This window comes from Botryllus schlosseri, chromosome 11, assembly GCF_051294905.1.
Source record: "Botryllus schlosseri isolate E-star chromosome 11, Bs_hap1, whole genome shotgun sequence".
NCBI lineage: Eukaryota > Metazoa > Chordata > Ascidiacea > Stolidobranchia > Styelidae > Botryllus > Botryllus schlosseri.
In genome coordinates this window covers 1,173,528-1,413,570 of record NC_137246.1, presented here as the reverse complement: position 1 = coordinate 1,413,570, position 240,043 = coordinate 1,173,528, and the positions used below count along the sequence as shown (strand labels likewise).

Sequence of the window (240,043 nt, the reverse complement as noted above, 5' to 3'; positions counted from 1 at the left end):
GTTTTGGAGTGAATTTCAAGCACTCAAATCTAAAAAAAAAAACATCTGTGGCGGGTAAATAATGCCGATAATTGAAAATCCAAAATGCACAAAACGGACTCGCGGGCCGCGTCTTTGAGACCTTTGCATTACATTTTACAGTTTGAATTGGGAGCAGAGATCTGTGACCATCAATGGCTGCGAGTTTCCTATTTCGAATTAGGCCAACGTAGCGTAGGCCTATATCCCGAATGTGCTCTATAAATCAGGGTCACCATAAAAGTGCCTGATGAATGAAGTTATGTATTTAGTTAGTTAGTTGATTTGTTTGTTTGTTTCTAAGGGTATTCATGGTGTTTGTCGACAACTATGGTCATTTACACTAGGACGATAAAATAAATACGATACAATAAATGAAAGAGCCATATGTCTAATCGATGAAGCGTGACTTTCAAAACATTCAGCAGGCCAGCAGCTCAGCAGCTGATCGCTCACCTTGGAAGGGCTGAAAGCTATTGATAATATGAGCGTTGTTTATCATATTGCAGTGTTGGGATGACTCGAGTCATGACTTGACTCGAGTCAGACTCGAGTCACCTTTTTCGTATGACTTGATTTGACTCGAGTCACTTTGCTAAAATGACTTGACTTGACTTGACTCGGCGTATCAGAAATATGGATTGACTCGTGACTCGAAGCAAAATTCACGAGTCAATTTCAAGTCATCAAGTAATCAATGTCTATAGAAATCACTGAATCTTGTATATGTTCGGATTGTTCGCGAAACACTGATGTAACCCGTGAGAGCGACTAATCATTCAATGATCGTGCGTTTTACTGAGCCTCCATTGTTCTCTCGTAAGTATATTGACCACAAACGAATTGATCGAAGCTTACAGCTTATGTTGTCGAAAACTAATAGTAAAGTGATTTAATAGAATATTTGTATATCTGTTCTCCGTTCTTACCTTACCCAAACCTCTTGTTTTATTGAAATTGAAATCAAATATAGTTGATACACTCTTCAGCCATTGGTGCAGATTCGAAGTGTATCATGTCAATATGTATAAATTGGTAATGTATTGCATCTTATCAATTCGTTTCTTTATTCTCTATTAAGGCTGACAACATAAACTGAGGGTATGCAATTACTTACGTAGTTTAACAGTTCTACGTATATGTGAGCGATAGAGCGCCTCATTTCGTGTATATTTAGGTCTACATTCGTTCATCGGTGCAGAATCAATGACCCCTAAATCTATAATTCAGACAGCTAGCAAAATGCAATGATGTAATCATGCTTCATATATCGAAAAGGCAACTTGACTTGAAATGTGACTTGACTCGTGACTTGACTTGACTTGACTTGACTCGACTTGACTCGAGTCACATCCAAAAATCGAGTGACTTGACTTGACTCGAGTCACCTTTGAAAATCGATTGACTTGACTTGACTCGAGTCAAAATGTGCAATGACTCGAAATGACTCGTGACTCGAAGGTAGTGACTTGATCCCAACACTGTCATATTGTATATTTTTCAAGATTACATTGGTATATTGTTTATAGCTAATCGCCTAATTGACGATTAGGACAAAGACATACACCACGAAGGCATTTGGCCCAGGAAAAGATAAAACCATGGTAGAAAAGTACTAGTGGTTCCTGAACTGAACAATCAAAGAAATCTTTTGAAAAAGATTGGAGCTTTCAACATCTGATAATGGTGATACGGATTCGGTGGAATCGTTTTTCTTCGCTATTTCTACATTTTCGATGCAGTTGTTCTAAGCATTGTGAATTGCCCGACTGTGGCTCATCTGGCAAGGGAGATTGGAACTGCATAGGCTATGCATAAGGGTCATGCAGCTCAAATTAGTTTCGGAGTGTCATGATGAAATTGATGCTAAAAATTGTATGTTTGAAAGATCTCGGGGGAAAATGTGGGTGAAGTATCTTCACTGATGCCACCTGAAATGGGTTTTTTGACAATGTCGCAGTATTCTTGATATGTTGTTTCATTTTCACAATATCTAACTGATGTCCAATTCAAGGTTTGCAAATTTTTTGAGTTTGGTATAGCAGTTTTGAATAACAAATCATCAAATCACTCATACTTTATACGACTTATTTTGCATTTAAGCACATTCCATTGTCTTCAAATTCGGCTATGTACTGATTAAAGCATGCCTGCACCATTTAAAAGCAACAAATTTCAAATACCAGCATTACTTTTCCACCAAAATAATTTTAAATTTTCAAAGTTGATTTTCTCCCATTTCTAGTTTTTGGAAATGTGATGTCACTGGGACAAGAAATTTTGATATCAAAAGACCTTCAATCCTGATCAAACTTGGCTCAGTACAAGCACTAAGACTGTTCTACCTGCTGAACCTATTGTTTTTGCTATAGTAGTTTGAGTGTGCTGACTATGCGACTTATGATCCGAATTTTATGAAAAAAAATCGAAAATTCGGTACCGTACGGGTACGAAACAAATATTTCGTCAATATTTTCGAAAATTCGTTAGTTTAAAGCAGTCTAGCAGGTGCTTAGGGGCTTCGGGGCACTTTATGAAGCATTGCTTAGAATCTCTCAGCATCCCTCGATAAGACAGGCGTTTCCCCGTGCTAACGGTTCGATTCACCAATCTACTTCCCATTTTGGGCCCAAGGAATTATTGTGAAATGCTGAAATTTATACAGTATATGAATTTGAGTATGAATAGCTTACACACCAATTTTTGAGAATCTAGGATTGACTGTTAATAAAATATCGCAATTTGAAAATTTTGTGAGTCTAGCTGCACCTTAGGGCCTTAACGTCAACTATTATTTCAAAGATACCAATTCAGCGTCAATCAGCAAACGCGACTGTGTAGCAATCTTCATATGCTAACACGCGACCCGGTTTGATTGCCGCGCGGGGAAAATTCAAGATTGTGTAATGTGCACAATATCTCAGTAGACGTCACATTGTTTTGATGTACTCTGTGTTCTTCACAACAGATTATATAAAAATGCTAACTGTTCGGACGCGAAGCTTTAATTCTTCCACAATTACGAACAATGTTTATGTAAATTGCAATGTTAATTTAGGAGAATACCAGATACCCTGATTCCGACATAATTGTCTAGAGCAGCGGTTCTCAACCGCCGGTCCGCGGACCGGTGCCGCTCCGCGACGACATTCCTGCCGGTCCGCCAGGTAAATTACGATTTTAAACCTTTATTTCAACATGCATTGTTGAAGGCTTGTCCATTGATAAAATAAATACAGCATAACATAACATAACATAAACTGATTCAGAACTTCCAGAGGCTACATTAGGGCTGGAAACATGTTCGTTTTGACTTGAAGTTCAAGCTTGTCATTTGACGACATGCGAGCGACAAGTACAAAACAGATACGATTTGACTCATCGCTAAACAGCGCAGTTTGGCGATCATTCGTTTTCAATTCATTCATTGGTGCAGGACCGTAACTGGGGCATCCCAAACCGCCCTATTGGAAAAGGGTCGAGCTTGAAAGAGGTCCAAAATTATTTTGCAAATGAGCATAAATCATAGCGTATTTTTTGAAACTTTTACCAACATTTTTTCAATTCTTTTCGCGCTTTGCGCGACTTAGTATCACCAAATGTCTTGCTCATTAGGTGCCCGTCTCCAAGAAATACGCATGATTTATAGAAATAGGCATTTGAGCGTCAGCCATTTCCGCGCCACGACGTACCAACACATATTGAATTCAAGCTAATATGGGATTCAGAAAGGTGTGCCGAAAATTCGGCAGGGAGAAAACCGATTCAGTCATGAATGATCGAAAATTTTCGCTATTGGCGCGACCAAGCTACATAAACTCTCTGCTTACACCGAATAGAATGAATGAGCTCACATGTACAAGTGAAAACATCCATCCGAGTATCGGGTCAGGGGGCGAAGCCCCCGCAAGTTTGTCTTATCGCCTTTTGGGGTCGCAATACCAACGTTTTTTGGGTGGGCTGACGAAACGCTTTCTCGACCCAGATTTGCGGATGGCCGGTATAGCTGCTGTAAGGTGTTTTTCGTGCGGCGCATTGTATTCGTAGTTGCCAGAGTAGTCAGCGTCTAATGGTAGTGGGCAATGAGCAAGGTAGCACGACAAGGTGCTTAGCTCGACTCCGAAACGCTTTTTCTCTCGATATTGTCGAAGAGAAGAATATTATTCGAGGGAACGTGGTCGGTTGAATCCACGGCCTTCGGAGCGAAAGACTGTACACGACTTTGGGCGGTAGCACGTTTATCTGGACGTTTATCTGGACAAGGCAATTTTACCTCGACTCAGCAGACTCACTACCATAAAATCACACGGATGCCATCATGAAGATAATTAATTTCAATCAAAACCCTCTAAATATCACTCTCCAGCACAATATAATTGCAAAAAACGGTTGCATACTTCACATTTTGGCTTCATTACAATTTTTGAAAGTCCATCGGTCCGCCAGACATTTTTTGAAATTTGAACAGTCCGCGAAGTGAAAAAGGTTGAGAACCACTGGTCTAGAGCGAAATGCTGGTAATCTTCTAATTTATTTCTGATATTTTTCAATGCTTTACAATTTTGAATTTAATATACTTCTGGTTTTCCGGATAATACTACAGAACTGTATAGTCCGAAACGAACCGAGCTTGCTGTACGGACATTTGTCATTCTCTTGTTTATAACAAAGAGCTCTGACTTGGTATGAACTGAACTTATCTCAATTTCCAACTCATCGCAAAATTTTTCCGAGTTATCCAACTTCACATTGACAACGCCCATGGTTTTCGCTTGGCATTCGAAATAAATCTAAGCAAAGTAAAGGTGAATGAGTCCAGTATAATTCACGGTAATAAATTTTATTTCCAGTCAGGTTTATAATATAAGATAAAGCGGGTGTATGCATACTGAACTCTCACCATTGCGCTAAGTAGCATTGGTGTGCGCGATGCCATGCGTTAATATCAAACATCGACACAGCACATATATGCAATGACAATAAGGTACGACATATCTGGACGGTTTCAACTAAAATAGGCCATTTGCAGGACTTCGATCACGTGACTAGATAAGCATAGCAACCACAAATTGGTTAGCAAGCTACTTTCTCGCGCACCTGCTTCAATGCTAAATATCGCATACTGTACTGTTGATTTCTGGTTGTAAACGTTTCAGAAATTTGTTATGGAAGTCATCAGAGATTCACCTATGCTAGACGTCAGTCCTGTACAAAGCATTTCGAATGACATCGTCAGAATTACGCAGAAATCCCTCGGTAAAGTAGTCGCATTACGGTACTCAACTCTGATCATATGTATACTTAAATTCTAACATTTGAAGTAGAGCGATTGGTTTATATTCTGGTAAGAGTATTTGTTAGTTCAAGTAGTACTATATGTCTGTTGTGAAGCCTGATTTTGGATGGAAGATATGACTGAAGCAGCTGGGACCCGCAAGGATCAGGATATATACTGTCTGCTCTCCTGTCGTGCTGACATAAAACAATGTCGCTGAACACATCGGAAGTATCTTTTGGGAGAACCTGACATCAAGACTAAACAAGCAGTGCACTTCATCGTTGCCTTATACAATGCTGATTTTATTAGCACTACTTCGCAACTGCGATTGAAGTGGATTTGGAAAATCGCACGTGATTTTGACAAATAGTTGGTGTCACATGTGCGCTATTTAGGGAACTAAGAGAATAAGTAACTATCAAATAAATCTTAGAGCAGCTCAAGCGCAGTGACAAGATCAGTCATCCTATACCCAGAGGTGGTCAACGTAGTCAATGTTGGGAACCGAGTAGAAGTAGAAGTAACTCCGTAATTTATACTCCAGTGCAAGTAGAACTAATTACTTCCAAGACAGGTTAAAAGTACTTCAAGTGGAAGAAATGAATTTCTGAAAAGTAGTCAAGAAATTCGTTACATGAAGTAGATTTGGTGGAGGGTTGCTTAGCTTTAGAAATTTATGCCAGGTGACAACTGTTAACATTACACGGTGGTTTTTCTTGATCAACGCAAAAGAGTAATGGAACTACAAATAGGTGCAATTTACAAAAATTAATTTAGTTACCGTGGTACTGGGGCTATTATGCCCAGTTGTTATGACAACCTCACGCTTGAAGGGGAGGTAATCATGCGCCAAAGCTCCTTTCTAGTTGACAAGATCTCAAGTCTGACAAAAAGGTTCTGCCTAAAAAGTGTCAAGTAAAAGTGCGAGTAGCCTAAACTCATAATGATGCGAGTACTCAGGTAAAATAGTACTTCGTTGCTGACCCCCTCTGTATATTGGTTCAACCAACTCAGAAACATCCTCTTAAGGCGACGAACATTGTTTCTTTTGCATTGACTTCGTAATATTTTGAAACTGAAATCAATTTCAGCATGTCAATATGTTTTGCCAACCCTTCTTCCGAAATCTCAAAACAGAGGGCGGGGGCCGTAAGGCACAAAATATGACTACGCGGGCCGCGTGTTGGTAATTCCTGAACTAGAATGATCTAGTTGTCCAAGTCTGGTAGACTTGCAGAAGGTAGCCTATATATTTGAAGTTTTTATTTCATTCATACTCGACTCGAAGACAAACATACTCCATTACTCTATAAATCGAATCAGTCAGGTACTCAATTTTGCAAAGCTCAAGCCTTGAGTCCTGTGTCAGGAGCATCAATTTAGTGTTAGTTTAGGTCTATTTAAGTAATGATGCAATACTTCAAAAATCAGCAAACTGAAAATAGAAATACACGATCAAACCATATCCTTACAGATTTAATTTACCGACTTCCCCGGCACTAATGACTATTAATAATTATGATAAAGATACATTCTTACAAAACCAATGAATATTCCGACAAGTCGGTAAATTATACACCCCAAGGGCGTCGCCTATCTTGGTTCAACAATGAGGATGATGCCGGATATGATGTCGGTGTCAATCAGGGATATCTGGGAGTTTTAGATATCCCTGGTGTCAACTAAAAGTGAATGGTTCACATAAATTCTACGTCTCTAACATCCTCATCACCGTACGTTAAATGCATGAATGCCTACAAATACGCTGAGTCGTAACCAAGTCACAAGGTGCGAGTCACAAGCAATGTTCCCTATAAGCTGTGTACGGGCGTAAATGCACAGTGCTGACACGGTCTCTGCGCACTAGGGCTGTTCAAAAATAACTTTTTTTCCTGAATCTTGCTGGTTACTTGATTAAATCGTTAGGTTGCCTTAAAAAACGACGCATACCAAATTTGAATTCATTCCGACAAATATTCGCGGGTTACGTAGAGTTTGAAAATTTTGGATTTGCCCAAAAACGCAAAAAAAAATTTTTCTCAAATTTTTTTGCCAACCCCATGAAATTGTTGCACTGTCTTCAAAAACTATGCAAAACAAATTTGACCCAATTCCAAGCTGTAGAACCGGAGTTATTTCTGTTTTTATTCGATAATTCTGGGATTATCCTTGATTGGTGGATAATCCAAGAATTATCACCGAAAAACTGGAATAACTCCGCTTCTACGGCTTGGAATTGAGTCAAATTTGTTTTGCATAGTTTTTGAAAACAGCCCAACAATTTCATGGGGTTGGCAAAAAAATTTGAGAAAAATTTTTTTTTGCGTTTTTGGGCAAATCCAAAATTTTCAAACTCTACGTAACCCGCGAATATTTGTCGGAATGAATTCAAATTTGGTATGCGTCGTTTTTTAAGGCAACCTAACGATTTAATCAAGTAACCAGCAAGATTCAGGAAAAAAAGTTATTTTTGAACAGCCCTACTGCGCACAGAAAATCTAAGTTGCGCACAAAAAATCCGAAGTAATGACCTTTTTTTAGTCGTTACGCATTGTTTTCCAAGGGTCTGCGCAGTAAGTCGGTGATGGTGCACAGACTTTAGAGGGAACATTAGTCACAAGTCAATTTGACTTTCACAGTTTTTACCCAAGTCAAGTCGAGTCAAGCCCAAGTTCAAGGAAGCAACGGGTCGAGTTCTAGCTCTAGTCCCAGTTATAGTGTTTACTGTTAAGTATCAAGTTCAAGTCAAGCTCAACTCACTTCTGCAAAACTGTTGGGTGATATCGAAGGTCTTGGATTCATAAAAAAAATCATTTTTTCACACTCTAAAGATGTTTACTCAAACAAATAAACACTCTTTCTGGGCCTATTTTTCGATTCGCGGTCCGTGCAAGACTTGAATAGGTCATATATACACGTCATCTGATCAGCATAAGCGGTGTCTTAAAAAGCCTAGAAGTTGGCCGCGCTTCATGTCGGCAGATACGGAATCAAAATAAAGACAATCGGCCTGGAGTAAAAGACCATTGTAATCGACAAACACCATGAATAGCACAAACAAACAAGGTCATATAGGCTACACGGAGAATATGTCGAAACATGTAGCTTCGTCGAATACTGCGCAGTGATTCGAGAACAAATCGAGTCAATACACAAATTGACTCGAGTCGAGTCATTGGCCATTTTTAAGAAAATGACTCGAGTAATTTAAGGTGGTACATCCACTTTTACTTGATCATCAACGCTAGATTTATCACTCAAGTATGAGAAGAAAGTAGATTTTACGATCATTTCCGCTACAATAACTGGTCCATCGCAATAAAACGGATGTTGGCTACCCCTGTGATCTTTGGTAGAGCTGATACCAACACTGGCATGGACCAAACTTGAACAACTAGATAGTTCTGGTTGTCTAATTTATGTAATTAGAGCGAAATGCCGGTAATCTAATAAAATTTAGCAGTGTTTTTTTGTTCTAATTCTAATCATACTCTAATTTGTGAAATGCTTCTATGGCAGGGATTGTCAACTTTCCTCCTATAACGGGCCGCATTTTAACAGAAAAAAGACGCTGCGGTCCGCAGAACATTATTACCATGTATTTGTGGGCTGTTACTAAATTTAGGCTACTGTAGCCTATTTACCAGTCATACACGGGCATTTAGTACATTTTTATGCATTCTAAACCATAAATGGAGAGCGTTCGTGAGTTTGCAGTTGTAGTTTTTTTTTTGTGGAGAATATGTATCTTCCAGCGGCGTACGTAAATCCCTTCATGGGGCGTGCATTGCATTCGCTGCCATAGGTCGGCATATACACCCTCAAACCCTTCCACCAGAGAACCGAACTCTCTCTTTCAATGCGTGAGCGAGCAAGTATAAAATTACGGTAACTTTTACGTAACAGATGGGGTCATTATCAAATTGAGCTCTCAGTGATATGAGAAGAAGTCTGGCGGTCGGAATCAGTTCTGATCAAAACAATCTACCCCTCTCCATTCCTTCTATTGCGGGGGCCCTGCACCAATAGTTACAGAAGTCAGCTTTGTTAAGTTGATGTTTTTCGCTAGTCCCCTCCCCACGTTTACTCAGCCAGCACTTCCTCCGCAAATATGTCCACTCTGATAAAATGCACCCCGATAATTAGCTATGCAATGTCTGTAGAGTCGGTGAATCCGTTCAATGCTAGGCTAAAGTAGTCTACGCGGCAACGTGGTTCAGAGCATGCGATAAAAGATCGACTGACATTGCTGTTACTCTTTTGGTCACGGTTGAATCAGAAAACTGTAGCTTCGAAATTTGTCAGGTGATGTTGTCCTTGCTACTAAGTTTCGGAAACGGGAAAAATTCGCACAGCATGTTAAGGTTCTCTTGCAGATTTCTTGGATTTAGCGATATTCCAAGCAATTTTGAACGATGCGTCTGTAACGCCGTCGGCTGTTTCATCAATGCCTCGAAATATGGACTGCCGGGCTTGACACCAAGCTAGCAAAGTTTTTTTTTCTAAAATCAGGCGATATATGTATAACTCCAGAAGCAACTGCCGTGGTATCATTTTAAGCTTCTGCGCTTCGTTACGACTTGCGAAAACTGTTCTTCGACAAATATGCGACACATCGGATTCCCATTTATATCTGAGAAAACAAATTCATTGTTCCACGCAGAGTTACAAAGCCAGTTTTCGCCGTTTAATTTCCCGTTCCTTGTTTGTGTTTTTGTTCAAACCATTCGCGGTGCGGGAAACAATCTTTAAACAATGTACTACGTAGCGGGATTCTCTTGAACCAGAGTCCAGCCGAATACCAATTCAAAACAGTAACAATCTAACCTCGAGCATATAACAAGAAACCAGAACACATCAAAGAATGAGTATGAGTAATCAAACGAAACAGAGACGGTGCGATAAGAGAGCTAAGTAGCTAAATTAATATGTAACAATACCGTGTCAGTAATAATTGCGCTCATAATGAAAGATGTCGCCGGCCGCAAAATAGAAGTCTGCGGGCCGCGGGTTGAGAACCTCTGTTCTATGGTCTGATTCTAAATATAACCTCATTTTTTGTTTTCCTGACAATAATACGGGAGAACTGTATCATGCGAAACGAGCCAAGGTTTCTGTACAGACATTTGCCATTCTCAAGCTTATGAGAACGAAATCTGATTTGATATGAACTGAACGTGATTCAATAACCAGGTTTTCGCGAATTCAGTAATTCTAATTCTTTACTAATTTGGAAAAATCTGTGTATAGCTGTAATTATGATTCGATCGGAAATACTAAAGTTTTCTATTTGTGCAACTCTGGCTTGGATCGACTGCGTGCCTTTGAAAACGTGGTAGTTAATGTGTCGAAAATTGACTCCAATGCTTGGTAGCAAATCTATTTGTGAGAGGACTTGCCTGCTTTCGCGCGACTGAAAAGCTGAAACTGAAATTAAAACGGAATTGAACTGTTCAACAATTGTCGCTCAAGACAACCGGGGCGAAATCTGAATTATCGAGTTCGATTACATACCCATGGCATCTCATTTTCATCGTTTGTCATATTCATGGTATTTTTGTAACTTTTGATTTAGTGTACAATGTATTGTGCATGACTCTTATTTATATGTTCCAGGCCAGTCCTAGCTGTCTGATTGAATGACTAATTCATGTCGTTTCGACTGCTACATATCTTTTCATTTTATCGCAATCTTGTGGTATTTTGAAATGATGAATTTACTAACAAGCTGAACTGAACTGAGCTTGATTGAGACTTCCTAAATTGTCACCAATGGTAATTGACTGCGAGCTTAGACTATGAGTTTAGACACGCGTAGCCTATCACATGAGACCAACGTGTTAGGGTTTGGACAATACTGCATCAGAAATTCAGCATCTTCATAATGCGATCAGGGCAGAAAATCCATTACATTCAGACATGTACAAAGTACATTGACTGTCAAGTAGGCCTAACTATACTGGCATTTCGAGTATATAGTTCTAGTTTTACTAACTGTGCCTTTGTGTAGCTTGTGCTTGGTGTTGCCTCGGCCGCTGAGTACCGCACGTGAGATTGATTAATTAATTGCTTGCTGACGTGTTGATTGGAGTTTAGGCGGATGGACGTGCAATCACATGTGACGCTGGAGAGAGTGTTTTGTTGTTGTGTTGCTGTTGTGCCCTTGTGTCAGTTTCTGTTTTAATCTTTGTAATATACTTCACATAGTAACGGTAAGTGAGTAGCTCTAGTTCTAGGTTTTCAAAAGTGAGTAGTTGTATGGTCGTAGTGGCGAGTTTTGAATAGAGACTAGTTGTAGTTCTAGTTCTAGTTTAGCAAAGTGAGTAGTTCTAGTTCTAGTTCTAGCTTTAGTTGCAAGTTTAGAAAAATGAGTAGTTCTTGTTGGAAGTTGTGAAAAGTGAACAAATCTAATTCCAGTTTCGGACTTTGAAAAGTGAATAGATCCATTTGAGCATTTGTAAAGCATGTAGTTTGTACAAGTCTAAATACATTGCTACAGTATTATCGTCCCGTGTCGGGTATATAGGATGCCTTTGCATGTTGGGGTTAGCCACTGGTGGATTTGGATATTTACCCCAAATATTACAGGGAACTAGAATAGGCTAATTCAGTGTTGGGATCAAGTCACTACCTTCGAGTCACGAGTCATTTCGAGTCATTTCACATTTTTACTCGATTTTCAAAGGTGACTCGAGTCAAGTCAAGTCACTCGATATTTGGAGGTGACTCGAGTCAAGTCGAGTCAAGTCAAGTCAAGTCACGAGTCAAGTCACATTTGAAATCAAGTTGCTTTTTCGAAGTATGAAGCATGATTACGTCATTGTAATTTGCTAGCTGTCTGAAATACAGATCGAGTGGTCATTGATTCCGAACCGATGAACGAATATAGAGTTAAATATACACGCAAGAAGACGCTGTATCGCTAACACATACGTAGAACTGGTAAACTACGTAATTGCATAGCCTCAGTTTATAGTTACCAGCCAAAATAGAGAATAGAGAAACGAATTGATATTATGCAATACATTATTTATATACAGATAGATATGATAAAATTCGACCCTGCGCCAATGGTTGAGAACTATATAATATAAACTATATTCTAATTCAGTTTCAATAAAACAAGAGGTTTGATTAAGGTAAGAACAGAGAACAGAAATAGACATTTTGCTCTTATACAACTACTATAGTTACGACAACGTAAGCTGGAAGCTTCGATCACTTCGTTTGCGGTCAATTGATTTGTGGGAGAGCAATCGAGGCTCAGTGAAACACACGATCATTGAATGATTGGTCGCCATCACGGGTTACACCAGCGTTTCGCGAACAATCCGAATACATGCAAGATGCAGTGATTTTTATCGACACCGATTACTTGATGACTTGAAATTGACTCGTGAATTTTTCTCCGAGTCATGAGTCAATCCACATTTCTGATACGCCGAGTCAAGTCAAGTCAAGTCATTTCAGCAAAGTGACTAGAGTCAAGTCAAGTCATGAGAAAAAGGTGACTGGAGTCCGACTCGAGTCAAGTCATGACTCGAGTCATCCCAACACTGGACTAATTATCAACGGTCAATACCTGCTCATACGGTCAATCAGATAATGGAATATCACTTCAAACGCGTCTTGTGGACATCAATATAGTTCGCTTGTTCAACGATACTGAAATGACTGTGTGTGGAGGGAAATTCATAATCAGAACAAGTCTAAGTCAAATCCTACTGAAATGGTTGGCCGCTTTCAGGGGATTATACAGTCCGGCGGTTCTTCGACCTGTTCTATCCGATCATCTCCGCTTCTTATCTCTGTTTGTGTGCGGATCACTCGCAAAGCATTACGAATGAAAAGGCAGTACCATTGCCGCGAACCCATAAACAATACAAGATATGAAGCACATTCCCAGCAGAAGGGTTAGTAAGTGAACGATGAAAGTAAATTTTGCAAGGTTTTGTAAGTATCTGAGTGGTCCAACTATAAAATTTTCAACTTACCCGAGTTAGAGTTCAATTAGAATTAGATAGGGTTGCATTTAAAACAAAAATCAATTCGAAACAAACATGTTTAAAACATGTTTTTCATTGTTTTTATGTTGTTTTAAAAGTCATGACGTCACGAATATGCAATGGTGACGTCATAGTGGATTGACATTGACAATTGAAAATACAGCGTAAATATTGCTCCTTTGACGAAATATCTGTACTATTATTGTTGAACCGACTATTTTGAGGGTTCCAACCCTCTCATATCGACACACGTCGGCTATATCGGGCGGTAATTGTCCGTAGGCTCATACAACATGCTTTTTGAAAAGTATTTACACAATTAGGGCATAATTTTACAATTAAAAAAAAAACACATTTTGTTTTTTAAAGAGGCCTGTATTTAAAACACAAGTTTAAAACATATAATAAACAAAGTGTTTTAAAACGCCGTCTGTTTTAAATGCTACCCTAGAATTAGAGCTACACATTTTCTTCCAAATTAGAATGATAGCTTTACAGTTTTCCAAATTTGATTAGATTCAGGATTACAGCTGACCGTTTTTTTTTCAGAATCAGATTAGAATTAGAATTACTAAATTCGCGAAGCCTTGGAGATTGAATCAAGTTTAGTTCGTATCAAATCAGAGTTCATTCTCATGTTTGTAGCGCATGCATGACTGGTTTCGCATTATACAGCACTCCTGTAGCATTTTCAGGAAAACCATAAATTAGATAAGAACTAAAATTAGGGGGTAGAAGTATCTCAAACATTAGATTGAAATTGAATTACCGGAATTACCGAAATACCGGCTCTAATTAATTTAATTAGACAACTAGAATTGTCTAGTTTTCCAAGTCTGATAGGTAGTTCTATATTTGAATATGCTAATTTGTAATAGCAATTCCAGACGAAAGAAATGGTTAAATGTGTCGATACGTTAATCGCTGTATCGAAATTGCATGTTTTATAAACCTCAACATCGTTTGCAGGCCTTGGGCTACAGGCGTCGTACGTTAAAGTAGATATAGCTTCCACAATATCTTGTTATTTCGTAGCACCGTTGCAGCAATTACACGTTACCTGTTTAATTCGGTAAATTTTATTCGCACGTGAGGGAGGAAATCGGATGAACATTGGGTACATATGACAGGTACGTCAGTAATGCGGGTGAAATTAATTTTTAGATTATATATTTCAATTCATTTTGCTATAGCTTTATCAAACGCGAATGTCCGATTAAGACAGTGTTGTCAACTGAAGTCCCCAATAACGCAGTAACTCCTACAAAAGGTAATTTATTCAGTCGTTCTTGCAAGGGGTTCAATAATAATGTACCAGTAAGTATACACTATGAGCGAAAATATTATGTATTCACGCCAGGGCTGTGGAGTCGGTAAATTTTACTACCGACTCCAACTCCGACTCCGACTCCACACGTTTTCAATGGACCGACTCCGACTCCGACTCATGAGTCTTTAAATGTATCGACTCCGACTCCGACTCCGACTCCTGAGTCTTTATACCTACCGACTCCGACTCCGACTCCAACCCCGACTCCAATAGTATTACCAATTTACTTTGAAAATTTTATGCCACAGTGACGGTTAAATGACTATCATATAACCATTAAACATATGCAAACATATCAGTAACGATGGCATGCAAAATTGTTTCATTGTGGCACAGCTCGAATTATTCATTATGCATGAAAGATTACCTTCCTAAATATCCTTCCTTTTTCATATTTTATCAGTTTTTATAACATGGGCTCTCTTACAACCTAATATGTATGTATCATTCGAACACGACATATAGCCCATCCTATATATAATTAAATTATAGTTAAAAACAAACGAAGAGTTGCTCTTATGTATGAGTCAGCAAGTATTACAGGGATACATCGTACTAATTTTCTCATTACACACTGTACTGATTACAAGCACACCACACTCTCACTACTATCAGACATGGGTCATAAACGAAATTTAGGAAGTAGTGAAATAGCATATATCTATTCTACATGCACTTAGTCAAGTAGGCCTAATCAAGGACTAGGACTTGCAGTCTTTCTTAATCATTTGTTCGACCCAAGCAGCTAAGCTACACTACAAATATTTTTAATTTTGTCAGGTGGGAAGGAGCGTTTGGTTATATTTAGCCCTACATCAATTTTACAGCCAGACGATATATTTGCTCTGTCACAATATCATGGTATAATTCCAAAAATTGCATCAATTTGTGACTGCATTGCAAAGATGCATATTGCTTCTTTCTTCTTCCATGCAACTGAATCGTAATTTGCAAATAATGTCCAATTCTCTCTATATCAGGGGTGGCCAACCTGTTTGACTAAAGGGCCACATGAGATTTACGCACCATTGCGCGGGCAACTTGCATGTTGATGAGCTTTTTTTTAGTCGTCCGATAGGAACGAACCGAATTAGGTAACATTGAAAACAAGACTTATGACTACGCTTTAAAATTGATAACAATTATGTCATGAAAACTCCCAGTGCAACTGTTCAGTGTGCACTGTGCAGTCATGCGCTGGTCGCGCGAAGCACGGAATATTTTCCAAGGAAATGAATGAATTCGATCAATAAATATATTACTTGCATATATTAGGGGTCGCATCTGTATAGCAATGGGCTCATTTGGCAAGGACAGGATAATTTGGGGTTTTAGACATAGCAATATCGACGGTTTCAGTGAACATTCCTCAGTCATTTTGTGCAAATGTTTCATCGCCAACGATCTCTCTTCAAGCGCATAAGCGAAGTCGCATGCTGGACGACATGTTATCTCCTAATTGCGAGTATAGTTGGACTCAATTCTGTAAATTCTACTTTATGGTCATAGGTCATGGTCATACACGAAGATCTGCGATGAATGCGACTGGCCCCAGGTTACGCCAATGCGTCGAAACTGATGTTTTAGTCATCATCAAATTTCGCGGTCAGGCTAATCAAATTTTGGTTGGCCTCGCAATTTTACCTGATGTTATATCTTAATTCGAGAATTACCTCGCAGGCCACACAAAACCTTCTAGCGCGCCACATGTGGCTTGCGGGGCACGGTTTGGCCTTCCCTGGTCTGTATCGTTACTAATAACTGTGATTGATGGCACATAAAAATCCTATTATAGTTATTATTAGTAATTTGAAGATACCTTTCATGATAACGAAGTCGGAGTCGGAGTCGGAGTCGGAGTCGGAGTCGAAGTCAGGGTCATTTTCACAAACTCCGACTCTGACTCCAGTCAGTATTTTTTCCACGACTCCGACTCCGACTTCAGCCACAACAGTTTTCACGACTCCGACTCCGACTCCATCAAGCGAAAATTTGCCAAACTCCGATTCCGACTCCACCGACTCTGACTCCGACTCCACAGCCCTGATTCACGCCCACAAAGAGGAACATGAAAACGGACCTAACTCAGAATCCTACCGCGGTGTAAATCAAACACAATTCCAAATCCAAATGCTGCTTGACAATAGATTTGATGTGAAAGTGAGGTTCACGTTCGCGTTCTTTGTGTCAACTACATATATTTTGAGGTTCTCGTCCGCAAACAAACCTTGGTAAGGCTGTAAACCAGTGACGTGCGGTCAATGGAGGCAGGTGAGGCAGTGCCCCACCTGTCGTCAGGGTGAGTAAAAGAAATTTGTAAAAGCCACCATGATTATTATTGATATATTTCATCGAGTTTCATGAATAACCGAATTTGAACATTTTTCACCCAACATCACCAATTTGCAAATTTATTATTAAAAAATACGGTGCTAAAAGAGAGGTGAGGCACAGGTTAGGCACGGGCGGGTCGTGCCTCACCTGCAACATACAGCTCAGAATTCAAAATAACTGCTATCAATCAAATGCTATTGTCGCACTGATTCTGAAAATTCGAATATTATTAATGTCTGACCACCAGAACCCCTTCGAAATCGCCAAGAAATGTAAAATTCGGCTTTATTGCGCACAATGGAATCACAGAGAAACAACAGCCACGTGAGACACAAACGAATCTGCCTCATCCACTATTCGTTAACAATTGGACAATCGCAGCACTGTGATACGCGGCATCGATTTCGAGAACCGACGGTGTTGTATGAATTGTATAGTAGCGACGACCATTGCGTAATGCGGAGCAAATGCATTCACTTACTGATGTCGCTCTTATGTATTTTCCATCCATATTATCGCATGTGATAGATACTCACAAAGCCTGCGTTGCCGTTGTTTCTGGCCTTCATGGTGTTTCCGGTTGCAATGGTCACTTACACCAGGTCGATATTATCTATTATGATTAGGCCACATATCGGCCCACTTCCAGGCTTTTGTAAGACACCGCTTACATGGACAGATGACGACTAGTTTAAATATCCTGCATGTGTCGATTGCTAATGTGATTATAGAAACAGGTCGTCAACTCAATCAGCTTACCTTTAAGGTTTAAGTATTTGCAAATCATATGTTATTGAAATCTGCATCCCCAATCATGAATCTCATCATGATTTTTCACAATCTGGCTGATGTCTAAACATATAAATTTTATATATATCAAGTTTTGCTGATACAGGGTGCACAAAATATGTTGTCACCTATTCGCTTTCTCATGCTGCTGTTGTTATTATTATTACCACACTTGTGTAACTATATCAGTTAGCCTACCTTACGCGTGTGTGTGGTGGAGGGGGGGATTCAGTGCCTCACCAACCTTGAACCTCACCGCACGTCACTACTGTACTCTGCGAACCTTTTTCATTCATTACAATTTTTCATTATAAAATCTTTCGTTGAAATTCTTTGCATTTCAACTAGGTAGGCTACCACTCTACACGTGAAGCTGGCAGCATGAAAAGAAATTCAGCACTAGACGAACATGCACCACCACGCGATAGCAAATACGAAATAAACTACATGTAGTTAGTCAGCTAATTGTACTTATTCAACCAATCAGTTATCGACATCAATGAACTTGATATAAATATTGCATGGTTGTCTAATGTAAGAAATACTAGTAGCAGGCGTACGGGATCTATCTTGATTTGTTATGTTCATTGCATCATATAAACCTAATCCGTCATATTTTGAAGTTGTGATGTTTGGCACTGTATAAATTGTTTGTGAGGTATTATCTATCGTAAGCATCGAGACCGGTTTATGTTAATGAATCAGCAAAATCACATCACGTGACGTCATAGGTTCGTGTTGACATAGAAACTTTCGAGACTTCGCAACATCCCTACCATCATGTCACAGACTAAATTTGATTATCTGACGCTTCCGAAAAACAAGATCCCATCAATGAAGAAACTATGCCGCGTATCTGGTATGAAGCTAATAAAGACAGTAGATGATGAGGTTTTTCTCTTCAGAGAGCTGACGTTACTGAGGAAACTTGAAGAATATATGCGGAGATGAACGCTTTGGCTCAACTCGTTATCACAGGTAACCGACACTATCTTATCCATAGATGTCAAACGTACGGCCGGCCCAACGATTTCATCTGGGCCGCTATGCAATACTGTGTAACTAAACATTGTATAACCCTAGAATTTTAAAGTAGCTTATATATCAAACGCAAGCATTGAAGGAATGCTCTCAAGTATATTATAATCCATGAACCATGGCGACATGTTCATAAGTCACGGTATCGCCGTTATGGGGCGAATAATAATCATAGTAGCAACAAATGTATTACATTGTTACCTGAAAAGAGCAATTAGTGAACACGGAGTGTAGAGTTCTCGTAGAAAAATGACCCGATAGCTTAGTTATTTAGAGGCGACAAGACAACCCCTGAGTTAACCGTTGTATGCCAGTTAGACGGCTCAAACAATATATTGCACATATATGTGGTCGCACTTTTATATAAACTTCTAACTTCATATGCATCAGCATTGCAAAGTAAATTAGACTAGTTCTATCCGTTTATGTGCAATTAATAGCAACTAATAGAGAACTAAAGAGAATATGGTGGTACGATCGTTGATATACAATGTTATTTTCAATTCTATATTAGTTGCGACAATTACCCCTGACGAGTGTTAGTCATAAGTATTCGAGTTTATTTCAATATGAATATATTATTCAATTGTATATTGAAGTTCAGTACCGCCAAGAGTTACTTCAAATTTTGAAGTATATTAGTGATTCTATTTATCTTATTTTAGCCATACTATAGTAACTAGTATGCTATAGTCTAGTGGTTCTCAACCTTTTTGTCTTCGCGGACCCCTATCGGACCGTCACGGACCCCGGCGGACACCCACAAAGTTATTGTTCAAATTTAGCTCAATTATCGTGAAATCGTCATCTGGCTTGTGCCAATGATAAATGTAGGCTTAGTGATAAACAACAACAAAGTGACTTTTCTTGAAAATAAGATCATACCATCAATTTAGAAATTGTGTTGACTTCTGGTCATGTCTTGAAAATTCGAGCCTTCGAGAGGATATTAACGAGTGCAGAAAATCCATTTCCATAAATATAGGTGGTGGCTAATATAAAAATAACGCGTAGCGCTTCCGACCAGGACCGTAACTACCGCACTCCAAACTCTCCAATCGGAGGGAGGGTCGAGCTCGAAGGGGGCCCAAAATTATTTCGTGAATTAACATAAATTATACAGTATTTTTTTTAACTCATGCAACTTCTTCAATCGCTATGCGCGATTTATTGTTGCCAAAAACACGTGATTTATAGAAATTGGCATTTCGGCGTCGGCCATTACACGGCGCCACGACGATCGAAGACATGAAGTGCTGCGTGCACCATGTAACATGTGACTAAGAGAAATGTGCCTGAACGATTGGCAGTGAGAAAACCTTGGCCGAAAAGGACTGCCCTTATGCTGACCGAAAACTTCTATGTGTATACAAATATGTTTAATTGTTCACAGCGCATAAATGGCTGGCGCCGAATGTTCCTGTCCTGGCAATCTTAACCCCACAAGACAAATGCCATCCCAAACAGAAAAAGTATTTGCCAGTGAGGAAATACTAATTTGAAATCGTGTGGATCTTTCAGTTTAGTACGTTGGGCGATTTCAATATCTTTGACATAGCAGACAGCAGGTCACAAAAAATATCACGTAACGAAGTCAATATACCGACGGGTCCGCCCGAATATGTTTAATTACTACCTACGGGTCCTACATCTTCCAAGACCACCTCACTCAGATCTACTGGTAAATCTGATTACGTGAGCAGAGAGGAGAAGAGAAAATTTGATAGTAACATTTATGTCATTCTCGGTCATATTGACCGATTCAATCATGATTTATAGAATATTTTCGCGCCTGGCGCGATTAGTAGAGATAAGCTGACTCACTAAACAGAACACATCTCGCTGACAAGTAGCGGCAAAAACGTACAGCGTGAGGGGGAGGTCTGGGGGGGCCAAGCCCAGCAGACGTTTGGTTTATCAGCCTATGAGGGGGGTGCACGCCCAACGTTTTTTTTTTTGGGAGGGGGGGCTGACGAAGTGCTGTATCGGTCCAGCTTCCGACGACACATTTGGGTATGATCGCAATAACTATGGCACCAAAATTGACAAACAACTTTTTTGATGAACATATAATGTCATGCCTGGTCATTTCTATCTAGCAGATATCTTGAAGTTATTATGAAAAATGGTTGTATATATCTCAGGAGAACATGGATTTTTGTAAACATTTCGAAGTTACCGTGATTGACCTTACTCATCCAACTTGTTTTTCCACAATCCACAACAAAACATCTCTTAACAAGAAAAAGTTTGTATCCGTAGGCTACTGGCAATTTGCAATTACAATGAGTGTGCACAGTAGAATATTTCATTTCACACTGCCATTCTGTTGATGCGGGCTCTGGAGTTTAACTAGTAATAAAGCGTAACTGCCTCGGGATTTTTCGAATTTAAAAAACATACAAATTAGCTTATCAGCAATTCGGAGGCTTCGCGGACCCCCTGAAAATTCTTAGTGGGCCCCGGTTGAGAATCACTGCTATAGTCAAACATTGTCTGTTCTGCAGTCGGTCAACCACTAATAGTACGACAGTTCGGTCTCTCGCATCAGATTAATCTATGCAGCAGCCTATATGTGGCAAGTAGGAGCTATCGAATGGTTTGCATGCAAGCTTGCGATGTAAATGCGCTGTCGATTAGTCCTATTTCGGTACCGAATTCAGTACACTTTCGTATCCTAAATTGTAGGGATGTGGATCGCATCAACTGGAGCAGTACAAACAAGTGAGTTGCGACATTGCAAGCTTACTTCAAAACCACGAAATCTATATACCATCGTTTACAGAAAGTTTCTCTGTGGTCACCGTGGTGCAAAATCACTTCGCGGAGACCACCATGAAAAGCGAGGTATTAAACGACAAAAATACAACCGAACAGGTTAGTTATACCGAATATGAGCTAATTGCCGTAACCATAACAAAATCGATTCGTTATATGTGCTTATCCAAACTGATGCTGCATATTAATATTAATATGTTTGGCGTGCGGAACTTTCGAATAAATTCCAATGATTCAGATTTATATAGCGTTCATGTTAGTTACCAAAGGTGGTTAGTAACGAAGTACTTCTAGTTTTTTTCGAAGTACTCAAGCAGCGCTCCTCTACTTCTGGTACTTACTCAAGTAGACCTGATTTTCGCTACTTCTACTTCTACTTCGTAATATTTTGTGATCTACTTACTTACTTTCGCTAGTTTCAGTTTTTCAAGTATAAGTAGTTTAAGCCTCCAATATGAAAGATAGTTTGAGGGATTTCAGGGCTGTTTTCACCGACTATCAACATTTAATCTTCATAAAACTTGAACAAAGCAAAGAATTTCCGTCGCGCACAGTGGATATGGAAGGACCAATATGATTTCAAGAAAGTATCCGTGAATATAATTTAGGTAGCGGGTTGCGTGGTTCCGTTAACACCGCATTGTCACCCATATGAAATATTTTATCACAGTATATATGGTTCATCATAACGTTTGAAACTGATGTTTCAATCTAGCATTTACTTATCATATCGTAATCTAGCAGTCCATGGCCTGCCCTAACTTGGAAAAGTGGACTCTGCCTTTTTTAATTTTAGACCTGTTTTAGCATACAACCTTTGACACTTTCTGGATTCAACACGGGAAATACATTTTAAAAGTAGTATATATATTTCATTTTCAATTGCCAGTATCATACTTTGAGTAAAAGCAAGTGTTGGTTGGTTTGCAGTATTCATGGTGTTTGTCGACTACTACTACTACTACTCGAACCCGCAACCCATTGGTGCTGCAGCCGTGGATTATACCACTACGTCAGTGGTTCTCAGCAGGGGGTCCGCGAAGCATTTTCAGGGGGTTCGCGAAGCCTCAGAATAGTTGATAAGCCAATTTGTATGTTTTTTAAATTCGGAAAATCCCGAGGCAGTTCCGCTTTATTACTAGTTAAACTCCAGAGCTCACATCAACAGAATGGTAGTCTGAGATGAAATATTCTACTGTGCACACTCATTTTAATTGCTAAATTACCAATAGCCTACGGATACAAACTTTTTCCTGGTAAGAGATGTTTTGTTGTGGATTGTGGAAAAACAAGTTGGATGAGTAACGTCAATCACGGTGACTTCGAAATGTTTACAAAAATCCATGTTCTCCTGAGATATATACAACCATTTTTCATAATAACTTCAAGATATCTGCTAGATAGAAATGACCAGACATGACATTATATGTTCATCAAAAAAGTTTTTTGTCAATTTGGTGCCATAGTTATTGCGATCATACCCAAATGTGTCGTCGGAAGCTGGACCGATACAGCACTTCGCCAGCCCCTCCCAATAAAAAACGTTGGACGTGCACCCCCATCATAAGGTGATAAACCAAACGTCTCAGGGCTGACGAAGTGCTGTATCGGTCCCGCTTCGGACGACACATTCGGGTATGATCGCAATAAATATGGCACCAAAATTGACAAACATAGTTTTTAATGAACATAAAACGTCACGCCTGGTCATTTCTATCTAGCAGAGTGGCTCCCAACCTTTTTGTCTTAAGTTTTGGGTCACCACAAGGGCATTCCTTCTCGGCCAAGGTTGTCTCGCTGCTGATCGCTCTGGCACACTTCTCGGAGTTGCATGTTACATGGCCTATAACTTCATATGCTTTGGTGCGTCGTGGCGCAGTAATGGTCGACGCTAAAGTCTCCATTTTTATAAATTTTACGTATTTTCGTGGGAGAAGCGTACTTAAAAATCAGATATTCGGCAATATTAAATCGTGCGAAATTTTTTTTTTAAAGTGCCATAAATTTTTGAAAAATACTTTATTTTATGTTAATTCACGAAATAATTTTGTACCCCTTCGAGCTCGCCCCCCCCCCCAATTGTGGGGATTTAAGGTGCGGCCGTTACGGTCTTGTTCCCCACTACCCAGCACTTTTTTCATCACAGAGCAGCTATTTGCTGGTTTGACTACACAAGACACACAACCACACCAGTACGCAAGAAAGTTGCCTATAACTGCAACATAAAACGTATTGTGAACCGATACCAGTAACGCTCATAATTTCGCGAAAGCGTTATTTCAGGTCAAACTAGTCGTGCTGGATGCGTTTGTGACGCATTCATAGGCCATCCAGAGTTAAAAATGAAGTTTTGTGAACAAAACGCAATACAATTTTCGATACATACATTCCAGAGCAGGTAACTGGTAACGGTAATTGCGCAAGTGTCTCCGTGAATATGTAGACTGTCTTGTATATAATTTTGAACAAATGCGTCTATTCCCCACCAGAAACCATTGAATTCCCCATTGTTTGGGAACCACTGATCTAGAAGATATCTTGAAGTTATTAGGAAAAATGGTTGTATATATCTCAGGAGAAAATGGATTTTCATAAACATTTCGAAGTCGCCGTGACTGACCTTACTCATCCAACTTGTTTTTCCACAATCCACAACAAAACATCTCTGAACAGGAAAAAGTTTGTACCCGTAGGCTATTGGTAATTTAGCAATTAAAATGAGTGTGCACAGTAGAATATTTCATCTCAGACTGCCATTCTGTTGAAGTGAGCTCTGTAGTTTAGCTAGTAATAAAGCGAAACTGCCTTGGGATTTTCCGAATTTAAAAAACATACAAATGAGCTTATCAACTATTCTGAGGCTTCGCGAACCCCCTGAAAATCCTTCGCGGACCCCCGGTTGAGAACCACTGACGTAGTCGTATAATCCACGGCTGCAGCACCAATGGGTTGCGGGTACGAGTAGTAGTAGTAGTAGTAGTAGTAGTAGTAGTAGTAGTAGTAGTAGTAGTCGACAAACACCATGAATACCACAAACAAACCACCAACACTTGCTTTTACTCAAAGTATGATACTGGCAATTGAAAATGAAATATTACAGTGTGGGTTCTGTTTTCATGCTGATAATCTCATTTGCACCAGACCCGTGTAAATTTTGTCAGTACACCAATTTTCAACCTTATGTTCACACTGTATAATTGTGTAGTGTAATCAAAACAGCAGAATGTGATTTCTGTCCCAAATTGTATTGTTTCCTAATATCATCCAGGTGAAATTCCACATCATGCTACCGAAAGAAGCTTTCATATCCGGCTTTCGAATCACAATCGACGGCAAGACCTATGAGGCGGCGGTCCAGGAGAAGGCGGCAGCTAAAAGGGAATTCAACAGAGCGCGGGTTAGGTCGCGTCACGCGCAACAATTATATAGTTACTGCTTCACAAATTTGAGTACATTTGAGTGGATTTTGAATGGAGTATTATGCTTCCAGAGTATTACTCACAATACCGGGATAAATGTATGAATGATGTGGAAAGTGATATATACTTAGGCGCTTCATGTCAGCATGGGTTCTTCTGATACTCTTTAAATCCTTAATCCAATCGAAGTTACATTATGGCATCCTTGTTGGGGGGCTGCCAGTAAAACTGCACTCAAGCCACTGCAAAAACTACAGCATAAAGTACTCCGAATCATAGCTAGAGCCCCAAAGGGGCCTGGTTGCCCATCCAACAAGTCGCTGCTGAAGAGATTCGGCGTCCTAAACATAGAAGATATGCGGAAACTAGAAATCGCCAAGTTTATGTATCAGTTCCACTGCGGTCGTTGCCCCGAATATTTCAATGACTTCTTTACCTCGGAATCAAAAGCGCACAAGTACAACACACGCGCGTCCACGTCATCCAAATATCATGTGATCGAGCGAAAAGATCATCGCTCTATAAAATATGCCGGACCTGATATGTGGAACAGTATCCCGCCGGCCATCCGACAGTCGACGAGCATGTCCACATTCAAGTCGAAATACAAGCAATTACTATTAAATAAATACAGTCCATCCTCAAGATTACCAGACCACGACTGACCTATCGATCTCGCTTCCCATGACATGCCGCCCTATTCTTGTCGCTTTCTTTTCTATACTGTCTTCTTTACTTTCATTCAGTGTGCATGCCTCCTCTTTACATCGCCTAGGCCAAGGTGGGTGCATGTATGATTCCATAGACAAATCCAAGTCGCTCCGACATCTTCCTGTCTATTCATTGTATCGCATTTTTTGTGGTGTATTGAACTGATAAAATTGCTAATAAACCAATGATGATGATGATGATGATGATGATACTTTCTATATTACCACCAAGAATACAATTCTAGCTCTACATATCATTAAAGACAATTTGGTGTCTTTTAGACGACCTATTTCACTGCACTTTGTGACAATGCTGTGGATTTATTGTGACTTCACAGAAATGTCTTTCCACTAAGCAGTGCTTTCCAACCTTTTTCATTCCGCGACCCACCATGAGATATGACCGAACATATGGCAACATAATTCAACGTACAATGAGTGGTGTGTGTGATGATTTAAATCAGACGTCCACTAGTGAAATTGCGCGACAATACGAGTGTATCCAGCTGACAAGGAATTCTCGTAATAGTGTATTACAAACGAAAAAGCGTGTATTCAATTAGTAATTCGTCGAACATAAAAGGGTCTCAAGTTTTGTTATTGCTGATTACAATCGGACTGGATTGCATTTTCCAATGACGTTCGCAATTCCAAGGCGCACACAAAACCATACTGTCCAATTTCGCACTCCTATCAAAATGACTGTCACGAAAACCTGGTTCACTAATTATTGTAAACACGGGAACGCGGCATAAATCCAGAGGAAGAGAACGGGTATGAGCACGTCTAATCGCAAGAAGATTAGGTGTTGTGTATTTTTGGCAAATTGAATAAAAAACTGAAACATTTATAAATTCTTCGCAACCCCACGGTTGGGATGCACGGCACTGAGTATGTAGCTTGGTTCTACATGTTTCGTATTCTGCGATACTATAAAATATCGTTGATGAATTAATTCTTTCATGGCAAGGAACGTGTAATTTCAGTATTCGTATAAGAATCACCTCTCACTATTCGAATCGAATCGTTAGAATGAATTCTCGACTCGGATTAGTGTACTAGAATCATTGTGCTCAACCCTATAGTAATATGTGTTCACATTCCCTTCACAGGAGAGAGGTCAAACCGCCGGGTTGGTAGAAACTCGCGAGAAGGCTGAAAAAATCTTCTCCACCGACGTGAATGTAGGCGCTTACACGACGGTGACTTTTGAATTGGTCTATCAACAAATTCTCAGGAGTCTCGGGAGCAGGTATTTCTATTTCGTAAACGCAGTGTATTTCCAAAACCAGCGCGCTGTAATTACAATATCCACTACCCATTTTGTGTTATCAATACTCACAGGAAAGTCAAACACCTATCAAGTTTTGTCTGTCCACGAATTTGATCATATGCGTAAATTTATGATCCTATCCCCGAAGTCTACGTACAGTGCATAAATTGTTACTTTTCTGGGGCGACGGGAAGAACTACAATGCATTTTCAGGCTGCATTTTGACCTGGTGTAAAAGACCACAGTAACCGATCATCATATTATAACCCGGTATCTAACCCAACAGCTCACATACACTGCTATTATTGCTCCCCTAAAAGCTGACTGGTACATTTAAATCAGCTAAGATTCAACGATCAAATACCACATGGCTGGGGATGTTGAACCTCTAGCTTGCAAGCCAACTGTTGCGTCATAAATTGCATTGAGCTACAGCTAATTATTTCATCCCATAGTTCTTTGTTATACAAATCAAAGAGAATACAACCATACTAGTAATAGTTTGATAGTGTGTTTCTTCAGTCACTCCTTTGCTCTTTGCGCAATGCTTGCAAAGTTACAGTGAAAAGTTGCATAAAAAATAGAAAAAAGTTGCAAAAAGGTTCAGTATTAAATTCCTACAATCAGCTCAAAACATCATACTAGATAAATTCTGAGTATTTAGGAAGCTGCCGGCAGGTATATAAAAAAAAGGGGCAAACCTTGCCCCACTAATAACAAATTACCAATTGTGTTTTGATATACGACATATGTAATCATGGTCGTAAACATATAATGAAAATCAGTTTTGTAAACAACTAAAGTGAGCGTACTAGCGATAAAATTTTCAAGCATCGTTTGACAAGAACCCCACAGTCGAATACAGCGACCTATATCGCCAATCGTCGCCATCATTCATTTACCTTTTCAAATTATGAATCTTCGAAGGCCAGAGATCATGCTTTTTATCGCACTTCATCCCATGGTACCTGTGCGGTGTGAAATTGCTTCACACAGACTAATCACCGCTATTTTTAAACACAGGTACACGGAAAAGATTATTCTATTCGGTGATTCATTGTCCGAACTACTTACAGTGGAGGTTTATATACAAGAGCTGAGCGCAATAATAAACCTTGACGTACCACCGATACTACTTAACGATGGGGGCGGGAGTATTGATGCCGGAAGCACCGCACATGTAGACGGGTATATAAGAGATTATGCTTCTCGACTTTCGGTAACATAAACCATGTAGAGAGCTTTACTAGTCGATTGACATGAAATTATCTTTCCAGTCGATGAACACAACCCTAATTTATCAAAAGTCATCTATAGTCTGTGGCTCTCAACCTTTTTTATGTTAGGGTGGGTTAAAATTACAAAACAAATTTTGCAGTGAACCTTTAAAATCATAATTAACCTAAAATGTATCATAATTACGACAAGTGTACGCAACTCAAGAGTAAATGGTGTTAATGGTGGAAACTTCAATTTAACGAGAAATTTTCTGCTGCAATTACGTGGCTCTATTCCGTGGCGCAAATGAAATTAGAAATCTCTGATCTGGTTCTATTCTACTACGCATAGGTAGTTTCCAAATACATGTCGAAATAAATAGTTATTTTTAATGATTTTCCGATCTAAAAATCGATGTCAAAATTTTGTACGTAGGCCTGCTGACTGTATAGTGTATATATTGACCAGGAAAGCTTTATATGAAGAAATTGTGATTTATGAAAAACACAGTGTTAGTTAAGATCGCAAATTTCATCGCGAAATATATTTCAGGAATATGACGGAACGTAAAAATTATGTAGTGGAACCAAGACGAAGTTCGTGTCGTATCGACCGATGGATGCATTGCACGCTGTTACTTGGTTATATCATGTGCCGTTTGACGCCTTCTTGCATTGTCGTGGCAAGTTTTCCAAATCAAGCGGCTGTGATGTCAATCATATTACTTTAGGAACGTGCTGCTTGATGTGTTCCAACAGACGTTGGAATGTGCGTCCCACATAGCGACTGTCGTAATGACAATGGCACTCATAAATTACCATACTTTGATGAAAAGCGGGAAGCGCAACTTTTTTAGTGTTGGGGAAAATTTGTTTGAACAATTCTAGCATTCAACACTTGTTCGAATTTACCAACTTCATTCGAACAATACGACGTCGTTTTAGTAGGCTTGCATCAAAATATGTAGTGCTGCACGTTGCAATTTCATGAATGCCTGATTTTAGTTTGTAAACATGACGAAGACCTTCCCCTCACATCCATAAACACACGTAAATTATTATACTTGGCAGCAATACCGCAAGAGTCAGCTTTGCAGGCAACAATGCGCTTACCAACCCAGCACTCGCGCGCGGTGGAGGAGTATTCTCGGTTAGCTATGAATTGGAAAAACGTCATACATCGGCGGACGTGATTGTTGATAACGGGTACGTAAATAATTTGTGCCATACCTGATAAGAGTATGCCAAACACCAATAGTTTACATTACGTCATTTGATTTACGAGAACCATGACTTCAAGTTGATCTCACAGATGACCGTTTCATGAAACTATATACTCGTACATATCAAAGATGGAAAATTCGATTTCACATTCATTTACTGAACGGGAACTTCCCACCGAACTTGGTATTATTAATATAACATAATTATCTTCATTCACAGTAAAACTGATAACTCCACACACAACCCTGGAGTAACCTGCCTCCTAATGAAAAGGTCCAGATTGAAGTAAACTTAAATATTACAGTGATAAAGACATTGTTTTTTGTATGCAATACGTGAAGATAATTTTAGCTTGAAGCTGTATTATCGGTAGATTCACGTTCATTTCCAATATCATTTCAGGTATTTCATGTACTTCGGTCCGGACATCCCAATTCGTCCGAAGAGGTTGATATTTTGTCTTGACGACTCTGGGTCGATGGTAGGCCAGAAAATGCAGCAAGTCAAGGAAGCAATGTATAACATTCTGGACAAGTTGCTGCCAGAGGTACGACTTCACGGAATTAGCATTTATTCCTGAAGCACATGGCATAGTAAAGTAATCATTTACCCAAATATTTTTCGTCTTTCCCAACAGGATATGTGTAGGGGAGATGTGGTACCGATGGATCAAAAATTAAAAAATGATCTCTGGCCCTCAAATCTTCAGCCGAGAATAGCAAATCTTTTGCTGTCTCAACACTTCGATACAAGCTCTACCAATCGCGGGCATTTACATGAATATCTGCCTTTTCAAAAAATATTTGTAAACGTTTAAAATTTGTTGCTCGAACGTGCCATCGGTCCCTACCCGGTGTGTCCAAAGGCACACGGCCATGGGACCTATGAGACATACGCTCAAAAACTCAAATTTGTTAAATTGTTTTGTTTTGTTCTGTACTATAAGCTAAGCTACAGCAAGCCAATGAAGAATGTTTCGTTGCAACCTTCAAGAATAAAATGGATTATATCTACTGAAATGTAGGCATGAAATCATGTTTTGATTTACGCCTAAACTTACAAAATAATGCCACATACATATTACCCGCAAATCGAAATTTTGACTTTCAAATACCTCGTAATAGCGATAAAACACCACAGGTAACTATGATTTACAGCCTATATATAAGTAAGCGAGTTTCTGTTGTTAAGTGATTAGTTCTTCCATCTATTTTGTTTGATTTGGCTATGGTACCATAGGTCCCCCACCCCATAAATATTGTAATTGACTTGAAAATAGTCCACACGAGGATGGTATTGATTCGAAAAGTGTGTGCCATTATATACCCTGATACAAGCTCTATACTTCACATCAAAAATTATGGCGGGTTTGTTAGTCTGAAAGGTGATGTAGAAAAATGAAAATGTCGATCCAAATTTACTTTACACCCCCTAAAACGTAAATCATTCGTCACAGACCCCATAACTCACGCTGGTCGAATTCTGTTGCATGTGAGGAAGGATTCTGTCAGCATGTAATTGTAGACAAATTCACGGAGTGTAATCATGGAATTATCATGGAGAATTTTTCAAGTATTTTCGGTCCCAGTGATCCATCGGTACCATATCTCCCCTATCTGACTATTGAAATCTTGATAAAACAGATTGGGGAACTCGGGAAAGGTACAATTGTCGCCAGCCTGGTTGAGCCCGAAAATGGTTATGCAAGAGGGAATTCTGTAGGGTTGAATTCAAAACAAATACTTGTTTAAAACACTTTATTTAAAACATGTCTTAAACCAGTGGTTCTTAATCTTTTTTTCTCCAGCGCCCTATTTCAAAAATTGCCTAGGTCTGGCGCCTCCCTATTTTAAGGTATGTAGTAAAAAGCAGTGGGTAAGCGGTTGAAGTCCAGTTTCGGGTTGGGACTTCACTATTAGATCAATCCACTAATTAACGGTATATTTGTATGTGCTATTTTCGGGATCAAATCCGGGTTGCTATAAAAACCAACGGGTAAGGCGTACGGGCTCATAGCATTTGGTTCGAGATCGATGTACACATCTCGAATTCTCCTCTGTGATTGGCAATACGGGAAAGTTAATTGTATTGGGTTTTGGTGTGTTGCTTTGCGTTACCATTAAATCAATTGAGAATGAGGTAGAGATTTGCTCACAATAAATTTAGTACTGCACCAAGCTCTTAACTTTAACATGAATGGGGTGGACAGCACCAAGCAGTATCATACTTCATGATACGACGAAGAAAGATTCTGACGATTTAATTTTGTAGCTCTCAAATACAAATATATTTAGTTAATCACTTTGGCCAAAAAGCTTCAAAACATCTTTAATGTACAAAGGGCATCACTCTCAAAAGCTGTACTGCCTTTTCGATTTCGACACGCAGTGCGCTGCAGGCAGAGGTGGTCAGTAACGAAGTACTTCTACTTTTTGGAAGTACTCAAGTAGTTTTCCTCTACTTCTGGTACTTACTCAAGTATATCTGATTTTCTCTACTTCTACTTCTACTTCGTAATATTTTGTGATCTACTTACTTACTTTTCGCTATTTTCAGTTTGTCAAGTAGAAGTAGTTTAATCCCCCAATACGAAAGATAGCCTGAGGAAATTCTGGGCTGTTTTCACGGAGTACCAACATTCAATATTCATAAAAGTCGAGTAAAGCACAGAAATTTTGTTGCGCTTCGCGCACAGTAGGTATGGAGTGTCAAATATGTTTTTGCGAAAGTATCAGTGAATATAATTTAGGTACTGGATTGCTTGGTTCCGCTCACGCCGCTTTGTTGCCCATATCAAATATTCTATCACAGTGAATATGGCGTTTGAAACGACCGTTTCACAATCTAGCAATTACCTATCATTTCGTAATCTAGCAGTCCTTGACGTGTCCTGCTAATCTGGAAAATCTGATTTTGTGAACGTTACACCTGTTTTAGCAGATCGCCTTCGAAGCTTTAAGGACAAAAGACATTAAATTTATTTTCCGCTTTTTATAAGTGGTAGGCCTATTTGTATTTCACTTTCAATTCCGAGTATCATACTTTGAGTTCTAATAACTTGCAGTTCTTTTGTCTGCAGAACATACATGTTGAAACATAAAAACAAGCGTGTCATTGCCTCTATTTTCCAAAAATAAAGCTACACTAAATTAGGGTTACCATATTTTTGTGAAGCAAATTACGGACACTCTTTAGCGCCCACTAGTGGACTTTCAAATGAGGTGTAACACATTGACCGTTAATATGACGTCACAATAGCAAACCATTGCCCATCGACTGTATACACTATGCAGCAATGGAGTGGAACATAGGTCATGAATTGGGCCATCTATAATGGGAGCTCTGATGATTGCTACTTGCTAGGGTCTACAATAGATTCCTCTACGGGCCGGATGATATCATCTGGCGAGCCGTGTCTGGCCTGTTATGATTGTGTTTGAGAGCCCTGCTATACTGTTAGGTTGATGCGGTTATCTGTTTAAGTGTTTTAATCAGGTCCGAAAAAAAAAATTCTCCCCTCCCCCCTTCCGCCCAAAAAAGCACTGATCTTGGGGCCGCCATAGGGCAGTCGATGTTACGTGTTGGGCACTTACTATAAGCATTTGGCTGTTAAATATTTTGTATGAATTCTGTCAATAATATTGATTCTTCCATATATTAGGCTACTATAAAATGCACCAACAGGTTGCACATCCGGTGATTTCCAGCCTTTTATGGTCGCGACCTCATTTCCCATTTGAAAAAATTCCGTGGAAAAGCTGTGTTCCGTGCATTTTGGGCGAGGGTATAGTGCCAGGTGCCCATACTAATATCATCATACGTTGCATTAACTCGCGCGCAGCGCGAAGAACAACTTTGAATAGCATAAATCTGCTTGAAAATAATATTGTTTATGTTGATTTACGAAAGAAATTTGAGCCCGCTTGAAGCCTTCAAAATTCCGGACATTTTGGCATATTTTATAAATTCCTCCCGGACGCAGATTTTTCAGTGAAGTTCCGGACATGTCCGGGAAATTCCGGACGTATGGCAACCCTACACTAAATGTAACTTTTACGATCCACAATATTTGTTATTAACATATACTAATTGCGCAAAGCCTTGAAACCGTATCAGCTTCTCCGTATTGCTCTTCGCCTAAACTTGGGGCCTCGTAATAGTGGGTGGAGCGCCATGCCATGATATTCTCTAAAATGGGGTCTTACAGTGAACAAAGGGTTATAGGTTCATATATTCATGTCAATACTATAATTTGCATCCCATGATGCGAAAGAATGCTTATTCTGTCGAGAATTGATACCACCTGGGATGCATCAACACGAATTAAGTTCTCTGCACCTTCCGCATAGTTCAATTTGCAGCTTTTGACAGTCCATGCGAACAAATTAAGACTGTTTACAAAACTACTTACTTACTTGAGTAGATTTAAAGTCAGTCAATTCTACTTCTACGTCAAGTAGTTTTGGGTTGCTCAGGAAAGAAGTACTTCTACTCGTACTTGAGTAAATTTTTTGGTCGCTACTTCTACTGCTACTTGAGTAGGTTTCTTGACTACTTTGACCACCTCTGGCTGCCGGATGCAATACCTAGTTCAAACATTTTGTGGAAAATAACCCGAGCTATCAGTATAAGTATAAGTTTATTAATATTTCCAAAGGACCACAAAACTGCGATACAATGAAAAGATAGGAAGATGCCGAAACGACTTGGAGTATCTAGCGTGACGGAGTGTTTTAACGGATAATTGACAATCCAAAAGTACGCCAAATTCGTTTTACATGAAATAAAATAAACCACTGCATTCATGGAGACATCGCCGGTGGATATTTCGCGATGAGCGCAACGAAAAACGTTTTGATTTGACAGATTTTATCGAATATTAGTTTGCAATGAGAACTCAGGGATATATAAAATTATTGTTCATACTATATAATCATATGTCCTTACTACCGATGTTCCCTCAAATTTTTCACGAGTCTGCGCAAACATGCCAACTCACTGCGCAGGCCCGTGGACAACAGTGCGCAACCAGCCCCCCCCCCCCATAGGATGAGTAGTCAAACATCTGGGGGGCTTGGGCCCCCAGACCCCCCTCGGGCATTGCGCTTTTTGCCGCTGCTTATCATCTAAATTGTGTGTCCGTAGGTGGGTGTGTCGCCTGAACGCGCGAGGCGCGAACATTTTCTATAATTCATGATTGAGTCCGTTTATTGTTCTCAATTTTTATGCTCTCTCTGCTCACGTAATCAGATTTACCGGTTGAGCTGATCGAGTCAGGTGTGTTGGAAAAGGTAGGACCCCTGAAGTCTTCGGGCGAACCTAGTTTTTTTCTTCCGTTTTCACATGCGGATCGCACTTCTTTGTTAATTTGGCTTAGTGAGGGGATGAGCATGATAAACTACCCATTCGTTTTGCCATCATTAAAAGCGATCATTATAAACAGTGACAAGCATAATTAGCGAGTTTTCACTCTTCGTTGACCACACAGGCAAGCAGCTAGCCAAAACACTTGTAGCGACACAAATGGACGCTTGTAATTCCGCAAGTACTATAGGCGGCGAATCGTAATTTTGTGCGACCATCTGTGACGTCACAATGAATCCATGTACATGGTGACATATAGATTACTAGTAGAGTAGACAGATACGCACGAGAACGCACTTCAAATCAGTATGAGCGATAGATGTAGGCCTACCGCGTTAAAACACTGATATGATGTCTTAATACTGGCAATGCACTCATTACTATCAAGACATACAGTCCTATCTAATGATACGAACATTCAAGTCTGACTGAAGCAAGACCAATATTAGCGTATGACCTTATCGACAGAAGATTCCCGTCCAAACAAATCGAATAAAACCAAATTTTGTGCTGCTGAGAAGCTGATGTAATTCAACGCCCTGCAGTGCGCAGTTGAAGCATTTCCCGAAGAACGTTAGTAGTTAGTATGATCGCTCGTGAGCGGCCATTGTGGCTTATGGGCCCGCTGACACGGTGCCTCGAAACTCGTGTTGGCACGGTGACCCTTTTGACCCCCCCTTCCGCTCGCACGGTGCCATTGTGTCTTATGGACCCTCTCACACGGTAACCCTTTTCGGTATAGGGATCTCTCACACGGTGCCTCGAAAACTCGTGTTGGCACGGTAACCCTTTTCGGTATAGGGATCTCTCACACGGTGCCTCGAAAACTCGTGTTGGTGAGTCGTACTTTCAGGTATAGGCATCTCTCACACGGTGACTCTTCTAGGTATAGCCATCTCTCTCACGGTGCCTCGAAAACTCGTGTTGGCGGGTCGTACTTTTGTGTATGGGCATCTCTCGCACGGTGTTGAATATGTCTCAGGTATGGTAAATAGTCACGTGATTGGTCCTTACTAAATGTGTATACCCCAAATTATTATATATGACCGATTCGATTTGATCCCAACGTTTACGGTGAGTGCTACTTCAACATATCGTTATTCTTATGGACGCGGCGATGATTCGTACTTTCGGGTATAGACTGCAGGTGGCATGTCGTACTTTTAGCAAAAAAGGGTGTGAAATAGTTTGCTAAATCTAAGAATCCGCCGCATGGTAATTTTTTGGTAATTAGTTTACCAGAGAACCGGCGTAGACGGTGATTCCAATACCAACAATAACCGCGTTCACAAACTAACACTTCAAATAGGCGTGAAATAGTTTGCAAAACCCCGCAATCGCTGACAAGATAATGTCTCGGACATAGCCATCTTTCGCGGCTTCGTGTTACAGGCATATCGATCACTCACGCGGTGAAATTTTCGTAAGCAGTTTGTCACAGAACTTGATTTCGCTCGTAAGATTTAATAAGTAACGAATTACAGACCACCAGTGTCGGTAACTTGAATAGCGACAAATTGTCACTTATTTCTACTCTAACCCTAATCCTTTGTGAAGTGTACGCTTATTCAAAAAGGTGCGAAATAATTCTAAAATCCTACAACCACTCACAGGGTAATGCTTCAGACATAACCATCTCTCGTGGCTTGTGGTTACATACATCGCAATCGCTACAATGTAATATGTTGGTAGTTTGGTGCAGAACTGGATTTCACGAGTCTGATATAATAAGAATATTACCTATTAAGTAATAAGCACCGAATAACAGAACCGTCGCAGACGGTGACTTGAATATCCAAGATTTGATACTTTTCGCGATCGCTATATGTTTCACGTTGACTTTGGTCGCGTGATGCGAATCATGAGAATATTCAATCAATGTGTCAATTTATCAACTTGAAATGAAACTCACTACACCAACCAAGTTGATTCGTATTTGAATGTGTTGACCCGGTACAACTCTAATCCTTTGAGAAATCCATTTACCGCGATCAGTTGATTCGAACGTAACTTGAATATTGCTGACTCCAACTTCAGTCGCATCGAATTATTCACACATTCCACGCTGCTGTTTCACACCTATAGAATCAATACCAACTATAACTCTACAAGAATCAAGAATCGCAAGTACGTGCATTATACAGTTATTGTCTTTATCAACTTGAAATCAAACTCTTAACAAAGACACGCAACTAATCATTTGCCAACTCTAGCATTACCAAAAAATTCACGTATTGTTGATTGAAAATCCTTGAACCCGTATTATTAAGAGTGTTATAGTACGACGTCGGAATCCACTCGCGAGATGTACTAAAGGTAAATCCAGATAATACGAAATGAAATATTTGGACTTTGACATAGTCTGAATTGAAATCGCGACCTGTCTTTACGTTTGTCAAACAGAGTTTCAGAAATATTATCACTATGACATCTCAACATTTTAACATCTTGCCATCAACAAAAGAGTAAAATACAAAAACCTTGTCAAGTCAATCCGTTTGTAACTCACCGAACCAAAGCAAAAAGTGTCCATACGAAAAGTAGACAAGACTACACAAGTAATCACTACAACCCACAAACATATCAAGTTCGGTTTTAGGCATATACCACCAACTCGTCTTTTTTGTTCAACTGTAAAAGTCGTTACTATGCCGCAAGACAAAGAAATTACTATGCGATATATTTTGTAAGACAAAAGTAATTACTTCTCGGTGTCGGCGACTTGAGATTAGCATATTATATTTGAGAATACGACATTTGAAAGTATGACCATCGTAGTTTCTTACAATCGAACGCAGGTGTTATATCGAAAATTATCGTGATGTAAACATAAGGATTGTCACATCGATTTAACATACGAGATTTTGTAATGGTCTATCATGACTTGATTATTAAATTACTCGCGTTAATTAGACACGGCGTTGTGGTAAATGTTATGACAACAACAAACTTTTAAGTACCAACGTTATTAACATATTGAGTTGTAAAACTATGTGTGTCTGAAATGTTCTTGATAGGAAAATTACTCCACCTTGGTAAAAATCACTCTGCGTATCGCGGATATCAGAAAATATTTCCAGTAACCAAGACTAAAGATGAAACGACAATATCGGTATTATTACATTCAACAATCAGTACAATTATTAAAATCTATCGTTCGCGATAAACAGCACTAAAGATGTAATAATTCCAGTATTCATACATTGAACATCCGATACAAAATGCCTTATTATCCCGATTCCCAACGGGTAATTGAAACGACTAAGTGTAGAATCAGTATATCGCAATATCGTTACTATTGAATCCAACGATTTATTGTCGGAATTTGTGACAGAGAATTGAAACATATGCACTTTACAGAGTATGAAAATATCACTTTGAGTATCGAGTACCGTTCGAAGCTAGCGATCAATTCTTAATCATTTCAGTAACTCCCCATTGGGCGTGCTAAATGTAAAATATCGCGAGGTTATACACTCTAAGACTTTGATTATTGTAAAAGTAAATTGTGATATGTTTGTTAGATGCATCCAATTCAACTAGAAGTGTCTAGTACCCAACACTCGTAATATCAAAAAAGTACTTGCTACACTGTTATTTGCTAAACGTGTTTTGCATTGTTGTTCATTTCTAGTATTGATTGAAATCATTCTTGAACCCTCAGATAATAATTCCCGACATGAAACCAAGCCGCTAAAAGTCGTTACCATCACGAAGATACAATGTGTACGATGTTTGTCAAATGTGTCCTACCTGGCCAACAGAAAACAATTTTCACTAGCTTGGTAATGAAACCGAAGTCTCCATTCGATATTTTGTTTGTGTCAAATACTTTACAATGAACACATTTGCGTGGTTGAGCTTTACATCATCAAGCTGTTATTTGTAAATCAAGATTTCGGTAAACTTGTAAATGTATCGTTTAACTAACCGACATTTAGTGATTGGGGAACATACCAAACGATACACATCCATCTCCGAAATACTGCATTGATCTTAATTTCCATCATCGTGATAAGCGAAGTACATTTGTTTTGAATTCATAACAATAGGCTTTTCTATGACATGATAAATTATTGACAAGTTCTGCTTAGAAGATTGGTTGCATATCGCGAAAAATAATATACCACACATATTATTACTGTTACTCCATTCATCGGTATTTTTTCCGTTGTCGATTTTCAAACGAGTAAAATTTATTACTTGAGTCGCTCTGCTTACTATATTTAAATGTAAACTCCCCCGTCTTTCAACAACAAACAATGTTAAAAAAGTATGCAATCAAACACAGCAAGTTTTACGATACTAATTATTATCTCGCATAACCCATTTCTTACCGAAGACATATGAAATATATTCATGTTACACGAAAATAGTCCCTCATGCTACAAACCTATACAATGATTGGTGGTGCTTTCAAACTGTTTCGATACCTCAAGAACTTTATTGTCTGAATGGTTGTTCATGTATCGTAATAATCAAGTAGTTCAACACAGAACTAGTATTAACAGAAACACCAGAGTTGTTTACACAAAAGTTTGTATGTGTACAGTATACGAATACCATGTGTAAGTCCAGCACAATTGTGGTATCCATACGAGTTTAGTTAACACAATTTACGACACCGAGGTCGCGTCATCTTTCGTAAGACAACAAACCAAGGCTTCAGGATATGTCCATGTCATAGCAATAAATCAGCTACTCCAACAACAGAGTGCATATGTTTTCTAGTTACGGTGCTTACATCTTACACACAAATCAATCTACTTTGCTAACGAAAAGTGGTGAGTCGTCATATGGTTGTCCTCACTAGTAAAACATACTATCATACAAAATGGTCGTTATAGTTTGCACACCAACGGTACATCGTACAAGTAACAAGTCTCGAGAATCCAGTTATTCAAAAAACGTGAAGTATTTCTACACCAAGTCGTTATGTTGACGAAAGCGTATATTGTAATATCATGATCGATTTGTATTCGTTGGTCACAAACTGTCACTACTCTAAATAATTCTTTTTCGCTCAAACACAAACGCATACTTGTCACCATTCGTTTTCATCAAGCACGAGCTCAAGAAACTTCTTACTACGACATGAATTTTTATTTTTCTGTTGTATAAATAGGTAATAATTACTTCAAGTAACACAATATCAACATCATCGAGTTGTGCTAATAGATTTACATGTGGTCTTGTGGTTTTCGTCGGGACATACAGCACGAACTAACTGTAGACTCCTCTCTGTTGTACAGCTACTCGGTAATCGAAATGCATTAACATGTAAACAACGATCTTGTTACGTCACACCAAAAATATGTTCACTGTCGCGATACTCCGCACAAGACGTACATAGCCTTTTCACACTCGTAATAGTATACCAACATCAAGCGATAACGTTTAACAAGACCAACGACACTGAACCCACGACGTTTACCTATGTAAAATTACCACTTTCACTTGCCAGTCCATCGTTTACCTGACAAAACATATTATTTTCCTTTGGAGATCTGACGTTTACCCAGAGTAAGAAACCATTTTCACTTGTAAATATTTTTTTTCCTCGGCTAACAAACCTTTTCTCACTTGGAAATATATTTTTTCTCTGGTTAACAAACCTTTTTCACTTGGAAATATATTTTTTCTCTGGTTAACAAACCTTTTTCACTTGTAAATATTTTTTTTCCTCGGCTAACAAACCTTTTTTTTACTTGGAAATATATTTTTTCTCTGGTTAACAAACCTTTTTCACTTGGAAATATATTTTTTCTCTGGTTAACAAACCTTTTTCACTTGGAAATATATTTTTTCTCTGGGCAACAAACCTTTTTCACTTGGAAATATATTTTTTCCCCAGGTAACAAACCTTTTTCCCTGAGCAACAAACCATTTTCACTTGGTGGTCCGTCGTTTACCCGAATAAAAATATCATTTTCCTTTGGAGATCCGGCGTTTACCCAGTGTAACAATACATTTTCACTTGAAAAAATACTTTTACCTAGAGTAACTAATCATTTTCTCCTGGGCAACAAACCCTTTTCGTCTGGAAACTATCATTTAACTGAGTACCAATACCGTTTTCACTTGGAAATACATTTTTTCCCTGGGTAACAATACCATTTTCGTTTGGAAAACGGACAACCACACCGGACAATTTGATATTTTTGTATATTGTTACAACGGACAGCGACAAAATACACACCAACAACGACTCCAATACATTTGTGTAATAGCTTATTCACTTGTTCTGGTGCATCCCATCGAAATCCTCAGTTACCCGCATGCAATGTGCTGTTGTACATCGACGTGTATGTTTTGGAAATTGGACAATAGGTTTCGACATGTCTGCGATGTCCGGGTTCGTGCTTTGGATTTTCCAGAGTCAAAATGTCTGAATAAAACACCTCCTCGACTTCGGTAAATATTTGGCACGCAGATAACGGTAGTCGGAAATCGAGGAATTTATGTTTCCATCGGGCTAACAACTCCGGGTTACTTGTGATTTATCTCACACGTGTTTACTATGTTGTGTCACTCTCTATTGATCAATACATACCACACCATTCAGTTTGAAATCGGAAACCCCGAGAAATCGTTAACCGGATCCGGATATCAACTCTGAATCGATAAACCACATGCCACACCCCGTGTTTCCATGAAAATAACAAGACATCGCAAAAATCAAGTATACTTCGCTATTATTTGCCCGCACAAGTAATCACGTAAATAAGGTGTATGACATCACATCCATCATGGATAACATCGTGTCTAGCATTACCAATATCATGGGTGACAAATTCGTCTTCTCAAGTCCCGTCATGCGCAGACTCTGTACATTCAGTGTGGGTATAGATGACTTGGAGATAGACAAACAGACATCTTTGACCGTAACAGGGGCCTTAGCATGAGAATTCTTTACACGGGTGCAACGTCACAGTCAGACATCTTTAACAGTGATTCCGCGTATGGAAATCTTAAATTCGATTGCAGTTTAAGTAATCCGAGTTACTGTGTTTCTGTGGTGTGAAGACTAAATTCGTGGTAATCCCCACAAGAGTGTGATGTCTATTTCACACCTAGAGCAATTATAAAACGCATCTTCGAACCTTTTGATCTAGTTCATCCGCTTGCATTTCGAAACGGATCATCACCACAAGGCAATTGAAAAAACTTTGTCGTTACCTGATCATATACACGAGTAAGGATGGGACTACGCGTAACTTTCCATAGATTCCTCTGACCTCACACCGTTGTTTTACGACACAGACAAGACGCAGCGGTGGAAATATTGAAAATGAAAAACGATACCTTGGTTACATTTGATTTGGATTTTACACCTGATGAACCATACACTCGATTGGTACATTGGGATGAAGACTCTATCGTCGAGGTTGAGGGAAAAGAAATGTACAGATTTGTTGGTGTCGTGGATATTCAACGAAAATCGGGGTACATGATAGTACATGGTTCGCATATATGACTATGAATGTATCGGTATGCATAATGCTCTGTTCACTGTATCGTCGTATCGATTTCACCAATGGTATTTGAACGAATAACCATGTTACGGTCAAAGATGTCTGTTTGTCTATCTCCAAGTCATCTATACCCACACTGAATGTACAGAGTCTGCGCATGACGGGACTTGAGAAGACGAATTTGTCACCCATGATATTGGTAATGCTAGACACGATGTTATCCATGATGGATGTGATGTCATATACCTTATTTACGTGATTACTTGTGCGGGCAAATAATAGCGAAGTATACTTGATTTTTGCGATGTCTTGTTATTTTCATGGAAACACGGGGTGTGGCATGTGGTTTATCGATTCAGAGTTGATATCCGGATCCGGTTAACGATTTCTCGGGGTTTCCGATTTCAAACTGAATGGTGTGGTATGTATTGATCAATAGAGAGTGACACAACATAGTAAACACGTGTGAGATAAATCACAAGTAACCCGGAGTTGTTAGCCCGATGGAAACATAAATTCCTCGATTTCCGACTACCGTTATCTGCGTGCCAAATATTTACCGAAGTCGAGGAGGTGTTTTATTCAGACATTTTGACTCTGGAAAATCCAAAGCACGAACCCGGACATCGCAGACATGTCGAAACCTATTGTCCAATTTCCAAAACATACACGTCGATGTACAACAGCACATTGCATGCGGGTAACTGAGGATTTCGATGGGATGCACCAGAACAAGTGAATAAGCTATTACACAAATGTATTGGAGTCGTTGTTGGTGTGTATTTTGTCGCTGTCCGTTGTAACAATATACAAAAATATCAAATTGTCCGGTGTGGTTGTCCGTTTTCCAAACGAAAATGGTATTGTTACCCAGGGAAAAAATGTATTTCCAAGTGAAAACGGTATTGGTACTCAGTTAAATGATAGTTTCCAGACGAAAAGGGTTTGTTGCCCAGGAGAAAATGATTAGTTACTCTAGGTAAAAGTATTTTTTCAAGTGAAAATGTATTGTTACACTGGGTAAACGCCGGATCTCCAAAGGAAAATGATATTTTTATTCGGGTAAACGACGGACCACCAAGTGAAAATGGTTTGTTGCTCAGGGAAAAAGGTTTGTTACCCGGGGAAAAAATATATTTCCAAGTGAAAAAGGTTTGTTGCCCAGAGAAAAAATATATTTCCAAGTGAAAAAGGTTTGTTAACCAGAGAAAAAATATATTTCCAAGTGAAAAAGGTTTGTTAACCAGAGAAAAAATATATTTCCAAGTAAAAAAAGGTTTGTTAGCCGAGGAAAAAAAATATTTACAAGTGAAAAAGGTTTGTTAACCAGAGAAAAAATATATTTCCAAGTGAAAAAGGTTTGTTAACCAGAGAAAAAATATATTTCCAAGTGAGAAAAGGTTTGTTAGCCGAGGAAAAAAAATATTTACAAGTGAAAATGGTTTCTTACTCTGGGTAAACGTCAGATCTCCAAAGGAAAATAATATGTTTTGTCAGGTAAACGATGGACTGGCAAGTGAAAGTGGTAATTTTACATAGGTAAACGTCGTGGGTTCAGTGTCGTTGGTCTTGTTAAACGTTATCGCTTGATGTTGGTATACTATTACGAGTGTGAAAAGGCTATGTACGTCTTGTGCGGAGTATCGCGACAGTGAACATATTTTTGGTGTGACGTAACAAGATCGTTGTTTACATGTTAATGCATTTCGATTACCGAGTAGCTGTACAACAGAGAGGAGTCTACAGTTAGTTCGTGCTGTATGTCCCGACGAAAACCACAAGACCACATGTAAATCTATTAGCACAACTCGATGATGTTGATATTGTGTTACTTGAAGTAATTATTACCTATTTATACAACAGAAAAATAAAAATTCATGTCGTAGTAAGAAGTTTCTTGAGCTCGTGCTTGATGAAAACGAATGGTGACAAGTATGCGTTTGTGTTTGAGCGAAAAAGAATTATTTAGAGTAGTGACAGTTTGTGACCAACGAATACAAATCGATCATGATATTACAATATACGCTTTCGTCAACATAACGACTTGGTGTAGAAATACTTCACGTTTTTTGAATAACTGGATTCTCGAGACTTGTTACTTGTACGATGTACCGTTGGTGTGCAAACTATAACGACCATTTTGTATGATAGTATGTTTTACTAGTGAGGACAACCATATGACGACTCACCACTTTTCGTTAGCAAAGTAGATTGATTTGTGTGTAAGATGTAAGCACCGTAACTAGAAAACATATGCACTCTGTTGTTGGAGTAGCTGATTTATTGCTATGACATGGACATATCCTGAAGCCTTGGTTTGTTGTCTTACGAAAGATGACGCGACCTCGGTGTCGTAAATTGTGTTAACTAAACTCGTATGGATACCACAATTGTGCTGGACTTACACATGGTATTCGTATACTGTACACATACAAACTTTTGTGTAAACAACTCTGGTGTTTCTGTTAATACTAGTTCTGTGTTGAACTACTTGATTATTACGATACATGAACAACCATTCAGACAATAAAGTTCTTGAGGTATCGAAACAGTTTGAAAGCACCACCAATCATTGTATAGGTTTGTAGCATGAGGGACTATTTTCGTGTAACATGAATATATTTCATATGTCTTCGGTAAGAAATGGGTTATGCGAGATAATAATTAGTATCGTAAAACTTGCTGTGTTTGATTGCATACTTTTTTAACATTGTTTGTTGTTGAAAGACGGGGGAGTTTACATTTAAATATAGTAAGCAGAGCGACTCAAGTAATAAATTTTACTCGTTTGAAAATCGACAACGGAAAAAATACCGATGAATGGAGTAACAGTAATAATATGTGTGGTATATTATTTTTCGCGATATGCAACCAATCTTCTAAGCAGAACTTGTCAATAATTTATCATGTCATAGAAAAGCCTATTGTTATGAATTCAAAACAAATGTACTTCGCTTATCACGATGATGGAAATTAAGATCAATGCAGTATTTCGGAGATGGATGTGTATCGTTTGGTATGTTCCCCAATCACTAAATGTCGGTTAGTTAAACGATACATTTACAAGTTTACCGAAATCTTGATTTACAAATAACAGCTTGATGATGTAAAGCTCAACCACGCAAATGTGTTCATTGTAAAGTATTTGACACAAACAAAATATCGAATGGAGACTTCGGTTTCATTACCAAGCTAGTGAAAATTGTTTTCTGTTGGCCAGGTAGGACACATTTGACAAACATCGTACACATTGTATCTTCGTGATGGTAACGACTTTTAGCGGCTTGGTTTCATGTCGGGAATTATTATCTGAGGGTTCAAGAATGATTTCAATCAATACTAGAAATGAACAACAATGCAAAACACGTTTAGCAAATAACAGTGTAGCAAGTACTTTTTTGATATTACGAGTGTTGGGTACTAGACACTTCTAGTTGAATTGGATGCATCTAACAAACATATCACAATTTACTTTTACAATAATCAAAGTCTTAGAGTGTATAACCTCGCGATATTTTACATTTAGCACGCCCAATGGGGAGTTACTGAAATGATTAAGAATTGATCGCTAGCTTCGAACGGTACTCGATACTCAAAGTGATATTTTCATACTCTGTAAAGTGCATATGTTTCAATTCTCTGTCACAAATTCCGACAATAAATCGTTGGATTCAATAGTAACGATATTGCGATATACTGATTCTACACTTAGTCGTTTCAATTACCCGTTGGGAATCGGGATAATAAGGCATTTTGTATCGGATGTTCAATGTATGAATACTGGAATTATTACATCTTTAGTGCTGTTTATCGCGAACGATAGATTTTAATAATTGTACTGATTGTTGAATGTAATAATACCGATATTGTCGTTTCATCTTTAGTCTTGGTTACTGGAAATATTTTCTGATATCCGCGATACGCAGAGTGATTTTTACCAAGGTGGAGTAATTTTCCTATCAAGAACATTTCAGACACACATAGTTTTACAACTCAATATGTTAATAACGTTGGTACTTAAAAGTTTGTTGTTGTCATAACATTTACCACAACGCCGTGTCTAATTAACGCGAGTAATTTAATAATCAAGTCATGATAGACCATTACAAAATCTCGTATGTTAAATCGATGTGACAATCCTTATGTTTACATCACGATAATTTTCGATATAACACCTGCGTTCGATTGTAAGAAACTACGATGGTCATACTTTCAAATGTCGTATTCTCAAATATAATATGCTAATCTCAAGTCGCCGACACCGAGAAGTAATTACTTTTGTCTTACAAAATATATCGCATAGTAATTTCTTTGTCTTGCGGCATAGTAACGACTTTTACAGTTGAACAAAAAAGACGAGTTGGTGGTATATGCCTAAAACCGAACTTGATATGTTTGTGGGTTGTAGTGATTACTTGTGTAGTCTTGTCTACTTTTCGTATGGACACTTTTTGCTTTGGTTCGGTGAGTTACAAACGGATTGACTTGACAAGGTTTTTGTATTTTACTCTTTTGTTGATGGCAAGATGTTAAAATGTTGAGATGTCATAGTGATAATATTTCTGAAACTCTGTTTGACAAACGTAAAGACAGGTCGCGATTTCAATTCAGACTATGTCAAAGTCCAAATATTTCATTTCGTATTATCTGGATTTACCTTTAGTACATCTCGCGAGTGGATTCCGACGTCGTACTATAACACTCTTAATAATACGGGTTCAAGGATTTTCAATCAACAATACGTGAATTTTTTGGTAATGCTAGAGTTGGCAAATGATTAGTTGCGTGTCTTTGTTAAGAGTTTGATTTCAAGTTGATAAAGACAATAACTGTATAATGCACGTACTTGCGATTCTTGATTCTTGTAGAGTTATAGTTGGTATTGATTCTATAGGTGTGAAACAGCAGCGTGGAATGTGTGAATAATTCGATGCGACTGAAGTTGGAGTCAGCAATATTCAAGTTACGTTCGAATCAACTGATCGCGGTAAATGGATTTCTCAAAGGATTAGAGTTGTACCGGGTCAACACATTCAAATACGAATCAACTTGGTTGGTGTAGTGAGTTTCATTTCAAGTTGATAAATTGACACATTGATTGAATATTCTCATGATTCGCATCACGCGACCAAAGTCAACGTGAAACATATAGCGATCGCGAAAAGTATCAAATCTTGGATATTCAAGTCACCGTCTGCGACGGTTCTGTTATTCGGTGCTTATTACTTAATAGGTAATATTCTTATTATATCAGACTCGTGAAATCCAGTTCTGCACCAAACTACCAACATATTACATTGTAGCGATTGCGATGTATGTAACCACAAGCCACGAGAGATGGTTATGTCTGAAGCATTACCCTGTGAGTGGTTGTAGGATTTTAGAATTATTTCGCACCTTTTTGAATAAGCGTACACTTCACAAAGGATTAGGGTTAGAGTAGAAATAAGTGACAATTTGTCGCTATTCAAGTTACCGACACTGGTGGTCTGTAATTCGTTACTTATTAAATCTTACGAGCGAAATCAAGTTCTGTGACAAACTGCTTACGAAAATTTCACCGCGTGAGTGATCGATATGCCTGTAACACGAAGCCGCGAAAGATGGCTATGTCCGAGACATTATCTTGTCAGCGATTGCGGGGTTTTGCAAACTATTTCACACCTATTTGAAGTGTTAGTTTGTGAACGCGGTTATTGTTGGTATTGGAATCACCGTCTACGCCGGTTCTCTGGTAAACTAATTACCAAAAAATTACCATGCGGCGGATTCTTAGATTTAGCAAACTATTTCACACCCTTTTTTGCTAAAAGTACGACATGCCACCTGCAGTCTATACCCGAAAGTACGAATCATCGCCGCGTCCATAAGAATAACGATATGTTGAAGTAGCACTCACCGTAAACGTTGGGATCAAATCGATTCGGTCATATATAATAATTTGGGGTATACACATTTAGTAAGGACCAATCACGTGACTATTTACCATACCTGAGACATATTCAACACCGTGCGAGAGATGCCCATACACAAAAGTACGACCCGCCAACACGAGTTTTCGAGGCACCGTGAGAGAGATGGCTATACCTAGAAGAGTCACCGTGTGAGAGATGCCTATACCTGAAAGTACGACTCACCAACACGAGTTTTCGAGGCACCGTGTGAGAGATCCCTATACCGAAAAGGGTTACCGTGCCAACACGAGTTTTCGAGGCACCGTGTGAGAGATCCCTATACCGAAAAGGGTTACCGTGTGAGAGGGTCCATAAGACACAATGGCACCGTGCGAGCGGAAGGGGGGGTCAAAAGGGTCACCGTGCCAACACGAGTTTCGAGGCACCGTGTCAGCGGGCCCATAAGCCACAATGGCCGCTCACGAGCGATCATACTAACTACTAACGTTTGCAAGGAGATGGATTTTTTCAACAATATTGGTGCTTGTACTTGCATATTTTGCATATTATCCTATCTCACCATACGTGATCAGATTTGCGTGATGGGAGTGATGACTTCGAAAATTCACGGCATGTAATTGTACAGTAAATCTTAATCTATGTTCATGCCACGCGGATAATACTATTCGTTAGTTTCTCGCAGATCAACTTCGAGCTAGCCCATTGTTATTTATAACTTTGCTAAACCATGTTATTTCGCCATACCCAGAAAAGATTGCGCTATTGAAATGATATCAGTATCGCTCACGCGTACGAAACCAGACTAAAAGAAAAATCTCTATCGTGAGGCGCACGTCATTGCAAATTATCATTTCTTCACAGAGCGCAATATTTACCCTTACGGGCCGCACTTGTACCTCGGTTTCAGACTCCAGTGATAACACTATTTGCCCCTGGCAATGCTCCCTCTAATTTTTCACGAATTTGCGCAGTCACTCGGAGAACAGTGCGCAACGAGTAAAAAAAAGTCATCACTTCAGATTTTTTGTGCGCAGCTTGGATTTTCTGTGTGCAGAGACCGTTTCAGCACTGCGCATTTGCGCACGTGCGTAGCTTAGAGGGAACATTGCTTACTACATCATCTACTACGAGTGCATTTTTCTTCAGCGCCCCCCATACCACCCCCTGAGCCCAGCGCCCCCCATTTCGCCCTCTGGGCGTTTCCGTCCCATTCAAAATCCAAATCGCCCCCTGGGGGGCGCTGGAGACAACGTTAAGAACCACTGTTTTAAACAGTGTTTTAAACAAAAGCCTTTAAAAAAATTGTGATTTTTTTAAGTTGTATAATTATGCCATAATTGTGTAAATACTTTCCAAAAAACATTTTGTATGTGCCTACGGACGACTACGACCCCATATATAGCCGACGTATACGATATGGAATGGGTGGAACTATCAAAATTGTCGGTTCAACAGCTACAGTACGTAGATATTTCTTCAAAGGAGCTATAGTTACCCTGTATTTTCAATTGTGAATGTCAATCCACTATGACGTCACAATTGAATATTGGTGACTCATGACTTAAAAAATATGTTTTAAACATGTTTGTTTTAAATTGATTTTTGTTTTAAATGCAACCCTAGAGTTATGTGACTATTTATAGCCAAGTCATGTCGACGAAGATCGTGGGCTCTTATCCAAAAGAGTGTGTATTCACACCCTACAGGTGTTATACGAAAAGAGATCCTAATTCGAAATGATAGCGCGGGACATATCAAACACAACATTTTGATCCAAATGATGCTTGACTTATTAGAATAAGCCCAAATGGAGTACGGAGTAACGTGAGATTTATCGAGCGTGGATCTGGTAACTTTACTCCGAAATCCATACCTGCCCAATTATGGACTTACCTTAAGTACAAAATTACGCGTAATCGGACGGAACATTCGGGGATCGCTATAGCGACTTTGACAAAAACTTATAAATACATAGTCAGAGAACGATGTTGCTTGATTGCATTCACTTCCAATCATTCGTCAACGGTAGGCCTGCTTAATTCTAGGCAAAATTGAGTATAGCCTACATATGAGTGATTCTATTTTGAATATATGTCATTTCCACTAACGTACGTAGCTACGTACTAGATATTCGTATGCTGCTATCGGAGCTATCGAGGTTTCAAAGCTTTTGCGGAGGAAAATAGTATTCAATTGAATATTACATTCACATTGAAATGAACCCGAATATTTTCGGATGACACTCGTCAGGGGTAATAGTCAGCAACTAATAGATAATTGGAAAATAAATTGTATGTCAACAATCGTATCACAAAATATGACATCACCAGCATGAAATTTCGAATAAGAGAGCGATTAATGTACTATTTTTAGATGGTACACGAACTCTTTTGGTTGACACAGCCCTGTATATTGAAGTTCTGTGCCTCCAAGAAGCTCTTGTAACTATAATTTTCGTTGATAAATTAACTCTCGGTGGCAACTAGCGTAACATTTCAGTACTAGGACGCATCATCTCTCACTAATCGACTCGAATCGTTAGTATTAACGCTCAACTCAGATTCTAGTGCTCGGATCATTGTGCCCAACCCTAGTTACGCTATATAAAGTGGATCTTACCAGAGGTGGTCAGTAACGAAGTACTTCTACTTTTTCGAAGTACTCAAGTAGGTTTCATTTACTTCTGGTACTTACTCAAGTAGATCTGATTCTCGCTACTTATACTTCTACTTCGTAATATTTTGTGATCTACTTACTTACTTTTCGCTATTTCCAGTTTGTCAAGTAGAAGTAGTTTAATCCTCCAATCGGGAAGATAGCATGAGGAATTTCGGGGCTGTTTTCACGGAGCATCAACATTTAATTTTCATAAAATTTGAGTAAAGCCAAGAATTTTCGTCGCGCCTCGCGCGCAGTGGATACGGAGTATCCCGTATGATTTCACTATTGTATCGGTGAATATAATTTAGGTAGCGGGTTTGCCTGGTTCCGTTCACACATCATTGTCGCCCTTCGCCATATCAATTATTTCATCACAGTATATAATGTTATGACTCAGTGACGTGCGGTGAGGTTCATGGCTTGTGAGGCACGGACCCCCCGCATACACACAAACACACAAACATGCACGCACGTAAAGCACCTGATAAAGAGACCCAAAATGTGAATAGCAACAGCAGCGGGTGTAGAGAGCATTTTGCACACTTTATAGCGTTGCATTCTACAATACATGCTAAATGGGCAAGTTTAGACGGATAATAATTACTATCTCTTCAAGTAACGGTAAAAATTATTCGAAGCGCATGAAGATAGAATCCTTATTTACAAATATTTTTTCAGTAAAAAACACTAGATTTGCCGAATTTCGAAAGGAAATCACGAGGACACTAGATCAAGTCAAAATACGCTAGATCTAGTGTAAAAGCACTAGGAGTGGCACCATTGACCACAAACAACGACAACGCAGGCTACGTAAGTATAGCTAACGCATACCACAATTAGGGATATAGGTATTGCAGTCGAACACAGCATAAAGGCCACAAACAACGACAGTGCAGCTTATGCAAGTAGCTATCATATACCACAATTTAACGTATATCTGGATGAAAAATACATAACAGCTATACATAAGTGAGGGAATGTATTTGCTTCGCATTACCTATTGGTCGTCGCTATACTATATTATTCCTACAAGACTGTTGAATTCCGAAGTCGATAGCGCGTCTCACTGTACTGCGATTGTCCATTTGTTAGCGAATAGTGCATGAAGCAGATTCGTTTGTGCCTCACCTGGCTATTGTTTTTCCGCGATGGCATTGTCTGTAATAATGCCGAATAGCACATTCCTTGGCGATTTGGGGGTTCTGGTGTTCTGACACTGTTAATATTTGGATTTTCGGAATCAGCGTGAGGATAGCGTTTGATTAATACCAGTTATCATGAATTCCGAGCTATTTATAATGAATTGCATTGTCGCAGGTGAGGCACGACCCGCCCGTGCCTCACCTGTGCCTCACCTCTCCTTTCGCGCTGTATTTTTGAACAATGATGATGCAATTTGATGATATTGGGTGAAAAAATGCTCAGATTTAGTTATTTATGAACATCGATGTAAAATATCAATAATCATCGACTCATCGAGGGTTTTCATAATTTTCACTTACTCACTCAGACGACAAGTGAAGCACTGTCTCACCTGCCTCATTGGACCGCACGCCACTGTTATGGCTTATCATAACGTTTGAAACTGATGTTTCGCAATCCAGCATTTACTTATCATATCGTAATCCAACAATCCATGGCGTGTCCTAATCTTGAAAATTGGACTCAGACTTTTTTTTTAGTTTTAGAGCTGTTTTAGCATACCAAGCGTCGAAACTTTCTGGACTAAAGACATGACATACATGTTCCGCTTTTAGAAGTAGTATATATATTTCACTTTCAATTCCCAGTTTTAATTAATATCAGTTCTTTTGTCTGGATAACATACATGTTGAAGTATAAAAGCAAGTGTGATAATGCCTTTAATTTCTGGAAATAAATCTACACAGTATGGCATTTTTACGATCCACCATATTTTTTATTAACGTTTACTAATCGCGCAAAGTGTTTCCAACGTATCCTATACAACTTCTCCGTATTGCTACACGACTAAACTACAATCCTTTATAATATGGGGGAGGGCGCCATATCATGAAATTTTCTAAAACGTACTGTTCGAGTAAACAGAGGAATAGTATCGCATTTCCATATCAATACTATCATTTTCATCCCATGATGCGGACGAATGCTTATATGCTGTCGAAAATTGGAGACCTCCTGGTATGCATCAATAAGAATCAAGCTCTGCACCTTTCGCATAGCTCAATTTGCACCCTTTGACAATCAATCTGAATGAATTACGATCGTTTTCACAACTACTTACTTGAGTTGATTTGAAGTCAGTCAATTGTACTTCTACTTCAAGTAGTTTTAGGTTGCTTATGGAAGAAGTACTTCTACTCGTACTTGTGTAGATTTTTTCGTCGCTACTTCTACTTCTACTTGAGTAGCTTCCTCGACTACTTTGACCACCTCTGTATCTTACCAATACAGGACAAAATAGGCGTGATGAAATTCTCGACCTCGACACGAAGTTGGAGCGACTCGTTGCGAAACGCAACTCAAGATAACATACGAAGCGCAAAATCATTCGTGCAAGGCCCGGACGAGGAGAACTATACTGAGATTTGGAAGGCTCTTCGCCGAGCAATCCAAATCATGTCAGCAGAAGGTATGCATAATAGTGCGGGTTCGATTTACAAATTCCTTAATCCCACTCCGATCCTAGTTCTACACAATGATATCCGACTCCGGTCCCACTCCGGACGTGTTAAAAAGAGTAGGAATCTGGCTCCAATACGGTGTTGAAACCTTTAGAACCGCCGATCCAAACCACAGCAAACTTTGAATGGGCACATTGTATAATCCAATGCGTAGTATTAAAAAATGTTATGATACGTCAAATTTTAGCATTTATGGCTCCGTGCCTGAAAAAAAATATTATGAACCAGTGTATTAAATGATGCATACATGACTTGGTGTTCCACAAATTCACAGACGATGAATTGAACCAAGATAAAAATACAGAAGACAGTATGATAATTCTGTTATCAGACGGACAAGGAAGTCTTAGCCCTGAAATTCTGTTGAATAACGTCAACAAAATGAACAGAAAAAGGTTGAGTATTGCATCATAAAACTTGCAAGTTTCACATATAACCTAACGGGACTTTCCTCTTAGATACACTATACACACGATATCTTTCGGAAACGGCGCAGACGATCAAATGTTGAAACAAATCGCGCGTGATAACCATGGAAGGTGGAAGAAAATTCTGAGCGATCTTGATGCAGCGCTACAGGTATTACGTCAGCGATTAGGACTAGTTTATTCATGTGTGGGGGAGTTTTCGTAATTGGTAAATCCAAGTGGCAATCTCGGTTCGAATCTCAGAAGACAGAAGTAGCACTTTTCGATAAGTTGCGGTTTTATATGTACTCTTCCTTCCTTGTGTCACTGTTCTGACTGCGCCCTCACAAAATAAGCTGAATGAAAAGGGCACGGGAAAGTGTCTACACATGAAGGAAAACCCAAAATCTAGGTCCAACACTGTTTACCTGAGACGACAAGCCGAGATGGATATTAGATTGATAGAGAGTGTTGTGCAATTTCTTTCTTTCAGGTCCACATTTAAACCGATCTATTGGAAGCAGAGTTGGATCAATTACATTAATTCAGGTCTATTACAATTACAATTACAATTACAATTACTCCCTTGCATGCTTCAATTACATTACAATTACAATTACCCAATGTGGGAAAATATCAAATTACAATTACAATTACTGTTAAACATGTAATTAATTACAATAACAATTACAATTACTGTTAAACATGTAATTCAGAGGTGGGCAACCTTTTTGATAATCACGGCCGCATTTCGATGTAGCCTACGGCCGCATTCCAGTTCATAGCCGTAATGGACAAACTGGACGCAAAATATGTTAAACTGTCCATGTCGATTTTCAGTGAACTCCGGACTATTCTGCTTTTCATATCTGCCTATTATACGCACCGAAATCGTGAGTGGTAAAGTTCTGACTAGTTACTGGGACCGGGTATGGTCGCGCTGAGCGCGAGCATTTTTCAGGTTAACCAATGGATTTCTTCATTGGGTGGATTTCGTCACCGGTAGAGTTGATAGAGGGGGTGCTTTCGAAAATTTAGGACAAGTTATAAATGATAAATGCATCTTCTAGTGGGCCAATTGTTATTAGTCACATTGTAGCATGCTGTTGTTTCTTGACCCTCCATCAGAATTGTCGCTATAGTACAGTGGTTCTCAAACTTTTTTAGACATGCCCCCCGTTATGCTAGTGGACAATTTCGCGCCACCGTAATCGTCATATTACAAAATGCAACCAGTATACTAGCACTCCCAATGGATAGCTTGATGGCATGGAAGGTTACGACTGTTGACGAGAGAATTCTTAAATAGAAAATTAGGACTATATACATAGCAATACCTCTGAATCGGAGGTAAATCGCGCGAAGCGCGCCAAAAAATTTCTGTTGACTGCAGCTTCGCGTCCCCTTTAGATGCTTCCGCAACCCAAGGGGGCGCTCCCATCAGTTTGAGAACCACTGGTATAGTGGAAACATATTGGAATCGCCCAAATGTACCAAAAACAAATTTCTTTCGCAACGAGCACATGATTCCGATTCCGACTCAGATTGCAAAGGGCGCTATTATATTAAAATCGAAAAATGAAGACGCACCGAATCGCACGAAGTGCGAAGATGATTACAAGAATAATTGAAATCTCTCGAAAATTGGGGAGTGGTTCTTTAGTTTCAATTTGCATATCAACTGCCGCCCACACATATTAATTGAATGACGTGTCGACGGCCGCACATATTCCCTTTCACGGACGAAGGTTGCCCACCCCTGAGTTATTGATTCGGTAGAGAGGTGCTCTTCGACAACCGTAGCGACGTCGTTAGCAATAATCTCAAGCTCTTCATGTTTCATCCATGATACGTAGATTACCCTTTTTTTAAAAAAAAAAAACTCAAACGTATTCGAACTATGCCTAATCATGAGTACTGAAAAATACAAACACAGAAAAAACATCTGACTGTTAATAGTTGCTCCTGATAACTACGAATTACAAAATTTTGGTTCGCATTTACATTTTCACTTGCTCAAGAACTGTTAGATTGCATTTGATGAACATTAGGGTGCTAAAAGTTTCCGGCCTCACTATATTTGGCTAAGATTGGTATAACATCTCTAGAAATGCATGATCAAATTTGATGAAGCCTTGGTTGAAAACATGAATTTATTTTTGTGATTGTTGCAGCAAGCCTCAGTATTGGCCAGATATTAAAAAAAAAACTCTGACCATGGTGTAGGAAATGATTCAGCACAGGTTTCAGAAGACTTTATTTGCTGCGGTTCTCAAACGTTTTTAGACCCCCCTTATGACAGTGAAATATTTCGTGCCCCGATTGTGATATCATGCAATAAAACCAGCAATCCTAACAGATAGTTTGATGGTATGGATTGTTATGACTGTTGATGAGAGAATTCTACTATATGAAATTAGGACTATACACAGAGCAATAACTATGTCCTGAAGGTAAATCGCGCCAAGCGTGGAAAGATTTTTCAGTTTACCGGATCTTCGCGCTCCCCTTCAGATGCTTTCACGCCTCCACTAAGTTATCAGTTGTTACGGAAGTATGGAAAACCGTTTAGCATGGCTGAACTGTCTAGTTAACGAGGCAAGCATACAACACCCATGTAAATATGCTAATTTTTTTATGTTGTGATTGTCAGATCTCAATAACAATGTAATTGAAAATGTAATCGGGTAAATTTTTTATTAAATTAGAATTACAATTACGATTACACAAAAAAAATGCTTCAAGTACAATTACAATTACAATTACATTATAAAATGTAATTGATTACATTCGGCTCAGGCAAAAAGCGTACAGGCTCAGCGGAGCTGAGGGGGTTCTGGGGGCCCAAGACCAATGTTTTTTTGGCGGGGCTGACAAAGTGCTGTTACGGTCCTGGTGGGGAATGAAGGCTCGGAATAAATCTGAAGTGGGGAATGAAGACAAAAATGTTGGGAACCACTGATGTATAGGGATCGCTCACACGGTCCCTCGAAAACTAGTGTTGACACGTAGCACTTTCAGCAGTGTTGGGATGACTCGAGTCAACTTTCTCGTATGACTTGACTTGACTCGAGTCACTTAGGAAAATTGCCTTGACTTGACTTGACTTGGAGCTTTAAAAATGTGCATTGACTCGTGACTCGGAGCAAAATTTACGAGTCAATTTCAAGTTATCAAGTAAAACGTGTCGATTAAATCATTGTATCTTGTGTATGTTCGGATCGTTCGAGATACGCCGGTGTAACTTGTGAGAAAAACCAGTCTTTCATTATCCTCCATTGCTAGATCACAAATAAATTGACCGCAAACGAAACGATCACAGCTTACGTTGTCGAAGTAGTAGAGTAGAAAATTAATCTAAATGGCAATGTGTCTCTGTTTCTTAGACGGCTCAATGCTTACTTTACGCAGTGCTCACATTCACCACCTCTCTTGTATATGATTTAAATCGAACAAATATAGTTTGTGCGTTTATATTCTCACGGATGTGCAGATGGGTAGTGAAAGCTATTGTAGCATATCAATCTGTTTCAACTTCTCGAAGCTTCGTATTTGGTCCTATATTTTGGATGATAATGAGTGACTGTAGCATGTAGCTATACAGTTACTCACGTATTTTATTAGCAGTTCTACGTGTACATGAGGGATACAACGTCTTTTTTCATGTATATTTAACTAGATATTCGCCATTTGATACAAGATAAATGATCAATAAATCATTCTTTCACACAGCTAGCAAAATGTAATGACTTTGAATCATCACTCATACTTCGAATATTCAATTTGACTTGAATTGTGACTTGACTCGTGACTTGACTTGACTCGAGTCACCTCTAAAAAAGGAGTGACTTGACTTAACTCGAGTCACCTTTGAAAATCGATTGACTTGACTTGAGTCAAAATCTGCGAAGACTCGAGATGACTCGTGACTCGAAGGTAGTGACTTCATCCCAACCCTGACATTCAGGTATAGGCTGCGTTGGCAAGTCGTACTTTTAGGTGTAGGCTGCGGACATGAGGTGGAGTTGAATATGTAGCAAGTATATTGATCACGTGATTGGTCGTTACTATGTATGTAGGCCTATATTCAAAATTAGTATATATTACCGATTCGAGTAAATCCAAACGTTTACAGCGAGTGCGACTTCAATATATCGTTATTCTTATGACTGCGGTCGTGAACTAATGTTTATTCAAAAAGGTGTGAAATAGTTTGCTAAATCTTGGAATCACTCGCGTGGTAATATTTTGGTAATTAGTTAACCACAGAGTCGTCGGAGACGGCGATTCGGAAACCAACAATACCCACGCTCGCTAACTAACACTTCAAAGCGGTGTGAAATAGATTACAATTCCCGCGGTCGCTGACAAGATAACGCCTCAGACATAGCCATCGCTCGTGACTTGGTGTTACAGACAGACCGATCGCTCACATAGTAATATTTTGATAATTAGTTTGGTACGTAACTGGATTTCACGGGTGAGATATAATAAGAATAATACCCATTAAGTAATAAGTAACGAATAACAGAACCGTCGCGGATGGTGATTCGAAAACCAACAATTTGACACTCTCTGGGGCTCGCTATGTCAGTGTTTTCACACCCCTGGAATAGTGGTTGACTTTAGTTGCGTGATAAGAATCATGAGAATACTCGATCAATGTGCTAATTTACCAACTCGAAATGAAACTCACTACACAATTCTAGTTGAATCGTACCCGAGCGCGCTAATTTGTCACTTGACATCGATATTGTATTATTCAAAGTCTGTAAACATGGTAATGTCTTATATCAATAGTATTAGGAATGTTGATCGCGTGTTTGTCGGGTTATTCACGCTGCATCGAATTATTAACGCGTTTCCATACCGCTGTTTCACATCTACGGAATATCCAGCTGGGCACAGTCGCGGCTTCATCACGACATTACAATTCTCGCACCTCGATCAGTCACATACCGCCGTACTAACCCAGTTGTCGAATCACATATATCAAACATTTTACACGAAATGAAATATTGTATTGTGGTATACTCATAAGTAAACTATTACAAATTATATTGGTGTAACAGAAAACGATTTTTACTCTCTTGGATTATGAACCCAATGTGTTAGCGTTCATTCAATATTTTGTATGTGTCAACTAGTTAGTTTGTATGATACGACTGATGATCCCTACGACTTTTTCAGACCGTAGTATGAAAGATATTTACATCATACAAAATACTCCAATTTACCTGATATTCTCATACTACGAAACTGTAGAATGATTGCTTACATTTACACTTTCAAACTAAAGAACGGTTGGTTAGACTTTACAAACTGTTTTGGTATCGCCGGAACTGTTTTACACAACCGGTCGCGTATCTAAATATTCACATAATCCAACACATAACCAGTACACAGGAATATCATAGGTCTTGTCGCAAAGTTGTATGTACACAATACGTGTTTATCGTAAGTCCTGCACATTCATTTCTGTCCGGTTTTGACTTATAAAAATTATTATACCGTCTTAGTGACGTCGCTAAAAAAAAGTCAAATCCACGGTCAATGCTTGAGAAACTTGTCGATGCCAACCCAGTAATCTAGTTATTTCCACAGAAGAGTAGATATTTATTCGACTTATATAGGCCTACCACAAATCTAACTCACAAAACAAATTACTTTACTAACGAAAAGTGGGAGTTATGGAATGGTTTTTCCTTACACCATAACAACTAGAAGATGGAACTGTACGAATAATGTTCCTTACCCTTTGCACGCCAGTGACAAATCGTGCAACGGATATGTTTTGTGGATCGAGTTGTATAACGCAAAAGTGTTTCTTCAGTGTCAAGTCGCTATGTCGATTATTGCGTACATTAAAAAATCACAATCCAATTAAAACCACGAAGCTATTTCCTTTTTGATACAACTGTCACCGTGTTGAATACTACATTTTCTTCCTGTCAAAGCATATGCACAATCCATTACTTTCATTGACAACGAAACTCAATAATATTATATTCATCCAGCACGAAACTCAATGAACGTATTCGCTTGCTTTGATGCTAATTCCGTTGTTGAAAAGATTATTATCGTCGAGTTGTGTTTATTATTTTAGTTTATGTGTTATAACCCAGAAACCGTATGAAAATTGGCTAGATTTATCTGAATGCATGAACGTATGAAAAGTTTCCTTTAACTCTTCTAAAATATCTAAACCGACGTTGAATTATACGTTGTGCATCGTCTTGAAAACTTCCTGATAATTGTTGTAACAATAAACTATTCTCGACACACTAGGTGTAATCATTGAACTTGCATGCCGCATCAGCTTCGCAACTAAAGTCGTCTTCCTACTTCTTGAAGGACCGCTCACAATACACGCGAATGGATGGGTAAACACCATCATTCGTTTATATTTTAACAACTCTGGGAATATCCACTGTTGTTGTCATCTTGTTCAAGTGGAATATATAATCCCAGTAGAGTTGGATTTAACAATTTTCCACGTGTTATGAAATCTTCATCTGTCTCGAGTAATTTCGTCACTGGAAGTTATAGTGTTACGAATGCTTTATTCAGGTCATCAAGTAGCTGATCCCAATCTGTAAAATAATAAATCACATAGGAGGATTCATAATACCAAGAGGATTCATAGTGCTTAAAAATCAAACAGTGTTACCATAACAAACTATAGATCTCACCCTTGGAACACTCTTTCAAATCTTTACGCTGTCTCGATCAGCGTTGGATCAATTACAATATTGTAATTCATTTACAATTACAATTACAATTACTTCCTTGCATGTTTCAATTAAATTACAATTACAATTACTCAATGCTAAAAATATGAAATTACAAATACAATTACAATACTGTTAAACATGTAATTGATTACAATTATAATTACCATTACAATAACTTTTAAACAGGTAATTGATTCAGTAAAGAGGTGTTCTTTGAAAACCGTAGCGACGTAACTAGCAACAATCTCAAGCTATTCTTGTTTCATTCCTAATATGTAGAAAACCTTTTAATAATAAAAAAAACTCGAATGTATTCGAACTATTCCTAATCATGAGTACTGAAAACTACAAGCACAAAAAAATGTTTCAAGCGACTGCTAAGAACCTAAGGTTTGAGCGACTAACTGGGAATAGGCTACAGGACAGTCAATGAAATGTAATCAAACGATTGGGCTACTCAGAGCTGAGTCAGGATAATGAAATGTAATTGGGAAGGCGTCAGCGATAAGGATGATACCGATAAGGTGCGTAAAATTAAAATAAATGCAAAAGCAAAGAACCTCCTGATAACTAGGAATTACAATATTTTGGTTCGGATTTGCATTTTCACTTGCTCGAAAACCGTTATATTGCATTTGATGAACATTAGGGTGCAAAAAGTTTCTGGCCCCAGTAAATTTGGCCAAGATTAGAGGTAAGATTGGGATAACATCTCTACAAATTCGTGATCGAATTTGATGAAGCCTTGGTTGCGAACTTGAAATTTTTTGCTATTGTTGCAACAAGCCTCGGTACTGGTCAGAGATATAAAAAAAAACTTTGACCGTTGTGTAGGAAATGGTTCAGCACAGGTTTCAGAAGAGTTTATTTGCTGTTCATCCATTATTGAAATATTAAGATTTAGTTTAGCCCACTGGTGTTCTAACTTTTTTAGACACGCCCCTTTTATGACAGTGAATATTTCGTGCCACCCTTATCGTCAATACTAACATGAAACACTCGTCACGGAAATATCCACACAAGCAGTCATAAAAAAACGATCCGGCATCTTAAACTTAGCATTGTTATACACCCAGAACCCCACTTAAATACAGTAACCCCATTTCATCGTTTTAGGGCGCTTCGTTATTTCAAACAGATAAGCGTGCAATTCGTCAAATTTCACAAAAAAAAACGATCCTTCACGTTGGCACCCAATTAACTTTTATCACAGAAGGAGGTTCGTTTGAATTTACGTGGGTTAATCAGGACCCTGCCATAACTGTTATTTTCCGCTAATTTTTGTCTCGGGGCAATAATCTCCAGGTTAGGATCACGGTCCCAAGCGCGTTGACAGTCTTAGACATTTTTTGCAAAGGTGTCAAAACAGGTCTTTTTGGTAAATTCGACAGCATCATGAATTTTTGATACAACCAACCCGTGATCTACATACCATTTGATGAAGTCGGAGGTTAACAAGATTTTCTTTCCCCAGTATGAAGCAACCAACATGCGGGTAGGTTTGTTGAGCAATTTATGATTAGTGGAAAACTGCTTCATGTGACCTTTTAAATCATCACTAGACACCGTGGTATGTTTGAATATCGGACATAGTTCAACGAAATTATATTTCAAATGTGGCGGTGTAAAAATATCGACTGATGCGGGTGACAGACTTGGTTCGGGTCAATTGCGGTTGAATGCCATTAAGATATCGCACAATATCAGGATTTTCCTGCTTCTCTGTGCGCCAGTCACATTCCGATTTACATATTACTTGATAATTAGGACTTTTGTGATAATGATGAACACGTTTAGCTCGTTCTCGACGTTCCAAGTCATCACATCCGAATCTACACTCGTGCTCGTGAAAATGACACCCAAGAAAAGATAAGATTACCCCTTGACCAGTCGAATTACGATGAAATCCGTCAGCAGGATAATTACGGGCTCCACGCGAATTTCAGGTCCATTAAAAGCATGGTGGACATGTACATTATGAATATACGAATACCAGTTCAGCCATTGGACCGCCGTCTACACCAATTTCGGGGCGGTCTTGACAGGTTCGAATTCAGTACACTCAGCATCGAGTGGTTGATAATGTACCGCGAAGCCACTTTGGACTAGGTTCACTCAAAGCGTAAAGGCATAACGAATTGCTGTCCAGTCGTGTTACATGTTGGGTAATCTGAGCATTTTCCTCATAGAAAAATTCTTTTATTAGAGTTACACCCTGTTTTTGACATCGATGGAAAATTACTGATGGTCCGCCCACTAAATTATCTCTGAATAATGAAGGCAGATCCTGGTGTTTATCCTTGAACAAGGTGAAATCACGCGGGATGCCATTGAAAAGATGTCTCGATATAACCCCGGGTAGGGAGACAGCTTCCTTGAATATATCCACATTGAATCGACTTTTCAAGGAATAAAATTGTTTTTCTAAACCCTCATTGAAATAGTGAGTATTGATTGCGTTGTACCATTTGAGATAATCACGTAAAGAGGTCTATTTATTATCATTCCAAACCTTCAAACAGTTTTCCCATTCAGCTGTGGATGTATTGCAATCTTTCAGCGAGCTGTAAAAGTCCCTGTGACTAGGTAGATGAGGGTAATCTAGCTTTTTCAAACTAGTCAGAAACTCATACGGAAAATGACCTTTAGCGGCGCTACATTTTAAGGCTATCAAATAAGCATCGTATGAGAATCCGGGTGCTAAGTAATTTACAATGTCCAAGAATTGAGTCTTTTAGTCGTCAACGAGAGAAAGTGGTTACCGCGTTTCAATGCACTCAGATTTTCAACAATGAGTAAACCCATCAAGTACTCTTTGAGGCAGTTCAAGTCATATCGTCCGCCATTGAACGACAAAACAGGGATTTGTTGTAAATATCGCATAAACTCCTCTTCCAATGTTCGAGCGGTATTTTTCTGTTGGAAGGATCGAGCGCTTTCATTTCAGTAATTTTAGATTCGAGGATGTTCAAGTAGTGTCGATATTCCACGCGTAACAATCTGAATGATTCGCTTTGAATATCATGAAATTGGTCAACCATTTGTGCGCACAAATCGTTTGGATCACCGTTAGAGACAATTACATGAGGTTCCAAGTAAGAGTTCCACATTAGAAGATATACTAACAGAAATGGGGATATGTTTACACTCCAATGAAGTTTTTGAGGAATCTGGAATATCACACTTCTCAAGCATGCTCTCTATATCAAACGCGATACGATACTTGAAATAACGAAGCTGGTAGAGGACGAATACCCCCTCTAGATCAGTGGTTCCCAACGTGGGCGATATCGCCCCCCAGGGGGCGATTTGTCGGTCCAGGGGGGCGAAAATAGCCAAGGGGGCGATAGGGGGGCGAAAATGGACGAAGGGGGCGATAGGGGGGCGATTGCGCGTTGAAATGGCTATATTGGCGTTCATGACCATAATTGCCACACCCATACCCTCAATTGGGATGGGGGGCCCCACAGTTTTTTCGTGAATTAACAATAATTAAATTATAAAGTATTATTTTGGAAATTAAGGCAACTTTTTCCAAAAAATTTCGCGCTGCGCGCCATTTCGTGGTCACATATTTATTGCTTATTGGTTACCCTTCCTCCAAGAAATAATACGCATGAGTTATAGAAATGGGCATCTCGGCGTCAGCCATTATCGCACCGAAAATGGGCATCTCGGCGTCAGCCATTATCGAACCAAAAATGGGCATCTCGGCGTCAGCCATTATCGCACCAAGAGATATATAAAGTTTCAGGCCATGTAACATGCGACTCCGAGAAGTGTGCCAGAATGAGAAAACCTCGGCGGAAAAGGACTGCCTTTATGCTGACCGACTTCGATATATATACTATATACACATATATATTTAATTGTCCATGGGCGCTTAAACGGCTGGCGCCAAATGTTTCTGTCCTGGCAATCAAAACCCCACAAAAAATGCCATCTCGCAGAGAAAAATTAATTGCCAGTGCAGATATACCAATTTGAAATCGTGTGCGTCTTTTAGTTTAGTACGTATGGGCGATTTGAATATCTTTTGACATAACAGACAGGCCACGAAATGTCATAACGTAACGAAGTCAGTATACCCACGGGTCCGCCCGAATATGTTCAATTAATATTTACGAGCCCTACATTTTCCAAGACACCTCACTCAGCGTTACCGGTAAATCTGAATAGATGAGCAGAGAGATGATAAAAAATTGACAGCACTATATGTGCAATTCCCGATCATATTCACCGATTCAATCATGAATGATAGAAATTTTTCGCGCTTCGCGCGAATTAAGCCGACTGATTAGTCATTAAAGAGTCCAATAAATTGTGCTGAGAAGTAGCGGTAAAGAGGTATCGAGGGAGTTTGGTGTAAGGGTGCAGAAGTTTGCTTTATCGCCCTATGGAGGAGGGTCCAGACCAACGTATTGGGGGGGGAGGGCTGACGAAATGCTGTTAGGGTCCTTTTGGAATCAAGTCGGAGAAATCACCTTTTTTGTTAGTCAACTCACCAAAATTTAGCTGGAAAATTGTAATTTCGAGGTCGAGCCGAAAAGTTGACCTTTTTTCTTAGTCAACTCGCCGGTGCTTTCAGTCTGTATGCCCATTTTTCGGTTCCCAATATTTGGGGGGCGATGATCGGTCTGGATTTTGAAAAGGGGGCGATGAGTTGAAAAAGGTTGGGAACCACTGCTCTAGATCAAGGTTTTCAAATATATTCAGAGGAGGTGTATAAACACCACCAGGAAACACTACAACAGGTTCTGTTGTACATTTGTGTCGGGTCAATTCATATTGTTCATCAAAAAATCTTTGACAAACATCACATTGATAGCTCTCCTGATAACGGTTTATGTTTAATATGAGACAAATATGGTGATTTCCTAAATGTAAACAGGTTTCGCTTCGAACGTGCTACGCGGGAGTGCGACAGCTTCACCCTCGGTCTTGGTGTATACAAATATGGCCACATTAAACAAGTCCTCGATATCATTCAACATATCAGGAGTCACACCAGATTCTACACTGATACCATAAACCGAAGTAAATTCCTGAGCCATTGCTTTTGTATCTTTTCCTAGCGAGTGGGCGATACAGCGAAAAGCACACATATTGTCATTGTACAGATGCCGATTTTTTCTACGTAGCATTGTCAAGACACATCTCGAGTTTGTAAGCGATGTGGGTAGTTTAATACCAGCACAACCAACCAACAAAGCATCAGTAGGGTATACATAGAACTGTGTATTGATCAGGTAGAACGATTGGATGTCTTGGAAAACACTAGGGATGGTGTGAACCTCTGAAAGGTTCAGGTTGGTGTAAACGCCAACCTGTTTTAAAGGTCCTGTGTGAACGCGAACGTGAACCTCATGATGTCACGTGACGTCATATTGCTAATTTCAACCCTATATTTCAATTACGTGATTGCCTACATTAATGTACTGTACATGTGCACGATACCTAGCGACGACTCGGGCCACACAATGGCACAGTGCTGGAGTACATTTTGACGTTTTAATCGTCGCCAAATGTATCAAGTGAGGTAATCAAATGATACAATATTCCCCTAAAATCACTATCACCTGTCGCTTTGCCAACAATTTCGACGACGACTTGCAAGGAAATATAAGCTTACGCCTGAACGATCTAGGCCTGACCGGACAATGTATTCGACGTATTGCTACATGGATATTGAGCAGAGGGTAAAACATGTTTTTATACTTGCTGCCGATATAACCACATTAACAAGTTATACAGCAGTAGCCAACACCCCAATCACACGTATTTGGTTTTTCTGATACAATATACATATGATGTCAAGATTGACCCCGTACGCCTTCTATATTTGCACATCAGAAAACGATATCAATCTCATTAATTGGTTGAATAAGCATCTGGTTGAATAAGCATCATTCGGTGTCTACCTACATGCAGTGTATTTCGCTCTTGCTGTTATGTGATTGCGGGTCAAGCTCACAGCCAAGAGCCACTAAATATTCGCAAACGGTGTAGTGTCTTGGCATTGTGGGTAGGAGTCACATGACCGCGGTGCGCGCGTATGCATGAGACTGGTAGTGAAGGGGGTGATAGAGTGAGAGCGGAGTGAATAAAGGATCGGAATAAGACTGCATATACGTGTGATATCGGACACCGGGTAGGATACTACATTTGGCGACGAGGATAACGTGTTCTGAGACAATGGCGGATGAGAATAATCATGAGGATGTTGCAGGAAACTTGGCCGGGGCAGCTAGCACTGTCGAATATAGCGCTAGTCCCATGCCAAAATTTGAGATGACTGGAGATCCCACTGAGATTGCCACCAACTGGAAAAGGTGGAAAAGGGGATTTGGCCTGTACACATCAGTGAAACGCATCACAGCCGATGAAAGGAAAGTCTCGGAATTGCTGCACACAGGTGGCTTCGATTTGCAGGATCTATATTATTCACTAGTCCCAGAGACTGAGGTTAAAACCTATGCCGAGGTGATTGAAAAACTTGACGAGTATTTATTACCGAAAGGCAATGCTGCTTTCGAAAGATACCTCTTCAGGCAAGTGGAACAAAATCCACAAGAAACTATCCATCAGTATGTTTGTAGACTGAAGCAAAAAGCTAAGTCTTGCAATTTTAAAGATGAAGACGAAGCAATATGTGATCAGGTATTGGAAAAGTGTACGGATAGTTCGCTGAAAAGGAAACTGCTTGAGAAAAGTACTGCATTAAAACTACCCGATTTATTGCAAATATCTGTAGCGCATGAAGCAGTTACTAGGCACCTTATGACCATGAGTCAGCAAGAAGAGTGTGCTGCCGTAAGTGATGACCGTCACAGTCACACAGGCTCCGGTAGAGGGCGAAAAATTACTCGGTCAAGGCGTAGCAGTGACAGAAAGAGAGTTGATACTTCCGTGCGTTGTTATCGCTGTGACGAAACTGGTCATATCTCGACTGACGTGTCTTGTCCGGCCAGGAAGAAGAAATGCGGTCGCTGTGGAAAAAAGGGTCATTTTGAAAAGCGCTGCAGATCCAGACGACCGGCATACCGAGTTAAAGAAACGTTCTCTTCAGATGGATCTAGTAACTCGTCAGATGATCAGGAGGACACAATCTACAATGTGCACAAGGTTCAGAGGAGTAATTCAAAAACTGCCTACTCCACTGAGGTTGGGGGTAAGGATACTAGCAATGGATTTATCGACTTGACATTGGGGGGAGTTAAATTACAAAGACTCATGATTGACAGTGGCTCAGGTGTCAACACAGTGGATAAACCCACATGGAAATACTTGATATCCAAAGGCTTCAGACACAAAGTGGTTAAGAAAGATGGCAATTTGTTTGCTTATGGACAGGATATACCATTGAATGTATGGCGTGTATTCCATGTCCGTGTCAAGTGTAAAGAAACGACGAGATCATGCAAATGTAAGTTTTACGTGATTAATAAACGTGCAAAGCCGCTGTTAGGGAAAAGAGCTGCGGAAGCATTAAATCTGCTGCGAGTTGGACCTCCAACAGATGAGCTAGCTGGAGAAGTTGTACTACAGCAAAAGGACATTCGTGAGAAAATGTTGAAACAATTTCCGGCTGTGTTCAATGGTATTGGCAAGCTGAAGAATTATCAGCTGCACCTGCACATAGATGGTGATGTCAGACCAGTAGCCCAATCTTGCAGGCCTATTCCATATGGCTATCGAGACTTGGTTGCAAGAAAATTGGAGGAGTTGCAGGAACACGGGATAATTGAACCCGTACCGAATAGTCCGACGACTTGGGTATCTCCTTTGCATGTTGTCCCAAAAGCAAATGGGGATGTTCGCCTTTGTGTGGACATGAGGATGGCCAACAAGGCAATTGTGCGAGAGCGTCACCCAATTCCAACTGTGGAAGACGTACTCAATGAACTGTCTGGGGCAAAATTCTTTTCTAAGATTGATCTCAAATGGGGATTTCACCAGATAGAACTTGATGAGGAGTCGAGAGAGATCACAACATTTGTGACCCACGAAGGACTTTTTCGCTATAAAAGGCTCATGTTTGGTATAAGCAGTGCACCCGAGAAGTACAACAAGATTGTGACTGATATGTTGAGAGACTGTTTTGGGGTAAAAAGCATAGCTGATGATTTAATTGTTTTTGGGGCTAGCAAAGAGCAACATGACAAGAACCTGATAGGAGTCCTGAAGAGACTTGAGGATGTGGGGCTGACTGTCAATGCTGATAAATGCACGTTCGGTTTTCGAAAACTCACATTTTTTGGACACGACCTTAGTGCAGATGGAGTTTCTCCCAGTGCAGAGAAAGTGGAGGCGATTAGGAGTGCTAAACATCCTCGGACGGCAGCTGAGGTACGCTCGTTTTTGGGATTGGTTCCGTACTCTTCCAAGTTTTTACCCGATTTCTCACAAACTGCTGAGCCTCTGAGGATGCTTACAAGAAAAGGTGCTACCTTCGTGTGGGGGAAGACTCAGAAAAAATCATTCGAGTTACTGAAAGAAATGATTACAAAACCAATGACACTAGGATATTTTCGCAATGACTGCCAAACCAGAATAATAACAGATGCTGGTCCGGCTGGGTTAGGTGGCATTTTGACACAGCTCCAAGATGGACACTGGAGAGTCATTTCATATGCGTCACGTTGTTTGAGCGAAGTGGAACGCAGATATTCCCAGACAGAAAAGGAGGCTCTGGCAATTGTTTGGGGATGCGAAAGATTCAACCTATATGTGTATGGAAGGAAATTCGAGATTGAAACAGACCATAAGCCTCTCGAGTTCATTTATGGGGCGAAGTCAAAGCCTTCCGCTCGAATTGAAAGATGGGTGCTCCGATTGCAGGGGTATGACTACAAAGTTGTATATCGACCGGGAAAAGGAAATATTGCTGATGCATTGTCACGATTGAATCCGACTAAGCAGAGTGACGATAGTGGATCAAGACAGGATTGGGTACGCGCAGTCGTCAAGGCATCCATGACAGGCACCTTGTCAATAAAGGAGATTGAGGATGAATCTGGAAAAGATGAGGAACTACTTACGTTAAAAGAGTTCATCAAGTCTGGAAATTGGAAAACTTGCAAAATGCCAGGATATCTTGGGGTTTTTGAGGAATTATGCGTTTCTGGAAACTTAATATTACGAGGAAATCGCATAATCATACCGAGAAGTCTGCGGCCGCAGATACTGAAAATCGCTCATGAGGGGCACCAAGGTATTGTTAAAACAAAGAATCTCTTGCGCACAAAAGTTTGGTGGCCAAAACTTGACAAATATGCGGAGAGAATGTGCAGAGCCTGTTATGGCTGTCAAGCAGTTTGTGGATATGCGAAACCTGAACCTATGGAAAGAACTGCTCTACCAACTGGACCATGGCAGGATCTCGCGGCAGATATCCTTGGCCCTATGCCGACTGGAGAGTATCTTTTTGTAGTAGTCGATTACTACAGCCGGTTCTTTGAAGTCGTCATCTTGAAGACAACTACTTCTTCGAAAATCATCAATGCATTAAATGAGATCTTCGCCAGATTCGGACTTCCAGTGTCTTTGAAGACTGATAATGGTAGCCAATTTACATCGGAGGAGTTTGAAGACTTCCTTCGTGAATATGGTATACAACATAGAACGTCTCCACCACTCTGGCCACAAGCAAATGGGGAGGTAGAAATACAGAATAAATCCCTTGGCAAGGCGATGAAAGTTGCGCATGCCGAAGGAAAGCGGTGGCAGGAGGAACTGTTTAAATTCTTGCTGGCATATCGAGCTACCCCGCAATCGACGACAGGAGTGAGTCCTGCTCAGCTCATGTTTGGAAGGCAAATTCGCAACAAGCTTCCACAGCTTTTGGGAGAAGCCAAACAAACGGATGAGGAAATCCGTGACAGAGATTGGCAACGTAAAATGAAAGGGAAAATGGAAGCTGATGCAAAACGTGGAGCTGTGAAGTGCAACATATTGCCTGGAGACAAAGTTCTACTAAAGAATGACAAGCAAGGAAAGCTGGAACCGCGATTTCGAATTTCACCTTACACTGTGAAAACACGGTGCGGTCAAGAGCTGACTTTGGAATCTAGCGATGGAGTTCGATGTCAAAGAAATAGTTCCTTTGTAAAGCCTCTTGTGCAGTTGGAAGAAGATGTAGAGAACGATCCAGCGAATGATTCTGGAATGAACGACTCTGTGGACGAAGGAACTCCTAGTAATAACATGCCTGCAACAGAACAGCCTTCGGTGCCGGTACAGCCATCTCGGGCGATGCCAAAGAGACATCCGAGAAGGCCTATCAAGTACAAAGACTACGTTTGCGGCAGTGTTTGGTATAGGAGGGGACACAAGTATGCGTAGCTAATTTGTATTTGTATCCGCCATTTATGCACGTCATTGTAGGGAACTGAGGTGAGCCTAGCGCCCTCGGGTAAAGACAGTGAAGGTCTGTAGATCTTTCATATTGTTTTGGTGTGGTATTGTATGTTTCCTTGATATTGCTTTCCTCGAAGAAGGAAAGAGAATGTAGTGTCTTGGCATTGTGGGTAGGAGTCACATGACCGCGGTGCGCGCGTATGCATGAGACTGGTAGTGAAGGGGGTGATAGAGTGAGAGCGGAGTGAATAAAGGATCGGAATAAGACTGCATATACGTGTGATATCGGACACCGGGTAGGATACTACAAACGGAAAGCTAGATATTTCGAGCAAACGTTTTTAACAATGCAAGTGAAATTTTCGAGATTGTCAAGGTGGCCGTTGGAATGAACTACTGTAGGGTGTTCAACGAGCGAGTTCAGGCCTATGAGACTCACTCATCTCGAGGCAAAATCCTTTTGCGTCGGGGCACATGAAGGCGTAAATTTTTGGTGAACAAACCGCTAATAAAATGCGGTGCCAAAAACATAAGCGGTGACAAAACCACGGTCTAAAAATAGCCGATGCTGGATGGTCAAACCTTTCGAGATGGATTGGATATGCCAAGACGCGAAATTCGTCGGTCGAACGAAAGTGACGATTTTTTTAGTCAACAAGTCACAATATCGTGGAAAATTTACCATTCTCAATATTTTACTCCAGTGTTCTAAGTTAGAAAATTTTGAAAAAGTGTCCTCTTTCCCGATTCCAAAATATGGTAACCCAAGCCTACTCTCCTTGATCGCTTTACACCTTGTGTTCCAAGACATAAGACAGGAGCTTCCACACAAACATGTGGGTTTTTCGTCCTTTCCACAAAATGGAACCTTCGTGTCAGATATCAAAAAAAACGATTCTGCCAGCAAGCATACGCTGTATTTTGGGTGGGAGTGCAAAACAGATTTTAAGAGCTGTCAACCCAAGCACTAGTAGACGTTCTTGTACAAATTCCAAACAACATTGTTTGGCCGAGAAGGGTTTTAGTGAAATAGTTGAAAGCAAAACGAGCGAAAAAAGTAGCCTTTTAATGAGACAGTCGACAGCTTAAGCTACATAATAGCCAATTTGTTGCGCATCTCAACAAATGTTGTTAAGTATCTTCATCTTTTTGTATAACAATTTTCGATTAGTTTGTGCGAATGAAATTTATTTTACAAAAATAGGTGCGAATGGAGCTCAAAAAGGTTGAAAAGCACTGTCCAAATTCATTGAGAGTATCTATCTGAACTATGACCATTGTATAATGATTTAATCTAACTGATTCAACTATCGGTTCATGTTTGCAACAGCGAAGTATAACAATTGAATTGCAGTGATGTCTATTTATTGAACTCATTTTCACACGCCTACACGACCCCCTTTTTCCTAGGGCGCTAGAGTCATAATTTCATCATTTTAGTGCAATGTGGCGTCAGTCTCATGGTAAACTTTTTCAGTTTATTGTTACAGATACTCGTTACGACTACCAGCGCGAATATTGAGAATTATTCATTGCTCGTACCTGAGGAGAAATATCGACTTACTCGTGATAAAAACTGGGATGGTAGATTGAAAATTGGTCGGTTTACTAGACTTACCGAGTTGAAAGAATAGTTTACTTATGTGTAGACCACAATACAATATTTCATTTCGTGTAAAATGCTAGACATATGTGATTCGACAACTTGGTTAGTACGGCGTTATGTGACTGATCGAGGTGCGAGAATTGTAATGTCGTGATGAAGCCGCGACTGTGCCCAGCCGAATATTCCGTAGGTGTGAAACAGCGGTATGGAAACGCGTGAATAATCCGATGCAGCTATGGAGGTCGGTATTATTCAGGTTACGTACGAATCAACAGATCACAAAGGACCGAGAAAGTTTCCAATCAACTATTGATCGTACATACGACTTTTGTTTTACAAATTGACATATTTTCTGAAATGCTTGCTGATCCCATAAGACACAACATAAAATTCATATCAAGCAAGGTCTTTGCGAGCTTTGAGTTTTGTGATGACATTTCACCTTATAGAAATGAACTTGTATCAATACTATAACACGAATCGCATTTACTATTTTCGGTGCTGGTTGTATTTTGATTTCTTTGGTGGTATGCGCTCTACAAATGATTCCAGTATGCCTAGTTCGGCTGCGTTTGATAAACATCACACAAGTACTGTAATACATACAGAGGTGAGTAATGGATTAATTCCAAATCAGTAATATTTCGTAACGAATCTGGTTTTTCAACACGAGGGTCTTGATTAATGTAAAAGGCTGCTAAACATCCAGACAGACAAAACGGAATTCGAACACGCGTTTACTTTTAGATTGACAACTCTTATGATTTTAATACACCCGGACTGTACTTGTTTAAGTCAATCGTGATTGTGTTAGGTAGATTCATAAATCGAGATGATAATAGCGCCGTTTCTGAAACGTTTGTTGTTCAACTCTTTCGTAACTTCGTTACAACTCATTCGTAATGAATTGTCATATGTAATTTAAAAAACCACATGTCGAAGATGAATGATTTCTTTTGATCAAATAAACAAAAAAAAATACATTTGTTTCGGTGTCGTAGAAATGTAATTTATATGAACGATATAGACAACAACGAATCTATTTCTACCATTTGAAATGATACTTTAAATAAAAGGTCTGAAGACTTGTATTCTAATATTGACGAACGCGTTGATTAGTATGACTAGCTTACAAAATCGAGGCGGTGTATTTTGTTATACGGCTGTTGTCATCAAACAAATATGTGGTTTGTTTCAAGTCTCACGATTAGATTAGACATTATCTTTCATGGTTGGAATAAAACGAAAGTTCGTTGAAATAGAATACTTACGAGTTCAATAATATTCTCCATCGATTCATGCGAATAAACCGACAGCTACAAACGGATTTGAAACTTGATGCAGTTTGTGGTTACCTCAAGTCGGTGGTCATGTCTGTGTTGATTCCAAGAATGACCATGACGAGTTAGCTGATAATTTATTTAATGTGGTAATAACTATGTCGTAAAGAGTTGCTGACATTCCAACATCTTTTACGCTGTAATAAAAGGATTCGCTTGCGATAATTCAATTACCAGTCTGTGATTGATCGGATATGCAAATCTCGTATACTCGAAACATAATATGTTTATGCCAAGTCGTATTTACACCGATTAGTAATTAGTTTGTCTTACAGAATAGTGACGACTTTTACAGTTGAATAAAAAAGACCTGTAATATATGAATACGTCCAGGATGAATTGTTCAAGTTGTAGTGATATATTAAAGTGAGTGAAAACTGGATTTAACACTTGTGAATGTTGTTGTGAATAATTCTTTTGAGCGTGGTAACATGTACTAACGATTACATTTCCTTAAACTCGGTTGCAACAAAAATAATTATAGACGGCTGATAGAGTTGTAAGTTTCGATGTTTTGTTTCAAATCAATTTGTGAATAACCCGACAAACACGCGATCAACATTCCTAATATTATTGATATAAGACATTACCATGTTTACGGAATTTGAATAATATTATATCGATTTCAAGTGACAAATTAGCGAGCTCGGGTACGATTCAACTAAAATTGTGCAGTGAATTTCATTTCGAGTTAGTAAATTAGCACATTGATCGAGTATTCTCATGATTCTTATCACGCAACTAAAGTCAACCACTATTCCAGAGGAGAGAAAACACTGACATATAGCGATCTCCAGAAAGTGTCAAATTGTTGGTTTTCGAATCACCGTCTGCGGCGTTTCTGTTATTCGTTAGTTATTACTTAATGGGTATTATTCTTATTATATCTCACCCGTGAAATCCAGTTACGTACCAAACTAATGATCAAAATATTACTACGTGAGCGATCGGTCTGACTGTAACACCAAGTCACGAGCGATGGCTATGTCTGAGGCGTTATCTTGTCAGCGACCGCGGGAATTGTAATCTATTTCACACCGCTTTGAAGTGTTAGTTAGCGAGCGCGGGTATTGTTGGTTTTTGAATCGCCGTCTGCGACGACTCTGTGGTAAATTTATTACCAAAATATTACCACGCGAGTGATTCCTACATTTAGCAAACTATTTCACACGTTTTTGAAAATACATTTGTTCACGACCGCAGTCATAAGAATAACGATTTATTGAAGTCGCACTCATCGTAAACCGCAGTCTACATCTGAAAGTACGACGTGTCAACACGATTTTTCGAGGTACCGTGTGAGCGATCCCTATACCAGAAAGGGATACTTTGCGAGAGGGTCCATAAGAGACAATGGCCGCATGCGAGCGACAGGAGCGTCAAACGGGTGGGGTCATCACCATCACCACGGGTTTTCGAAGCCGCATGCGAGCGGGCCCATACGAAACTATGGCACACCCAGACCGACCCACTATACTACTCTGATATCCCCATTCCATTCTTCTCTCACCCAACACTAGAGTTACCATATTTTGGAAATCTGAAAAGAGGACACTTTTTCAAAGTTTTCAAAGCTGCAAAATCGGTGGAAAATCCTGAAAAATGGTAAATGTTTCCCACTTTGTGGTCAGTTGAATATTAAAATTGAAAAAGGTCATCCTTCTCACTCAGCGCCCGAAATACTGTTTTTTTTCCTTCACTTTATCAGGTGGTTGATAAAAAAGAAAAGGTCAACTTTCGGGCTCAGCTCCCAAAAATACCAGCCGGAACGTTACTTCAGTGCTGATTTACCGCACCTCAGTAGAATTTGGCCCTAAATTTGACCAGAGTTCTCAAAAAAGAGGACAAATCCTCTTAAAAGAGGACGACTGGTAACCCTACCCAACACGCACAACCGATTACGAAGTGATTAGTCGTTCGCTCCATGTCAGGGATATCTAGAACTATTGATTCAGATATTCCTGACCTCAGGTACACCGTACATGGATTCCTTCTGATTACTATGAATGATGAAATATTCGCGTGCATTAGGAACGCCGATATGATGATGCAAGCTTGGTCGCGCTATTATTTGCGAACCTCGGTGCGATTTGTGATGCCGCTTATTCCATTTTAGATCGAAAACTATATCGATGAACTCAAGAGCGGCAGTAATAGTTCACTGGTAGATTACATAAAGTACCCAGAAGTTGTCGAAGAGGTTGTCAAAGTCAAAAACACGGGCGAATTGTTGACCATCGGACGATTGCGTGATGATTTGTCTTCTTACAAGGAAGGGCCTCATGAGATTGTATTCGATTCAGGTATCTTCTGCTGTCCTTTTCACGAAAGAGCAACTAATATGGTATTGTACCACTATACAATTTGCAGCTTTTCAACATTAGGTTCGAATAAGAGTTAAAGCTATAAACATTTTCTATTCCTAATTAGATTGGAATTACTGAATTCGTAAAAACTTGGAAATTGACTTAAATTTCGAATTTGAAAGAAATCCAACAAAAATCAAGTTCAGTTCATATCAAATCAGTGTCCATTCTCCTTGGCATCAGGACGAAAATGTCTGCACACCAAGCTTGGCTCGCTTCGCTCTATGCAGTTTTCCTGTATCAATTTCCGGAACGCTAAAAATTGGATTAGAATTAAATTTAGAGCATGGAAACATTTTCTAATTTAGATAAGAAATACCGGTATTTCGCTAAGATTAATCTACAGTAGTTTGACGACTAGAATGACCCAGTTGGCTAAGTCTGGTATAGTGACCTGAGACAATTCCTCTTGTTCTGTAGACGGGGCACTTCAACAGTCGACGGCGATAACAGCGAGCTTTTACCTCGATCAAGCAGCGAAAATGGAGAACAAGCGCATCGATCGATTTGTCCAAAAGGCTTTCGCCATGACCAAGGTGACGTAATGTGAATATTCGTCACGCTCTCAGCGAAAGAGTGTGTATTATTTGCTGTGTTAAATCTGGACCTCTTGTTTTTTTAACAAAATCAAATCCAATATATATAAAAATTGTCACTTCGGCCGCTAGCTGTGATTAACAGAACCATAAGATACATTTCCATTATTGCTTTTGCTAATACCTCTCAACCAGATTTTGAACATAGTAGTACAAGTTGAACTTTTGTAAGTGGACCTTTACTAAGAATAGTTGATTAGTCCTGGTGTATAGCACTGTGACTCCTACGTGCCTATAAGTTCCTTATTCGCGCTCCATCTGTGCTTATTCAAATTTATCAAGCATCGATTGTATTAAAATGTAGTGTTTGATTTATACCGAATGTAATTCTATTATCACATTCGGTATCTACTCACCAGCAAATCTTCAAAATTCGTCTGACCAAACGCCTATGACCATTTTTATAACTACTCAAAAGAATTATTGTGACAATGTTACCAATGGTGCCTGGAGGTTGGATCCGAAAAAACCTGTACTATCTTGATATAGACACTTTATTACTGCCTCGATGTGGCTATAACTCAATAAACTGGACGATCCTGATCAAAAACTGGGTTTTCCAGACTGAATTTGAAACTTATATAGTTAATACATGTGCTTTGGCTTTTAAAACTACTGGAGAGCATAGTATCAAATCGTTAAATGAAATCATGGCAGCCTAATTCTGGTCAATAGGATGTAGGTTAGCTTAGTAACTAACTAACTTTTGATTCGAACCATGGCCAACTACTAGGCCATGACCGAACAAAATGATATATACCACACCTTCCCGGTTATTAGTATACAGCTTAAGTAGGACCGACTGATGTTCATTGAAACACACGTTCATAAAGTATAATTTGTAAGAATCAAAGAACTCCCCAAAAGCTTCGTTTTAAAAAGTGTGTCCGTGTTTTCTTTCCAATATCCGTAATTAATCCATCTCAAAAACGACTCGTTCAAGATATTTTCATCTTTTTCTGCATCTACACAGATAACAAAAATACTGGACGATATCCATTTGACGAATGATCCTGGAGAGAAAGCGCTGTTGAAGCAAAAAGCCATAAACATGTCCTTGGAGTAAGTTCGCCATTTGAATAACGGCCGTATATGCGATAAACTCGCGTGAATCCGATACGAATTAGACAAATATCGACGTGTTATCAAAGAGCATGGTTTATCTCAACACATACCCTCATATGTTGTGACTTGAAATTAGGTTTAAGGTCAATTGATGTTAATTTGCATTTTAATTACGAAAAACATACTTGTAATAAAATAGAAAAAATCCCTAAATTAGCTGAAAAGCTGATTTAGTTTTTTCAAATTAGGGTTCAAGTGTAGTAAGCGCCGTAAATAGAGACGGCGCCAGTGTGGAACACTGAATTGTGGGTGTGCGATAGGAGTGTGAATGTTTCACTTTAATAAGATGTGTGCTGTACATGAACGTTGAAATGAAGGTTTTTAAATTCACTAGATCTCATATGGAGCAAGTAAATTATACGCCCTGCCTAACCATAGCACGGAAACAGATAGGAGAGAACCGTCTAGCGACGCGCTGTTGAAAAAAATGGCGTTTCCCCACAAGAAACAGCAGATACCCGAAAAGCGAAAACCTGCACATGCCCTACCATTTAGCTTACGTAGGCGTTCATGGAAGGACATACAACGTATTGCGATCAATTCAAGCGGGAGCGTTGCCCAACGTAGGTGATTACGTACGGTTTCTAAGAGAGCACGGACTATTGGTGCGAAAAATGAAGTGTAAAAAATGCCTTAGAAACGACTACTAGAGACGTTCGAAATTAACCTAAAAACCAAGCCCTATACGCAACCATTGCGCGTAAATCATCGACGCACAATATCAATGCAACGCCGCGTAGATGTGATGGAAATAAAACGGGCTGGAAGAACAATCGAAACAGAGCCGTACTATGTGACGAATACGCACCTCTTCATCACCGGGCCGGATCGCCAAACCCAACAGCATGATCGAAAGGTAAGTACCAAAATAACCACTTCAATTTCATCAGCAAATAGCACATCTGGACCAACAACAATTGATCCGAGGGACGACACGGCGATCTTGTCGTCAACTACCAGCAAACTGGCTCTGCCAATCGGATCAGAAATCGCAGAACTAGAGATGATGATTTTCAATGAACACAGCACGTCGCAGAACACCGTAAATGGCGAACTGATCCAAAGTCAGTATGCATGTCTGTCGTATTCCTATTAATATATGTTATTTACAAAAGGTACTGCAATAACGGGTCTAAAAAATATTTTAGAGGTGTTGCACGACGAAATAACCAAAAATCGCGTGGCAGGACAAACTATACTGTTAATAGAGAGATAAGTAATAAAGATATTTCTCGATAGTATTAGTTGGGGGCGAGAAGGTTTGCGCAACTCTTTAGTACTGTTTGAATGTTCGCTTTTGGAGTTGTGTTTGGGTCAGATAACTCGTTAACGTAGATTTGTGTGGTTAAAGTGTTGGTTGTCTGCTACATAATTTATTGAGGGGGCAAACAGGATACAGAAGTTGCACTGACCTGGAGTTTCCTATCAAGATTGTAGTTGCAGTGAGGGGTACACGAGTCCAACTTGTGTTTCTATATGGCGTGCATCATCTCCCTCTGCTGCCCGTATCTGTAATGTAGGGATATAATCACTAAGGGCCAAACTATATTAAAATCGAAAATGAAGTCATATTGACTCGGGAGCGGTGCGAAGAAAACCTTAAAATTTATCGATACCTACCAAGAATTCGGGAGTTAATTTGTAGCAAATAAATAATCAAATTTCGTACCGCCCTACCCTGTGATTGGAGCTACTGTTTTTCGCAATCGCCTCATACTATACCTGCCTTAAAATACATCAAAGTGTTTATCCCCTCGCGCTGTAAAGTGTGTAAGTTGTTGTTGCTATGCTCAGATACCTTTTTATTAGATCTAAAATTACACTATGCTATGCAGCGTAGCGTGCCATGGCACCTCGAATCGTCTAAGGCAGTGATCTCCAACCGGGGTTTTCGCACACCTCAGGGTGTACCATAATATATTTAAAAGGGGGTGTACCACTCGGATGGGGTGTAGTGGGATGTACCGGATCCGCAAATGAACCGAGAAGTCGGTGACTATATAGTTATCACAATAAATACGCCGGTTTATGCTTCAGGGCAGGTTGACTGGATGTGTAATATCTTAAAGTGTGAGGCCGTAAGCAAATGTTTCTCATCATTTAACCTATGGTCATGGACTTAGAAGTTCTCTTTGACACAGGGTGGAGCTAGCATGTGCTCAGCTTGCGATATCTGTCTAATGATTCTTGAGGAAATCACCGCTACAGCTCAGATTCGTGTTTAGCATTCCCAATACGTTGCAGCATTGCTCAAGTGTTCATCCTGAATTCGGTCAGACCAAGGGTGCCAAGGGTACTCGCGGTCGTACGGCCACATTCCGCCGTAAAACTATAATTTAGCGACCGTAACCTTTTACTATTTAATGTCCAAAGTTGCCCCGGTTTACGGTACTCACAAAAAATAGTGTTTTGCTGCTCGAGGTGAGTCTTAAAAATTATTACTACGCATAGGTAGTATAAATAAAGGGACCGCTCGGGTATGTGAAATTAGTAGATAAACCTACTTAAGTGCTGTGGGGAGAAGCGCTCGGTCAATTTTGACCGCTACTGTTTGGGAGGTGATTTTTGGAGTCAACGAAAAACTACAAGTCGAAAGGGTTCGGGAAATGTTGTACTGCATAATGAAGAATTCGAATTTGCGGTCACACCTCTGATCTTTTGAAAATCGCACCTTGAGCCAGGGATCGGGAGTCATAGTAAAATTTATAACACGTTACCTCCCAGTTGAAATGCAGAAAATCCTGAGTGGCCTGTAGTTTTGATCTTCGCTTGTGGGCCGCTTCGTCCAGCTTGTCTTCCCTGTCCCTTGGATTGTCGGGAGCCTCTTTACCTTCGTTCTTCTCGGGATTGTCCTGAATTACATTCGCAAACGTTTGAAATCGGATCTCGTGTCACAGATAATCGCGCGGCAGAGATTTTTTTTAGTTTACAGATCACAGGCTGCAAACACGTAACGATTTCTGACTTCGTTCTGACACGGGGACTTCAACATACGGAATTAGGTCACGCAAACTGTAATAATGAAAAACATATAGGGCTAACAAAAAATAAAGAATGAAAACGTTTAGCCTACGTACGATCGATGTCGGTGGCGACACAAAAACGGTGACATCACTCTGATTGGGTAGACTTGGATAGCTAGTAAATTTTAGTCTTATTGGAGCGGAGTGCTCATACGGTAATCTAATTCTGATCTAATTTGCGAAATGAATTCAAGCTCTGATATTAATTCTGATTTTGTTCCCTGATATTGATTCTGATTTGGTTCCCGGCGTTTCTGGAGATAATGCGGGGACACTGCGTAGTGAAAAACAAGCGAGACTTACTGTTGAGACATTCGTCAATCTCGTGCTTATAGGAATAAACTGATGGACCTGATTGACTGGTAGACTGAACATGATTTGACATGAACTGAACAAGATTAAGTTTCGGAGTTGTAATATTGGAAATATAGTTATTACAAATACAATCTAAGTTATCTAATCTAAGTTATATATATATATAACTGCAGCTGCAACCCTAATTTCTAGGTTGACTTGGAACAGAAAACCTTGAAGCTATAACACTAATTTTAATTTAAATCAGAGAATAGGGAAAATTACATCAAAAACCATTACTATAAAATGTAATGCCAATTCGACGTCACGTCGAAGATGATTCAGTACCATTCATTTGGACCATACCTATTTCATTACGCGTCATTCGAAGGTTGCGGAGCAATAGCTAGCTAACTAAATCACTAACGTGAGTTGCTTTGCGATACCCGTTCCAGGTGCTGTATTGCAACCGATCTGGATCTTGCGGCGGTCAAAAAAATCAACGAATTTGAGATTCTCGTCAATGATATATCTGATGCCGGCGCACAGACCGTATAATTTAGAGATACGAACAACAATAAAGTGGGCAAAACCACGCGTTCCAATTGATAGTTCACCCTCGAAAGACAATACCCTATACAACCTATAGCTTACTTCAGCAGATGGGTGCTCACTTCTTATACGGTGAGCAGCATTATGATTCGGCTAAATTTTCCACAAGGATACATTTAGCAGTGCACACTTGTCGCATCCCTGTTCTTTTATCCGGGTTCCTGACCGACACAGATTCCACACTCCAAAGGTCAAGTTTTGGAAAATCAAAGCACAAAACTAATTTTTTTAAAAGGGAGAAAATCTTCATAGTTGCATGAAAGAACGGTGCAATATTTGATCACACCTACTAGCATGGGTGTGAGTGACAAATGTACGTAAACACCATATGTGACCCGCGAGTGGGTTTGAGTAGCGCGCGAGCTAACTTTCAATATATTATTATCAAAATTGAATGGCTCAGATTGTGGGCTCGCAGGGCCAGCCAAAAATATAGTCGGCGTGGCCGCGACACTTGGATGATGATGACTGAAATGTCAACTCATACGCATTGGCAGATCGAGGGTCTAGCAGTCACATTTTTGGTAAATCGTCGTACATTGCAATAGACTAAAAAAGTGGTGAAATCGTTCTTCGTGCTTCACGTGTTTAATTGTCACACGATTTTTTTCTCTGGAGACTGCCCCATCTGAAAATGAAAAAGTGCCGGATTTAGCCGATGAGCAATTGCGAGAGAGGGTTTATTTTCGCGTTTGTGCTCACAGAAAGATCGTCAACGATGAAATACACTGTTGAGAATATTCTATGCCAAATTACTGGTCTGGTCTTGGCAGCAGTTTTACGACTCTGAGACCGGTGAATTTGAAAAATATTTTCCCATAAAATATTATTGACCGTAATTTATTTTTTACAAAGATTGACTGTTAAAGTTTTTACGGAAAAATTCCCGTTACCTGATGTAACGGAAAACGGCTGTAATACCAAGCTAGTGGTCTGGTCCAGTGCAGCAGTTTTACGCTGATGAGACCAGTAAATTCGAAATAACTCTCCCCGTAATATGATTTTACATATGCTGACCGTAGGAAGTTTTACGGAAAATTTCCGTAACTAAAGGTAACAGGAATCTACTGTAATATCAATATACTCGTCTGGTCCCTTGCAGCAGTTTTAAGCTCCTGAGACCAGTAAATTTGAATCAGGTTTATTTGGTGCGGGAACACGTAAAAAAAAAAAGTAAGTGTGGATAATGACGGGAATCCAGTCTTTCTTGTGGATATCATCAGTCAGCAACTGCCTGAATGAAGAGGGCTTCATCAAAACTTCAGCAGCAGTTGAAGGACTGTACTTTGGGCCATGCTCTTTTGTAGGTTCTTCTATAATCTGAGCAAAGATTATGCTGTCATCAACACAGTTGCAATTTGGAAACTTTGAGACGCTATAGCATGACATACCGCGACTTTTCTTATTCTTGTCAATTTCTCGAACAATGATGGCCTAGGATAGCGATGTCGAGCATAAGGCCAGCAGACCGCATGCGGCATGTGAAGCAATTCTGAGTAGTTTGATTAATTTACCCGTAAGTTGGTTATCTATAGTAATCTGGAGTCTGTTGGCCGTCAGTAAAATCGGATGCGGCAACGGTACATGGGTGCCGCTGTGCCGGCTTGTGGCGATATAATGAGTACTTGTCAGTTGTCGCTAACGTCATAGTTGCACTGGAACCCACTTTGCTTCGTGCCAATGCTGTACAGTATACAGCATTAAAATTCTGATGCGGCGTTTTAACACTGGCACTGTACTCGTTAACGTTACAATTGGCCAATAAGGTTGTGCTGATGATGAAATTGCGGGTATACAGAATATCCACAATATTCACAGGCGAAATTCGCATACCGAGGTTCAGCACTAATGTATGAAAGTTGAATATGGAACATACGACTGCCTTGCTGTTGAATCCCCAAGAACATGGTTAGTCGGGAACGATAGCGCCAAAGGGGGGAAAAGGCCTGCTGTTGAATTATGTTAACTCAGCAGATATGGTCATTACATATACAATGGCATCTTATGAAATACGTCGAAGCCGTCGCTACCCCTAAAGAACTGACTCCAGCTCCGAAGCCCTATCTCTAATCGAATTCCCCTACCGGCGTACATCACAATGAGGTTCCGGATCTAACATCGCGACAATTGTTTGCTTATGATAACAACGTCGGAGCTGTATTGCTCCATTTCCCGATAATTGTTAATTATGACTTGATCGCACAGGGTAGATGTGCACCTTGCGCAGGAATGACGTCAATTCGCGGATATACACAAACATACTAACCTATTTCGCGACCTATAGTTTACGAGACTATTATGGGCCAAAAAGAAAAAATATATATATATATACATTTGGTGGATATGCGCGCAATGCAGTTTAGTTGAGGGGGGTAGAATGATGGTTGGTTGGCATTTGCGCGATGTTGCGGACTCGCTAACTAACAGGCGTCAAGCGTTTTAAGTATTTTGTATTTAGGGTTTGGGACCTGATATCTATTAGACGAATACCATGCACTAGGCGAAATTAGTTACATATGCCACACATGACGACGATAGTACAAATGGAAAAAAACAGCGACCCGTGAGAATTGTAAAGCTATAGAATTTCAACGCTATAGAACCGCAAGACTTTATAGAAATTGAACACCATTGAGGGTCCCTGAAGATGAATGCAATGAATGGTGAATGCAAGGAAATATGGGCGTAAACACGCACATATGCGTGTTTCCGCGTCATGGGTAGTGTCAAATTGCCAATTAAAATCAGATCAATTTTTACACTACTGGCTATCCCGCCTGTTGCCGTGGTAACTGATCGGCGTTGCCGTTGGGATTGCATTTGGATCAGGCGTTATTTTGAAACACCTTGTTCAAAACGTATTTTAAACAGCGTTTTTTTTTAATGGGGGGTGTCTTTTGAAATATTATGTCTTCAATCTAATGTTGTGCGCCATTGCCAGGAAAATATCAAATACTAAACACTAATTGTGTAAGACAAACCTGTGGTATGGATCAATGGACGATTGGTGTACGTCTTGAGGTGGCTCCCGATCTTTCCCGATCTTGCTCTGAGGTGCCCAAGGCGAATAGAATTGTTGCAGCGGACCTTGCGTGGAGAGTATGCTAAAAAAATTGATAGCGGTCAGCAAAGGGTAATTCTGAGCTAAAAACCATTTCGTTGTATGAGCTAAGATGCTATTATGTAAAGTATACTAAGAAGATGTCCAACTCAAAACACTGAGGCAGTTAAATTATCGGATTCTTTATGACTGATCGCAGCGCGCACGCGGCAGTAATCGCCAATTCATCACGTCAACGACAGGCCCCCCCAATCGCACATATAGTATGCCATGTACGCGGGATACAAATGCTTTCGCGATCGGTCGCATCATCGGCAGGCCTGGTACGCACGACATAATCGTTGGCCTGACCTATCACACTTGTCATGGACCTCGTGTACAAGATATAGTGTCGATAGCCGAAACTATCGCTCTGCCGGCCTTGCGAGCTTTGGCTGCTATCTGCTATCGTTCAAAGAATATTCCACTGATTGAGTAATGATCGTTTAATAACTGCATCGCAAATACGCAATGATAGCGCACCCTAAAATCGCAACTACTCGCCCATTGAGACGCAGAACAAGTAATATACATGGGTGCAGGCCTTTCTAAAATTTGCATGCTATTTTAAGGGTGCGTATTAAACATGGGAGCGTATCATACACAAAGCACACACTGCATGTTTAGCGACTTTCGTTTGATATAGGCTAATAAATGCACTATATAGCATTCTACGCCGTGAATATAGGAGTCCTTGGTGATGCCAGAGGGGTTAAGGAATAGATATGAAAAATGGCAATAAAAAATAAATGATAAGCTATATTTGAGCTCCTGGCACAGTGGTTCTTAACCAGCGGGTAATTACCCCCAAAGGGGTAATTTGCCAATTTCTGGGGGGTAATTCAAATTTTTATACTTATAACGCTGCACTGTTCAAAGTATTTCCAAACGTAAAAATGAATGTAGGCTAACATATGTCTTTGCGAGCTTGTGGACCTATATATTTCGTTTCACTTAGTTCACCATGCCTGCTGTGAGATCATAGTAACCATTAGTGATTACGAATAACAGGGCCGAATGTAGTTCAGTATAGTGCTAGGTAATGCTAATTTATTTCGCGGTAGGGCGGATCATATATTGTTGCGCAGGCTGACAAATTGAAAGACAACAAGGGGCGTCTAAGTTTAGCTTTACACCTATAATGCGTTAACAATATCGTAGAAATATAGTTGTTAGTATAGAAAAGTGTAGTGCTGGTCTAGTCTAGTCTGTAAAATTAAGTTTGAAATCATCAACATGCCTTTAAAGAAACGAGGGGAAGATTTTCGAACCTTCTGGGTTCTCCTTCAAAAATGAATAACCAATCTTCGTATGGCATTGAACCTTGTGATTGAATTTCCTTCAACTTATTGCTATGAAGGAGGGTTTTCTATCAAACTGAATGATTTTGCGATTGACAATTACATGAGGGATGCTGTCAATTATTATCATACCCTTTGTTTCTATTTGACCACTGGATAACACGAAAACAGCATCAGCTTTCGCATGGACTTGATATTTTTAACAGTGTAACTTTCAGTGTACATTATGACGTCATCTCTGTGCTGTTCTTCGATTTAATTAAGTGCAAGCTGTAATTTGTGATTTATTGAAAAGGGGTGATAGCAATCCGTCATTTTCTTCTTGGGGGTAACGATATGAAGAAGGTTGGGAACCACTGTCCTAGTATATGACAGGTCAACACGGCCTGTTCATAAGTATTATTCATGATCGAGCGTACGAATTGACAATTGAATAGGATGTAAGTTATAGGGTTGCGAGGTGTCCGTTTTCCACAAAAAGAACCGGAAACCAATGTGCTATACTGGGATTTGAATAGGTGAATTGTAGAAAGGCCGCGGAAAGAGCATAGAATAGTTGATTTTGCTTTTGCAGTATTCATGGCGATTGTCGACCGCTGTGTTCATTTACACAGGGCCGATGTTATTCGTTAATTCTCCGTAGCTACAGACTTATAACACCACCCACTTCTGGATCTTTCGTATGAACGACCGAAAAATATGGCTCTTGGCAGATTAAAAATATAAAAATATATATGTACGTTGTTTTCGAAAAACCAAATCTGGAATAATCAGTGTTGAGTCGGCCCCATTTTAGATTCGGACTGCGCATATTCCACACAAATTGTGAAAATGTGATGTAAAATATGTAGGATTTATCAAGGATTGATATGATATTCAAGTCTAAGTGGGACGTATGTTGGAGAATTACTGAGCCTCAGAACAATTTGAGGCTTATTTTGTGTTCGTCAATCTACCAACAGATGAGGTTCCGAGTCACAGGTCCTTCTGAAAGTTTTGACGTTTGAACTGGTTGAACTCGGTCCTTTTTTGATTTTTATCAGCCGATCAGTACTGATTCGAGTGATTCTCCAACAGATCGCGCATGTGTTGGAATCTCGATATTAGTCGCGGATCGTCAACGGGACACATTCCCTCTTTGTGGAAAGGTGGTGTGGCGTGGCAGCATATCTTATAACGCACGCTCGCTTGTGAAAGTGTTGCCGTATTGAGTTTGATGGGTCGCCTAACGATTTTGAAACGGTTTTGTAGTGGATTTTGAGCTTTCTATCCTTTGAAAGATATGTGGCAGTGTCGAATACGTGAAGGTACAAGTCCCGCATGTAACGTTCCCTAATATAGTTAAAAATTGACATCACAACATGCCACACCCTGGTTTAAATGGATTATTTACAGGGCCTTCGGTTTTTACGATAAGCCGCTATTGACGTGCGAGTCCCATCCTGGGCATGTTATGAATGTATGGTTGGAAATCCCACATACACATAAAAAAAATGGTCTATTTCTGAATGGAGTCAATAAATATAATAGCATTATACGCAATGCCTTACGTACCCGTAACATAGGCCTATTATACAAAATTCGCCGAGGCAATAATAAGGTTGGGACCACAATTTATTCTATATCTACCCAATAAGCATCCGTCAAGTCTGGGCCTGCAACAAAACCATTACCAATCCGCCATCGCGTTACTTGCACCGCATGGTGACGAAGAATGGCCATGCTCGCACATTGATTTACATTTTGTCACAGCGTAATGCAGGCTGGCAACACAAAAATTGAAAATACAATGGACTTACGGGGGAAAATGCAGCGTGCTGGAACTTGTTGCGGCGCGACAATTCTAGAAAACAAGGGACATATGAAAATTATGATGGTATAAGGGCCTGTCCCACCGGTCAGGCCCCTTATCGCCGGCACAATGTGTTTTTGTTAATATAGAGCAGTGGTTCTTAACCTTGCCTCCAGCGCCCCCCAGGGGGCGCTGGCGATTTTGAAGGGGGGCGGAAACGCTCAGGGGGCGATATGGGGGGCGCTGGGCTCAGGGGGGCGGTATGGGGGGCGCTAGAGAAAAATGGCTTCGCAGTAGATGATGTGGTAGTAGGACATATCCTTAATGAGTATATTCAGAGCGAATTAACACCGAAAACTTCGTTATTTATAGCCTACAAAAGACATATAGGTTTAATTGTCCATAGGCGCCTAAATGACTGGCACCGAATGTTCTTGTCTTGGCAATCTGAATCTCAGAAGACGAATTCCATCTGGCAGGGAAAAATAATATGCCAGTGAAGAAATACCTATTTGAAATCGTGTGCGTCTTTTAGTTTAGTACGATTGGACGACAGGGATATATAGAACTAGATATCTCCGTTGGGCGATATCCCTGGGCGATTCTATATTTTTTGATATAGCAGGCAGGAGGTCACGAAATAACATCATGCTACGAAGTCATATCAACGGGTCCGCCCGCCCGGCTATGTTTAATTATTACTTACGGGCCCTACAGTTTCCAAGACACCTCTCAATGTTCCCTCTACGTTTTGACGAGTCTGCGCACACTCACAAACTCACTGCGCAGACCCTTGGACAACAGTGCGTAACGACTAAAAAAAGGTCATGACTTCGGATTTGTTGCGCGCAACGTAGATTTTTTGTGCGCAAAGACCGTGTCAGCACTGCGCACGTGCGCAGCTTAGATGGAACATTGCACCTCACTCAGCTCTACCGTTAAATCTGGTAACGTGAGCAGAGAGGACAGGAAATTGATAGCAATATATATGCAATTCCCGATCTTATTTACCGATTTTATCGTGAATTATCGACAATTTGTGCGCTTCGCACTGTCTCGCTAAACAGTACAGCTGATTTCGTGGCAAAAGCGAACAACGTGATGGGGGCGGTCGGTTTATCACCCTATGGAAGCCCAAGACCCAAGTTTTTTTTTCTGGCGGGCCTGACGTAGTGTCGTCTCGTTCCTGCCAACGGGTATACGCCCTAAGATGTATAATTATTATTGAGGGGTCCTACCATTTCAATCACACATCACTCAGCTCTACCGGTAAATCTGTTTACGTGAGCAGAGAAAGGATAAAAATTGATATTAATATATATGCACTTCCCGATCATATTGACCAATTCAATCAATAATTATTGACATTTTTCGCGCTTGGCGCGTCTAGGCGAGAATAGCTGGCTCAGTAAATGCACACCCAATGTAGATGACCATTATCAACAAATAGCGGATAGCCGAAGGGGGCTGTGCGGGCGGAGCCACCGGAAGTTTGGTTTATCTCCCTATACGGAGGACTCAAGACCAACGTTTTTTGGGGGGATGACGAAGTGCTGTTACGGCCCTGGTAACGAATTAATTGTACCTACGGGCACGCCCGAATATGTTTATTATTAATTACGTGCCGTTTATTTTCCAATACAACAGCTCAGCGCTACTGGTAAATCTGATTACGTGGGCTGAGAGGATAAAAAGTTTATAGCGACGTATATGTAATTACCACCTATTCATTTATGCATTATAGAATATTTTGGCACCTAAAGCGACCAGGCCTAGGCCACACAAACTTTGCTGACCATCGAAATCACGCTACGGTTTTCTTGGGGCGAAGCCCCCAAAAGTTTGGTTTATCACGCTATTGGTGCGCAAGGCAATCGTTTTTAGGGGAGTTGACGAAGTTCTGTTACGGCCCTCCCTCTTACTCATTGTCTTTGGTACATTCCTTACAATATGAGGTTGGGGGGCGCTGGAGGCCGATAATCTTTGAAAGGGGGCGCTGGGGGAAAAAAGGTTAAGAACCACTGATATAGAGTAACTCACATCGCGACTATTGGTTGTTATCTTAAGACCCGGTTTCGAGTGCATTGCTGCAGTTCTCGACTTATGTTCGCGAAGCATAGTTGGATTTATGTCACGGGCATTGCAACATGTTCCAACTAGTAGGCGCACACAATTAAACACTATCTAACTTCGCGCTTCGAGAATATAAAACACAGAAGTGATTCAGAGATTAATTCAGGCTCAACTTGCGGCCCTCATCAATGCGATTAATGCACCTTAACTTGTATAACGAGAAAGTGGATTTGATCGTCAAATCGTGATAGTGTTTCGAATCCACGTTCCTAATGATGAGATCGAATTTGTACATCTAAATAAGGACCGTTAATTTGCCGGAATCAGCTTCAGTATATTGTACGGAGTACTTAGAAGTGATCAATCTCATTAGGCCGTAAAATCGGCCGGCAGGGTTGCGTTGATGACAAAATTGCAGACATGCCGCAAACCTTAAAAAGTTGCATTTATAATGCGAATATATTGACTCGCTGCGACTTGGGAGAGTTGTATAATTGCTTTCCACTGCAGAGGTTGCATCGCCGTTGAATTTCCTATATGTGCCGAGAGGCTTGGGCATATTGTTCATAAACCAATGGCAAAAACGCACATTTCTCTACACAGCAAATGAATACTGGGCGGCAGCAGCTTCTGTCGTGGTGACTGGATTGACGCCGGCATAATAAACGCAGTACAACAGGGCCGGCCAACCCGTGGCCCGCGAGAAGGTTTTGAGTGGCCCGCGAGGTAAATTCTGAAATTAGTAATGTTGTCGGGACTGAATTGCACACATTGTGAACTTGCAAGGCCAACCAAGGGTTTGATTAGTCTGGCCGCAACACTTGAGATGTGATGAAGAAAAATATCAGTTCCGACGCATTGGCAGATCCATGAGCCAGTCACATTTTGGTAGATCTTCGTACACTACAATAAAGCAGAATAATTTGCGATCGATTTATCAAAAGTAAAAATTTTCTGCACGCTTTGCGCAACATTTCGTCACTCGATTTCTTGCCTTTAATATCGTTACCCCTTTCTGAAAATTAAAGAATGCCCAATGTATCAGATTGAGTATACCTATATTCGCGATTACGAGACGATGTGTCGTTCAACATATGCGACCTTGCGACTATGAAACATAGGCACAAAATGATTGACGCATGTTGGTCGAAGCTTTTGATATCGATATGTCCAGGCGCCGGATAGTCCATTCAATGCAAACTGAGCCCAGCGATATACAGCAGGTCTGCAATATAGTCATGCAAGTGACAATATTATTAACCTATGAACTTCCAAAAAATTGCGCGTTTCGCGCGTCAAGTGGCCCGCGCAATAGTTCGTCAATCAAGTGTGGCCCTTTGGCTGAAAAGGTTGGCCTCCCCTGCAGTACAATATGACAACAGTGTCATGGCATGATCAGGTCTACTGAATAATTCGGACAAAAGTCTCGTGAGCATGGTACTAAAATAAGCTGTGTGGCGGAAGCTGCCTCAACTAATCGATCACTCTAAGTACTTCAAAATAATTGTTGGGGGCGGTTCTAGCCATACGTATTCTTTGATATAAATAACACTGGCCTACACGATTTTTGCGCCGGGACTTCTTTGGGTCATTTATACTTGGTTTGAGGGTGCCGAATGCGAATCTGACGTGTATTTTGCTCTATCACATTACGTTTTTGAGATGTAGTATGTGTTGAATATGTCTACTTTTTCGGGGTGGCCAAGTAGATTTTGGCTACTTACAGTACTTACGGGAGTGTTAGTGCCTTGCAGTTATACTTCAACATCTCCCTGTTATTATTCTGCATGATCAAACTACATTTTCAATTTGGTTTTGTGCAGTAGAAAGTGGTTCAGTGGTTGTATTGCACCACAGTCGTGTCAGAAAGGAAAACGGCTTGGGAGGCCACATATTTGGGACCTGTAGCGGGGTGAACAATTCTCTTCTACCAAAAGTTACCCCGTCTGGTGGTAACTCCAACCGTTACAATCAAAAGTATACAAAGGAGCACTGTCTTAAATAGACATAAAAATGACTTCTTACCTAATCAGCAGTAAATCCGGAAGTATGGGGTGTTCCTGCTTCATGCGATGACTGTGGACGCTACAATGTTCAGGCTTTATAATGATGCAGTGCTGCAGTGGATTAGCATCGACCTCAAATCTGGAGTGTATGTCTGCGTAGAGTCATTATACAAACGTGTAGCGCAACATGACTGGCCTGCATCGTAGCTGAGGTGCATTCCCCGATAATTGCGACAGAAGAGGAAATTTTCTGATCGAAAATTCATCTGCATAGAGTAGTTATAACCAAGTTTAGTGTAAATTCGAAAAGAGTAGCGCAACTTTACTGGCCTGCGTCGTAGCTGGAGTGCATCCGGCGATGGTTGCAGTAGTAGGGTGAAATTTCCTTGAGCGATAATTGTAGGCAAAGTCGGCATAACGATCTGGGATGATAAAAATTAGCTTCAAACTGCCGTAGCATAGCGAATCTTAGAAATACTCTGCCCTATTAAGTCATAATATTATTTTGGTGTGATTCAATCTGTGCACACAATCCGCGCAGGCTCTAGTACAGCTCACTAACTTTAGCCAATCTGGAATCTAATACATTTTATAAAATAAATACGTTGCTATAGACCGCAAGCTGAAGTGTATGGCTCCGTCGAAAAGGTATGGCTAAATTTGGTTTAAGCCGGTACAGAAACGCATGGTACTAAATCTCACCTTGCTTGCAAATGTATACCTTAGCGCTGTGCACATGACAAAAAGTAGTAACGGAAATGTGAAGTTCTCATAGCACGAACTGCTTACTTGAGAGTAACACTCTAGTTATATTGCCAACGCGGCATTTTCTTGGAAACGATACTTCTATTCTGGTGCGCGTTGATGAAAAGGCATTCAGCGTCACTTCTTTACATTATAATCAGTTATACTCGCGACAAATATAACCTACGCGGGATATTAAGCCATTATGATTCTGATTCCTGTATTGAAAAGCAATATTCACTACGTTCTCCAAAAATTATTGAGTAATTAATGATAACACAGTTATGAAAATCCACGCGAACATGGTCTTAATTACATTTATATGATATTTACTCAAAAGCAGGGTATGATCAGACCCCGAGCCGGGACAAGGACCACGTCAGGTTGAATTCTCAGAGTAAGAGCGATCGCCTGATCGGTCGGAGTCATTTCTTATAGCTAAGCCGTCCTGGAGGCAAATTGATTGGCAATACAACTTAAATTAAAAAGGCGATTATAGAACGTGAATATAGATGCTAAAATGTATTATATCGCTCACGCACACGTATAACTGCTAATGAATGCGTCAGTAACTGTAGCCCTATAGCTACCTTAGGGGTATCGAGCATGCAACTGGCCAACTGTTTCACCCGACCCGTCAGGCTATTATGGTTTCGGGTTGAAGAAGGTACGTGTTTTGACTGGCACCTTTATCGGGTTTGTGGTGAAAAATGCTTCTGATGAAATTTCCTTCGGGGTAGCGAATATCGAGTATGCTTATTTGGACCGCATTGGGCCCGCCTGACGGCGGAGTTGTGATTTCTAGTCATCGTCGGGGGCGGATCGCAAACACTGACGACCGATTCGGAGGGTGTGCAAGAGTGAACATATTGTGGAGTTGGTAATATTGTGTAATCATTTGACTGGTCTGGCCAGTGAGTGATCTAAATGTCCGAGTCTGGCCCGCGACTTCGATTGAACTTGACGACCCTAAGCTACATGCTACAGATTGTTACTGGGGCTCGTTGATTTGTAGCTGAGCGTTAGTGTCCAGTTTGTGTATTTTGGAAGGTCGGGTTTTAGCGTTTCAGAAGAAGGAGGTTTTGACAATTCCTGGCCGTTCGCCTCCAACCGCCCCATGTAAAAATAGAAATCAAGGCCTCAGTTGTTAGGCATTGACAAAGTTGATTTCTTTTCGGCTGGGGCATTCGAATATTGATACAAACTGGTTATTATTGTCGACGCTTCTCTGACACCTATATCAAGCATTCTTTAGTGCTGGTTGATTGACAGGGGGGGTGATAAAGCTCACAAAGGGCGCAACTAGTCGAAGTGTCATTCATGCAAGTGCCCTGAATAAAAGATGAATAGGAATCCATTTGTGGATTAGTCTATAGTCAGAAGGAGACAATGTTTGCAATTAAATATCTGGCTATTGAGGTGCAGAATGGTGAATAGTGAATGGAAGTATCGAGGGTAATATTGTGGCTTTCTGAAAACTTCTAGGGGTTGCTGATGAATGCCATTGATACTTGAAATGAGATAGAACCACATCATGAATATACAAGCATGTGTCATTGTGCAAAGGAGTCACACACAATTAGCCGTCAAGTGTCACTCTCTTCCGGAAAAAATAAGATATAAACTGATGATGAACGGCCAATAAATGAGTCTGCCCAGTCTGAACTGGGGGCACACGGAGTGCCGTAGCAACAGAGGAACTGTCGAAAATCAGAAATCTACTAGTGTCTCTACCTCAAAATATTAAGCGCAGAGATGGACAGTTATCGGTGCCAGTTATGCGACGAACAGTTCTCGCGGAGATATCGACTCGACGGACATCTGGCAAGTCACTACAAGGTCGAAGCAAATCAATGCTGGGTTTGCGCTAAACAGTTCAACTGCAAATCAACTCTATCCGGTCATTTAATGACACACTACAATTTGAAGACACATCGATGTTTGATTTGCGCTCGGACCTTTACGAGAGGTAGCGATCTGAACCGACACCTCGCGACGCATTTCGAAATCAGAAATGAACAATGCGAAATATGTGGGAAGGAGTTTGCCCGTAAATATCAGTTAAAAAACCACATGACGATCCACGGCATCAACAGCGTAAAGTTTAACTGTGAAATTTGCGATAAGCAGTTCACATCGCGACGGGGGTTGAAGTGTCATCTTACTATACATTTACGGGGCTAAATCCTGTGTGTTAAAATGTTGAGATGTAATAGTGATGCTATTGCTGAAAGTATCTTTGACAAACGTAAAGCCAATTCGCGAATAGAGTTGCGAGGTTTCAATACTTGTTTCAAATCAATGTGCGTATCATCTCGAAATCTGACTGGGTGAAAGTTGGTAGTCCTGTTTGTCTACCCTATTTCAATTCACACTATGCCAAAGTATAAATGTTCTATTTTGGGTGGTCACAATGGATTTGCCTTTAGTACAGCCCGCGAATGGATTCCGATACCGCACTATAACATTTTTGATAATAAGGACTCAAGGATTTTTAATCAACAATACCTGAATTTTTTTTGGTAATATATGCTAGAGTTGGTAAATGATAAGTTGCCTGTTTTTGTTAAGCGATTGATTTCTCAGTAATAAATACAATGATTTTATTGGCGTACTTGTGATCCTTGACTCTTGTTAAATTAAGTTGGTATTGATTCTATAGTGTGAAAACAGCGGCGTGGAATGTGTGAATAATTCGAAGTGGCTGAAGTTGGAGTCAGTAATATTCAGGTTGCGTTCGAATCAACTGATCGCGTGATAGTTTCGCTTCGCGACTGCAAAAAACTGATAAACTCGCTTGAACAAAATGGCCGCCTGGGGAGAGATGATATAGGCCTACTGCACAGACTGATTCTAATACCGAGATTGTCAGTGAACTACTGATAAAAACATATTGCTGTTCGGGGATGTTCTGTTTTGAATCTTGAAAACATTTGTTAACAGGAATCCATTTTCTCTGTGATAGGCATGGCTACTGTTCCGTCTGGGATTCAAAACGTAAAATACATGTCGAAGCCGTTAAACAAAAATATATATGAATAAAAGGTACAGCAGTCTGATAAGAAGTAGTTTGGTTGATGCGTCGCATACTCAGAGGTGGTCAGTGACAAAGTACTTCTACTTTTTCGAAGTACTCAAGTGGTTTTCCTTTACTTCTGGTTCTTACTCAAGTAGATCTGATTTTCGCTAATTCTGCTTCTACTTCGAAATATTTTGTGATCTACTTACTTACTTCTCGCTATTTTCAGTTTGTCAAATAGAAGTAGTTTAATCCTCCAAACGGGAAGATAGCCTGAGGAATTTTGGGCCTGTTTTCACGGTGCAGCAACATTTAATTTTCATAAAATTTGAGTGAAACCCATGATTTTCGTCGCGCTTCGCGCGCGGTGGATACGGGGTGACCAGTAGTAGAACCAACATTTGATATTCATAAAAGTCAAGAAAAGCCCAGAAATTTGGTTGCGCCTCGCACACAGTAGTTTTGGACTGACAGATATGTTTTCGCGAAAGTATCCGTGAATATTATTTAGATACCGGATTGCTTGATTCTGCTCACACCGCAATATCGGTCATATTAAATATTTCATCACTGTAAATATGGCCCAGCATAACATTTGAAACTACTGTTTCGATATCTAGCAATTATCAAATACTATAATTTGCATCCCATGATGCGAAAGAATGCTTATTCTGTCGAAAATTGATACCTCCTGAGATGCAGCAATACAAATCAAGCTCTCTGCATCTTCCAGATAGCTCAATTTGCAGCTTTTGACAGGTCCATGCGAACGAATTAAGACTGTTTTCAAAACTACTTACTTACTTGAGTGGATTTGAGGTCAGTCAATTCTACTTCTGCATCAAGTAGTTTTAGGTGGCTTATGGAAGAAGTACTTCTACTCGTACTTGAGTAGATTTTTTTCACCACTACTTCTACTTCTACTTGAGTAGCTTTCTTGACTACTTTGACTACCTCTGTAATACTCTTGTCGTATAAATTAATATGGCTCGAGACCTGCGGTGCCTACGACCTGATACGGACATCACGACTGACTCAATGATTGTTTGCGATGGCGCTGTGGGTGTATGTATTCGTGCGGCATTATTGAACATTAAAGTACAAATTATTGGTCCGCAAACATGTACTGGGTATTCAGCCAGAAAATTGCCTCTATGTGTAAGGACTGTAATTACTTTAAAATCGGTTGTAACTTCCGCATATCCGATTGCTCGTTTTCAATTAGGAGTAAAGCTCTTAACTTGGATTGATCGTCGTGACGCGAGTATATATCTATGTATCTAAGTATACTTGCAACTTGTAACGGAATGGTTAATCAGTTCTCAACATCAAAATGGAACTATAGTGTGCCTAATTGAGGCAGTACCTGTTCTGCCCAGCATATTTCGATCGAAATATGAAATGTTAAGTAATGATTCGCTCCACGAGAGTCACCTCACGGATAGTTGGTGTGTAAAACATTGAACGCAGTGCTGGCTTTTACTCGAAAAAGAATTGATACAGTTCGCAGGTTTCGTGCAGTAAATCGGACTAATTAATGTCGATGTAGCTGCTGGGGCCATATGAAATACCTCGGGTTTCTATGCGCATCTGGTCGGTAAATTTTGTGACTGAAAACGGTCTATAATGTTACTTCTTCCATGTGTTACTGTAAAATTTTGATCCATTTTCGCATGCTTTGCGAGGGTGGCGGATCAATGAATGTGACACTGAATCGCGCGCAGCGCGAAGAGGAATCTCAAATGGCATAAATCTGCCCCAAAATATTATCGGCTCCGCTGAGTTACGAAAGCATTTTGAGCCTATTTCAGAACTCCAAAATTTCGAACATTAAGGCATATTTTGGAGATTCCTCCCGGACGCAGTTTAAACAGTAGAATTCCGGACGTATGGCAACCCTTACATAGCCTACATATATGGTACACGACCGAGATAACTCGGGGTTGAAAACTGCTTACCTGTTGGAATGTTATTTTGTTTTGCGCAAATATATAAGCACCAGTTATGGGGTCTGCCACATCAAGAACCATAGAGTGATCGGATTCACTTCCATATCTAAACAAATGTCGTACCACGAGCGAGGAATCCTGTATTAAAGTATAGGGGGTCGGCATGGTTGTGAAATTATCGACTGAACTTGCAAGCTACTCTTGAATCTACGCTTTAGGCTCCAGAAACGACAGGGTGCGTTTGCGTTAGAGCCGTACGCGTTGGGTGGTCGATATACGTCTGCATTAATGGGGATAACAGCAGATGTGTTGCTTATAGACTGGAGTTGCGCAGTCGGTCGGCATGAGCCAGCCGTGATCAACGTGGCGGTGCGCGATCGACACCCTGCGGAGGATGTATTTATTTGCTCGGTGTTCACTTCTTGGTCCAGAATGGTATACTACGCCTTTTACATTGCGGGGGGCGAGTAGAATGCAATCACGTTGATGAATGCAACTAATGGCGGCATATAGTTCCCGACACTGGTTATGATATCAAGTAGATTACCCAGGCAATTTGCAGTTAACTTGCAAAGCTAATAAAAACTTGGATTAGCTTGACCGCTAATTTGGGAACTTGGTGGTTTAAATATCAGTTCCAAGGTATTGCCGTATCCCGAGGCCAGCCACATTTTCGTGCATTCGGATATGACCATAAGGTAGAATATTCCACGTATTCGCCAAAGTCTTCTGTCCTTTCAAGGTGCTCAGGTGGTTTTCACTACTTGAGATACCTATTCAAGTGGGTCTCATTTTCGCTGTATCTGCTCCTGCTTCGCTAGATTTTGCGCTCTACTTACTTGTTTTTCGCGCTTATAAAAGTTGGGTAGAGTCTAGAATTTTTATCGCGCGTCGCACAGGGTGAACCTGGAGTGACAAGTATCTTTTCACGAAATTATTTGGGTATAGATTACAACGCACGGTAGCGTCGCTCCCTTTACTCACACCAGCCACTGTCGGACATAGATGTCCCTGTAGACAAAATAACGCGTCGATGTTGTGCATCCATTACGTTGACTCTCACACGATGAACGTTCGGCACTCACGTTACCATTGCATCATTCTGTGGACAGTATATAGCGAGCAGCTAGCGTTTGTGATGACGTAATAAAGACGCTATGCTTGCTCAACGCGGCCTTTCAAACTGCAGTTCTTTATGCAGAAATACTGAGTCACAATAATTCAGGGACAATGAGTTTGTCGCCAATAAAGGATCGAGTTATGAGACCTAGTTCTACGCGCACTCATGATGGTGCAAAGAAAGTAAGGGTCAAGCATTGTGCTAATATTCCAACACAATTATTGATATTTTGTATAATTGACTACTTAGCTCGTGAAATACTACTGGATACACCTGCTCATACAATGGGGTAAAAAGTGACAGAACTACCATACCAAGGTGTAGCCCAGAGGTCTCAAACACGCGGCCCGCGGGCCTCATGCGGCCCGCAAGACCATTTTGTGCTGCCCGCGACGGCATTTTGTGTTTCGGAGTATTCGACAATATTTGACTACCAATTTCTTTTTTAATTTGAGGACTTAAAATTCGCTCTGAGGCTACTCCAGAAGCTTGAAACAGCTCATCGGACTTCACTATTACATAGCTTTCAAAAGTTGCCACGCTGTGGGAGATGATCTGTTGAGTGGCATTGCTTGTTCATGATGAATTACTCATACTCATACTCGTCGCGTCAAACGTTACAATCAGAGAACTTTTGTGACTCGGAATGCCGTGACTTGGTACAATCACAAACGCAACAAACTATCAAACTGGTATGAGAAACAATTAAATATCAAAAGTTCGTATCTTGCGTTGCGTAGCTTATTTAGATATCTAAGCAGGTCGGTGTGGCCACCGCCATTGGCATTATGTTGCCCCTTGGATGAATAGTTGGTTACATTCTGTGTTATCTTGGGTATCTTTTTATATGTTATTATCGCCAATTTAATGTGGCGAGTATCAAGTAGTCGTAGCCTATGCTTTGCCTGTAACACCAATGGAATCTTCGGCGATTGAACATTTCCACCGTATCGGTATGGTCAAGTTGTTATCTATCTGTTTCATTTCGAAGGTAAATCTAACGCTGATTATATTTGACTTTCGTGATGACATGATCTGATCAATGTAGCCTAGTTATCAGGTGTAGGTCCATGCCCGAAACCCGGATTAGGCTATACTGCTCCAATGCTCTGATATCAAAACAATCTTTGTAAAATTATTAAATTTTACCTTTAATTATGGTCCGTCAAATGTCCTCTAGCTGCAAAATTATGACGCGCCAGCTTTTACGATGTCCTGATGCATTTGTACTGTCGCATGGGGTCTACAACTAATTATTTTGACAAACTATGCCAAGTACAGCAAAAATTTTATATGCCAAGTACAGCAACAATTTTATTCAAATATTTAAAAATGAGATGTTTGTCGTGCCAGCGTGAATTAACAATACTAAATCACATTTTCACGATGCGTGTGGAATACGAGTCTGCAAGGTTCCGTCAAATAAGGCCTATACTTGGAAATACATTGAATTACCCCATTATTGTTGCTGCGGCCCGCAGCGCCATGAAAAAGTAGGAAATTGGCCCGCGAGCACATTTGAGTTTGAGACCTCTGGTGTAGCCACTAGCAAAATACTATGGCCGCTATAATTCCAATATAAGGCACACTTTTATATTGACCAGGGGTGTTTAATTAAGTACCGTGGATTTTTTTTTTTTTTGAGTACTCAGGTTTGCCTACTTGCACAACTCACTCTGGCTCGCTCTGATGTTATGCCACTTTCTACTTCATGAGGTATTGAGAAAACGACCTCCTTTTGCATTTCGGATTTTGTAATGTTTGGATGAGTTTTGAGACATGGTTATCAATCTCACGCTGACCGGTCAAAACAGAATCAGTGTAACGATAATGTCAGCCATTGAATTTATATATTCTCGAAAAGTAAGCGAGGCTTAATATCAGTTATAAGCACAAAAACCAGCAATTTCGAGAGTGGCTACCGTTTTACAATTGCTAAAAGAATACGACACCTGGTCAGGTTTCAAAGCAACCTGCTCGAGTACTTTTAGTACCTTCAGGTTGGTTTGGGATGCTTGGGGGACACTTTGCAGTGGGCCGGTGGCGCACAGGAAATGAGAAAACTGCGAAGCCTGTGTTAGCATCGTCACAAGTGGAATTGGAAAACTTATTGCGAGAGTTTGTAGTTATTGTTGACCGTACGGGTGATATTTCCGACTAGAGTTCCAAATTGCAGCACACTTTCCCTAAATGTTCAGTTCGATGACCGAGACAAGGGGTCGTCTTCCGGGCAGATTCACTTATTTGCAGGTTTCCCAAGTACAAATATAAATTATCACGGGTGGCGGTGATGTCCCTCTGGTTTCGGTGCAGGCAGTTTCACCGGTGCCTATGCGGATGGTGCCGGGATGTCCACTGTTGATCTTATATTGGGGTGGCGATCGGATATAGATGCGATGTGATGTCTTCTGTGAGACTGCTGAGCGGGACTTCCGGGCTCGCTGGTCCGCCTCTTTCTCCTCGGGTGGTCGGCGGCTCTCCTGGTCATATCCTTATCATTCCTGAGATCTAAAAGTCACAGTTGGTAAGTCAGACATAGATGACTAGCTGGTGAAGACTGATTGGGGATGGTTAGACATGTTATTGTAGTTATGGATAAGGGAGTATGCTTGTACATGCCCTGAGTTAGTACGAAACAATTGAGGACTGTGATTTCCCGCATGTAACCACAACTGATGCTAGGGCCAACAGTAAACTTCGGACTATCAGTAACTGTATGCTCTGACTACGTTTTTATGTGAAGTCTAATCTCTTGCGACTTGGCCGTTCATTGTCCAAGTCCACTTCTGGATTTTGACATGACTGGGAAGTCGCTAGTACTACTTGTAATCAACTGAAAATTCATTGTGTTATTTCTACTGCAGTGGCAACGACAACTACTTTGACTACCATATCCTAGTTCTGGTTATGGATTTTTGAAGAGTGAGTAGTTCTACTTCTAGTTTCTCATTTTGAAAATCCAGTAGTTTGCGCAGGTCTGCGGTCATGGTGGGTTCAAAGCCATAAGTAACTTGTGGGTCAGAGGTAAAATAACAGCCGGTATATTCTATGTATGCTTGAACTGTTCCAGAATAAACAAGCAGCAAGTCTTACAACTCACGTGACAGATCGTGCTTTGACTTGACTTGATATTCCTTCGGTGAAACCTTCTGCAGTTCCGGCAGTCATGTATCAATCTAAGTGGCTGCATTTTCCTGCAAAAAAATCAAAATCATGATAGCTAGAATGAAGATTCAAAATGAAGGAGGTTGCAGCAGTTCAAGGCATCCAACTCTAACAATCACATCTCGATTCACATGACTTACAAATGAGGGTTCAACAGCAATAATGACTAGGCATTACAAAAAAATGTAACGCTAGTCAACAAGGTATCTACTGATTCTAGTGTAGGTAATGATTTAATGTCATACAAACCTCCTAGTAAGCTTTGTCTCCAGACATGCACATATTCTCATCTTGTTTTTTGTCCATTCTTGAAATTCGAATTGTAGAAATTTCTCATTTGTATAAGTAAGTGATTATGCTCAGGAGACAGTACCACTATTCACATCATGACAACTGAAAGTGTATCACAGTGAATCAGAAAACCGTATCCATCACATGCAGTATTTTCCGGCATTAGTAATTAATAGAGGTAACCCGAAATTTATTGCAGTTACTGTCACAGGATGATTTTCAACAAGCTAAAATAACATGGGCATTAGGATGTGGTCCACACCACCACAGCTAAGCTTGTGAATCATTGGCTTGAAGTCATTGAAACGACGGCCGGTTAGTACTAATGGGTAACGCAACTATGCAGCATCAGCGCTGCTGATCATCGCTGTGTATTTGAATTGAGGAGGGTTGAAGTCTATACTACAGCATCACTTATGTGTGATATACATGAGGTAGCCCTGGACTTGAGTCAGGGCTTGGTGCAAGAATTGTATTATTGTCGCTGGTCTGAATAGATCACGCCTTCGTATGACGTTGCCGGTCTGGGAGGGGGTGTCTGACGTTCTGTTCGGTCTGTTTACAGCACCCATATCAAGGGTCGGTGAATCCCATTACTAAAACAGTTTCGTGTTGTCTTGACAACATTAACATAAGATAATGCAGAAATCTGCATAATATTTTACCAATAAACTAATTACCTTTTATTAAATGAATGCTCTGTCCCCCAGTCCAATTCATTGAGACTTCGCTGTTCGCTGGAACAATGGTATGGCTGCAGATTTTATACTGATAATGTTGCGCCGCGCGTTGTTTCAAATTCAAATACGTCATACAGTCTAGCATCAAGTCAAGCGTAAAGGGAGCAACGAATAGTGAAAAAGACATGGGCGGGTTCCAGATTTTGGGAATCCTTAACTGTTCCGATCCGAAAGAATCCTGCTATTGATCTAGTGCTATTTCACATTAAATATAGCCTGCAAAACAGATATGAACATTATAATTAACAAATTAGTATCAATATCAAGTAATGCCTTACAAGGGTATAATTTCATTACATTTCAAATCAATAATCTTAGGTACGGTATATATCTTGAATATAAGTGCAAGTGGTAGGAACTAGGTCGGGAATATGAGCTAGAAAGACTTGTGAGAACAGAAATTGCTTTGCGGAGAGGGTAAACATAGTAACCCAGGCATACTATGATGCCAACAACAAAATCAGATATTGGGCATTGTGAGTTGGCCAGGACCACTAGTACTACTGAAGAATGGAAGTAAATTTTCGCAAGGAGTGGCATAGTCACATAACGTACAAAATTGATGAATCAATCAGAATGATCACTGGGACACTAGATAGAGCAGAAATGAATAGGAAATATTGTCAGCATGGTGATGTGCATAACTAATCAGAGAGTGGTGATTCAGTTCTAGAGTGTTTCCGAAATAATAAACATGATCAATTGACCATGCCGACATATATTCATACATTACCACACCACACAATCATTTCAAATAACATCAGAAATCAGAACCACTAGTTACCTCTACAACAACACCTCGCCTTTCTGTCAACTTGACAACTGATATCAACTACCCTAATGGTTGATGAACAGTAAGGATAAAAACCAATATCTGATGAACAACTGAATTCGGAAACAGACCCTTCTGTAGCTCGCTTGCTGGAACCTGCCTTCGTCCTAATCTCATCCAGCAGTAATCACATCACTGCAGAAACTTACTTACCGTGTGTTGCTTATGCATTTCAGCGACGTGACCGGTATCAGCGGTTTCAACGTTGTGATTTATTGTCGGAACCAGCCTAGGCTTGATTCATAGCAATGGACGCGATTGGCAAAGGAAATGTTATCGAAGCAGTTTTTTCAGTGAATGTATGATATCTTGAACCTTTATTAACGACAACCGGGTATCCGTATGCAGGTGGCCTCGCATTTAGCGAGCCATATATCGTGGCGATCAACATTGGCACTTATTTAATCGACCCTTGGGTGATATGTGACGTTACTAGTAACGTCCTAAATAGTTTACATGCGCCCGTGAATATCAGCTCGACTGCCATTCCTGTTTTAACTTCTAGAGAGTGTTATCATGTATCGTGCACGGCCCACAGTTCAAAATATGGGGGAAATTAATGATCTTGACAGTTTTGTGGTATTTGTGGTTTTTCAGTAAATTATTGTTTATAATGTGGTGATTGTGCCCGTCGCCCATGTTAGAGACCATAACATTGTAATAACGTGTAGATTTGTCGGACGTGGCTGTTAAACTGCGTTGTCTTCTTTAATCTCGTTGTTGATGTCATACTGCCTAAGGTATAGGCCTTGGTATTTGGTGAGGTGGCTCGCGCCCAATTGGAATTGACGAGGCCGCACTAGAGTATTACACCACTGAACAATTCCTTGGTAAATGGGGTACTGCAGATATGCAGGATGTACTTTGTATGCCCGGTATCGAACAACTGAAGTTGCAATGTCAGAATATTCAATCTAATGGTACAATCAATTCCTGTGACTCTATCCATTATGTAATAATGATTTCCTGACCGGACATTTCTAAACAGAGTTCAAAGATAAATGTGCTCCGATGAATCTTGCGTCAGAAGTTACTAATGATTTGCTTTTATGGCTAGTTAGCTTACAATAATACGGCCTGCCGCAGTACAATAAATCTGTTCAATAACTAACGACAGCTGGAACTTCAGTATAATCTCCTAATTACGTAGTTGATAGATACTAGAACTAGTGAGAATGCCACATATATATGATCAATTGATCAGCCATATTAGGCCACTGGACCGGTACAGGAATCTCCATTATTAAGCAATTTCTTGTTTCTGTAACGGACTGTGGCATCTGGATAATTCTGGTTGTTTGATTGGACAGATTGGAACGGGGTGCTGGTGGTCTGGTTCTGGTCCAGTTTGCGAAATGTTTCCATGCTCTAATTTTTGTTGAATTTACCCATGGTCTTACAGAAAAATCTACAGGTTGGCTGTACAGTGCAAATTGAGCAAAGCCTGCCGCGGAGACATTTGCCATACTATTTCTCATGAATTTTTAAATCATAAGAACTGAACATGATTCAATTCCCAACATTTCGCAAATTAAGGAAACCTAATTCTGACCTACCCATGAAACTGTTAAGTAACTACAATTTGAATCTAATTTGGAGCATGTTCTTTAGCGATAATAATGATTGTGGCTGTAATTCTAATTTAGTTTGGAAAATCGAGAATTTTCTGGTTTCCTAACTCTGAATGTGACATAATGCAACTAAGAGTTCTTGACATGTTCTTTCAAGGGATGGATAGGATATCTCACGAAATCGTCTGTAAATACCTGAATAGTTGTTTACGCCGAACTTCCAAAAATATCTAGCGGATATCCGATTTAATACGGAGGCGGGGTCATCTTCTGTGACTAACTTGAGATCCTCCTCTTTGTCGACGACTCTAAGGTCATTCACGTTTGTGGAGGTATAACATTCTGTGATCGCGGGGTAACATTTGGCTTGCAACGCCTGTGCCGAATCACTCAACGTAGGCCTTCTGAAATGAATACTTGCGTTCAGGAGGCATGATGGAACTGGTAAATAAAGAATGACAGGTGCCAGGAGCTGATCACGGCCTGCCGGACGGCTGATTAGTGTATCTCACTTTTCGGAGCTCTGTATATCTCATTAGGAGATATTGAGCAAATTGTGAAGTATGGAATCGGCCTGAGAATTGATGATCAAACACTTGATAGGGCCTGTCGCGAGGGAAGGTTAAATTACGTGGAACGCTCGTCGCCAACTTGCAATGGCCAGAGAATATGGTTACGCCAGCACCAGTGTTTCGATATGTGGTTGCTTGTTTGTTAGTAATACATCTGGCACGAGCTAAAATGCATTCAATGGGGGCAGACTTGGCGTAGCAGATCATAGCATAAAGTTCACACCTTCTGTAAAACTACGAATATACCAAATTCGAATAAGTGTAGAACATGTTTTGTTTTCAGTGAAAGTCTGCTCTGCATTTATTGTCTGTTGCACCGAGTGTTTATATTAACTCGTAGGGTACAAATGCAATTGGGTACGCACATTGTAGTGAATGATTTGTTTTAACGCCAAAATCATTTACGAGACTAGTGTGGTCCAATTGCGATCGCTCGTCAACCCGAAAAATCGTCATAAGAAGGAGAAGGTAGTGGCAAAAAGCGGATGACATTCCCAGAACCCCTGCCCCGTGAAAAATCACCCTATTTTCATTATGAAAAGTTTTGTTAATCTATTAATAGTATTTGAGTTTCCAATTTACTTATGTATTTTTTTCTCTTTTTTTAATCCTCGCTACAGTCGGCTCCGCGAGATATTAGTGACATAACTATGAGACATTAAAGTGTTTTAAATTGCTGCTTATATATTATGTGTATATATATTATAAATATTTTGAAATCGCGATCGTGACGGACGCACAATACATCAAGAATTTCATAAGGATATGAAATTTACTATTATTAACTATATCTAAATCGCAAATGTAAATCTATGTAGAAGACATTCTCCCATCCCTACCTCTCGGCACCCCTCTCACTCGATGGATACCAATGGCACCGCTTGGCACTTACCAAATGGTAAGAGGTGTTTTCTTTTTGAGTTTCTGACGGTTTATATTAATGGGCAATAGATTTCCGGTGTTTTCACTCGGTTGTTTCATTTTGAACGCTATCAGTGGCTGTTAATTTGTTCAGTGAGTGTTGCGCTCAACGGTAAGCTGCCGGAAACTCACCGCACATAATACATGCAGCCGGTTGACAGCCAGAGTGCTACTGCAAAAACTCAACTCATGTTGTATGTAACACGAGGAAGTAGTTTAAATGGACACGCGTCATGTGTCGTGTGTACCATGAGGAAGTAGTTGGATTGGACTTGGGCTCGGACCCTAATGAGAATGCTTGACAAACCGAAAGGTGTCAAACTTCCCGGCTATGCGAATTTGATACAGAGTAAAGTTCTTTGTGGGCGGGGGAGAGAATTACTGTTACCATTGACAATTGAAAAAAAATCTCATTTAGAATATGCATAGTTTCGTCGACGTATAGCCTCTGTTAGTTCATTGATGAAGTGATTACTTTAGCATGATTCATGGTGGGATGATGACACATCTAATGATATTGCATTAAGAATTAGGAAAGTATTATGAATGAGAACTTAAGTTACAATGAGAATGCAATGGTCATACTATACACAAAACTGGATGTATGGTTTGAGCATAATGGAGAAGTGAATCCTGAATGGAATCTGCAAAGACTCGGACAATACGCCGTGAAAATGCTAGACAATATGTGGTACGAGATCAGTCGCATGTCATGGCATATGATGACTTATTCTGGACGAAATGGGGTCACTTTCTGCACCACGAGTCTTTGGAATATAGAGAAGACCATCGCTGACATACGAGACGAAAACTTATCACAAGCGTTAAAAGTCATATTGTATGAAATCGACTCTCGACAAAAAGTGAATGCTCGTATAATGATGTACGAACTCATAAGAGGACACATGATGCGACAACTGAACGATACAGCCAGTAAAGAGACGTACCTATCGTTAACATCATGCCAACGAGCAGATGGGGATGATTTGATATTTGCTAGTTGGTCGGCAGGACGCAATAACAAACTTTACGGGACAGCAAGATTTAAAAATTCTACGGAAGAACAGAAGGCGCAACTCCAAAGGATGACAGGAGTGGCTACGTCCCAAGTTTCTACGACACTGGAAGATGACATCATCCCGGATAGACGACATGGCCATGCAAGGCCTTGTAAAAGAAAAAAGAATGCTGCTGGAGAAAGTGATCGCCGTGAAGTTAAAAGGACGGCCGACTACAGGAAAGTTATCGTTATACGATAGTAATCGTAATGGACGAGAGTGGCCACAATTGAAGAACAACTTGTACAAATATATAATAGTATTGATGTATGTACAGAACAATATGGTGCGTGCAAGGTTACGCCAGATCTGTTGTGGTGTGAAACGTTACTCTTGAAGAATTCATGGAAAAGATATTAGAAGCGTTACGCCGAACAAGTGGGCAACCAAAAGTGGCTTATGAAACAATTGCTAGATCGGTACCTCGGTGGTAGACCCTGGAGAAGACCGAAATATATTCCAAAAGTTTAAGGCTACTATTGTAATCAATAGTCATCGGTACCTCGGTGGTAGACCCTGGAGAAGACCGAAATATATTCCAAAAGTTTAAGGCTACTATTGTAATCAATAGTCATCGGTACCTCGGTGGTAGACCCTGGAGAAGACCGAAATATATTCCAAAAGTTTAAGGCTACTATTGTAATCAATAGTCATCGGTACCTCGGTGGTAGACCCTGGAGAAGACCGAAATATATTCCAAAAGTTTAAGGCTACTATTGTAATCAATAGTCATCGGTACCTCGGTGCTAGACCCTGGAGAAGACCGACAAATATTCCAAAACGTTAAGGCTTACTAAAATTGATACATCCGTACCTTGATTCTAGATCTTGGATAAGACGGACAGATTTTCCAAAATGTTAAGGACCATATCCACAATGGATATAGATCCGTACCTTGATGTTAGATCCTGGATAAGACGGACAGATTTTTCAAAATGTTAAGGACGATATCCACAATGGATACAGCTCCGTACCTTGATTTTAGATCCTGGGTAAGACGGACAGATTTTACAAAACGTTTAGGGCACTACCATAGCGATTTACAACGTAGCTACGTCGTGAATGGCTATGGAACTACATAAGTTGAATAAAAATGAACATTATAACCGGAAATAATAGGCCTATAACATTAGGAATACCTCAAGCCAGTACTGCTAAAATAAAGACCTTAGAAAAGTAACCCATGGTTGAACTTGTCCACACATTCGTTTTTCGAAACTGATGTGTCGATGATTGAGTATGACATTAGAATAAGACCCGCCTTGTTTGCACATTCGTTTCACGAAATGGATGTGTCTTACGAGTGCACTTATGGCACCATGATCAGTACGTGCATGCGAATTATTGTATTGTGACAACGTTACGATAGCAAATGACGCGAAATTCTGATATGTGTGTGTTTTAATGTCCTCTCTGTGCGCATCGAGTGTATCTAAAACTTGTATGACAAGAAGAGCGTCTGGAAAACATGCCGAGAACTTAATGACTTGCTCTCAATAAGACCATAATAAGACTGGGTGGAGTGATGAAATGGCATGAGAATATCGAGATGGACTGGACATTCTATTGGCATTAAAAAAACGACTTGGTGGTACCAACTCTAAAATTTCTATTCGACAGTCCCGAATGACCGCTCCCCTCGATTGAATCTAGGGCTTAATGAAGTGAAATAGAAGAGATAAGAAGAAATCCGGCGCTAAAAATCACTGCTCAGCAAGGACCAGTGAACCAAAGGTTGGAATGTGCCGAACAATGCCCGCCAAAGCTCACGTTAAAGATAACGAAGAAAGGAGACGACGAAGACGACTGCAAAATCAAGGAAAGATACGCAGAAGAATCGTTTCATTATCAAGGGAGTTGAAGAAATCGGGTTCGAAATAGATGCACGAGACGAAAGTACCCAAATGTACGGTTGCCAAATATGTCCTGGACATACCATGATGGAGATCGGAGAAGATGCGTTTGACGAACAACGACATGAATCAATCTGCGGCATGATGACGAGACGCACGAGTCATAACAGGACATTGGTATTTTCATGTGAGGGTTACTTTGATGTAATATTGCATAGTGACGCCATTTTGTTCAAGCACTGCCTTTACTGTATCTTTGATCAATACCACCAGGTTGCTTTAAAATGGCGCTAACATTTTATGTCGTAGATATGTGTATGGGTCAGTGAACATTTATTATGTGAATAATTGGTTGTTACCACAGTAATATGATAGCGAGTACTATGCCTGTAGGCTTTAATTAGGCGTTATACACCGACCACGCCCTATATTAGTGTCGGGACCCTTCACCCTAGCGGGATAGAAGTTTAGGATTAGAAATGGTTAGGGATTTCTCCAGAAACCCGTGAAAGGGGCCATGGGTGTCTAACAGTGCTCAAGTAAGCAGCACCTTGTTAAGGGTAGTATCGCACGTGCATTTTAATCGGCATATGATCATTTTAATTGGGTCGACGATGCGACGTCCTTAATGTTAGAACCTCCCGGGGTTATGCGTTATAACTAGCTACGCACCCTTAGACTAAGCTAGGAACCTCTACCTTATTGGAGCATGTGTAGAGTTAAAGATTCGTGGTAAATCAAATCTATTGTTTGTGAGACACGGTACATACGAATGAATAAAAAGCTTATACACACCGATACTAAAGGAACCCAGAGATATAACAGAAAACATTAGTTCGTGCATGACTATTGTGATTGAATGGTGTACAATGTAGCGATATGTCATAAATGAACTTTACGGCAGGACAGGCCGTCACATGCATTATATGTGTAAACTAACCTTGGAGCTGCTTTACGGCAGGACAGGCCGTCACATGCATTATATGTGTAAACAAACCTATGAGCTATTTTTCGGCAGGAAAGGCCGTCACATTAATCATGTGTTAACAAACCCTGAAAGATACCACTTCGGCAGGAAAGGCCGTCGCATAGTTTATATGCGAAAACAAACCTTGGAGTATTTAAAATACATTTAATCGTGCATGAAAATGAATAGGTTTAAGCTTTATCTTGTGTTATATTTGATGGATATTCTATATGCCAATATTAACCGAGTTTTGCTTAGATACCTCATTCTGTCTGCATGATAATGATTGGAGTATTTGGTTGTATTAAGACATAATTACACGTTATATAAGGCTAGTTTAGAACTCTGGACCTAAGGGTCATTGTCTGATGCTGAAAGATACCACTACTGCAACTACTGCTACTTCAATCAACGTCCACGGACGTCGTCTGGACAATACAGTGCAATAAAAGGTCAATTCTTCGCCGTGAAGTAATCCGAACCAAGTGTAGACGACTCGCATAACAATCGTTATGGAGCTGCACTATAAAGACACAAATGGAGGCACCACTGGGATACTTCCGGTGTAAAAACATTGACCTTTTGATGTTCTCAAGGACGACCCTCGTGAGAATTGTGCTCCGTGTGACGGTAGTCACTTCTGGTATATCTCTGCTTATAATATTGGCATCGATCTACGCACACCTTGCGCCGGTATTCTATCCTACGAAGACTCCTGAAGGTCTAGCTGACGACGTCACTACAACGACCGAACTACTACATGTCCCACATAACGGATTTGCTGTGGTAATCACCAACAGAACTGACCCGGTTATCTTCATAAGACATTCCGTACCCACGACGCAAGGACAAGTGATCGGGGACAACACAACCACGTCCGTGAGTAATTTACCTCAGAACGGTACTTACCCTGGCCAGTAAAAGGCACGGAACTAATATACCGACAATCAAAATTTACATAAATTATGCGAAGAATGCTAAAATTTTTTAGGAAGAAGAAAAAGAAGCTGTCAGAGGCGGCTGACGAGCTCGAGCAGGGTGTCAAGCTGCTGAAAGCAACGCAAAAACGCCATGAAGACGTCAGACAACAAGAAAGACAGCTGGCAAAAGACGTGGCTGATCAAACAAAGGTATTAAAAGAAGTCAAATCAACTCTGCCCGAGACAAAAAAGGGGCTGGAAAAGGCCAAGAAAGAAGTCAGGCGAGCTCAAGCCGACCTCAAAGCAGTATGCAGTGCCACTTCGAAGGTCAGCGGGAAAGTCTCCACTGACGTCCTCGGTGAGATCTTGAAATCGGAATTTGAGCTGGTTAAAGCCCATGCACAAGTGGTTGGGGATAAACCACCGCCACCTTCCTCTCTGTCCGTAATGTCTACAGTACCTCCACCGGCGTATGATCCGCTCGTTGGGCGATCGTCCAGGGCAACAGCGCCCCTGCCCACACTTACAGTTCAGAAGGGCCTGGATTGCCATACCGTGACGGCAGTCTACCCTGCGTTGCCAGGTTCCAAGCCGAATTCACTATCTGATTCTCGTCCAGGAACGACTCCATGTTTACCGGTTCGGAATGGGATACGCCCCGAACGACGAAGGGGGAACCTAGTCGATACACCCAGTCTATTCCGGCAAAGTGAAAACGGGACCGACACCGATTCAGACGACGGCTATGCGCACGCTCGAAAGCGGCTCGGGGCATGGCTCGACGATCAACGGACCGCCGAGAGAACCCGGGCCAGAACACAAGGTGCGGCCGGCAGTGCGACGAAGCGCGTTACCTTTCAAGAAGGGAGAACGAACTACCGACAAGACGGAGGCGAAGACCCTGAGGACTCGGGAGAAGATACTGATGCCCAATTGGACAGATTGGGTAGGAAAATAGCGGCGGCATGGGAGGCCATTCGGGGGACCACACGGACGCTTCAGCGAGACTCTGGTCAGCCCAACCCAACCGAACCCGAAGAGAATATGTCAGACATCTCTGAATACCTCAGATTACCTCGGTACGCATCTGCCCCAAGAGAAAGCGAAGGAAGGTCGAGACTTCCACGAGATCAACCACAGAATGATGCCGTGAACCTGGTGTTAACTACGCCCGAAAGGTTCCAGTCGGAAAAGGAGATGCTACAGCTAATGATGGATCCAGGGGATATGCCCCTTCTAAAGTGGATGGCTAATACGATGAGACGAATACGACACGGCGAGGGCGACAGCGATACAGATATAATCCTGGCCAATGCCATGCAGAAGAAGTTGCGGAGTGCAGGTCGCCTCAAGCAAGCTAATCAGCTGGGGAATTTCTTCAATACCAACTCGGGAAATGCAAAATGGGTCTCGGTCATGAAATCATTGTCGCTATCCAACCCGCAATGCTTGGTTAACAATGAAAAGGTCATCAACGATTTCCGGAGGAATTATCAGTGGGAAGACGAACCTCTTCCGCTGTTGAATAGTGCCCTAAAACAACTAGAGATAGATATGGAGGCTGAAATCAAAGAGAATCCGGATGGGCTGCGACTCTTCCGCAACCTAAGACAACGATTACCAGAAGCACTTAGGCTGCTTATGCGGGGATGGGATAGCAGGTCTTGGCAAGAGGTGGCGGAGGATTTACAGCTGTACTGGAATTCTGAGTTCTTGGATGAACAAGAGGTACGTTCCACCTCTCGGGAGGTCAGAAAGACAATGTCACCCCTACCACCTGTGCACATATATTATGTTCAGCCTGCAGGACCCATGATGCACAGTTACCCTACTCACGGGAGTGAAGATGGACGACTGAACACCCCTCCCCCACCGATTATAACACCACCTCTGATGGTGCAACCATCCTCACCTAAACCACCTCTACACATGATCGGAGGGACACCACCCGAACCGTCTGGGGAAATGTGGCCACGGCAGCTCGTCGGTGTCGGGCAAGCTTCACAGCCACGACGTAACCCTCCTCGCGGCACCAAGACCAACCGTTTTTTTACCAACGTTATGAGTGGCAATGGGTTCGGCAGACGTGGTCCGACTCCCAGGGCTAAACCTGCCCGACCACAAAACGTGCGCAACGCATCGAATGGACTCAACGTTACACCAACGCGAAACTCCAGGTCTTCTCAACCTAGTCAGGGACCAAGTACTTGGAACCGGACACCTCAACTGACGAAGACGCAGGACTCTGGGATCGGCAGGGGTGGCCAGGAAATCACACCATCAAGCAGTCAGGAAGCCCTCCGCATCTCGGAGAGCCAAGGGGAGAGATATAATTTTCTTGGGAACCCAAACATCTTCGCCCCTCTAGGCTTATATCTGAAACCTCCTCAGGGGCAGTCCTTATCCGTATGTTTTTGCTGTAAGGCCCCGGGACACCAATCCCGAAATTGCGTGGCAAAATTCATACTTCGGCTAAATGAGGAGGTGCTTACCAAGAATGATACCTTGGGATGGGTAGTTCGCAAGCGAGTACAACCAATACCTACTCGCGTTAAGGAGTCCGCTGAACGTGATTGGGGGCCTTTGCTTGCGAGGAATAACATACTGACGGTCCCGGACCTCGACCGATACCTTGCCACCCAAGGCTCTCCCTCGCTGACACAGAGAACTGCCTTGTGCGAAGCCTATTATGACACTAGGCCAAAAAATAGAGATAGAACTCACTGGCATGATAAGGATCAATGGGGTCCTCAGGAACCGTCTGCACAGCCAAATCAAAGCAATAGCCAAGTGGCCTGGACGGAACCGCTATTTCGACGCCCGCCACGTCACTATGACGCCTCACACTGGACGGATGAGGAACTTGAACAAGGGTTGAGACTCTCAAAAAACGACTGGGGGTGCTGATTGATCCGGTAAATCAGCTCCCAGAAAATTTATTACCCCAACCCGCAAAGATTGTTCATAACGCTTCTCTACCCCTTAATACACCGGATAACCCTCTACAGCCAGACTTCACGGAGTTATTCGGCGGTCGGCTTTTGTACTTGACTGATTCAACAACCGGTACGACATTTTTGGCCGACACGGGAAGCCTACCTAATCTAATTATGAAAAATATCGTAAAAGCCATGTATCCAAAGAGCTGGGAGGAACGGCAACTTTTAGATATGAAGTTACGTGGTATAGGGGGCTCCTCCCACGTTGACTCATTGGTTGTAATTGATTTTGACGAACTACCGGTTCCATTTGCGACCGGGAAAGGAGTCCCTCTCAATGTAATTGGCTTAAAATGGATTGATCGAGTCCAACAATTACCAAGCATAGTTACGGAATTGAAAACCCCGTCTAACGCAAATGGAGAGTTGTCTTTAGTAACACTACATGATGAGAACCCGTGCAATCAATGGAAGGGAACCGAAGTCGAAAGCGGTATTAGCTACACTGCAATCGACGATGGGTTGATGGATGCTGCAAACCAAGATAGCGTGAAGCGGAAAATTACCGCTGGCGCGAGTACCAAAATGGAAATCACCACTGGTGCGAACGACGAGTTGAAAATCACAACTAACGTCACCCAGAACCTATGGAAAACTGTTGGTGTCGAGGCAGGAATGCCTGCTGACACCGTTAATGAAGACGTCGAGCGCGGAATGCCCGCTGGCGTAGATAAGGACCTGCACGAGAAAACTGGTCCCAAAAACTCTCGCGGATGCACTTGTCCGGATAAATGTAAAAATCCGGCCCATAGATGCATGGCGACCACTACAGCTGACGTCGAGCGTGGAATGCACGCTGGCGTAAATACAGACCTGCACGAGAAAACTGGTCCCAAAAGCTCTCGCGGATGCACTTGTCCGAAGAACTGCAGAACTTCGGCCCATAGATGCATGGCGACAGCTACAGCTGACGTCGAGCGTGGAATGTCCGCTGGCGTAAATAAGGACCTGCACGAGAAAACTGGTCCTAAATGCTCTCGTGGATGCACTTGTCCGAATAACTGTAATGATTCGGCCCATAGATGCATGACGACAGCCACAGTTATGATTACTTTCCCAGAAGGTTCAAACAAAGCAGCTATTGCCGGTCAACCGGATACACGCCCAGTCATGTCCGACAAGGAGTCTGGGGATTTTAAGATGCACGTCACCCCAGAAATAGGGTCCCCGGCGGAAAAGGAGTCCATCGGCGTGACGGTAGGCGCGGGCACGCGCCGAGATCAGAGGCCTACATCGAGGGACCTCGCCCTCTCTCCACCAACACCAAAACCTCGATCATCACGAGGCTCACACCAACCCATGGTTGGACCAGTTACTGCGTATGTTTTGCATAAAGACACTAACTCAAGCGTCATGACGGAACTTGAAGATATTTGTGTACAATATGTAGCGCTGGCCAAACTCCCGTACAAACCTCCTGACCTGACGACTCCAGAAAATACCATTATTTCTGATGAAGTCTGGAAAGCCTTCTACGCGCCGTTTGCGTCCGAACTCGAGCACCTGCGTGGTCACCTCGGCTCCTCACACGCCATGGCATACAGATGCGGCATCGAACTTAAGGACCCTTCGACCAAACCATTTGTATCTGGACCTTGTAATTTGAAGGGGGAGGGCCAGGCGAAGGCATTGAAAGAAGCCCAAGGAAGAGAAGTACTCTCCCTCTTAGATTTGAAGAAAGAAAACCGGAAGAGACCACACCGGTTACTGTTGTTAAACCTGTGGACATGCTTTGTAAAACTAAAACTGACGAAAACCTTTCAACGATTGAGATCGATGGTTAAAAAAAGGGGACAAAATGAAAATGTCAAACCAACTGATGCGACTCATGGGAAGCAACAGTTGCAAACTCGTCGCGCGCGAAACCAAACCGACGGAATGACGAAAATCATGGTGGAAACGCCTAGAGAAACGTCAGTGCATCCGGTTACCACTACGGACGCTCTGCAGAACTTCACGGATGACGACGGGAGCGGCATCGGAACGCACTACCGAACTATGGATGACGGCAATAAGGTAGGTGCCGTAACGTCCATTTTGTATTCATCAGGAGACGACAAGGACGACGTATTCACGAGTAGTGTCGAGCTGATGACCATTACGGTCAACAACGGTTGACGCATTGCCACTGTCTGGGCAGAAAAACCCAGGGGTGGGAACATCCGTACCTGAATGTCCCCGACTATCAAGAACCACCGTGGAGAAGATATCCACAGAATTCGTTGACTACAACTATACTCAACGGCTGCACGACTGGTGATGATGGAAGGTGAATATAAGGTAACAGGATTGTTCTTGATCGATAGGATGATTATGGAAGGTGCGAAGTTGATACCTACCCTAGAAAACGTGACTGAATTAGTGGCGGTAATAGGGTTGATTGCTCCGTTGATTGTAACATGGGTAAGTTATATAATGTGTCGTCGACGTAGTACCTTAAGTCGCATGAGGAACACGAGGAGACGAAACGGAGCAGAGCAATGGATGGCGATAAGAGTAATACGAAACACAACGGAGAATGACAGAGTTTAAAGGTTAGAGATTAGGTTCTTAAAAATTAGTTGTAAATACAGGATATACCTATTTTCTATAGTGAAGTAGTGAAGCGTGATGCTGTAATATTGGTAAATCGTTGAGTGACTTTGTGATATGTATAAGGCACACAAAAATAATCCCGACGAGCCAGTGTTTGTAATAGGTATCAAGTGAAGTATTTTACGTAATGGGCGTAGATGGGAAAAACTCAAACCTCGTAACTAGAAATACGCTGAGTCAGCACTTTTTATTGGAAAATAGAGGGAATACAAAGGGCCCATACCTGCTGAGATTATAAGGCAAGAAAAGTGTACATTGTGGAGATGTGCGAATTTCTCTATAATGGGAGTAGACGGAAAAAACTCAAACCTCGTAACTAGAAATACGCTGAGTCAGCACTTTTTCAATGACATTCGAGAGAGTGCAAAAAGAAAAAGGCATCTGAAGAAAAGGCCGTACATAGGGGATCATTAATGCACATGGGGATTCATTGTTTTACTCGTGTTCCCTGTGTACGGGAAATGACGGCGTATAGTTCATGTGATCCCAAATTAGTGCATCATGTGCACCCTTTTAGTCGATATTTAGATCTAATTGTTAGTACAGAAATTAAATTAAATTTATCTGCTCTTTAGTCTTTAATATTCCACTTTGTCTTAAAATAGTTAATAGTGAGGAATATTTTATTCGTAGAATATATTCAAAATATACGAGTCAAATTACGAATTTAATAGTCAGTATAAACTTTGTCGTGGCTATTGTCTCACGCATCTCACGAATGCGTGAAACAGTTTGGAAAAGAGCACGAAGTTAATATTATTCTCCACTTCCAATATGTTTAATGGCTTTGTTCATTTTCAAAAGAGTAGAAAGGCCGTATTCATAGAGATAAGTGAAGATTAACGGAATGATACTTCCAAGAAATCTTTCAGCCACTTTAAAGAAGGTACAAGAGTGGGCTTAGCTACTGAGATTGTTGCCCAAAGAAGATAATGGCAATAATGATCCCTGTGTGTCAGTGGCTATTCTTCTTTTGGGGTAAGGATTACACATCAGAAGCCAAAGTTCAGCGACGGGCTCCAATTTTTACGAAAGGGGAAGATTTTTAAATAGCATTAGAACATGCTTAAGGTAGAAATCAGGCAAACGAATTTACAGTTGCAAAGAACTAATTTCAGACCTTACAGTTAGGCCATAAATATGGGAAAATTGATGAATCTAGCAGTATGCTCCACGTTTAAGATTTCCTAATATCTTAACCAAGCAAAGTAATACACATTTGGAAAGATCTAGTTTCATACATTACAGTTCTGCAACAAATATGAAGAATTTGGAGAGTCGAGGTGAATCTTCCCCATTTTAAGAGCTTTACAGACCGAAAGCCAGATTCCTCCCTACAGATTATAAAATTACTCTCCATCTGTTAGGGTTACCATATTTTGGAATCGGGAAAAGAGGACGCTTTTTCAAAATTTTCAAACTTAGAATACCGGTGGAAACACCCGAAAAATGAGGACAAATCCTCCTAAAGGAGGACTTATGGTAACCCTACCATCTGTAGATTACCAGTGGTTAACTGGATGGACTTGAGGCATAGTGTGACATCATCAACCTTGTTACATTTATTCACTTTCAAGATTCAACCTGGTGACGCCAGTTACGTCACTTTTGGTGATCAAACCTGATGACCACAAAGGTTCCTCGAATTCAACGCAGCAGCCAGTTTTGGATACATCAGAAACAGAAGCGCCAGCATCAACGACACAACCTTCAGGTGCATTGTGAATACAACGGGAAATACTTCCCCACGCTAATCAGAGTATAATCTATCGCAGCACCTGCAAGTGCTGCTCGTCCTCTCTGGTCGTTTCATGGTGACCCCCATTTCATCGCCAGGTTAACCCAGGACATTACGGTCTGTTTCAGCTGGGTTGGGAGACCTAACGAGGTAAATATTTGGAAGCGGATAGGACTTATGAACCGTGAAGAAGTCATCATAGAAGTACAGTCTGTTTATTAAGCCTTGGAGTTGTGGCAGGTCCACGCTATGCTGTTGTAAATAACCTCGTGCATTAGACTGGAGCGGAAGTAATTGAAGATTACACATCCAATACAAAGATGCACCCAATATGATATTGTGACATTTGGTCAAAGTAGTCAGCGTTGTTACTCAAATAGAAGCAAAAGTATTCTGCCAATTTATACTCCTATACAAGTAGAAGTTTATTTTATCAGGACCGGTCAAAACTGTTTCAAGTGGTAGTAGAAAATGAAATGTCTGACAGTACACAAGTAAGTAGCTTCAAAAAGTATACTAGGTTGAAGGGTCGCACAAATCTACAAGTTTTTTCCCAGACGGCTTAATTGGAAATTGTAAAACGCATCTTCCTGACTAAAGCAAAAATACTAAAGACATTACACATAGGGCAATATTCGAAAATATATTCAAGTAACGTGATACAGGGACTTTTTATGGGGTGTATATGGAGTAGAAGTGGAAGTAGTCCACAAACATAGTTATTTGAGTAGGTATTACACGTATAGGCGAGACCAGTTGAGTACCACGCTCTTAGCCAAAAGAGTGGTACAGAAGACAAACTTTTTAACTCAAAATTATATATATCCCGGTTGTAAATCCTACTTGCCCAGTGCCTACGTGCACAACTTCCTTCGTCCGGAATCATCCCCATATGCAAGCATCATTTAGGTTAAAATTTTATGTTTGATTTATACCGTGGTGTAAGTCTGAGATATAGGTTTTGGTTCCCGATAAATAATGAACAAGAGCAAGAAATAGCTCCTAAAAAGGACAGACGAAGAAAGAATAACATCGAAGAAGACTGTGACATCGGGCACTAGGTAGAGGTGGAAGCCAGTTCAAGAGACCCCAACTGGTTGGTTGGTCGTTTGGCACCCCCCTATCTGTTCATTACATCGCATTGTGTGTTTTATATATTGACGTGACCTTGCGAGGAAAAACCACCAATAGACACACGGCTTTCTAGGCTTTTATTCACTAAACGTGCAGACTATGCTACAAAGATTATAAACGTTAAACCAGAAGTAAATCAGTAAACACATGCTGCTCTCAGAACGCCCTACCCCAGACTAGGGTTACCATATTTTTGTGAAGCAAATCCCGGACGCTCTTTAGCGCCCACTAGCGGATTTTAAAGTAAGATATAACACATCGTCTGTCAATATGACGTCACACTAGCAAAACATTGCCAATCGACTGTATACAGGAATGGGGGGGGGGACATAGGCCATGAATTGAGCCATCTGTAATGTGATGGTGATTGATACTGGCTATAGCAGGGGTCTCCAACACGCGGCCCGCGGGCCGCATGCGGCCCGCGAGGTCCTATTTTGCGGCCCGCGACCTGATTTGAAAAAAATTCAGAAAAACGCTTAGTAAATCATGTTGAAACGCTAAAATTGATTTCAGTTGAAACATAATGTTGTTGTTCTTCAAAGTGAGCCATTCTATGTGCCCACTATCACTATTACTCACTAGTTGATACGGCTTCGGCATGGTAATATCATTCCATGGATGAAGAATTTGCTGGTACGAATGGGCATATTGCCTTGACGTGCCCACCACTGCCAAGACCGAGACGCCTGCAAAACGACTTCGGGCGCTCCAAAAGACCATGCTTTACGAGGAGATAGTTGTCTAGCAAGTAGGCCTACCGTGTATAGCTAACCCCAATATTGATTCTTCAATCCATGGGTGGCCAATCTGCAGCAGTAGAAGGAAAATTATGCGGCTGTCGACACTTGTAATAACAACCCTAAGTTTTCACAGATACCCCCTGCATCAGCTGTATCTGGGAATCTGATCACATTGGCCGAGAAAGGATAAATATTTTATAGTAATATGTGAAACTATACTAATATTTATTGACGAAATTCACTCATGAACATGAAAAATTTTTCGCGCTTCGCGCGACTACAGATTGGTTCTCTGTGGCTCTTTACAACATAACTACTAACGATTTGGTGCGCATAGTAAGCCGATATGTGCATATAGATTAGTTCGGAGTGTACCGGCAATGGACATGGACATGATAACGTGGGTATTTGGCCCCAGCTAGTTTATCACGACTAACCACCGGTATGCGGCCGCAGGCTACATGAGTACGCGAAATGCGGCCGTGAATTACAAAAATGTTGGCCACCCCTGTTTTAGCGGCTAAAGAGTGTTGTCATTGTCAGGTATCGTGTACAGCTCATAGTCCAAAATATAATGACATTGATGATCATGATACTCTTTGTTGTATTTGTGTTTGTTCAATAAAATATTAGTTCTTTTGTGGTGACTATAACCGTCGCCTATGTTAGAAAGCACAGCGTTGTAATAACGTAGAGTTATCAGACGTGGTTGTTGAACTGCGTTGCCTACTTTTATATCGATATTGATGTCATGCGGCCCGCGGCCTCCAGGAATTTGGAAAAGTGGCCCGCGACCTATTTTGAGTTGGCGACCCCTGGGCTATAGGGTCTGAAATAGATTTCAGCATTGGCCGGATGAAATCGTCTGGCAGCCGTGTCTGGCCTGTCGGGATTGTGTTTGACCTGCTATACTGTTAGGTAGGGGCGGCTATCAGATTGTGTGTTTTTTTAATCAGGTCCGAAACAACATTTTTTCTGCCCCCTTCCGCCTAAAGAAATGCACTGATCCTGGGCCCACCATAGGGTCATCGATGTAGCTTCTCAGGCGATTACTATATGCATTTGGCTGTTATATATTTTGATTGAATTCTGTCTTGATTCTTCCATTAGGCTACTATGAAATGAACCAGCAGGCTGCACATCCGGTGATTTCCAACTTTTTATGGTCGCGACCTCATTTCAAACTTGAAAATGTTCCGTGGCCCAGCCGAAAACTTGATAAGCTGATTACTAAAAAAATCAGCTTGCTCAAACTTGATCCCGGCCTAAGAAGGTGATTACGTCCAACCTCATCGCGATCCCCAGATAAAGGCAAACGACCTCAAGATTTGGAACCACTATCTATGACTGAAGCATCCAATCGGCCTTGACCAACTCTAAGAATATACCGTTAGCTTATAATTGCGATTACGATTAGACCTATTTCCGTAAATGATGGTTATTCATATTTATTTTTGGTTGCATTTTGGCGAGGGTGGTCCCTGGTGCTCATACTAATATCAATATACGTTGCATTACCTCTCGCGCAGCGCGAAGAAGAATTGCGAATTGCATATATCTGCTTAAGAATAATATTGTTTATGTTGATTTACGAAAAACGTTAGAGCCTACTTCAAGCTATCAAAATTCCGGACATTTAGGCATATTTTAGAAATTCCTCCCGGACGCAGATTTTTCAGTGAAATTCCGGACATGTCCGTGAAATTCCGGACGTATGGCAACCCTACCCCAGACTGATGAACTAGCTGATAGACCAGTGGTTCCCAACCTGTGGTACGCGTACCACTAGTGGTACGAGAGTAGATTCCGTTTCTTTCGACCGAAGGGAGTTATTAGTGCAGGTGGAGTTGATTTTGAGTTATTTTGTAGTATCGTCTCCTCGTATTCGGCGCAAGCTTCTCACGCTATTCCCCAGCTGGTAATTTTCCTTTCTACGTGGGAGTGCGAGCAAGGATTTCCATCCCTGATGACCATCGAGTCGAAGAAACGAAACTGACTTGTTGCGCCCATGCATGACTTTCGGTGCGCTGTGAGCATACGCATGCCTCGCATCGACGAGCTAGCGCAGGGGCGGCTAACCCGTGGCCTGTGAGCCAAATGTGACCCGCGAGAAGATTATGGGTGGCCCGCGAGATAATTCTCGAAATTAGTTGTAATATCAAATAATAAATTGCTCAGTTAATTTACTGTGAACTTCCAAGGCCAACCAAAAACTAGATTAGTCTGACCCCGAAATTTGGGATGTTGATGACTTATTTACCAGTTTGAACGCATTGGCGTAGCCAGGGGCCAGCAAAAGTATTTGTAGATCTTCCTATATGACCATAAAGTAGAATATTTCGTGGTAGATTTATTTGTCTTGATATTATTCTTCGCACTTCGCGCGATTTTTTGTCACTCAATTTGTTGCTTTTTGTAGCTCTTCCTGAATATAAAAATACTCCCAATCTACCTAAATGACTATATTGGCAATTATGAGAGAACGTGCCATATAATATCTGACTTCGCGTCTGCACTCGCAGAGATGAAGATGATCGGCGATGAAAATTTTGCACAAACTGATAGACGCATGTTCGTTCACCGAAATCGTCGATAATAATATGTCCGAATATTTCTGTGTTTGCCAAGTGAGCCCAGTGGTATACAGAGGTGACCTACAATATATGCAAGTGACAGTAGTATTGGCCTAACTCATTCACTAACTTTGAAAAGTTTTCGCGCTTTGCGCGGTTACTTCATGAGTGCACTATGCACACGGACTTTTCAGGACATAATTGTTATCGGTTTTGATGCGTAGAAATGTAAGTCTTGTTTTCATCATTACCTAATCCGGTTCGCTCCTATCGGTTGGCTAAAAAAGGTCATCAACATTCAAGTGGCCAGCGCAATGGTTCGCAAATCTGATGTTACCCTTTGGTCGAAAGGTTGACCGCCCCAGGCTAGAATTTGCTATTACATCTCGCATAGGTCAAGTACGTGTTTATGACGTAATAAATGGTGGAAATGTTTTTGACCGCCTTTGGCGCGCGTAATTTGTAGGTGGTACGCGAGCACTGTTTAAAACCTGGAAATGGTACGTGGGTGGAAAAAGGTTGGGAACCGCTGTGATAGACAAATGCACGAAATCATTACTAGCGGAAATGAAGAGAAGTTATAGACACCTAACGGATAAATATAACACCACATATATCGCATTGTACATTGTGTGTGGGTCATGTGCAGATGAAAGTTAATCGACGATTGATTGATTGATTTGGTGTACCACAGGTGCATATGAAGAGCGATACTGGGTTATCAATACACACTTTTTTCGCTGAAAGTATACTTCTACTTTTACCGCTACTTGAGTGGCAACGCAGCGTGCTAAGACCACGTCTGCTCATACGGCGCATGCTTTTTCCATGTTTTATGCAATGTATATTGCTATTACCAGTGAAATATTTGAAAAGTATCGTTTTCAATCTTATACGCCCGCGAGATGAAAATTAGCGCCTACTCTTATACACAAACGGATTGTAATGTTTACCCCAGATTGTAAGTTTGCTGTACGACTATGATAACTCCATTATCATCAACGGTCTGATCACTGGGACAGGACAGGATCAAACACTCACAGCCCGACTGTTCGTAACAAAGATGGCGATTATTTTACCTGAAGAAGACGTTCGACTACAGGTATGGCTGTCACATTCACGCGACTAGTATGTGCCTTGTCTTCACCTGTTTAAACCAGATCAGGGACAACTAGCTAATTCGAATATTACTTCTAATATGCTCTCAATTTCATTCTAATCGAATTTGTGAATATAGTTTCTATGCACTCATTTTCATTCTAATCTAATTCCTGTTTTCCTAAAAATCCTACAGGAGAACTGTATAGTACGAAACGAACCAAGCTTCGTGTACAGACAGCTGCTGTTGTCGTGCTAGTGAGAATCAACTTTGATTAGATATGAACTGAACTTGATTTTTGTTCTATTTCTTTTTACTTCCGAATTCAATTCAATTTCCAAGTTTACCCGAATTGAGTAATTATAATTTGAATCTAATGTTGAAAAAACTGCGTAACCACAATTCTAAAACTCACATAAAATTGGAAAAAATGTTTTGGTATAATTATATTTATAATCTAATTAGAAAAGCTGAAAATTTTCTCTTTGTACCAATCTACATGGTTGAAAGTATCGTTGTTTCTCATCTGTACCGATTTCACGTTACAGATAGACTGCGACACCATCAGCATTAGCAACCTGAATCCAAGCGATCCCGGAGCATATTCATTGAACGTATCACTGCGCGAGACAGATCGGCGATCGTATGAGTTTGGAATCCTGAAGATTCATATATCTGAAATCGTACAACACCATATCATCATCAATCTCCGGATTAGGAAATTACTGTTTGTGGTGGGTACTGAAATACTGTTTCGTTATACAGAAAGGATTGCAAATACATATCAAGTAAACATGGATAAGAAACCTTAGCATTAACGGTGGCTACTTTGACCACCCTTGGCCATCATTAGATCCAGCTATAATGAGCTACTCGGCTAAGTTCGAATGACGAGATACCTGGTACGTTGCATACGGTTACCATACGTCCTCTTTTAGGGATATTTGTCCTCTTTTTCAGGGTTTTTGAAAATGTCCTCCGAGGACGCCTAGATGTCCTCCTTTACAGCTTTTACAGCTTAGATAATCGACAGAGGGAACTGGATATCGACATAAATGACGTGAAATTGGTAATACGAACGTTCGAGCGGGTCATTCGGGAGTCGAACGAAAGTGATGACTTTTTTTAGTCAACACAACGAGATTTCCAGTAGATATTAGAAAATCAGCTGTTTTCAATTTCGGTCAACTAACTTTTATGATTTCGTAAAATTGTCCTCCTTTCCCGATTCTAAAATACGACAACCCTTACGTTACACAGCTGTAACGACGTGAGTCGAGGATAGTGACTATGAGAGATGATTCGTTCGAGCACCGAAATTGTGCAATGTGCACCTCTTTCCATCAGGATTTCATTTATGCACTAAAATGATAGTTTCAATAGTATTTTCCAATGCCCAGTATAGAAACCTTGAAACCTCGATTGGTCGCATCACGGAATACGAAACGAAACTTTTGCATTTTTTCGACCATACCTATTTCATCGCACTTGACAACGCTCTGGATTTTTCACCATTTCACAGATATGTCATTTCCAGTAAAGTAGCCTACGTGGCTTTGTCCTACGTGTTCGTCCGTCGCATTGCAACCAATAGGGATTTCAAGGCATCCACAGTGGAAAATAGTATCAAAACTATAATCGAAATTGATAAACTAACTGATTGCGGTTAGAAGCGTATACTTTCAGTGTTCAAAAAATTGTCCCTCGCTACTACCCTGGAATTATTAAAATTAATACTCGATTCAAAATAGAGCACTCGAATCAGTGTGCTCATCTCCAGATACTGACCACCTCTGGAAACGTCAAACCAAAGCCCTAATTATATTGTCAATAGTTAGATGGTGAAATATATTTTCCGAGTATGATTACTCCTCACAGGTGGAGGTTCAATACAACAACGGAGGACCGAACTCACGAGATCACTTGGACTTCATAGTGCCGAACTACACATCCGAAAGAGTCGGAGGCGTCTTCGGCCATTTGCAACTAACTGATGATGGAGATGACAAGGCGAGAATAGTGACGGACGAAAAAAGGAGCAAAACGTTTCTATTGTACAAGTGAGTTGAATTGTATGTCAGATTCACCACGGAAAACAGTATGTTACATAAAAACTACAAGATATCAGATGTGAACAAATTACCCAGTGTTGCCACTCAATTAGAAGTGGAATAAACACCGTAAATGTCTAGTCCATTACAAGTTAAACTATGAAATTCCTGGACATGTCAAAACTACTTCAAGTGAAAGTAATAAATCAAGGGTATGAACAGTACTTAAGTCAGTAGATTCGAAAAGTATTTTTGTGAGGGGGGTCACAAGGTCACATGCTTTTTGCAGTTAATTGGTGGAGGCTATAAGAGGTGTCGTCGTCGCGAACGCAACGTGGTTAAAAAAATATTTTCGAATACAGTGACATAGGGGCTACAGAGGCTATATCACGTGTTGTTTTACAATTTCGCTCTTATTAGTGAAGAAATGTAATTCCAAAATTCCTTTATACTTTTTAGAATCCAAAGTATAAAAGACAAGTAATATTTTCTAAATAACAATCCAAGAAAAAGTATGTGAAGTCTAGAAACATAAATACTGGAGGGATTTGTGCAAATAGTCAAAACCTACCTGAGCACTTGCATACAGTCAACCTTTGGAAATGTATAGAATATAGATCTATTATTTGCATTTTATATTATGTAACGGCCAGAATAATTATTCGATAACAATTTCCAAACCCTATATCTGCTCGCCCCGTGAAATGGTTAATCGGGCAACCGGGAAGGATATTCGCGGCGAAGTCCGTGAAGTTTGATCACTCCTGTTGACGAAACTTATCAGCTAACGCATTCTTCGGCGAGGCGCATCCCGTAAAATAATATTATCTGCAATAATTTGTACATGATCGTAGGTCGTAGCATTATATCTCGGGTTACCATATTATGAAATCCGGAAAAGAGTACACTTTTTACAAATCACAAAAATTATGAAATCGGACGAGGAAACAAAAAAAGTTCATTTACCAGCTCGACTTCCAAAAGAACCACTATGGTGACATTTTACTGTTGTGTTGACTATTTTAAGAAACTCATTTTTCCCTACCGACTCCCGGAAAACCCACTCAGAGGTTATTTTTAGTCATCGTTGCCGCTGCCGACGTCATAATCCAGATTTCGCGTTTTTCAGTTCTGCCTGTAAAAATCGCCCGGCTGTCAACGCTGTAAAGGAGGACGAATTGCCGTTAAGTAGGACATTTGACGTCTTACTTTTTGATTTCTAGAAAAAGGAGGTAAAAGAAGGACGTGTGGTAGCCGTAATTATGTTAAACCTCGCAGGCCGTTTTCAAAATCGAACCATGGGGACAATTTTGGGCAAGACATATATATCAGTTATGAGCGGATAGTGCTTTTGGAGACTCCGAATCCCTCCGACAACTTTAGTGTCTGAGGAAAACTCCCTCCGACTCCGAAGAGCTCAATCCCAGACTCCGAGATACTCCGATGGATCTCGTCAAGTATCCGAAACATAATTAACTACAGGCAGAGGTGGTCAGTAACGAAGTACTTCTACTTTTTGAAGTACTTGAAGTAGATTTTTTCTTCCCACACTACTTTTTAAGTAGTTATGATTTTAGACTTCTTCTACTTCTACTTGACCGTTTTCAGTTTTGTAGGCACAAATAAGCGTAAAATACCTACTTACTTACTTACTTACTTGTGAACCACCACTTCTGCTTCTACTTGAGTAGAAATTCCGGCGTTACTTCTACTTCTACTTGAGTAGCGACAGTGACTACTTTGACCACCTCTGACTACAGGCAATGCTCAACGAAAATGCCTTGCTGGATCACTAGGTTGAGATAGCTCGTGGCCAATCATACCATTTAAACCATATCATTAGAGTGGCAAGCATGGTACACTAGATAATGTGTTTTACTAAATAAATGTGATAATATGGTTGGCCTCATGCATATTATTGTCTACTCTCCAGTCCCCAATTGCAGTGTAGATGGCTGATTTTTATGCACTTGACAATCATGTTTACATGTTACCCGTCATATTACAGCTTTACAAGGTGTCAACTGTCTGTGTTTTGGTTTGTAATCAAAACACTGGTCAACAAAATGAAGAAAAAAAATTAGGCAGAACATCTGAAAGCCGTTTCTGGGATTTTAAGGTTGCTGATTACGAATATCACATTAGTTTAGACTATACAATTAGTGTCACAACATGTGTCCTCCTTTATGAGGATTTGTTCTCCATTTTCAGGAAATCGAACATGTCCTCCAAGATCGCCTAAATGCCCTCCTCTTGGGAAATTCGTCCTCCTTTATAGCTTTGACAGCCAGGGTAATGGACAGTCTGAACTAAAAACACCATAAATGGTGCGAAATCTGTAATGCAGACGTTCGAGCGGGTCATTCAGGAGTAGGACTGGCATATTGGCCTATTTTATTTAGGCAAAACCACAGCTGTATCGTTAAAAAGAGGTTAATTCGGGAGTCAAGTCGAATAGATCAGCGGTGTTCAACCGCTGGTCCGCCGAACTTATATTCACATTGTATATCTCAACTCAAATCTGAAAAAACTCGTAAACTTTTCCACTAATTTAGTAATAAAACATCAAATTTTAAATTAATTTATAAGTTTGAGGATATATTTTCCGCTTGTCGTAATAAATGGAGAGTTCGTGGTCTACTCTGGGCGTACGTCATAATGGTGCAAGTGTTGTACCGAAACGGTTGAATAATAGGCTATAGCTCGTTTCGGCATGTGGTATGGTTTAAGACTACGGATATTTTTGAACAAACTTCCTTTAATTCCGATACTACAACTGAGCAATACTTGTCAGAATAATAGAGGCAATATCAAACAGCAAAGTCGCATTATTTTCAGAGGATATCGACCAACCACGATTAAGTTAGTGGTCTTTAACAGGACTTCGCGAGTTTTGACTTGCACCAACTTCAATAAAACCACATATAAATTTCTAATATCGAGAAGACAACAATAAATGCAGTTTCCAATATTACATTTGAGTTCCACACATTTGTTCTGATTAAATTTAAGGATAATTTTGAGTTCTAAAGGTTTATCGGTCCGCAGCATTTGTTCTGAAGTTTTACCGGTCTGCGAAGCCAAAAAGGTTGAGAATCACTGGAATAGATGACCTTTGTATTTTTTTAGTTAACACAACAAGATTTCCAGTACAAATTTTTAAAAATCTGACTTTTATCATTTGTAAATAGTGTCCTCCTTCTGGATTCCAAAGTATGGTAACTCTACTACAATGCATACTAGAGCACTATATTATATCCATTACTATTTACTGTATCTATCATGTCTACATAATTACAGCGGCGACGAGATAGAAGTGCGACGTTCCAGCATGAAGTTCCCTTATTTGTCAGAGAGGGTGAATTGCTGGCTTGCGGAAGGACAGCTGCAACATTTATTCGGGGCAAGATTGGGTTCATTCAAACTTAATTCTCTGTGGGATATACCTAACAGAGAATGAGCCAATGTGCAAAAGAACATGGAATAAATGATCAGTTCGGTTTGCATCCAAAATTGCCTGGTGACATTCGATATTATTTCAAACGTGTTGAGACGGTCATAGATGTTGCAAGATAATACAAACATGTGCACATGAGCATGTCCACATTCAAGTCAAAATACAAGCAGACTATACTGAATGAATACTAGTCAGCGCTTGAGATTTCAGGGCCACGACATGATATATCGACCTCGCTTTCCGTCATATGCCATCTCATTTTCTTGCTTGTCCTTTTATGCTATCTTCTATTACTTTGCATTCCGTGTATATGCTTCTTATTTACATCGAGCATGCCCAGGTCGGTATCTGAATTCAAAGATTAGCCTACTTCAATCCTTTTCGACATCTTTCTATCTTTTCATTAGTTGAATACTTTGTTGTGCCGATTGCAGACGGTATGTATAAACGTAAGACCTTGATAGCTTCCACACCTTATTTAACGTCCACTTGTATGAATATAACTTTATTAGTTACACGAGCTTTCGGAGCTATGCTCCTTCATCAAGTGTTAAAGCGTAAGTAACGCAAAAAAAGCAACGCAAAAAGATTTTGAATTTGAACATATACATGTTATGACATCATAGTGGGTAAGAACTTTCCAGACTCCAAAATCGTATAAGATCTAGTATATATTAGAAACGCATAAAGAAAGCTGTGCTCCTAAAAACTGGATACGATATAAGTTGTTTGTAGTATAATACACATGCAGAAAGGTGTCAAGTGAAGTATTACATGGTGCACTGATACATGCACCCTCTATCTCTATTCAGCCCTTGACGGAATGTATCAAATTTGTCGATATATTTTTGTTCAGTAGCCTTGCATAGGGTAGAGTCTTCAATGTTCCCGATCAATACGTTGATTATTATGTCGTTCTCGGAGTGTCAGCCAAAGAAAAATGTTCACCGACAGGCTTCGATTTGTTGACTTTTAAGATATCATGTCGATGCCCATTTACTCTCTTATGGAGAGGTTGATTGGTCTCTCCAACGTACCATGCATTGGTACATCCTTTTCGGCAGCGGGTCAAGTATATCAAATGACTTGAGTTGCAAGTGAAATGGCCTTTGGTCAGTGCCAATGAGGCAGGTGAGGCAGTGCCTCACCTGTCGTCAGGGTGAGTAAGTGAAAATCCTACATGAGTCGATCAGACGTGATTAGTCGTCACCGCGTGCGGACGTCTTCAGTAGCGGAGAGATTTGAGGTCGCGCGCATCTTGTCGGAATCCTACGGTTACGGTAAGACTGTTCTGTATTGTACATACGGGATATCATAGTTATCTAAATAGGTAGGCTAATAGGCTTAGCCCTATTATTCTGCGGTTTCATAGTGGTCATGAACACTACAGACGCAAATCTCTCCGAGAAGCGTAGATCATCTGTGGCATTTACGTTGTCGGACAGTGAAAGAGACGGTAAAACAGCCGCTAAGATTCGAGCAAAATTTTATGCATTATCAGGGCCAAACACGCTTGTCGACCGGAATAATACTCGTAGGGAAAATAACAGCGTCCCTTCATCCACTGTACCAGCATCGGCAAATCCAAGTAGTGCTACTTCGGAGTTACGGGTGATTGTATCATCCAGAGGCCCGGCCAGAAAATGAAACATTACCGTCCAGATACCATTCACAAATGGCTTATTAATCGTATAGGACAGTATGGCAGTATTAAGGCGCTGCCTTCGGGAGATTTGCTTGTTCCGTGTTTGAATAAGAAGCAAGTTAACACCTTGCTCGAGAGTGATCTTAATTCTTATTACGGTAGAGAAAACGACTATTGAAATTAGCACTTCACTGTATCAATCAAAGCCGTACGGCAGTCACGTTGTGGTCTCGGGCGTTCCGAATAACTAATGAGGAAATCCCGAAATATCTTGCGCTATTCAAAGTTAAATCTGCTAAGAGACTTCAACGTACCACGAGGGAAGGGGATAAGGTAGATAGTCTATCGGTGTTGTTATTTTTTGACACGCAAGAGGTTCCCGAAAACGTCGCAATCGGGTACCTTTAATTGAAAACTCGACCGTACAAACCTCTACCTCTCAGATGTTACAAATGCAATCGCTTTGGGCACACCAGCGCGCACTGTCGAGGGAGGAAGTGCTGTACCAAATGTGGAAGTAGAGATCATGAATATGAATCCTGTGATAAGGATAAGAAATGTGTCAATTGCGGGGAACATCATAGCGCCGCTTATGGTGGGTGCCGCATATTCAAAGAAGAGGCCAAAATTCTTGCCATAAGAGAGCGCTCGAACATATCTTACAGTGAAGCCAAAACTATAGTCTTAGACCAAGAGTGGCCACAGTTATCGAACACGAACATATCGAATACGGACACAACAACAAGTACCTTTAACACATGATTTAATGCAGCACTTACGAAGGAAAACTCGTCCTCGTCATGATTACAGGGCTGCATACCCTTTTCCAAATGCCTGTGATCTACGCGACCTAAAATCGCGCAATGAGCAATCATCACCTCGGAACGAAAAACGGTTTGTGCGGGATTCAGTATCCCACAACCCTCTGCTTCATGGAAGCCAACACGATTCGCAATTACTTCCAGGTTTAGACGCCGTACGCCTGTTGGCACTCGTCGCCGAGATTGTTCATTTAACTAAGTCGGGCGAACAAGACGTATTTAGCATTGTCTGTGAGGTCTCGTCGAAATACCTTGGAATGAGTATAAACCCTGAGGTTCTGAAGAATGTTCCGTCATCCGCGGCTGGGAAGACTTCCTTGGTACGAAACCCGAATTAAATGTATACTTCGGCACTACTTATTTTGCAGTGGAACTGCCGCGGAATTTACAGGAAACTTTTCGAATTCGAGCATTACATCAATAATCTCGCGACTCTCCCGGACGTAATTGCTCTTCAGGAAACTCATCTTATTGAAAAATACTCGCCTAGGTTGTCAGGATACACTCTCTACAGGAATGATAGGTCGGCGCACTCTGGGGGGATTGCCTTTTTCGTCAGCAATCGAATAAATTCTTCCACGAACCAAATAGTCACCGCCTCTCAAATCGATGCCTTGGCTATCAACGCGGGCGGTCTCCAGATATGCAATACTTACAGTGGCGGCTCGTGACAATATCGGGTGGTGGGGCAAGGAGTGCATGCGATGTTAATAATATAAATGACGTCACAATAGTGTATTCTGACGTGAAAATGTGACTTCGTGGTCGTCACACACAGTTTGTATGGTGTATAGATAAGACATGGGGTAATCGCGATTAGTAATCGTAATCGATTACGACGATTACAGTATTTTCAAGTAATCGTTATCGCAATCGATTACATTCGAAAAAATTCCGAAGTAATCGTAATCGTAATCGACTACTTCCCATATCTAATCGATTTCTTTGTGAAAAAACGATTACTTTTTATTTGTACAAGGACTATGACATAACTGAATATTCGTGAACGAGGAAGAGATGTTATACCAGTTACGTGATAGCACAAACATCTGATTTTCTAATGCCATTGCTCATTATTACGTCAGAAGTAGCCTATTAGCTTTGCTAGTCATAGCGTAAGAAGTATCCACAGTAAATAAATATTCGATGTACGTACATTAGTGTGATTGTAAGAACACCCACCGTGCTGTTTATCAGCTTATCAACACGTTCCACACGCCATAGTACCTCGCAGCAGGATAATTAATCACCACTTTGCCTAGTTTAAAACAGTAACTTGTGTGTTGATGTTTGGTTAAGCTTAGTTAAACGCAGTTTGATCGTTGCTGATTGGCGAGCAGTAGGCCTATGTAGTATACGTACGTACAGTCGTACAGCGGACAAAGATTTGAAATTTTGTACTCGTCAAATAAAACGAAGCATTAAACATCAACAGCTGCTGATATATATCATAACCGAGCCGTTTTTGCCGTTTCTCGTAACGGCAACTTGCAGTACATTATCTGTATTAAGTTGAAAGCAGAGTTTTATGTTCTCTTCATCTTATTCTCATATGACTCTACTTGAAACGGGCGCCAATCGTTATTTCACAATTCTTTACTCAACATTGGGACCTGCCACCATAGCAATGGACTTATATATCATGTTAGCGTGGGATGTAGCTAGAATTAGAACCAAAACAGCAATACGTCCCCCATTCCGAACGTTGGTGTATGACCTAGGGTTGGGACTTCTCAATCCCGGGATTTCCCGGGATTAGCAAAGTAGTAAAATACCCATACAAGCTACACACATAACATTTATTCCTTGTAGTATTGACGAAAAACATGCTCCCGTGAATACGAATGAAACCCAGCGACCGAAGGCCACCCGGATAATGAGCGGTTAAATTCATGTACCGCCTGTTTCGTGTAGAAGTTGATTCGCCAAACGTGATCGAAAAACGTCCAATGCTGCGTTTCATTGCCATAAGCTCTTCTTCCACACACTTACGGATTTATTTGCTGTGCTCGATCACCAAGTCACGTTTGCGACATCTTGACAAGTCATAGCCATAAGCGTTGAAGGCCCGACGAATTCACTCACTTTGGGTAATTGAATAAATATTAACTCGTCCACAGAAGTTAACTGGTTAAGAAGTTCATTGAGGCGAGGCTACAATGGTCATTTACACCAGGCTGATATTTCCTATTTTTGATTCCGTAACCGCCGACTTGTAGCACGGCATACTTCTAGGCTTTTGTAAGGAACCGGTTATGCCAGGGGTAGCCAACTCAAAATAGGTCGCAGGCCACTTTTCAAATTTCGTAGAGGACGCAGGCCGCATGAATTCAATATCGAGATTTATTAGGCCACACAGTTGAACAACGACGATATCTCGTCACCTACTCAACCCTAATGAAATGATGGCTTGGTAAATTAGGGTTACCGGGCTTATCGAACGCCTTGAAATCTTAATTAGGGATTTCACCGTGTGTTGATTGGTCAGAGAGAAACAGATATGGCGGCGCCTGCATGACAATGTTATTCTCAAATCTACATTGTCTTGGCCATTATCGGCGAGAAATGTCTTTGATGTGACATTGCCGTCGTTAAAATACTTTCATTAAATACGATTTATTCCTTGTATATGTGGGTAAATTACCGAATAATGTATCTATTCAGCAATCCGGCCCGCCAAGTACTTAGTTTTCCTATATCCGGCCCGCCGACTGGAGAAGTTGCCCGCCCCTGGTGTAGTACATTGTTATGCCATTGCTGGCATTAATATCAAATAATTGTGAATTGTTTTAGACAATCAGCAGAGTTTGTGACATTGCTTTATTACCAAAATAAGAGATATGGCGCTACGTAAGCCTTGGAAAATGCTCTTTACAAATCCCGGGATTTCATTCGGAGTAATCCCGGGATCGGGATTGCTTCAAATCCCGGGATCCCGGGATCGGGATTTCCCGGGGTCCCAACGCTAGTATTACCCCCATAGGGTGATATTTTCAAATTGAAGACTGAATATCGTCAATAACATTGGTAATTGCATTATATCATTATTAATTTTTAATCCTCTCTCTGCCCACGATGGTCAGATTTACGTTCGGTATCTTGTTATAATTACTTTAATGTATGTTATTAATTCATGGCCTCCGGTCTGTCATATAATCAAAAGATATTGTTGTATCCCAAACGTAGCAGACTAAAAGAAAAAAAAACTTTCGTGACACGTACACACAAATTGTCATGTCTTTAATGCTCTGTGGGTGCTCGGGAGTGGCATTTGCATTGTGGGCTCAGATTGGAAGGACCAGATTATTGGTCACGCACACCCAGCGCGGCTATTGACAATGGGCACATACCCTAAGTTTTGACCAAGGTCTTTCTTTAGTAGCACACTTCGTGAAGTCGCGTGTTGGTCGAAACTCAATATGTCTTTTAGTGTGTCGTTGCACGGTATTGACTGGAACCTAAATGCCTATTACAATATTACTATAAATTAAGGTTGCATTTAAAACAAAAATCAATTTAAAGCAAACATGTTTAAAAGAAGGCCCTTGTTTAAAACATGTTTTTTATTGTTTGTTTGTTTGTTTTTTGGTTTTTTCAGGCAATGACGTCACGAATGTGGATTGACATTGACAATTGAAAATATAGGGTAAATATAGCTCCTTTGACGAAATATCTTTAATATAACTGTTGAACCGACTATTTTGAGGGGTTTCAACCCCCCTATATTGATGTATGTCGGCTAAATCGGGTGGCAATTGTCCGTAGGCTCATACAACATGTATTTGGAAAGCATTTACACAAATATGGCATAATTTTACAACTTGAACAAACACAATTTTCAAGTTAATTAAATCTCTCGAAAATACTCTCTAATTTATGTTGGTTTACGAAATACTTTTGAGTCCCCTTCGAGCTCGCTCCCCACCCTATTGGGAAATTTGGGGTACGGCAGTCATGGACCTGGCAAGAATGCAAATCGTTGGGTGCGATAAATCGTCCACTATAAAAATGGGTAATATGTACATTATGACGTAACAAGCAAATGACGCATCTTGTTAATGGAAGTTTGTTATCTCATTAGGCCTTTTAAGCGCAATCCATATATTATCGTCCAATATAACTTCTAAGATCCAAAATAAATGTAATCGTGAGAAATCGTGATTACTTTTACAATGTAATCGTAATCGACTACTTCCTGATTTTGCTGTAATCGCAATCGTAATCGTAATCGCGTAATTCAGAAGTAATCGTAATCGCAATCGATTACATTCATGAAATAATCACCCCATGTCTGGTATAGATATTACGCATGGTTAACTAGGCTAACGCATTTCAAATTTTAATAATATATCCATGACAGAAATATTTTAAAACTCGAAGCTTTTCGAGCTGACACTCTTCAAATTATTTGGAAGAAAATATGAAGTACAGTAGCTCATACCTGCATATTTTAACGTTTGAATCAGTAGGCGCATTGCGCGCGGCGTGATTTCATAGTTGCAAAATGTTCAATGACGAATTCTTTGAAATCTGGAATACCAATAATAACAGCGCTGAGAATCCTGAACACATCTACTGTAACTCATCTAGCCTATATCTTTACACATCCCGATTCTAAGAGAAGTCTCGATTCGTTTTAATGTGCTGAAACCACGCTTGGATTCTGCGGATGAAATCGGGGTGGTCAATATGATATTAAAAAAGCTAGTTACTACAGCAAAGTTGACAGAAAGCGATTTTTCAACTACAGGAATTTTGAAAGTTCACCACTGGTTACTACTTCGAAAAAAAGATGCATTGGAATATAAGCCAGTCAACTCGCTAACCGAGTAATATCGACGATCGGTAATATCGAGACACCGTTTTCAGTAGAGACCACATTCTTCAGATCACGATTGCCAATTTTGTTCCAACTAGATAGACCACCTCTGGCGCCAGCAGTGTAAGTAAAAGTGTATAACAAGGCGTCCTTATCCTCGCTTATACCTCAGCTATTCATTGTTATCGAAATATGTTGGGAAAGGGGTAAGAGTGCGCTTTCCTCCCGCGTACGATTAGATCAATGGACATTGGACAATTTCTAGGCTGATAAGAACCGAGTCTCATTACCTCTAATTATTGCTCTAAGGCTGAGGTCTCAAACTCAAATGTGCTCGCGGGCCAATTTCCTAGTTTTTGATGACGCCGCGGGCCGCCACATCAATAATAGGGATAATTTCCAAGTAGGCCTTATTTGACGGGAGCTTGCAGACAGGCATTCCACAAACATCGTGAAAATGTAATTTTCTATTGTACTATTCCCGCTTGACACGTAAAAAAAACGCATTTTCAAATATTTGAATAAAATTGTTTTTGTGCTGGGCATAATTTGTTAAGACAATGAGTTATAGACATCATGCGAGAGGATGCATCATGACATCGTGAAACTGTTAAAACCTGTTATAATATTGCAGTTAGTGGACCTTTGACGTGTCAAAATTTTATGTAGAATATTTTAAAATCTACTGAAGATTGATCTGATACCACAGTATTTGAGCAGTGAAGCCTAATCCTGGTTTTGATATAGTCGTGATAAGTAGGTTATTGTTATTGTTACTGTCATTGCCAAAGTCAAAATTATATCACCGTTAGATTTTTCCTTCGACTATTATTGGAACATATCAATGACAACTTAAATATAATCATTATTGAGCCATAGTAATTGGCTAATAGCATTGTTTCTTAACCTTTGCGATCGTACCCCTCGTGCTTCCAATGAGATATCTCGTAGCCCCTGTTCATTTTCAACACAATTTCTGATGGTAGGCCTTCCTATATTAAAATCAAAAAGCCCATCTACATAAAATCACGCGTAATGCGAAGACCATTTTTCAGTTGAATAAATTGGCTAAGAAAATATTCCACTGCATATAGGCCTAATTACACGATGCATCTCGTACCCCCTGATGTGGTGCTTCGTACCACGAAGGGGTCTACGCCTCTACGGACCCTGGTTAAGAACGACCTTACTACAGCCTTTTGATATTACTGTTCAACTCGAATCAGGCGTACCACAGGGTTCTGTTCTCGGCCCATTGCTCTACATCATGTACACGAAGCCAGTCGGAAATATTTGCCGTCGCCATTGTTTCTTCCACCATTGCTACGCGGATGATACACATGTCTACGGTCGTATGAGAAACAGCAATGATTGGGAGAGCGTTTCATCCAAGTTACAGCGATGTCTTATTGATATTGAGCTAGCTTTCAATACCATATCCATTGTAGAATAATATTTATTAACTCGAAGACTTTTCGGGTGCCTCTTTTCAAGAGTTATCGGCACACTAAAGGGATTTAAACAGATTTAAAAGCAAATCCAAAAAGGCAAAGTATGAAGCTCAAAAGCTCAAAGTATTGAGCTCTGGATGACACAAAATCGTCTCACGTTAAACAAAGAGAAAACTGAACTCATCATTTTTACGCCAACCAGACGCCCCATCGACCGCAATCAATTCACCATCAGATTCGGACCAGACACTATCCAAGCCAAGACCTGTGTACGTAACCTAGGTGTTCACTTTGACGGCATGCTCTCAATGGAAAAACATATCGACTATACATCAAAGATCTGTTTCATGTATATCTACAAGATCAGTCGAACCTATCTGAGGATGCATGCAAAGCCATAATACTGTCGCTGGTGATATCACGGCTTGACTATGGCAATGCCCTGCTTTACGGGGTGAACCAAAATTGCATCGACAAGCTACAAAAGATCCAAAACATCGCTGCTCGTTTGGTAACTCGGTCAAGGAAGCGTGATCACGTAACACCGATTCTTAGATCCCTTCATTGGTTACCCGTGAAATTTAGGTCTGAATACAAGCTTCTTCTGTACGTCTTCAAATGCATGGAGGGAAGTGCACCAGCGTATCGTCGTGAGCTAGTGACAATGTATAACCCCGGAAGAGCGCTACGTTCTCAGTCGCAAAAGCTCTTGTCCGTTCCAAGAGTCAGAACATCGACCTACGGCGAGAGAACCTTTTCTTCCTCGGCCGCCATTCTGTGGAACAATCTTCCAATTTCTATCAGACTATGTGACTCGCTATATGTTTTCAAACGCTAAATCAATACCGTTTTATGCTCACGAGCGTTCGAACTAGAGTAGTGTTCATTCCGCCCTACAACTATACACTTCGTCTTTTATACATATCGTTTACTTTTATATTTTATTGCCTTTTTATGTACAGCGCCCTAGTGTAGTAATGATATATTGTTATATTCGACGCTCTATAAATTATTATGTTATTATTATTATTATTCCCCATGACAGTTTCATAGATTGTTGCGTCTATAGCAGTGGTCGGGAACCTATGGCTCGCGAGCCGTATATGGCTCTTTAGGTCATAATATGTGGCTCTTTTCAAAATTTTTGTTTTTGTGCCAATTTTATCAAAACTGCAGCAACTTGTTATTAAATCTTCAGCACCACCAGTATCATTATTCTTGTGGTAGTATAAACACGTCTTTGAGAGGTTTATGCAGTTGCGTATTCAGGGTTTGGGGCTCGGACCCCCTTTCTAAAATCCTCAATTTTAAGCTGCTGTATCGCCGGCGACCAATATCACTCCGGATTTCGTTATACCCGCCACGAAATCATGGATTGCACGATATGGTGATTGACCAAAGAGACTATAGGAGACATGGCGGCGCCTGTATCACAGTGCAGTTTTGAAAATACACATTTTCTCCCTGATCTACGGCGAGAAATGAACTGCCTTCGGTTGGAAGTGACATTCACAATAGAAAATTCGCATTACAAAAAAATGCCATAGCTATCCACGTTCTTGAATGATAGCGTAACTTAAAGTCGCCGTAAAAATGTAAGCGTGTGGCGCAACGTTATGTTACCGCTTACCGCTACTTTGAGAATTGAAAAATCGAATCGGAATCAGTGCGACAATTACATTCGATTAATTTCAGTTATTATAAATTCCAAATAGTTACGACGAATTGCGCTATCACAGGTAAGGCATGGCCCGGCTCGGCCGTGCCTCACATATGCCATACCTCTCACATATGTATACCTCTCTGCCCGCGCTTTATTTTCGAACAATTTGGTATAAAAATGTTCAAAATCTAGTAGTCAGGTGAGGCGCGGCCTCACTTGCCTTCCCTGACCCCATGTCACTGACACATCACACATTACAGTGTGTATATATACTGCTGTATAGTGACCATGTTTGGCTTCACCTACGTATGCCATCATGGGTCCTCGCATCAAGACGAACCTACGATCGCGTATAACTGAAGAAAGTCTCAAATTTGTATGAACAACAATTATCTACCAGAGTACAAACGATCAGGAATAACATGCAACACCAAAATATGCATTAACTGTAAAAAGCGTGTAAAAATATATTCAAGTATATTCATTCAAGGTCGCACCAAACCAAATCACATTTTCAGTCACGAATCTTCAACGGGTCATGTTCTATCATCATAAACTAGAAATGTGACGTAATAGCTGATATTCTACCGCATGGTAGCTTTTAAAAGTGATGTGATAGTGTAGTTTGTTGGGATTTCAGTGATTTTTGTGGTAGTTTTAGGGTGAACTTTAAGTTCTTATATCTAAAAAAGATATGTGGCACTTAGATATATTGTCGAATACTTGGAATTCCCAAATGCCGTCGCGGGCCGCACAAAACGTTTTCGCGGGTCGCGTGTTTGAGACCTCTGCTCTAAAGGAAATTGCTTAAACGGCGTACGGAGCAGAAATTCAACACGATTAATGTGCGCAATTGACCTGGCTAACAATATGCAGACATAAGACTATAACTCGAGATATTATTCTGTATAGCCTAACCGAAAAGGTCAACGAGTTCAGACACAAACGCCATTGCTATCTCATAGATTGGGCCTGTCATATTGAATCCAACACATCATTTTAAATTTGAAGAAGTAAGACGAAAGCAGCCTCGGAATTTCGGTCTCGGAACAACATAGAGGTGATTTTGGCCATGAAACTGGAGACTGTGACATAACACAAATGGCTTACTGTCAAGAAGTCTGCTGCTAAATCGGCATTGGAACCGAATAAATACGTGAATGAAAGCTGTAAACTTAGTACACTGTTACATGACATCACCGAGAAGTAGCCTCATGCCCCTTTTCGGTATGGTACTGTCAAAATTATTACGAACAGCCTGTTCGGAACAGACCAACACCGGATTTTGCGTAAAATTTACTGAGGTATAGGCTGATCAAGGGATCAGCAGTTAGCCGTCATCGAAAACGAAATAGCTTTCGCGCTTGACAAGGGGTTGTAAGCAAATGGCTTGAAGGCCACAATTTCACGGTGAAACTGACATTGGAGAATATAAAGTAAAAGTAAATATTTGAATGCAAAACGAGAATGCTAATTAACTGTTTCATGATATCATCGTCTCATCACCTATCTCAATATGGAACACAGTTAACGTTAGCACGGACACACCGGCTTTTGCGTGAAATCCGCAATGCGTTAGGTAGGCTATAGTGTCAGATCGGCGCACATCTCTACCATACTCGACCTCAATAACGAAATTACTGCCCTAATCATTGAGTGTCAACCTTGAGACTTGGCACAGCGTTCGATACAAAAATCAAGACATACCGTGCAAAGGCTCATGACTGATCTAGGTAAGGAGCATCGTTAAAATCAATATGAGACCAATACCGGCTTTGCGTAAAATCTGTTGGCGTTAAATGACGAGTCAGCTCTCACTCGACTTGGGAAACGAAATTACCACTAAAATAGTTCAGTGACAAACTTAAAACTTGGTACAGCGTTCGATACTACTCATGACCGATCTCGGTATGGAACATCGTCAAAATCAATGGACACCAATACAGGCTTTTGATGTGAAATCTGTTTGCGATCCATGACGGATCAGCACACACTCAATTTCGGAAACGGAATTACTACCCTAATCTTTAAGTACCAACCCTGAAACTTGGGGCAGTGGTAAATACCACCATCACGACATAACGCACCAAGTTTCAAGAATTATCATGGTGTGAAACACCGTCAAAATGGACCAATACCAGCAAAGATCGACTCAACGCCATATGTCGGTAACCGAGTTCAGATATAGATTTGATTGCTACATCACACCTTAAGGTCAACCAGGCTATGTTGCCCCACCTGCTCGGTAATTTTATGAATAGGAGAGAGTAAATCACCGTTTCTTTATAGTGCGCGGCTTTGAGAGAATAGACAGTGAAAGCTTGTTTTGTAGGGATGGTGTGAACGTGAGGTTCACGTTCGCGTTCTGTGTGTGAACCTCGGAAATTTAGAGGTTCGTGTTCACAACAGAGCCTTGGTAGGTTCTGCACTCAGTCTATAGACCCAAATCATGCAAACAAAACCACTTCGGAAAGTGTTTTCATCCTTTTATAATCTATGGTAGCAACTATTTGCGCATATTCCTTCGTTTTGTTAGTGGATTTGTACGTCCAATTTTTATTAAAACTAGAATTCACAAAAAGCGACATTTCTCAAAGACTAGAGACATTTCAAAAAAAAATTTTGTATTTTAGTGATTGGTTTGGAATGTCAAAACACAATACATAAAAAATTTTACTCAAATAAAATTTTACAAAATTTTGTTACATGGTGTTATTTTTGGTCCATAATAAGAGAAGATTTCTCATTTCACAGAGGCAAGTCACGCAAACAAAACCACTTCTGACGATTTTTAAAGTGTTGATTTGTCACTTGATGCATGGGTAAGCTATATGTGTTCATATTAACCTTTTCATTAGCGTTTTCTCAACTCCAATAAAGAATTATTGTGATTAATACGGAGCAATTATGAGTAAAATAAAAAATTATAGAAATTCACGTTCCTTCAAAAGTTTAGGCACTTCAGTAAAAATTTTGGTATTTTTGTAATTAGATTGGAATACTAAAACACAATACATAATACACAATACATAAAAAAAATTAGCCAACTAAAACTTTTGCAAAATTTTGTTACATGGTGTTATTTATTATAAAATCATGGAATTAGAAATTTTTCTACTGCAATACCTTCGCTTCTAGTGGTTGGAATTGAGCCACATTTGGTATGCGTCATCTCTACTGGCAGCCTAACAATTTATTGGGGTCGACAGAAAAATGTTGAATTTTTTTATTGTAATGATACATTCAGAACTTTCTACTGCAAGAATCTCGCTTCTACGGATTGGAATTGATCCAAAGTTGGTGTGCAGCGTCTTCATTAACCAGCCTAAAAATTTCATAAAGTAGCCAGGGAAATTTGAAGGAAACGTTGTTTTTTAACAGCCCTACTCATACTACATCTTTTTCGGCAGCATTTAAACAATTATGGTATAGTTCGATAACGTCTTTAAAAAACTTGTTTTTTCCTAAAAGGCATTTGTTTAAAACACTGTTTAAAATGTTTTAAAGCACCGTTTGTTTTAAATGCAACCCTAACCATACACGATTGCTCAAAAAGCATCAACATTATCGCCAATCACCTATTTTGACAGCTCATCTCATGCTAAAACCGAGCTCCTTAATCCATGGTAAGAATTAAACCTTCTGACTTATTTCATCAACAAAAATAGAGACAATAAACCACTAATGCAAACGTTTTTACGTCTTAGAAAGAATGAAAATGAATGAAAGAATTTTTAATCGCTCGTGGCACGCACTTCTAACTCCGCATATACCCATACTATTCTTATCTCATCCAACACTCACAAACATGTGCGAAGCGATTAGTCGTTTCCTTCATGCCAGGGATATCTAGAGCTATTGATTTAGATATTCCTGACCTCAGATACACCGTACATGGATTTTTCTGATTACTATGAATCAGATAGAACTAGTTCTAGATATCCCTGCTATGAATACACTGGTCAACACATATTTTAAGGCAGACAAATTAAGAGTGGTTTTGGGGGTTCTGAAGAGCACTGATTCCGAATATGACCTTCCCTTTTTCAAATTGGCTCTTGTTGTGGAGATAACCCATGGGGCTATTTTGACCAAAATCTCCCATTTTCGCGGTAATGAGTTAATATATAATCGGCTCAGTCATACTATAAAGTTCAGAAATTCAATCTACTTGTTATTTTTACACACCGCAGACACTTTTAAATCAAAATACAGCAACAACACTATATTTAGGGGTAATAAATTTATCATGGTTACAGACTTTCACGGATATCGTGTACAGTACATAAATAAACTCCAGTCATGTATATAAGTATTTACCTAAACACTCAAATAACGTGGCATTAATTCAATCAATTTTACGCCAACCACCCATTGTAAATTTGAAAGAAGCAGCTGGAACATAATATTAATAGTTTATTTCGAAGCACAATTCTTTTTTGTACGATATTCTCCTGTATGCTATTTAGTGCAGTTTCTCGAAAGGTTCCAGCAATAGTGTGCCATAATATGTTCAGTTGTTCATCTCATCTGCCCTGATATCTTTCTTTTGTTGTTCTGATGTCTTGGTAGAACCTCTCCCTTTGCTAATCAACACGATGATCAGGAAATATATCAAGATGACTGAACAGGAAGTGAACTTTTAAGCTCATGTTTGTGCTCAAGTTTTCGATATGCAGATACGAATTTTCGGACCAATTGTTTGCAGTTGGGTGCTTTGTGACTATCTAAAAAGTTTTATCTACTTCATCTCAGTAGAAATTGCAGTGCAGTGCAGTGAACTCATTCCTAATGTGAAATTGGAATCTTTTATCGGTATTCGAATATACCAGATACCAGATTCAAACTTCTCGTTTGATAGGGTTACTAGGTATATACTCACTTTGTCGACTCAGCGGAAAATTATCCATTTACCAGCCAAAAGAAATGAGCCGCAGCATACGAGTATTGTAGTTAAGCTTTTCAAAGACATATTTATAGTTTTATAGTCCTCTTTAATCTTGGTAGAATGACCAATTGATACAGGAGAATATGTATTTCTGTTGCGCAAAAGTACAATTTTTAGGCTTGACAAACTGCCTTTTTTACAAATAAATATTTTGCATCATGTCATGTTAATACTGATAGAATGACTTACAACGACATGAGGGTTCTTCCTAGTCAATTATCCATTCACGCGTAGTATTAAATTAGAAAAAAAACTACGATTTTCATCCTACCAAGTGAAATATTAAAATTTTGGGCTTTTTCAGGGGTCTAAATATCTTCTGACAAAGAGCCAATCTGACAAAGCTAATGTGATATTCGTAATCAGCAACCTCAAAAACCCCAGAAACGGCTCTTAGATGTTCTGCCTAAAAAATATTTTTGCATTTTGTTAACCAGTGTAATGAATCATTCTCGTGCATTAGGAACGCTGATTTGCTGATGCAAGCTTGGTCGTGCTATTACTTGAGAACCTCGGTGCCATTTATGATGCCGCTTATTCCATATTTAGATCGAAAACTATATCGACGAACTCAGGAGCGGGATTAACAGTTCATTGGTAGATTCCATAAAGTATACCCGGAAGTTGTCAAAGAGGTTCTCAACGTCAAAAACACGGGCGAATTGTTGACCATCGGACGATTGCATGATGATTTTTCTTCTTACCAGGAAGGGCCACATGAGATTGTATTCGATTCAGGTATGTTCTGCTGTCCTTTTCACGAAAAAGCGACCGATATGATGTTGCCCCACCAGAAAATTTTCAGCTTTCCAACATTAGATTCGAATAAGAATTAGAGCTATAAATATTCTCTTTTCCAAATTAGATTAGAATTACTGAATTTGTAAAAACTTGGAAATTGAATTAAATCCCGAATTTGAAAGAAATATCCCAACAATCAAATTCAGTTCATATCAAATCAGTATTCATTCTCTTTAGCATATATGGACAATAATTGGACATGTCTATATAGCAATCTTGTTTCGTTTCGCGCTATGCAGTTCTTCTGCAGCATTTTCAAGAAAATCATAAATTAGATTAGAATTATTATTAGAGCATGGAAAATTTTCTAAATTAAATTAGAATTTCCAGCATTTCGCTATGATTAACTACACTAATTAGATGACTACAATTATCCAATTGTTCAAGTCTGGTATAGCTACTGAGACGCTTCCTCTTGTTCTATAGATGGAGAACTTCCACAGTCGACACCGATAACAACGAGTTTTTACCTCGATCAAGCAAATGACATTAGAGGGAAAATGGAGAGCAAGCGCATCGATCGATTCGTCCAAAAGGCTTTCGTCATGACCAAGGTGACGTAATGTGAATATTCGTCACACTCTTAGCGAAAGAGTGTGTATTCTTTGCAGTGTCAAATCTGGAACTCTTCGATATTTTCCAGAAAATCAAATCCAATGTAAATTAAAAAATGCCCCTTCAGCCGCTAGCTGTGACTAATAGAACAATAGATACATTTTCATTATTGCTTTTGCCAATACCTTTATACCAGATTTTGTGCATAGTTATACCATATTATAGCCTACTTGGATGACTGTAAATTATATCGTGAGAGTTACAACGGACAGAAGCAAATTTTAAACTTTTGTAAGCGGACGTAGCACTGTGGTGCCTACGTTCCTTCGCGCTCCATCTGTGCTTATTCAAATTTATCAAGCATCTAATGGATTAAAATGTTGGGTTTGATGTTTACCGCAGTATAATTCTGTGTTTGGTTCTGTTTTGTGTACCATAGGGATACTATACGTCCTCTTTTAAGAGGATTTGGCCTCTTTTTTTTACTTCTTTGAAAGCGTATGTCCTCTTTTTAGAGAATTTCGGTTAAATATAGGTTAAAATTGGACTGAGATACAGTAAATCATCAGTGAAGTAACGCTCCGGCGGCTATTTCGGGAGCTGAGCCGGAAAGTTGACCTTTGTTTTTAGTCAACCAACCACAAAGTCGGGAAAAATTTACCATTGTTTCCGGATTTTACAGTATTGTAAGTCTGAAAATTTTGAAAAAGTGTCCTCCTATGAGATTTCCAAAACATATTTACCCCAGTGGCCCAGTGTACCACCCTTTGGATGTGAACACGTACTCTTTTCGGTAAGAGTGCATGTGCGTTAATTATGAAGCGGCAAATGGTATTTACGATGAAATCTTGGTACAAACACTTCATTACTCCGTATATCTCATTAAACTGGGTGATACTATTCCACAGCAAGGTTTTCAAGACTTAGTTTGAAACTTGTATAGTTAATACATGTACTTTGACTTTTAAAACTGCCGGAGAACATGTAGTATTAAATTGTTAAATAAAATCAGCAGCCTATTTCTGACCAATATGATGGATATTAGCTCATGGCCTACCAAACGCCATGATAAGCTTGGTAACTAACTTTTGAGTCCAACAAAATGATATACCACACCTTCCTCGATAATTATTATATAATGTAATAATGCATAGGCGCCGACTTTTATTTTTTTAACGAGGTGGCGAAATCTTGTGACGTCATAATCGTCCCATATCGATGACGTCATCGTCGCACGAAAACGCACTTTACTGCATGCCGCTGGTGTAAGTGCAGAGCTAAACCATTCCCGTGGCATTTTAATACTGGCCATGCACTCATTAATATCAAACCATGCAGTCGAGTTATTAAATGGTATCTTAAAACGGCACGATCATTTGACGTGTAACTGCGGCCTGCGCTACCAGTCCGTCCGACGGAATCTGCAGTTGCGTCAATGTCAATGTTATTCACGCGCAATGCCCAGTGTGACTAACGAAATAACACTACGCACTGGCCTTGCAAGTAACACACGACAACTCTCGAATACTTCAAGCAGACAATAATGATGATTACAAACCCGAAATCGCGCAGCTAATCAGTAATTGTCTCTTGCGGTTTCTTGCTTCGCGTTGACCAACTCGCATCGCGGCAATTGTTTGATGATTAAAACATTGGTGTATTTCCCGATTTACGTTCGCGAAGCATTTCGGGAATACATCGGTCAATTCGTAATTTCAATCTGCATGTCGACGGCCGCCAACGCACACTAATTGAATTACGTGTTGACGGCCGCACAAAATATGGAAATATGGATGATGGCAAATGAGAAAGCGTGTAATCTAATCAGTATCGCCACGAATCGGTTTTGAGTATGACACCATACTGAGTAGCTTTCGTCGCGACAATTGTTTTCTCATTATATCTGTGTTTAAGCTTTATTGCTGCATTTCCCAGTTAATGTCACTGGCAAAGCCTTGTTAGAGAAACGAATCTGCGCAGAAATGAATTCCAATTTGCAGGCACACACCAACACACCCTCCAATTTCGCGCTCCCATTACCTATCACGAAGCTAGCTAGCTCATGAATGGTTTTGTAAATGAATATGGGTGCACATAATTTAGATTTCAGAAAAGCAGAACGTATATTTTGGCGCCTGGTCGGCAGAGGAGATCTAGGATGGTGCTTCTTGGCACACGCTAGGCGCGTAGCCAGTCGAAAAATTAGGGGGATTTGGATTTTTTTTTCAAATTTACCAATATAGCATCAATTCAATTAGGGTCAAGTACATGTGTATATGGCGATCATATAATCTCTTCGTATCGGCGATTTTACGCGTATGATAAGCTTGCCAAAGAGTCCGGGAGTGCTGCCAATTAGCAAGTCACTATCTCTGGTGAACAATTAAATACGCGCGCGTATTACGCAGTCTCGGCGACAGTTTTCGCAAATCAAAATGTCGCAACTTGATTGCACCGATTTCAAACTTTTGTCGTATTTCAGAACTCGAGACATGATACACATCTTCTGGTCGTTACGTTCAAGTATTAGCGGGAATCAATTTCGCACGTTGAAGTCTGTTTGCAGCGATTTGATGTTATTCAGTTTCGCGATGTCGCTTTTTACTCAATATGACATAAAACAATCACTAATCAGCGTAAACTTGACCGCATTGTCTCGAAAGCAGCGAGAGATGGAGCCAAAGCATGCTAGGCCCGATACGCGATAGTTAGGCCGTGGGCCAGCATTCAGCAATGATATCTTTCACTCCAGGTCTATTGCAGATGCTATTGTGTAGGCCAGCGATGATATCGTGCACACCAGGCCGAAGCCGTCAATGCAGATTCGATTGCGCAGTTAAGCGATGATATAGTGTGAACTGGGCCTTGCAGATGCGATTGTTGAAGCCTGCGGAACCAGGCTTGATCGAGACGCGATAAATCAAGCTAGCGATTGCCACGCGCACGGGAATGAATGACCTAATTTCGCGACCATCTCAGCGGGAGATCATCGCAGATTCTTCTCGCTAATTGACAAAACGTTTCTCGCAAATCCGCCGCGCGGAACACGATTACACATTACACAATTATTGAATTGCAACTGAATATTAGAGTTAGAATGATCATTTCAAAATGACGGGGTTTCGCTTTTCAAATAGGGAAGTTCGACCCCCGAAACCCCCGTGGCTACGCGTCTGGCACACGCGCGTATCGAAACCGAAGACGTCTCAAACGAGGACGCATCGATTCACCTTATTACTAGGGCGTTTTTTTTTTGACATGTCAAAATTTGTCAAAATTTTGTCAAAATTGTAGCGTTAGGTCAAAATTTGTCAAAATTTTTCAAGAAATTAAAAAAAAAATTGACGTCTGCATTTTGTTTGTATCGTAGATTTAGCACTGTCGGTGAACTTATTATTTGATATTTTACCGCTTTTAGCCTATTTTATAGGCCTACCGTTGTAAATGGCTAATCGTCTGCTCATTGTGAATCATAAACGGTAAAAAAAAGCAAATAATAGGTAGACATGGTGTTATGGTCAACGTACCGCAATATCCTAACTGAAGAAAGACTTATTGTGCATTGCATCATTCTTATATTAAGAAGCGCATGATGAAAAATTGTGATGTAGACAACATTGTCAGAATGAAGCAACACGGTGTGTCACCAGCACCAGCAGTGTACGCACAACTTGAGTGTTGTCGGCCAACAACTGCTGCTGTTGAACGTCCTTGACAAGCTTCTTAGTAAGGACGTGTACTTTCTACCCAAGAATGTAGGAAAGCATCTCTCGTTGTACTACAAAATATTTTAATTATTTCTACCATAATACATATTGTAACCACTGGAATTCTTCATAGGGCCAGATTTCGTTAAAATATTGTTTTTTTTTTCATGTAAAAACATGCCTGTTTATAAGCCAAAAACGTTTTTTCAGGCCAAACTACTTCGTTAGGACAGCCAGTTCAAACCAGAAATGAAGATAAGTGGTGCAATTTTAACATCATGTGGGAAAACACCTAATTTGCATACGTTAGGTCAAAATTCAGTTTTTTTATGTCAAAAAAAGTCAAAATTTTGATTTTTTAGGTCAAAATTGTCTTTTTTTTAGGTCAAAAAAAAACCGCCCTACTTATTACTAATTACTGGTCACAAATAATCACTTGGGCGTTTGAGCATTTTGTACGAGGTGGCCGCCACCTCGTAAATATGGTCACGAGGTGGCTGCGCCACCTCGTAACCTCGTAAGTCGGCGCCTATGAATGTAAGTATATAGACCAACTGATGTTCATTGAAAACACGTTCACGAAATATAATTTGTAAGAATCAAAGAACTTCTCCAAAAGTTTCATTTTAAAAAGTATGTCCGTGTTTTCTTTCAATATCCGTAATTCATCTCTAAAATGTCTCGTTCAAGACATCTTCAACTTTTTTGCCTCTACACAGATAGAAAAATACTGGACGATATACGTTCGACGAAAGATCCCGAAGAGAAGGCGCTGTTGAAGCAAAAAGCTATAAACATATCCTTGGAGTAAGTTCATCATTCAAATAACGGCCGTATACACGATTAACTTGTTTGAATCCGACACGAATTGGAGAAATATAGTCGTGTATTTAAAGCCGATAGTTTATCTCGGCCCATGCCATAATTTTTTTCTTGCCTTCAAATTAGGTTTACGGCTAATTGATGTTAATCTGCATTTTTAATCATGAAAAGCATACTTGTAATAAAATAGAAAAATTAAATTCTCGTTGTATTTATCAGCACTTCAGTCGTGGCTTTCATCTCAGCATCTCACCAATGCGTGAAACAGTATGGGAAAGAGCACAGTAAATATCATTCTCCACTTCCAATCTGTTTAATATCTTTGTTTTCATTTTCAAAAGAGTTTTTTTTTCAAATTTTTTTTCAAAAGAGTAGAAACACCCCATTCATATAGATAAGTGAAGAGTAACGGAAGGATTCTTCCAATAAATCTTCCAGCCACTTTAGAGAAAGTGCATATGTATTGGGGGATGATGGGGAATAGCTACTTGGATTGTGGCCCAAAGATGATAACTGACAATAATCGTCCCAGTATGTCAGTGGTTATTCTTCTTTGGGGTAGGAATTACACATCAATGGCCAAAGGTCAGCGACGGCTTAAAATTTTACGAAAAGGAAATACTTTTAAATAACATTAGAGAACATGCTTTAAGGTAGAAATCAGGCAAACGAATTTACATTTGCAAAGAACTAATTTCCGACCTTACAGTTTTGCCATAAATATGAAATATTTGAAGACCAAGAGTCAAGGTGTATATTCTCCATTTTAAGAGCTTTACAGCGCGAAAGCCAGATTCCCTCTACTGATTATGAAATTGCGCCAGTGGCAAGTCCCCATCGGTAGAGTACCAGTGGTTAAGTGGATGGACTTGAATGCGAACTGTGACATCACCGACCTTGTTACATTAATTTACTTTCAAGATTCCACCTGGTGACGCCAGTTACGTCTCTTTTGGTGATCAAACCTGATGACGACAAAATTTCCACGAAATCAGCTTAGCAGCCAGTTTTGGATACACCAAAAACAGAAGCGCCAGCATCAATGACAAACCCCTCAGGTGCATTGTGAAGATAACGGGAAATGCTTCCCACGCTAATCAGAGTATATAATCCATCGCAGCACCTGCAAGCGCTGCTCGTCCTCGCTGGTCGTTCCATAATGACCAACATTTCATCGCCAGGTTAGCCGAGGACATTACGGTCTGTTTCAACTGGGTCGAGAGACCTAACGAGGTAAATAGTTGGTACCGGATAGGACTTATAAACTGTGAAGAAGTCACCATAGAAATACAGTTTGTTTATTAAGCCTTGGAGTTGTGGCAGGTCGGCGCTATGCTGTTGTAAATAACCTCATTATTTAGAATGGAATGAAAACATTTGACGATTACACATCCAATACAAAAATGTACCCAATATCATATTATGAAATTTGGTCAAAGTAGTCAGCGTAGTTACCCAAGTACTGGCAGAATTAATCTGCCAATTTCTACTCCAATGCAACTATAGAAGTTTATTTTACCAGGACCTGTCAAAACTGTGTTAAGTGGTGGTAGAAAATGAAATGTCGGACAGTACCCAAGTGGGCAGCTTAATAAATAGACTAGGTTGAAGGCTATAGCACAAATTTACCTGTTGATCCCGGTTGGCTTAATTCGAAATTGTAAAACGCATCTTCCTATCTATCGCGGAAATGCTCAGTATATTACAAATGCTGTAATTTTCGAAGATATATTCCAGTAACGAGATTCATGGATTTTTTTTCATGCGGAACAATATTACCTGTAAAAGCGATGCAAACATATCCCAACACTATGATAACCATAATTTGGAATCGGGAAAAGACGGCACTTTTACCAGATCAGAAAAGTTGGTCGATCAAAACTGAAATCATCTGATTTCGCTATATTTGCTGAAAAATTTGGTGAGTTGACTAAAAACAAGGTCGTCACTTTCGATCGAATCACGAATTTCCTATTTAGCGTCATTTATGCCCATTTTCACTCGAATCTATCCATTATGTTAGCTGTAAATGCTGTAAAGAGGGACGATATTGCCAAAAAGGAGGACATTTAGGCGTCCTCGGAGGACATTTTCAAAATCCCGAAAAAGGACGACAAATCCTCCTAAAGGATGACGTATGGTAATCCTACCCAACGTCACTTTCTACTTTTCAAAATCAAAAGCGTGAAAAGTAAGTACTTTTGCGTAAAAATTAGAAGCGGAAGTAGTCCACAAACATAGTCACTTGAGTAGACCAAGCCTATTTGAGTACCACGCCATATTAGCCAAAAGAGTGGTACAGAAAACAGACCTAACTCAAAATTATATATGTCCCGATTATAAATCCTACATGCCTACGTGCATAACTTGCTTCGTCCCCATATGCAAGCATCATTTGTGTTAAAATGTTATGTTTGATTAATACCGTGGTGCAAGTCGGAGATATAGGTTTAGGTTTCGTGTACCACAGGTGTAGATTCACACCCGTATATCAAGGGCGGTACCAGGGTGCCAATACACACTTTTTCGCTAAGGGTATACTTCAACTTCTACCGCTACTTGAGTAGCAACATAGCTTGCTAAGACCACCTCTGCTCATACAACGCATGCTTGTTCCATGCTATATGCAATGTATATTGCTCTTGCCAATGAAATTCTTGAAATATATAATTTTCAATCTTGTACGCTGGTGGGATGAGGGCTAACGCCTACTCTTATACATTACCACAGATTGTAAATTTGCTGCACGGCTATGATAACTCCATTATCATCAATGGACTCATCACTGGGACAGGACGGGATCGAACACCGTCAGCCCGATTATTCGTAACAAAGTTGGCGAGTATTTTACCTGAAGAAGACGTGCGACTACGGGTATGGCTGTCACATTGACGCGACTAGTATATGCTTTGTCCTTAACTGTTGAAACCAGATCAGGGACAACTAGATAATTCTAATTTTAATTCTACTATGCTCTCAATTTAATTCTAATACAATTTGTGAAATGTTTCTATGCTCTCATTTAATCCTAATCAACATTTCCTAAAAATGCTACAGGAGAACTATATAGTGCGAAATGAATCAAGCTTATGGTTCAGACAGTTTTCCTTGTAGTGCTTATGTGAATGAACTTTGATTAGATATGAACTGAACTTGAATTTTTGTTGTATTTCTTGCTTATTCCGAATTCAATTCATTTTCCAGGTTTATCCGAATTGAGTAATTATAATTCGAATCTAATTTTGAAAAAAACTGTGTGGCCATAATTCTAATTCTCATGTAATTTGGAAAAACTGTGTCGCTATCGTTCTAGTTCTAATGTAAGTTGAAAACCTATGTCGCTATAATTCAAATGCCAATCGAATTTGGGAGAATGCGTCGCTATAATTATAACTGCAATCTAATTTAGAAAAACCTGAATATTTTCTTATTGTCTAACTCTACGGTTGAAAGCGTCGTTGTTTCTCATCAATACCGATTTCACGTTACCGATAGACTGCGACTTTATCAGTATTAGCAACTTGAACCCAAGCGATCCCGGAGCATATTCACTGAACATATCATTGCGGGAGACTGATCGGCGATCGTACGAATTTGGAATCGTGAAGCTTCATCTACCTGAAATCAGAAGACACCATAACATCATCAATCTTCGGATTGGGAAATTACTCTTTGTGGTAGGTACTGAAATAGTTTTTCGTTACACATCAAAGCTTGCAAGTACATATCAAGTATTCAGACAAGAAACGTTATTGTATCAACGGTGACTACTTTGACAACCCTTGGCCATCATTAGGTCCAGTTAATGAGATACCCGCCAAAGTTCGAATGACCAAGTACCTGGTGCGTTACATAGCTGCAACACCAATGACTTGCGAGTCGTGCTATGGGTACAATGATTCGAGCATGTGAGACGAATATTAATTTTTATAACGCTAGTCGAGAATAGCGAGAGATGATTCTTTCGCGAACCTAAATTAGGCACCTCTTGCCATCGGGATTTCATTTATCCACTGAATGTTTGCCTCTGTACGGTAGAAGCCTTGAAACCTCGATTGGTCGCATCGCAGCATACGAATTGTGTAGCACAGGGGTGGCCAACCAGTACACTCTAAATTCGAATGCGTGCAGAGGAACGCAAAATTACACGCCAAATCCGGTTTTTTTTTTAACTACCACACAACGTGCTGGAGCCGATGCGTGCCTGGCTATCCTGTGTTTAGTCGTGGTGTGTTCATGCTGACTTGCGCAGAGCTCGAAATTAATACCAGCCATCCATGAATTTTTACTCAGCTTAGGCTGAAAAAAGATTTTATTGCAACGAAAGATGAATACAGAACATTCATTTGCAGACGAAAATGTGTGAATTTCTAGCTTGCACAATTGAAAAATTTAAGCTTTTCCAAATAGAAATAAGAACTACAGCTACAAAGTTGTCATAACTTAGATTCTAATTAGAGCAAAGAAACGTTTCACTAATTGGTGTAGAATTAGAATTATAGCAACACAGTTGTTTTCCCTAAATAAATTCTAATTAGAGAAAAGAAGCATTTCACAAATTGGTGTAGCAATAGAATTATAGCTACACAGTTGCAACCACAAATCACATTTGAATCAGAGCAAAGAAACAATTACAATCCTAGCGACACTTGTTGTTTTCACAAATTAGTTTCTAATTAGAGCAAAGAAATATTTCACAAATTGGTATGGAATTAGAATTATAGCGACACAGTTGCAACCACAAATTACATTTGAATCAAAGCAAAGAAACATTTCAAAAATTGGGATAGAATTAGAATCATAGCGACATGGTTTCATCACAAATTAGATTCTAATTTGAGCAAAAAACATTTCAAAAATTGGAGAATTACAATCATAGCAACACAGTTGTTTTCACAAATTAGATTCAAATTAGTGCAAAAAACATTTCCCAAATTGGAGCATAATTAAAGTCATAGCGACACAGTTGTTATCACAAATTAGATTCTAATTAGTGCAAAAAACATTTCATAAATTGGAGTAGAGTTAGAATCATAGCGACACAATTGTTATCACAAATTAGATTCTAATTAAAGCAAAAAACATTTCAAAAATAGGAGTAGAATTACAATCATAGCAACACAGTTGTTTTCACGAATTAGACTCTAATTAACACAAAAATATTTCCCAAATTGGAGTAGAATTAGAATCATAGCGACACAGTTGTTATAACAAATTAGATTCTAATTAGAGCAAAAAAACATTTCAAAAATTGGAGTAGAATTATAATTACGGTATAGCGACACAGTTGTTATCACAAATTAGATTCGAATCAGAGCAAAGTAACATTTGAAAAATTGAAGTAGAATCAGAATAATTACTGCAGTTTTTTTTCTGAATTAGACTAGAATCGAATTAGAGGTAGTTTTTATTTCAAATTAGAAATATAGCTATACGGTAGTTGTTTTCTAAATTAGATTCGATTGAGAGCAAAGAAACATTTCACAAATTAGCGTAGCATCAGAATTTATAGCTACACAGCTCTTTCCAAATTAGAGTAGAAATATATTTGTAGCTTTTTTTTCGAAATTAGAGTGGGGTCAGAATTATAGTAGGAGTTTTTTTCAAATTATAGAGTAGAATCAGAACTATAGCTACACTGTTTTTTCCAAATTAGAGTACAATTAGAATTATAGGTTCAGTTGTTTTCACAAATTAGATTCGAATGAGAGAGACGAAGCACTTCACGAATTAAAGTAGAATTATAATTATAGCTAGTTTTTTTTTCAAAATTAGAGAATCATCAGAATTTTAGGTACACATTTTTTTCACTCTAATTAGACAACTAGACTAGTACTAGAATTGTATAGTTGTCCAAGTCAGCAAACGAAATCAAAATCATTACTGAGATTTCTGAAATCTGCTCATAAAACAGAGAAGCTTGTTTGATTGAAACCCAAATTTTTGTCTTCAATCAGGACATACTGTAAAATTGAGAGTATCTGGAAAACTTTTGGATATGTGGGGTCACAAACAAAATAGAGAAGATCCAGCACCATCTCAAATGGTGTCGCTTTATTGTGAGACGATCCCTTTATGCGGAAGCCATTCGCCACGATCCATGACTGCAGGTCACCATTTTCATGGTGCGCTAGTACGAGATGTCGAGGACTCAGCTTTGTGGCCGTTAATTGGACTAAATGGGCCTGGAATTGAAAGAAATATGTTAGGTAAAATTATATTGCCAATAATATATGTGTAAATTGAAAGCACAAGATTTAGATTATGTAGAAATGCCTTTATGGGACTTCTGCATAATGAATATTGAATAAAAATAGAGCTGAATAGGTCAAGATAGGTTTTTGTCAATATGGTCAAGCTTAACTCATGGACACAAGTGATAGCAAATTCTGTCGTCACGATATGCTGTCTAGTCGTTGACATGTATGGTTTTTTTCCACATAATCATAAGTTTACTAACCTTTAATGATCCATTCAGATTTGATCAGTATACCATCATACAGGTTCCTTTTGGAACGACACAAGCATTATGCTCACATTCACTGATTCTAGGCACTATATCCATGGTAGCCATCCTCATGGTCTCGAAGTCAGGAAAACCAAAAATTACATTAGCAGCAGAAATGATTTTCCATGGTTTGGAAAAAACGAATTTGCACCAGCTCATTCTAACTTAGATTTAGCCTTATCAAAAAGAATGATGTCATTGAAAAGCATTTAATAAACATTTATTTTTGGAGGCCATTTTCAGTTCGAGTGTTTATTGCACCGTCATAACGTAAACAGCGTCAATCAAAACATAGGCCTACCATATTTTCAGCACCCAAAAACAATTGTGCCACATTTTGGCGGCACACATCTGAGCTCAACAGACCCTGAATTAGAACACATGTTTGTGGCGCATCTTGGAAATTAACAGACCCCCGAATTAGAACCAACTCAACATGCGCGTATGTTAAGCCATAAACTTTTCAAACTAGCTATACTTTTGTGACGGTCTGTTAAGTTCGAACTTGTGCCAGATAGTGGCATGCAAAACGTCCAAGGTGTTATGGAAGACGCCGAACAATGTTTGCCGAAAAATCAGGACAAGAGTCGAAATCAGTACAAATCTGACAAATCAGGACGTCATGGTACTTCTATGTTCATTGTTCAGACAGTTCCAGGTTAAGCAAGCAGCAAATCCTCACCTGATAAAGCGTTATCGCCCTCAAATCCGAGGAGGGTTGGTGTGATTCTCTTTTCAGTTACTGCATTTCGTAACTCCATCAGGAGTATAACCGCAGCGGATTCTTTTCCCTACAAATAAATATAATAATAAATATAAATAATGTAGAAGATTTAGTTGAAGGACATTCCACTTATTGCATTCCGGTTGATATGAAGGCAAGAGTTCTGACACAACAATATTTAATATAAAAAATTGCAACAAATATAAACAGGATTATCCCAATTAATAAATTCATTCTAGAATAGTTAAATAATACTAACCTCTTCATCTGTCTCTAGCTCTACTCCAAGTATTTCGTCATGAGTAGTAAGTATTTCGCTTCGACACTCCTCGGAACGAACATTTGAAACCCCGCTCTGATCTATTACAAAGGCAAAGTGTTACTATGAAAGCAGCTATGTAGTGAGCTAAGCATGCACATTGCACACACACTTTTATGTGTTATATAGAGGGAACTTGATATGAATATAATAAGATTTATTTCACTGTATAATATTAACAATAATTATTATAATAGGTTCATGAATGAAATGTCATGTTTTCAACCAATGAAAATGTCATGTAATTGGAAAAACAAGTGAGTCAACTGCAAAGCAAGATCTATATAACTTGGTCAAGAATTCTAGTTGTAAACCCATATTGCATCAAGTTAGAGGATTAACTGACATTCTGAAACTCAGTTTCGATGCTACTGCAAGTTGATCTAAAGGGCAATCTACCAATATTTCTCACACTGCTGCTTGCTGTAAGAACCCTCTTGACAACATACCGGTAATCATAACATATCGCATGTTGATATTTTTGAACGAATTACCTTCAATTATTAAAGCAATGTGTTCTCTCGTAATGCCGTACGCAATCAACATCTTCTTTATTCCTTCCGCTATGATGAGATTAGCGACACGTTCATCCACATCCACAAAGTCACTGTACTGCGAGTCTGCGACCTGTCGCTCAATTTAAATTTGACCCTGACTGAGTTCCCGCCGTTACCGAGAGATGTGAAGCGTGAAAGAGAGAGGGATAGAGAAAGAGAGAGGGATAGCAATAGAGAAATATAGAGATGTTTATTCAGTCAACAGTCAAAAGCAGAATGCACTGATAATAGCCAGGTAACACTAACGATTACTAAACAACGTACTTCAAAATTACATGGTAATGACAATGATTGATTGATTGATTGATTTCTTCATTGCTATACTGCTGATATATCAATGATCAATAATGGGGAAACGCAATATAATGGAAGTCATAGTCAAGTCAGACAATCATGTGGTTGTAACAATGATATATATAATTGGGTTGAAATGATCAATTTCTTCTGCCAGTTTGGTAGGCAAATAAAATGAGAAGAGAAACGTTCACAAAACCTAGTAAATGCAAGAAAGCGACACACTAAAATAATGGAGCGACATTGATGAAACAGCAGTCCACTTCATGGCTCCTGAGCAATGTGCCCTTTTAGGTACGCATGTGGGCAATTGATTTGAGCTGACACGGTCCCTGCTCACATAAATTATAAGTTGCGCACAAAAAATCCGAAGAGATGACCTTTTTTTAGTGGTTACGCACTGTTGTCCAAGGGACCGCGCAGTGAATAGGTGAGCGCTGCTGCAGACTCGTCAAAATTAGAGGTACCATTGCTTCTGAGCTATATGTAAACGGGGCTAAAAGCACACATTGCTTACACGAGAGTCGTTATTACCGTTAAACATCTATTATAGAAATGCTGCATCATTTGAGAATCTATATCTTGCAGCTTAATTCCTCCCCTGCAAATAACCCAGCGGGAGCAAACGGACCCCAGGGTCATTGGGTTTACCGATGACGTCATGATCGGTACACGAGTGTAACGTACCTTACCGTGGATGATCTGGTCATTTACCAGTGACATTACGATTACATTTCAGCAGCGTTTCCAGCGTCGACCTCACAATCCCTCTCAATCTTACTGATCTCACAACTCGTGCGGCGACTTACCGGACTATTAAAATGTATACGTAAACTCTTTCATAGTGATCAAAGCTGGCGACAGATGATAAAATGAGAGCATAAGCACATATTTCGTAACTTTATCTGATGAAGTGTGGATTTGCACATATTATCACACCACTTCGGCGAAAGATTTGGGTCGACTTTATGTGTTTGTCCCATATTGCATCTTTGGATGCACAATTTTGTGTCTAAATCGATGCTTTCGATTTAGAGTGTAGCCAGCGGCCCGCTGGCCAAATGTGGCCCGTTAGATATATTATCGAAAAAAATAGGTACACATGTAATTTATTGTGAACTTGCAAGGTCAACCAAACTTTGATTAGCCTGACCCAGAAATTTGGGGTGTTGATGAATAAAATATCAGTTCCGACCAATTCGCGTAGCAATCAGGGGCCGGCCACATTTTCATGGATCTTTTTATATGGCCATTAAGTAAAATATTTCGTGGCAGATTTATTTGAATGGATATTTTTCTTGGCACTTCGCGCAATTTATTGTCACTAGAATTCTTGCTTCCAGTATTGGTGCCTCCTCCAGAAAATTACATATTTAAAATCCCCCCAACTTACAGAATTGAGTCGAACTGTATTCGCAATTATGAGAGAACGTGTCGTCAAACATGTGACTTCGCGTTAGCACTCACAGAAAGATCGTCGGCGATGAAACCGTTGCACAAAATGATAGACGCATGCTCACCGAAATCTTCGATATTGATATGTCCATGTCCAAGCGCTGAATAATTCTGTCCTTCCCAAATGATCCCAGCAGAATACAGAGGCGACCCGCAATTTTAGCAAGAAACATTATAGTTGATCGAATTCATTCATTAATTATGAAACGATTTCGCGCCTCGCGCTGGTAAGACATCACTGCAAGCGGAGTTGACTGATATTCGAATGCTCTAGCACTCGACTCGTAAATACTCGATTCTGAATCGACACTCTCAGATACTCGATTTTGCCAAGCCCTTGTTGTAAGTTCCAAAGCTGCAACAGAAATAGATCACCACAATAGGTCATTTAGCTAGGCTCCTCTTCAGGCGCGTATAGTCACCCGAAAAATAAGTGGATGTTGAAATAAAGGGGGGGTTCGAATTTTTTTCGAATTAACCAATATAGCATGAATTCGTTAAGGTTACGTACAGGCGTTAGGGTTGTTCAAACATAACTTTTTTTTCCAAATCTCACTTGCTTAATGATAAATTTGTCATGTTGCCCACCAAAACGCTACACGCCAAAATTGGATTAATTCTAACCGTTTTTGAATTGAAAGTAGTTACAGTGGCATACTTCGACATTTCAGTATGACTAAACATCGTTTTCCAGGCATGTCTAAAGGGAGAGAGTGACACCTTTTTCACGCCCTCACATCTTGATAAAGGCCTGTGTTAGAGTTTGGATAATGACATTGCTAATGCTAACCTGACAATTTCATCACTAATCAAGCGAAATTTGAAAAAAGTTATTTTTGAACAACCCTAACATGCGTAAATGACGCTTATACAATCTCCTCGTGTTGATGAACTTAAGCGTATAATAAGCATAAGCTTGGCATCAACAAGTTCGGAAGTACAGTACTGTCAATTAGCGTGTCCCTGATCTCTCGTGAACAATTAATACGCGCGCCTTCAACGCGTATTACGTAGCCTCGGCGACGATTTGCGCAAGTCAAAATGTCCGAGTTGTTATGGAATCTGTTCTATAATAATGATGACATCATGGAATCTGTTCCATAACGGCACCGATCGCTGGTGGTTTAACCCTTTCTCATCTTTTACAACTTAAGCCTTGATGCACATTTTCTGGTGGTTATGTTCATTGTTCAAGTATTAGCGAAAATGAATTACGCATGTACGCACGCATACATGTTTGCGGGCATTCAATGTCAGTCAGAATCGCGATGTCACTCTTTTATATCAACCGCAAAGCAGCATACACTTAACTCTCCAAGCCATCGAGAGATATGAGCCAAAGCATGCTAGGTCCGAGACGTGATAGTCAGGCCATCGATGATATCTTTCGTACCAGGCCTATTACAGATGCGATTGTGTAGGCCAGCGATGGTATAGCACGCACCGGACCTATTGCAGATTCTTCAAGTCAGCGGAACTAGGCTTGTTGGAGACATGATAAATCAGCCCAGCGAAGATTGGGGGGTGTATGGCAATCAATGACCTAATTTCGCGATCATCTCAGCGGGATATCGCGTCGCGTCGCGTTGTGCACAGACGAATCTCGCTAATTGGCAACACGCTTCTCGATAATTGGCCGCAAGCAACACTGATAAGACGACTTATTGAATTGCAACTGAATATTTGCGTCAGAATGGTCATTTCAAAAGAACATGGTTTCGTGTTTAAAAACGGGGGTTTCGATAACCACCCACCCCTACTGGCTACGCGCCTGCTCCTCTTCCCTGTATGGTGCTTGTGAACTCTTACAACATCCTAGAATAAAAGTGGGACGTGCTGGCAGTCGACGGTTCGGGAATCCTAAAAATATTAACGTTCGAGTGTAAAATGACCAATTGACCATTATTGTCGAATCAACACGATGAAAAGAAATTAAAACTACTTCGCTGAGAAACTTCCCAGGAGAGTCAAAGTAGTCGTAGTTGGTATTCAAATAGAAGTAGAAGTAGCGATTCCCCAGTACATAGAAATCTAAGTATCCTAGGTGTACATTTGCTCGAAAAACGGATAACTGTCATATAGAAATAGTAGTCTAAAATGATAACCGCTTGATTAAGTAGGCAAATCTACTTGTGATACTTCGAAAAGCAGAAGTACCTCGTTACTGACCACCTCTGAAAACTTCTCATGATTACTTCACTCAGGTGGAGGTTCAATATAGCAACGGACGGTCGAACTCACGCAATCACTTGGACTTCATAGTGCCGGACTACACATCCGAAAAAGTCGGAGGCGTCTTCGGACATCTACGACTAACTGATGATGGAGATGACAAGGCCAGAATAGTGACGGACGAGGAAAGAAGCAAAACGTTTTTACTGTATAAGTGAGTTGAATTATGTATCAGATTCACGAGTAGGGTGGCTGTTGTTGTTGCTGTTGTTGTTGTTGTTGTTGTTGTTGTTGTTGTTGTTGTTGTTGTTGTTGTTGTTGTTGTTGTTGTTGTTGTTGTTGTTGTTGTTGTTGTTGTTGTTGTTGTTGTTGTTGTTGTTGTTGTTGTTGTTGTTGTTGTTGTTGTTGTTGTTGTTGTTGTTGTTGTTGTTGTTGTTGTTGTTGTTGTTGTTGTTGTTGTTGTTGTTGTTGTTGTTGTTGTTGTTGTTGTTGTTGTTGTTGTTGTTGTTGTTGTTGTTGTTGTTGTTGTTGTTGTTCTTGTATCGAATAAATATGGTGCTCGACACCTCGATTCTATTTGCATTATGCAATTAAATGTATCTCCCGGTCAGCAAAACAAATTCGATTGCTGGGGAGATCGTGGCAGGATACGTCAGGATGTTTTCTGTAGAGAATGACACGCCTTGTTGCCTAGTAGCACATTCCAGGAAATACATGAGGAAATACTCAACAGATTGTTGTTGCTCGCAAGTCCGATATTTAGTCCGTCTTCATGGCGAGTGGGGTTGCAACCAAGTTACAGGTCAATCTGACTCGGGCCCGACTCCGAGTCATTGTGCTCACTGTGCACTTTCGAGTCGTGTTAAACCCACTTTATTACAACTCTGCTTGGTGATGTCGAATTCCTCGAATTCATAACATAGTCATTTCCATCACTCTTAACAGTTTCTAGCCGCATCAGCACTGATGGACGGGATATCAATAATGTGAAGACTGTGTGGTAACATAAAAGGTACATACAAAGGTACTTTCCGCATGATTCATACTGTTATCACGCCATTATCAGTGAATCTCGAATATTCGTCTCGCATCAATACGCGATTCACTCACGCAGGCCTACTTAATTTTGCCTATCCCAACTGACCACACCTCTGATAAACTGATCTTATGTTTACATATTTGCAGCGGCGACAAAATAAAAATGCGACGTTCCAGCATGAAGCTACCTTATTTGCCAGAGAGGGTGAATTGCTGGCTCTCGAAAGGACATCTACAACATTTATTCGGAGCAAGATTGGGTTCATTCAAACTCCATTCTCTGTGGGATATTCCCAGCGGAGAGTGAGCCGAATACACCTGAAAAATCGCTGGCTCTGCGCGACTTTGACGTCAAAAAGGTCCTTCCGAAATTCCTCGATATTTCGGACTTTTTGAGATTACCACGAGTACCACGTAAGATTACCATGTGTCCTCCTTTAGGAGGATTTGTCCACTTTACTCGAGAATAGTGAATAGTCCTCCGAGGATGCTTAAAATACCAAAATGTCCTCATTCTTCGCATTTACAGTTAGTTAGTAAGTAAGTTACTTGCTTTCAATAAGACTTTTAGGCGAGATGTTGTTTTTATTTACCAAAAATTAATTACTGCAGTAATGAAATATGCCGAATTGGTTGTTTGTGAAAGGTTTTCCAACAAATTATCGTAGCAGTTCTGCATTCTTGATTGTTATTTGCAAACATTGTTCGACGTTCTCAGTAATATCTGTTTTTTGTACATGCGAGGATTTGTCGCAAGTTCGAACTTATCATTTGGATCATGATTTCAATGATATTTTCTGTGAAGAATTTCACGACCTCGATCATTGCTATTGGCAAAAGTTCAGGGAACCGCAACGTATTCATGTGCTGAATCCGAAAAATAAATTTATATGTTGTTTTTGTGTCTGTTGTGGTAACTTTTCCTGGGCTTTGTTTTTGTAACTTTCGCATTCAACTACCAAGGAAATGTAAACTATCATCAAACTGAAGGTAAGAATTCTACTTTCGTTTTACTCGCCAGCAAAAACAAAGGCTTTCTTTTTGGGTGCTGGAAATATATGGTGAGCCAATGTTTCGTGATGATAAAATAACTACGGTAGTACCTATTTCTGGGTCTCACAAACTGCATACAACTATACAAGTATACATACACGATTCCGTGGTGTTCTGCTAATCCATTGAATAGTCATGATCAACAATTCGACCGTATCACGCTTTACATTTTCAACTGTGAACAGAGATCTGTGCCTGTATCAATGCCTGCGAAATTCATCCTATTTCGAATTAGGCATAATTACCGTATCCGGAGTGTCCTCAATGAAATAGAGTCATCATAAAAGCGCTAGATGAAGGAAGATATGTGTGTAGTTCAGGGGTCGCCTCGAAATCCCAATTGCTGACAGTAAATTTCAAAAATAACCTAACCGTTAACATCGCTGGTCAGCCTGTTTCCAGCACAGAAAATACCAAATATCTCGGGGTCTTACTGGACTCGTACATGTCCTGGAAGTGTCATATTTAGTCCCTAGATAATAAATTATCACCGAAGTGCGGCTTGTTCTACAGCCGTAGCCGCTTCATGCCAGCCTGGGTTCTTCTGATACTATTTAAATTCTTAATCCAATCGAAGTCACAATATGGCATCCTCTGTTGGGGGACTGCCAGTAAAACTGCACTTGACCCAATGCAGAAACTACAACATAAAGTACTCCGTATCATAGCTAGGGCCCCAAAGAGGCCTGGTTGTCCATCCAACAAGTCGCTACTAAGGAGATTCGGTGACCTAAACATAGAAGATATGCTGAAACTAGAAATCGCCAAATTTATGTATCAGTTCCACTGCGGTCATTGCCCCGGATATTTCAATGACTTCTTTACCGCGGAATCAAAAATGCGTAAGTACAACACACGCGCGCTCACGTCAGTAGTAGTATAGATCGGTCTGGGGGTGCCTGGGGCTCTTATGGGCGGGGTGGTGAGGTGCCTGAAAACCGGGGGTGGTGAGGTGACCCTTATCTCTTATGGCGGGGGTGGTGAGGTGCCATTGTGTCTTATGGCGGGGGTGGTGAGGTGACCCTTATCTCTTATGGGCGGGGTGGTGAGGTGCCTGAAAACCGGGGGTGGTGAGGTGACCCTTATCTCTTATGGCGGAGGTGGTGAGGTGCCATTGTTTCTTATGGGCGCGGCGATGATTCGTACTTTCGTTGATAGAATGCTAGCGGCATGTCGTACTTTCACCAAAAAGGGTGTGAAATAGTTTGCTAAATCTAGGAATCAGTCGCTTGGTAATTAGTTTACCACGTAGCCGGCGTAGACGGCGATTCCAATACCAGCAATAGCCGCGTTCACATATTAACACTCCAAATAGGTGTGAAATAGTTTGCAAACCCGGCGATCGCTGACAAGATAATGTCTCAGACATACGCGACTTGATGTTACAGGCATATCGATCGCTCACGCGGTGAAATTTTCGTAAGCAGTTTGTCACAGAACTTGATTTCACTCGTAAAGATTTAATAAGCAACGAATAACAGACCGCCAGTGTCGGTAACTTGAATAGCGACAAATTGTCACTTATTTCTACTCTAACCCTAATCCTTTGTGAAGTGTACGCTTATTCAAAAAGGTGCGACATAAGTCTAAAATCCTACGATCGCTCACAAGATAACACCTATAAGACATAACCATCTCTCGTGACTTGTGGTTACATACATCGCAATCGCTACAATGTAATATGTTGGTAGTTTGGTGCAGAACTGGATTTCACGAGTCTGATACAATAAGAATATTACCTATTAAGTAATAAGCACCGAATAACAGAACCGTCGCAGACGGTGACTTGAATATCCAAGATTTGATACTTTTCGCGATCGCTATATGTTTCACGTTGACTTTGGTTGCGTGATGCGAATCATGAGAATATTCAATCAATGTGTCAATTTATCAACTTGAAATGAACCTCACTACACCAACCAAGTTGATTCGTATTTGAATGTGTTGATCCGGTACAACTCTAATCCTTTGAGAAATCGATTTACCGCGATCAGTTGATTCGAACGTAACTTGAATATTGCTGACTCCAACTTCAGTCGCATCGAATTATTCACACATTCCACGCTGCTGTTTCACACCTATAGAATCAATACCAACTATAACTCTACAAGAATCAAGAATCACAAGTACGTGCATTATACAGTTATTGTCTTTATCAACTTGAAATCAAACTCTTAACAAAGACACGCAACTAATCATTTGCCAACTCTAGCATTACCAAAAAATTCAGGTATTGTTGATTGAAAATCCTTGAACCGTATTATTAAGAGTGTTATAGTACGACGTCGGAATCCACTCGCGAGATGTACTAAAGGTAAATCCAGATAATCCAAAATGAAATATTTGGACTTTGACATAGTCTGAATTGAAATAGATTGACAAACATGACTAACAACTTTCAACCCAGTCATATTTAGAGATTATACGCACATTGATTCGAAACAAGTAATGAAACATTACAACTCTATTCGCGACCTGTCTTTACGTTTGTCAAACAGAGTTTCAGAAATATTATCACTACGACATCTCAACATTTTAACATCTTGCCATCAACAAAAGAGTAAAATACAAAACCTTGTCAAGTCAATCCGTTTGTAACTCACCGAACCAAAGCAAAAAGTGTCCATACGAAAAGTAGACAAGACTACGCAAGTAATCACCACAACCCACAAACATATCAAGTTCGGTTTTAGGCATATACCACCAACTCGTCTTTTTTGTTCAACTGTAAAAGTCGTTACTATGCCGCAAGACAAAGAAATTACTATGCGGTATATTTTGTAAGACAAAAGTAATTACTTCTCGGTGTCGGCGACTTGAGATTAACATATTATATTTGAGAATACGACATTTGAAAGTATGACCATCGTAGTTTCTTACAATCGAACGCAGGTGTTATATCGAAAATTATCGTGATGTAAACATAAGGATTGTCACATCGATTTAACATACGAGATTTTGTAATGGTCTATCACGACTTGATTATTAAATTATTCGCGTTAATTAGACACGGCGTTGTGGTAAATGTTATGACAGCAACAAATTTTTCAATACCAACGTTATTAACATTTTGAGTTGTAAAACTATGTGTGTCTGAAATGTTCTTGATAGGAAAATTACTCCACCTTGGTAAAAATCACTCTGCGTATCGCGGATATCAGAAAATATTTCCAGTAACCAAGACTAAAGATGAAACGACAATATCGGTATTATTACATTCAACAATCAGTACAATTATTAAAATCTATCGTTCGCGATAAACAGCACTAAAGATGTAATAATTCCAGTATTCATACATTGAACATCCGATACAAAATGCTTTATTATCCCGATTCGCAACGGGTAATTGAAACGACTAAGTGTAGAGTCAGTATATCACAATATCGTTACTATTGAATCCAACGATTTATTGTCGGAATTTGTGACAGAGAATTGAAACATATGCACTTTACAGAGTGTGAAAATATCACTTTGAGTATCGAGTACCGTTCGAAGCTAGCGATCAATTCTTAATCATTTCAGTAACTCCCCGTTGTGCGTGCTAAATGTAAAATATCGCGAGGTTATACACTCTAAGACTTTGATTATTGCAAAAGTAAATTGTGGTATGTTTGTTAGATGCATCCAATTCAACTAGAAGTGTCTCGTACCCAACACTCGTAATATCAAAAAAGTACTTGCTACACTGTTATTTGCTAAACGTGTTTTGCATTGTTGTTCATTTCTAGTATTGATTGAAATCATTCTTGAACCCTCAGATAATAATTCCCGACATGAAACCAAGCCGCTAAAAGTCGTTACCATCACGAAGATACAATGTGTACGATGTTTGTCAAATGTGTCCTACCTGGCCAACAGAAAACAATTTTCACTAGCTTGGTAATGAAACCGAAGTCTCCATTCGATATTTTGTTTGTGTCAAATACTTTACAATGAACACATTTGCGTGGTTGAGCTTTACATCATCAAGCTGTTATTTGTAAATCAAGATTTCGGTAAACTTGTAAATGTATCGTTTAACTAACCGACATTTAGTGATTGGGGAACATACCAAACGATACACATCCATCTCCGAAATACTGCATTGATCTTAATTTCCATCATCGTGATAAGCGAAGTACATTTGTTTTGAATTCATAACAATAGGCTTTTCTATGACATGATAAATTATTGACAAGTTCTGCTTAGAAGATTGGTTGCATATCACGAAAAATAATATACCACACATATTATTACTGTTACTCCATTCATCGGTATTTTTTCCGTTGTCGATTTTCAAACGAGTAAAATTTATTACTTGAGTCGCTCTGCTTACTATATTTAAATGTAAACTCCCCCGTCTTTCAACAACAAACAATGTTAAAAAAGTATGCAATCAAACACAGCAAGTTTTACGATACTAATTATTATCCCGCATAACCCATTTCTTACCGAAGACATATGAAATATATTCATGTTACACGAAAATAGTCCCTCATGCTACAAACCTATACAATGATTGGTGGTGCTTTCAAACTGTTTCGATACCTCAAGAACTTTATTGTCTGAATGGTTGTTCATGTATCGTAATAATCAAGTAGTTCAACACATAACTAGTATTAACAGAAACACCAGAGTTGTTTACACAAAAGTTTGTATGTGTACAGTATACGAATACCATGTGTAAGTCCAGCACAATTGTGGTATCCATACGAGTTTAGTTAACACAATTTACGACACCGAGGTCGCGTCATCTTTCGTAAGACAACAAACCAAGGCTTCAGGATATGTCCATATCATAGCAATAAATCAGCTACTCCAACAACAGAGTGCATATGTTTTCTAGTTACGGTGCTTACATCTTACACACAAATCAATCTACTTTGCTAACGAAAAGCGGTGAGTCGTCATATGGTTGTCCTCACTAGTAAAACATACTATCATACAAAATGATCGTTATAGTTTGCACACCAACGGTACATCGTACAAGTAACAAGTCTCGAGAATCCAGTTATTCAAAAAACGTGAAGTATTTCTACACCAAGTCGTTATGTTGACGAAAGCGTATATTGTAATATCATGATCGATTTGTATTCGTTGGTCACAAACTGTCACTACTCTAAATAATTCTTTTTCGCTCAAACACAAACGCATACTTGTCACCACTCGTTTTCATCAAGCACGAGTTCAAGAAACTTCTTACTACGACATGAATTTTTATTTTTATGTTGTGTAAATAGGTAATAATTAATTCAAGTAACACAATATCAACATCATCGAGTTGTGCTAATAGATTTACATGTGGTCTTGTGGTTTTCGTCGGGACATACAGCACGAACTAACTGTAGACTCCTCTCTGTTGTACAACTACTCGGTAATCGAAATGCATTAACATGTAAACAACGATCTTGTTACGGCACACCAAAAATATGTTCACTGTCGCGATACTCCGCACAAGACGTACATAGCCTTTTCACACTCGTAATAGTATACCAACGTCAAGCGATAACGTTTAACAAGACCAACGACACTGAACCCACGACGTTTACCTATGTAAAATTACCACTTTCACTTGCCAGTCCATCGTTTACCTGACTAAACATATTATTTTCCTTTGGAGATCTGACGTTTACCCAGAGTAAGAAACCATTTTCACTTGTAAATATTTTTTTTTCCTCGGCTAACAAACCTTTTTTCACTTGGAAATATATTTTTTCTCTGGTTAACAAACCTTTTTCACTTGGAAATATATTTTTTCTCTGGTTAACAAACCTTTTTCACTTGGAAATATATTTTTTCTCTGGGCAACAAACCTTTTTCACTTGGAAATATATATTTTCCCCCGGGTAACAAACCTTTTTCCCTGAGCAACAAACCATTTTCACTTGGTGGTCCGTCGTTTACCCGAATAAAAATATCATTTTCCTTTGGAGATCCGGCGTTTACCCAGTGTAACAATACATTTTCACTTGAAAAAATACTTTTACCCAGAGTAACTAATCATTTTCTCCTGGGTAACAAACCCTTTTCGTCTGGAAACTATCATTTAACTGAGTACCAATACCGTTTTCACTTGGAAATACATTTTTTCCCTGGGTAACAATACCATTTTCGTTTGGAAAACGGACAACCACACCGGACAATTTGATATTTTTGTATATTGTTACAACGGACAGCGACAAAATACACACCAACAACGACTCCAATACATTTGTGTAATAGCTTATTCACTTGTTCTGGTGCATCCCATCGAAATCCTCAGTTACCCGCATGCAATGTGCTGTTGTACATCGACGTGTATGTTTTGGAAATTGGACAATAGGTTTCGACATGTCTGCGATGTCCGGGTTCGTGCTTTGGATTTTCCAGAGTCAAAATGTCTGAATAAAACACCTCCTCGACTTCGATAAATGTTTTGCACGCAGATAACGACGGTCGGACATCGACGAATTTATGTTTCCATCGGGCTAACAACTCCGGGTTACTTGTGATTTATCTCACACGTGTTTACTATGTTGTGTCACTCTTTATTGATCAATACATACCACACCTTTCAGTTTGAAATCGGAAACCCCGAGAAATCATTAACCGGATCCGGATATCAACTCTGAATCGATAAACCACATGCCACACCCCGTGTTTCCATGAAAATAACAAGGCATCGCGAAAATCAAGTATACTTCGCTATTATTTGTCCGCACAAGTAATCACGTAAATAAGGTGTATGACATTACATACATCATGGATAACATCGTGTCTAGCATTACAAACATCATGGGCGACAAATTCGTCTTCTCAAGTCCCGTCATGCGCAGACTCTGTACATTCAGTGTGGTTATAGATGACTTGGAGATAGACAAACAGACATCTTTGACCGTAACATGGCCTTAGCACGAGAATTCTTTACACGGGTGCAACGTCGCAGTCAGACATCTTTAACAGTGATTCCGCGTATGGAAATCTTAAATTCGATTGCAGTTTTTGTAATCCGAGTTACTGGGTTTCTGTGGTGTGAAGACTAAATTCGTGTTGAGCCCCGCTGTAAGAGTGTGATGTCCAATTCACACCTAGAGCAATTATAAAACGCATTTCCGAAACTTTTGATCTAGTTCATCCGCTTGCATTTCGAAACGGATCATCACCACAAGGCAATTGAAAAAACTTTGTCGTTACCTGATCATATACACGAGTAAGGATGGGACTACGCGTAACTTTCCATAGATTCCTCTGGCCTCACACCGTTGTTTTACGACACAGACAAGACGCAGCGGTGGAAATATTGAAAATGAAAAACGATACCTTGGTTACATTTGATTTGGATTTTACACCTGATGAACCATACACTCGATTGGTACATTGGGATGAAGACTCTATCGTCGAGGTTGAGGGAAAAGAAATGTACAGATTTGTTGGTGTCGTGGATATTCAACGAAAATCGGGGTACATGATAGTACATGGTTCGCATATATGACTATGAATGTATCGGTATGCATAATGCTCTGTTCACTGTATCGTCGTATCGATATCACCAATGGTATTTGAACGATTAACCATGTTACGGTCAAAGATGTCTGTTTGTCTATCTCCAAGTCATCTATAACCACACTGAATGTACAGAGTCTGCGCATGACGGGACTTGAGAAGACGAATTTGTCGCCCATGATGTTTGTAATGCTAGACACGATGTTATCCATGATGTATGTAATGTCATACACCTTATTTACGTGATTACTTGTGCGGACAAATAATAGCGAAGTATACTTGATTTTCGCGATGCCTTGTTATTTTCATGGAAACACGGGGTGTGGCATGTGGTTTATCGATTCAGAGTTGATATCCGGATCCGGTTAATGATTTCTCGGGGTTTCCGATTTCAAACTGAATGGTGTGGTATGTATTAATCAATAAAGAGTGACACAACATAGTAAACACGTGTGAGATAAATCACAAGTAACCCGGAGTTGTTAGCCCGATGGAAACATAAATTCGTCGATGTCCGACCGTCGTTATCTGCGTGCAAAACATTTATCGAAGTCGAGGAGGTGTTTTATTCAGACATTTTGACTCTGGAAAATCCAAAGCACGAACCCGGACATCGCAGACATGTCGAAACCTATTGTCCAATTTCCAAAACATACACGTCGATGTACAACAGCACATTGCATGCGGGTAACTGAGGATTTCGATGGGATGCACCAGAACAAGTGAATAAGCTATTACACAAATGTATTGGAGTCGTTGTTGGTGTGTATTTTGTCGCTGTCCGTTGTAACAATATACAAAAATATCAAATTGTCCGGTGTGGTTGTCCGTTTTCCAAACGAAAATGGTATTGTTACCCAGGGAAAAAATGTATTTCCAAGTGAAAACGGTATTGGTACTCAGTTAAATGATAGTTTCCAGACGAAAAGGGTTTGTTACCCAGGAGAAAATGATTAGTTACTCTGGGTAAAAGTATTTTTTCAAGTGAAAATGTATTGTTACACTGGGTAAACGCCGGATCTCCAAAGGAAAATGATATTTTTATTCGGGTAAACGACGGACCACCAAGTGAAAATGGTTTGTTGCTCAGGGAAAAAGGTTTGTTACCCGGGGGAAAATATATATTTCCAAGTGAAAAAGGTTTGTTGCCCAGAGAAAAAATATATTTCCAAGTGAAAAAGGTTTGTTAACCAGAGAAAAAATATATTTCCAAGTGAAAAAGGTTTGTTAACCAGAGAAAAAATATATTTCCAAGTGAAAAAAGGTTTGTTAGCCGAGGAAAAAAAAATATTTACAAGTGAAAATGGTTTCTTACTCTGGGTAAACGTCAGATCTCCAAAGGAAAATAATATGTTTAGTCAGGTAAACGATGGACTGGCAAGTGAAAGTGGTAATTTTACATAGGTAAACGTCGTGGGTTCAGTGTCGTTGGTCTTGTTAAACGTTATCGCTTGACGTTGGTATACTATTACGAGTGTGAAAAGGCTATGTACGTCGTGTGCGGAGTATCGCGACAGTGAACATATTTTTGGTGTGCCGTAACAAGATCGTTGTTTACATGTTAATGCATTTCGATTACCGAGTAGTTGTACAACAGAGAGGAGTCTACAGTTAGTTCGTGCTGTATGTCCCGACGAAAACCACAAGACCACATGTAAATCTATTAGCACAACTCGATGATGTTGATATTGTGTTACTTGAATTAATTATTACCTATTTACACAACATAAAAATAAAAATTCATGTCGTAGTAAGAAGTTTCTTGAACTCGTGCTTGATGAAAACGAGTGGTGACAAGTATGCGTTTGTGTTTGAGCGAAAAAGAATTATTTAGAGTAGTGACAGTTTGTGACCAACGAATACAAATCGATCATGATATTACAATATACGCTTTCGTCAACATAACGACTTGGTGTAGAAATACTTCACGTTTTTTGAATAACTGGATTCTCGAGACTTGTTACTTGTACGATGTACCGTTGGTGTGCAAACTATAACGATCATTTTGTATGATAGTATGTTTTACTAGTGAGGACAACCATATGACGACTCACCGCTTTTCGTTAGCAAAGTAGATTGATTTGTGTGTAAGATGTAAGCACCGTAACTAGAAAACATATGCACTCTGTTGTTGGAGTAGCTGATTTATTGCTATGATATGGACATATCCTGAAGCCTTGGTTTGTTGTCTTACGAAAGATGACGCGACCTCGGTGTCGTAAATTGTGTTAACTAAACTCGTATGGATACCACAATTGTGCTGGACTTACACATGGTATTCGTATACTGTACACATACAAACTTTTGTGTAAACAACTCTGGTGTTTCTGTTAATACTAGTTATGTGTTGAACTACTTGATTATTACGATACATGAACAACCATTCAGACAATAAAGTTCTTGAGGTATCGAAACAGTTTGAAAGCACCACCAATCATTGTATAGGTTTGTAGCATGAGGGACTATTTTCGTGTAACATGAATATATTTCATATGTCTTCGGTAAGAAATGGGTTATGCGGGATAATAATTAGTATCGTAAAACTTGCTGTGTTTGATTGCATACTTTTTTAACATTGTTTGTTGTTGAAAGACGGGGGAGTTTACATTTAAATATAGTAAGCAGAGCGACTCAAGTAATAAATTTTACTCGTTTGAAAATCGACAACGGAAAAAATACCGATGAATGGAGTAACAGTAATAATATGTGTGGTATATTATTTTTCGTGATATGCAACCAATCTTCTAAGCAGAACTTGTCAATAATTTATCATGTCATAGAAAAGCCTATTGTTATGAATTCAAAACAAATGTACTTCGCTTATCACGATGATGGAAATTAAGATCAATGCAGTATTTCGGAGATGGATGTGTATCGTTTGGTATGTTCCCCAATCACTAAATGTCGGTTAGTTAAACGATACATTTACAAGTTTACCGAAATCTTGATTTACAAATAACAGCTTGATGATGTAAAGCTCAACCACGCAAATGTGTTCATTGTAAAGTATTTGACACAAACAAAATATCGAATGGAGACTTCGGTTTCATTACCAAGCTAGTGAAAATTGTTTTCTGTTGGCCAGGTAGGACACATTTGACAAACATCGTACACATTGTATCTTCGTGATGGTAACGACTTTTAGCGGCTTGGTTTCATGTCGGGAATTATTATCTGAGGGTTCAAGAATGATTTCAATCAATACTAGAAATGAACAACAATGCAAAACACGTTTAGCAAATAACAGTGTAGCAAGTACTTTTTTGATATTACGAGTGTTGGGTACGAGACACTTCTAGTTGAATTGGATGCATCTAACAAACATACCACAATTTACTTTTGCAATAATCAAAGTCTTAGAGTGTATAACCTCGCGATATTTTACATTTAGCACGCACAACGGGGAGTTACTGAAATGATTAAGAATTGATCGCTAGCTTCGAACGGTACTCGATACTCAAAGTGATATTTTCACACTCTGTAAAGTGCATATGTTTCAATTCTCTGTCACAAATTCCGACAATAAATCGTTGGATTCAATAGTAACGATATTGTGATATACTGACTCTACACTTAGTCGTTTCAATTACCCGTTGCGAATCGGGATAATAAAGCATTTTGTATCGGATGTTCAATGTATGAATACTGGAATTATTACATCTTTAGTGCTGTTTATCGCGAACGATAGATTTTAATAATTGTACTGATTGTTGAATGTAATAATACCGATATTGTCGTTTCATCTTTAGTCTTGGTTACTGGAAATATTTTCTGATATCCGCGATACGCAGAGTGATTTTTACCAAGGTGGAGTAATTTTCCTATCAAGAACATTTCAGACACACATAGTTTTACAACTCAAAATGTTAATAACGTTGGTATTGAAAAATTTGTTGCTGTCATAACATTTACCACAACGCCGTGTCTAATTAACGCGAATAATTTAATAATCAAGTCGTGATAGACCATTACAAAATCTCGTATGTTAAATCGATGTGACAATCCTTATGTTTACATCACGATAATTTTCGATATAACACCTGCGTTCGATTGTAAGAAACTACGATGGTCATACTTTCAAATGTCGTATTCTCAAATATAATATGTTAATCTCAAGTCGCCGACACCGAGAAGTAATTACTTTTGTCTTACAAAATATACCGCATAGTAATTTCTTTGTCTTGCGGCATAGTAACGACTTTTACAGTTGAACAAAAAAGACGAGTTGGTGGTATATGCCTAAAACCGAACTTGATATGTTTGTGGGTTGTGGTGATTACTTGCGTAGTCTTGTCTACTTTTCGTATGGACACTTTTTGCTTTGGTTCGGTGAGTTACAAACGGATTGACTTGACAAGGTTTTGTATTTTACTCTTTTGTTGATGGCAAGATGTTAAAATGTTGAGATGTCGTAGTGATAATATTTCTGAAACTCTGTTTGACAAACGTAAAGACAGGTCGCGAATAGAGTTGTAATGTTTCATTACTTGTTTCGAATCAATGTGCGTATAATCTCTAAATATGACTGGGTTGAAAGTTGTTAGTCATGTTTGTCAATCTATTTCAATTCAGACTATGTCAAAGTCCAAATATTTCATTTTGGATTATCTGGATTTACCTTTAGTACATCTCGCGAGTGGATTCCGACGTCGTACTATAACACTCTTAATAATACGGTTCAAGGATTTTCAATCAACAATACCTGAATTTTTTGGTAATGCTAGAGTTGGCAAATGATTAGTTGCGTGTCTTTGTTAAGAGTTTGATTTCAAGTTGATAAAGACAATAACTGTATAATGCACGTACTTGTGATTCTTGATTCTTGTAGAGTTATAGTTGGTATTGATTCTATAGGTGTGAAACAGCAGCGTGGAATGTGTGAATAATTCGATGCGACTGAAGTTGGAGTCAGCAATATTCAAGTTACGTTCGAATCAACTGATCGCGGTAAATCGATTTCTCAAAGGATTAGAGTTGTACCGGATCAACACATTCAAATACGAATCAACTTGGTTGGTGTAGTGAGGTTCATTTCAAGTTGATAAATTGACACATTGATTGAATATTCTCATGATTCGCATCACGCAACCAAAGTCAACGTGAAACATATAGCGATCGCGAAAAGTATCAAATCTTGGATATTCAAGTCACCGTCTGCGACGGTTCTGTTATTCGGTGCTTATTACTTAATAGGTAATATTCTTATTGTATCAGACTCGTGAAATCCAGTTCTGCACCAAACTACCAACATATTACATTGTAGCGATTGCGATGTATGTAACCACAAGTCACGAGAGATGGTTATGTCTTATAGGTGTTATCTTGTGAGCGATCGTAGGATTTTAGACTTATGTCGCACCTTTTTGAATAAGCGTACACTTCACAAAGGATTAGGGTTAGAGTAGAAATAAGTGACAATTTGTCGCTATTCAAGTTACCGACACTGGCGGTCTGTTATTCGTTGCTTATTAAATCTTTACGAGTGAAATCAAGTTCTGTGACAAACTGCTTACGAAAATTTCACCGCGTGAGCGATCGATATGCCTGTAACATCAAGTCGCGTATGTCTGAGACATTATCTTGTCAGCGATCGCCGGGTTTGCAAACTATTTCACACCTATTTGGAGTGTTAATATGTGAACGCGGCTATTGCTGGTATTGGAATCGCCGTCTACGCCGGCTACGTGGTAAACTAATTACCAAGCGACTGATTCCTAGATTTAGCAAACTATTTCACACCCTTTTTGGTGAAAGTACGACATGCCGCTAGCATTCTATCAACGAAAGTACGAATCATCGCCGCGCCCATAAGAAACAATGGCACCTCACCACCTCCGCCATAAGAGATAAGGGTCACCTCACCACCCCCGGTTTTCAGGCACCTCACCACCCCGCCCATAAGAGATAAGGGTCACCTCACCACCCCCGCCATAAGACACAATGGCACCTCACCACCCCCGCCATAAGAGATAAGGGTCACCTCACCACCCCCGGTTTTCAGGCACCTCACCACCCCGCCCATAAGAGCCCCAGGCACCCCCAGACCGATCTATACTACTACTCACGTCGTCCAAAACCGCGCGCAGCGCAAAGGAAATTTTAGGAATAATTCAAACCTCTCATTAATTACAAGTCAATCCGTAAATTCAATTTGCATATTGACAGCCCCCAACACATCCTAATCGAATTGAATGTAGACAGCCGCATAAGTCTCCTTCTACTGCCTCCTACTACTTGACCCCCCTGGACTAAAGAAGCGATAATGGGGTTAGCTAGATACGGTAATTGTTGGAAAACAATCTCTCGTAGAGCTTGATCTTTTGAGGAACCCGAAGCCGTTTTCTAAGCGTGGTGGCTGTGGTGGGCAATTAAACGTAAAGGCAATCTGTCCAATTGTCCATTCATATCAGCAAATTATCCCCCATGGAGTGATATTACCATCGTCGAAGTTATATCAGCTAGTGAGGAATAGTGATATTGGCCACAGGAGAATAGCTTACTTTGAACAACAACATCAGCATGTTTAAACATATAAATTTCAGCATTTCAAAATGCTTTACCGAGCGTTTTTTCTGAAATTTAAAGCCAGGTCGCGGGACGCAAAATGTGACGTCGTGGGCCGCGTGTTGGTGACCCCTGATGCAGTTAGAGCATGCATATAGTTTTTCAGTTTACCAGATCTTCGTGACAAAGAAATACAATCAAATGTTTATTTGTGGCACAGAACCTAAATATAGCTTATTTTCGGAAAATATAAGGCATTACTACACTTGCTTTTATACTTCTACATGCATGTTCCGCAGACAAAAGAACTGAAACTACAATTAGAACTCAATGTATATTACTCGTATTTGAAATAAAAATACAAATACCACTTCTAAGAAGTGAAAAATATATTTCATGTCTTTTGTCCAGAAAGTTTCAACTGCTAAAACAGGTCTAACGTTGAAAAAAAAGACGAAGTCCACTTTTCCAGATTAGGGCACGTCATGGGCTGCTAGGTATAATAGGTATTTGCTAGATTGCGAAACGCTAGTTTCAAACGTTACGGGGACCCATACTTACTGTGATGAAATATTTGATATAGTCGACAATGCCGTGTGAACGGAACCACTTAACCAGGTATTTAAATTGTATTCAGAGATACTTTCTTTAAAACAATTTTGACACTCCATATCTACTGTGCGCGAAACGCATCAAAAATTCTGGGTAATACATGACTTTTATGCAAATTAAATGTTGGTACGTGAAAACAGCCCCGAAATTCCTTCGGCTATCTTTCTTATTGTGGGATTAAACTACTTCTACTTGACAAACTGAAAATAGCGAAAAGTAAGTAACTAGTTCAAAAAATATTACGAAGTAGAAGTAGAAGTAGCGAAAAAAAGATCCACTTGAGTAAGTACCAGAAGTAGAGGAAAACTACTTGAGTACTTCGAAAAAGTGGAAGTACTTCATTACTGACCACCTCTGGTAATTAGACTCGATGCGTTAGTTGTGCTCACGATTCTCAACGCTCTCATTTTGGGTATTCCAGACTTCATTGAACATTTTGCAACTATTTAATCATGCCGTGCGCAATAGGCCTACTGATACAAACGTTAAAATATGCAGGTATGAACTACTGTACTTCATATTTTCTTTCGAATAATTTGAAATACGTAAGCCTTGTTATCCATGCCTAATGTCTATACCCCATACAAACTGTGTGTGACCACCACGAAGTGTCATTTTTACGGCGCAATACACTGTTGTGACCTCATATAGACAAATGTAATCGCGCAGGCCTACATCTCTTGCCCCACCACTCGATATTGTCACGAGTCGCCACTGGCAGTCAGTAACTATGCCACGCCCGTTCCACACACTACGTCGCACCAAAGGCATATCATAGCAGTACTCTCAAATAGTCAATATAAAACCAAGTACGATCACCTCGCGTTTATAAACTATAGTGTGAGTGGCTCATGTTTGCTGAGCAATAAAGTAATCATGACGAAGCGTATACAGGTTTACCGCATCATATCGTATGATTTCATTCGTTAGCGGCAGAGGACTAAAAGCGGAACTTAGAGAAAGTAGAATAAGCTCATACTCAATACAAAGGGCTGCTTTTAAAGCGGTTATATTCTATACGGCAGCCGCTATAGTTTACAAGTGGCCTGGCTATAATAAAATATTTATTCATAAAATGATTCAGGCAGTTATATAGCACACGACAAGAATCCAGTATGCAAGAAACGAATGCAGACGTATCGATGAATAATGACACAGAGACAGCTACTGGTATGGGGTGAGTACGATAACTTTGATATACATAGTCAAGTACGCAAGATCCACAGCGCGACACCCAGGCCTGGAACATGGATAGTAAGAAAGGCTGAGCAAAGGCACGAGTAATGGAGTAACTCTCATGTAATGACTGAGCAATGAGTGATTCGATTCTGAATCGAAGTGTTAGGCTTTGAGTCAATCCGAGTAACCGAGTATCATTCATTACGACGCCATAACTGTGCGGGAGACGCGGAAAGACCTAATATGAACCCTTCGCGGGAAATCTTTCTTTGTTGTAATTCTAATTCTAATTCTGCTTTTACTGTAAATGCTATAGGAGAATTGTATCGTGCGAAACGAGCCAAGCTTGGTGTACAGACATTTGCAATTTTGAGTAAATGGCAAAAATTCTTGTAATATCCAGTACATTTCTAACAATAGCCTAGTTGAGATTTTTCAGTAAGAAATGATTTGAATAATCACCCAGAACAGCAATGGTCGAACATGTTCATGCTCATATGCCACATTATAACCATATGTAGGCAGTAACGAGTTTTCACTCAAGTTAATATTAGGAAAAAGTTGGTGACATTGACACCACATTCTGAGAAGGCGAAAAAGTGCACACCCAGTTCAGAGTTTTCTGAAATATGGTCCTAAATAGTTATTCCGAGAGGAGATAACGTCAATGTGAAACCGTTGCATGAAAAATACAATATGGAGAATATAATAGTTACACGATGAATATAAATCAAATAGCTTTGGTCGAACCGCTGTATATCTTATTTTGTCCCAAAAGGCACAGCCTCAGTCTCCAGAGAAATCCGAATATAGTGATATAAAAATAATGAGCAAAATTCCCACGTCTGCGTTTACAGTTGCATCTCTTGTATTTCTCACAACGAATACCCATAGGGCTGAATCACGACTAAAACAAAGGAAGCATAGAAATATAAAAATAGCCACTGCATATAGGTAAGTGTTATATGGCCACTGTTTTCGTGGTTCGCAACTGTATTCAATCGGTCGATAATCCTATTTTGTCAATTCCATCGTTTGCAAAAAATGGTACGAGCCCACATGATCCGTAATATAACGCTTAGAATTATCATGCATAGCTTTGATAACAAGACATTTCCCTGAAAAACAAAGGTATCGATTTGGAGGTGTCATTTTAGAATGATTTGACCGGTCCGACCCGCAAGCGGTCAAAAGATTTGAATCCGGCCCGTGACCGAAGTTGAGTTTGACACCCCTGCTTTATACAGAGTAGCCTATATAATTGCCGCCTTTAATTCAGCAATCATGAAGACGATGCTGCATCTGAACGCTTCAAGAAAGGTACATTTCAAGATTTATGTGTCTCAGTAATCAGGATAAATAAATACGAAATTACGAACTAAACGTTGAATAAAGTAAATACTGTATCGTTTTAAATTACCATTTCACAATCACCTATTGGTTTTCAATCTGGTACAATCTTCGCATTCTTCTGCAAATTTACATTCATAGTAGAGAGCATTCATTGATTTCTCTGTGAGTGCTTCATTTTAATATTATGTCACCTATTTTGTTCACATTATACTTTCGTGACATGCTCATGACATGCTCATTGCTCACTGGTGATTTCGAATTTGATATTTCGTTAGCCATGTCTGCGTAAATCCAGTTTATTCCATGAATTGAACACAGTCGATACAGTTACATTTATACACATACTTGAGGTGATCTTTGCTGGAGAAGCAGATGTATCCGACAACAATTCAAGTGATTCGCATTCGATACAACTCTAAGTAAATTGAAAAACCAATTCATCTTACCTGAAATGTTTCCGTTCAGGTTGCGCAATCGAAACGAGCCCTTCGCAGCATAATGTAGACTCTGAAAATCACAAAATCGAGTTCTCTGTCGGTGGGTATCCATAAATTCTTATCGCTTTTGAAGGACCTTAACCGAGTTGGAAATATGGGAAACCAATGGTTCCCATCACTAACCTGAGAAACATTTACGCTAATCAACAAGCCTTCGCGGAACCCCAAATTTTCGGTGAGCTACGAAATTCCACCACCACACACATTTAATACATTACTGTGGATTAATTACTGACGCACAAATTGAACCGTGTGAACGGAGTGTTGGTGTGATTTTCAATGTTCCCTTTCTGATACTAGTCCAGAAATTCATTGACCAACTATAGCCAAGACACATGAAACTTCTTGAAGCAGTTGAATACGAAGTGACGTGAACTAAAAGTTACACAAAACAGAATCAGATACCTGACTACTGTGTTCCATCTAACAAAGCAAGTCTCAGCAATATTTCCGACAACAATCCGAAACTAACGACATTGATGCTAGTTACTCATCATGTCTGTATAGAAATGTCATGCATAAATATTACTAAACATTAAACAATCCAATCCACTAAACAGCAATAACAGACCTAGAGCCTCACCTGCACGCATCGCTCAATACTGTATCTAAATAGCGATTGTACGATATTGTTAAATGATGGGTATTTTACGAATATGGAGTGTTGTATGACTGTATATTTATTTACAAGAGCTGGCATGTTTGCGTGCAAATATTGGATTATCGTTCTTGAATATTACCATATCAAATCTCGAAGTCACAATCGTAAATTGCCGCTGAAGCATAAAAAATAAAGCCTACTCGGCCCTCTCTTGCCCTCACCCCACAAGTTTCCGACTCGTACCCTCACTTCCCAATAGATCCTCGACGTCAATAATCGTCCCATTTTAGGTCTTGACTATGGAACTCTATAATGATCGGAAATATCTCTACCATAAGATAAGCATAAAATCAGTATATGATAGTTATATTTTTTGATTGTAATATTAGTAACTCTCATGTCGCGATAACTTTTGCAGATCTCATCCTAAAAATGAAGGCGAAAATTGACAGTAATAAATATGTGTATAGAGGTAGCTTCTCGTCGAAACCACTAGGACATTTGGAGGAAGAAGAAGTTGCGGTGAAAGTCTTGGGGGTGGGCTTTGACCATGATATGGTAAGAAAGGACGGGAACAAACTTCAAAAAGCCAAAATGTGGAAAAAATGTTGACGGAAATTGAACACCTGCGCGTACTCATTCACCATCCCAACGTGGTGCGTTATATCCACAGTGTTACCGACTACCAACAAAGGTCAGAACCACGCATCTGCTATCTCGTAATGGAATTGTGCGACGCAGTAACTCTCAGGGGAAGATTAGAAAATTTAGACGAATACAAGGAGCTCCGCGATAACGCATATAGAAAAGCAGTCATTTTACATATCACACAAGGTCTGCGCTATATTCATTCAAAAGGTATATGCCACAGAGATATGAAGCCCTCCAATATTTTATTCTCGTCGGACAAGCGTGTCGTTAAGATTAGCGATTTCGGTCTTAGTAAGCCAATTGTTCGAGAGTCTGGAGAGCATTCTTCCACTACCAGCACAGGAACAAATAATTATAGAGCACCGGAGACATTCCCGGAATCATGTGCCGGTAAGCCTAAAGATCGCAGCGATATATTTTCAATTGGCATCATCTACTTCAATCTTCTTTCGGGGGGTAGGCATCCTTTTGGTGAGGATTGCGATGCTCAAACCGCGAATATCAAGGACAAGAATTGTGAGCCTTCATTCACTGGTCTTAACGGACCAGATGCAGCATTAGCGAAGGATATAATGCAGACAATGCTCTGTTACGATCCGGCCAAGAGACCCAATGCTTCCCTCATATTACAACATCCCTACTTTTGGTCTGTTGATAAAATTGTAGGTTTCTATGTACGGGTGGCCGATTACTTGAAGATTCCTAGCTCAAGCAAGAAAGCTTTTTATGATAATAGCAGCAGCGATGACAAACCCTCTGATGAAAATCAGGGTAACAGATGTTCAGTCGACCTCGACTATACTGTGTGCAACGATATTACTACCGTAACAAGTAAAGGAGAATTGTCGAAGGCGAAAGACAATCTGTGCCGGGAACTACGTAAAGGAGGAAATACTAAAGAAATAGTCGAGAAATTGCAAGACCTTCTTAATACTTGCCGTAAATCCTTGAAAGTATGGCAAGATGAAAGTCATCTCGCCCAATCCCTGCCTTCTAGAGGGGCTTCTGAAAGTGATCGTAACGAATTGCTGTTGAAATTTAATGCAATTGACAAACTTCAAAGACCAAGCATAGATCATTGTAATGACAACATTCTGAAAATGGAAGGACATCTGTGTGATTTGAAGAGCAGATTGGGGGACCGGACTGGCGAAGCGGTCATCTCCAATTCAGAACGTAACGGTATCAAAGACCTAGCGATTCGGGTGGTAGAAAATGTTGCGGATGGAGACTTCATGTCTTGGCTAGAATGTCTGGAGCATGAACGTGATAACCACGAGAAGAATTGTAAAGATTGTCAGCATTCGGAATTTCTATCAAATTTTTTAAAGGCCAATGAACGGTTGAAACCAGATTTATTTAAATTCGTTAATTACATAAGAAATAAGTTAGTTCATCTCGAGGACGATAAAATGAAGAAAGAGCTCAATTGGATGAGACACCACCGGGATATATTGAATTATGTTACCTCCATTGTGCCGGAGTTGCTTCCACGCATGTTCTGGGTATTGAAGGACGAATTAAATGACTACATTGAGGAGAACAAGCAACAAGATAGTAGTTTTTTCCTCCCGGACATACATTGATACTGGTCGCGGAGATTCGACTGCAGAACTGGGGTTGTGATTGAATGTATAAGCCAGTGTTTCCCAACCTTTTTCCACCCACGTACCACTTCGAGGTTTTATACAGTGCTCGCGTACCACCTACATAAGTTACGCGCGCCGTAGGCAGTCAAAAATGTTTCCCCCATTTATGACGTCATATTCACGTATTTGACCTATGTGGGTGTAATAGCTATGGCGATGTTTTACCCAAAAAATGGAGGATTTTGACCTAAAAAATTAATTTTGAACAAATTTTGACCTCACGTATGCAAAGTAGGTGTTTCTGCACATGATGTTAAAATTGTACTACTTATATTCATTTCTGGATGGGAGAGTATGTCCTTACGAAGTAGTTTGGCCTGAAAAGGCGTTTTTGACTTAGAAACTGACAAATATTTACATGATAAAACTTTATTTTAACGATATCTGGCGCTATGAAGAATTCCAGTAGTCACACCACGTATTATGGTGGAGGTAATTAGAACTTGTTGTAGTACAACGAAAGATACTTTTCTACATTCTGGGGTAGAAAGTGTCTGTCCTTACTAAGTAGCTTGCAGTTGGTTGACAACACTGAAGTTGTGCGCACACTGCTGGTGACACACCCTGCTGCTTCATTGTGACAATGCTGTCTACATCACAATTTTGCGCTTCTTGATATAAAAACCATGCAATGCCCAAGCAATCTTACTTCACTTAGGATATTGCGCTACGTTGACCATAACACTTTGTCAATTGTCAACCTATCTGTTTCGTTTGACCGTTTATGATTCACGATGAGCAGACAATGGGCCGTCTATAATGATAGGCCTATAAAGTAGGCTACAAGCTGTAAAATATCGAATGATAAGTTCACCGACAGTGCAAAATCTACGATAAAAACGAATCGGAGGAAATGTTGACATATTTTGGCATGTTTCAAAATCAACCCCACCTGAACTAACTCCCTTCGGTCGAAAAAAAAAACAGAATCTACTCGCGTACCACCTGGAAGACCTTCGCGTACCACTAGTGGTACGCGTATCACAGTTTGGGAACCACTGGTATAAGCTTAAGATATATTTTGATTCAATACAGAAACAAATGGAACTTACTTACAAATTTACTGATAACTTCATTTGTATTATCAGTACTTACTTTTTTAGATATGCTACTTTGGGAGATTGTCTTTGGTATGTAAGCCCTTAGGGAATTTTACTTTTCCGAAGGAATTGCACCATATTTCGCAATTTCAAATGATTTGTCATTGTATGAAATCAGTCGCTTTTGACTAATTTGCTTTTATAGGGGCACTACACTCAAAAAAATGATGTGGTCTCAAATTGAAGGGCAAAACGAAAAAAAGATTTGGCCGCAGCCATTTTCTTCAGAACGCCACCGTAATGGAGCTGCAATTTATTGAAATTTCAACAGGACCTTTCACACTCCAGCTGCCGCGGCTGCGCGACATATTTCCTTCATCACATCGGCTGACAACTATCTACAGTTCGTTCTCTGCGTGACTGCCTAATCGCGTCGAGCAAGTGCGACGGTGAAGACATCGTGCCATGTAACGGGTTAAGAAATGAATCGCAGCCGCGGCAGTTAGAGCGTGAAGGTCCTGTGGAAATTTCAATAAACTGCAGCTCCGTTACGGTGGCGTTCTGAAGAAAATGGCAGCAGCCAAAAATATTTTTTCGTTTTGCCTTCAATTAGAGACCACATCATTTTTTGAGTGCAGTGCCCCTTTAATGAGATATCTGCAAAAATATCTGATATTATATTCATGAGTTATCTTGCTGTAAGCTGTGCTGCAGGGGTCGAGGCCCTATGGGAAAAATCTCTTACCTTGGTAATACCCAGGGTTGTAATGACTCGAGTCACGATTTTCTGATGACTCGACTTGACTTGAGTCAATCTGTGTATTGAGTCGACTTGGACTCGAGTCATTGCACATTGCACACTCGAGACTCAGACGGCCTAGACCGACATTTCGTTGTAATTTCTAAGAACAGTAAAGTAACCACACTATTTGGATTTCGTCCATCGGTACTGACACTTGAAAATGCAACCAGAAACTGCTAAAAGTGAAAAAAATTAGTATATTATAAATGCGAACCATTCGATAACACCAAACAGAGTTATCAAAAGTGGATTTTAAAAGACTTTAACTAGAAACTGAGCAGTCAACACCAGGGCTTTGGAGCAGCCGTAAATTTAAACTGCTCCGGCTCCGGCTCCGGAGCTCTCTTCTATCATACATTAGCTCCGGCTCCAGCTCCGGAGCCGCATTATTACCACTACTCCGGCTCCAGCTCCGGCTCCGGCTCTGAAATTATCGAATGGGCCTGTCTATATCAGGGGTGGCCGACCCGCGGGTCAAATGTGACCCGCGAGAGGGTTTCGTGTGGCCCGCGAGGTAATTTCCTATTATATTATCGAAAATGAATTGCTCAGATTGTGAACTTGCAATGCCAACCAAAAATTACAATTCTGGCTGCGACACTTGGGATGCTGATGACTAAAATATCAGTTCCGACGCATTGGCAGATCCAGCGTCCAGTCACATTTTCAGTAAATCGTCGTACATTACAATAACCTAAAATAGTAGCGAAATTTTTCTTCACGCTTCGCGTGTTTAATTGTCACACGATTTCTTGCTTGGTAGCCTACCCCCTACTGAAAATGAAAAAAACGCCTAATTTACCCGATTGAGTCTAACTGTATTTGCAATTACGGGAGGAGGTCTATTCGCGTTTGCGCTCGCATAAAGATCGTCGACGGTGAAATGTAGGCACAAAATGATTGTCGCATATTATCGGAGACCTTCGATGTCGATGTGGCCGGACGCCGGATAGTCGTGTCCTTGCAAACTGAGCTTAGCGGGTGGTATACAATGGACCCGCAATACTCAAGTAATAATATTATTGACCTAGTTTATTTATAAACTTAGAAAGTTTTACCCGCTTGGAGCGGCTAGTGGACCGCGCACTCGTTCGTCAATTGCATGTGCCCCTTTAGCCGAAAAGGTTGACCATTCCTGGTCGATATAGATTACTAATCTACCCATAGGTCAGTTATCTATAGTAATCTAGACTAGAGTCTGTCAGCCGTCAGTAACATCCGATGTAGCAACGAAGACATAGGTGCCGCCGTCCCGGATTGTGACGTCATAATGAATACTTGTTAATTGTCGATAACATCATAGTTGCACTAGAACGCACTTTAACATTGCTGTGCACAGCATTAAAATTCAGGCCTGCTGTTCAATTATGATAAATCAGCAGATGTGGCTGTTGCATAGATAATAGCATCTTATGAAATACGTCGGAGCCGGAGCTACTCCTCAAATAACGGGCTCCAGCTCCGGCTCCGGCTCCGGCTGAATTTTATGTAGAGCTCCGGCTCCGGCTCCAGCTCCGGTGGAAATGCACGGCTCCGGGGCTCCGGCTCCGGGCTCCGGCTCCGGCTCCAAAGCCCTGATTTACACCAGGCCGGTAATCTTCTTATTTTCTGTAACTGCCGACTTATAGCACGGCCCACCTCTAGACTTTTGTAAGACACCGCTGACGCGGATGAGGTGGCGAGGAGGAGCCTAGGGTAATCGATGCAACTTCTGAGGGCTTACTATATGCATCTAGTTTCCATATGCATCTGATCGTTAAATGATTTGAATGAATTATGTCAATAATATTGGTTCTTCCATATATTACTACATAATTTGATCCTTTCTCCGCCCCCATGATCAGAGTTAGCGGTAGAGCTGGTGGAGAATGATGACTTCGAAAATGCAAGGAACGTAATTATAGGCCTACATCATGTCCAAACGGCCAAAACCGACTCTATGAATATACTGTTATCTTCTAATTGCGATAACAATTAGACTTATTTCTGTAACTGAATGTTATTTTTATTTTTTGAAGCACCGAGTCAAGTCAAGTCAATTAATTTTTTTAAAGTGACTCGAGTCAAGTCAAGTCATAAGAAAAAGTTGATTCGAGTCATCCTTGCAACTATACATGGCTTACATACAATTTTCCATACCGTAGAGTAATCATGCTTACCATAGTTGATGCAAGAGTCTGTTGTATTTTGATTTAAATGCGGACATGCTCGTCGACTGTCGGCTTTCCGACGAAATATTGTTCCACAGTAGTGCTACGGCATAATTGATAGAACGGTGGATGATCTTGTAAGTCGACCGACTTATATGCTCTTGATTCCGAATTAAAGAAGACATTGAAATTTTTGGGCAATGGCCGCAACGGAAGCGATAGATAAACTTAGCAAATTCTAGTTTCCTTGTAACTTTAAATATCGTGATACCGAATCTTTTGAGCAGCGACTTGAGGACGCACAACCAGGTCCTTTGGGGCCATTAGGTACCGTATGTTGCGAATCTGAAAGGAGGACACTTTTTTAAAATTCTCAGACTTGAAAGGTAAATTTTTCCCGGATTCGTGGTTGGTTGACTACAAAAAAAAGATCGTTTTTCTGGCAAACCCACCAGACCGTTACTTGAGCGCTCATTTCCTATCTCAGTCCAATTTTCGCGTGCATTTTAACAAAAATTTTCAAAAAAGAGGACACTTAGGCGTCCTCTGGGGACATTTTCAAACAAGTAAAATATAGTACAAATCCTCTTAAAAGTGGACGTATGGTAGGGTTACCATATGTTTATGAAGCAAATTCCGGACACTCTTTAGCGCCCATGAGCGGATTTTAAAATGAGGTGTAACACATTGACCGTCAATATGACGTCACACTAGCAAAGCTTCGCCCATCGACTGTATACAGCAGTGGTTCCCAACCTCCTTTTTCGACTCATCAAGCTCAACGCGGATCATCGCTCCCCAGATTCTGTGAACCGAAAAATCGGTTTACAATCTGAAAATCATCGGCGGGTTGACTGAAGAAAAGAAAAAAAGGTCAACTTTTCGGCTCGTTGTCAAATTCTACACTTTTGCAACTAAATTTCCGTGGGTTGACTAAAAAAAAAAAGGTCATTTCTCCGACTTGACTCCAATATAGCCGTTTTAACGCGTCATCGCCCCCCTATCGCCCCCTTCGCTATTTTCGCCCCCTTTGTCCATTTTCGCCCCCCTATCGCCCCCTTCGTCATTTTCGCCCCCCTAGACCGCCAAATCGACCACTGGGGGTAGATATCGCCCACGTTGGGAACCACTGGTATAGGGGAGATGTGGTACCGATGGATCAAAAATTGGAAAATGATCGCTGGCCCCAAAATGTTCATCCGAAAACAGCAGATCTTTTGCTGGCTCAGCACTTTGATACAAGCTCTACCTATCGTGCACATATACATGAATATCCGTCTTTTCAAAAAATATTTATGGACGTTCAAAATTTGTTGCTCGAACGTGTCATCGGTCCCCACCCGGTGGGTCCAATGGCACACGACCCGGGGACCTATGAAACATATACCCTAAAAAACTCAGATGTGACAACTTTTCTTGCTCAGTATTAAAATCTAAGCTACAGCTAGCCAAAGAAGAATGCTTGATCGCAACTGTCAAAAAATAGAATAAATATGAACTCAAATGTTGTCATAAAATCACATTTCGAATTCTGCTTGGACTTATCAATTTTAGGGTACATACATATTGCCCGAAAATCGACAGTGGGACTTCCAAATACCTCGTTATAGCGATAAAACATCATATGCAATTATTGCATAAAGATCTTCTGTACGTAGGCATGTTCTATTTGTTTCATGATTAGTATGCTTGATTATTTTGCTTGATTTGGCTATTGTATCATCGGTCCCCACCCTACGAATTTTATACATGAATCGAAAAAAATTCCACTCAAGGAAAGTACTGAAAAAATAATAGGTGTCATTATATAGCCTGATACATGCCCCACACTTCACAATAAAAATGATTGCTGGTTTGTTCGTGTTGAAGGTTACAAAGAAAATGTATATGTCGATCTAAATTTACTTTACACCCCCAAAACAAAAAACATCTGTGAGAGACCCCATAGCTCGCGCTCGTCGAATTTTTTTGTATGTGAGGAAAGATTTTGCCAGCATGCAATTGTAGACAAGTTCACGGAGTGTAATCATGGAATTATCATAGAGAATTTTCAAAGTATTTTCGGTCCCAGTGATCCCTCGGTACCACATCTCCCCTACACTATGCAGGAATGGAGTGGAACATAGGTCATCAATTGGGGCATCTTTAGTGTCAGCTCTGCTGATTGCTACTTGCTAGTGTCTGCAATAGATTCCTCCACGGGCGGACGAAATCATCTGGCGGGCAGTGTCTGGCCTGTCATGATTGTGTTTGACAGCCCTGTCGGTGTTGCTATCTATTTATGTGTTTTAATCAGGTCCGAAACATCATTTTTTCTGCCCCCTTCCGCCCAAAAAAGCACTGATCTTGGGCCCACCATAGGGTAGTCGATGTAAGTTGTTGGGCACTTACTATATGCATTTGGCTGTTAAATTTTATGTATGAATTCTGTCAATAATATTGATTCTTCCATATTAGGCTACTATAAAATACACCAGCAGTTTGCACATCCGGTGATTTCCAACCTTTTTTATGGTCGCGACCTCATTTCCGACTTGAAAATGTTCCGTGGCAAAGCTCAAAACTTGATAAGCTGATTACTAAAAAAATTAAGCTTGTCCAAACTTACTCACGGCCTAGGAAGCTGATTACGTCCAACATCATCGCGATCCCCAGATAAAGGCGAACGACCCCAAGATTTGGAACCACCGTCTGTGACTGAAGCATCCAATCGGCCTTAACCAACTCTAGGAATATACCGTTAGCTTATAATTGCGATTGCAATCAGACTTCTTTCAGTAAATGATGAGTATTTATATTTATTTTGATAGCATCTTTTGGCGAGGGTGTTGCCTGGTGCCCATAGCCTGCTAATATCATTATACGTTGCATTAACTCGCGCGCGGCGCGAAGAACAATTTTGTACTGCATAAATCTGCTTGAAAATAATATTGTTTATGTTGATTTACGAAAAACCTTTGAGCCTGCTTCAAGCCTTCAAAATTCCGGACATTTAGGCATATTTTAGAAATTCCTCCCGGACGCAGATTTTTCAGTGAAATTCCGGACATGTCCGGGAAATTCCTGACGTATGGCAACCCTAACGTATGGTAACCCTACCGTTAGCTAGCCCACGACATGGAATACCTGATGTTGAGGATTATGTAGTGGCTTGAGCTCACTAATACTGGCAGTCGTACCTTCAGCAAAGGAGGATGTCATATTGTAGCTTCGGTGGAATAAGAAGTAGCCTATCAGAATAATCCACAAGAAAGAGAGCAGCTCATCGATTGACGAAATAACCCGGTTTCAACAAAAACAGCAGAATCACAGAAATAGTAGAACATTTGAAGTTTTGTTTGCAACCCGTTGCGTCAGAACTCCTTGTCAAATGAAACACAGTCAATCACAATTTTTTCAGTTCAGATTCATAAACAATTTTATGAGATCAACACACACCACAAGATTGTGATAAAATAGGACGGTGTCGAAAGAAGTTGGAGTAGTCTTTGAAATCAGACACCCACCTGGACCAGACGATCCAAAGAGGGGGCATTTGCATACTGAATGAGAAGTAAAACAAGATAATATTAATGAATGACACCCATACACTGCAGTAGCCCCGGACTCCAGCATAGCAACAACACAGATTAGGTCTACTCATCTTTACCGCCACCACGTGTATAAAATAAAGTGTAACTCACCATTGTGAAATCCAGTTATATAATTAGTTATTAAGATGTTAAAAAGTAATTTTTATTGCGTTCAGTTGTCGCGCGCACAGTCGAAATGCATATTTTATAACCAGTGCGTCATCATTTTAGGCGTAACCTAGAGATCAATGGCGCGTTGCAAATGTTCTTTCCGCCGTGATGCCTGCGACTTCCGCTTCGACAAACAAAACGCGAAGAGGTGTGGTTTAGTGAATTGCGATGATATATTCTTGCTTTGTCGCATATCTTGAGGATTCGCGGCGGTTACGTTTTAGTAATCGTTTTCCCGGTATTCGCAAATCGTTTAACATTTGCCTTTTCGTTAAATCGGTGAAAATGGGACGTCTTCGGTTTTTCTGACCTTGAATAATCGGCGCTGAGCTCAGTACTGTACCGTACGAAGTATATATTTGATAGTTTTATCAGTCCCTTTCCTAGATTCACCTATTACGTAAGCATGATTCATAAAATCGCGGTTTCGGGAGACGTGTAATTGATGCAATAAATTGATGGTTTTCGATCGGAATTTTCGGCAGCAGATAGATACCAATGAAACCCTCGCTGTAATTCCAAGGAGATGTCATCTTGTTTGATCCAGAGTGGAATTGGTGGCAAATGTCACGCGCAACTTTCGCTTCAATTCCTTAATTATTTTATGGAAAAAACCCTTCTGTCACGCGCAACTTATTGCCGAAAACAACCAGTGATTCCAGTCCGGTGTTTGATGCGCATTTCCAAAACTTCAGAGCATTTATTTAAACAGGTTTAGAGTCCTAGCTTGGGCATTTTAGCAAACTAGGAAGTATGCATCTGAACACCTGTAAGCTGGGTTTTGGGTTACAATCCTGATACTGATACGTTTGCTATATATTTGGTTTGCCAAGGCAGCTACCACACAGTTTCACACCTGTGTGCAGTGAGTAGAATCTTAAGTGTGCACGAAAATACCAATTCCATATTGGAAATAATTGTTTTTTTCTTCCCAGTCCATGTCCAGTGTAGCAGATTACAGTTTTCATGCCTATACTTGCGATATTGCGGCTCCACGGTGTCAATATTATTTACCTATAATGGTCAAAGTGTGATATCGAATCAATAGTATCGCCATCGGCGTATAGATTGAGGCGATAATCGATCTGGCTCTAGTAGCAACTAGAAGTCTATGGTCTAATGATGACATATCTTACATAACTTAATTCTGATACATGATACTCGTAGGGTCAAAATCAACTAGATTGTTAATTTACATGTTACTACTTTAACACCTGAAGAAAGAGCGGCATTTCGAAAGCTTGTGTAACTAATAAAGTTACATTCATTCGCAAGTGGACTTTGAATACAGCCATAGGTATGGTGTGAAAGCTACCAATGTCTGCGTTTATATATTTCGGCGCAACAAAGTATACGGTACATCACTTGCCAAACACAATAAATCTTTTTGCTCATAAAGCGTACAAGTAACATGCCATTATAGCAACCAAAATCGGATCACCACCTCTGGCACCTCAAATTTATGACTCGCGCATCTCGGTCTGATAATCTCTGTCGCGACTCCCGTCATATTGATATCTTGAAATTAGCATCATGATACTCTCCGTAGTTTTACAGGGTAATAGTGGAATTATTAATCGGAATACGGTATCTTGATAAGTGCCATAGTATAGAACTGCATAATAGTTGATGATACAATATTGCAAAAGCTAGTCGTATGTGTGCAGGGTAGGCACAAGTTGAATTTGAAGACTGTAATCCCATTTGGTTACTAGTAGGACTAGGCTCAATGATGCCGATACATGAATATTTGTCTAGTATTTATTCATATGATTCGAGTCAACTAGTGAGCGATCATTTTTGCCCTAGTACTGAAATTATACGCTCCTTGCTAACTAATTGATCAATGATAATGAAACTTTGATATCATTTTCCACTCTGGAATCCTTCAAACCTCTGTTGGTAGTATCACAGCGTTCAACACATGCAGTAAGTAGCCTATACGAAGCTACGACCATTAGGCCCTATTGGAAATGATATTTCTGTCAAGTCGTGATCAAGCCACAGCACTGTCACAAAGTGCAATGAATTTAGTATCGTCAAAAAATACCATGTTAGCTGGATATAGTGTAGAACTGGCATTTCTAGTGTACAGTAGTGAGTTGTAAACGGAAAATTGCGTGTGACGTTGCCACCAATCCCAGTCTAAACAAAGTATTGAAACTTTCCTTGGTGTGAAGGCTTATATTTCAGTTGTCTTGCTGCTCGAAAACATTGACTCCATGACTTGACTCGAATCATTGCAACTGATACTCGTCTTGAATCTGTGTATACCGGAATCTCTGTATCAAAATTAAGATAAATGGTATGATAGGCTGGTTCAAATAATTATGTCAACCTACTTACATATGCTGTGGTCGATCACACTCTTAAAGGCCTATGAATACTTCAAAGCAATGGTGCTAATGGCAAACAGTCAAGTCGTTTAAACCATTACCCTTGTAATATGTTTGTGCCAAGACCCGGGTTAGGCGCCGAGCTGCCGCCCAATCATTGAAAAACAACAGTTCCGAAGCTCCACGGCCACTAGCTTAGTCGGAAACCGGTTACCGGCAAATGTTCAATGATCTGACAGACTTCGGTGTCGGTAGTTGATTGGAGCTTCATCATTCAACCTTGTTGACTGTGATCAAGTGTTTCAAAGGTTATCGATATCATGTGCTAAGGTAAAGGCTGGTTCTAGGAGTAGTGTTAGGATCAGCGTAATCTTGAGTTGGTACTAAGATCAGCTTTGGCTAGGGTTATTGTCGGAGTCAGGTCTATAGGTGATGTTTGGGTGGGGTTACGATCAGTATTAACTGCAATCTGAAACCACATATTTCGTATTCCATATTTCAAAGAGAATGTCAAAAATGTCTGCTGTTTTGTGGTTGCAAGCGTATACATTATACAAGAATCCATATTTTTGAAGTAACTACAGTATAATTTTAAAATACTAATGAATTATTAGAAATGATAATGTGATTTGAGAGTAGTTGATGGATTCAATTTGTTCTTGCCTATCCCTTTCATTGAGGACTTACCAGTCTCTAAGAAGTCCCATTTTCTATGAGATAACTCAAACAGTCTCAGTAACTGCGAAAGTAGTGGCATCGAAGTACATATTTTGCAAATATGTGAAACGTGATGACTATGGCATCAGTCCCGTCACAGTATATCCATTATCTGAATTGTCCACCTCAACATATGGTAATGCACATTTTGTGATAAATGCAATCACTGCATTATAGCACAGCTGGTTCATTTATCGCGCAACAGAACAGTATTTTTGATGCATTGTCATTGTCATGCCTTCACTACACATGACCATGAAACTTGATTTTCTGCCACCATACATGAACTTTTCATAATCTGCATGTTGAATCAGGCCTTGCTCAACTTTTTGTTGATGAATTCTCCAATCATCTCACTGAATGCTCTACTGGGATTCAAGTTAGTTTGCTGTGGTCTTTATGCCCTGCTTGAGTTCAATGACAAGTTTACAAGTAAGCACCTGCGAAATCAGTAGAATGTGTAGGCAGGCTTACTACACTGTGTCGAGTGGCAATCTGCTCTTACCTATAATATTCATTGCGATCCTCTGTCCAGGCACTGCTCACTGCGTGTCGTAGATGTCCCATTACATAATTTGATAAAGAATCCTCAAATCTAAGTTAACATTCCCATCAAACTGGTCTTATTCAGTCATTATCTTTACCCCGTGTTCGCAGTTGGAACAAAAATTCAGGAACTTACTCGTGTAGGCAAGAAACCTTTTTCAAAGCGGCAAAGATATAGATTTTTGACTGTTGCGAAGCCTATAATTAAGATGTTTTAGAAATGCCAACTGCAACTTCGTCTTGAATGTTGTTGCGGTACGAGGCTGCAATCCGTTACGTAACTTGTCTTGTACTTGTGAAAATAGATAGGAATTCTATGGTGTGTTGTTGTGACGACCATGTTTCATTGGTTGTTTGTTGGGTGACACGTTTTGTGAAGTTTGTATGCGATATAGTCAGTTGATGATAACACAAATATTTTTCCTCGTTAGTTCATTCCATAGAGTAAAACCAAACGATGGCTGCTATTAGAAAAAAACTGGTCATCGTAGGAGATGGTGCCTGTGGTAAGACCTGTCTTCTGATCGTCTTCAGTAAAGATCAATTCCCGGAAGTGTATGTACCTACTGTTTTTGAGAACTATGTTGCTGACATTGAAGTGGATGGAAAAACGGTAAGTTCTTGTTAAGATTAATATCATGCACGTTTTTGATAACTTGGATCACCAGACACACTTTTCAAAACTAGAACTAGAACCAACGATCTTTGAACACCTGCAACTATAGCTAGCTGAAATAACTAAAAACTGATGATATGAATTATGAGTTGAGCTAAGGAATAGTGCAAATAGAATCAGCATTTCAGAATGACAGGGGCTGAAATGCGAGGGTTTCTGACCCCCGAAACTCACCCCTGGCTACGCCACTGTTAGTGGTGATCTCTCTGAGCTAGCAAGGCTGCAAGAAAACCGCAAAACTTAATCAGGATTTATGCCAAACGATGTTATGTGTTCTTTACTTGTTTTAATCCGAACCATTTTTCAAATATGCAACTAGAACCGCTCAAGATAACGTGTAGCTAGTTGACCGTCAACTCACAAGATCTGTAGTTTGTACGAGTCTTGTGATAACCCTTATACAAAATGTGCAATTGTACTTCTTCCATTAGAAAACCCAATTCTTTTGTTGAATTCATTATGTTTTCGTTTTGTGTGAAAACTATATTTCAGTGATTTTGTTCTTTTCACACCCTGTTGATGTACAGTTCATTTTGTACACCAGTATTAGATGTGTATTGTGATAGATTATTGTTTTGTGACTCAGCAAAAATTTGGGTTCAAAGGCTTAGAGATTAGCTTGTGTGTTCCCTGTGTAATGAAAGGTCAGGAACCACTGCCCTAGTTCGATATACAAGTACCTGATATGACGTAAAGCTTCCTATCATTTTCAGCCCACATCCCCTATCGACGTTGTAAAGTTTTCAGTTACCCTTGCATGTTTAATATGAATAATAAGGCGGAACTGCTTCAGTCATGAGAGTTGCATCACAATCTAAATACGAGTGACATCGGTACCTAGTTGCTCATTGGTAGTTTATGTGAAGCAAAATGTTGAACGTTATTAATCCACTGTTAACAAAGATGTTCTGGCAATGCCTATATACCTAATGTAGTGCTTGATTAGAAATGTGTTGCGCAATCAGTCTACCTTTACAGACTGCGTATGAAATGGAGCAATGGTGCAATAATCTGGTACATGACTAGCTTTGAGTGGAATTAGTTCCCTGTTGGCGATCCCAAATGTGAGAACACCTTCGGAGCTATCTTGCATTGGGGCTGAAGTTATCGATTTAGTCACCGCAATTGAATTGAAGAATATGTCTATGCTGGTATTGGAATATACCCTAATGTTTTAGCTGATACTTCGACTAATTATTAATAAAAGATTTAGACTTGAACATTTTTAGCTTTTCAAAATTAGATAAGGCTAATTGGAATTATAGCTAAACAGTTTACCAAATTAAATTAGAAGTAGAATTAGGGAATTCGCGATAACTTGAAAACTGAATCAAGTTCCGTTCATTCTCATATGCACAAGAATGGCAAATGTCTGTACAGCAAGCTAGGCTCGTTTCGCACGATTAACTTCGACTGTAACATATTCAGGAAAAGCAAATGTTGGAGAAGTAATTGAATTGAGAGCATAGAAACATTTCACAGATTAGATTATAATTAGATCACCGGCATTTTGCTCCAATCACTAGAAATTAGAATTATCTAGTTGTCCAAGTCCGGTTAATGTGCAATGTTGTTTTCAATTCTCTACTAGTTGCTGACAATCACCCCTGACGAGTGTCAGCCGATAATATTTGGTTTTATTTCAATCAGTTCAGTATGTTATTGTATTTTACACTGAAGTTCTGTGCCTTTAAGAGTAGCCCTGTCTTTCAAGAATCGAATTGTTTTCAGGTTGAACTTGCCTTGTGGGACACCGCCGGTCAGGAAGATTACGATCGTCTGCGACCCCTTTCCTACCCGGACACCGATGTGATTTTGATGTGCTTTTCTATAGACAGTCCCGATTCGTTGGAGAACATTCCTGAAAAATGGACACCAGAGGTATTCGCTGTTTCGTGTCAATATCGCTTGCATAATTGATAGCCCATACATACAATCCAATATGCTTCTAAGTGGCAAATCGAATCTGTGCTGATCTATGCATCTGAAATCCCTCTTGTATCTGTGCCATTAACAAATATTGGTTCTAAGGACAAGCTTTTTGCTCATTAGGACATGTGACTAAGCAATGTGATAATTTTAGACCAACAATAGTATGTGGATAAGCCTCTCGACTCAGCATACATTACGGTTCCAGCTGATATTTGCAGGTTCTGGCCTAAGCAGACTTGGAAAGCTAGATAACTATAGTTATCTAATTATAGACTAACTACAGCCGGTAATCTAATTTGTGAAATGTTTCTATGCTCTAATTCTAATGCAATTTTTGATCTACCCCAAAAATGCTACAGGATGACTATGTAGTGTGAAACAAACCAAGCTGGGTGTGTACAGTCATTTGCCATCCTCGTGCTTATGAGAGTGAACTCGGCTCTGACACACACTGAAATTAATTTTTGTTGCGCTTTCATTCAATTCCAAAATTTTCGTAAATTCGGTAATTCTTACTCTGATATAATTTGGAAAAAAACTAGCCGTGATTCTAATTCCCATATAATTCGGAAATAACTGTGTAGCTACAATTCTACTAAAATTTAGAAAAGCTGGAGTTTTCTAGTTGTTCAACCCTTGGCCCAAGTAGGCTAGTTACGGCAAATCTCACAGTCACATTATAATTAATCGTCCCTGAGGCGATACCAATATTTCTATAAAATGTAATAGAGTAAGTTATTGAGAGGAGGGATAACTAGTTGCTTTACTTTTTCAGATATGAATGCTATTTTATATCCATGCCTTCAATAATCTGAAATTACAGTCTCACTATGACACAATATATATATTATCGAAGGCATGGACATAAAATAGCATTCAAATCTGAAAAAGTAAAACAATTAGTTATCCCTCCTCTCAATAACTTACTATATGCAATTTGTAGACGTATTGATATTAGTTGCCTTAAAATTGACATTCCGGTAGGTAGGCTGCTGATAAGTGTTTCCCCAAACTTTTTACGCACAACGCCCACTTTTGCATATCACCTTTTTAGGTTAATGTCCTTCATAGGCAGCAGGACAGGCACTACCAAAGAAGAATATCACGCAAGCCAAATTCTGTTCGAACGCATTGTGCTTCACTGGGGTGCATTGGGTTCTTAAAATTCCTCATACTTGTTGTGCAGGCGTTTATGTATGTGCGGTAACTCTCGATGGCTAAGATTTCTGTTTGTTATTACTGATTGGTTAAAAAATCAAGTATTGCAGTGCAATGAACAATTGAACATCTATGGAGGGTGTTGGTGACGTTTTCAGACTGAATGCTCTTGCATGACAGCGACCGACGTGACCACGTATTCATAGATCCCACTTTAGTGCGCAATCATAGCTATTAATTAATGGATATTTCACACTGATTTCCATAGTGTATAACGCACTCTTTTGCTCTCAGCGCCCCCAATCACCCAGTTTGTAGCTAGCACCCCCCTCTGACGTCCCCAGGAAGCGCTGCCATCATTTTGCGAATCACTGGTATAGATGAATAATGTGCCGTATCATGCTGTCAAGAAGCTCTGTTGTGCCGATGTTGGCAAAGACGTCAAAAGTCAAAAAATTCAAGATTATTTCCTGCAAGAAATTACTCATCCGTTAATCATACTCTTTCTTAAATCATATTGGCACTGTTATTTGCATGCTTCTTCCCACTACTTGCCATGTTGCCGGATATGTTCACCTTATCCACAGACACAAAAATCGCTCAAAGAATTGGTGGATTAGGGCCCTGAGAATCATTCTGTTGATGCCGAATCAATTTTTGGCCATCGTCTGCAGGATTAGGATTATAAAAATGTGTCTAGTTGTGTATTTAAATAAACAACTAGAATACACATCGTTTTTCGTGGCCATTGGGTAATGGGTAGATTTGTTGGGTTGAAACCCCTCTCATTTCAAACCTGTACTTTTGAAATGCTTTCTGTCTCCAATAGGCCTATCTCTTATTGGCAATTCAGTAATTTGTATTATCATTTAGTTGTATTTTATTTAGTTAGTTATGAATTTTTAAGAGTTAGCTCTTTATCTAATTGCGCATTCCGAGAATCCGGTGGTTTCTACATGTGTGCTCGTGGTAAGATTGCAAATTTGATGATGACCAATTACAAATTTTTCTAATTAATGTCATCAGTCCGACGAGATTCTGTGATTATTCCAGGTGAAACATTTCTGTCCGAATGTTCCGATTATATTGGTTGGAAATAAGAAAGATTTGCGCCAAGATCAAGGGACGATACAAGAGCTTAGTAAGATGAAGCAAGAGCCGGTAAGGTTCGAAGAAGGCCGTGCGATGGCAGAAAAAATCGGTGCATATAGGTGAGTCGCTGCCTTCTCGATGTATTCATAACTAGGGCTGAGAACAATGAGTCGAGTTGAGTGGTGAGAGATGATTTTTTCGGCTGCTGAAATGATACGTTCCTAGCCATTAAGAGTTAATTTATCAACAAGAAGTATAACTCCATTATTATTCTCCACTGCGGAATGATGTAACCAAGTCACAAGGCTTCGAGTCCAAGTCGAAGTCATTGTGTTTACTGCTCAGTTTCCAGTTAAAGTCTTGTTAAACCCACTTTTATAACTCTGTTTGGTGATATCAAATGTCTCGCATTTATAATATACTAATTTCCCTCACTTTTAACAGTTTCTGGTCGCATTTTCAAGTACCAGTACCAATAGACGAAATCACAATAGGGTGGTTACTTTGCTATTCTTTGAAATTGCAATGAAATGTCGGTCTTGGTCGTCTGAGTCTCAAGTCATATGACTTGGTTCGATTCATGGTCAATGACTCGAGTCCAAGTCGAGTAAATTCACAGATTGACTCGAGTCGAGTCATTTCCGTATTTTGAGAGAATGACTCGAGTCAAGTCGAGTCATCAGAAAATCGAGACTTGAGTCATTAACAACTCTGATGTGAACCTCATGTCACATGGCTACTCGCGTTTGTGAAAATGGCATATCTGTGAAGTCATGATCAATAGCTGTTGTCACCGAGTTCAATGAATTAGGTATGGTCGAAAAAGTCCCAAATTGTCTCCTGTGTACTTTGAAACTGGAATTATATGATTTGTGGTTGCATAAAAGGTATCCTACGTATTTCAACTCTCCATATCCTTCATACATAGTGTTATGGTGTGATTAATACTGGAATACAAGTCTCGAATGCAAATAATCAATTGAATCCTTGCCCAGCCCAAGTTAAGAACCACTGTACCAGGGTTGTATTGACTCGACTCTCCAGTAATGATTTTTTTGGTCACTCGACTTGACTCGAGTCATTGTGCATGACTCTCACCAAGTCGTATGACTCGAGACTAGGACGACCAAGACAGACATGTCATTGCAATTTCGAAGAATAGTAAAGTCACGATTGGTATTTCGTCTATCAGTCCTTACACTTGCAAAATAGGGCCAGAATCAGTTGGGACTGAGAAAAATTACGATGTTATGAATGTGAGCCATTCTGTGTCACTCGAGCAGAGTTGAAAACGGTGGGTTGAACTGGATTGAGCTCAAAACTGAACAGTGAATACAATGACTTGGACTCGGACTCGACCCTCACTGACTTGACTCGGTCGTGAATTGAAAATGTCTTGTCTGGTGACTAACGGAATGCTCTGTTTTTTTTCCTTCCAGTTACCTTGAATGCTCCTCTAAGACCAAGGACGGGGTGCGGGAGGTTTTCGAGACGGCGACCCGCGCCGCGCTTCAAACGAGAAAGCACAAGAAGAGAGGCGGCTGCGACGTGCTATAAACAAAATTTGATTCATTCAGACATTCGATAAGCCCGACCAATCACGCTTGACCTAGCTTGCAGACAAAAAACAGTGGTGTGTGTGTCTATATTTTTTCGTCTCATCCGGCAATACTATGGAAGTAGTCAAGTATGCAAACTGTATCTCGGCAGTGGCTGGAGAACTTCATAATTGGACTGTATCTTGTTTCAAAATAGATAGAAGTCTTCGACGATTCGTTGAAATTTGTGATAGGCTTCCAGTAGTCTAACGCGTATCAATTCCGATTAAGATATAATAGCTGGTAGCAAGTGTGTGGTGAGATACTTCGTCTGTCCTTTTTGCTGATTTTCACTTCTCTAGCATTTGATTAGGCTCAATTCACGTAGGGACGATCTTCTAACGATAATGTGAGCAATTTACCTCTTGCGCCTCCCATTATGACCATGTTATCGACTAATATCCTGTGATGGCGCGTGAATCACTAGGCCCGCTCGTGCGCTCAATTGCTCAATCTTGCAATACTTTTGATCTTGGCTGTGCGTGTTGGGATGTTTTTCGATTTTTGCGAATTTTGAGAAGGCAGGCTTATCTTCACAGCGTGGATATGCACAAAACGTCATATTTTATTCATTCGGAATGCTATTACTTTTCTGTTTCGTTGCGTATCCAATTCGTTTGATTGTCGAGACTGGCTTTCGAGTAGTGTGGCCCAACTGGACGTCAGCACGGATTTAAAACGGTGCCTGTTGTGTATTTCGCTTCTGACGGCGTGTATTTTCTGTATCATCATCAAAGAAACATGCTTGAAACTAGGCCCCTTTTTTAATAAACTAATGTCGTATATGATGAACTTTTCGTTTTGTCTGGCTTACAATGACAGTTATTCGTGATCGGAGGAGTGAGAACTTGGAACGTGACAATTACGTTGCCATTTTATCAGACCAATACGCCGCAAGACTGCTATCCCATGAAAAGTCATGGCAGATGTCGACACGACTTGGAGTAGTCATTGAAAGGATGCATACACATTGGATGAAAAGCAGTGGAACAGTGGTTCCCACACTATTGCAGCTTGTGGCATACTTGAAAAATTATAAACCTCCCGCGACACACTCAGGCCTAGAAAAGGTCATTGCAACACTAAGGAGGTTGCATTTTGGACAAACATCCGCATTTCATCATTAATTCCAAGCAGTTTTTCTCGTTCATAGCTTTAATTTCAGTCAAGAAAGATGCAAATGTTAAACATAAGTTCGATTCTTTTTGCACCGATCGTGGAATAGGATTCGGGAGCAGACACAAGACCCATGAGATTTATTGAATGGATGAATTAGAGTTTTTCATTGATAATCCGAGAATTATCAACGAAAAATTCAAATAAATCCGCTTCTACTAGTTGGAATTGAGTCAAATTAGTTCAGTAGGGGTCTCAGCTTTCCCGTGGCCACTTACTGGCCACAGATTTTTTGGTGGCCGGCCACGAATATCTCGTGGCCGGCCATGAAAATGCGTTGTCTCGTGGCCGGCCACATTGAATTTCATGGCCGGCCATAAGAATTCATCGTGGCCGGCCACGAGTTCATGGCCAGTTCGTGATTTTGGCACATCTAGTTGGGTCAAAATCCGCCCTTTGCATCCAATTTGACAATAGTCAAGTAGATCTTTTTCATTTGCAATACGAACTTGCTGGTGGCAAGGTTTGTATAGACGACTTCCACTATATTATCGCACGTACCTAGTAAGTTAGATTACCACTTTATTGAGTAGTTTAGGGATGGGTTCAAAATTTGCACGGCTTTACACGTGTTACCTTCTCTGTTCGCTGTAGAAATGAATTTAATTCCCACTGACTATTGAAAAAGTACTCTGAGACGGTGCGTTGTAAACTAACACCGAAACATACGTTCCTTGGACTTTCTAGAATCTAGATAAATATTTGATAGAGTAATGTATGAGCGTACTGCGTACATCTTATTGCTCGGTCAGACAAACGTCTTTACATTAAAACTGGTGTCCACACAGCTTCCACACCAGACGATCAACGCAGTGGGATTGCGTGGAAAGATAAAACCGTGGTGCAGACTCGATAACCTTGCAGTTTCTTCGCATCTCCATCGCCCAAGCCCATTAGTGATGCAAACGTAGATAATCTGACTCCCTGCCCCTCTTTCGTTTTTTACATAAAGAAACCGTCATATTTTGCGACAAAAGTTTGTTTATTCCGTTACCAATTTCACAAAATCTGAAGCAATTGAAGATATGATTACAATCATTCACATCAATTCCTATTCAAGTAGTTGCATGAATGCAATGTGTCCAGTACATGCTTTTCACAGAAAACACCCAGGGGCACGAGAGATCAGACGCACTTTACACGGCGATAAGTATTTGCACCGCATTCAAATGTCGAATTATAATGAACGATTGGGACTTGTCTGTGTCATCAAGATTGTTCGCTGAATTGCACATTGTTCCCTGCATCAACCACAAATATATCATGCCTATTGGTCAATTCGCAGGCTTGGCATGGGCATTTTTTCATCGATCGGTGGCGCTGCATTTGATGTCGCATCGATCGATGATGCTGCCTTAGATGACGCAAAGTATCTGAAGTTATCTATTATTATAACAGTAATTTAATTATATAGCAGGCACATTTACGTCCTATGCTCACCACATCGGTTAGCAAATTGATCTAACAACGACATGCAATACAAAACGATCCTTGCACTCATCATTGGTTTATTAGCAATTTTATCAGTTCAATACACCACAAAAAAAATGCGATACAATGAAAAGACAGGAAGGTGTCGAAGCGACAAGGAGCAGTCTATGGAATCTGACACCCACCTTGGCCTAGGCGATGTAAAGAGGAGGCATGCACACTGAATGAAAGTAAAGAAGATAGTATAGAAAAAGAAAGCGACAATAAATAGGGCGGCATGTCATGGGAAGCGAGATCGATAGGTCAGTCGTGGTCCGGTAATCTTGAGGATGGACTGTATTTATTTAGTAGTAATTGCTTGTATTTCGACTTGAATGTGGACATGCTCGTCGACTGTCGGATGGCCGGCGGGATACTGTTCCACACATCAGGTCCGGCATATTTGATAGAGCGATGATCTTTTCGGTCGATCACTCAAGTAATCAAGTATCCTCTGGCATACACGGCATCGTTAGTGACTTCGACATGCATCTCATTCGTACATTATTTGCTTCAACCTGGAAGAACGGCACCTAGGTGGATATACAATATACATTATACATACAAATTATATAGGATCGGAAACGGGACCAAAATCAAATTTCTGGGAACAAAGCCCCACATTTTACCAATATTACCGGTAGGTTAGGCTACATCGTTGCCTTTATTCTACATCTACAGCACATCTGCAGTGTGTCAAGTTCACGTGCTGCTACAGCATAGAAATATTCTTAGATTCATCGACACAATTCTCATCGTGCAAATGAGTGCAAGTTCCATTGATGTTGAGGATCTCGAACGTCGTATGTAGGCTATTGTATAGCAGTACGATAATCAAATATGCCTATAACCGTATATCGCGGACTCATCATAGACCTGATACAGAAAGGAAGGATTGTATCAGCCTGGCATTATCCAATTCACAGCTATTCAGCTATACGAAAGATAACAAACTATGGAATTGTTTGCAACTACATGTCCTATAGCGTTGGAAAGACATATCAGATCGGGGGAAGCACCGGCCACAGCGAGCTGCGAGCTGCTCTGTGGCCGGCCACAGAATGTTATGTGGATTTCACAGCTTTTCTGAAACTTGAAACAGTATTTTCCACATATTATTGGTTCTTTGATTCCCTAATTGTTTCGTTCGGGTACTTTCATTGCGGTATTTAGTATTGAAAACAAGAAAACAGGTAAAATGACCGCATATTGACTGATCCAGTATCTCGATGGAACAGATTATGCATTCAAGGAGGTTTATAGTCGAGTCTACTTAAGCGTAAATCGAAAATCGGCAGTGAATTAAGACAAATTCCCAGTACAGTATTGTATTATTCATAAATTCATCAGGGCAATCCACGAAAGATTTTAAACTGCCCCTACAAACATCCATAAACTGCATGATCAAATATATATGTATTACTTATTCGCATCGCAGACTCATCATAAACGATAAACATGGTTGAAAAATGAAGGACATTATCATCATCATATTGTTCAATCGTAGGTTTGCATATTTACAAAATATAACTATAACTATACAATCGATTGCAACTGCACAATGCACATTGCACATCTTACGGTTGAAAATCAATATCAGAACGGGGGAAGCACCGGCCACAGCGAGCTCTAATCTGTTCTGTGGCCGGCCACAGAATGTCATGTGAATCTCACAGCTTTTGGGGAACTTATAGAGATTTTCTGACAGATATCTGGTATACATTGTTTTTTCCAATTCTATGCAGTTGCATACGATTAGCTGTGACGATTGTCAGCCGAATATTTAGGTCTATTTCTATAAAAAAGATACAAATCAACACTTACCATTTACTAGTTTTGATAATGTCTTCATCGCTTCTAGCTTTCTATACCATTATTTCCTGTTTCATCTAGTGGATATCCCCCTTTTTAATGCATTCTTTGCATCATTTTTTGTGTTTTTAATTGATATATAGAGACTATATTCCAGATCGTTATCATCTTCTTTCTATCGTTTCATTGTATCGCTATTCTTCTGGTATTTCGGGTGAAAATGCATATAAACTGACCTAAACTCTCGCTCTCACCTAGTTCTATTTACTGTACGCCCATAATAGAACATAATTGAGCATGCATTTGACCACGATTGGGCCACATACAGTACTTATCATCGATACTAACTTGATATATTGCAGCCGGCCATGAAATTTGGCTATGGCCGGCCATGAAATTTAGTCATGGCCGGCCATGAGAATGAGTTTGACATGGCCGGCCATGGAGATTTCATGGCCGGCCATACTGAAATTTCATGGCCGGCCATGAAAATCACCATGGCCGGCCACAGAATAGCACTTTTCATGGCCGGCCACGGAATATCTGTGGCCGGCCACGAAATTATCCGTGGCCAGTAAGTGGCCACGGGAATGCTGAAAGTCCGTCTCAATTAGTTTTGCATCGTCTCTAAAGACAGCTCAACAATTTAATGGGGTTGACAGAAAACTTTGATTTTTTTTAAAATAATTATCCCGTATAAATTAAAAATTTTTATTGGATCTGCGGAGCCTTATACTTGTTAGAATTGAACCGAATTTGGTGTGCAGCGTCTGTTAGGGTAACCTAACAATTTAATGACTGAATGGCCGGAATCCAGAAAAAAAGTTATTTTTGGAACAGCCTTAATGAGCATATTGCCTTGACGTACAATGACCTAGACGCTTAGGAAGCGACGTGTCCAGTCCACACGAGATCAAGCTTTACGAGACGATAGTTTTCCAGCAAGTAGCCTACCTTGTCTAGCTAACCCCAAAATCGATTATTTTGTGGCTGAAAAGTGTTGTCAGGTATCGTGCGCATGCAGCTCGAGTTCACAATAGAATGAAAGTGATGGTCATGAAATTATTGTTGTACTTGTATTTCTTGAACTAAATAATATTTCTTTTGTGATAGGCTAACTATGCCCGGAGGCCAGTGACGTGCGGTCCGATGAGGCAGGTGAGGCAGTGCCTCACCTGTCGTCTGGATGGCTAAGTGAAAATTGTGAAACGCCTCCATGAGTCGATGATTATATTGATGTTACACATCGATGTTCACGAAAAATAAATTTGACCATTGTTTTGACACCACATCACCAATTTGCATCATTATTTTTCAAAAATACTGCGCGAAAGCAGAGGTGAGGCACAGGTGAGGCACGGGCGGGTCGTGCCTCACCTGCAATAATGCAATTCATCATAAATAGCTCGGAATCCCGGAATTCCGGAATCAATGAAATGCTATAGTCACACTGATTCCAAAAATCTAAATAATAACAGTGTCAGAGCACCAGAAACCCCCAAAATCGCCATGGAACGTGACTTTCGCCTTTATTACAGACAATGCCATCGTAGAGAAACAATGTCTAGGTGAGGCAGAAACGAATCTGCTTCATGTACTATTCGCTGGCAATGGGACAATCGAACCGCGCTACCGATTTCGGAATCCAACGGTCTTGTAGGAATTATATAAGAAGCGACGGCCAATGCGTAATGCGAAGCCAATACATTCCCTTACTTCTGTAGCTGTTATGCATTTTGCACCCATAGCTACGTTAAATTGTGGTATGTCATATAGCTACTTGCATAGGCTGCATTGTCGTTGTTTGGTAGGCTTACCATACGTCCTCTTTTAAGAGGATTTGTCCTCTTTTTTGACTTTTTTGAAAGTGTCCTCGGAGGACGCCCTTTTGTCCTCTTTTTTGAGATTTTGTCCTCTTTTTTGAAAATTTAGGTCAGATATAGAGGGAATTGCGAGTGATATGCCGCAAATTAGCGCAGAAGTGAAGCTCCGGCGGGTATTTCGGAGGGAAAAGCGGTGATTTCAGCTCAAGACCTTTTTTTTTTTTTTTTTTTTTTTAGTCATCCACCTAACAATGAGGAGTGAAAAACGTGTTTTTGAGCTCTGAGCGGAAGTGATGACCTTTTTTTTTTTTTAGTCAACCGATCATGAAGCGGGTGAAATTTACCGGTTTTTGAGAATTCTTCTCCAGTTTTGCATGTCTGAAATTTCTGAAAAAGTGTCCTCTTTTTTCATTTCCGAAATATGGTAAGCCTATTGTTTGGGTCCTTTTGACTGTGTTCGACTGCAATCCCTTTAACCGGTAATTGTGGTATGTGATGGTGATATCCATACTTACAAAGCCTACGTTGTTGTTTGTAGTAGTTGTGCCACTCCTAAACACTAGATCTAGTGTATTTTGACTTGACCTAGCGCATTCTCTTTCGAAATTCGGCAAATCTAGTGTTTTTCACTGAAACAATTTTTAGCTGAGGCTGCTTTTTTCATGTTCTTCGAATAATTTAGACCGGCCGGGGGGGACGTGCCTCACCAGCCATGAACCTCACCGAACGTCACTGCCGGAGGCCGCGGGCCGCATCCGCATGTGTTCAATATCGAGATAAATAGGCCACACAGTCTAGCAACCACGTTTAAAAACCATACACCCTGTAGCAATTGCTTGTATTTCGATTTGAATGGGGACGTGCTCGACGACTGTCGGATAGCCGGCGAGATACTGTTCCACACTACAGGTCCGACATAATTGATATAGCGACGCGATGATCTTTTACGACGACCATATGGTAGTTGGACGACGTGGACGCACGTCGCGCGTGTATAATTCTTATGCACTTTTGTTAACGAGGTAAAGAAGACATTGAACTTTTCGGGGCAGTGACCGCAGTCGAATTGACTCATAAACTTGGCGATTTCTAGTTTGGTAAACTGCCGAAGGGAGCATAGCGGTAAAAACACAAAACACTACGCCCGCTAGGGCGCAGTCTAGGGCTTCCGCAAATGGATCCACATCCACCAGATTCCTTGTCACTCTGACTCTACCAATGCACCTCACGTCGTCAGGGGTAGTAAAGGTGTGGGGTGGGTACGGGTATGGCATTAGCCTCTCCTTTTCTGTAGCAAATACCGGTAATGCTTACACCCTTGCCCTCGCGTACCCACGCAAGCAGCATTCTAACTTTCATTCCTTGTTTCGGCCACGTCAAGAAAGTGCAACGGTGAAGAAATATATACTGGCATAGCAGTTTCGTGTTGAAATCAGCACCGTAACTGTCGCACCCCAAACCCCCCAATTGCGGGGGGCGAGCTCGATGGGGGGACCAAAATTATTTCGTGAATTAGCATAAATCATAGAGTATTTTATTTTTTGAAAATTTTTGCAATTTTTTCAAAAAATTTTCGCGCTGGTCGCGAATTCAAGTAGCCTTTTATCTTTATTATTGGGTATTGGGCCATAACCGCACCACGACCCACCAAGACATACAATCAAGTTTTAGGCCATATAACATATGAGACTCCAAGAAGTGTGCCAGAACGATTGGCAGCGAGAAAAGCTTGGCGGAAAAGGTCTATGCCCTTATGCAGACCAAAGACTTCGCTATATGTACAAAATACATATAGGTTTAATTGTCCATAGGCGCCTAAATGACTGACGCCGAATGTTCCTGTCTTTGCAATCTGAACCTCACGAGACAATTACCATCCCGCTGGGAAAAATTTTATGCCAGTGAAGAAATACCAATTTGAAATCGTGTGCGTCTCTTATATAGTTTGCAAGCCTAAGTTTGGGCGGTTCTATATTTTTTGATATAGCAGACTGGAAGTGACGAAATAACATCATGTAACGAAGTCATATCAACGGTTCCGCCCGCCCGAAGATGTTTAATCATTATTTACGGGGACATCCCGTTTTCAAGACACTTCACTCAGCTCTGCCGGTAAATCTAATTACGTGAGTAGAGAGGACAATAAATTGCAATCGCAATCGCCGATCTGATTGACCGATTTTATCATAAATTATCACGCCTCGCGCTGGCTCACAATACAGTACAGGTAATTTCGTGACAAATGCGAACAACGTGATGAGGGGGGGTCGTTTTATCACCCTATGGGAGCCCAAGACCCACGTTTTTGGGGGCCTGACGAGGTGCTGTTTCGTTCCTGCTAACGGGTATACGCCCGAAGATGTTTAATTATTATTGAGTGGTCCTACCTTTTCAAACACACCTCACTCAGCTCTACCGGCAAATCTGATTACGTGAGCAGAGAGAAGATAAAAATTGATAACAATGTATGCAATTCCCGATCATACTGACCGATGAAATCATGAATTCTAGAAATTTTGCGCGCTTAGGCGACAAAAGCTGATTCACTAAAGAAACTCCCAATGAATATGATGAATAGTGTTAAACAGTGTATCGCAGGAGGGGGTCTATAACCCTATGAGGGGCCAAAGACCAAGTACCAAAGTTTTTTTGGGGGGCCTGACGAAGTACTGTTACGGCCCTGGTTGAAATCTTCAAGCTGCAGTTCAATACACCACAAACATGCGACACAATGAAAAGATAGGAAGCGGCGTCGAAGCGACTATGGAGTAGTCTATGGAATCAGACACCCACCTTGGCCTCTGAGGCGATGTGAAGAGGAGGCATGCACACTGAATGAAAAGTAAAAGAATATAGTATAGAAAAAAGCAAGCGACAAAAAGGGGGTGGCATGTCGTGGAAGACGAGATCGACAGGTCAGGTCGTGGTTCGGTAATTTCGAGGATGGACTAGTATTTATTTAGTAGTAATTGCTTGTATTTCGACTTGAATGTGGACAGGACATGCTCGTCGACTCTCGAATGGTCTGCGGGATACTGTTCCACACGTCAGGTCAGGCATATTTGATAGAGCGATGATCTATTCGGTCTATCATATGATATTTGGACGACGTGGACGCGCGTGTGTCGTACTTGTGCGCTTTTGATCTCACTCTCAAATTATCCTGTAATCAGTTTACAGCTCCGTGGTTTTGCTGGGAACGCTTGATTATGGAAAGGCAGATCAATAAAATGAATGTTCCGAAAGTGGGCCACCAATAAATATTATCAACGAACACCGTGTTTGCAATCTGGCAAGGAGTAATCAAATGTTTTTGAAATTTTGTATGCGTCAAAGATTTCGTGTTTTCAATGCACATCCACAATGATTCACATGATCATCGGCCGTAGTTTAGGTTTAGTTATCCTCCATGGTATGTTAGTTGCTATATGTGATTATAGCACTGAGCTAGTCACATTTATCTTGTCTCTTATGATCAATCAATCCATTGGCGATTATTTGCAAACAGGATACCAGGCCTATTTTCGCTACAAACCCATTAGATTTTCATACATATATGCCTCACTAAAATTGGATCACCAAATTCAGGTTCACTGCCGCAAAATGAACAGGTTCTAGACTCGCCAGTGATACCCATCGGTGGTAAAAGCAGTCAGCGTTGCTACTCAAGTAGAAGTACCACCGTAAATTTTAACTCAATTAAGAGTAGAAATTCACACGTTGTGACAAAATGATAGCAAATGGCTGAAGACCTTAAGTGAAGTGGTTTCATAAAGAATTGGTTGAGGGGTAGCATGTTTCAGCAGTTAATGGGGGGGTATGATCTTCCAATATAATATCAGTTACAGTACAACACAGAAGCTATTTCAAGTGACAATTTCACTGTTGATTGGGATACTAACTTATCGTAAATCTCTTCACTTTTTCAGAATTCAAAGTAAGTAAGCCTTGCCTAAAAAGACTTAAGAGCAAGTAATTTATAAACACAACCGCTTGAGTCGGGCAGCAAAACCTAATTGAGTGCCGTAAACAAGTAGAAGCAGCCTACTTATTTCTGACCGCGTCTGGTAATACCTTCTCTGAGTCTATACTAGCAAAGCTAGCAAACTGCCACCAATGTGACTGAACCTTCTACATTCTTTGACTGAACCCTACAAAAGTAATACTTCACTCGACGGTGCAGAAGCCCAAGACCTGCTACTTGATGGCATAATAACTATTACACTTTGCATCAATGATGTAGTTTTGTTTTATTAATTTACAATATCAAATGTGATTTAAAAATCAAAGAACTTGTCAACAGAAAGGCATTGGGCTCGCCCCCAATAAGTCACGGAGGAGAGAATAATATACAGCTCATGAAAAAATGAGAACATGGAAAAATAACTGTCATAATACACACTACAGAAGCCACAATTTGGTAGCTGAATAGAACGTTGCAATCCAATGACAATGATAGCTTAAGTGCATAAAAATATATCTCTGCAGTAGCAAAAGGGCACAAGCTAATCAATTGAGGATGATTGAAAGTTATCAATCTACTTTACTGATAAACTTCGCACATATTTCAATCTGTTGATATCGCAGATGATAATTTGGCGACACAGAAATATATCCATAACGAAATAAACTAGAATATTTTTGGCTGACACTCGTCAGGAATAATCGTCAGCAACTAGTAAAGAAAGAACATCGAAATTTACCGTGACAATCCAAACAACTATCAACAACTCACCAAGCGGTTTGTGTTAGTGCTAACTAGCGAATTTTGTTGGATTTGCCTCAAAAGATATTCAATCGACGTCGGATTGCTGAAGCATAGCGACATGCCAGATGCCTGATCTTTCACATTTTGCATCAAAAATTTCAGCGCATGCGGTATTAATTCTATTTTCAGTCCTTTCATCGTTTGTAAACCCATTTTAGATTTGGGTTTGATGCCTACGGCGAGAATTAAGTCTGCTTCGTTTGGTGATAAATCCTGTGGGGTGTCAACCACTTGCTGCAAATAGTCTGTGAAGTATTTTTCCAGGGAAAATATGCACACTGGTTGATCCCTCTGTAGCTTCAACGGTAGTGCATCTTCAGATGAATCGTGGGGATCGAAATAAAACACTTGACTCTGACATAGACGTTTCACGTAGACTTTGAGTGTGTTAGGGTCAAATAATATCACAATACCAAAGTCAGTTTTGCCCAAGATTGCCGACATTGTGTGGCTTGGCTTTTTTGGCCGAGGCAGTGGTATTCCTGCGTATTGAAAGTCCACTAATTTTTCTTTCGGAGCATTATGCTTTTGCAGTAAAGCCAATAGTGCATCTTGATCGCCGTAAAACAGTCTGTATCCTTGCTCCATATCAAAAAGGTCTTTATCGAGTACTTTTTCGCCATTGTAAGTCACGATAAGCTGACAAGCACATATTCTCGATGTCATAAACCCTGCATTTTCGAGCTGTTGGACGATAATTGACTTGGAAGACATTGATTCTTGCATTCTTTTTTCAGTATTTTCAGTCTCCATCGCTTCTTCTTCCATAGTAACATCAGTAGGCCAACTCGGATTAGGAATTTGCTGTGCGGGAGATATAGCTAAACTTGCGTAGCAATCATCAGTAGGTGGCAACACCGGTAAATTCGCCAACGCAAAATCATCTCTACTCCCTATTATACTGGGTGAGTATTCTTCATCCGAAGGCAAAATTTTCATTGTGTGTATCGGATCTTCTTGTATAATAGAGCATACACTATTCGAAGAGGAATCCATGCTATCGAGAATATCAAGGCCTTTTTTGTCAATGCTTTTTAAATCAAGGGAGTCATCAAGATTCAAGTGTCTTTTAGCCTGCACGGGGCTTGATTTTTTCTTCATTTCCCGCACCTCCCGTGGCGACAAGATTCTGTAAACTTTGTAATTACCAGTCTGCTTATGCATCTGCGATCGGCTCGTTATTTCTTGGAAATCGACGGACTTATTCAACGCGCATCTGAAATTTGATTTCAGACGTGAATCGTCGAGTTCAGGTCTGCCTCTGTGCTTGGCCCAGGCTCTGAAAACTTCGTAATATTCGCCCCAGTGTGGAGAGTTCTTTTTCACCCACGGTAGCTTGAATAGCTTAGAATCGCCATCGCTTGGTAGCCATTCCAAGCCTCTGAATCTGGCTGTGTTGATTTGCCTTTCTAGCCATGTACGTAGAGGTAGTTTGAAATCCTCGTCGGCCTCTCCGAAAGTTCCTGCCATAGTAAGTAATATGGTACCAGTGGCGCTGACCGAAAATCTATGCGACTGCACAATAAGGTCCTTGGTATGTTATGTTGGAATCTGTCTGACCAGCCCTTCTTTATATTGATTGGTCTCTCGTAACTGTAGTTTCACGTTAGGGAAATTACCTATCCCGTCACCGCATTCTCTCGTCATCAAATCTTGTCGTTCCACGCGGCAGGTCTCGATAAAACCAAGCTTGCTGCCCGTTTTATATCATCTTCACTATCTTGTATTACTCTTCGTTCAGTGCGTACGTACGGCGTACGCCTCTTATCTATAATGTCTAGGCCCAATTGGGTGTCTGATTTCAAAGACTACTCCTAGTCGTTATGACACCTTCATGTCTTTTCATTGTATCGCAGTCTTATGGTGTTCTGAATTGAATTATTAACAAACTCATCCTGATGCAGGCAATCTAATTTATGAGATGTTTCCGCGATGTCATTTTAATAATTCTAATCTAATTTCTGGCTTTACTGAAAACGATACAAAAGAACTGTACCGTGCGAAATGCAAGCTTTTGGTGTGCATATTCCATTCTTATTTTTATGAGAATTAATTGACTCTAATTTGATATGAACTGTTGCTGTAGCGTGTAGCCTATTTCCTTCGGATTCGGAATTTAAATCGAATTCAAAGAATGCAGTAATTTTAAACTAATTTGGAAACTTTTCTAATTGACAAGCTGCAAGCGGCAAGATCGTAATTACTTATTGGCCTTAGTGGTGATGAATTAATTCTACTTGCAAGAGGCGGTCCCTGGTCAGTGACGAATTACTTCTACTCTTTCGCGAGTACGCAAGCACCTACATACTCAAGTGATTATGTTTTTGAACGCAACAAAAGTTTTTGTGAATTCAGTAATTCCTAATCTAATTTGAAAAAATGTGTAAATAGTTTATGATTGTAATTCGGAAGAGCTGAACATTTAGGAGTGTTCAAAAATGACTTTTTTTTCTCAAATTGTACTCACTACTTGATAAAATTGTTAGGTTAGCTAATTTAAGCCTACATACCAAATTTGGTTCAATTCCTGCGAGTAGCCGCATTGCTGCAGGAGAATAAAGTTTTTATTTATTATGTAAATATGAATTTTAAAAAAATCCAAAATTTTTGTTCACCCCATGAAAGTGTTAGGGTATATACAAAAACGTCGTTCACCAAATTTGGTTGAATTCCAACCACAGGAAGCGGAGTGGATTATCAATAAAACAGTATTTATGGTGTTGGTCAATTATTTTTAAAAGTGTGCCCACCGTAAATACTATTTTATTCAAATCCAAAATTCTCGCCGGCAATAACTCGGCTCATGCGGAATTAGGCCAAATTTGGTGAACGTTTTTATAGACAACCTAACACTTCCATGGGGTGAACTGAAAATTTTGAATTCTTTTAAAATTTATTTTTATGTAAAAAATATAAATTTTCTTCTCCTGTAGCAATGCGGCTACTCGCTGGAATTGAACCAAATTTGGTCTGTAGGCCTAAATTAGGTAACCTAGTAGTTTTATCAAGTAGCCAGTACAATTTGAGAAAAAAAAGTCATTTTTGAACACCCCCACTGAATGAACATTTTCAGTTTGCCCGACTCTGGCTTATTCCAGCTAAGTGAGTAGCGACTGCGACTTCTCGCGACTTATGACGCCAAGCAGTTATACGGGACTTGCATTGACATTGCACACTGCACACTAAACAGTGTTCCACAACGAGTTTCTTGATAAAATGTGTATGGTAGGCCTACCACAAAACCGCAAGTCAGAGAATCGGTTTGCAATAATACAACAGGGATGTATAGAACTAGTTTTAGCTCTAGATATTCCTTTCACAACGGAACTGGTCAATGAGGAGACTTCAAAACATCGAAATACGTCATCTAAATAGTCGCCAAGTGATCATATCACTTATTAATTTCCAAATTATCAACATAACGCGCGCAAATCACTTGGAATCGTTGATTTATTTTATTCGGTTGCATCCAGTCGTGAATCTCATTGAATATACACTGAATCCATTCATTCACTAACTTACTTGAAGATATTCCATTACGCTATTGTAGGCCACGGTGCATGTTTCAGTAAAGGCGCACAGACTCTTTTTACCGTTTAGTAACGTAATATTGATTCTCCTCTTCACGTTATTAATTGCCTTGCCCATATCGAGTTCCAGTTGTTTACAAAAGAGTTCTTTACTGTGCAAACACACCCAATATTCCAATAAATACGCCGCTGCGTGAGCGAGAAAGCGCTGCAACGCAGAGATATCTCCGCCCCTCTTCCATGTCAGTGTCATCAGGGCCCAGTAGCGATCACATCCTGACATATTGGTGTGGAATTTATTGCTAATTATTTTATCATTCCGACTCACCACAATACTGCGATACATAGAAAAGATAGGAAATGTGTCGAAACGACTTGGAGTAGTTTTAGAAATCAGACACAGTTGCGTACGGCTCATCTACTTCTGATGCAGAAGATTAAACTAACAAATGAATTGAATAACGGAAATACATTCATGATTGACTTTGCAATAAATTGCGATTCGGATAAGATATGAATATAGAGTTCTGATTCTCGTGTTCATCAGGAATCCGTATGGTTTTTCTGTATCAGTATCAGTTCCGTCTTTTCAAATTAACACAAAACTGCGGTACAATGCGTACACGATTATCAGCAGACACATCGACATCAGCATATTTATCAATCATATTCGCAGTACAAGCGCAGTCCCGGCAAGATTGGTTCCGCGTGGCGAAGAAACGTGACACTACAAAAACTTGGCAAAATGAATTGTTTGACAATGGTAGCGATAGATTACTATGTGTCATGTTGAATATTATATTCATATTGAAATGAACCCGAATATTTACGGCTGACACTCGTCAGCAACTAGTAGAGAATTATTTGTAGAACGCAGTATATTTTGCAGGTGTGTGTTGCAACTTTGCAATACTTTCCCAGCTACACTTCGCATTACGTAGTACACTGGACGCGGAAATAATAGCAGCAGATACGCTCGGCGTGAAAAAAGGTTTGAAGAATCGTGTGACTAGTCACGATACGAAAAAATAATTCGATAACAATACCAGCTGTGGCTGGGAGATCCCCCATCGTGAAACTATGGTCGAGATATTCTACATTGGCATCGATGTGGGGACTTCAAGCGTCCGTGGCGCTTTGGTGGACCAAAACGGAAATGTACTACAAACAGATGTCAAGAATGTCTCCATATCGTCACCGAACACCGATTATTACGAACAGTCCTCGGAGGAAATCTGGTCGGCTTGTTGCCAAGTCATAAAAAGTATCACGAAAAATATTTCCATTGAACAAGTCCGCGGAATTGGTTTTGACGCAACGTGCTCACTGGTCGTTCTGGATGCGGATTTCCGGCCGTTACCAGTGAGCAGTAATGGTGAGTGAATAATGATATGTCATTTTCCTGTTATATACATCGCCTAGGCCCAGGTGGGTGTCGGATTTTAAAGACTGCTCACAGTGCTCAGCTTACCACAACGTATTAGCTTTTTCCACTCCGTACAAGTCTATTTGCAAATGCCATTGCTATCAACTATCAGCAATAAAATATAAGCTGTGTTGAGTTTTACAAGCTATGGTTATTACAAAATCAAATTAACCACGCAATCTGACACCCTAGATTTGTGAGCTTTTTCAGACTGAAGGACTGTGTCATATAGTATATCACTTAACAAATTTTAATGGTCATCCAATATGCTGAGTTATTGCAAAATACAAGAGAATATTGCAAAATGACTAGTAACTTAAAATTGAATTCCCTAAGAGATTCTCCATTAAATCAGTGGTTCTCAACCTTTTTGCTGGTGACTCAAAAGAAACACAATATGTAATTATGACAAAACTGACGGCAGAACTGCAAAAATGGGAACTTTGTTGACCGTAAATGAGAATGTTCTGATGTTGTCTTGTATGCAATTGAATAATATATTCAAATCAAAATGAAACCGAATAGTTTTTGCTGACGCTTGTCAAAAGTAATTGTCAGCAACTAGTAGAGAATTCAAAATAGCTTTTTATATCAACGGTCGTATCACCAATTATGACATAATAAGATATGACACAGTTGTGACATAATGTCATAATTGGTTTTCTGATTTTTTTGTATACAAAGTTCCATTAAGTTCTCTACTAATTGCTCATGATTACCCCTGATAAGTTTCGGGCAAAAATATTCAGGTTTATTTGGATATAGCCTAAATATATTATTCAATTTTATACTGAAATTCCTCTGTACCTCCAAGAGTATCTTCAAATGCGTTTTGGTACCATTATGTGTTATAGGTAGTTCTGGTTCTAAAAGTTTTTTGCAACACCAAGTACAACCATTGACTTCCATTCAACTTTCAAGCCATTCTGTAAATCTGATGTAATAGTTTTCAACTGGGTCATGTTAAAACCACTAACTCGATTCTGACTGTTTGTTTTCTTTTAAAAGAGTTACATAGTGCTGTGCTGTTTTCTAGACTTCATTATACTGTAAGAAGTAAGATATTGTGAAATCTTGTCTTCTTAGCTTTCTCACACAGCTGGCATATACGGTAGTTTGTAGCCTTTAATGAGCATTTAAGCATAAGCATAGCATTTGCATATTCTTGAACTAGGTCACAATACATGCAACAATTCCAAAAAATTTAGGGATTCACCCTCAAAAGAGTTTAAGACCCCCTGACCTAGACGATGATGATTTTAGGTGAGAATGGAAATAACATTATCATGTGGCTTGACCACCGCGCCGGTGAACAGGCCAAGAAAATCAATTCTACTAATCACGAAGTGTTGCGGTACGTTGGCGGAAAGGTATCTCTGGAAATGCAATCCCCAAAGATCCTCTGGCTGAAGCAGGTATAGTGGAATATTAAAATAATCAGAAAAAATGCCTATAATCTAATTCTAGTTTAATTAGTGAAATTTTCCACGCCCTCATTTTATATCCTAATCTAATTTTACATTTTCCTGAAAATTTTACAGCAGAACTGTATAGTAACGAGCCAAGCTTGCTGTGCAGACCTTTGCCATTCTCGTGCTTATGAGGATGAATTGATATGAACTGAATTTGATGTTTGTTGTGTTTCTCTCTAATTCGAATTTTCATTCAATTTCCAAGCTTTTGCAAATTTGCTAATTCTAATTCTAATCTGATTTGAAAGAAGCTGCAGATTTTCTGGTTGTCCAACTATGTTTACAAGCTACAAAAACGGTACTGCGTCGCTCTCACTAGTTGGGAATTAATTCTCTTCTTGCCAGTAACAAAGTACTTTTTCCAGATACACAAGTAGGCCTACCTACTTATGGAAGTGGGTATGTTTTTTAGACCGCTTCCACTTCCACTAAACGGGTTTCTTGGAAAAAGTAGGCTGAGAATACTAAATTACTTACGCGAGATCATTACAACTACTTTTTTTAATTTTTAATTTTTTTAAATTTACGACGTTACTTAGTCTGCTTGAGTACCAACGATAACAACTATGACCATCTCTGCTTTACTAGACTGATTTTGTTATTAGAACAAATACAATGCAAAATTCTCGTAACCTTTCAAATTTTATTGAGTAGCTGTGGTCTAATGAGAATTTGCATTCTTTTTGCCAAGTATATAATGTATAATCAACAACTCTGGCCTGTACAGCATACTACCAGAGGTGTGGGAAAACTAGAGAATTTTCTGTTTTTCCAAATTTGATTAGAATTAGAATTAGAATGACACTAGACAAGGCTGTAAATATGTCACAAGGTTCCGAGTCACAAGTCAACATTGACTTTCATAGTTTTGACTCGAGTCAAGTCTAGTCATTTTCAAATCGCTACCGAGTCAAATCCAAGTCATAGTGTTAAGACCCGAGTCTAAGTTCAGTATTTAGTATCGAGTTCAAATCACTTCTCTGAAACTCAAGGGTGATATCAAAGACCTCCCATTCATAATATACTCACTCTGAACATGTATATTCAAACAGATGAAAGACATTTTCTGGGCCTATTTTCTGCCATTGGCAAACGTTTGTTGGATAATTCTGTTCGCGCGAAAAATTATCCGGAATGTCGGGAGAGGCCGTTCACACTTTCATTTGGGTGCCTTGGAGTCGACTTCTATCAAAATACATCAGCCAAGCCATTGCTTACAGAATTAGTTTGTGTACCATCCAAATATAGTAGGCTACATTGAACACAAGCGCTCTCTCCACCCCGATTATTCAAAATTTCATGCCGTTGACATCATACTTTGTGATACGATTGTTGATATACATAGTTCTTTCCAATTCTTTACTAGCTGCGGACGATTACCCCTGTTGAGTGACAGCCGAAAGTATCAGGTTCATTTCAATATGAATTGTATATTGAACTTTTGTACCTCCAAGAAGCTCTTCAAATATTTTCCAATTATTGGTCAATATACCCTGCGCTTATATAAGACTTGAATAAGTCATACAGAATATCACAAGTCCTATGACTTGGTCGAATCATGCGCAAGTACCCGAGTCATTACAATTCAGCTCCTAGTATTGGCCTACTTCTAAATATAGTAGCATATGACTTGAGCATAGAGTATTAGTAGGCCTATAGAATAGTATAGAATTCTATACTATAGTCTGCTATCCTTCCTAAAGTTTGTATATTTTGTAAAAATCTTCAGAATCTCCCAGAAGTCTGGTGTCGGGCTGCCCATTTTCTTGATCTCCCGGATTTTTTGACATGGAAGGCCACCGGATGCTTATCAAGATCCATTTGCTCACTCACTTGCAAATGGACGTATGTACCTGGTGCTGGATGGAGTCCAGATTTCTGGTCAAGAATCGGATTGGGTGAACTCGCGGAAGATAATTTCGGAAAAATTGGTGAGAGTTCGGGTTTAACGTCAGTTGTAGAAAATATCTGGTATGTAGAGGTGGCCGAAATAGTACTCATGTCGAAGTGCATTGAGCTTAAGCGATGTGTTTGCCCCTAATATTCGAAATTTCATGCCAGTGATGTCATGTTTTGTGATACGATTGTTGATATACCATGTTCATTCTAATTCTCTGCTAGTTGCTGATGATTACCCCTGACGAGTGTCGGCCGAAAATTTTCTGGTTCTTTTCAATATGAATATAATATTCAATTGTATATTGAAGTTCTGTACCTCCAATCATTGATGATATATATACAATATTGTTTTCAATTCTCTACTAGTTGCTAACAATTACCCCTGACGATTGTCAGACGAAGATATTTTACTAGTCTATTTTATATTCAAGTAGAAGTAGAAGTAACGTCAATGTATTCTACTTGAGTGCAAGTAAGAGTAGGGATTTCCAAGTAAGTAAAAAGGAAGTATTCTAGGACTGTTTTTGCTTAGAAAATTGGAAATTATCAAGTAGAAGTTGTGTAAACCATGACTAATATAGGAAATAATGTTTTAGCAAGCAGAATCTACTTGAAGTCAAAACTGAAGTACTTCGCTTGTATGTTTTTGAGATGGCTTCTTTATAATTGATATCCATATTTTTTGTGGTGCCAGTATATTTTACGAATTCTTATCATAATTTCTTTTTATCTAACTTGGTCAAAATAAAGGTATTAGCCGCAATTTAAGATACTATCAAAACATGTGCTCCTTGTCATTCACTGGCAGACGTACTGGCAGATATAAGTTCAGTATCGGTTCAGCTGTTTTAACACGATCAGCTGTGAAAAAAATAGTTTCAAGTTGAGGAAATCACCAGGTCTCAGATTTTTCTCTCTAGTATCACACCATGACGCCCCAGGCAATTTAATTTGAGACTATTGTGATTGGGAAGTGTGGTTTGTTAACCTGAATTGACCACAAGTGATTATCTTCATTGATGTTCTGTTTCCAAAACTCCCTCTTTGATATTGTTAATCTTATGTGTTTATGTATTTAAATACATAATGACCAAATTATGTTTGTTGATGCCATATTGTTTATTTTGGCAATTACATTACGCTATCTGCTGATCTCCACTCGCATACAATGGTATTTCTTATATGGGAGCATTATAACAACATTTGTCAATCTCAATCTCACTCCTGTAAATCTTTTTAACAACAACGATTGTTGATGTACAATGTTCTTTCCAATTTTCTACTAGTTGCTGACGATTACCCCTGACGAGTGTCAGCCGAAAATGTTCGAGTTTATTTCAATATGAATATACTATTCAATTGTTTTCTTTTTTGGTACTGTTTTACTTGTATTGATTCTCCGGTGAAATGGCTAATCGCAATATTGCTGTGACTTTATATTTCAATAAAATTTACTTTTACCAACAGAGTTATTCTACTAGAAATATAAATTTTGCAATATGAATAATTGAATATGGTATATTGTTTGTTGCACAATCAATGAGAAATAGCCTACAACAGGGTTGTGCAACCCGCTGGCCAGATGCGGCCGGCAGATAATAATTGTGCGTCCCGCAACTATGACTACAGAACTATTCTATTCCGGACCAAACGCATGCACTGCACTGCACAAATTAACAATCTAGATCGTCGATGACAACTATTGGTTTTTGAGTGGTTCTAGTTTCGGATTTGGAAAAGTTCTAGTTCTATTTGCACATTTGAAATGAGTTGCCGAACAACTTTGCGGACATTGCTAGCTCAGAGTCATCACTACAATCTGTGTCATACCCCAGGGGTGGATTTTTGGGGTCAAAACCTCTCCCATATCAAACTCAAAACCCAGTCGTTTTGAAATGCCGATTCTACCTCCAATATTCAGTAATTTGTAATATCAGTTATTGGGTAGTTGTGTTTTAGATTAATAGTAGTGCATCTTTAAAGGTCGTTAGTTCTTGTTCTGGTTCCGCGCTTTGAAAATCAAGTATCTTGTACAAGTCTGATGCTGATGATGCAGGAAGTGATTTATTTTTAATTGCGTGTTGTATTGTTCGTCAAAGTTAATTTTGTTAGGAAATGAAATCAAGCAAATCGGAGAAAGTGTGGGTAGTGGCATCTCTGCAAAAGCAAGCAAGGAAACGGGACTGAATCAGGGCACAGCTGTAGCGGTCTCTGTTATTGACGCTCACTGTGGTAAGTTTCTTGGACGTCTATCGTTTTTATAAACCTTCAACAATGTGCAACGCTTATTTCAGGCGGGATAGGAGTGATAGGATGCTCGTTGGCGACTTCGGTTTTGAATATTGGAAGCGGGGACCTGACGAAAAGAATCGCGTTGATATGCGGCACATCGTCTTGTCATATGGCGGTAATTGGAACTAGGGCATAGCAATTTGTGTCCTGGTCTTAGTATGAATTGAAACGATTCAAGCTGAGTAGTAATGACTAGGGCTTCACAAGATCAAGTACAGGAGTGCTTTGATTCAGAATCGTGTGTTTGGCTTGGAGTCGAGTCGAGTGTTCAAACATGACTCATTAGGAAAGGGCAGCAGTATGGAGCATGTGAATAGTTCAAATATGTACATTTTTTGCGAGCTCAAAGAAGATAATGCCAGCTCTACATCATATTAACGATGATTTAGTATTTTTTCAACCATCCGATGCTGTGTGACAATGTTGTGGGTTGATCACGACTTGATAGTTTTATCAAGTTCCAATAATGTGTGTAGCGGATTGGTATGCTGTGATACGACCTATCATGGTTCAAAGCCTTCCACAGCGGAAAACAGCTTCGAAACTATAATTCTCGTTACATTAATTCTTAGTGGCAAGTACTCGAAAAAGTCGTCACTCGTCACTCGGCCATAAATTCTGACATTGGCGAGCATCTGTTGGATAATCCCGTTTGTGCGCAAAATTTTTAAGACGACAGATTTCGTGTCGTTGGGAGGGGCCGTTCACACTTTCATTTGTGCGCCTTGGAGTCGACTTCTATCAAAATACACCAACCAAGGCTGCGTCAACAAAAAGAGTTCGTTTACCCTCTAAAAACAGTACATTGAACGCTCTCTTATTCAAAAGATCATGCTGGTGACGTCATATTTTGGCGATATGATTGTTGATATACAATGTTCTTTCCAATTCTTTACTTGTTGCTGACGTTTACCCCTGACGAGTGTCAGCCGAAAATACTCGGGTTTATTTCAATATGAATATACTATTCAATTGACTCGAATCATTAAAATTATGAGTCGAATCATCGTGCCCGTCCCTAGTAATGACTGATTTCTTTGATTCTATTGAGTATTGACATTGACTCCTTCATCTTATAATAACTAGATTTTAATTACTTAAATCACACACGAGCGAGCAGGTTACTTGAAGAGTATTTTTCAGACCTTCCATTTCCACTTGAACTAGTTTTGACCTGCCTCAGAAATGGCCACTTTGACTTGCGATTGAGTAGAAATTCCCAGCATTACTTCTACTTTAGTAGAAACGCTGACTTCTTTTATTGGGTCTCCCAATATGTTTGCGTGTCAATGTAAAAACTGAAACCTTATAATCCATTTCAGTTATCCAACCAAGCGATTCATGTCCCCGGTGTTTGGGGACCCTATCAAGGCGCTATGATTCCAGGTTATTGGCTGAACGAAGGCGGCCAAAGCGCCGTTGCGAATCTGGTATGTTGCACATTACTGCGGATGGCGAATTGGTTATATGCGACTGCAAAATTTAAACTATTTAGATAGATCACATTGTGGAGTGTCATCCTGCTCATGGTGAATTGAATAAATTAGCCTCCGAAAAGTAAGTGATTCTTTTGATCATTTGTCTTTGATTCCAGACTTGGACAACTAGATAATTCTCAAGTTTTCGAACTAGAGCTAAATGCTGGTAATGTAATTCTAATTTCTTGCTCTCTACAGGAGAACTACATAGTGAGGAACGAGCCATGCTTCCTGTACAATAGTACAGGCATTTGATATTATCATGCTTCTAAAAATCAACTGTGATTTGATATTAACTGAACTTGATTCTATTGCATTTCATTCTAATATTGAATTGAATTACCAAGATTTTCTGATTACCCCTGACGAGTGTCAGCCGAAAATATTCGGGTTCATTTCAATATGAATATACTATTCAATTGTATATTGAAGTTCTGTACCTCCAAGAAGCTCTTCAATTCAATAACTGTAATTCAAATCTAATTTCGGTTTTTTCTGAACACGCTACACGAGTACTTCATGATGCGAAACGAGCCAAGCTCGGTCCACAGGCATTTGCTGTTCTCGTTCTTATGAGATTTGATACGAGCTGAACTTAATTTTTGTTTATTACGTTCTGATTTGATTCAATTTCCAAACCTTTACAAATTTAGTAATTCTAATTATAGTATAATTTGAATACGACTGTGTAGCTACAATTCTAATCTGATTTGGAAAATCTGAAAATTTTCTAGTAATCCAACTCTGCATGATTCGTTCTGACACTCCCTATTGTAAATCACAGAGGGATCCACAAGAACGTATACCTGAACATATTGCTGGGAGAGATGCGAGCGGAGATGCATCATAGTCACGTTGACTTGATGGCAAGTGACATTCACGTATGGCCGGACTTTCACGGAAACAGATCGCCGCTCGCTGACCCGGAGATGAAAGGAATGGTGCACGGTCTGAATCTTGACAAGTCGCTGCCATCGTTGGCGCTTTTATACCTTGCCACCATTCAGAGTCTGGCCGTGAGATATTTTACATTCACATTAGAAAGGCCGATTATTGAGAGATGATTGTAACGAGTACTGAAAATGATATGCTCCTTGCCGCTAAGAGTTAATTTTTCAACAAAAATTATAGTTCCGATACTATTTCCACTGTGGAAGCCTTGAAACGTCGTTTTGCCGTATCGTAGCATACGAAGCATGCAGTACAAAGCTACACACTAGGGGTGTGAAAAAATGACTGTTTTTCTCAAATTGTACTGGCTACTTGAAAAAATTGTTAGGTTACCTAATTTAAGCCTACACACCAAACTTGGTTCAATTCCAGCCAGTAGCCGCTTTGTTACAGGAGAAGAAAGTTTATCTTTATTATATAAAAATAAATGACAAAAATTTCACAAAATTTTCTGTTCACCCATGAAAGTGTTAGATTGTCTACAGAAACGATGTTCACCAAATTTGATTCAATTCCAACCAGTGGAAGCGGAGTTATTGCCGTCGAAAACTTTGGATTATGAATTAAATAGTATTTACGGTGACCAATTCTTTAATTATTTATTATGGGTGTGCCCACCGTAAATACTATTTTATTAAAATCCAAATTTGACTTGGACTCTGACTCGAGTCTTAACACTGCGACTCCGATCTGCCCCTAATTTGAACTCGGACTTTGTTCGGCTGTGAATTGTAAATGACATTAGTCAAAACTATAAAAGTAAAGTATGGTTGTGATACGGAACCTTCTGACTTGATTAAAACCTTGCGCTAATGGGATCTAGAACTGGCGTTCTATTCTTTGTGGTTGCATAAAAGGTGTATGTTTGAACTTTTCACACCATTCACACTGGTGTGACGTCATCATGAGTGATCATTAGGCCAAGTGTTTGTTGCACTAAAATCGCGAGAAAGTTGCATTTAATTTTAACAGAAGTTGCAGTAAAAAGTTGCAATTATAATTTTTGTTGAATTATTAGGGTATGAGATACGCGAAAGGCTCCGTTGTATAGCCTAGTTCCTGCAGAGCTGTCATATTTGTTGCTCCGCCATTCAACGAACGGTCTGGCGACACCGCTAAAGATCACATTCTTCGCCGGCACACAGCAAGAAAATTACGCAATGCGGGAATAATTTTCCCCAAACAGCCTAGCGATGACCCCTCCAAAACAAGTCAAATAACACACCCCAACCCCCCTCCCTCCGGGTGTGCAAACTTGACCCAAGGCATTACAAAAAAAACATTGACTTCAACAGAATCAATAGCCTGAAAAAGGTGATCCAGTGAAAGCGTAATTTTCGGCTGTCTCGACTGGTCGTTCGCAAAATGGGAGACTATCTCAAATTTAAACGACAGAATTAATAAAGCGATTTATTTACCTACTGTTCGGGCACGGTCATGCTTGGCAGGGATAGCTGCACTTCTTGCGTTTAAGCCATTGTGTCATAGATAACGGTGAGATGCAGCTAGCCCATCACAGCTCTTTTTTATGCAAATCAAAGAGAATAGAACCATACTAGAAGTAGTTTATAACATGTTTTTAAACCAATCCTTTACAGTTTTACGCAATATCTGATAAAAGTTGTGGTAAAAGTTGACATGAAAAACAGGGAAAAGTTGCAAAAAGTTGCACTATAAAATCCCACCGAGCACCTTGACACCATTGTACATATATTCTGAGTATCTAGGAAGCTTTCGGAAACTGTAAAAAAAAGTTGCAAAAACTTGCCCTGTGATCATCGAATACTAGATTCAGAATCAAATCACTCAGGTACTCCATTATGCACAGCCCACACGTATCAGATGGCACTCAAAGCCTTTGCTTTTGCAGCTTGGCACGAAACATATCTTGGATGCAATGACAAGGTCTGGCCATTCTTTCGAAGTAGTGCTCATGACTGGGGGCTTACAAAAGAATGACCTTTTCGTTCAAACTCATGCCAATGTTACAGGTATTTGTCTCCATTCTTTATAGTTGAGCATAAAGAATAGTAAATATTTGTTGTAATATAGTTTGCTTCGCATGTGGCAAAATTTTTTGGAAAAATATTGACAAAAATTTATGTTAAAATGCAAGTAGAAAATAGGTACTCAAGTAGCTTACAAGTATACTGTGTGGATGTGAGCTCGGATATTACCATACCAGTGACCTTCTGTGGTCAAAGTAGCTGTTGGTTCTCAAGTAGAAGTAGACGTAACGATTTACAAAAAAAGTAAGTATCATAGGTTTAGTTTTGGCTACAAATCTGAAAACTGTCAAGTAGAAGTAATCTAAAATCATGAGTACTTGAGGAAGTATTGTGAGTAAGCAATATTGAAATTCTTCGAAAAGTACAAGTATTTTGTTACTGACCGCCTCTGAGAGTTACTAGCGTACACCAATGAGTTCAATATGAAAGTTAATAATGAAGGTCCTTGAAGTATTCAAATACTTTCAGGAAGTCGATTTCTTCGAGGAGTCACATACTTTCAGCAGTCAATAAGATGAATACAAAACGACGAACGATGCAAAAAATAGGGGCAATTTTCGATATATACAGTTTCCGTAACAGGGTTCTTATGACAATATCACTCAGGTCTCCCTATTGTCCTCGCCAAGGAAGAAGAATCGGTCCTGCTCGGAGGTGCCATTTTAGCAGCATGCGCTTCCGGAAATGAAAGCTTTGAGGTACGTCAAAATTGGACAGTGGACACCTAGAAAATTTTCACCTTTTCCAATTTAAAATTTAAATTGTAGCTACACAGTTTCTTTCCAAATCATATTAGAAAGCTACACACTAGGGTATTCAAAAAATGACTTTTTTTCTCAAATTCTACTGGCTACATGATAAAATTGTTAGGTTACCTAATTTAAGCCTGCGCACCAAATTTGGTTCAATTCCAAACAGTAGCCGCATTGCTACAGGAGAAGAAAGTTTCTATTATATAAACCCCATGAAGGTGTTAGGCTGTCTATAGAAACAATGTTCACCAAATTTGGTTCAATTCCAACCAGTGAAAGTGGAGTTATCGCCGTCGAAAAATTTGGATTATGAATAAAATAGTATTGACGGTGACAAATTCTTTAATTATTCATAATCGAAATTTTTCGTTATATTTTTGTTATTTATTTTTATATAATAAATAGAAACTTTCTTCTGTAGCAATGCGGCTACTGATTGGAATTGAAGCAAATTTGGTGTGTAGGCTGAGATTAGGTAACCTGACAATTTTATCAAGTAGCCAGTGCGATTTGAGAAAAAAGTCATTTTTGAAGAGCCCTACTGCGCAGCTCTCCTGTAGCATTTTCGGGAAAATCAGAAATTAGATTAGCATTAAATTTATAGTATTAACGCATTTCACGAATTACATTAGAATTGGATTACCAGATTAATTAGACGACCATAATTATTTAGTGGTCCAAGTCTGGTTTCAGTAGGTATTCTTGCAATGAAGGACATCGTATGCTCCCGTATCAAGTCTTGACTTTCTCACAAAATGACGGCTTACAGCCCATCCCACTGGCTCTAGAAAAGGATATTACTGATTGCTTTCAAACTTTGCGAGCTTTACGTAGCTGCGGGGCGCGTTATAATTTCAGTTTCAATCAATTTTGCAATGTCGCTTGTCAGGGAAGAATGTTCGCTCGGTAAATATATAAACGTAATGATTTATTTTCAACAGCGCACGAGTGTCTCCAGGCGTGTGCAACCCACACTTTCAGTTCAGTTCTATCAATATTTCATATTCTATCATTTTAAAACATAACAAGATCATGATAAAACGAAGATATTGGAAAATAAATCAACGTGACTTGGAATACTCTTTCAATCAAAGACCCACCTCTTAGCTCTTAGCAAGTAGATTGTGTGTTTACACCGTACATGTGAACCATGAAAACAGAAACTACCTCAGAATTTAGACACCGGTGTCGATCGAGTATTTCACAGGACTTGTTAGCGACTGAATAGCATTTTCTTATTTGTGTGTTTCAACTTAGAGCCAATTTGATTCGATCATTATTAGCAATCGGCGTTTTTCTTGTGTATATATTCGGTCACTAGTTTCCTTCATTTGATTGGGTGGCGAGATATCGTAGTGTAGGGTTACCAATTACCATATATATGTCCTCCTAAGCCTAGAGTGAGCACTGAGCAGTGCTACAAGTTAGCTGTTACGGAATAAAAATGAAAATATTGACCTGGCGTAAATGGCCATAGTAGTCGACAAACACCATGAATACAACAAACAAACAAACTTCATTTGAGAACTACGCGAAAGACGCTGTTCCAATTTATTTGCGGTTTAAATAGTGTTATAGATCCTACGTGCACAAGGGACTACAGTCATTCGTACTCCATTTGTGCGTATTCTAGTTTGTCAAGCATCGTGTTAATTAAATTATGTTTCATTTATACCGCGATATAATTATGAGTTAGGTTCTGTTTTGTGTACTACCTTTTGGGCGGGAATACACAATCTTATCGCTGAGAATGCACCACGGCCTGGAACATGTTAATACGAGACGTGAACTCCGAATGAAATGTAACAGAAGATGAAGATACGGTGGCATGTGTCTGCAGCAGACTTGGTCAGCGAGAAAATTTTCAGCTTCTTCAATTTAGGTTGGAATTAGAATTATATCCTTGAAACTGTATGAAACAAAGATCAAGTTAAGTTTATGTTAAATCAAGAGTTTTTTCTCGTCTGTAAGCCACGGTTGGCTCGTTTCGCACTATACAGCTCTCCTGTAAGATTTTCGAGCGAACCGGAATTCGGATAAGAATTAAAATGAGAGCTTAGAAACATTTCACAAATTAGATTGGAATTATATTTCCGGCATTTCGCTGTAATTACTCTAATTGCACAACTAAAATTATTTAGTTGTCAAGTCCTGGGGGGATAGTGCCATTATGTTGATAACGTAACCACCGAGACAATTCTAATAGCTCGCATCCGTGATTGCTCACGAGTCGAGTTGTTTCCTGTAATATTCCATTGATAGAATAGACGTCGTGCCATAACTATTCTCGTTACCGGCCTCGTATAGCAACATCTCATAGTTGGGCTTTGTAAACTGTTGAACCGCGCGATTGTGAATAGCTTCTATATTTATAGGAGTCCGTATTGTATCGTAGCAACAGAACTCTTCGATTTCCGGTGGAGAACTGCACAGTTCTGTCTACGACAACACGCTGCGCGAGGGTTGCTAATTTTAGAACGCTATTTGCCTTTATGGCTTTAATCTAGTTCCGCTGCTGACATCTGTGCTTAGACTTTCGACTGTCCTCAAAATAGGAGTAAGACGTTGTACATTTTTGTCCTTGATGTCCGACTTATGATATACATACAATATACACACGATACGTGCATATCCATACCATGGATGCATATGCCGCTGGACAAGGAAGGTAACCTTGTAATGCTTTCAAGTCTTGCACCACCCGTCCATGCAATCTCGGTAACGCGCTAAGCGGGGAAGCCACAGATACCAGTTATACTGATCAGGCCTTCGCTGTGACCCGGCCGGGGATTGAACCCGCGACCTAGCGATCAAGAAGCCGGACGCTCCACCATTACGTAGTCTTGTCTTCTAGAATTTGTTACCATGCAATTTACTGGTGATCGGTACTCGTTCGACGTGGGTTATTTGAAATGAAAACACTTCGGCCTATAATTGAATCGCCGCCTAAAGCAGAGGTTCTCAGCCTTTACTAACCCGCGGAACACTTACGCTAATCTGCAAGCGTAACCCCCAATTTTCGCTGAGTCAAGAACTAAAATCAACCACAATACATGTATAATACATTACTATAGATTACTTGTGCACAAAAACGAACTGTGCGTCGACTGAGTGATAAAAGAACGAAATATAGTAGGCCTATATTCTTATACAAAATGAAAACTTGATAATGAATACCAGTTCCGAAATGCGAGGCTTCACCTTGGAAAGTGCCATCGTATTGTTAGATCGAATTGAAACAGCATACCACTAATTGCTCAACTGCTAATGAGCTAATAAATATTGGAGATGGAAGTGGCGTTTTGGAAGATCCTGGTTTCGGTTTCGAATCCAACCTACCCTGCGTACGCCACTGCACGCGACGTACCACCACAGCAGTCACAGTTCGACTGCTGATATGGTCTATAATTGCCTGCAACCCATGATGGTAAAAGCGGGCGTATGTATGTATGAGCTGAGTGTGTCTTGACCGCCAAAGAACACTGGGGAACACTGGTTAAGAGCCAGTATCATTATAAGTTTATTATTATTTTCATCATTTCAAAACACCACAAAACTGTAATACAATGAAAGGATAAGGAGCTGTCGAAACGACTTGTAGTAGTCTTTGAGATCAAACACCCACCTGGGCCACTGGCCTAAAGTGAATAAATTGGTGTGTGTATAATGTATATACTTGAAGTTGTTCCTGCTGACCTTACGATAATCCCTGTTGATGTTCAGACCGCTACGAAGAAGATGTGCCGAGTCGGAAAAGTGTTTCAACCGGTTTCAGAGCTGTCTCGATTCTACGCGAATAAGTATTCCGTGTTTCTTGAGATGTCTGAGCACCAGAGGCGCTGCAGAGATATAATGCAGAGTGCAGGGTAACGCTGATTCAGCCCATTCCAGTGAATGCCATCGTGATAACTATATTGGTGTGACTCGACCATTATTTTGTAGTACAATAATAAAGAATCATCCGTGCAATAAATACTCAAGAATCACCAAGAAGTCAGCGTAATCGCCGCCTAGAGTGTCGCGCAGTGTGTCCAGGGAGTAGGCCAACTGAAAATGCGAGGCAACTTTAACGCAGAGCGAACGTTTGTAGTTGTATAATTGTATATCTGACTCCAAGATGTATTATTGACTCCAAGAAGGTTGCGTTTACAATTCGCTGCGTGTTTCTTCTTCCGTTCGACGACCGGCGTAACCCACGCCGTCCGACCTTGTTGGCTGACGTACCACCAGCCTGTCTATTGCACACGTATTCGATGGATCACACTGACGAATATATTTTGTTTCTGTCTCCCCGGCTTGTAACTTTATTGAATATCACGTACGGTTCAAAATGCAATATCTTTTTCGCAATTAGCGAAGCACTTATAAATGTCTATCGACTTCCGAACTGGCTCATAATCATGCATGTATACCGACTTCCTCACCAGCTAATAATCACCAACGAATGCATCAACGTCTCTACGTGGTATTACATGCACCAAACATCATACGATTTATACTTCTTATCTATCATTCACACGACAAATAAACGACTCACAAATGTCTTATCAGGTCTCAGTTCAGGGAATTACTTAAGGTCTACCAACTCCTTATTGACTATTATTAAGATGGCATTATACCAATATATTTCGTTAAAGCAACCGCGTTTATTTAGAACTAAAATTTTTATATACGCAGATTTGGTCTCATACCTAAACTTTTTCAGTTTACTCAAATCGGTTTTGCTAACTCGCCATACTTACTCGTCATACGGTTATATTTTTAGACTGTCTCCACGGTTATTCCATCACTTCCCAGTTTGGACCCAGCAAACGTGAGATATATTTAGGGTTCTGTTCGTATATCTTTTTGTTGTCCTAGTTATTAGAGATGGTGTGAACCTCTGAAAGGTTCAAGTTCGTGTGAACGCGAAACTTTTTGAAAGGTTTTGTGTGAACGTGTACCTCGTGACATATACTAGGGTTATCATATTTTGAAAGCGTGAAGGGAGGACCCTTTTTCAAACTTAGAATACCGGAGGAAAATCTTGAAAAGATGGTAAATTTTTACCAATTCGTGGTCGGTTGACTAAAAAAAGTTCAACTTTCTCGCTCAGCTCCAAAAATACAGTTTTTCTTTCCTATTATCGGTGAGTTGACCTATTTTTTTAGTCAACTTTCCAGCTCAGCTCCAGAAATAACCGCTGAAGCGTTACTTGAGTGCTGATTTACTGTATCTCAGTCGAATTTTGCCCTATATGAATTCAAGATTGACTCCGTGTGCCTGCTAGATTTTTTATATCAGACAACGATATCAATTTCATTGATTGGATCAATATGCATCATTCGCTGACTACGGTGTATTTCGCTCTTGATGTTGTGTGATTGCGGGTCAAGCTCACAGCAGAGAGTCACTATATACATACTCACAAACGGAAAGCTGGATATTTCGAGGATACTTTTATAACAAAGCAAGTAAAATAAGGTGCATGCTCGTTTAGTGTTTTTTATGCTGTAAGCGCCATACATAGAGTGGCCCGCAGTCGAAATGCAATAAATTTCAATGCAATAAATTTCAACCAAAGATGTTATAATGTAGTGAAAATTGTATTATATGAAAAAGGTTCACAGTGCAGAGCCTACCAAGGTTCGATTGCGAACGTGAACCTCTAAATTTCTGAGGTTCACACCTTCACACACAGAACGCGAACGTGAAACTCACATTTACACCATCCTTGCTAATTATCTCAAAGTTATGTTTGTGCATATATTGTGCTGAAACGTATCTCGAATACATCCTTTTTTCCAACAACTTTCGTCAAAATGCCGAAAATTATTTGTGATGAATCAAATTCGATTATTGTTTCATATTATAGTAGGCTAAGTTTATCTATTAACAATTATACTAATGTTTGACTATTATAGGGTTATTTGTTTAAACATAGGGTGGTATAATTAAACATCTTCGGGCGGGTGGACCCGTTGGTATGACTTCGTTACATGATGTTATTTCGTGACCTCCTGTCTGCTATATCAAAAAAAGAATATAGAATCGGCCAAACGTACTAAACTAAGAGACGCACACGATTTTAAATTGGTATTTCTTCACTGGCGTATAATTTTTCCCTGCGGGAGTAGTATATGTGATCGCTCGTGACTTGATGTTTTTAACATGGGGTAGTATAGGCGCGGTCGCACATCGTATGGAAAACTCGTGGTGGCACATCGTACTTTTTGACCCCCCCTCTCGGTCGCACATCGTAATGCGTTCTTACGGGTGCGCTCGCACATCGTACTTTCAGGTATAGGCATCTGTCGCACATCGTATTGAAAACTCGTGTTGGTACATCGTACTTTTAGGTAGGCTATAGGCATCTGTCGCACATCGTACTTTCGCATGTCGTATTTCGCGTATAGGCAGTGGTGTTGATTCGCCATGTGTTCTTATGGGTGCGTCGGCATATCGTACTTTCGGGTATAGGTATCTCTCGATCGGTGTTGAATATGTATCAAGTAAATAGTCACGTGATTGGTTCTTAGTTAATGTGTATATCCCAAATTATTTTATATGACCGATTCGAGTTGAGCCCAACGTTTACGGTGAATGCGACTTTAATATATCGTTATTCTTATGGCCGCGGTTGCATGTCGTACTCTCAGGTATAGACTGCGTTGACATGTCGTAATTTCAGTAAAAAGGTGTGAAATAGTTGGATAAATCTAGGAATCAGCCGCATGATAATGTTTTGGTAATTAGTTTGCGATAGAACCGGCGTAGACGGCGTTTCGAATACCAACAATATCCGCGTTTACAAACTGACGACGATTCGAATACCAACAATAACCGCGTTCACAAACTAACACTCCAAAAAGGTGCGAAATATTGGTAAAATCCCGCGATCGCTCACAAGATAATACCTAAGACATAACCATCGCTCGCGACTCGCTGTTACATAGATGCCGATCGTTGACAATGTAATATTTTGGTAATAAGTTTGTCACATAACCGGCGTAGACGGTGTTCCAACAATAGCCGCGTTCGCAAACTAACACTTCAAAAAGGTGTGAAATAGGTTGCAAATCCCACGATCGCTCACGAGATAACACCTAAGACATAGCCATCCCTCGCAACTTGTTGTTACATACATTCCAATCGCCACAATGTAATATTTTGATAATCAGTATGTCACGGAACTGGATTTCACTGGTAAAATTTAATAAGTAACGAATAACAGAACCGTCGCAGACGGTGATTCGAATACCGACAAATTCTCACTTATTTCTGATCCAACCCTAATCCTCTGTGAAGTTGAGGCTTATTCAAAAAGGTGTGAAATAATTGTAAAATCCTACGTCGCTGACACGATAACGCATCAGACATAGCGATCTAGTTTCAGTACGGTGTCGGAATCCATTCGGGTTCTATATAGGTAAATTGAGATAATCCGAAACCGAATATTTTGACTTTGGCGTAGTGTGAATTGAAATAGGATTGACAAACATGACTACCATCTTTCCAAGTACCATTTCGATATTATACGCACATTGATTTGAAACAAGTAATGAAACATTACAACTCTATTCACGATTCCGCTTTCCGTTTGTCAAAGAGACATTTTAACATCTTACCATACTCAAAAGAATTATTCATAATATCAACCGGTGTTAAAAATATAGTTTTCACTTACTTGATTATACCACTACAACTCGCAAACTTGAATTAATTCATCCTGGTTGTATTCATATGACCGATAATTTTTATTCAACTGTAAAGGTTGTTACTACACTGCAAGACAAAGTATTTACTAATCGGTACATATACGACTTGACATAACCTATTACATTTTGAGTATACGAGATTTGAATGTCTGAACAATAACTGAGAATTAAATGATCACAAGTGAATCCGTATATTACAGCGTAAAAGATGTTGGAATGTCAGCAACTCTGTACGGTCATAGTTACTACCACTAATTTACCCGGCCAACTCGTCATGATCATTCCTGAAATCTACACAAACATGACCACTGACTAGAGTTAACCACAAAATAGCATCGAGTTTTAATTCCAGTTGTAGCTTACGTATTATTTGAATGCGGGGTATGTTTTGTTATAATTGGGTATACGGATAAAGTATTAGGGCTCGACATTTTAACATTTTGCCATACTCAGTCAATCAGGAAAACATTGTCAAGTAAATCCGTTTGTAACTTACCCGACCAACTCAAGCAGTCAGCCAAGCATACACGAGTCCATACAATCACTACAACCTAAAATTCATAACAAGTTCGGTTGTATTCTTATCCCTACACATCTTTTTTATTCAACTTGAAAAGTCGTTACTATTCTGTAAGAAAGAGGAATTACTACGCGGTATATTCTACAAGACAAAGTAATTATTACTCGATATATTTTTGTAAGACGAAAGTAATTACTATTCGGTGTAGGTGACTTGAGATTAACATGATATGTTTGAGTATACGAGATTTGAAAGTCTGACCTTCGTAGTTTCTTACAATCGAACGCAGGTGTTATATTGAAAATTATCATGATGTAAACTAATTTATTTGCGTTAATTAGACCCGCCGATGTGGTGAAGGTTATTATGACAGCAACAAAATTTTCACTATCATGACTATTAACATATTGAGTTGTAAAACTATACGTGTCTGAAATGTTCTTGATTGACAAATCATTCCACCTTGGTACAAATCACTCTGCGTATCGCCGATATCAGAAAATACTTTACAAATGTAATCGTTTCAGTTACCAAGACTAAAGATCAAACAACAATTCCGTTTACTGGTTAACATCCGGTGCAATACTTTATTGTCAGAATCTGCGACAGTGAATTGAAATATACTCATCTTACGCAGTACGAGTAAATCACTTTGGACTCCGGGTGGTGTCATTTAATCCGTGTTAAACTCTGTTCACACTCTCTGTCGAATGCGTGAAATGTAAAACATTACGAGGTTACACTCCAAGGCTTTGATCATCACGAAAGTAAATAGAGGTATACTTGTTGGATACATCCTATTCAACAGATTTGGTTGATACAAAACTCATAACAACAATAAAATCGAAGTATGTGCTGCACTGAAATCTACAAATTGTGTTTGTATTGCTGTTCATAGTAGCGATATCAATTTGAACATCAAGAATAATTGTCATCATCTAACCAAACTACTGAAAGCCGTTGATGACTTTCACTGATTACA

General features: G+C 39.9%; 11 protein-coding genes across 35 annotated transcripts; 6 read left to right on the top strand and 5 right to left on the bottom strand.

Annotated features, from left to right (window-relative positions):
* Positions 1-14,246: 14,246 nt before the first annotated feature.
* LOC145450236 (inter-alpha-trypsin inhibitor heavy chain H3-like) lies at positions 14,247-130,475 on the top strand. Its single transcript, XM_080328734.1, has 21 exons — positions 14,247-14,432; positions 18,661-18,733; positions 21,482-21,517; positions 21,579-21,670; positions 24,840-24,968; positions 26,813-26,952; positions 27,997-28,161; positions 29,262-29,396; positions 29,817-29,961; positions 53,263-53,440; positions 53,767-53,887; positions 53,951-54,071; positions 76,055-76,241; positions 76,725-76,840; positions 77,874-77,962; positions 119,120-119,256; positions 119,318-119,430; positions 124,689-124,832; positions 125,378-125,563; positions 126,708-126,889; positions 130,181-130,475. Exons 2-21 carry the CDS (start codon positions 18,703-18,705, stop codon positions 130,338-130,340), a joined length of 2,607 nt encoding a protein of 868 aa, XP_080184860.1. The 5' UTR covers positions 14,247-14,432; positions 18,661-18,702; the 3' UTR covers positions 130,341-130,475.
* Positions 78,211-93,155, bottom strand: LOC145450238 (uncharacterized). 14 transcript variants are annotated; one of them, XR_013918458.1, is made up of 8 exons: positions 92,557-92,914; positions 92,423-92,492; positions 92,246-92,365; positions 88,155-88,198; positions 84,936-85,058; positions 82,493-82,582; positions 80,743-80,877; positions 78,211-79,534 (listed from the first exon to the last, which is right to left on the bottom strand). XR_013918458.1 is itself a non-coding variant. In XM_080328746.1 (8 exons), exons 5-8 carry the CDS (start codon positions 90,878-90,880, stop codon positions 82,461-82,463), a joined length of 360 nt encoding a protein of 119 aa, XP_080184872.1. In that variant the 5' UTR covers positions 90,881-90,953; positions 91,013-91,123; positions 91,277-91,445; positions 92,246-92,648; positions 92,929-93,155; the 3' UTR covers positions 82,130-82,460. The 14 variants fall into 14 exon arrangements, 11 of the variants coding, with proteins under 11 accessions (XP_080184872.1, XP_080184871.1, XP_080184870.1 ...); XM_080328746.1 differs by lacking the exons at positions 78,211-79,534; positions 80,743-80,877 and adding exons at positions 90,810-90,953; positions 91,013-91,123; positions 91,277-91,445; positions 92,929-93,155 and having other exon boundaries at positions 82,130-82,582; positions 92,246-92,648; XR_013918459.1 differs by lacking the exon at positions 88,155-88,198 and having other exon boundaries at positions 92,557-92,917.
* Positions 100,892-104,446, bottom strand: LOC145450243 (uncharacterized). 8 transcript variants are annotated; one of them, XM_080328751.1, is made up of 4 exons: positions 103,195-104,405; positions 102,473-102,530; positions 102,159-102,252; positions 100,892-101,566 (listed from the first exon to the last, which is right to left on the bottom strand). In XM_080328751.1, the coding sequence occupies exons 1-4, from the start codon at positions 103,379-103,381 to the stop codon at positions 101,543-101,545; spliced, it is 363 nt and encodes a 120-aa protein (XP_080184877.1). In that variant the 5' UTR covers positions 103,382-104,405; the 3' UTR covers positions 100,892-101,542. The 8 variants fall into 8 exon arrangements, 5 of the variants coding, with proteins under 5 accessions (XP_080184877.1, XP_080184874.1, XP_080184876.1 ...); XM_080328748.1 differs by having other exon boundaries at positions 102,152-102,252; positions 103,195-104,360; XM_080328750.1 differs by having other exon boundaries at positions 102,173-102,252; positions 103,195-104,360.
* On the top strand, positions 111,315-204,778 carry LOC145450242 (ras-like GTP-binding protein RHO). The gene is made up of 5 exons (XM_080328747.1): positions 111,315-111,337; positions 197,962-198,143; positions 199,938-200,087; positions 202,350-202,507; positions 203,828-204,778. Exons 2-5 carry the CDS (start codon positions 197,988-197,990, stop codon positions 203,943-203,945), a joined length of 582 nt encoding a protein of 193 aa, XP_080184873.1. The 5' UTR covers positions 111,315-111,337; positions 197,962-197,987; the 3' UTR covers positions 203,946-204,778.
* LOC145450248 (inter-alpha-trypsin inhibitor heavy chain H3-like) lies at positions 145,987-152,627 on the top strand. The gene is made up of 4 exons (XM_080328758.1): positions 145,987-146,422; positions 146,912-147,044; positions 151,471-151,554; positions 152,491-152,627. The coding sequence occupies exons 2-4, from the start codon at positions 146,986-146,988 to the stop codon at positions 152,567-152,569; spliced, it is 222 nt and encodes a 73-aa protein (XP_080184884.1). The 5' UTR covers positions 145,987-146,422; positions 146,912-146,985; the 3' UTR covers positions 152,570-152,627.
* LOC145450244 (uncharacterized) lies at positions 154,328-166,553 on the bottom strand. 2 transcript variants are annotated; one of them, XM_080328754.1, is made up of 3 exons: positions 161,492-166,553; positions 155,067-155,187; positions 154,328-154,449 (listed from the first exon to the last, which is right to left on the bottom strand). In XM_080328754.1, the coding sequence occupies exon 1, from the start codon at positions 164,179-164,181 to the stop codon at positions 163,696-163,698; it is 486 nt and encodes a 161-aa protein (XP_080184880.1). In that variant the 5' UTR covers positions 164,182-166,553; the 3' UTR covers positions 154,328-154,449; positions 155,067-155,187; positions 161,492-163,695. The 2 variants fall into 2 exon arrangements, with proteins under 2 accessions (XP_080184880.1, XP_080184879.1); XM_080328753.1 differs by lacking the exon at positions 154,328-154,449 and having other exon boundaries at positions 154,513-155,187.
* LOC145450247 (uncharacterized) lies at positions 156,808-160,842 on the bottom strand. The gene is made up of 4 exons (XM_080328757.1): positions 159,615-160,842; positions 159,061-159,161; positions 158,760-158,868; positions 156,808-157,754 (listed from the first exon to the last, which is right to left on the bottom strand). Exons 1-4 carry the CDS (start codon positions 159,664-159,666, stop codon positions 157,690-157,692), a joined length of 327 nt encoding a protein of 108 aa, XP_080184883.1. The 5' UTR covers positions 159,667-160,842; the 3' UTR covers positions 156,808-157,689.
* Positions 181,182-184,508, top strand: LOC145450246 (uncharacterized). 2 transcript variants are annotated; one of them, XM_080328756.1, is made up of 5 exons: positions 181,182-181,228; positions 181,355-181,443; positions 182,725-182,765; positions 183,264-183,335; positions 184,315-184,508. In XM_080328756.1, the coding sequence occupies exons 2-5, from the start codon at positions 181,382-181,384 to the stop codon at positions 184,506-184,508; spliced, it is 369 nt and encodes a 122-aa protein (XP_080184882.1). In that variant the 5' UTR covers positions 181,182-181,228; positions 181,355-181,381. The 2 variants fall into 2 exon arrangements, with proteins under 2 accessions (XP_080184882.1, XP_080184881.1); XM_080328755.1 differs by lacking the exon at positions 181,182-181,228 and having other exon boundaries at positions 181,235-181,443.
* On the top strand, positions 184,619-187,560 carry LOC145450237 (uncharacterized). The gene has a single exon (XM_080328735.1). The coding sequence runs from the start codon at positions 184,619-184,621 to the stop codon at positions 186,131-186,133; it is 1,515 nt and encodes a 504-aa protein (XP_080184861.1). The 3' UTR covers positions 186,134-187,560.
* Positions 204,779-214,498: 9,720 nt separating the features above from the next.
* LOC145449549 (interferon regulatory factor 5-like) lies at positions 214,499-216,604 on the bottom strand. The gene has a single exon (XM_080327936.1). The coding sequence runs from the start codon at positions 216,503-216,505 to the stop codon at positions 214,991-214,993; it is 1,515 nt and encodes a 504-aa protein (XP_080184062.1). The 5' UTR covers positions 216,506-216,604; the 3' UTR covers positions 214,499-214,990.
* LOC145449547 (FGGY carbohydrate kinase domain-containing protein-like) lies at positions 215,799-237,760 on the top strand. 3 transcript variants are annotated; one of them, XM_080327935.1, is made up of 13 exons: positions 215,799-215,940; positions 219,487-219,556; positions 219,615-219,940; positions 221,255-221,406; positions 223,193-223,394; positions 225,475-225,594; positions 225,657-225,769; positions 226,977-227,084; positions 227,150-227,211; positions 227,917-228,148; positions 229,954-230,074; positions 230,699-230,790; positions 234,568-237,760. In XM_080327935.1, the coding sequence occupies exons 3-13, from the start codon at positions 219,646-219,648 to the stop codon at positions 234,712-234,714; spliced, it is 1,644 nt and encodes a 547-aa protein (XP_080184061.1). In that variant the 5' UTR covers positions 215,799-215,940; positions 219,487-219,556; positions 219,615-219,645; the 3' UTR covers positions 234,715-237,760. The 3 variants fall into 3 exon arrangements, with proteins under 3 accessions (XP_080184061.1, XP_080184060.1, XP_080184059.1); XM_080327934.1 differs by having other exon boundaries at positions 215,803-215,940; positions 219,455-219,556; XM_080327933.1 differs by having other exon boundaries at positions 215,803-215,940; positions 219,455-219,940.
* Positions 237,761-240,043: the final 2,283 nt, after the last annotated feature.

What these genes read in the sequence shown, in the direction of transcription:
- LOC145450236 (XM_080328734.1), top strand. Translation starts at nt 18,703, where the DNA reads ATGAACGCTTTGGCTCAACTCGTTATCACAG. An exon ending in GACGTGATTGTTGATAACGG is followed by an intron (nt 29,397 to 29,816) that starts GTACGTAAATAA and finishes ATATCATTTCAG; the next exon opens with GTATTTCATGTACTTCGGTC. An exon ending in TGAGATTGTATTCGATTCAG is followed by an intron (nt 76,242 to 76,724) that starts GTATCTTCTGCT and finishes CTTGTTCTGTAG; the next exon opens with ACGGGGCACTTCAACAGTCG.
- LOC145450238 (XM_080328736.1), bottom strand. Translation starts at nt 92,686, where the DNA reads ATGCTACGGCAGTTTGAAGCTAATTTTTATCATCCCAGATCGTTATGC. An exon ending in GCACTCCAGCTACGACGCAG is followed by an intron (nt 92,493 to 92,556) that starts GCCAGTAAAGTT and finishes TACTCTATGCAG; the next exon opens with ATGAATTTTCGATCAGAAAA. An exon ending in GCACCTCAGCTACGATGCAG is followed by an intron (nt 92,366 to 92,422) that starts GCCAGTCATGTT and finishes CATACACTCCAG; the next exon opens with ATTTGAGGTCGATGCTAATC.
- LOC145450243 (XM_080328748.1), bottom strand. Translation starts at nt 103,381, where the DNA reads ATGTCTTTTTCACTATTCGTTGCTCCCTTTACGCTTGACTTGATGCTA. An exon ending in GAGCATTCATTTAATAAAAG is followed by an intron (nt 102,531 to 103,194) that starts GTAATTAGTTTA and finishes TCGAATTTCAAG; the next exon opens with AATGGACAAAAAACAAGATG. An exon ending in CACGATCTGTCACGTGAGTT is followed by an intron (nt 101,567 to 102,151) that starts GTAAGACTTGCT and finishes TGTGACTTTTAG; the next exon opens with ATCTCAGGAATGATAAGGAT.
- LOC145450248 (XM_080328758.1), top strand. Translation starts at nt 146,986, where the DNA reads ATGGAGAGCAAGCGCATCGATCGATTCGTCCAAAAGGCTTTCGTCATG. An exon ending in TTCGTCATGACCAAGGTGAC is followed by an intron (nt 147,045 to 151,470) that starts GTAATGTGAATA and finishes CTACACAGATAG; the next exon opens with AAAAATACTGGACGATATAC. An exon ending in GCTATAAACATATCCTTGGA is followed by an intron (nt 151,555 to 152,490) that starts GTAAGTTCATCA and finishes TTTACTTTCAAG; the next exon opens with ATTCCACCTGGTGACGCCAG.
- LOC145450247 (XM_080328757.1), bottom strand. Translation starts at nt 159,666, where the DNA reads ATGTTGATTGCGTACGGCATTACGAGAGAACACATTGCTTTAATAATT. An exon ending in CATTGCTTTAATAATTGAAG is followed by an intron (nt 159,162 to 159,614) that starts GTAATTCGTTCA and finishes CCTTTGTAATAG; the next exon opens with ATCAGAGCGGGGTTTCAAAT. An exon ending in AGCTAGAGACAGATGAAGAG is followed by an intron (nt 158,869 to 159,060) that starts GTTAGTATTATT and finishes ATTTATTTGTAG; the next exon opens with GGAAAAGAATCCGCTGCGGT.
- LOC145450244 (XM_080328754.1), bottom strand. Translation starts at nt 164,181, where the DNA reads ATGCAAATAGAATCGAGGTGTCGAGCACCATATTTATTCGATACAAGA.
- LOC145450246 (XM_080328756.1), top strand. Translation starts at nt 181,382, where the DNA reads ATGCAAGAAACGAATGCAGACGTATCGATGAATAATGACACAGAGACA. An exon ending in GAGACAGCTACTGGTATGGG is followed by an intron (nt 181,444 to 182,724) that starts GTGAGTACGATA and finishes CCTTTAATTCAG; the next exon opens with CAATCATGAAGACGATGCTG. An exon ending in ATCTGAACGCTTCAAGAAAG is followed by an intron (nt 182,766 to 183,263) that starts GTACATTTCAAG and finishes GTTTCCGTTCAG; the next exon opens with GTTGCGCAATCGAAACGAGC.
- LOC145450237 (XM_080328735.1), top strand. Translation starts at nt 184,619, where the DNA reads ATGGAATTGTGCGACGCAGTAACTCTCAGGGGAAGATTAGAAAATTTA.
- LOC145450242 (XM_080328747.1), top strand. Translation starts at nt 197,988, where the DNA reads ATGGCTGCTATTAGAAAAAAACTGGTCATCGTAGGAGATGGTGCCTGT. An exon ending in CTGAAAAATGGACACCAGAG is followed by an intron (nt 200,088 to 202,349) that starts GTATTCGCTGTT and finishes TGATTATTCCAG; the next exon opens with GTGAAACATTTCTGTCCGAA. An exon ending in GAAAAAATCGGTGCATATAG is followed by an intron (nt 202,508 to 203,827) that starts GTGAGTCGCTGC and finishes TTTTCCTTCCAG; the next exon opens with TTACCTTGAATGCTCCTCTA.
- LOC145449549 (XM_080327936.1), bottom strand. Translation starts at nt 216,505, where the DNA reads ATGGCAGGAACTTTCGGAGAGGCCGACGAGGATTTCAAACTACCTCTA.
- LOC145449547 (XM_080327935.1), top strand. Translation starts at nt 219,646, where the DNA reads ATGGTCGAGATATTCTACATTGGCATCGATGTGGGGACTTCAAGCGTC. An exon ending in AGATAATTTCGGAAAAATTG is followed by an intron (nt 223,395 to 225,474) that starts GTGAGAGTTCGG and finishes TAATTTTGTTAG; the next exon opens with GAAATGAAATCAAGCAAATC. An exon ending in AACTCATGCCAATGTTACAG is followed by an intron (nt 230,075 to 230,698) that starts GTATTTGTCTCC and finishes AATATCACTCAG; the next exon opens with GTCTCCCTATTGTCCTCGCC.